Source organism: Bubalus kerabau, chromosome 18 (genome assembly GCF_029407905.1).
Source record: "Bubalus kerabau isolate K-KA32 ecotype Philippines breed swamp buffalo chromosome 18, PCC_UOA_SB_1v2, whole genome shotgun sequence".
Taxonomy (NCBI): Eukaryota; Metazoa; Chordata; class Mammalia; order Artiodactyla; family Bovidae; genus Bubalus; species Bubalus kerabau.
The window spans coordinates 49,757,844-50,046,201 of NC_073641.1; positions in this window are offsets into that span (position 1 = coordinate 49,757,844).

Sequence of the window (288,358 nt, forward strand, 5' to 3'; positions counted from 1 at the left end):
CTGCAGATTTCAAATATATCTTATAAAATGCCTGTCATATCACTTATTACACTGCTTTCAATAGCCAATTTTAATGTTTTGATTCAGCTAGATGACAAACACTAGAACTAAAGGTATTATTTCAATTTCTTAATTGCTACATTCCAAATAGAAAGTTACTGATTCATGGTACAAAATTAGCAAACATTTATGAGTATATCAAACTATTCTAACCATATTTATTTAACAATATAAGCTATGCAATAAAATAAATATATTCTTTGTTAAGACAATTAAAATATTCTGAAAGGCAGAACATTTTAAACTAAATGGTAAAAGTAAAGTAACCATAATATATCTTATATTTGTTAGCTTTAGACTTTGGGTCAGACACTTTCCATTTCCTTTTTCTTCATGTGTAAAACAAAGTGACTCAACTAGGTATCTTATATGTTCCCTTCTAACATGAAATAAGCTTACATTTCTTTAATGAAAATGACTTTCCCCCTAATATTTAATTTACATGATTTTGATGTTTTATTTAAGATCATTATTCTGCCAGCTCACTTTTACTAAAAATAATATATATATATATAGCCAGGGTGAATAGGAATAACTGGCCTATATTCCTTCTGAGAAGAACAATTCTCTCATAAGCAATGGACACAACTGTTTAAATCCCATTAAATTAACCCAGTCATAATCTCCTTTGTTTTGTTTCCTTGATGTTTTGTGCATATGTATTTGTGTGTGTGTGTGTGTGTGCAAACATATATGTTAAGCTTCTCACTTATTTTTGCTACCTTCTAGTTCATATTTATGGCACATACAGCTATATGACAAAGTTTGGTTACATTTGTTACCTGAGAAATTCACTTTGTGATACAAATTTTTAAACTTATGCTATGAATTATTTTAAATTTATAGCCATTTACGTTTTGAAAGGAGCTATATTGAAAACTTGTGTGTGATTATGCTAAGCATGATCAAATGAAAAGTGCTGTATCTCTATTTTGGAGAGCTTAGGATTTTGTCTATGTCTAAATTGACAAATACTTATATCAGAATTTGACTTTAATTCAAATTTTCTGAGAATGCTTTGAGGACCACTATTATGAGTTGTGTTACAGAAAAAGAGTCAAAAACATTCGGAAAATGCATGACTGCTCTGTGCAGTCATTCATGTTATACACTCCACTCGCATATGTGGTTTTATATAAGTTGCAACCCGGGGTAGCAATGTATGATGAACTTGATTAAATTGTATATAAGTCTTTCTTTAGCTTATATAAAGCTTTAAGTTCATTAGTAATTCTTTTAATTTTTTATATTTGACCTTGCAACCTTTTCCCCATTATATCTCATCTCTTGCTTTGGATGAGTTTTGTTTTCTGCAGAACATCAGGAAATAAATATAATTATATTAAACCAGCTATATTTTTCTTTCACACTAACAATGGTGGAAAGATAATTACTGAAACATTTTCAAGAATAGAAAAATAGTTAATATTAAATCAGAATACTACAAAACTATGGTGACTGCAACCATAAAATTTAAAGATGCTTCCTCCTTGAAAGAAAACTACATCTTAAATCATTTTAATTTATTGGGCAATTTAGAACCACTATTCTATGTTTTTCATGAAGCCACTGTAAAATGACATATTTGATATACTAGTCACTATCCTACTGCTTTGCATCAAATATCTCCATTAATTACTAATAACATAAAGTTATGTGATAGGCATTATATCTTCATTTTATTTATGAGAAAAGCAATATGTGTAATGCAATACAGGTGATTTGCTGAGATTTGGCCTACCTAGCCCATGGTAGTCAGAATATAAATTGGAATGATTTTACTATGACAGATGAGATTTAACTCATTTTCCCTACTCTCAATCTTTGGTTCTTATGATGGCAAAACAATACTTCTTTTACAACAGGTCATAGATGACCAGGAAGGACAAGAGGCGTGTTTTGAAATCCCATTTGTTCTACATAAGAAATCTCTCACTTATTAAAAAAGAAGAAAAAAATCTTTGATTGAAACAAACCTTTTTATATCCCTACTGACCTGAATGTTCTCGTTTTTACCTTTTTCACTGTGCATTTTCAGTTTTAGTACTTTAAAAAAATTTAAATAAGCTTCCATTTTTAGGATAGTTTTAGATTTAAAGAGAGTACCAAAGATAGCACAGAGAAATTTCTCTACTCTTGATACCCAATTTGCCCTATCCTTAACATTTTACATTGCTGTGGTACGTTTGTCAGTTAATGGACAATAGTGATACAGTATTGCTAACTGAAGTTCATACATTTTTTTCATGTTTCCTCAGTTTTAGCCAATATCCTTTTTCTGTTTCAGAATCTCATGCAGAACACCGCATGACATTTAGTGGTCTTGTTTCAGACACTTTTTGGCTGACAGTTTCTTAGTGTTTCCTTGTCTTTTATGACAGTGCCAGTTTTGAGGAGTATTGGTCAGGTGTGTTTTAGAATATTCCTCAGTTGTGTCTTTCTGATGCTTTCCTTGGGGATATGGGTTCTGGAGGAAAGATCACAGGGATTAAATATAATAGATTCCTTGATAATAGGGTATTTATTCATTTCTAGTTGACAGTCACTGGTCATGGCAAATGAATGAAATGCAAATATCTGTAAGGAACTTGACTTAGATTCAGATATATCATAATTACCACTGAAAAACAACATTCTTTCTATGTGTATATGCATAATTGTTTTAAAGTAAGAGGAAAAATAAAATTTATCTCATGTAGATACACATTTATAAGCATAGATATCCTAATAATACATATTTATTAGGCTAAACAATTTCTCCCCATTATAATTTTATTTCAGTATTTACTGAATGAGAGCATTTGATTTTTCACTAACACTCTAGTCCAATTGCCTAATTCTTTCATTTTTAGAAGTATTTAGTTGGTAAAACTGGAGATGAACTGATCAATGGGCATGTAATGTGGTTAATGAGGATAACATTTTAAAGGCACAGTATGTTCAGGTTTAAAGAAGGCTGTAGATGAGATGGAAAGATTTGACTTTATGTGATAAAATCAACTGTCAGGTATAATCTTTGTAGATTAGTTCAAACTTGAATGTATATTTGTGAGGTTGAAGTAAAGAGAGACTATTATGGAGAACAATGGTGGAAAGATAATTACTGAAACATTTTCAAGAATAGAAAAATAGTTAATATTAAATCAGAATACTACAAAACTATGGTGACTGCAACCATAAAATTTAAAGATGCATCCTCCTTGAAAGAAAAGCTATGACAAACTTAGACAGCATTTTAAAATGTGGAGACATTACTCTGCCAACAAAGGTCTGTCTAGTCAAAGCTATGGTTTTTCCAGTAGTCATGAATGGATGTGAGAGTTGGACCATAAAAAAAGCTGAGCACTGAAGAAATAATGCTTTTGAACTGTGGTGTTGGAGACAATTCTTGAGAGTCCCTTGGACTGCAAGGAGATCAAACCAGGCAATCCTAAAGGAAATCAGTCCTGAATATTCATTGTTATGATTGATGCTGAAGTTGAAGCTCCAATATTTTGGCCACCTGATGTGAAGAACTGACTCATTAGAAAAGACATAATTCTGGGGAAGATCGAAGGCAGGAGGAGAAGGAGACGGCAGAGGATGAGATGGTTAGATGGCATCACCGACTCAATGGAGATGAGCCTGAGTAAGCTCTGGGAATTAGCAATGGACAGGGAGGCCTAGTGTGCTGAAGTCCATGGGGTCGCAAGGAGTACGACTTGACTGAGCCACTGAAATGAACTGAATGGAAAAGCACTGTTCTGCTTTTTCTCTTTTTTCCTTCAGTCTTACTGTCATAGACATGCTCTTTTAATTCTTTTGTTTTAATTCTTGTGGATATCTGCATAATTCTAATTTTATTTTTGATACTGATTTGCTAAAATTAGACACAATATTTACTGGCACCTGATGTTTTATAAGATTTTACAGCTCTTAGAAGTCTTGACCTTGCATTCACTTATAAATTTAAATTATATATTTAAAGTCTTTTTGTTGTTGCTGGTCAGTTGAATCTTTCACAGATCCAGGAATTCTCCACATTTGAAGATATATTTGTCTTATGTACTATTTTCATTTTCTCATCCTACCTCTGTATCCTAAATTATAGCAAAGGACACATATATTTAGATTGCTACTGTCTTTAACATTCATTTGTATCAGAATCCATTTGAAGTTTTTCAGTGCTTTGGTCATAAAGCTTAGAACACCATTTATATTGCAACTACTATATAAATATAGCTTACATTGAAACAAATGTGAGTAATGATTATATTACTTTCCTGGATTTAATGCTGTATCTTTTAAGCAAAGAAATAAGAACAAAGTTTAATATATGTCTCTATAATTTGCTAAAATCCTGCCAGCCACAATTTATTTGCTTCACACTAGGAAAAATTATTTAATATGAGTCTTTTGGTGGTGGTGATTTGTTTTTACTTTTTCCTAGAGATTTTTGTTTCTTTGGTTTTTGCTTTTTTACTCTTATTTTCACTTTGAATTGCTTTATTTTATAACAACTTCGAAATTTTGAATGCTATTAGTCAAAATATCTTCATTGTTGACTGGGGATTTTCATTTTTGTTTTCCCCTAGAGACCTCTATCCTGGAACACTCTAGCCTGTTCCTGCTGGGACCAGTTTCCTAATAGTTTCCTACCCAGCTGTCTTTGTGTTGATCCATTTTTTGTTATTGTTTCACTGATTTTTTTTTTGTTGTTGTTGTTTCACTGATTTTAAAGTACTGGATATCAGTTATCTGATAACCAGATAAAGTTATCTGGATATCACTATCTCTTATATCTTATATTAATCCCATGTTCCTCTGAATTAATTTTTAAGTAAGTTATTGAAAGTGGGTTCATGTGAGATAATTTTGCTCTATGCTTACTTGTCTAAAAATGCCTTTTGCAAAGTAGGTTTATTTATTATTTGAATATACATACTTTACTTTTAAAAGTGTTGTTGCTATTCAGTGGCTATGTCCTGTCTGACTCTGCTGGACTATATCCTGTCAACCTCCTCTGTCTGTGGGATTTCCCAGAGAAGAATACTGGAGTGGATTGTCATTTCCTTATTCTGGGGACCTTCCTGACCCTAGGGATCAAACTTGTATCTCCTGCATTGGCAGGCAGATTCTTCATCACTCTTTAAAAGAAATATATCATTATTTTCTACAATTTGTAACTGATGAGGCAAAACATGATGCCTTTCTGGCTTCTTTGTGTTGTGTATTATTTTTTTGTTCTTTTAAATGTTTTTCTTGTCTTCAGAATTGTAAGATAAAATCGGTAATTTGTCTAAACTTGAGTCATTTTAGACACTATCTTAGCATTTTTCAGTTTGAAGTCTCATGATGTTATTCTCTCTGATTATTTCCCTTCTGCTTTTGGTTCATATGTAGCCAATTATTCCATTTCACATGTCCCTTGTGATACTGAATATCTTAAATTTCCTCATATAACTCTTATATTCTCTATTTTTCTTTATTTCTAATTTATTTAACCTTTCAGTGAAGACTGTTCTATATTCTAGTTCTTAATTCAATATTTTGGGGGAGAAAAATTACATCTTAGTTTTACATTATAGTTTTATGTTACATAATCCATGAATACAATAATTTCTTGACATTCCCTGAGTATCTTCATTCAGGATTTTATATATTTTTTAATCTTTAGGTTTTAAACTATTTTTCAATTGTCTACTCTCTGGTCAATTTACTGTCATTGTTTTTCATTTTGGCTTTTCTCTCTTATGCTTGGTTTTTCTTGATTGCCTGATCTTATTAAAATCTCAAGAAATTAAAAGCTCTGAAATTTTATTTTGCTGCTAAATATTCAAACTAAGAATTTTAAATTTTCTATATTTTTGTTCAATTTACTACAAACAATTTTCTCATGATGGCTTAGACTACAAACCTGGATAGGAGAAATCAGTTCCTAAGTGCTATAGCTGTATATTTTCAGGTCATCAATTAATCTAGTTTTTGTGGTTCTTGTCCTCATCACCCATTTTTCTCTACCTGGTTATTGTGAACTGAACATACCTGTTTTACAATCATACAGATTAATTATCATCCTTGTTACTGTTATGGACAAATCAAGCCTACAGTATTATAACCTCCATAACCCCCAAACACAATCCTATAAATAGTGAAAGCGAAGTGAAGTGAAGTCGCTCAGTTATGTCCGACTCTTTGCGACCCTATGGACTGTAACCTACCAGGATCCTCAGTCTATGGGATTTTCCAGGCAAGAATACTGGAGTGGGTTGCCATTTCCTTCTCCAGGGGATCTTCCCAACCCAAGAATGGAACCCAGGTCTCCCGCATTGTAGGCAGACACTTTACCGTCTAAACTACCAGGGAAGCCCCATCCTATAAATACTCTATGGTTTATAGAAATTTTTGTAAACTCTGAATAGTTGGAGACTTCTAAGACAGCTTCCAAGAATAGGATACTAATTTCTATTTTTTAGCCATGCTCAACATGTAAAAGAATGCCTTTAAAAACCTATACATTTTGAATTGAAATAAGAAGTGGTATACATATGTGTGTGCATATACATTTAGTATTTCTCACAGTTCAATAATTGCAATGAACTATTGTAACATTTCACCTAATTCTAGTTAGAGATTACTAACTGAGATATAGTTGTATTTCTAAATGAATGTCTCTATTTAAATAAATTATCTCTGCAATTCACATTACATTTACTTCTATGATGATGGCAAGAGAGATTTATTTACTTACTAGAAGAAAAAAACTTAACTTTTTACATTTTCATATCTATATGCAAAAAAAAAAAAATAGTTTCAGGGAGGAAAAAGCAAATTTTTTCTTTAATTGACCCGAACTTGATCTTTTGTCAGCAATCTCATTGTGGTTTTCAACAGTGAATTGTTACTTCCAGAACATTATCTTTCAAAATATTCCAATTTTTTTTTTACTTTCACTTCAGAAAAATGTATGACCCAACTGACAGTAATAAAATAACATCTGTAAAATGATCAGTGCCTGTTTGATTTTAAGCAGAGATTACATTAACTGAACAGTGACTTGGTTCAGGGAGATGCAATTTATCGTTCATCTTGAAAGGTTAAAAAGAGGCAACTATATATAAAAGTGAATGAAGAGGTAGTTGGTTGGAAATTCACAATAAAGTTCAACTCTTTGCCTTTCCACTTGCTCTCAAATAAGAAAGAATGATGCGATACATTTAAATGTCAGCAAAGTTAAAATCATTCTTGGACTAAATAAAAGATATTTCAATTTGTTTGCTTGTATCACAATAAAATTCAAAATAATGTATTCTCCTAAATAATAAAATATTTAAAACTATGATTCTGAATCTCCTACATGGATTTTAAGCAGCGATGTGCTGGTAAATACTCAAAAACAGGCTCTTCCTATAGAGGTGGAAAGAAACCTTGATTTGCAGTGTTTGTCAGCTTTCATGATGAAAATACTGCATGACTGATTTCAACCTGCCTACCTGTCCTATTGAATGTAAATGGAGAAGAGATGCTAACAAGAGGCTCTGTGAGCAACTGTAAGCCAATCCTGAAGACCATTACCCTAAGGCAGTTGTGGTGAAATGGAAAATTGTTAAAGGTTTAGATCATCTAGTCTGCATGTAAATGATTTTGTTGTGTTACAGATCAATATGTAATGATTTTTAAAATAGGATTAATACTGCTTAATCATGACTTGGTTGGGCAGCTTCCTTTATAATCACAAGAGATTAAAATGTAGCGTCTATATCACACTTATGCATGGGTAAAAATATGACTCTCCTTCCTCAATGTTTATACCAATGTGTGAATGTGACTAGGATTTAACTCTATATTCTGCTGCAATTTTCCATAATTAATGATTTGAATTTTACCTCTAGAGAATATGTGCAAAGACTTATTTAACTGAAGTATACTGAGAGGTTTCCCCTCTCAAAATTTTATCATGTTTCCAAAAGTTCCAATTTACTTATAACCAACATAATAATATATGTTCTTTATCATTATAGATTTTTTGCTATGAAGTATATTTGGGAAGTAAAATGAAAATAACCATCTTTGAGTGTGGAAAAGGATAGGAGAGATAAAGATTTTTCTTAATTTTTAATGTCATATGTTTGGAATGCTGGTGCTTTTTGTTTGTTTAGTTTGTGTGTGCGTGTGTGCACGCGCGTGATGTGCTCAAGTTTATAAAAGTTGATTTAAGAGCTGTGTGGCGAATTCTAGTAATTTATCAAATCTATGGTTCTGAAGCCCAGTCTGTCTGTCTCTTTGTCTCTCTCTATCCATTGTTGATCAGATATGTTAAAATATTGGATATTGGCATGACAGTTGTGAATAGCATGCACCACTGGGATGACCCAGAGGGATGGAATGGGGAGGGAGGAGGGAGGAGGGTTCAGGATGGGGAACACATGTATACCTGTGGTGGATTCATTTTGATATTTGGCAAAACTAATACAATTATGTAAAGTTTAAAAATAAAATAAAATAATAAAAAAAAGAGGTTTCAAAGAGAAAAGTATTCTGAATAAAGAAGTTGCATTTATAGTTTAAAAAAGTTTGAGCTGTTATGAGTCATTAAGTATTAGTCTAAATCTGATGATATTCTATTACTCCAAACATCAAGAACCTAAAGTCACATAATTTCATTGAAAGATAAAAAGAAGATAATGCACAAATGAATAGGAAACATTAGCAACAAATATTTTGTGTACACCAAATCTCTTGGTACTAGAAGGAAATGTCTTTAAAAAGATAGGGGATAATTAGAGTCAATGATAATCCCAATTCTCATGCTTTTTTAGCATAGATTGTAAACTCATAATATTTCTGTCTTCCCTTTCAATATTTCTTAGATTTTCCCAATGGAATAGATGTGAAATACTAGGTACTTCTGGTACACAGTAGTCACTGAATACATGTGAATCATTCTTCTCTAAGTTTACAGGTCTTACTGCCTTCATAAAAATAGAAGACTTCACTATTCTTGCTTCTATGTGTAAGTAGGCTAGGTTAATGTCTGGGGAAAGGCAGCCTTTGCAATCATAAGCAGAAGCTGTTTCTATCTCCAGCAATATGCCTGAATGAGTTTGAGTCAGCAAGTTAATAATATATCTGCTCCATAGCATTAGTCACTTTCTCTTGCACACCTCCAGTAAAAATTGAGAGTAAATTTAAGTGGTTTGATCTGTTCAAAAACCCAAGCTGTGATCTTGTATTGCTTTGGATTCAATATTTTATTATTAATCAATCATTTAAAACTGGGTTAATATTTCGGAAGGATTTACCAGGCAAGAATACTGGAGTGGGTTGCCATTTCCTTCTCCAGGGGATCTTCCTAACCCAGGGATTGAACCCAGATATCCCGCACTGCAGGCAGACTTTTTACCATCTGAGACACCAGGGAAGCCCAATACTTAGGAAGGAAAAGGAGTGTTACTCACTGCCCTCTTCAGAATTCAGCAATGATTTTGACCAAATATCTTATATTCAGTTACACTTTAGATTTTCACAAGCTCAAGAATAATGGTTCAAGCTAGAATGCATACACAATATCCACTATTCTCTAACACATTTATCTGGTTCAGGTGCAGTTTTTCCAAATATAGGTGACTTAAAATATCCTTCTTCCAAGAACTTTGTGTAGCCTAATATAATATCATATAACACTTCATCATTCATTCAGCAGACAAAATAAGCCCAGTAGATCACCCTGATGGTCAAACAAAAAGCAGCATCACAGGCTACCAAAGTTAGATTATAGATGCATGGAAAAAAAAAATCCTTGCACACATTCCAACAACCACATTGATAATAATGTAAAAGATCTATAGCACTATAAAATAAAGCTATATCTTAAATGGTAGGTTGGTACATTAGTAAAATATTATAACCCCCTAGTCTTTTTGGTTAGAGTTTATCACTTCTGCTATCAAATAATTATAGCAATTTCAAAGATTTCAACCTATGATTAATTTTGATCTATTAACTTTATACTTGCAAGAATAGCATTCCAACTTTGTGCATAGGTGACACTGCTACCAATTAAAAGAGGAAAATCCACAGCACAGTAATTAAGAACAATCAAAAGTAATAAATATATATTGGTTGATAAATACATCCATGAAATAACACACAAAGGTGAGGTCAAGTAGCATATAAAGCCTTTAGGAAAATTATGAACATACTTATGTTTCTAACTGTCACAAATTATTGAGAAACAATTTTTAAAAGGGAACATTTTGTTCCATCACGTAAACTGTGAGTGAAATGCAAACTGAGTGTTGTCTTGGAATATTTTATGAGTATGCAGTATTTTATGTCATTTAAAAAATAAATAACATACAGAAGACTTCTCATAAATGTATTGAATAAGAGCCTCCATTTTTTTTTAAATGGAATATAGTTGATTTACTATATTGTGTTAGTTCAGGTGTACAAAAAAGTGATTCAGTCATACATATATATACATACATACACACATATATATATGTTTTATATTATATATATATATATATATAGAGAGAGAGAGAGAGAGAGTAGTGTGTATCTGTAATCCCATACTCTTAATTTAATCTCCATCTACCTTTTCCTCTTTGATAACCATAAGGTTGTTCTCTGTATCTATGAGTGTTTCTGTTTTTGTATATACCTTCATTTGCATTGTTTTTTAGATTCCATATATGTGATATTGTATATATAATATTTGTCTTTGACTTACTTAGTAAGATATTCTCTAGGTCCACACATATTGCTACAAATGACAATATTTCATACCTTCTTATTGTTGCAGATCACCATCTTTGCTTGTACACTGTAGTCCTTCAGCTAACCTAGACATCTATATGGAATAGCATAACCAGTGATATTTTTTGGAATCTGATCATCCTTGGTATATTTGACCCATACTTGACCACAGAATAGCAAATATTATTCACTCAAAATATTGACAACAATATGCAGTGATTAAATGGCTATCTGCATGATTTCAGTTCAGTCGCTCAATTGCGTCTGACACTTTGCTACCCCATGTACTGCAACACGCCAGGCTTCCCTGTCCATCCCCTACTCCTGGAGTTTGCTCAAATTCATGTCCATTGAGTTGGTAATGCCATCCAATCATCTTATCCTCTGTTGTCCCCTTTTGCTCGTGTCTTCAATCTTTCCCAGTATCAGGGTCCTTTCCAATGAGTCACTTCTTTGCATCAGGTGGCCAAATGTTGGAGCTTCAGCTTCAGCATCAATCCTTCCAATGAATATTTAGGATGGATTTCCTTTAGCATTGATTGGTTGGATCTCCTTGCAGTCCATGGGACTCTCGAGTGTCTTCTCCAACACCACAGTTCAAAAGCATCAGTTCTTTGGTGCTCAGCTTTCTTTATAGTCCAACTTTCACATCCATACATGACTACTGGAAAAACCATAGCCTTGACTAGACGAACCTTTGTTGACAAAGTAATGTCTCTGCTTTTGAATACTCTATCTAAGTTTTTCACAGCTTTTCTTCCAAGGAGCAAGTGCCTTTTAATTTCATGGCTGCAGTCACCATCAACAGTGATTATAGAGCCCAAGAAAGTAAAGTCTCTCACTGTTTCCATTGTTTCCCCATCTATTTGCCATGAAGAGATGAGACTGGATGACATGTTCTTAGTTTTTGAATGTTGGATTTTAAACCAACATTTTCATTCTCCTCTTTCACTTTCAACAAGAGACTCTTTAGTTCTTCTTCATTTTCTGCCACAGGTGTGGTGTCATCTGCATATCTGAGGTTATTGATATTTCTCCTGACAATATTGCTCACAGGTTGTGCTTCATCCAGCCTGGCATTTCCCATTATATACTCTGCATTAAATAAGCAGGGTGATGATATACAGCCTTGATGTACCCCTTTCCCAATTTGGAACCAGTCCATTGTTCCATGTCCAGTTCCAGCTGTTGCTTCTTGACCTGCATACAGATTTCTCAGGAGGCAGGTCAGGTGGTCTGGTATTTCCCATCTTTTTCAGAATTGTCTACAGTTCACTGTGATCCACACAAAGACTTTGGTGTAGTCAATAAAGCAGAAGTAGGTGTTTATCTGGAATTTTTTTATTTTTTTGATGGTCCAATGATGTTGGATATTGATCTCTGGTTCCTCTGCATTTTCTACATCCAGCTTGAACATCTGGAAGTTTGCAGTTCCCTAACTGTTGAAGCCTTAGCTTGGAGAATTTTCAGAATCACTCTGCTATCATTTGAGATGAGTGCAATTGTGTGATAGTCTGAACATTCTTTAGCCTTGCCTTTCTTTGGGATTAGAATGAAAACTGACCTTTTCCAGTCCTGTGGCCACTGCTGAGTTTTCCAAATTTGCTGGCATATTGAATGCAGCATTTTCACAGCATCATCTTTTAGGATCTGAAATAGCTCAACTGGAATTCCATCACCTCCAATAGCTTTATTCATAGTAATGATTCCTAAGGCCCACTTGACTTCACACTCCAACATATCTCTAAGTGATCACACCATCATGGTTTCTAGGTCATGAAGATCTTTTTTATACAGTTCTTCTACATATTCTTGCCACTTCTTCTTAATTGCTTCTGCTTCTGTTAGGTTCTTACCATTTCTGTCCTTTATTGTGCCCATCTTTGCATGAAATGTTACCTTGAGATCTCAAATTTTCCTGAAGAGATTGCTAGTCTTTCTCATTGTATTGTTTTCCTCTATTTCTTTGCACTGGTCACTGAGGAAGGCTTTCTTATCTCTCCTTGCCATTTTTTGGAACTCTGCATTCAGATGGAGATATATTTCCTTTCCTCATTTGCCTTTTGCTTCTTTTCTTTTCTCAGCTATTTGTAAGGCCTCTTCAGAGAACCATTTTGCCTTTTTACATTTCTTTTTATTGGAAATGACCTTGATCACTGCCTCCTGTACAAGTCATGAACCTCTGTCCATAAGTTTTTGGGCACTCTATCAAATCTAATCCCTTGAATCTATTTGTCACTTTCACTGTATAATCATATGGGACATAATTTAGATCATATCTGAATGGTCAAATGTTTCTTGATCTACTTTCTTCAATTTAAGTCTAAATTTTGCAGTAAGGAATTTATGATCTGAGCCATAATCAGCTCCCAGTCTTGTTTTTACTGACTGTATAGAGATTCTCTATCTTTGGCTGCAGAGAATATGATCAATTTGATTTCAGTATTGACCATCTGGTGATGTCCATATGTAGAGTCATCTCTTGTGTTGTTGGAACAGGGTGTTTGCTATGACCAGTGCATTCTCTTGACAAATCTCTGTTAGTCTTTGTCCTGCTTCATTGTGTACTCCAAGACCAAATGTGCCTGGTACTCCAGGTATCTCTTGACTTTTTACTTTTGCCTTACAGTCCCCTATGATGATAAGGCCATCTTTTTGAAGTGTTAGTTCTGGAAGGTCTTGTAGGTCTTCATAGAACCATTCTACTTCAACTTCTTTGGCATAGTGGTTGGGACATAGACTTGGATTACCTTGATATTGAATGGTTTGCCTTGAAAACGAACAGAAATCATTCTGTCGTTTTTGAGATTGCACCCAAGAGATGCATTTCAGAATCTTTTGTTGACTATGAAGGCTATTCCATTTCTTCTAAGGGATTCTTGCCTACAGTAGTACATACAATGATCATCTCAATTAAATTTGCCCATTGCAGTTCATTTTATTTCACTGATTCCTAAAATGTCAATGTTCATTCTTGCCATTTCGTGTTTAGCCACTTCCAATTTACCTATAACCATGTACCTACATTCTAGTTCCTATGCAATATTGCTCTTTACAGCATTGGACTTAACTTCCATCACCAGTCACATCCACAACTGTGTGTTGTTTTCGCTTTGGCTCTTTCTCTTCATTCTTTCTGGAGTTATTTCTTCATTCTTCTCCAGTAGCATATTGGGCACCTAGTGACCTGGGGAGTTCATCTTTCAGTGTCATATCTTTGTTTTCCTTTTCATAGTGTTCATGGGGTTCTCAAGGCAAGAACAGAAGTGGTTTGCCATTCCCTTCTCCAGTGGACCACATTTTGTCAGAAATCTCCATGACCCGTCCACATTGGTTGGGCCCTTCACAACATGGATAACAGTTTCCTTGAGTTAAACATGGCTGTGGTCCATTTGATCAGTTTGATTAGTTTTCTGTGACTCTGGTTTTCATTCTGTCTGATCTCTGATAGGTAAGGATAAGAGGCTTATGGAATCTTCCTGATGGGAGAGACTGACTGTAGGGGAAACTGGTTCTTATTGTGAAGGGCCATGCTCAGTAAATTTTTAATCCAATTTTCTGTTGATGAGAGGGGCTGTGTTCCCTCTCTGTTGTTTGACATAGACCATACTATGGTAGGGGTAATGAAGATAATGGAGACGTCTTTCAAAAGGTCTTGTGCATACATTCTTGTATTCAGTTCCCATGACCCTGCAGCAGGCCACTGTTGACCCTCACCTCTGCTGGAGACTCCTGGACACTTACAGGCAAGTCTAGGTCAGTCTTGTGGGATCACTGCTCCTTTCTCCTGGGTCCTGGTATGCACATGGTCTTGTTTGTGCCCTCCAAGAGTTTGTTTCCCCAGTCCTAAGTAAGTTCTGTAATCAAATCCCACTGGCCTCCAAATCAAATTCTCCAAGGGTTCTCAGTCCCTTTGCCAGATCCCCAGGTTGGGAAATCTGTTGTGGGTACCAGAACTTTCTTAACAGTGTGAGAATTCATTTGTTATCATTGTTCTGCAGCTTGTGGGTAGTCATCTTTGTGGCTCTATGGTGGAGTTAATGGGACCTCCTTTGAGAGGGCTTATGCCACATGCTGGGTGACCCAGTTCTGCTGCAACAAGAGCCCCTGCCCCTGTGGCAGGCCACTGTAGACCCATGCCTCCGCAGGAGACACTCTAATACTCAAAGTCAGATCTGGTTCAGTCTCTGTGTGGTCTCTGGCCCCTGTTGTGCACAAGGGTTGCTTGAACTCTCTTAGCATGTCTGGAGTATAGGGGGTTTGATTCTAAATGCAATTTCCCCCTCCTACTATCTTGCTGGGGCTTCTTTACCCTTTGACATGGGGAATCTTTTTCTGGTGGGATCTAACATTCTCCTTCAAGTGTTGTTCAGTGGCAAGCTGCAGTTTTGGAGTTCTCACAGGATAAATTATCACACATCCTTCTAGTCCACCATCTTTCATCTTGCATCTTATGGTTTATTGATCATTAATAACATATCTACAGAAAGTCAACCCTGGCAGAAATACAAAGATTTAGGCAATCAGATGGGGGACTTGTCTGCACACAAGACATGAAAAAAAAAAAAAAAAAAAAGGGATAAAAGAGCCACTGAACTCCAACTTAAGTGATAGTTTGGATCACAGTGTTTTTATGGTGGAGATCATATATATACACTAAGTGTGGACAGAGAGTAGTTTGGAGGGGGAAAAATGAATTATTGAAGACAGCCCAATCAGTGTCAGTAAAAATGACTTAACTTGCTCTTTTTGTCATATTTTCTGTAGGATAATTTATCTTTTTCAGTCAGTGACATTTTGACCCACCCTGGCTCTCAGTCTCAGCAGAAGCACTTGGCTTCGCCATTGGCAGTTGATTCTAGCCTCTAATTTCTATCACTCACAGATAACCTTCAGTTTCATCACATTCCATCAGATATAACTAGCAAAAATTGGTCAGGAACCATAGACAGGGTTCAAGCCTATCTCTATCCTTGAATCCTCTAAGCTCACAATCTTCTTATGAACTTCCTCATTTCTTTGTTCTATTTTCTTCACTTTTGTGGCACCATGCCAAGAGTAGCAACTACTTTTTAGATTCTTCAATTTGGGTTCCATCTATTTCTGCTTTATTGGCTATGCCAAAGCCTTTGACTTTGTGGATCACAATAAACTGTGGAAAATTCTGAAAAAGATAGGAAGACCAGACCACCTGACCTGCCTCTTGAGAAACCTATATGCGGGTCAGGAAGCAACAGTTAGAACTGGACATGGAACAACAGACTGGTTCCAAATAGGAAAAGGAATACGTCAAGGCTGTATATTGTCATCCTGCTTATTTAACTTATATGCAGAGTATATCATGAGAAATGCTGGGCTGGAAGAAGCACAAGCTGGAATCAAGATTGCAGGGAGAAATATCAATAACGTAAGATATGCAGATTACACCACCCTGATGGCAGAAAGTGAAGAGGAACTCAAAAGCCTCTTGATGAAAGTGAAAGTGGAGAGTGAAAAAGTTCGCTTAAAGCTCAACATTCAGAAAATGAAGATCACGGCATCTGGTCCCATCACTTCATGGGAAATAGATGGGGAAACAGTGGAAACAGTGTCAGACTTTATTTTTTGGGGGCTCCAAAATCACTGCAGATGGTGATTGAAGCCATGAAGTTGAAAGGCGTTTATACTTCTTGGAAGGAATGTTATGACCAACCTAGATAGCATATTCAAAAGCAGAGACATTACTTTGCCAACAAAGGTCCGTCTAGTCAAGGCTATGGTTTTTCCAGTGATCATGTACGGATGTGAGAGTTGGACTGTGAAGAAAGCTGAGCACCAAAGAATTGATGCTTTTGAACTGTGGTGTTGGAGAAGACTCTTGCAAGTCCCTTGGACTGCAAGGAGATCCAACCAGTCCATTCTGAAGGAGATCAGTCTTGGGTGTTCTTTGGAAGGAATGATGCTAAAGCTGAAACTCCAATATTTTGGCCACCTCTTGCAAAGAATTGACTCATTGGAAAAGACTCTGATGCTAGGAGGGATTGGGGGCAGGAGGAGAAGGGGATAACAGAGGATGAGATGGCTGGATGGCATCACCAACTTGGTGGACATGAGTTTGGGTGAACTCCGGGAGTTGGTGATGGACAGGGAGGCTTGGCATGCTGTGATTCATGGGATTGAAAAGAGTTGGACATGACTGAGTGACTGAACTGAACTGTTAAAACTTTGATAGTAAAACCCTTCAACACCTATATAACTAACCTTTATGTAGACTCTTTATTTTGGAGACACAGTTTATTATGGATACATGTATAAATTTTGGTTAACATACAAACTTCACACTTTCAGAAGGACAGGAGTATACCCTAAAAAACTGAATAGTCTACTAAGAATTTTTTTCTTTTAAGTTTCTGGTTAAACTATTTTAAATATATGAGTAAATTTTTCAACAGATAAGATTTATTCAAATTTCTTGTCATTTCATCACAACTTTCTTGAGCACTTGTATTTTATCCATGCCAAATATTCATTATTTTATATTTGATATTAAAAAATTAAAATATCCAATGAATACACATTCATTTTAATTTACTCTAAAAATATAGCTTACCCTACTAAAATTTCCAAGGACTCAGTGAGTGTTAAAATAATGTTAATTTGTCTGCATTATTTTTATTTTAAGGGATCATATTGTTTAACATTTTGATCAAACATATGGAGTAATTTTAATTCACATGACTAAGTGATTGTTACAAGTTCTATAAATGGGAAAAAAAGAAGCTTATTTCAAATGCCAGTCATACCAGCTAGTTATTTTTAAACATCTGATTAAAAAAGAAGACATAAAATAAAGTGCCATTAGACAATATTACACTTATCTTTGATATTAGAATTCTGAGACAGCCTAAACATACATAGGTTGGCAGCTTTTTGTTTATTTTTAAATGGAATTAACAGGGTAAGTTTTTCAATGTCATGCTTGAAAGTTATGTACAAAATCTTGTCAGCTTTCATTTTCATCTGGGGTCCATGAGTTAGAAGAAATGGCACTTGAATTATTCATGGCAAAGAGCTAAGCTAAAAACCAAAATATGGTATAATTCTTGGTATTAAAGATAACCTTAAAAGAAATGTCTATTGACATTTCTAAAAATCCTTTTAAATTTGTTAAAAACTCTTCTCTTCTTCAAAAATTATTTTTATATAAAACTCTATCATCTCAGATATTAAAAAAAATTTGACTTTGAAATTTAAACAGCATCTATAGCAAATGAAAATAAAATATTAAAGCTTGATTAATTTAAACATATAAAAATAAGTAACATTTTATGAATTTTTACAATGATCCCTGGGCTTCCCAGGTCACTCAGTGATCAAAAATCTGCCAGCCAATGCAGGAGATGCAGGGGATGCAGCTTAGATTCCTGGGTAGGGGAAAATCCACTGGAGGAGGAAATGGTAACCCACTTCAGTATTCTTGCCTGAGAAATCCCAGGGACAGAGGAGCCTGATGGGCTAGAGTCTATGGGGTCACAAAGAATCAGACAGGACTGAGCGACTAAGCATGAAAGCACAATGATCCCTACATGCTGTCATCTCTGAATAACTTTCTAAAAATCTCCAAAACGTTTCTTATTTGCATTTTAGAATAAGAATTTCAATAAACACAGTATTCTGAATATAATTGTGCATCGCCAGCTTAAACATGTAATGTAAAAATAGAAAGTGTTTTTCCTTAGCAATTCATGTGTAAGTTAGACATTTAGAGATGTAATTTTCATGCAATAACCTTAACACATAATTTATACTAAACAATTTGTCATCTTTCATACAGCTGAACATACATATAGATACAGACATAGATATTGATATAAAAATGGGTCTTTCTCTTGGTAACCGACATGTAAGCAATTCCCAGAGACACTCAATGAGGGACTAAATTAAAAGGTTCATATTTACCCATCCATTAATACGTATGCATACATCCTACTATGTAGGAGTCTCTCTGTTAGCTACTGGAATTTCAAATAAACTGTTTGAAATTAATGCAAACATGCTGCTGCTGCTGCTGCTAAGTCGCTTCAGTCGTGTCCGACTCTGGGTGACCCCATTGACGGCAGCCCACCAAGCTTCCCCATCCCCGGGATTCTGAAGGCAAGAATACTGGAGTGTGTTACCATTTCCTTCTCCAATGCATGAAAGTGAAAAGTGAAAGTGAAGTCGCTCAGCAGTGTTCAACTCCTAGCAACCCCATGGACTGCAGCCTACCAGGCTCCTCCATCCATGGGATTTTCCAGGCAAGAGTACTGAAGTGGGTTGCCATTACCTTCTCCGATAGGGCCATGAGAGGGAAACTATTTTTAATATTTTAATTTTATTGGAGTAGAGTTGTTTTACAATGTTGTTTTAGTTTCAGGTGTACAGCAAAGTGATTCAGTTGTATGTATACATATATTCATGCTTTTTTAGATTCTCTTCTTTCGGAGATTATGCAGAATAATGGGTAGAGTTCCCTGTGCTATATAGTAAGTCCTTGTCAGTTATCTATGTTGTTGTATGTAGTAGTAGGCGTGTATTCATCCCAAGCTGCTGATTTATCCTCCCCCCTCTATGTTTCCCTTTTCATAACCATTAGTTTGTTTTTGATGTCTGTAAGTCTGCTTCTGTTTTAAAAATAAGTTCATTTGTGTCTTTTTCAAAATGAGATTCTACATATATATGATATTTCATATGATATTTGTCTTTTTCTGTCTGAGTTACTTCACTTAGTATGATAATCTCTAAGTGCATACATGTTGCTGAAAATGACATTGTTTCCTTCTTCTTATGGCTGTGAAATACTCCATTGTATATATGAACAACATCTTTATGATGAGAGGGAAACTCAAGCCAGTATTGGAGGGAGCATCACAGAAGGTAATGCTTAGCTACAATATGTTTGTTTGTTTGTTTTGATGTTGCTATACCAGAACTAGGCAAACATTTTCTGTCAAGGGCCAAATAGTAAATATTTTAAGCTCTTTAGGCCTTACAGTCTCTGTCACAATTATCCAACCCTGCTTTTTAGCAGAAAGTCAGAGGCAACATGTAACCAAGTGAGCATGGCTGTGCGCTAAGAAACTTTATTTATGGATACCAAATAAATTTTACATGTCACAAAATATTCTTCTTATTTTGATTTGTTTCAGTCATTTGAAATGTAAAACCTATTTTGTCCTGCTGTAAGGGGGAAATATAGCAAACATCCCTTAATATGTACTCCATTCAGAATTAACATGCATATATATGCAATTTTTGTTTCATTTATGTTATTTATTTTATTAACAAAAGTTAAGTAATATTTAAGATTTCTTTATCTTCTTCACCAATTCAAAATTTCCTTTAAGAAGTAAGTACTATCATGGATTTGTTATGTACTGCTTCAAAATGTTTTATACATTACATTACATCACTATGTATTCCATAGGTATGTATATGGAATGTATCAATTGTATTAATTGCTATTGTCATTAATATGTTTTCAATAAATTACAATTGATGTATTATTCTCCAAATGTTTTTTTACATTCATCATTATATTATGAAGACTTATTCATGATGATGTATAGGTGTTTGTTCAGATATAAACAATGATACATAGTTCATTCAACAACAATTTCATTTTTTCCATTCTATGAATGATGGTTGTTCCCTGTTCTTGAATTATGCAAATAATACTGCAGGAAAAATTTTTAAGCATTTCACTTGGTGTACATATACAAGACTATTTATAGGGCATGTGTGTAGAAATGAAGTTGTTAGAGTTTAGAAAAGTATATATTCCATATTACTAGATTTTTTTCTCTCCAATGGTGTTACAAATTTATACATTCTTTCCATTATGGAAAAGTCTCTTGATCTACCATTATTTTAAACAGTTATAACTGAAAGAATTTATTTCTTTAGTCTGATTCCTATAAAATCATATCCAATTGTTATATTTGAATGCAAATTTTAATATCTTCATCAGTTAAGTCGGGTCAGTTCAGTAACTTAGTCATGTCCGACTCTTTGCAACCCCATGTACTACAGCATACCAGGCCTCCTTGTCCATCACCAACTCCCAGAGTTTGCCCAAACTCATGTCTATTGAGTTGGTAATGACATCCAACCATCTCATCCCCTGTAGTCCCCTTCTCCTCCTGCTTTCAATCTTTCCCAGAATCAGGGTATTTTCAAATGAGTCAGTTCTTTGCATAGGGTGGCCAAAGTAATGGAGCTTCAGCTTCAACATCACTCCTTCCAATGAATATTCAGGACTGATTTCCTTTAGGATGGACTGGTTGGATCTCCTTGCAGTCCACGGGACTTTCAAGAGTCTTATCCAACACCACAGTTCAAAAGCATCAATTCTTCAGCACTAAGCTTTCCTTACAGTCCAAATCTCACATCCATACATGACTACTGGAAAAGCCATAGTCTTGATTAAATGGACATTTGTTGTCAAACTAATATCTCTGCTTTTTAATATGCTCTTTAAGTTGGTCATAAGTTTTCTTCCAAAGAGTAAGCATCTTTTAATTTCAATGCTGAAATCACCATCTGCAGTGATTTTGGAGCCAAAAAAAAAAAAAAATAAAGTCTGCCACTCTTTCCACTGTTTTCCCTTCTATTTGCCATGAAGTGATGGGACCAGATGCCATGATCTTAGTTTTCTGAATGTTGAGTTTTAAGCCAACTTTTTCACTCTCCTCTTTCACTTTCATCAAGAGGCTCTTTAGTTCTGCTTTACTTTCTGCCATAAGGGTAGTGTCATCTGCATATCTGAGGTTATTGATATTTCTCTGGCAAACTTGATTCCAGCTTGTGCTTCATCCAGCCCAGCATTTCTCATGATGTACTCTGCATATAAGTTAAATAAGCAGGGTGACACAAGTACAGTCTTGACGTACTCTTTTTTCCTATTCGGAAAAGTCTGTTGTTCTATCTCCAGTTCTAACTGTTGATTCCTGACTTGCATACAGATTTCTCAAGAGGCAGATCAGGTGGTCTGGTATTCCCATCTCTTTCAGAATTTTCCACTGCTTAAGGTGATCCACACAGTCAAAGGCTTTGGCATAGTCAATGAAGCAGAAATAGATGTTTTTCTGGAATGCTCTTGCTTTATCAATGATCCAGCAGATGTTGGCAATTTGGTCTCTGGTTCCTCTGTGTTTTCAAAATCCAGCTTGAACATCTGGAAATTCATGTTTCAAGATTGTTGAAGCCTGGCTTGGAAATTTTTGAGGATTATTTTACTAATATGTGAGAGGCGTGCAATTGTGTGGTAGTTTGCACATTCTTTGACATTGCTTTTCTTTGGGACTAGAAGGAAAACTGACATTTTCCCATCCTGTGGCTACTGTTGAGTTTTCCAAAATTGCTGGCATATTGAGTGCAGCACTTTTCCAGCAACATCTTTTAGGATTTGAAATAGCTCAACTGGAATTCTATCACCTCCACTCACTTTGTTTGTAGTTATGATTCCTAAGGCCCACTTGACTTCACATTCCAGGATGTCTGGCTTTAGGTGAGAGATCACACTATTGTGATTATCTGGGTTTTGATGATCTTTTTTGTACAGTTCTTCCGCGTATTCTTGCCATCTCTTCTTAGTATCTTCTGCATCTGTTAGGTACATACCATTTCTGTCCTTTTTTGAGTCCATCTTTTGCATGAAATGTTCCCTTGGTACCTCTAAGTTTCTTGAAGTGATCTCTAGTCTTTATCATTCTATTGTTTTCCTCTATTTCTTTGCACTGATCACAGAGGAAGCCTTTCTTACCTCTCTTTGTTATTCTTTAGAACTCTGCATTCAAATACTTTCATCAGATCAGATCAGATCAGATCAGTCGCTCAGTCGTGTCCGACTCTTTGTGACCCCATGAATCACAGCACGCCAGGCCTCCCTGTCCATCACCAACCCCCGGAGTTCACTGAGACTCACGTCCATCGAGTCAGTGACGCCATCCAGCCATCTCATCCTCTGTAGTCCCCTTCTCCTCCTGCCCCCAATCCCTCCCAGCATTAGAGTCTTTTCCAATGAGTCAACTCTTCACATGAGGTGGCCAAAGTACTGGAGTTTCAGCTTTAGCATCATTCCTTCCAAAGAAATCCCAGGGCTGATCTCCTTCAGAATGGACTGGTTGGATCTCCTTGCAGTCCAAGGGACTCTCAAGAGTCTTCTCCAACACCACAGTTCAAAAGCATGAATTCTTCGGCGCTCAGCCTTCTTCACAGTCCAACTCTCACATCCATACATGACCACCAGAAAAACCATAGCCTTGACTAGACGGACCTTTGTTGGCAAAGTAATGTCTCTGCTTTTGAATATGCTATCTAGGTTGGTCATAACTTTCCTTCCAAGGAGTAAGGGTCTTAATTTCATGGCTGCAATCACCATCTGTAGTGATTTTGGAGCCCAGAAAAATAAAGTCTGACACTGTTTCCACTGTTTCCCCATCTATTTCCCATGAAGTGGTGGGACTTCATAGGTAATATCAATTTACTCTTTTGAAAAATTTTATTCACATATTTTGCCTTATTTTCTTTTGATGTTATACTTTTACTACACATGTGAAGAATCATTTAATATAATTTCAAATTGCTCATAATATGATTCATGTACTGCCATATATAAATGATGAGAAATTGTGTTTTAATTTCTTGACTGTTTTTAATTTTATGTAAATATACTCAGTACAGAAGATTTCAAAGTAAAGCATTTCATTTGTTATTTTATTCAAAGAAAATCTTTGTGTTTCTTTCTCATTAACCTTAATACATCTAAACTTTGTTTATTTGTATCCTGAGAAGTAGCATTTGATTTGTTTTCTATAAGGGAAAACAACTTTAATGTCACTTTATAGATATTTCATTGTATATTGATTTGTAAGGCCACCTCTTTCAGAACCAATTTTCCATAAATATCTGTACCTGATTTTAGGATAGTGATTAATATCCTTATTATAATTATATATGAATATAATACCTCTTTATTATAGATATACAATAACTAGATATAATATTCCAATTTTTTTAGATTCCCCTTGTCTCTATCCAACACATATACTTATTCCACATTTTATAATCAACTCATCTGAATCATTTAAAATAATTTGGAATTATGTGGATTGATTTATTGAATTTTTAGTGATTATATAAAACTGGCATTTTTATACTTTTGGAACTTTTTATAAGTGGAAAACATATTTCTCTCCTTCCATTTGTATTTGTTATACATACATCAGTGACATTTACAAATCAATTTGTGTATAGCTTTGCCTTCTTGTCATTTTCCTCTGGATTATGTATCATTTTGTATGATATCTTAGTTACTACTGAATAGTAAGCTCTTATTTAATGTTTATATTGCATTCATACAGCTTTTGAACTCTTTGTAAAGAATTCTAGAAATTTTTTTCTTTAATAACTTTTATATAAGAAGACATGATGTATAGAAATCATTTTTGTACATTAATGTACAAAGTTTACATTAACATTTTTCTATTACCATTTCACACAGGCAGGCTTCATTCATCTTATATTTTGGATTTCACTGATTAATACTTCAGTGCTAAGTATAATTTTGGTGGTTTTATTAATAATTGGCAACTTTTGCATTACTTTTTTGAATTTGTTTGGTGTGCTTATACTTGCATTGTACAATATTTATGCATGACTAGATTAATTGTTTCCAAATACCATTTTATTTGCTATAATAGAATTAGCACCCATGTCATGTGACCCACTGTCACATGACTGGCCCATACATATTGTATGACTGGATCTCTCAAAGGGCTCAGCAAGCCCAGAACTACCACCTGAGGTCAACTAACTAGAAACAGACTGTTTATTTTTCCATTCATAAGGGCTTTATTTAAATATCTACCTGGATTACCACAGCTGCTTGTACTTTACATCCTAAAGACACTTTGAGCCCAACACTTAAGAATCTTCTGGACTTGACTTCTGGTCTCAGAAACTGAGTTTTGTAGTCTGCCCCCAACACTAATCTTACTTTTTCTTTTCACAGGAATTCCCCTCACTGACTGACTGCCTAACTGCTCAGACCATCCAGCAACTATCCTTACCATGAAGTCTAGGTAGAAGGTTCATCTAGCACTTTAACCACAGAAATCTGCCTGAAGTGAAGTAGAACTAGTTTTTCTCAGTTGTTCAATGGGAAAACAAAAGGAGGGATTGGCCAAGGGGACCTTAACATTTCCTTCCCCTGAGTAATCTTTACACAAGCTTCTTCTAGACTCTAGGTCCTCATCTCCCTTTACTTAGAACATTTACTTTAGAAAACTTGTAATTGCAGATTATATTTATGGCCCTTCAATATGTGAATATGTTTTAAAATTTCTTGCCGGTTTCACACTGCAGGATTATTTTCTCAAGGACATGGGAGCAATCCTTTTGAAATGTAACCATGAAGAAAGATTGAGCTTCCCCATTTCTCAGACTCTGTGAAAAGGTGGGAGCCTAACTTCTCTGGGTGCTTTGCTCAGAGTTTTAAACCTACTTTCTAGCATGACAGTTTATTTTCCCTTTGGGCAAATCTAATCAGAAAACAAATGCAGGAGACATAAACCATGGGTGTTCTATCCCTGAATTGGGACGATCCCCTGGAGGAGGGCATGACAATCTACTCCAGTATTAGTGCCTGGAGAATCCCATGGACAGAGGAGCCTGGTGGGCTACAGTTCATAGGGTCGCAAAGAGTAGGACACAACTGAAGCACCTTAACACACACACACACAATCAGGAAACAGATAGCCCATGATCTCTTTTTCACCTGGCATTTAAAAATCCTTTCCCTGCCCTTTGTTTTTGTTTTCACAGGGCTGAACTCAGATGGAGTTTACTGGAGATCTCCTTTTGCAATAGCTTTGAATACAGCTTTCCTTACTAGTTTAACATGGTCTAGTTTAATTCTGCTTTGACACTAGCTAAGAATCATTTAAAGTTCTTCTTTCAACTAAGGATATGGCCCACCAAAGATTGCTTCCATAAGTACTAGAAAACCCTGTAAACTGAAAAAGTCATTATTAGACTACAGAAGAGTTGTGAATGCAAGAGTCCAAATAAATCATGTTCAAAGGATGTCAGTCCTACAGTGATGATCAGATTGTTAAACTCTGAGAATATTTTCTAAGCCTGAGAAGTTTGGACTGCAACAGACAGCAAGTCTTTTAGAGTAAAGAGAAACCATTAGCATTTTTAAGACTGAAATGACTGATATGATATATTAATATTATAATCTCTAAGATACTCAAATACAAGATAATTTTTTGACCTGCCAATCACCTCTATAGTTTTCCTCTGAGCTCATGATGGTGTACAAATCTGGGGTAGCTGGACTGGATGGTAAAAATAAATCTCACTGTTAAAGCCCCAAATCTTACAGGATGGAAGAGCCAATGATAATACAAAATATATAGTGTCCTCAATATATTGAAACTAACTGAAGCTGTACCACAGTACTGACTCACTTAAAGTCCTGATTAGAACAAAGATCTCACTGCGGCTCTCAGACAGATGAAAGGGAGTTATCTCTCTGTTAGAAAATAATATATATACAACATATCCATATGTCTTTTAAAAATAAAACCCAGTAGAAGATTTAAGAAAGATAGAAGACATACAGAAGTATAATGTTCTCTGACATTAAGAAGAAAAAGACATAGCAACACTGTTTTGTCTTGATTTTTTCCTGATATTATTGTGTTCAATAGTATTCATAAAGTAAGTACAAAAATACCTATATATAATTCATTTAAAAATTTCTTGGGTAGCTCAGTTGGTAAAGAGTCTGCCTGCAGTGCAGGAGACCCAGGTTCAATCCCTGGATCAGGAAAATCCTCTGGAGGAGGAAATAGAAACCCACTCCAGTATTCTAGCATGGAAAATCCCATGGACAGAGAAGCCTGGTGAGCTACAGTCCATGGGGTCATAAGAGTTGGACATGACTTAACGACTAAACCACCATAAAAATTTCTTAATGCTATATATCTGGCATTCACATATTTTATAGCATCTTACATTCCACACTTAGTGTCTGCAATTTTTAAAGAGTTTCTGTGGTATGATTCCTAAGCAAAATGGAAATAAAATAAATATTTTTGGTTAGTATTAATTTGCTTTACAGATTTCCAGTTAAAGTGCTTATTGATAGCTTCATGATATTCATAAATACATATAAATATTTATTTTATTTTATTACCATGGATGGAACAGAAGCATTTCTCCATTCATTAATCAGTCACATGATAACTAGATAAAGTAAAAAGAATAAATACCAAAAAAAATATTTTGTGAATTCAGAAAAAGTGTTAAAACATTGTTTAATCAGCACATTTGTTTAGCACAATGTTATTTCTACTAGTGTGTTTTACAAGTAATCTTAGATTCACTATGAATTTGAGGACAGTGGCCTCATTTAGATTATTTTATCACTACAAAGATTTGGTAACTGAGAGTGTGCATTCCTGATGTTAACATCAGGATGTATACGAAGTATGTTAATTGTGCATTTTATCTTACAGAACTCCACACAGTTATCATTTTATTTTAAAAATAATTAAAATTCAACAGAAGAGAGAGAGTGGAAGAGTCATTCAAGCACATGCTAATTAAAAGGACTTATCAGTGGATTCCATCATGTTAATAATCATACTGAAAATATATTGAGTCGGGTTTATACACCCACTTATGAAGACATGTAGTTCACACCAGTACTGCAGAAAAGTAGTATCATAAACAGAGCTGAAATGCAACTGATTATTTTTACTTTACTTGTTTATTATTCTTATGATTAGATTTCTTTCAAGTTCAGTTGAGAAAGATTACTTTTCTTCTCAAAATTTTTGGAAAATCGCCTCATCATTTTATTAAATAGATAATGCTCTCTTCAATACAAATAGATAATGCTCTCTTAATACAAATTAAAATTAAATGATTTGAAAACTGATATATATTGTAGATTATTTTTTAATGAAATATATGACAAATTTTTCCTCTTCATTGTCCCCATAACAAGATTTTCATGTTCTTAAAATTAATTATATTAGAGTATAAACATCTTGTGAACATTAGAAATGTCCTACATTTTTGTTTATCAACTGTCTTCATCATCAAATTTGTCAGAATAAAATTCAATGCATAAATTAATATAAAGGATCTTTTTAATGGACCCAAGTGACTGATAAGTTTAACGTCTGAACTGACTAGTGCATATCACAAATTATATTCTTATGAAATATTGGGTTGAATTGTATCTACTTGCTTCATCAGCCCACATCACTGAGCAATAAGCCCAAATTCAAAGAACTGAAAAATCATGCTACTTCTATAAACATTTCATCACTATGTGAAACATGTTTGTGAGATTCCTTTCTTTCTTTCTCTTTCTCTCTCTCTCTTTCTTTCTTTTTTAGCTGCACCCCCTGGTTTGTAGGCAATTAGTTTCCTGGACTGAACCTGGACTCAGTCAAATGAAAGCACAAAGTCCCAACCACTGGAACACCAGGGAACTTCCTCAATTTGGAATTTCAAAATAGATTTTTTTTTTCTCATTTTGTTCCTTTGAATGAAAGAAACATAAATCCAATCCTTTTTTCAAACATAACTTTACCTCAAGAATCAGACAAGTGCCACTAAAAATAGAATTTACTTAATCTGATAAAAATGTCCATACTTACTCCTTGGCTTATAAAATCATGGTATTCTTGAGAAAGTTCCTGCTTTTTTTCCAGAATTCATTAAATTACACCTAGCTTCCTAAATTGGAGAAGGAAATGGCAAGCCACTCCAGTGTTCTTGCCTGGAGAATCCCAGGGACGGGGGAGCCTGGTGGGCTGCCATCTATGGGGTCGCATAGAGTCAGACATGACCGAAGTGACTTAGCAGCTTCCTAAATAATTTCTATTACAAAACATGCAACATCTTTGTTTTATGAGAGCATTATAGAATGTAACACTTCTACTCTTGAACTTGAATTGGTGCATTTCATATCTATTCGTATTCCACTGGCTGAAATTTGCCCACGTGGTCATGACTACCTCTCAAACACAATTTTTCATTGTGATCACAAGTAGAGGAAAACACAAAATCCTGGTATAGCTACCAATCTCTACCACAAATCTTATGTGCATAAATTAGAAAATAAGATCAAAAATTAATTAAATCCATGTTTTTATAAAGAACAATAGAATAAACCAAAATAAACAAAAATGATCTAAATGAAAGCAGAAATCAGTGGAATATCAACTTAAGAAGAATGAGGTTCTCAACAGTGTCCATAATCTTAAAACTTGTAAATGATTAGATAAAAACACAAAACTCTGGCAATATTAATTAGAAGAAAGGATGGATAAGTGAACTATCTTAGACATAATAATTATTTGCAATAAAAATATTTTAAACTTTAAATTAAATTATAATTCCTATAAATAGTTACATTTATTCAAAGAATTAATAATCATTATAAATCAATTTATTAGCAAAAGTTACCGACAAAATCTGAGAAGTTCACAAGTGAATCATAATAAATGCTTAAGCTGTAGAAATGATTAACTAAGACTAATATGCATTTTACTGAAAAAAACAGATGAGAATACTTTAAAGTGAATATAAATTTAATTTAGGAGTGTAGATTCAAATGTTTTAAATCTAAATTGAGAGTACTAACTTGGTTGAAAAATCACCACACCTTTCTTTTCAAACTGTTCACAATTTAGTAGCTGAGACCATTTTTCCCTAGAGATTTTCCCTTCCCTTTTCTAAGTACAGTTGTTGGAATCAGTTTTTTTCTATAATAGTTAATGTTTTAAGTGCTTCCAATAATGAGAGGGATTTGGATTATTTTGGTTTTAGATATCCATATTGCTGACCTGGCCATTGTTCTTAATAAAGGTGTGTGTGCTCAGGTTGCTGCTCCATTTCTTAAAATACAGACTGCATAAATATTGCCTCTGTAAAACTTCAGAATTCAAGATTCCTGATTGTTTTTCAATATAATATTTAATATTTCCCTAGATATATTTATGATAAACTTTTTTTAAATTCAAAATAGGACCAGGGAAGACAAAATTGGGTTTCATCATTTGTCAAAAATTTCCACTCACAGACAATAGTAAAGAAGTAAGAAAAAAATCTTAGCTTAGTTTCCTAGCACTGTCACTGTTGAGCCCTTACCAGAGTTTGGTACTTCAGCTCTGTGGCTCTTTACTGTTGAATAATTTCTTATCTTCAATAAGAGAGCTGAAAACCAAATGACCAATATTTGCTTGCTTAGCATCCTCCTCCATTTATTAAACTTTGAGGCTAGTTTATGCATATGCCTTAGCAAAGTTTCTTAAAGCTGAGAAATATTAAGAAGAAACTGTCTGTATTTAGTTGGATCTCCAACTGTGCCAGTCTGAGACCCTGCAGGAAATAAAATTCTCCCAAGGACAATTTGGAGAGATATGAAAGAAGGGTAAGGAATATAGTGATGGATGCTGAAGCATTCATGAAATAGTAATGATAGGAATCACTACAGATCTGAAGAAAAAAGAAGAGGGGATGAAATTACACAAGCCCAACAATTTCTGGAAACTCAAAAGAAAGGTTTTCTAAGGGTAGGACAGCAGTAAAACTCTTCCACCCCGACAGAGGCAGGGTCATGATTGAACTCAGGTCTCCCGCATTGCAAGCAGATTCTTTACCAGCTGAGCCACAAGGGAAACCCAAGAATACTGGAGTGGGTAGCCTATCCCTTCTCCAGTGGATCTGCCAGACCCAGGAATCAAGCTGGGGTTGCCTGCACTGCAGGTGGACTCTTTACCAACTGAGCTATCAGGGAAGCCTAGGTACTTACACTCGTTCAGGTATTTACACTTGTTTTTGATTTCCCCTGGAAAATAATGACCCCTTCTGATCATACTGCTCTCAGCTCAATTATCATTTCTTCATAGATTCCCAAGCTAAAAAAAAAAAAAAATCTTATATTTTATGATCCCTCATTTATTTGCTCTGTATTGAAACAAGTATTGAAATTTTTATCACTGAATTAGTTTATTTTTTGCTCTTGCTGCTGTTGTTTCATTTAGAATATAATTTTAATGAGATAATTTTTTGACATACATGAAGTTCTTTCATTGGACTTGTATAAGAGAAGAAAACAGAAGATACACAGACAAATAGTATGTTTCATACATGGTGATTATCAAGAACAAAGATGGGGCTGTTGCTGAGTTGAAATGGGACTAATGGTTTTCATATACAGGTAAGTTGAGTTAGATGATATTAGGTGAAAGAAAGGAAGGAAGTATGGTCAGTAGGTACACGCAGGTGGAAATGAATAGACGAAGATGTAAGAGTTTCTTTATTTCTTTGAAGGGGAACATATTTTAAAGGAATAGAAAAGAGACCAATATATTTGAGAAGGCCAACAAATAAGGAGAGTGTTTACAAAAACAAATAGAGAATTAACAGGGCAAAAACAATTAGAGCATTCTAGGTCATTATAAGAATGTTGTTTTTTTACATTCTGTTAGATTTTAAGCCATTCACCAATCTTAATCTTATCTGATCCTGATATTTTTATAGCTGTTTGTCTCCGGGCTAAGAATGATGTAAAGAGTGGCAAGTGTTGACTAGGAAGAACATATAGGAAGCTATTGCAATAATTCTGGTGATAAAAATCTGTCACAAATTCCAGCTGAGTTATTTCAAATCCTAAAAGATGATGCTGTTAAAGTTCTGCACTCAATATGCCAGCAAATTTGGAAACTCGACAGTGGCCACAAAACTGGAAAAGGTCAGCTTTCATTCCAATCCCAAAGAAAGGCAATGTCAAAGAGTGTTCCAACTATTGCACAGTTGCACTAATCTCAGACACTAGCAAAGTAATGCTCAAAATTCTCCAAGCTAGGCTTCAACAGTATGTGAACTGAGAACTTCAAATGTTCAAGCTGGATTTAGAAAAGGCAGAGGAACCAGAGATCAAATTGCCAACTTCAGTTGGATCATAGAAAAAGCAAGAGAATTCCAGAAAAACATCTACTTTTGCTTTATTTACAATGCTAAAGCCTTTGACTCTGTGAAGTGAAAGTGAAAGTTGCTCAGTTGTGTCTTACTCTTTGCAACTCCATGGACTATCCGGTCCATAGAATTCTCCAGGCCAGAATACTGGAGTGGGTAGCCTTTCCCTTCTCCAGGGGATCTTTGCAACCCAGGGATAGAACCCAGGTCTCCCACATTGCAGGTGGATTGTTTACCAACTGAGCCACAAGGAAAGCTCTTGTGTGTGGATCACACATACAAATTTGACTGTACAGACCACAACAAACTGAAAAATTCTTAAAGAGATCAGAATATCAGATCACCCTACCTGCCTCTGGGGAAATCTGTATGCAGGTCAAGAAGCAATAGTCAGAACCGGAATGGAACAATGAACTGGTTCCAAACTGGGAAAGGAGGACGTCAAGGCTGTACATGGTCAACTTGCTTATTTAACTCATATGCAGAGAACAACATGCAAAATGCCAGACTGGATGGTGCATAAGCTGCAATCAAGATTGCAGGGAGAGATATCAATAACCTCAGATATGCAGATGACACCACCCATATGGCAGAAAAGGAAGGGGTACTAAAAACCTCTTGATGAAAGTGAAAGAGGAAAATGAAAAAGATGGCTTAAAATTCAACATTGAAAAAAACTAAAATTGTGGCATCTGGTCCCATCACTTCATGGCAAATAGATGGAGAAACAATGGCAACAGTGACAGATTTTATTTTCTTGGGCTCTAAAATCACTGCAGATGGAAACTGCAGCCATGAAATTAAAAGACACTTGCACCTTGGAAGAAAAGCTATTATAAGCATAGACGGCATATTAAAAACCAGAGACGTGATTTTGCCAGCAAAGTTCTACATAGTCATAGCTATAGTTTTTCCAGTAGTCATGTATGGATGTGACAGTTGGACCATAAAGAAAGTTGAACGCTGAAGAATTGATGCTTTTGAACTATGCTGTTGGAGAATACTCTTGAGGGTCCCTTGGACAGCAAGATCAAACTAGTCAATCTTAAAGGAAATCAGTCCTGAATATTCATTAGAAGGACTGATGTTGAAGCTGAAGTTCCAATAATTTGGCCACCTGATGTGAAGAACTGATTCATAAGAAAAAACCTTGATGCTGCAAAAGATTGAAGGCAGGAGAAGGGGGTGGCAGAGGGTGAGATGGTTGAATGGTGCCACTGACTCGATGGACATGAATTTGCGCACACTCTGGCAGTTGGTGATAGACAGGGAAGCTGCTGTGTTGTAGTCCACTCGGTCTCAAGGAGTTGGACACAACTGAGCAACTAAAATGAACTGACTAGCAGTGTGGTAACGGAGAAGGTGGCTAGGAGTGCTGACATCCTGAATAAAAACAATTGCACAGTTTCCTTAAAGATTACAAGTGAATGAGACAAACAGAACAGTGAAAATTAAAATATTGCTTTTCTCCCCCCTCTAGAAATTGGGGAACCACAGAAAAATGGAAAACTACTCCATTTCTCCAAATGGAGAAATTGGAGAACAATAGAAAAATGGAGAACCACTCCATTTATTTAAGTGGGGTAGACAGCCAATGAGCTTGCTTGCTCATGGAAGAAAGACCAAAGGTTTGGTTTTTGAAGGGTCTTTAGATGTTATAATTCAGTAGTAGTGTAAGTGGTCTTGAATTTAGGGTTTATTTCTTGAGTTTATGCAGTAAGTATAAGAGTAGATTTCAAACTGGGTTCATTAGCATGGACATGACATTCAAAGTAATAAAACTGCATGAGATCATTAAGAAGTATGTGAACCCTTTTGCACCACTCAAAGAATTAGACATTACAGAGATGATAAAGATTCTTGCATATTAGAATTTGGAATAGTGAAGTTGTTAGGAATAAAATCTAGGGTATGATCCTGTGAATGAGTGGATGACATGAATCAAACATGAGATGAAGACAATATTACAAGAAAACGTAGCAAGGAACAGAGAGAACAGGTCTTCAGAATCACTGTCTCTCTGGATCTTAAGTGAAGTGTAGTCTCTCAGTTGTGTCCCACTCTTTGCGATGCCGTGAACTGTAGCCTATGAGGTTCCCCCATACATGAAATTTTCCAGGCAAGAGTACTGGAGTGGGTTGCCATTTCCTTCTCCAGGGGATCTTCCCAACCCAGGGATCGAACCTGGGTCTCCTGCATTGCGAGCAGACGCTTTTACTATCTGAGCCATCAGGGAAGCCCTTTTAAGGAACAGTGGGAGCTAATTCTATAATCTATAGCTAAGAGTAATGAAAAGATAATATTGCAAAACAAGTTTATCTTCTTTCTAATGTGGCTTATCTTATCTTCTTTCTAACGTTTCTAACGTTCAATAGTCCATATATGTGCCTTGGGTCTTGTTATCAGGGAGATAATTGGTCAATATGCCTTGTCTCCTTTATTGATGAAAATTATGTAATTTTATGCTTTTATACATCATAAAATATGAAAATGGATGTAAATGGAATAAGTATTTACAGATACTTTTTACAAAATATATAAACCCTTGATATGTTTTCTTAGTGAAAAAAAAGTGAAAGTTGCTCAGTTGTGTCTGACTCTTTGCCACCCCATGGACTATACAGCCCATGGAATTCTCCAGGCCAGAATACTGAAGTGAGTAGCCTTTCCCTTCTCCAGGGGATCTCCCACCCAGGGATCAAACCCAGGTCTCCCACATTGCAGGTGGATTCTTTATCAGCTGAGCCACAGGGGAAGCCCAGAATACTGGAATGGGTAGCCTATCCCTTCTTCAGCAGATCTTCCTTACCCAGGAATTGAACCAGGGTCTTCTGCATTGCAGGTGGATTCTTTACCAACTGAACTACCAGGGAAGCTTTTAGTATCAATATTAAATGAATAACATTAAATAATATCATATTTTTCTCAAATTTGACTCACCCCTAACCAAAAAGAAATCTCAATCACCAAAAATATCACAGATATACATACTTAAAATATATTTTAACAGTAAATGCATGGGTGTAAGCTTTAATGTTTAAAGTAAATATTAAATGATTTTACCAATAACATTGTGTTTTATTTACAAATTAATAATAGTTTAAAGATCCTACAAAGACTTCTCTGTAGCTCAGATGGTAAAGAATCTGCCTGCAATGCAGGAGACCCAGGTCTGATTCCAGGATTGGGAAGATCCTCTGGAGAAGGGAATGGCAATCCACTCCAATATTCTTGCCTGGAAAATTCCATGGACAGAGGACCCTGGCAGGCTATAGTCTGTGGGGCTGCAAAGAGTCGGACACAACTGAGTGACTACTACTACTATTACTACTTCTATAACTTTAGTGGTTTTACATGGGAGAGCAAATCCTACACTTTGTTTCAGTTACAAAAACATTTGTTGGCACGGATTTCTAATCATATCGTAGACTAGTTAATATTTTGGAGTAGAAAGAAGAAATAGACATAAATATTATGTTCTTTTGACATTAAAAATAGGCAAATGAAACTTCTGAGGAGAAAGATCCAAAAATAAAACTCACATTTAAGCAAGATGGCAATTTTTCAAATAACAAACATCTAAATCTGAATATATTCACATAGATGACAACAAACAAAATTAAACTATAATGGAAAAAAATTAAGGAAATGTTTCTGGTGTCAAAATTGAAAATAGAACTGACAAAATACCATCAAGATTTCCTCCAACATGTAAGGCTGCATCATTCTATTTTGTAGAAACAAATATGGCAAATGGTTGTACAGCTCTACAAATTTACTAAAAACTGCTGAATTGCATCTATCAGATGGGTGAACATTATGGTATGCAAATTACATACCATAAATAAAATGAATAAATTGGTTTAAATATCCATGTGTTATATATATATATATATATATATATTCATATACATAAATGTATTTGTATCTGTGTCTATGTATGTGCATATATGTGTATATACATGTATACAGTATGTATATAAAAAGCCATCTAACAAGTTGAATGAGTAATCAAAACCATTCAGAATACTCTTAGTGGAAAGATACCAAAGTGAAAAGACACCAATGTGGATAGTCTATTATTATCAGTTAATAAATCAAACAACAACAAAAACACATGTACACAGAGAATTCATCTATATCATGTATAGTCTACTGGTTCTTCATGTAGTATAAAAATAAAATAAATAAAAAATGGTGATTAACTTTAATCACATCTGGTTCTTTGCTATTAAAGCAGAAAAATATAAAGTTCAGGAATAGATCATAGGATGGGAGTGAGAATTGTTTCATTTTAACTTTGATATATGGATAAATCCCTTTCAGGTAATTATGGTACAGATTATTTTAAAAGTAATGAGCCTTCAAACAACAGGAAGGACTTCCCCTGGGGGTCCAGTGGCTACGAATCTGCCTGCCAATGCAGGGAATACAGGTTCAGTCCCTGGTCCAGGAAGATCCAACATACCATCCATCAAACCCCTGCTGGATGGGCAACTAAGCCCATCCACCACAGCCACTGAAGCCCTCATGCCCTAGAGCCTATGCTCTGTAACAAGAGAAACCACTGCAATGAGAAGCCCACAAGTTGCCACTAGAAAGTAGCCCCCCTCACTACAACTGAAGAAAGTCTGTACACAACAAAGACCCATGGCAACCATAAATACATTAATAAATAATTTTTTAAACATGGGGAATAAAAGATTAAATGTAGAACACTTTATTCCATTTTGCTTACACTATGCCCCACAATGGAATTCACATTTATTTTTCCTAGTGATTTATACTAAAAATATTGAAATAATTTTAAACCTATAAATGTTTCTCAAGCGTGTATACCTCTAAAAAACCAGGTGTTTCTTGAAAATAATAAAGCCAACATTTAGAATCCTTCAGTTGCATGTGCCACCTCCAAATTTCTGAAAATAAGACACTCGCCTCATACTTAGTGTCATGAGTTCATACAGTACTTAAGATTAATTAGACCTATGTAAAAATCTAGTGCCCTAATGCAATAAAGAACACATAAGGAAAAAAGTATAATATAATCTTGATTTAGCAAAAATTGCAAAAATATCCATAAAATTAACAATAAGCTAACAATAAAAATAACAAAATTTTAATGAAATGACTGTGATAAAGGACCCCACAGTAAAGGCTGAGCTGATGCTCTGTTCTCACTGTAAGGAAAGAAATTACTAAATCATTGAAATATAAAGAATCAAATAAAGGAGACAAAGACAAAGGAGAAAAAACAAAATTAAGAGGTGTCTGACAGGTAATTAAAATGTTTATGTTCAAGGTTTGAAATATTTTTTATATTTTCAGCTTTTAAAAAATATAATTTGTATCATTTACTTTCTAATTTTCAATAATTTTCTATCTCATCTAATTAAATAGTCATGATTTTGCATTTTAAAAAGTGATTTCACAAATAGTTTGCCTGCAAAATCCTTGATTTTGTGTTGACTCCTTCCAACATCTCTTTAAAATATTTTATAGTTTCTTCTCCTATATGGCTCACTGATTCATCACGTGCCCCAGTTCTTCCTTCCATATTCCCTCTTTCACACTGCTTCCAAAATAGTTTTCCAATGTAAAAATCTGATTACAAGAGTTCATGACTCAACCATTTTTTTTTAACAAGTAAATTTCAAACTACTGAGTACTATGTGGCCCTTTCATCATGACGTACTGGTTAAGGTCTTTGGCCCATCTTTTATTTAGGTTGTTTGATTTTTTATTGTTGAATTTTAAGAGTTCTTTCCAGATTTTTAATTACAGCTCTTTATCAGATACATCTTTTGCAAATATTTTCTTCCAGTATGTGACTTGTATACCCATTCTCTTGACATTATATTTCATAGCTCAGAAGGTTGTTGTTGCTGTCATTAATTTTAATAAAGTACAATGTTTTTGTGTACTTAGTCACTCAGTGTGTCCAACTCTACAATTTACCAGTTACATTTTTTGAGAGGTTTTGTTTTTGGTGTTTTATCTATAAAGGCATCATATCCAAGATCATCTAAGTTTTCTCCTATTTTTTATTCTCCAAAGTTATCTTCTCTGTGTTTTACAGTCTTGTGTTTTACATCTAGGTTGCTAACATATTTTGAGTTAGTATTTGTGAAGGGTGAAAGACCTTTGTCTAGATTCATATTTTTGCATGTGGATGTCCAACTGTCCATTTATTTGCATTTTAAGGATGAACAATTTCAATATTCCCATATGTTTGGTTTATTTTATCAGTGTATTCCATAGTATGCACTTTTTTTCTATGAAGAAAGATGTTATCTTTATACTAAATATGAAATACATTCATCCTTGTCAATATTCAAATAGCAAATATAGAAATAGATCAAGATAAATACCAGAATATGAGAATATAAAAATTGAATGAAACTTTTCATTCCTGAAAAAAAAAGTACATTTTTAAAGACGCTAATAGTAAATATTTGAGTTCTCTTTCTATGATTTGTGCATTGGTAAAGGTTGTAGTGAAAATTGTCAAATGACTTTCATTTTCTCTTTCTTGTTAAAAGCTTTCTGTGTGGAAAGTTGTCCTACACTGCGTCAAAAGAATAAGCTGTCAGATTGCTAATGTTTAATACATTGTGAGAATAACTGCCATGTACTATACAAATTTGACCTTTTTAGGACTCCAGATTTGATTGGATGGACATTTCTCTCCTATTTAAAAACTCAAACCCCTGCTGGAAAGAGCTAGAATGACCATCTGTTGAAATTCAGAATACTAAAAAGGTTAAAGTATACAACCAAGTGCTTCATAAAATATTTCATAATTAAAATTTTCCATCTTATTTAGTGTCATAAATAATGAGAAACTGAAATGGTGATATGAATTCAGTTTTCATTATTTAGAAAATAAAATGTAAAGTAAGAATGCAGTACTATTAGCTGTTATATTGAAGGTCTATAAAAAAGGGTATTTTAGTTTTGCTGAGGTATCAGGAATTAGTCTAAAACACAGTCACGCCAGCACAAAAGAATGTTTCATTTTAGTTCAAAATGGCATTTAGGATAATAATAAAAAGTGTTAATGTTTCAGTTCAGTTCAGTTCAGTTCAGTCACTCAGTCGTGTCCAACTCTTTGCAACCCCATGAATTGCAGCATGCCAGGCCTCCCTGTCCATCACCAACTCCCGGAGTTCACTCAGACTCACGTCCATCGAGTCAGTGATGCCATCCAGCCATCTCATCCTCTGTCGTCCCCTTCTCCTCCTGCCCCCAATTCCTCCCAGCATCAGAGTCTTTTCCAATGAGTCAACTCTTCGCATGAGGTGGCCAAAGTACTAGAGTTTCAGCTTTAGCATCATTCCTTCCAAAGAACACCCAGGACTGATCTCCTTTAGAATGGACTGGTTGGATCTCCTTGCAGTCCATGGGACTCTCAAGTGTCTTCTCCAACACTGTGTTAATGTTTGCAGTGCATTAAATCCTGAAGGTTTAAGTCATCTGCTCATCAATGTTGGCATGTATACTTATTATCTAATTTATAATATCTCAGACATTTACAGTAGGATAAATTAAAGCACAACAGCTGGCACAGCAGAAATCATAAATAATTAGATGTGTCTTTTAAATGCTAAGATTGATTTTTTGGTAGAACTATGTCTTAGTTTGGGCTGCCTTAACAAAGGATCATAGACCTGGTGGTTTATAAACAACAGAGGCTGGAAGGTCCAAGATGAGCGTGAGAGCACCATCAGGTTCTGGGGAAAGCTCTCTTCTGGGCTCCCTTCCTGTGTTGACAACATATCTTCGCTTCTTCACATGTCAGAAAGACATGAGATAATTCAATGTCCTCTTCTTTCAAGGGCACTAATCCCATTCATAACAGCTCCAATTTATGACCTAATTACCTCCCAAAGACTCTCCCTCTTAATACTCCTAATAGCATCACAATGGGTATTACATTTCAGTATAAACGTTGGGGGATAGATATTCTGTCCACATAAAATTATATGATCTAGTATATGATGCAAATATATGATTTCTGCATATAATAATTACAACAGGACATATTGACATAATTGTATATATTTAATAGAACTATGATTAGTATATATTATTGATGAACTTGAAGACATATTTATTTCCATTGAATAAGTACGATTAAAATAAATGTCATTCAATAATTTAGTAATGATAAATGTTAAGATATTTGCTGAAAAATAAAGAAAACTAAGCAATACTGATGTATATTTTGTTTAAAAAAATTGAAAAGTTTTAGAAATATTGATTTTAATTAAAATGGCATTCAATTAATTATGGATTAGAGTTATTAAAATTATTCTTACAGGGTCATACTGAATTGTTTTACCTCACCCAATATAAATCATAATCTATTTAAATTACAATTATTTATTTAAATTTCAATTTTGATATTAAAGATGAGACTTAATACAGAAAATATAGTCTTTTAAACAAAAACTTTTTATAAAACAAATAAATCTAACTTAAATATTTATATAAATATAATTCATTAGAGCTATTAATGTTATAGATGGAAAGAAAGATTCCTAGATGCAAAATTGACCCATGAAAGCCTATAGTGTGTGTATATATATATATATATATATATTTATCTACAAAGAAATAAATGTAAATCAGGCTTAAAACTGCTCAAATACATTGTATCAAATTAAGTATTATAGTTCTTACTCTCTGACATAACTGTAAACATAGTTTGCATGGTTCCTAAGAGAAGGTAATAAAAGATTCAGTAATTAACTGAGATGAAATGGATTTTATGCTTTTATATATTTTAAATCATGATGGTAAAATCTCTGAAAGTCCATTCACCTATAACAATTTCATCCTATATGATATTAAACAAACATGAATAGTGTTTCTACTGCTATATAAAATATGTAGAAAGGCTGTATAAGATACACATTACTATATTAAAATATATAATGAGAATAAATAAGGAAAGAGAAACTGCAGTTGATATAAAAAAGAGAATAAGTACTTAAAACTGAAGATACATTGGCACTGAAGTAGGTGGTAACTAATTAAACAGAAAAGTACATATTGCAAGCTAAAGGGTGGTTTAATGCTAAAATGGGAACAGGAAAGAAATGTGTTCTTAAGAAAGCAAAAAGGAGAAACTGGAAGTGAGCTATTTTGTAAAATGGAGACAACAGAAAAGCTTAGTGGAAGGAAGGCAAGGAAGGATGGAGAAAGGAGGGACTAAAGAATAAAAATCTCTTTCATCTGGTCCAGGCAAAGAGAGATTATAACTCTCCCCATGACTTTGGCCACGACCTGCCTGAGCTGAAGTACAAACACACACCTGGATTTCCTGTAATATTTAGTCTTACTAGATCTTAGTGCCATCTGAGAGATAATATTGTGCTTAGTTGTTCAGTAGTGTCTGACTCTTTGCAACCCCATGGATTATAGTACCAGGTTCCTTTGTCTATGTTCCTTTGTGTATGGGGATTATCCAGGCAAGAATACTGGAGTGGGTTGCATTAAACACATTTAAACAATTTTAAGATCAAACAGAATATAGAATACCTATGAATATACAACAGTTATACTGACAAAAACCATAGTTTCCCCTTGTCAGGCACATTAGAAACCAGAAAAGAATAAGTAAAATATTTAAGGTGCTTAGATCGATGACTGTTGATATAGAAGTCAGTAGGTTAATTTTATTTTTCATCTTGCTCCTTCTTCAGTGACCTCAATAGAGCTCCTTTAAGGCAATAACACCCATTTCTCAATGGCAACCCACTCCAGTGTTCTTGCCTGGAGAATCCCAGGCATGGGGGAGCCTGGTGGGCTGCCATCTATGGGGTTGCCCAGAGTCAGACATGACTGAAGAGACTTAGCAGCAGCAGCAGCATGACAAAAAAGATGAATTGAAAATATATGCTTAAATAAACCTTAATAATAAGAAAAGTTAAACATTTCTAATTTATTTTTAGTATATACATTTTTCCAAATAAAACAACATGAAATTTCATATACCCTATTCATAATTTAATATTAAAATTGCTGCAATAGCATTTTAAATATTTGCTGAATCAATTAATTTATAAATATATATATATATACAAGAGTATATAAATATGTCATATTTTCAATTAAATTTATCTTAATTCTGTTACTTGTTAGAAATGTCTGGTCATTAATGATAACAAGAGTTAAAAACATAACTAGAGATTCTTCTCAAATACAGTCCTATAAAAATGTAAACAAAGATTTTCAACTCACATGATGGCAACTTAAAATTTTAACTTATATGAGAGCAAGAAATACACATAGCCACGAACTTAACTCCTATAAACAGGAAATTCAGGAATAAAATATACTTGATGAAATCCATTGAAAATCTTTGGTGACACAGAATATGAAATACAGTTATTTTTACCTTGAAAATGGTATAATCTTGTGGTCTGAGATTAATCTAAACCTGAAAAATTCATGTAAACAAATAAATGTTAAACATTTTGAATTAATAACTATAATGAATAACATTAGAAAATAATCTGATTAATAATTGATTTAATTAACTAATGGAAACAGTCTTCTCACCTGTTGTACATTGTCAACAGTTAGGAAACAGGTATTACTAATGCCACATAGATAATTCAGGAAGAACTGATCATTAATAAGATGGGTCAGGGCAAGAAGTTCCACCTGTGTTGACATCAACTTACAGTAGGGTACTGGAGAGTCTCTTCATTATTTTGCTGTTTGTGTTTTCTTTTGCAGCTTCAGCTAAACTTTTGGACTTATTTTTATTCAGTCTGAAAATCTTTAATATGTCTTTAAGTACAGGTTCAGTGTTAAGTTCTCTCCTTCAGTTGTCTGACAACTTTTATTTTCAATTTTCCTCTTAATACTTTAAAATGTTTAATGCAACACTTTTTGGCTCACATGACTTTGAATACAAAATTAGCTGTAAGTCTCCCCCTCCTTGAGTTTAGTTCAGTTCAGTCAATCAGTCATGTCCAGCTCTTTGTGACACCATGGACTGCTGCACACCAGGCTTCCCTGTCCAACACCAACTCCCAGAGATTGCTCAAACTCAAGTCCATCGAGGTGATGACACCATCCAACCATCTCATTCTCTGTCATCCCTTTCTCCTCCTGCCTTCAATCTTTCCCAGCATTAAGGTCTCTTCCAATAAGTCAATTCTTCCCATCAGGTGGCCAAAGTATTGGAGCATCAGCTTCAGCATCAGTCCTTCCAGTCAATTCTAAAGGAAATCAGTCCTGACTGGTTGGATCTCCTTGTAGTCCAAGTGATTCTCAGGAGTCTTCTCCTACACCACATTTCAAATGCATCAATTCTTCAGTGTTCAGCTTTCTTTATACTCCAACTCTCACATCCAGACATGACCACTGGAAAAACCTTAGGACTAGATGGACCTTTGTTGACAAAGTAATGTCTATGCTTTTTAATATGCTATCTAGGTTGCTCATAACTTTTCTTCCAAGGAGTAAGCATCTTTTAATTTCATGGTTGTAGTCATCATCTGCAGTGATTTTGTACCACCCAAAAATAAAGTCTGTAACTGTTTCCCCATCTGTTTGCCATGAAGTGATGGGAGTGGATGCCATGATCTTAGTTTTCTGAATGTTGACCTTTAAGCCAACTTTTTCACTCTCCTCTTTCACGTTCATCAAGAGGCTCTTTATTTCTTCTTCACTTTCTGTCATAAGGGTGGTGTCCTCTGTAAATCTGAAGTTATTGATATTTCTCCTGGCAATCTTGGTTCCAGCTTATGCTTCATCCAGCCTGGCATTTTGCATGATGTACTCTGCATACAATTTAAATAAGCAGGGTGACAATATACAGCCTTGACATACTCCTTTTCCTATTTAGAACCAGTTGTTCCATGTCCAGTTCTAACTTTTGTTTCCTGACCTGCATACAGGTTTCTTAAGAGGCAAGTCAGGTGTTCTGGTATTCCCATCTCTTTCAAATTTTCCACAGTTTATTGTGATCCACACAGTCAAATCTTTAGCATAGTTAATAAGGCTGAAACTCTCTTGGTTTTTCGATGATCTAACAGATGTTGGCAATTTGATCTCTGGTTCCTCTGCCTTTTCTAAATCTAGCTTGAACATCTGGAAGTTCACAGTTCACTTACTGTTGAAGCCTGGCTTGGAGAATTTTGAGTATTACTTTGCTAGCATGTGAGATGAGTGCAATTGTACAGTAGTTTGCACATTCTTTGGCATTGCCTTTCTTTGGAATTGGAATGAAAGCTGACCTTTCCAGTCCCGTGGCAACTGTTGAGTTTTCCAAATTGGCTGGCATATTGAGTATAGCACTTTAACAACATCAACTTTTAGGATTTGAAATAGCTCAACTGGAATTCCAACACCTCCACTAGCTTTGTTTATAGTGATGCTTCCTAAGGCTTACTTGACTTTGTATTCCAGGGTGTCTGGATCTAGGTTTCATTCCCTTTAAATATCTGTTTCCATCCCTACCCAGAACTCCATTTGGGATTTTATTAGAGTTTCCATCTAGTTTGGAAACATATCAATTTGCCTCTAATTCTCATTTTTTTTCCTTCTCTCTTTATGTGGGAAACCTCTTAAGGTTAAATGCTTCAATAATGTCCTGATTGCCCCTGAGTAACTACTGTATTTTTTCAAAATTGTTTTCTCTTTGCTTCAGTATAATTTGTTGTAATATTTGAACATGTGAAGTTTGTGCTGAAGATTAAAATGGACTTCGGATAGTCAAGAATTTTTAAGTGAAATCTAAGCCTACCCTTGTGGCTCAGCTGGTAAAGAATCTGCCTGCAATGCAGGAGACCTGGGTTCTATCCCTGGGTTGGGAAGTTCCCCTGGAGAAGAGAAAGGCTACCCAGGGTCGCAATGAGTCAGACACAACTGAGTGGCTTTCACTTTCACTTATCTTCAAGGCTACATACAGACATTTTATTGTGATCTGAATTTAGATGGTTTTCAAAACCTGGTAGTGAATGATCACCAAGGAAATGACTCAAAAAGAGAAAAGAAGAGTTAAATAATGAGTCCTGGAACACTCCAAAAATAAGAGATTGGAAAATCTAGAGGAAGCAGCAAATGAGATAATAAGGATCAATCACTACACAGGAGGAGAATTAAGAGTCTGTGGTGGTATTCTGGAAACCAATGCTAGAAGAGTGTTTCCAAGAGAAAATATTAATCATCTGAGTCAACACATAAAGTGAATACTCAGAATATACTTTGGACTGATACAGTTAGAAATTTTTTAATATATAAAAGCAGATATAATGGAGTGTTGGGAATGAAGTTCATAATGACATTAGAAAGAATTAAAAATAAGAAACTATTTGAGTCTACAAACCCACTGACAGTGTTTTCATTAATCTCATTTTTTGGTGGTAATTTATAAAGTAATTCATATGGTTCAATTTTTATATTTCTAATCTTTCCTCTGCACATCACAGGTAAATGTAAACACTAGCAATAGATTATGCATCAGACCAATTATACTGCTTAAGTAACAGAGCTGCCCTACTTACTTTCAAAATGGCAAGTACACAATTCAATGTTTTGTCTCATGCTAGTGGGCTGCCGTCTTTGGGGTCGCACAGAGTCGGACACAACTGAAGTGACTTAGCAGCAGCAGCAGCAGCCCATGTTTCATATTTTCATGTGTATACAAAAAATGTGGCATGCTATCTCCATATATAACAAGTTTAAGTAAGATAACTACCACCTTGGATTTTAAAATCTTAAAGAGCACTTGAAAGCATAATAATAAAGTATAGGCCACGCTTCAGAGAATGAACATATTTGAATAACTGACACTTTTTGTTTTAAGTGCTGGGAAACTTTTGACTAAGTCCCTGAAATTCCATAATAATTACACCTGCAAGTGGATAGATTATTGCAGCCTAAATGGACACTAATTTTAACAGGTTGTAGGGTTCTGGTCCCAAACAATTTGGTTGGGGCCTAGATGTCAGAGTTGGAAACAGTTACTGAGAAAGTCCAAATGATCTGCTTTAATCAGCTATGAGATGCATGGGCATATATCCACTCTTCTGAGCATTAAGATTATCATGATCATGTGAAATAAGTGGACTGTGCTTGAATTACTGGAGCCAATTCAATGTGTTCTATTATAGTTGCCTATGCAAAATCTGTAAGATAGCTTAGAGTAAACTGTCATCTTAAGATCTGTTTCTAATTCCACAACAAATAATTTCAAAGAAATGTCCTCTAGGTATCTACTAAGTGGCATGTGGTTTGATCTATTTCCAGAGGTAATTACACCAGAAATGCTTTTAAAATTGAGAAAATAATTATCTGGGACATTAAAACTTTTTTTTTTAGCAACTGTATGGTTGAACAAAACAAGCTTATGCAATTGTTATTAACATACAGAAAACATATATAAAGTATATTTAATAGTTTTATCTAGCATATTATGTTAAAAGCTGTTACATCTCACTTGTTTCACCACATTTTCAAAATGATGACATTGTCCACTCAGTATATTGCCAGCTGAATTGTTAGCTACCATTTCATATATATCTTGCAGTATATAAAAGAAGTATCATAGTTTTACATATGTTATGAACATGTTCAGATTTTTGTGTTAAGTTTTTATTGTTTCTCAAAGTATTTTTTCCCCAAGTTATATGTTTGCCAACACTATATAAATGTTCCCTGCTTTAATATCCTCAAGACACCTGTTTCATCTCCTTTGTGTACTAAGTCACGTATCATTGTGTAACTGTACTTAAAAATAATTTTGTTTTATGGTTATTATAAACCACAGCAGTGGCTGCGATGGTGCGGGAGCGGCTGAGAGGAGCTATCCCACATCCAAGGTCAGGGGCGGCAGCCAAGAGGAGCTACTCACGTCCAAGGTCAGGGGCTGTGGCCAAGAGAAGCTACCCCACGTCCAAGGTAAGGAGCAGTGGCTTCACTTTGCTGGAGCAGCCATGAAGAGATACCCCACGTCCAAGGTAAGGGAAACCCAAGTAAGATGTAGGCGGTGAGAGAAGGCATCAGAGGGCAGGCACACTGAAACCATAATCACAGACAATTAGCCAATCTGATCACACGGACCACAGCCTTGATAACTCAATGAAACTGAGCCATGCTACGTGGGGCCACTCAAGACGGACGGGTCATGGTGGAGAGGTCTGATAGAATGTGGTCCACTGGAGAGGGGAACAGCAAACTACTTCAATATTCTTGCCTTGAGAACCCCAGAAACAATATAAAAAGGTAAAAAGATAGGACACTGAAAGATGAACTCCTCAGGTCAGTAGGTGCCCAACATGCTACTGGAGATCAGTGGAGAAACAACTCCAGAAACATTGAAGGGATGGAGCCAAAGCAAAAACAACACTCAGTTGTGAATGGGACTAGTGATGGAAGCAGGGTTCGATGGTGTAAAGAGCAATATTCCATAGGAACCTGGAATGTTAGGTCCATGAATCAAGGCAAATTGGAAGTGGTCAAACAGGAGATGGCAAGAGTGAATATCAACATTCTAGAAATCAGAGAACTAAAATGGACTAGGATGGGTGAATTTAACTCAGATGACCAGTATATCTAATACTGTGGGAACGAATCCCTAAGAAGAAATGGAGTAGCCATCATAGTCCACTCTCTGAAATGCAGTACTTGGATGCAATCTCAAAAACGACAGAATGACCTCTGTTCATTTCCAAGGCAAACCATTCAATATCACGGTAATCCAAGTCTATGCCACAACCAGTAACACTGAAGAAGCTGATGTTGAATGGTTCTATGAAGACCTATAAGACTTTCTAGAACTAGCACCGAAAAAAGATGTCCTTTTCATTATAGGGGACTGGAATGCAAAAGTAGGAAGTTAAGAAACACCTGGAGTAACAGGTGAATTTGGCCTTGGAGTACAGAATGAAGAAGGGAAAAGAATAACAGGGTTTTGCCTAGAGAACAAGCTGGTCATAGCAAATACCCTCTTCCAACAACACAAGAGAAGACTCTAGACATGGACATCTCCAGATGGTCAACACCGACATCAGATTAATTATATTCTTTATAGCCAAAAATTGAGAAGCTCTATACAGTCAGCAAAAACAAGACCAGGAACTGACTGTGGTTCAGATCATGAACCCCTTACTGCCAAATTCAGGCTTCAGTTGAAGAAAGTGGGGAAAACCATTAGACCATTCAGGTATGATCTAAATCAAATCCTTTATGACTATACAGTGGAGGTGAGAAATAGATTTAAGGGACTAGATCTGATATACAGAGTGCCTGAAGAACTATGGATGGAGGTTTTTGACATTGTACAGGAGACAGAAATCAAGACCATCCCTAAGGGGAAAAAAATGCAAAAAAGCAAAATGGCTGTCTGAGGAGGCCTTACAAATAGCTGTGAAAAGAAGAGAAGCAAAAAGCAAAGGAAAAAAGGAAAGATATACCCACTTGAATGAAGAGTTCCAACAAATAGCAAGGAGAGATAAGAAAACCTTCCTCAGCAATCAATGCAAAGAAATAGGGGAAAACAATAGAATGTGAAAGATTAGTGATGTCTTAAAGAAAATAGAAATACCAAGGGAACATTTCATGCAAAGATGGGTTCAATAAAGGGCAGAAATGGTATGGAACTAACAGAAGCAAAAGATATTAAAAAGAGTTGGCAAGAATACATAAAAGAACCATACAAAAAAGATCTTCACAACCCAGATAATAATGATGGTGTGATCACTCACACTCAATTAGAGCCAGACACCCTGAAATGTGAAGTCAAGTGGGCCTTAGGAAGCATCACTATGAACAAAGCTAGTGGAGGTGATGGATTACCAGTTGAGCTATTTCAAATCCTGAAAGATGATGCTAGGAAAGTCCTGCACTCAATATGTCAGCAAACTTGGAAAACTAAGCAGGGACCACAGGACTGAAAAAGGTTAGTTTTCATTCCAATCTCAAAGAAAGGCAATGCCAAAGAATGCTCAAACTATCACACAATTGCACTCATTTCACACACTAGTAAAATAATGCTCAACAGTTTCCAAGCCAGGCCTCAGCAATGAGTTAACCATGAACTTCCAGATGTTCAAGCTGCTTTTAGAAAAGGCAGAGGAACAAGAGATCAAATGGCCAACATCTGCTGGATCATCAAAAAAAGCAAGAGAATTCCAGAAAAGAATCTATTTCTGCTTTATTGACTATGCCAAAGCCTTTGACTGTGTGGATCACAATATACTGTTGAAAATTCTGAAAGAGATGGGAATACTAGATCACCTGACCTGCTTCTTGAGAAACCTGTATGCAGTTAATGATGCAACAATTAGAACTGGACATGGAACAACAGACTGGTTCCAAATAGTAAAAGGAGTACGTCAAGCCTGTATAGTGCCACTCTGCTTATTTAACTTATATGCAGGGTACACCATGAGAAATGCTGGGTTGGAGGAAGCACAAGCTGGAATCAAGATTGCCAAGAGAAATATCAATAACCTCAGATATGCAGACGACCCCACCCTTATGGCAGAAAGTGGAGAACTAAAGGGTATCTTGATGAAAGTGAAAGAAGAGAGTGAAAAAGTTGGCTTAAAGTGGAACATTCAGAAAACTAAGATCATAGCAAATAGATGGGGAAACAGTGGAACCGCTGGCTGACTTTATATTCCTGGGCTCCAAAACCACTGCAGATGGTGATTGCAGCCTTGAAATTAAAAGACGCTTACTCCTTGGAAGGAAAGTTATGACCAACCTAGACAGCATATTTAAAAGCAGAGACATTACTTTGTCAACAAAGGTCCATCTAGTCAAGGCTATGGTTTTTCCAGTGCTCATGTATGGATGTGAGAGTTGGACTATAAAGAAAGCTGAGCACCAAAGAATTGATGCTTTTGAACTGTGGTGCTGGAGAAGACTCTTGAGAGTCCCTTGGACTGCATTAGATTCAACCAGTCCATACTAAAGGAGATCAGTCCTGGGCATTCATTGGAAGGACTGATGTTGAAGCTGAAACTCCAATACTTTTGCCCCTGATGTGAAGATCTGACTCATTTAAAAAGACCCCGATGCAACCAAAAATTGAGGGCAGAAGGAGAAGGCAGAGGATGAGATGGTTGGATGGCATCACTGACTCAATGGACATGGGTTTGGGTGAACTCCAGGAGTTGGTGATGGACAGGGAGGCCTGGCGTGCTGCAGTTCATGAAGTTGCAAAGAGTTGGACATGACTGAGAAACTGAACTGAACTGATTTTTATTATTGTCTAACTGGACCTTACCTAAGCTTCTTTAACTTTTATTTGCTTGATATGCATTTTTCTTCATTTTATTTTAACAATCAATGGCCTGATACTTATACTATATGTCACTTTAAACAACATGCAACTAAATATTTTTTATGAAGTTTGAGACTCTATAATTTTGTACTAGAGCATTAAGTCTATCTGCCTTTATTATGATATTTTTCCTGTACTTTCTTCCTGTACTTTTCTACCCTCTTATTTTGTCCTTTGTAGTCTCATCCAAACATACTCAAAAACTATAGTATTCTAAGCTCATGTATAATTCAGTAAAGAAGCTTCATTAGAGGAGAAATTCCATGCTTCCTCCAACGTAATGTTTGTGAGAGAAGACAGAATAGTAATTAAGCATACAGACTCAGGAAACTGGGGTCTGACTTTAGGTAGTCACACTTACTAAAGGTTTATCTGTGGACAATTACTTAATGTATCATATTTTCTAGTCCTCAATCCTCCTTATAGAACTTACCACATAGAGTAATCACCTGTTTTGTTAAACATTTTCTTATTTTGTTTAATGCTGCTAGTAAGAGTTTAATGTATTTTTCCACATTTACTCCTGTATCAAGCAATTCTTTTATGTTAATTCATTGTTATACTTATCAGTAACATTTTTGTAGAATCTTATACATAATCCTAATATGTGTAAATAATGTGGTTTTTTATTTAGTCTTTGTAGAACTGGCTGAGTAAAGTCCTTCGAGATTTGAAATTATTTTAACCCAGGGCAAAATTTGCAAATACAGCATTTAAAATCAAAAGAACAAATAAAGAAATCAACTGTGAATATTCATTGGAAGGACTAATGCTGAAGCTGAAGCTCCAATATTTTGGTCACCTGATGCAAAGAGCTGACTCAATAGAAAAGACTCTGATGCAGGGAAATATTGATGCCCAAAGAAGAAGGGGAAAGCAGAGGATGAGATGGCTAAATAGCATCACTGACTCAATGGACATGAATCTGAGCAAACTCTGGGATATAGTGAAGGACAGAGGAGGCTGATTTGCTGCAATCCATGGGATTATAAAGAGTCTGACATGACATAATACTGAGCAACAACAAAATATCTAATACATTACACTGGATTCTGCTTTATCAGAATAAATTATACATGAATGCTGCTCCTCTGCAGGTACCAACTTCATAACAGCTTTGGGGTCTTTTGGAATTTTTTGTAAAGTGCAGATGATTATAATTGTCATAATTTACTGATTAATTTTCTCTCTTAATATTCAATAACCTTCTTCCTCTCTAGTATTAATTTTCTTCTTAAAGTCTATTTTATGTGATTTTACTATAGCCATCTCAGTACTCTTTTAGTATACTTTTCTTATATTTTTATTTTCAACTATTTTTGTATTTTGATATAAAAGGCCTCTCTTTGAAAGTATTATAGGTGGATCAGGTTTTGTTGTTTAAATCAATTCTGCTAATCTATTTCACTTTGAATGCTTAATTTATTTACATTTAGAGTCCAAGATGTAAATCCATTTTACATGTACTTATATAGTAGGAGTTTTCTGTCTTTTTGTTATTTCTGGATGTCTTACCTCTTGCTTTTCATTTTATAATTTCTCCATTAGTGCCTTCTTCTGAGTTAAACAGAATTTCATATGCATCACTGTAATTTCCTTCTTTGTGATTTTATTCTTTTTTGTGTGTGTTTTTTTGTGGTTTTTTTTTTTTTTTTTTTTTTTTGGTTAGAGCAGATTTGCTAGCAGTATATTTTCTCAGTTTTTTTTTTTAAGTCAAGGAATGTTTGTTTTATAATTTTTTCTGGATACAGAATTTTGGTTGACAGCATTTATTTCAGCACTGTCAAGATGTCATCCCATCCACTGTCTCTTGACTCCATGATTTCTGATGAGAAGTCAGCTGTTAATCTTATTGAAGAACACTTTTAAGTGGTAAGTCATGTCTCTCCTGCCAATTTCAACGTTTTCTTTGTCATGGACCTGTTTTTAGAATGACTAGGGTACCTCTAGGACGAATCTCTTTGATTTTATTCTACTTGAAGTATGCTGAGCTACTCTGATGTGTTGATGAATGTTTTTCATCAAATATGTGAAGTTTGTAGTTATTATTCCTTCATATATATTTTCAGCCCTATCTTTTTACTCTACTCCTTCTAGGATTTCCATCATGTATATTTTTGCATGCTTGATGATCTCTGTTCATTTTTCTTCCTTTTTTTTATTATTGTCCTTGGAATGTTTGAACTGTACTGATGCAATTTCAAGTTCACAATTTCTCTACTTTGTCAGCTCAAATCTATTGCTGTCCCTTGCTTAGCGGACTTGTCCTTTTAGTTATTGTGCTTTTCAACTTTAGAATTTCTATTTGACCTCACAATTTATATCTCATTTGTTTTCCCTATTTAAGACATTATTGTTCCATGTCTTTCATTATTTATACATTGTTTATTTATTTAAATCAAGTTTTATAAGTTGCACCTAATAAGACAAAGTGTGCTCCTTCAGTGAAATTTTATGTTGGTTAATTTTTGTCCTCTCTTAGATGGCACACTTTGTTAATTTAGTAATTTCTGGGGAAAAAAAAAGTTTATTTTAGAAAATTTATTGTAGCACTTTTACTATGCATCCTATATTATGGTTTGTTGTTTTTCACTCTTGTTATTGATTTTCTTGCATTGATTGTTTGTTAGTGTAATTCTTCAGATTCTGTATTCTCTACAGTGTTCCCACACCTAGTTCTCTTCCAGGTTTTTTTAAAGAATTGTTGTTTGCTTGCATACATTAAAGCCTAAATGCCTAGAGACCATCCCTGTCTCAATATACTTTAGTGGTCTGACAATGATTGCTTAGATTTTTCTCTTAATTACTTTACTTATAGTTCTCTCTCTTTGCCAAGGAAATCTTTCTGAGAAGAGAGACCTTCAGACTTCAGTCCATTTAATTTGACAGCCTTATCTTTCACTTTTTGCTTCTGTAGCTATCAAAATTACTCAGAGATGAACTACTGGGTCAAAGATATGGTTTTTCCAATAGCCATGTATAGATATGAGAGTTGGACCATAAAGAAAGCTGAGCACCAAAGAATTGATGCTTTTGAACTGTGGTACTGGAGAAGACTCTTGAGAGTCCATTGGACTGCAAGGAGATCAAACCAGTCAATCATAAAGGAAATCAGTCCTGAATAGTCATTGGAAGACTGTGGCTGAAGCTGAAGCTCCCACACTTTGGCCACCTGATGCGAAGAATTGACACATTGGAAAAGACCCAGATGCTGGGAAAGCTCGAAGGCAGGATGAGAAAGAACAACAGAGGATGGGATGGTTGGATGGCATCACTAACTCAATGGACGTGAATTTAAGCAACTTTTGGAAGATGGTGAAGGACAGGGAAGCCTGGCATGCTGCAGTCCACAGGCTCACAAAGAGTCAGACATGACTGAACGATTGAACTGAAATGAGCTTCTGGGATCTTTTCCTTATTCCAGTATTTGCAGTGGTTCCCAAGACTGCAGTTTTGTAGATACCCCAAGAATATAAAAAAGCTTTTCAAAATTTCCTATAATTGGCTAGTTGTCTAGTATCACTTTTAAAATATTTGTACCACATCTTATTTATCCCAATTAAAGTTAAGATCTTAGAGAGCTGAGTTGTTCCAGCTGGTTTCTACTGTTTTTGGTGATACTCTATAGGTAGGTTTTTGCTTTTGTTTTTCCTGAACTGAATACTGAATCAAATAAAATTGCCAGTGCATCATGGAAATAGAGTTTTTCCTAGAAGCTTCAAGTATAGGGAAAAAAACAAAAAAAAACAAAAAAACGTGTTTTGGAGTGGTGCTAGTGGTGTTTTTACAAGGGCTCAAAGGAGGACAGTCTTTTCTGTCAATTGTATGGCCAAATTCTTTTTAGGGTTGCCAAGTCAGAGAGCCCAGGAGGGAGGAAAAATGAGAATAACTCCAATTCAAAATATCACAGACTCCTCTGTCTTACTCTTGTATCACCTGGACAGATGATGTTCAGTTTTTTCGTTTTGTTTTGTTTAGTTTTTCTGTGAATTTGGTTATTTTCCAGAGTTCTGAAATGGTTATATTTAGTTGCTTTCCCAACATTTTCACTAGTTTTGAAGTTAACAGTACATTCACCAAAGTCCTCGGTCACTTAAGAAATCAACGTCTTCCCTTCATTGTTAACAAATATGTTTGTTATTTTTTCTTCTTCTATGGATTTTACCATATGTAACAGTTGCTTATTAGATGACATTCAAATAAGATAATCTATTAAAGATACAATAAAAAATGACAAGAACAGACGTCAGAGTGTGCCTGTGAGAACTACACCATCTCCTTTTAATTATCTATCATTTTTCTACCAAAATTTGCAAAAAAGTGACCACATAACAGGCATATGCATTGGATAGACAAAGGGGGAAAATATTAAATGAAATCTTGAGCAACAAATGGATGATTATCCAGCTTTTTCCCATTTAAAAATATAAAACAACTTATAGACATACATTTCTACTTATCATAGACTGTCACAAATTCTTAGGTTCTAACTACATGTGTGTGGGCCAGTGTTTTGGTGTCATCTAGAGTATTATAGTATCTTTAGCTGCCCTAGTTATTTGAATCAGTCACTGTATCCAACTTGAAACAAAAACAGATGGCTTCAGTTACATAAAACAGGTGTTAATTTTTTTTTAATTTTATTTTGTTTTTAAACTTTACATAATTGTATTAGTTTTGCCAAATATCAAAATGAATCCGCCACAGTATAACTGAAAATATTATACTAAAAACCATCCTTGTCAGTAAAGTTTCTCTGTATCATGAGTGCTGGGTTTCAAACACCTTATTTTCAAAAACATATATACCATTTAAAAAATGTCCTTGTTTAAGTTCCATAACACCATTTTTTGCTCTTATCTCTTCCAAAATACTTACTAGAATAAATGTGGGTATTTCAGCTATGTGATTTTTTTTTCTATTGCAAAACACATGCAATTTAATCAAATTAAACTAAACAAATCATTCACATTGAATTACAGTAATCTATCATAGAGTTATATAATTTAAGATTCCTCTTACCTATAGAACTCTACAGATATGTCAAATCAAATCAGCCTTGATAACCCAATCATACCTTTTAAAGAAATTTCCATACCTTCATGAATAAGTTCTAAGAAACTTTGGCTTAAAAAAATGATGCAACTTCCACCATATTACATTTTAAATATATACTCAAAGATTGTAGGATAATTTAAAGATAATTCTATCCACTGATTTCAACTTAACAAGAATTTTTACTGTTGAAAAGTGACATTTATTCAGTGTATATTGTACCAGTTATCAACAAGTTGACTCATCTCCAAATCTGGTCTTTTATTTTCTCTTTGATTATGTAGCTGGGGGCTTCCCAGGTGGCTCAGTGGTAAAGAATCTGCCTGCCAATGCAGGAGACACAAGAAAGGTGGGTTCAATTCCTGGATCAGGAAGATCTCCTGGACGAGGACTTGGAAACCCACTCCAGTAGTCTTGCCTGAAGAATCCCTTGAACAGAGGAGCCCGGTGGACAACAGTCTATAGGGTCTCAAAGAGTCAGACATGATTGAAGTGACTTAGCACAGCACAGCACAATGTAGCTGGAGTGTATAATATTCTTTTTCGTATCCAGAAAAAATGTTATACTTGTTGGTAGACGGTAGCACAGGGGCATTAGAGATTATAGTTCTATTTTTTTCTCCCTTCCTTCTTCCAATATGCTATCTAGTTTTGTCCATGCTGAATCGATGTCTTCTTTCAGCAGTCATTCTCCAGCCAGGAGCAAGTGGTAAATCCTCCTAAACAATTTCCCCCAAACATACATTCCACTTTCACATAGCTTCTAGTGGTAAGTGGCACCTTGTGTGAACACTTTAGAATTGTGAATAAAGTGAAACTTCCAAAGGCAGCTAGTGAGTTCTACAGGTACGACAATTCTGTATCCAGATATATTCGAGTGATGTTTTTCTGACCAACTATCTCATACCCTTGAGAGTCTTTCTAACAACTTTTCCATAAGAAAACCTGTTTCACTATTGACTTCTTAAGTTAACAGGAATTCTCACAACACACTTACTTGCCAATTTGCCAGAATCCTAGAAGGCTTTCTCTGTTTATAGCATCCCTCTAATAGACTATGAACCAACTCTTACTTAGCCCAACTCTGCTAGTTTCTTAACTATCTAGTGAGTTTTAACCACACTCTACCCAGTGAAGTCTGAATTCTAGCCTGTAGAACATTTGTTTTTCTTTCCAAGATTGTTAGTTTCTTATTTCTTTATTTTTCTTTTACCTGTTATTTTAATCCCTGGATAATATGTATTTTTATTAAAATTTCTGTTCTCTGTTTATGAAACTCTGGCTAAAACATAATTGATAATAGAAGTGGTTCCTAGAGACTGACCCAAAGGATGAAGTTTCAGGAATGTTTTGGTCATGGCATTCGGCTGATCTCCTTGCCAATAGGAAATGGAATGCTTGTAATCCATTTTATCACAGTCAATCAAGCTACCAGGTGTAGCTGTTTGTGAATGTGAAAATCCAAATGGCTATTGCATTTGACTTTTGTGGAAATAACATTAAGACTATGTTATAGACAGTCTTTTTAGAGCACTTGATAAAGCACTTTGATAAAGCAAAAATGCAAACTGAAGTCCATTAATTTTCAGACCAGACATGATGTAATAATGACCAAATATCCTTCATGACAGTCCTGAAATGATCCAGTATTTTTTGCAAACACGAAGCTCATATTTTGAAAACAAAACACAAAGCTTAATTTTTAAGGTTACAGAATTAAACTATAGTTGAATTCACAGTTACATCATTTTTTATATAAAATTTAGGTCACTTCTTGGCAAATAACTGGATCTTAAAAACTGGATGAAGACATTCTTGTTAGGCTCAAATAAAATTGACACTGTGAACTCCCAAGTCACTCTGAGTCTCAGTTATCAGTGGAAGCAGTATACTTCCCAGCATTTGAGATTATCTTTTCTCTGACTGAAGACCCTGTGATAACATCAACTGGGGCAGCCCGTCTTGAAAAATGACAATGTCTCTTAGGACCCACAAAAAGTCTATTCTGTTGCCACTGGAACCATGACTAGAATAAAATTTACCATGTTCAAGGTGTACAAAATCTAACCCAAGAACAAACAGCATGCATACAAAAAGTCATTGAAACATACTGTGGGTAGCATCTTCACTCATGGAAATCTCTGTGGTAGCTCTTGTTTGTATGTAAGGCATAACTGTACGGGATGGTACTATTGAATTGGGCTCCCTAATTCCAATGAGATTACATAATCCTAAAATAATAGAATGCAAGTGACAGCTTTTACCCACCAAAGCAGGTAGGTACTTATAAGGGGAATTTGGGGTGAATTGGTATCAGTATGCCTTGGGTTACAGATATCTTTATTGTTGGCTAATTTATTAAGGTGCTTTTAGGGATGAAAGAGATGCACAATTTTACTCAATTAACACTGATATCTATAGCAGAAAAACAGAGTTCCATCAGCCAATAAATCTGGCTTGAGTCACCATATAATAGAGTTGTAGCTTTGTAACCAATGCCAAAATTTGAGTCAATTAATAGACACAAAGAATCTTGAATGAAGGGAAGATTGGGTGCTCTTGAAATAGGATCCTAAAACTTTGCCACAAGTTCACACTAGAAATTTTATTCCAAACTTTCCCCAGTAAAAAAGGAGAGTGACAGGGCATTGGGGAAAGAGAACTTGTCAGAACTTACTGAGATTACTAGACACTAATTTTGAATTAAAACTGACACCTGGGAACAGAAGACACCACTGTGGTTGAACAGCCAAGCCCTACATAAGCCAGTACTTATGAAGACTCAGGTACGTGAAAGTTGTGACATAAATTTCCTGAAAAGATAAGATCTATTCACAGAGACCTTTATATATTGTGCTGTCTTTCCCACAGACACAATATATGAGTCTGGAAGTCAATGGTAGGAAATGGAAGTGGCTTCTCTTAATGTTACATCAAATAACCAATTTGCAAAATTTTCTTTCTGTTCTAGTGACACTGAGTTTTGCTTTGCTTCTTGAATGTTTAATTATCCAAGGAGAGAACCCTGGTAGCAGGGAACACAGTAAGAATTCTCTTGAATTGTAAGATGAAACTTAGCCATTGTTGGCTCCTTATAGCAGAGAAACCAACAGATAGAAAAATGGCTTTCTCACATTAAAGAAATAGAGGAATTGATTTTGATTACTAAGGAGAAAGTGGAATAAAGAGCACTACAACTGGAAGCCAGGGCATTCTCTGGGTGCCTCTTAACTCTTCCATGCTCAGTAATAAAGGTAAATGGAAAATTACAGTAACCTTCCTGCACAGATGGGATATTTGAGTACTTGGGTCATTGCTTAACTCATATTTGGATTATTCCATTGGGTTTGGTTTATTCTATTCCATTAATAAGTTGATGTTTTTGAGGATTGTGGAGGAAATACAGAATGGATGGTGAATAAGAAACCATAAATATTATTTTTAATTAAGGAAATAAAAATTATAGTAGTTTTTCATATTGTTTTTCATATATATGTTTTACTTATTATGTGAAAAATTTTCTTCTCTCTTATTAAAAAAAGTATATAAAAGTTACTGCAGGTTATCTGACAATTTAGTGTTAGCTAACAATATTCACCCTGTATATTGTCACCCTGCTTATTTAACTTATATGCAGAGTACTTCATGTGAAATGCTGGGCTGGAGGAAGCACAAGCTGGAATCAAGATTGCCTGGAGAAATATCAATAACTTCAGATATACAGATGACATGAACTTTATGGCAGAAAGTGAAGAAGAACTAAAAAGCCTCTTGATAAAAGTGAAAGAAGAGAGTGAAAAAGTTAGCTTAAAGCTCAACATTTAGAAAACTAAGATCATGGCATCTGGTCCCATCACTTCACAGCAAATAGATGGGGAAACAGCGGAAACAGTGGCTGACTTTATTTTTCTGGGCTCCAAAATCACTGCAGATGGTGACTGCAGCCATAAAATTAAAAGATGCTTACTCCTTGGAAGGAAAGTTATGACCAACCTAGACAGCATGTTGAAAAGCAGAGACATTACTTTGCCAACAAATGTCCGTCTAGTCAAGGCTATGGTTTTTCCAGTGGTCATGTATGGATGTGAGAGTTGAACTATAAAGAAAGCTGAGCACAGAATTGATGCTTTTGAACTGTGTTGTTGGAGAAGACTCTTGCAAGTCCCTTGGACTGCAAGGAGATCCAACTAGTCCATCCTAAAAGAGACCAGTCCTGGGTGTTCATTGGAAGGACTGATATTTAAGCTGAAACTCCAATACTTTGGCCACCTGATGCGAAGAGCTGACTTATTGGAAAAGACCCTCATGCTGGGAGGGATTGGGGGCAGGAGAAGAAGGGGACAACAGAGGATGAGATGGCTGGATAGCATCACCAACTCAATGGACAGGGGTTTGGATCAACTCCAGTGTTGGTAATGGACAGGGAGGCCTGGCGTGCTGCGATTCATGGGGTCGCAAAGAGTCGGACATGACTGAGTGGCTAAATTGAACTGAACAATATTCAGAGGGCTTTGAGTGTGACAGAATTTGAGAAACAATCAATAAAGCCACAATAATGGATGCAATGATGATTGGGACTGTGCATCTTCACATTTTCAGAAAATGGTGAGAATGTCTCTATTTGTAAGAAATGTAGCTGTATGTTTTTAGGTGAAAGTTTTGAGTTGTGTGTTTCAGTAGGGAAGTTTACAAATATATAGAATGGTACATTTAAAAGCTGGGTAGCTAAATAGCCAAGAGTGTCTGTTAGCCATTAACTCATTGCCTCTTTGTTATGTGACAACAGAATTGGACCGTGTAATTATTATTATTAATATTTTTTTTTTCCCACAGCCAGTTAAATGTTAAATCCTATTAGTATGAGTTCTAAAAAGATTTTCTCTTCCTGGTTCCCATGGATAGGCTCTTTTGGTGTGCTCTTAGTGTATTTATGTTATTATTTAGCAATATGTTTGTGGCCAGCAGTAAGAGGTACCTCCTCATCTTCTTCAGGCACACTCTTCCCCACCTGAATTGTTCTCAAAGATAAGAGCCACTTCAGCATGAAAGGATTTGGCAAGAGATCAATGGCATTGCTAAGGACATTGCTTGCCCACATTTTCCAAGTGACAGCTTCCACAAGCTCAATATTAAACTCCTCTCCAGCCCTGAGGATTTCTGGTAGCTTTCTGGTGAATTTAGAAACTGCTTTTAGCCGGCTTTTCATCAAATTTAGAGCAACTGCACTGGCAGCAGCTAGGGAATCATAACATTATTCCATCAGTTGTGTCTCCACTTGCCAGCTACCAATTCTGGCCAGAAACAGTAGAAAATGTCTCCACCTTTCTGTTGGCTTCAACCACCCCCCACAAAGAGGTCTGATGTAATCCCAGGCCAACTGAGACCTTTTCCTTTCACTGTATTACTTTCTTAGGTATTCTCACTCAGACCTAAAATATTCTTTAGGGTTCTCTTTTTCTCTTCCACTTAAGCAATTTCCTATCATTCTAATCCACTGTTAATAACTATATTAAATTCCCCTTGTTCAAATTAAAGGGTAGATTCTCTCACTTTACTGGGGCCTAATTCATAAATACAGTAAATAAACATTTTGCAGAATTTACTAGCAAAGAGCTGATTGTGTAGATAACAGATGACACTACATAAATGGTAGCACGAAACATGAAGTATGTTCTCATTACAGCACATGACATATTGTAGAAGCATCATATGTAGTTCTATCGACTTGTTTCACTTTCAAAGTCCAAGGTAACTTTACCCCATGTTGCTGGAAGTATGAATTTAGGATTCTATTAAGTGCAGTGCTAAATGACTGAAGGTAAACACTAGATGGTACATAGGTGACATAAGGTCAGAACATATTTAGAAATAAAGGTGTAGCAAATATTTGATATCATTTTACCTGTTACAAAGCAAAAAGGGAAAACCATAAATACATATCTTCTTGCTCATAGCATGGAATGCTTTACATGGAAAATACTAATATGCTCGTATAAAATGAAATTCTGCTTGGCATCTGATGGGGAGCCAGATTTCTAAATGAAATGTGCATATAATTTCCCTTTGTAAGTACCCCTTTCCCTTTCCTGAATGACTACTTTTGAGGGAGATATGTTTGCCTTTGTAAGTCTTTTGGTCACAAGGTTGATTTTTCACAACTGATGTAAATGACAAGCCTTAGACTCATCATTAAGTCTAGTTTTTCAGACTACCAGTCACATCTTTCAGTCACATATCTTTCTATCCACTACCAGAGAATGACTATCCACTATCAGAACATGTTTCACATTTTATAGAGAGTACATACAATGGAAAAAAAAATGTTAAAAGTGTACAAGTCTGAGCAAAGTAAACATGTTAAGGACTTTAAAATGTTTATGCACATGCTACAGGCCTTTCTAACCTTTATCAATTAAATGTGAGATTTTGGCCTTATAGAAGAGGAAGCATAACCATGGGTAATGTGTTTCCTTGATCAAGTTCAGTTTAGTTCAGTCGTTCAGTTGTGTCCGACTCTCAGCGACCCCATGGGCTGCTGCATGCCAGGCCTCCCTGTCCATCATCAACTCCTGGAGTTTCTCAAGTTCATGTCCATTGAGTCGGTGATGCCATCCAACCATATCATCTTCTGTCGTCCACTTCTTCTCCAGCCTTCAATCTTTCCTAGCATCAGGATCTTTTCAAATGACTCAGTTCTTTGCATCAGGTGGCCAAAGTATAAGAGTTTCAGCTTCAACGTCAGTCCTTGCAGTGAATATTCAGGACTGATTTCCTTTAGGATGGACTGGTTGGATCTCCTTGCAGTCCAAGGGACTCTCAAGAGTCTTCTCCAACACCACAGTTCAAAAGCACCAATTCTTCAGCACTCAGCTTTCTTTATAGAAAGAAAGAAATATATATTGCCAACTCTCACATCCATACCTAACTACCAGAAAAACCATAGCCTTGACTAGACAGACCTTTGTTGGCAAAGTAATGTCTCTGCTTTTTAATATGCTGTCTAGGTTGGTAATAGCTTTTATCCCAAGGAGTAAGTGTCTTTTAATTTCATGGCCACAGTCACCATCTGCTGTGATTTTGTAGCCCCCCAAAAATAAAACCTGTCACTGTTTCCACTGTTTCCCCATCTATTTGCCATGAAGTGATGGGACCAGATGCTATAATCTTATTTTTCTAAATGTTGAGCTTTAAGCCAACTTTTTCATTCTCTTCTTTCACATTTGTCAAGAGGCTCTTTAGTTCTTGATTAAGGAGGTACCCAAAAGAGAACATCAAGGTAAGGCTGTCTGAAAATAGCACTTTCAGAAGCTAGAATAGTGAGTCCTTTGTTCCTGGAGGTACATCCAGGTGATGCATCACAGCATTCTCTTAGCATGCATGAAGGCAGAAACATGCTTCTGGGGTCAATAATAGGGTGCCTTTGTTCCCAGATGGGTAATCACTTATCCTCATGGATGATTCTAGCCACACACAGGGAAGCCCAGGCTTACAACAATTCTATGGTTAACAACTTCTGACACAGACATCAAGTTCATCTTTCTATGACCTTTTCTTGACCCTGTATTTGTGTGAATGCCTGTTAATGTGTCATGTACATGTTTTGGGGGTATTTTTTGACCTATGTAGAAGGTTTTGCTGTTATGATCAGCCAGGCACTTGTTACTTATATAGAAATTATCAGATGTGGCTTAATGCAACTCTCTACTTTAATAGAAACATTATTTAAGAATGTTAAATAAGCTGCATTTAGCTTTCGGTGTACTGTTACCTACTTTTCACCTTTTACCGACTCCAATATTTGATTCCTATTTTTCAGAGCTATTATCTATTTGATTTTTGTTTTTATCCTAACTTCACTACTTATTATTTTCTGTTACTTTTGTTACATATAATGAAAGGGAGTGGCTGCAATATGTGCTCAGTCAATCCTCTTAGAAGGTGTAGTAGATGCTTTCATATGATTGTATTCATCCATTACTAATGAACTTAAAATATATATATATATCAATATTTTTAAAGTAATTTTAGCATATAAATAATATTTTTAAAATAATTTTAGAAATTTTCAGCCTTGAGTCTCTAAGGAAATTTCACATTCTGTTGTAATTCCTGAGTTTCAAATTCAGTGATTTTAATTTGTCTGCATGCATTTTTAAAACTCAGCAAATCATTGCCCTAAAAAATTCTACTTCTTTAAAAAATAAGTAATAATTTTCTTTGATACCTTTCTCTCTTTAACTTTCATAATTTAGCACCCTTTATAAGTAGCATTTAAATTGTTGTTATACTTTGAATGCTAAATGCCTGCAATTTAGCTTTATATACTCTTTCAAAAAATACTGTATTTAAAAGGAAATTTGTGATCCCTTAAGTGACTTGCTTTTGTGCCTTTTTATCACTTTATGATTGTATTTACTGTTTTCACTTTGGGAGCTAAAGATTAAAATTATTTACTTTGAAATTATTATCATTTTATATAACACCATTTTCAAATAAATTGTTCATAAATGTTATAGTTATTTTTAATACCTTATTTTTATTCTGTGAACTTTGAAATAGAAGAAAAGATAGCAAATATCTGTAATAATTTAAATAGAAGTATGTTTATAAAACTTAAAATTTTAGACAGCTTTATTTAATCAATGGTATCCTCATTAAATGTCAATTGGAATATTGAGTATTACATGGAATTATGGCAGAGACTCAACAATAAGGAAAGCAAAAAAGAATGCAAATGCTATTGTTGATAATTTTAAGCAAATATATCATTATATTGTCAATTTTTCAAAATAAAACTAGCAATATCATTATTTTGAAAATTATCTTAATGGCCACTTTGCTTTAATTTTTTTCTGTTTACATTTCCTTCAGAATATATATATTTATCCATTCCATAGAGTAATGTTCACTGCTCTCCTGGTGTACCCAAGGCATGAAACTAGATGCGTTGGTGTATAAAACTGATTACTTAAAGTATAGTTAGTGGACTTAAATAAGCACAATACATAGGGATTATATCACCTATGTATCACTCAATGGACATGAGTTTGAGCGAGCTACAGGAGTTGGTGATGGACTGAGAAACCTGGTGTGCTGCAGTCCATGGGGGTGCAAAGAGTCAGACACAACTGAGCAACTGAACTGATCTGAACTGCACATAGGTATAGTGGAAATAGGCAAGAGGTATTAACAGCAAGCTCATGAAACAGTGCACAAAGCTAAAGGTCCAGAATTAATTTTATTTGTAGGTTTAAAATTATTTTTAGAGATGTTTGGGACTTTAGTTACACAGAATAGATAGTGCCATGGATGGTGGTAATAAAAACAATTTGCACAACAATCTAAGGTAGTGGAATTTAATAATTTGAGGTATGAAGAGGGAACAGTGAGGAGCGTGGTATCTACACAATTCTCTGAGCAGCCAACATCTTCTAAAGGGTGACTTTGGTCATACTCTACTTATAATTAAAACTACATAATGGACTTATAAGAAAATAAACATTCTCATTAGCAAAAGCTTGCCTGCTTTCAAACAGTTTAGAGTGAGGAAGATATTAACATATTGGAACAAAATAGAAGTGCTTATTCCACAGCATCATATATGTAATACTGAATTGCACACAATGAAATAATTTCAGATTAATTTTATGTTTTATAAAATTTACCTCATTAAAAAATTAGAGTTGTGAAATACAACTATCATGACCTCTTGCTTTGGTCCAAGATCTCAAATATCTATAGTTGAAAAGTTCCTCACTTCCTTTATTTTTTTCAAGGCTATGTGACTGACATCCTGGAGAGTGAAGTCAAGTGGGCCTTAGGAAGCATTACTAGGAACAAAGCTAGTGGAGGTGATAGAATTCCTACCGAGCTATTTAAAATCCTAAACGATGGGCTGTTGAAGTGCTGCACTCAATATCCCAACAAATTTGAAAAACTTAGCAGTGGCCACAGGACTGGAAAAGGTCAGTTTTCACTCCAATCCCAAAGAAGGGCAGTGTTAAAGAATGTTCAAACTCCCAAACAAATGCACTCATTTTACACGCTAGCAAGGTAATGGCTCAAAATCCTTCAACCTAGTCTTCAATAGTACGTGAACCGAGAACTACCAGATGTACAAGCTGGATTTAGAAAAGGCAGAGGAACCAAAGATCAAATTGCCAACATCTGCTGGATCACAGAAAATGCAAGAGAATTCTAGAAAAACTTCTGCTTCATTGACTACCCTAAAGTATTTGACTGTGTGTATCACAAGAAACTGTGGAAAAGTTTTAAGGGGATGGGAATACCAGTCCACCTGACCTACCTCTTGAGAAACCTGCATGCAGGTCAAGAAACAACAGTTAGAATCAAACTGGTTCCAAATTGGGAAAGGAGTACATTAAGGTTGCATATTGTAATCTTGCTTATTCAAATTATATGCAGAGTACATCATACAAAATGCTTGGCTGGATGAATCTGAAGCTGGAATCAAGATTTTTGGTAGAACTATCAAAAACCTCAGATATGCAGGTGATAAACAGCCTAATGGCAGAAAGCAAATAGGAATTAAAGAGCGTCTTGATGAAAGTAAAAGAAAACAGTGAAAAAGCTGGCTTAAAGTTCAACATTCAAAAAATCAAGTTCATGGCATCTTTCTCCATCATTTCATGGCAAAGAGATGGGGAAAAACAGTGACAGACTATTATCTTAGACTCCAAAATTCCTGTGTTCATGGACTGCAGCCATGAAATTAAAAGACACTTGTTCCTTGGAAGAAAAGCTATGGGTATGCCAAAACTAGACAACATATTAAAGAGCAGAGACATCACTTTGCTGACAAAGGTCCATATAGTCAATGATACTGTTTTTCCAGTAATCATGTATGAATGTGAGAATTGGACCATAAAGAAGGCTGAGCATCAAAGAATTGATGCTTTTTAACTGCGGTGTTGGAGAAGACTCTTGCAAGTCCTGTGGACTGCAGGAGATCAAACTAGTCAATGCTAAAGGGAATCAGTCCTGAATATTCACTGGATGGGTTGATGCTGAAACTGATGCTCCAAGACTTTGGCCACTTGATGCAAAGAGTCAACTCACTGGGAGACACTCTGATGCTGAGAAAGATTGAAGGTGGGATAAGAAAGGAGATGAGATGGTTAGATGGACTCATCTACTTAATGGATATGACTTTGAGCAACCTCGCCAAGGACAGGGAAGTCTACCATGGTGCAGTCCATTACAGTTGCAAAGAAAGAGTTTGTCATGATTTAGAAATTCAACAACCACAACGCGACTGAAATTGTCCAAAAGTGATTCTCCTTTACCAGTGAACTTAATCATACAATCAAATATTTAAAGAAATCTTTGAATGTAAATTTCTGATACTCCAGGTGCCCATAAAATTTCTGAACTCATAGTTTAGACTAGAATAATGCAAAGTAGGTCAATTATTCTATGACCTCCATCCATAGTTCATCAGGCAGTCTATCAGATCTAGCCCCTTAAATCTATTTCTCACTTCCACTGTACAGTCATAAGGGATTTAATTTAGGGCATACCTGAATGGACTCGTGATTTTCCCTACTTTCTTCTATTTCAGTCTGAATTTGGCAATAAGGAGTTCATGATCCAAGCCAAAGTCAGTGTCCAGTCTTGTTTTTCCTGACTATATAGAGTTTCTCCATCTTTGGCTGCAAAGAATATAATCAATCTGATTTTGGTGTCGACCGTCTGGTCATGTCCATGGGTAGAGTCTTCTCTTGTGTTGTTGGAAGAGGGTGTTTGCTATGACCAGTGTGTTCCCTTGGCAGAACTCTATTAGCCATTGCCCCGCTTCATTCTGTACACTAAGGCCAAATTAGCCTGTTACTCCAAGTGTTTCTTGACTTCCTACTTTTGCATTCCACTCCCCAATAATGAAAAAGACATCTTTTTGGGGTTGTTAGTTCTAGAAGGTCTTGTAGGTCTTCATAGAACTGTCCAACTTCAGCTTTTTCAGCTTTACTGGTCAGGGCATAGACTTGGAATACCATGATGTTGAATTGTTTGCCTTGGAAATGAACAGAGATCATTCTGTCGTTTTTGAGATTGCATCCAAGTACTGCATTTTGGACGCTTTTGTTGACTATGATGGCTACTCCATTTCTTCTAAGGGATTCCTGCACACAGTAGTAGATATAATGGTCATCTGAGTTAAATTCACCCATTCCAGTCAATGTTAGTTCACTGACTCCTAGAATGTCAGTGTTCACTCTTGTCATCTCCTGTTTGACCACTTCCAATTGGCCTTGATTCATGGTCCTAACATTACAGGTTCCTATGCAATATTGCTCTTTACAACATCAAACACTACTTCAATCACCAGTCCATTCACAACTGGATGTTGTTTTTGCTTTGGCTCCATCCCTTCATTCTTTCTGGAGTTATTTCTCCACTGATCTCCAGTAGCATATTGGGCACCTACCGATCTGGGGAGTTCATCTTTCAGTGTCTTATCTTTTTGCTTTTTCATACTGTTCATGGGGTTCTCAAGTCAAGAATACTGAAGTGGTTTGTTATTCCCTTTTCCAGTGGACCACATTTTGGCAGACCTCTCCACCATGACCTAGATCTGATAGACAGAGTGCCTGATGAACTATGGATGGAGATTTGTGACATTGTACAGGCGACAGGAATAAAGACCATCTCTAAGAAAAAGAAATGCAAAAAAGCAAAATGGCTGTCTGACGAGGCCTTAGAAATAGCTGTGAAAATAAAGGAAGGGAAAAGCAAAGGAGAAAAGGTAAGACATACCCATTTGAATGCAGAGTTCCAAAGAATAGCAAGGAGAGATAAGAAAGCCATCTTCAGTGATGGGCGGATTCATTTTGATATTTGGCAAAACTAATACAATTACGTAAAGCTTAAAAATAAAATAAAATTAAAAAAATAATAATTTGCATACAATAAATGCCAATTTTTACTCTGGAAAAAAAAAAAAAAAAAAACAGAGCAAAACAATAGAATGGGAAAGACTAGAGATCTCTTCAAGAAAATTAGAGATACCAAGGAAATATTTCATGCAAAGATGGGCACAATAAAGGACAGAAATGGTAGGGACTTAACAGAAGCATAAGATATTAAGATGTGGCAAGAATACACAGAAGAAATGTACAAAAAAGGTCTTCTTTATCCAGATAATCACAATGGTGTGATCACTCACCTAGAAACAGACATCCTGAAATGTGAAGTCAAGGGGGCCTTAGAAAGCATCACTACGAACAAAGCTAGTGGAAAATATGGAATACCAGTTGAGCTATTTCAAATCCTGAAAGATGACACTGTGAAAGTGCTTCACTCAATATGCCAGCAAATTTGGAAAACTCAGCAGTGGCCACAGGACTGGAAAAGGTCAGTTTTCATTCCAATCCCAAAGAAAGGCAATGCCAAAGAATGCTCAACTACCACACAATTGAACTCATCTCACAAGCTACTAAAGTAAGGCTTAAAATTCTCCAAGCCAGGCTTCAGCGATGCGTGAACCATGAACTTCCAGATGTTAAAGCTGGTTTTAGAAACGGCAGAGGAACCAGAGATCAAATTGCCAATATCTGCTGGATCATCGAAAAAGCAAGAGAACTCTAGAAAAACATCTATTTCTGCTTTATTGACTATGCCAAAGCCTTTGACTGTGTGGACCACAATAAACTGTGGAAAATTCTGACAGAGATGGGGATACCAGACCACCTGACTGAGAAACTTGTATGCAGGTAAGGATGCAACAGTTAGAACTGGACATGGAACAACAGACTGGTTCCAAATAGGAAAAGGAGTATGTCAAGGCTGTATATTGTCACCCTGCTTATTTAACTTATATGCAGAGTACATCATGAGAAACACTGGGTTGGAGGAAGCACAAGCTGGAATCAAGATTGCCGGGAGAAATATCAATAACCTCAGTTATGCAGATGACACCACCCTTATGGCAGAAAGTAAAGAGGAACATAAAAATCTCTTGATGAAAGTGAAAGAGGAGAATGGAAAAGTTGGCTTAAAGCTCGACATTCAGAAAATGAAGATCATGGCATCCAGTCCCATCACTTCATGGGAAATAGATGGGGAAACAGTGGAAACAAGGTCAGACTTTATTTTAGGGGGTTCCAAAATCACTGCAGATGGTGATTTCAGCCATGAAATTAAAAGATGCTTACTCCTTGGAAGGAAAATTATGACCAACCTAGACAGCATATTCAAAAGCAAAGACATTACTTTGCCAACAAAGGTCCATCTAGTCAAGGCTATGGTTTTTCCAGTGGTCATGTATGGATGTGAGAGTTGGACTATAAAGAAAGCTGGGCACCGAAGAACTGATACTTTTGAACTGTGGTGTTGGAGAAGACTGTTGCAAGTCCCTTGGGCTCCAAGGAGATACAACCATTCCATTCTAAAGGAGACCAGTTTCAGGTTTTCACTGGAAGGACTGATGTTGAAGCTGAAACTCCAATTCTTTGGCCACCTGATGCAAATAACTGACTCATTGGAAGAGAGCCTGATGCTGGGAAAGATTGAGGGCAGAAGGAGAAGGGGACGACAGAGAATGAGATGGTTGGGTGGCATCACCGACTTGATGGACAAGGGTTTGGATGAACTTCGGGAGTTGGTGATGGACAGGGTAGCCTGGCATGTTGTGGTTCATGGGGTCGCAAAGAATTGGACATGACTGAATAACTGAACTGAACTGATTCTCTGACCTAGAAGGGAAGAATATACATATGATAAAAGACAATCTCTTCAATAAATGGTGTTGTGAAAACTGAACAGCTACATACAAAATAATGAAACTAGACTACTTTCTTGTGTTATATATAAATGCAAATAAAAAATGAATTAAAAACCTAAAAGTAGGACTTGAAACCATAAAACTCTAGAAGAAAGCAAATAGTATGCTCTTTGACATGTATCTTAGCCATTTTTTTTTTCTTGGATCTGCAACTTCAGGAAAAGGCAACAAAAGGAAAAAAAATGGTGTGTGTGTGCGGGACTACATCATACTAAAAAGCTTTTGCATGGGAAAGGAAATCTCAACAAATTACAAAGCAGCTTACTGGTTGAGAAAATTGCTGGATATAATATGTCTGATTAGGAGTTAATATCCAAAATATATGAAGAACACATACAAGTCAATTTCAAAAAGACAAACTATAGAATTTAAAAACGGGCAGAGATAATTTTCCAAGGGAGACATACAGATGGCCTACAGAAACATGAAGGATACTCAACATAGCTAATTAGCTAGAAGATGCAAGTCAAAACCACAATGAATTACCACTTCACACATGTCAGAGTGGCTATTATGAAAAAGACCAGAAACAAAAGGGGTTGGTGGGAATGTCAAGAAAAAAGAATCCTTGTGCACTGTTGGCAGGAAAGCAAATGCTGCAACCACTATGAGAAAAAAATGGAGGTTCCTTTAAAAATGAAACTAACATAGTATCCATGATACTAGTTTTTTGAATGTTGAGTTTTAAGCCAGCTTTTTCACTCTCCTCATTTACTTTCATCAAGTGGCTCATTAGTTCTTAACTTTCTGTCATAAGGGTGGTGTCATCTACTTGTCTGAGGATTTTGATATTTCTCCCAGCAATTGTGATTTCAGGTTGTGATTTATCCAGTCTGGCATTTAGCATGATGTACTCTCCATATAAGTTAAATAAGCAGGGTGACAATCTACATACTTTACGTACTCCTTTCCCCATTTGGAACCCATCTGTTGTTCCATGTCCACTTCTAACTGTTGCTTGTTGATCTGCATACAGTTTTACTGGGGGCAAATAAGGTGGTCCAGTATTTCCATCTCTTTAAGAATTTCCCACAGTTTCCTGTGATCTACACACTAAAAAGTTTTGGCGTAGCCAATAAAGCAAAAATAGATTTTTTTTTCTGGAATTCTTTTGTTTTTTCTATGATCCAAAGAATGTTGGCAATTTGAGCTCTGGTTTCTCTGCCATTTCTAAATCCAACTTGAACAACTGCAAGTTCACAGTTCACAAATTGTTGAAGCCTGGCTTAGAGAATTTTGAGCATTATTTTGCTAGCGTGTGTGATGAGTGCAACTGTGTAGTAGTTTGAACATTCTTTGGCATTGCCTTTCTTTGGGACTGGAATGAAAACTGACCTTTTCCAGCCCTGTGGCCAATGCTGAGTTTCCCAAATTTGCTGGCATATTGAGTGCAGCATTTTATTTTTTATTTTTTTTATTTTTTTTAATTTAATTTTATTTTTAAACTTTACATAATTGTATTAGTTTTGCCAAACATCAAAATGAATCCGCCACAGGTATACATGTGTTCCCCATCCTGAACCCTCCTCCCTCCTCCCTCCCCATTCCATCCCTCTGGGTCATCCCAGTTTTTTTTAATTTATTTATTTTATTTGGAGGTTAATTACTTTACAATACTGTATAGGCTTTGCCATATATTGACATGAATTTGCCATGGGTTTACATGTGTTCCCCATCCTGAAACCCCCTCCCACCTCCCTCCCCATCCCATCCCTCTGGATCATCCCAGTGCACCAGCCCCGAGCACCCTGTATCATGCATAGAACCTTGACTGATGATTCGTTACACATATGATAACATACATGTTTCAATGTCATTCTCCCAAATCATCCCACCCTCGCCCTCTCCAACAGAGTCCAAAAGACTGTTGTATTCATCTGTGTCTCTTTTGCTGTCTAACATACAGGGTTATCATTACCATCTTTCTAAATTCCACATATATGTGTTAGTATACTGTATTGGTGTTTTTCTTTCTGGCTTACTTCACTCTGTATAATGGGCTCCAGTTTCATCCACCTCAATAAAACTGAGTCAAATCTATTCTTTTTAATGGCTGAGTAATATTCAATTGGGCATATGTACAGCAGCTTTTTTACCCATTTGTCTGTTGATGGGCATTTAGGTTGCCTCCATGCCCTGGCTATTATAAACAGTGCTGAGATGAACATTGGGGTACATGTGTCTCTTTCAATTCTGATTTCTTCAGTGTGTATGCCCAGCAGTGGGATTGCTGGGTAGATGGCATTTCTATTTCCAGTTTTTTAAGGAATTTCCACACTGCTCTCCATAGTGGCTGTACTAGTTTGCATTCCCACCAACAGTGTAAGAGGGTTCCATTTTCTCCACACCCTTTCCAGCATTTATTGCTTGTATACTTTTGGATCACAGCCATTCTGACTGGTGTGAAATGGTATCTCATTGTGGTTTTGATTTGCATTTCTCTAATAATGAGTGATGTTGAACATCTTTTCATGTGTTTGTTAGCCATCTGTATGTCTTCTTTGGAGAAATGTCTGTTTAGTTCTTTGGCCCATTTTTTGATTGGGTCGTTTATTTTTCTGGAATTGAGCTACAGGAGTTGCTTGTATATTTTTGAGATTAATTCTTTGTCAGTTGCTTTGTTTGCTATTATTTTCTCCCATTCTGAAGGCTGTCTTTTCACCTTGCTTATAGTTTCCTTTGTTGTGCAGAAGCTTTTAATTTTAACTAGGTCCAATTTGTTTATTTTTGCTTTTATTTCCAATATTCTTGGAGATGGGTCATAGAGGATCCTGCTGTGATTTATGTCGGATAGTGTTTCGCCTATGTTTCCTCTAGGAGTTTTATAGTTTCTGATCTTATGTTTAGATCTTTAATCCATTTTGAGTTCATTTTTGTGAATGGTGTTAGAAGGTTTTCTAGTTTCATTATTTTGCGAGCGGTTGACCAGTTTTTCCAGCAACACTTGTTAAACAGATTGTCTTTACTCTGTTGTATATTTTGCCTCCTTTGTTGAAGATAAGGTGTCCATAGGTGCATGGATTTATCTCTGGGCTTTCTATTTTGTTCCATTGATCTATATTTCTGTCTTTGTGCAAGTACCATACTGTCTTGATGACTGTGGCTTTGTAGTAGAGACTGAAATCAGGCAGGTTGATTTCTCCAGTTCCATTCTTTCTCAAGATTGCTTTGGCTATTCAAGGTTTTTTGTATTTCCATACAAATTGTGAAATTATTTGTTCTAGTTCTCTGAAAAATACTTTTGGTAGCTTGATAGGGATTGCATTCAATCTATAGATTGCTTTGGGTAGTATACTCATTTTCACTATATTGATTCTTCCAATCCATGAACATGGTGTATTTCTCCATCTATTTGTGTCCTTTTTGATTTCTTTCACCAGTGTTTTATAGTTTTCTTTATATAGGTCTTTTGTTTCTTTAAGTATATATATTCCTACGTATTTTATTCTTTTCATTGTGATTGTGAATGGAATTTTTTCCTTAATTTCTCTTTCTGTTTTCTCATTGTTAATATATAAGAATGCAAGGGATTTCTGTGTGTTTATTTTATATCCTGCAACTTTACTATACTTGTTGATTAGTTCTAGTAAGTTTCTGGTGGAGTTTTAGAGTTTTCTATGTAGAGGATCATGTCATCTGCAAAGAGTGAGATTTTTACTTCTTCTTTTCCAATTTGGATTCCTTTTATTTCTTTTTCTGCTCTGATTGCTGTGGCCCAAACTTCCAAAACTATGTTGAATAGTAGTGGTGAGAATGGGCGCCCTTGTCTTGTTCCTGATTTTAGGGGAAATGCTTTCAATTTTTCACCATTGAGGATAATGTTTGCTGTGGGTTTGTCATATATAGCTTTTATTATGTTGAGGTACGTTCCTTCTATTACTGCTTTCTGGAGGGTTTTTATCATAAACGATAAATTTGTTAATGTGGTGTATTACATTGATTCTTTTGTGGATATTGAAGTATCCTTGCATCCCTGGGATAAAGCCCACATGGTCATGATGTATTATGGTCATGATGATTTTAATATGTTGTTGGATTCGGCTTGCTAGAATTTTGTTAAGGATTTTTGCATCTATGTCTATCAGTAGCATTTTAAAGGCATCATCTCTTAGAATTTGAAACAGCTCAACTGGAATTCCATCGCCTCCACTAGCTTTGTTCCTAAGGCCCACTTGACTTCACATTCCAGAAAGTCTGGCTCTAAATGAGTGATTCAAAAAACGAACATCATGGCATCCAGTCCCATCACTTTATGGCAAAGAGATGAGGAAACAATGGAAACAGTGAGAGATGTTATTTTCTTGGGCTCCAAAATCACTGCAGATGTTTACTGCAGCCATGAAATTAAAAGACGCTTACACCTTGGAAAAAAAATCTATGACTAACCTAGATAGCATATTAAAAAGCAGAGACATTACTTTGTGGACAAAGGTCCATCTAGTCAAAGCTATTGTTTTATCAGTAGTCATGTATGAATGTGAGAGTTGGACTATAAAGAAACTGAGTGCCAAAGAATTGATGCTTTTGAAATGTAGTGTTGGATAAGACCCTTAGGAGTCCCTTGCTGCAAGGAGATCCAACCAGTCCATCTGAACATTCATTCAGGACTGATGCTGAAGCTGAAATTCCAAAAAGGTGGCCACTTTATGTGAAGAACTGACTCATTGGAAAAGACTCTGATGCAAGGAAATATTGAAGGCAGGAGGAGAAGGGGATGACAGAGGATAAGATGGTTGGATGACATCACCAACACGATGGACATGAGTTTGAGCAAGCTGTGGAAGTTTGTGATGGACAGGGAAGCCTGATTTGATGCAGTCCATGGCATTGCAAAGAGTCAGACATGACTTAGGGACTGAACTGAACTGAACTGAACCATACTATCCAGTAATTCCACTTCTGGCTATTTACCTGAAGGATTTTTTTTTTTTTAATGAATGCATAAAGATATATGTTCCCAATGTTCATTTACAGAATTATTTACAATAGCTGAGATAGAAAGTGAAAGTCACTTAGTCGTGTACGACTCTTTGCAAACCTATGGACTATAGAGTCCATGGAATTCTCCAGGCCAGAATACTGAATTGGGTAGCTTTTCCCTTCTCCAGGGGATCTCCCCAACCCAGGGATTGAACCCAGGTCTCCTGCATTGCAGGCAGATTCTTTACCAACTGAGCTATTAGGGAATGGAAGTCACCTAAGTTTCCATAGGTAGATGAATGGATAAAGAAGCCTGATGTATATTTACAATGGGATATTACTCATCCTTAAAAAGAATGAAAGCATGCCATTTCCATCAATATGAATGGATGTTGTAGGTATTATGCTAAAGTAAAATAAGTCAGACAGAGAAAGATCAGTACCATATGATTCTACTTATATTTGGAATCTGAAAACAAAACAAACAAACAAAATTGAACAGAAACAGATTGATAGATCCAGAGGACAAACTAGTGGTTCCCAGAGAAGAAGGGGGTTGGGGGATAGGTAGAATATTTGAAGAGGATTAAGAGGTATAAAGTTCCAGTTATAATGTAAATAAGTCATGAGTACAAGATGCACAACATAGGAAATATAGTTAGTAATATTGTAACAACCTTATACGGTGACAGATAGTAACTATACTTATAGTGGTAATCATCTTGTAATATGCAAAAATAATGAAACACTAGTTGTACATCTGAAACTAGTATAATATTGTAAGTAATTTACACTTTTAAGTTAAAAACATATAACAATTAAATATATATATGTGTGCAGCCATGAAATTAAAAGACGCTTACTCCTTGGAAGGACAGTTATGACCAACCTAGATAGCATATTCAAAAGCAGAGGCATTACTTTGCAAACAAAAGTTCATCTAGTCAAGGCTATGGTTTTTCCTGTGGTCATGTATGGATGTGAGAGTTGGACTGCGAAGAAGGCTGAGCACTGAAGAATTGATGGTTTTGAAGTGTGGTGTTGGAGAAGACTCTTGAGAGTCCCTTGGACTGCAAGGAGATCCAACCAGTCCATTCTGAAGGAGATCAGCCCTGGGATTTCTTTGGGAGGCATGATGCTAAAGCTGAAACTCCAGTACTTGGGCCACCTCATGTGAAGAGTTGACTCATTGGAAAAGACTCTGATGCTGGGAGGGATTGGGGGCAGGAGGAGAAGGTGACGACAGAGGATGAGATGGCTGGATGGCATCACTGACTCGATGGATGGACGTGAGTCCCAGTGAACTTCGGGTTTTGGTGATGGACAGGGAGGCCTGGCGTGCTGCAATTCATGGGGTCGCAAAGAGTCGGACATGACTGAGCGACTGATCTGATCTGATCTGATGTGTGTATATATATACACACACATATATATGCTGCTGCTGCTAAGTTGCTTCAGTTGTGTCCGACTCTGTGCGACCCTGTAGATGGCAGCACACCAGGCTTCCCCATCCCTGGGATTCTCCAGGCAAGAGTACTGGAGTGGGGTGCCACTGCCTTCTCTGATATATATGCTAGCTTGTTTTTATTTCTTTATTTCTGGTATTTATTCAGACAGATGAAGCCACAAGAGAAATTAGCTTTTTTTTTCAGATGAAATCAAAGGGAAATGAGGAGTCAATGTCCAGATTAGTCACACAGATTGCCCATTTCAGTTTCTAGAACAGTACTGTCCAAAATAAACATAATGTAAGCCTCATAGATAATTTTAAATTTCTGGCAAGCACATTTCTTTAAGATAACTTCACAAAATATATAAAAATTATTTCAATGTGAAACCAAAATTAAATATCATTTAAGTATATTTATATTAAGTGTTTTAATTAATCATTCTTCAAATTATATAATTTGCACTTACAGTACATTGGATGTAAACAATTGACATTTCAATTACTCAATATCCACTGTGACTTGCTATTCAGTCACTAAGTTGTGCCTGGTACTTGTGTGACTGCATGGACTGTAGCCCACCAGGCTCATCTATCTATGGAATTCTCCAGGCAAGAATACTGGAGTAGGTTGCCAATTTTTCCCCAGGAGATCTTCCCAACCCAGGGATAGAACCAGAATCTCCTGCACTGGCAGGCAATTCTTTACCACTGAGCCACCTGGGAAGCTCAGCCACCATGGTCAGTGGTTATTTTATTTGTATAGTAAACAAGTAAAATATAGATCTGTAGTATATATTTGTAGTATAGCCCTACAAAACATGGGAAGCACTGATGGTTATATATTGCTGAAAATCGTTATTTAAAAAAAATGAAATATTTAAGCTTTCTAAAAGCCAGGCTTTTCTCTTCAAGAAAATTAGAGATACCATGGGAAAATTTCATGCAAAGATGGGCTTGATAAAGGACAGAAATGGTATGGACCTAACAGAAGCAGAAGATATTAATAAGAGATGGCAAGAATACACAGAAGAACTGTACAAAAAAGATCTTCATGACCAAGATAATCATAATGGTGGGATCACTCACCTAGAGCCAGACATCCTGGAATGTGAAGTCTAGTGGGCCTTAGGAAACATCACTATGAACAAGGATAGTGGAGGTGATGGAACTCCAGTTGAGCTATTTCAAATTCTGAAAGATGACACTGTGAAAGTGCTGCACTCAATACGCCAGCACATTTAGAAAGCTCAGCAGTGGCCACAGGACTACAAAAGGTCAGTTTTCATTCCAATCCCAAAGAAAGGCAATGCCAAAGAATGCTCAACTACCACACAATTGAACTCATCTCACAAGCTACTAAAGTAAGGCTTAAAATTCTCCAAGCCAGGCTTCAGCGATATGTGAACCGTGAACTTCCAGATGTTCAAGCTGGTTTTAGAAACGGCAGAGGAACCAGAGATCAAATTGCCAATATCTGCTGGATCATCAAAAAAGCAAGAGAATTCCAGAAAAACATCTATTTCTGCTTTATTGACTATGCCAAAGCCTTTGACTGTGTGGATCACAATAAACTGTGAAAAATTCTGAAAGAGTTGGGAATACCAGACCACCTGACGTGCCTCTTGAGAAACCTATATGTGGGTCAGGAAGCAAAAGTTAGAACTGGACATGGAAAAAACAGACTGGTTCCAAATAGGAAAAGCAGTACATCAAGGCTGTATATTGTCACCCTGCTTATTTAACTTCTATGCAGAGTACATCATGAGAAATGCTGGGCTGGAAGGAGCACAACCTGGGATTAAGATTGCCAGGAGAAATATCAATAACCTCAGATATGCAGATGACACCACCCTTATGGCAGAAAGTGAAGAGGAACTAAAAAGCGTCTTGATGAAAGTGAAAGAGGAGAGTGAAAAAGTGGGCTTAAAGCTCAGCATTCAAAAAACTAAGATCAAGGCACCAGTCCCATCACTTCATGGTAAATAGATGGGGAAACAGTGGAAACAGTGTCAGACTTTATTTTTGGGGGGCTCCAAAATCACTGCAGATGGTTATTGCAGCCATGAAATTAAAAGACACTTACTCTTTGGAAGAAAAGTTATGACCAACCTAAATAGCATATTCAAAAGCAGAGACATTACTTTGCCAACAAAGGTCTGTCTAGTCAAGGCTATGGTTTTTCCAGTGGTCATGTATGGATGTGAATGTTGGATTGTGAAGAACGCTGAGTGCCGGAAAATGGATACTTTTGAACTGTGGTGCTGGAGAAGACTCTTGAGAGTCACTTGCACTGCAAAGAGATCCAACCAGTCTATTCTAAAGGAGATCAGTTATGGGTGTTATTTGGAAGGACTGATTCTAAAGTTGAAACTCCAGTAATATGGGCACCTCATGCAAAGAGCTGACTCATTGGAAAAACCCCGATGCTGGGAGGGATTGGGAGCAGGAGGAGAAGGCGACGACAGAGGATGAGATGACTGGATGGCATCACGGACTCAATCGACATGAGTGTGGGTGAACTCCGGGAGTTGGTGATGGACAGGGAGGCCTGGCTTGCTGCAATTCATAGGGTTGCAAAGAGTCAGACAAGACTAAGTAACTGAACTGAACTGAACTGAAAAGCCAGGCCTATTTTAATGTTCAGCATTATCATATACCATTGGTAGAAATACCTCAATATATAATTAAAAATTAGCCTTTATTTTCTCAAGAAGTAAGAAACTTCTGCCTTTTTTCCTTCTGACTTGAGAGTGCAGGAAATTATATGAATCATGAAGAAAGCACACAGTAACAGACTGGTTGTGTTTTGGCTACATAACCTGCAGACTTAAATTCTGAGGCAGATGAGCATTAAGGTAACTGAAACTCTAAAAATATTTTAGTGTCATTCAGGGTGAATTTATGACAAAAGCATGGATGAAACAAAAAGAGCTGTACTACATGGGTAGACAGATAACAATGAATGTCAGTAGATTAAATTTTAATAAAAGTTTTTGTAGTATTTTGTGAATACAAAAATAACATATTTCTGCGAGTAATGAAGATGGTCACTCACTAAATTGAAGGTCAATGTCCTACTGAGCACTATCTGGAGAGGGGCAATGGAAACAGATAACCAAGGTTAATAAATGGCCAGTCTTAATCCCAAAGACAAGATGAAGTGTGTGTACACAGGAAGTCTGCAGGTGAAGTATGCCAACGAGGGAGGACCAAATAACTTTCCTGAATCCAAGGACAGCAACAACTTAACCTCTTTCTCTCTTGAAAACAAAAATGAAAATACCCTGTAGCCTGACCAGACTGTCCTGCAGTGGGGATACAGGTCTACACAGACGACAATGCATAGACCAGAATTCAAATGACAGCATTTATTTCCAGTTACAGACAAAATTATAGAATCCTTTTATCCAATCAGTTCAGTTCAGTTCAGTCATTTGGTCATGTCCGACTCGTTGAGACCACATTAATCGCATTACGCCAGGCCTCCCTGTCTATCACCAACTCCCGGAGTTCACCCAAACTCAAGTCCATCAACTCAGTGAAGTCATCCAGCCATCTCATCCTCTGTTGTCCCCTTCTCCTCCTGCCTTCAATCCCTCCCAGCATCAGGGTCCTTTCCAATGAATCAATTCTTCGCATGAGGTGGCCAAAGTATTGGAGTTTCAGCCTCAGCATCAGTCCTTCCAATGAACACAGAGGACTGGTCTCCTTTAGGATGGACTGGTTGGATCTCCTTGTAGTCCAAGGGACTCTCAAGAGTCTTCTCCAACATCACAGTTCAAAAGCATCCATTTTTCAGCGCTCAGCTTTCTTCACAATCCAACTCTCACATCCAAACATGACCACTGGAAAAACCATAGCCTTGGCTAGATGGACATTTGTTGTCAAAGTAATGTCTCTGCTTTTTAATATGCTGTCTAGGTTGGTCATAACTTTCCTTCCAAGGAGTAAGCATCTTTTAATTTCATGGCTTCAATCACCATCTGCAGTGATTTTGGAGCCCCCAAAATTAAAGTCTGACACTGTTTCCACTGCTTCCCCATCTATTTCCCATGAAGTTATGGGATGGATGCCATGATCTTAGTTTTCTGAATGTTGAAATTTAAGCCAACTTTTCCCCTCTCCTCTTTCACTTTCATCAAGAGGCTTTTTAGCTCCTCTTCACTTTCTGCCATAAGGGTGATGTCATCTGCATATCTGAAGTTACTGATATTTCTCCTGGCAATCTTGATTCCAGCTTCTGATTCATCCAGCCCAGCATTTCTCATGATGTACTCTGCATAGAAGTTAAATAAGCAGGGTAACAATATACAGCCTTGATTTACTCCTTTTCCTGTTTGGAACCAGTCTGTTGTTTCATGTCCAGTTCTAACTGTTGCTTCCTGAACTGCATACATATTTCTCAAGAGGCAGGGTATTCCCTGCCTGGTATTCCCATCTCTTTCAGATTTTTCCACAGTTTATTGTGATCCACACAGTCAAAAGCTTTGGCATAGTCAATAAAGCAGAAATAGATGTTTTTCTGGAGTTCTCTTGCTTTTTTGATGATTCAGCAGATGTCGGCAATTTGATCTCTGGTTCCTCTGCTGTTTCTAAAACCAGCTTGAACATCTGGAAGTTCATGGTTCATGTATTACTGAAGCCTGGCTTGGAGAATTTGGGGCATTACTTTACTAGCGTGTGAGATGAGTGCAATTGTGCGGTAGTTTGAGCATTCTTTGGCATTGCCTTTCTTTGGGATTGGAATGAAAACTGACCTTTTTCAGTCCTGTGGCCACTGCCGAGTTTTCCAACATATACCATTAAAAAAACACATAAATAAAACAGAAGCAAAAACAAAATAGAAAGTTCCTCAAGAGACATGTTTATTTGCCGGGGGGGAGGGGAAAGGGAGAGAGAGAGAGACTTTTAATACCCAAAGAGACTTGAATAATAAGTAAGTTAAAGTGTCCTCCCACAAACTCTAGTGCCCTGAGGTTTAAAAACTTAAGAAGAAACAAAATTATACAACATTTCTGCAAGTTTGTGTGTGTATTTGTCACCGTACTATGCATCTATATGCTGTTATTCTGGATTATTGTTAAGTATTGCTCAATAGAAGGATTTTCAGTCTTCTATTTGAGCAAGACTCAGAGCCTTCAATTCATTCTTTATAAAAATTTGAAGAGCCAGCAGAAACTCCACTGTCAGATGGGAACATATTCAAAGCATCATCTTAGTCTTTTTCTTCTGTATGACATGGCTTCCCTTGTAGCTCAGTCAGGAAAGAATCTACCTGCAGTGCAAGAGACCCAGGTTTGATTCCTGGGTTGGGAAATCTCCTGGAGAAGGAAATGGCAACCCACTTCAGTATCCTTGCCTTGAGAATCCTATGGCCAGAGGAGGCTGGCAGGCTACAGTCCATGGGGTAATGACAGTCGGACAGTACTTAAAGACTAAACCACCACCACTAGGCATTGACAACTGTCAATGTTGAAACTGCTGAACTCCTCTAGAAATTCATATCTTAGAGGCCCTCAGTCACACATATGCTCCTTACCTTGGACGAGGGGTATCTCCTACTGCCGCCCTTCCTGACCTTCAACGTGGGATAGCTCCTCTAGACCCTCCTGTGCCCGTGCAGCCATGGCGTGGGGTTGGTCCTCCCAGCCACTGCCCCAGGCCTTGGGCCTGGGGTTGATCCTCCCGCCCACCGCCTGAGGCCAGGGGCAAATTGGAAGTGGTCAAACAAGATGTGGCAAGAGTGAATGTCAACATTCTAGGAATCAGAGAACTAAAATGGACTGGAATGGGTGAATTTAACTCAGATGACCATTATATCTACTACTGCAGGCAGGAATCCCTCAGAAGAAATGGAGTAGCCATCATGGTCAACAAAAGAGTCTGAAATGCAGTACTTGGATGCAATCTCAAAAATGACAGAATGATCTCTGTTCGGTTCCAAGGCAAACCATTCAATATCACAGTAATCCAAGTCTATGCCCCAACCAGTAATGCTGAAGAAGCTGAAGTTGAACGGTTCTATGAAGACCTACAAGACCTTTCAGAACTAACACCCAAAAAAGATGTCCTTTTCATTATAGGGGACTGGAATGCAAAAGTAGGAAGTCAAGAAACACCTGGAGTACAGGCAAATTTGGCCTTGGAAAATGGAATGAAGCAGGCAAAGACGAATAGAGTTTTGCCAAGAAAATGCAGTCGTCATAACAAACACCCACTTCCAACAACACAAGAAAAGACTCTATACATGGACATCACCAGATGGTCAACACCGAAATCAGATTGATTATATTCTTTGCAGCCAAAGACGGAGAAGCTCTATACAGTCAGCAAAAACAAGACCAGGAGCTGACTGCGGTTCAGACCATGAACTCCTTATTGCCAAATTCAGACTGAAATTGAAGAAAGTAGGGAAAACCACTAGACCATTCAGGTATAACCTACATCAAATCCCTTATGATTATACAGTGGAAGTGAGAAATAGATTTAAGAGCCAAGATCTGATAGAGTGCCTGTTGAACTATGGAATGAGGTTCGTGACATTGTACAGGAGACAGGGATCAAGACCATCCCTATGGAAAAGAAATGCAAAAAAGAAAATGGCTGTCTGGAGAGGTCTTACAAATAGCTGTGAAAAGAAGAAAAGCGAAGGAGAAAAGGAAAAATATAAACATCTGAATGCAGACTTCCAAAGAATAGCAAGAAGAGATAAGAAAGCCTTCTTCAGCGATCAATGCAAAGAAATAGAGGAAAACAACAGAATGGGAAAGACTAGAGATCTCTTCAAGAAAATCAGAGAAACCAAAGGAACATTTCATGCAAATATGGGCTCGATAAAGGACAGAAATGGTATGGACCTAATAGAAGCAGAAGATATTAAGAAGAGATGGCAAGAATACACAGAAGTACTGTACAAAAAAGACCTTCATGACCCAGATAATCACTATGGTGTGATCACTGACCTAGAGCCAGACATCCTGGAATGTGAAGTCAAGTGGGCCTTAGAAAGCATCACTACAAAGCTAGTGGAGGTGATGGAATTCCAGTTGAGCTATTCCAAATCCTGAAAGATGATGCTGTAAAAGTGCTGCACTCAATATGCCAGCAAATTTGGAAAACTCAGCAGTGGCCTCAGGACTGGATCAGTTTTCATTCCAATCCCAAAGAAAGGCAATGCCAAAGAATGCTCAAACTACCACACAATTGCACTCATCTCACATGCTAGTAAAGTAATGCTCAAAATTCTCCAAGACAGACTTCAGCATTATGTGAACTGTGAACTTGCAGTTGTTCAAGCTGGTTTTAGAAACGGCAGAAGAACCAGAGATCAAATTGCCAATATCTGCTGGATCATCGAAAAAGCAACAGAGTTCCAGAAAAACATCTATTTCTGCTTTATTGACTATGCCGAAGCCTTTGACTCTGTGGATCACAATAAACTGTGGAAAATTCTGAAAGAGATGGGAATACCAGACAACCTGATCTGCCTCTTGAGAAATTTGTATGCAGGTCAGGCAGCAACAGTTAGAATTGGACATGGGACAACAGACTGGTTCCAAATAGGAAAAGGAGTACATCAAGGCTGTATATTGTCACCCTGTTTATTTAACTTATATGCAGAGTATATCATAAATGCTGGACTGGAAGAAACACAAGCTGTAATCAAGATTGCCAGGAGAAATATCAATAACCTCAGATATGCAGATGACACCACCCTTATGGCAGAAAGTGAAGAGGAACTAAAAAGCCTCTTGATGAAGGTGAAAGTGGAGAGTGAAAAAATTGGCTTAAAGCTCAACATTCAGAAAATGAAGATCATGGCATCCGGTCCCATCACTTCATGGGAAATAGTTGGGGAAACAATGGAAACAGTGTCAGACTTTATTTTTCTGGGCTCCAAAATCACTGCAGATGGTGACTGCAGCCATGAAATTAAAAGATGCTTACTCCTTGGTAGGAAAGTTATGACCAACCTAGATAGCATATTCAAAAGCAGAGACATTCCTTTGCCAATAAAGGTTCGTCTAGTCAAGGCTATGGTTTTTCCTGTGGTCATATATGGATGTGAGAGTTGAACTGTGAAGAAGGCTGAGCACCAAAGAATTGATGCTTTTGAACTGTGGTGTTGGTGAAGACTCTTGAGAGTCCCTTGGACTGCAAGGAGATCAGCCCTGGGATTTCTTTGGAAGGAATGATGCTAAAGCTGAAACTTCCAGTACTTTGGCCACCTCATGGGAATAGTTGACTCATTGGAAAAGACTCTTATGCTGGGAGTGACTGGGAGCAGGAGGAGAAGGAGACGACAGAGGATGAGATGGCTGGATGGCATCACTGACTCAATGGACATAAGTCTGAGTGAACTCCAGGAGTTGGTAATGGACAGGGAGGCCTGGCGTGCTGCGATTCATGGGGTCGCAAAGAGTCGGACACCACTGACCACTGATCTGATCTCATGTGTCACACAGAGGACCTTTACTCTCAATGCATAACTGGTAACAATGATAAAATTTCTTTAGTCTCAAAACTAGTCATTGCCCAAAGTCTTTCAAATCTTTGCCTCCTTAGTAAGCAATCTATTAATATATTCTGTGGAAATTGGATCCAGATCCCCTTATAGGTTGACTAATTTTGCCCAGCACTTAATTACAGAGATACAGAGATCTTTGAACCTGTGCTTAAACTCAGCCTGTACAACTTCTACCAATAAAGGTATCATTTTAAAATACATAATACTGAGAACATATCAAAATCAACTTTAGTCTATGGAATTTGCAATCACTTAATTTTCTTTATAATAATTATGAGTAATAGAAGTCAGCTCTAACATTTTATAAATGAATAAACTGTATCTTTGGAATTTAATTAGGGACCGGCATTGAATTCTAGGTAGATGGACTCCCACAGCATGAACTTTGCTGTCCATAGTGTACATGCATTTGATACCCTTCACAAATGAAGGGATTTCTTCCTTCTCTTTCAGTTTAGATACACTCATGCTCTGAAATTATGCTCATGCTCTCTTTCAAACTAGTTATAAGATAATTTCCTTGTTGCCTCTAATATTTACTGTGTTTTTTAAGTATAGAATAAAAGTGAGTAAAAGGAGAGATAATAAAGCAAATAATTTAGGGACAATAAAGAGGATTCAGCTACAGTTAAGGTAGAAATTATTAAAACAAAAATTACACAATATACAACTTTAAGTCAAATTTTCAAAACTAGAAAAGATATTTTATGTAAATTAGATTGCCAAGTTTGTTTTGAGTGAAGTTTAACTATCCTAGAAAACTGAGAATGGTTAACTTTTTCTATACTTTGAAAGAGTTTGCATAAGACTAGTGCTATGCTATTCCATCCTTAAGTGTTTGAAAAAATTCATCAGTGAAGTCATCATATCACTGGTCTTCTTTTTTTTAGAAAGTTTTATAAAATGGATTTGTAATCCTTAAAAATGATGAAACCAGATTGTTCATAGTTTGCATTTCTTTTTCAGTCATACTTAGTAATGTAATTATTTAGAGAAATGGATCTATTTTATCCCAATTATAAAACATAATGCTGTTTACAATATTCACTTGTTATTTCATGGATATATATAAGACAGAGTGTGATATTCCTGTTTTATTAACAATATTGTTAATTTTATTTACTCATTATTTTTACCATATTACTATGAGTTTATTAATTAAATAAACTTTTTCAATGGACTGCTTTTAAATTTGTTGATTTGCTATACTGCATGTTTGTTTTCTCTCTCATTGATTCCAGCTCCAGATTTGATAATTTATCTTTTTTTTCCTTTACATTTGATTTTCCTATTATTTCCCTAGCTTCCTTAAGTGAAATATTGTTAACTCTTGTCTTCCTATCATCTTTTTTCATGCATATACTTAAGGCTACAAATTTCCTTCTAATCAGCACTATATCTGTCTTCTGAGAGACAGCATTTGTGACAGTTCTTTATGTTCAAATATTTTTTAAATGTCAACCTTATCATTTGACTCTATTTATTAGTGTACATACCCTTTCCCTCTTATCTATTTATTGCTAATTTTTATTTTTTGATAGATTAAGTTTTTATTTTTTTTCATATATAAGATGTATTTGTATTTATTTATTTATTTCCTTTTAATTTTTTTTTAATTTAAATTTACTTATTTTAATTAGAGTCTAATTATTTTACACTATTGTATTGGTTTTGCTTTTAGATTAGATCCACTAAGGTCAGGTAAAACACAAATTATTTTAATATTTTGAAATTGTTGGTCATTTTCCTTATGGTTCAGCATATGGTCAATTTACTAAATATCCATGTACACTTGAAAAGAATGTGGATACTATGATTTTGTATAAAGTGTTCTACAAATGCCTATTTAGGTCAAATTTGTTAATTTTTTTTTCAGACATTTTATATTTTTATTCATTTTTGGCTAATTTTAGCAGCTAGTGGCACTAGTATCAGTGGTACTAGTAGTAAAGAATCTGACTGGCAATGCAGGAGACGTAAGAGACACAAGTTTGATCTCTGGGTCCGGAAGATTCCCTGAAGGAGGGCACAGCAACCCACTCCAGTATACTTAGCTGGAGAATGTCAAGGACACAGGAGCCTGATGGGCTACTAACATAGGGTCACAAAGAGTCAGACACGACTGAAGTGACTTAGCATGCACACATGTATCCATAATTTTTTATGTCATATACATTTAAATTTTATTTTGGGGTACATTGAGAATGATCGCACATATGATAATAAAGGTTAAAACAATAACAATTTTATATGGGGTAGGAAGATATCTTTATGATATGGATGTAGGATAGGTTTCTTTTTCAAACATGTTGCAATAAGCACTGACTGTAACAGGAAAGATAAATGGATTGTAATAAAATTAAGAATATCTATTCTTCAAAAGTCACAATTAAGAAAGTATAAAGACCACCTACGAAATTAGAAGATAATCATTGTACTTAGATATTTTTTTTCAAATGCAGAAATGAATAAAGAAAGATGACCCAATAGAAAAAAACAAACCCAGATACTTAAAACAATACTTCATATAAGAAAATATTTAAATGAGCAATAAACATATTTAAAGATGTTCAACTTCATCAGTCATCAAAAAATGCTATAAATTTACAAATGCAAGAATGACTAAAATGAAAATAACTGCCAGTTCCAGGTGTTAGCAGCATTATGGAAATATAATTTATTATCATGCACTGCTGGTGAAACTGTAAATTTGAAAATGACTCTGAAAACGACTTATAAAACTGAACTTATGCTTATCTTTGGCTCCATAAGAGCATTCCAAAAGAATACCGATACATTTGTGAATGTTCATGGTAGCACTATTCAACAGTCCTTCTCCCTCTCCAACCCCACCCGGAAGAAGAAAACTGCTTATCAAAAGCTGAATGTACAAAAGTAGTGTATAATATAAATGAGGGGACAAGTGACGTCAGCAAACTAGCAGCACAGGAATTTCTAGCATTTATCCCCTCAGCAACATCAGTTTGAACAACTGTGCAGGAAAATATGGCTAACGAAGATCATGACATCCGGTCCCATCACTTCATGGGAAATAGATGGGGAAACAGTGGAAACAGTGTCAGACTTTATTTTTGGGGGATCAAAAATCACTGCAGATGGTGACTGCAGCCATGAAATTAAAAGACACTTACTCCTTGGAACGAAAGTTACGACCAACCTAGAAAGCATATTCAAAAGCAGAGACATTACTTTGCCAACAAAAGTTCGTCTAGTCAAGGCTATGGTTTTTCCTGTGATCATGTATGGATGTGAAACTTGGACTGTGAAGAAGGCTGAGCACTGAAAAATTGATGGTTTTGAAGTGTGGTGTTGGAGAAGACTCTTGAGAGTCCCTTGGACTACAAGGAGATCCAACCAGTCCATCCTGAAGGAGATCAGCCCTGGGATTTCTTTGGAAGGAATGATGCTGAAACTGAAACTCCAGTACTTTGGCCACCTCATGCAAGGAGTTGACTCATTAGAAAAGACTCTGATGCTGGGAGGGATTGGGGGCAGGAGGAGAAGGGGACGACAGAGGATGAGATGGCTGGATGGCATCGCTGACTTGATGGATGTGAGTCTGAGTGAACTCCAGGTGTTGGTGATGGACAGGGAGGCCTGGCGTGCTTCAATTCATGGGGTCACAGAGCTGGACATGACTGAGCACCTGAACTGAACTGAACAAGAGCCAAATACTTCAGTTGATGGATGACAGCACCTGTGTGAAGCACAAATTTAAGAAAAGATGCATTGAAGATGATAGAGACAGATTCACACCCCACCCCTCCATCACGCCTCCCCCAAATCAGAGAGTGAAGTGAGTATCCCAACTTGGCCCGTAGATGGCTCCTGGAAGCCCTGCTCCTGTGCAGTCCCTGGGCGTGGCTTGCAGGCCACATGGCTCCTGACGAGGCCTCCAAAGCCAGCACTGAAACCCCAGCACCCTCCAGTCTGGTATTCCCCAGAGGCGTCCCAGTGACCTCTGTGAACCCAGCTGCAAGCATGCAGTGCAGGCAACCCCTGACTCACCTTAGTGCCTCAGGACACTGCCCTCCAGGCACACACCTGCTGTCTCTGGCCACCAGTCCACCGTGCGCCAGGGTTCCCGTAACCCTGGCTGCTCTGGCGTGGGGCTGACCACAGTACCTGCTGGCTCCTACCGCCGGCCCAACGCCCCAGTAACACGGGGCTCCCCAGGACCTGCCATTTCTGAACCTGCAGGGCTCCCACAGCCCTGGGTGGTGCCTGTGGCCTCAGCTTCAGCCCCGAAACTCTGGCTCCTGAGCCGGCCCCACATGTCAGTCAGGCCACTACTGAGGACGTGGGCTTTCAACCCACCTCAGCACCGGGCTGCTCCCAGGGCCCAGATGTACCCCGGGGCCTGGCTGGCCCCAAGAACTTTGACTGTACAGGGTTCCCACCAAGTAGACCCCAGGTCTCTCTGGGAGAGGCCTGTCCTGACCTCGCACAGGCCCTGCAGCCAGGGCTCCCAGGCCGCTTCAGTGCCTGACCTGCCCACTGTCTAACATCTGGGCCCCACGTTCTAGATTTGCCAACCGCGGGGCCAGCCCTGGTGGCCCCAGTAGCCCCAGACATGTTGCAGGAGCAGAAAAACCAGGCCGCGGCCTGGACTTGTATCCAGTCAGCCAGATCCAGATGGCAGGTTCACCCAGAACCCTGGCACCTGGTGGGTCCCTGTGCACCCAGGATGCAGGACCACCTGCATCCATACCGCTCAAGGTCAGTTACAGTCAAATTCAGACCATACTAATATTGTAATAAGGCAGTGGGTTAGTCACTTAACTGGAGTTTAAAAGTTTTCAGCACAAAAGTACTGAAAATAATTATACCCACAATAATTTGTTAATAGATACACTATACAAAAAGATACATGTATATAAAGAATACATAACAGAAGAGGAATAAATCTGTACAGTGTTTGCCTGTGATGAAAGTTCAATTGTATCAGATTAAAATACACTGTTATATCCTGCGAGATGATAAAGATAAGCCTCATGATAACTGTAAAAACAACAAAACCCAACAGTAGATACACAAAAGGATACAGAGAAAGGATTCAAAGCATACAACTATGGACATTTTGTAGCTACTTTGCAAAGTTAAAAAGGCATATGAATGTTTACAACATCATTGTTTATAGGAATGAATCCCAGAAAATAGGAAAATAGGTAAATTGTATCTATAATACAATGTCACAATTAAAATTAGTAATCTTGATTACTAATCTATATTGTTATATAAGAAACATAATTTTTGAGTGGTAAGCACACTGCATATTATATTTACATATGGAAATATAAAAAATAACAAAAATATTTTTGGAATTGCATATATGTATATTATATGCAAAGGTAAGACATTCATTTGAAATAGTAAAATTGCATCTATCATAATGAATCACATTAATAAAAAAGAAAAGGAAAGAAATTGGCATATTGTAAAACTGGACTTAATTTCTGTACAGTTTCATTGTCTGTATGGAAATATAATTCAAATAAGGAAAACCTGTAAAGATTATGACTCTCATATGTGGGTACCTATGTGATTGTCAATTTATTTCTGCAGCCAGAGATTAGTATGAGTAGATTTACAGACTAGTTCTTGTTCTGTCAATGAAAAGTTTATGGAGAGAGAAAGTACTTATAGTCTGTGGTAAATTTCCTCCTGTGTAAAATGGAGGACTTATACTATAAATAATACCTTTTTCTACTATACCTATAACATTTTTACCATTCTACTGCAAACACAAGTCCAAAATAGGTTATAAAATCCACCAACTGATTGTGTGTAATACCACTAAACCTCATGTTTATTGCGTAGCTCTATTTTTTGTTGTTGTTGTTATTCACAGTAGCCAGCAACTATGCATTTAAAGCTGTATTTTAAATTAGGTTGTAGCACCAAGTGAAGAAAATCTGTGAATATTGTTTTGGTATAAAAACACATACATATTTGAACATACAACATATAATCAATTATATGATTTTCTTATATCTGCAAAAACTTCTCTCATGGTGCCCCTAGTCAAGACTTTCTTTACATCATTTTAGAACAAACAAAAAATAAAATGTTATTTTAAATTTATATATTAAATAAATGCATTATAGCCTCAGTTTTATATTTTTCTATGCCTGGATTCTCTATTGAGTTTGAGAAAGTAGAAAGATTGTAAATTAATTTTATTTTGTGTGATGTTTAAATTTACCTGACAACTTGTCTGGGCCACAGAGCCCAAATGTCGATCAAAACAATCTAAATGTTTCTGTGAGAGGGTTTTTGAACGAGATTAACATGAATTGGTGGACTATGAGTAAAGTAGATTGTTTACCATAATATGGATGGGCCTCATCCAATAAGTTGCAGTATTTTACTGAACAAAAGATTGACCTCCCCTTTAGCAAGAGGGAATTTGGCAGTAGACAGACTTAAGACTTCAACTAAAGCATTTTATAAGTTTCCAGCCTTCCAGCCTGACCTGCAGATTTTGGATGTGCCAATATTTGTAAAGTGCATAAGCCAATTCCTTAAAATAATTTATTTCTATATACGCAAATCCTTTGGGTCCTGTTTCTCTTGAAAACACTTGACTTATATACATCTTTAAGAACTAAATCTGGAGTTTTTTTTTTTTTTTTTTTTAAGATTACTACATAATGATGCAAACTGCAACCCATTGATTTATAAAGAAATTTCTTCAAAAACATTAAGATTTTTATATTATTGGAAATAAAATTTTGCTACTTTGACCTTCTCCATCAGTAATGTACAGTAGTTTATTCCCCCTTAGTTCCTGTGGTGGATTCCAAAATATCCAACCTTTTGGATATTTTGAAGCAGGGAACCAACCTTTACTGCATCAGATTGCATAGCATAACTGAAAAGTCCAAATCATAAGCATGCTAGCTTCTTGCGAAGACTGGTGTCGATGTTAGGATAATCCGATCCTCATCTTGGAACCCTTGGTTTGGCCAGAAAAGGGAAGATAGCATCAGTTCAGTTCAGTTCAATTGCTCAGTCATGTCTGACTCTTTGAGACCCCATGGACTACAGCACGCCGGGCCTCCCTGTCCATCACCAACTCCCAGAGTTTACTCAAAATCATGATGGTGATGCCATCCAACCATCTCATCCTCTGTCGTCACCTTCTCCCACCTTCAATCGTTCCCAGGATCAGTCTTTTCAAACGAATCAGTTCTTCACATCAGGTGGCCAAAGTATTGGAGTTTCAGCTTCAGTGTCAGTCCTTCTAATGAATATTCAGGACTGATTTCCTTTAGGATGGGTTGGTTGGATCCCCTTGGAGCCCAAGGGACTCTCAAGAGTCTTATCCAAACCCACAATTCAAGAGAATCAATTCTTCAGTGCTCAGCTTTCTTTATAGTCCAACACTCACATCCATACATGACCACTGGAAAAACCATAGCCTTGGCTAGACAGACCTTTGTTGGCAAAGTAATGTCTTTGCTTTTTAATATGCTGTCTAGGTTGGTCATAACTTTTGTCCAAAGGATTAAGTGTCTTTTAATTTTGTGGCTGCAGTCACCATCTGCAGTGATTTTGTAGCCCCCCCCAAATAAGTTCAGCCACTGTTTCCACTGTTTCCCCATCTATTTGCCATGAAGTAATGGGACCAAATGCTGTGATCTTTGTTTTCTGAATGTTGAGCTTTACACCAACTTTTTCACTCTCCTCTTTCACTTTCATTGAGTGGTTCTTTAGTTCTTCTTCACTTTCTGCCACAAGAGTAGTGTCATCTGCATATCTGAGGTTATTGATATTTCTCCTGGCAACCTTGATTCCAGTTTGTGCTTCATCCAGCCCAGCATTTCTCATGATGTACTCTGCATAGAAGTTAAATAAGCAGGGTGACAATATACAGCCTTGACATACTCCTTTTCCTATTTGGAACCAATCTGTTGTTCCATGTCCAGTTCTAACTATTGCTGCCTGAACGGCATACAGATTTATTAAAAAGCATATCAGATGGTCTGATATTCCCATCTCTTTCAGAATTATCCACAGTTTATTGTGATCCACACAGTCAAAGGCTTTAGCATTTGGCGTAAAGCAGAAATAGATGTTTTTCTGGAACTCTCTTGCTTTTTTGATGATCCAGTAAATGTTGGCAATTTGAGCTCTGGTTCCTCTGCCCTTTCTTAAACCAGCTTGAACATCTGGAAGTTCAAGGTTCACGTATTGTTGAAGCCTGGCTTGGAGAATTTTGAGCTTTACTTTAGTAGTCTGTGAGATGAGTGCAATTATGCGGTAGTTGGAGCATTCTTTGGCCTTCCTTTGGGATTGGAATGGAAACTGAACTTTTCCCATCCTATGGCCACTGCTGGCCTCCCTCGGAGAAGGACATGGCCCCCTACTCCAGTACTCTTGCCTGGAAAATCCCATGGATTGAGGAGCCTGGTGGGCTGCAGTCCATGGGGTCACTAAGAGTCGGACACGAATGAACGACTTCACTTTCACTTTGCGCTTTCATGCATTGGAGAAGGAAATGGCAATCCACTCCAGTGTTCTTGCCTAGAGAATCCCAGGGATGGCAGAACCTGGAGGGCTGCCGTCTATGGGGTCGCAGAGTTGGACACGACTGAAGAGACTTAGCAGTAGCAGCTGCATGGCCACTTCTGAGTTTTCCAAATTTGCAGATAGCATAGTAAGAGTCTAATATTATATAACCAAAGTGCTTCCATACTCACAGTTTTCTCATACTTGACAAACCTTGAAGAACAGCTTAGCTTATTAACTGTGGCCATTAGTATAGTGTATGAAGAAATGGGCATTTTTATAGAGTCGAAGCTACTCGAGAGTAACTATGCTACCCTGAAATTTTAGAGCTTAACTCTCAAGATGTACTATATCACAGCTAGAGTATAATCATTCCCCATCTTTTTTCCTTTCTTCCTGCCTTCCTTTAAATAAGTTCATTATTGATTTATTTTCTCTAATTAAGTATATTATTCATACATGTATACATGAATTCATATGTGTATCCATTCAAAAGATTTTAAAATATTTATATATATCTAGAGATACACGAGGACTGGGAGAAGCACAAGCTGGAGTCAAGGTTGTGGGGAGAAATACCAATAACCTCAGATATGAAGATGACACCACCGTTATGGCAGAAAGTGAAGAGGAACTAAAAAGCCTCTTGATGAAAGTGAAAGAGGAGAGTGAAAAAGTTGGCTTAAAGCTCAACATTCAGAAAATGAAGATCATGGCATCCAGTCCCATCACTTCATAGGAAATAGATGGGGAAACATTGGAAACAGTGTCAGACTTTATTTTTGGGGGATCAAAAATCACTGCAGACGGTGACTGCAGCCATGAAATTAAAAACCGTTTATTCCTTGGAGGAAAGTTATGACCAACCTAGATAGCATATTCAAAAGCAGAGACATTACTTTCTCAACAAAGGTCCGTCGAATCAAGGCTATGATTTTTCTTGTGGTCATGTATGGATGTGAGAGTTGGACTGTGAAGAAGGCTGAGCATTGAAGAATTGATGCTTTGGAACTGTGGTGTTGGAGAAGACTCTTGAGAGTCCCTTGGACTGCAAGGAGATCCAACCAGTCCATTCTGAAGGAGATCAGCCCTGGGATTTCTTTGGAAGGAATGATGCTAAAGCTGAAACTCCAGTATTTTGGCCACCTCATGGGAAGAGTTGACTCATTGGAAAAGACTCTGATGCTGGGAGGGATGGGGGGCAGGAGGAGAAGGTGACGACAGAAGATGAGATGGCTAGATGGCATCACTGACTCGATGGACGTGAGTCTCAGTGAACTCCGGGAGTTGGTGATGAACAGGTAGGCCTGGCGTGCTGCAATTCATGGGGTCACAGAGAGTCGGACATGACTGAGCAACTGAACTGAACTGAACTGAGAGATACACGTGTGCCTATTTCTGTAGCACACTGCCACAGAAGCAGAATATGTTTGTTGAAAGAAATATAATAATAAACATTACCTATTGCTTTCCTTCCTGAAAAGATGATGCTGTGAAAGTGCTGCACTCAATATGCCAGCCAATTTGGAAAACTCAGCAGTGGCCACAGGACAGGAAAAGGTCAGTTTTCATTCCAATCCCAAAGAAAGGCAATGCCAAAGAATGCTCAAACTACCACACAATTGCACTCATCTCACACACTATTAAATTAATGCTCAAAATTCTCCAAGCCAGGCTTTAGCAATACATGAACCGTGAACTTCCAGATGTTCAAGCTGGTTTTAGAAAAGGCAGAGGAACCAGAGATCAAATTGCCAACATCCGCTGGATCATGGAAAAAGCAAGAGAGTTCCAGAAAAACATCTATTTCTCCCTTTATGACTATGCCAAAGCCTTTGACTGTGTGGATCACAATAAACTGTGGAAAATTCTGAAAGAGATGGGAATACCAGACCAACTGACCTGTCTCTTGAGAAACCTAAATGCAGGTCAGGAAGCAAGAGTTAGAAATGGACATGGAACAACAGACTGGTTACAAATAGGAGAAGGAGTATGTCAAGGCTGTATACTGTCACCCTGCTTATTTAACTTCTATGCAGAGTATATCATGAGAAACGCTGGGCTGGAAGAAGCACAAGCTGGAATCAAGATTGCCGGAAGAAATATCAATAACCTCAGATATGCAGATGACACCACCCTTATGGCAGAAAGTCAAGAGGAACTCAAAAGCCTCTTGATGAAAGTGAAAGTGGAGAGTGAAAAAGTTGGCTTAAAGCTCAACATTCAGAAAACAAAGATCATGGCATCAGGTCCCATCACTTCATGGAAAATAGATGGGGAAACAGTGTCACATTTTATTTGGGGGCTCCAAAATCACTGCAGATGTTGATTGCAGCCATGAAATTAAAAGACGCTTACTGCTTAAAAGACGCCATGAAATTAAAAGAAGGAAAGTTATGACCAATCTTGATAACATATTCAAAAGCAGAGACATTACTTTGCCAAAAAAAGTCCTTCTAGTCAAGGCTATGGTTTTTCCTGTCGTCATATATGGATGTGAGAGTTGGACTGTGAAGAAAGCTGAGTGCTGAAGAATTGATGCTTTTGAAATGTGGTGTTGGAGAAGACTCTTGAGAGTCCCTTGCACTGCAAGGAGATCCAACCAGTCCATTCTGAAGGAGATCAGCCCTGGAATTTCTTTGGAAGGAATGATGCTGACCTGAAACTCCAGTACTTTGGCCACCTCATTGGAGGAGTTGACTCATTGGAAAAGACTCTGATGCTGGGAGAGATTGGGGGCAGGAGGAGAAGGGGAGGACAGAGGATGAGATGGCTGGATGGCATCACTGACTCGATGGATGTGAGTCTCAGTGAACTCCGGGAGTTGGTGATAGACAGGGAGGCCTGGCGTGCTGCGATTCATGGGGTTGAAAAGAGTCGGACTCTACTGAGCGATTGAACTGGACTGAACTGAACTGATTGCTTTCCAAAGAGGCTTTGCCCTTTTACATTCATGTCAACAATGTATGGTATTCCAATTTGTGTCATACACTAATGAACACTGGATCTTAACAACTAAAGTTTTGTTCAACTGGTAAGTAAACTATGCTGCTGCATAACTTTTGATTTTAAATTCCATTTCCCAGATAATACAACATTTCCACTGAACTGAAAAGGCAACTAAATTAAATTGGAAAAATCAGTAGTTTCACCACTGTACTGTTTGTTGTTCTTTTTGACGAAATACATATTTTCTTTTCAATTGTCAGTTTCTCTAATTTTATATTTCATTGGCTAAAGTGTATCATTAAAATATTAAGTATCTCCTATCCTCATGGAGCTCAACTGTAATAAAAAAAAGCCATATTCTGAATATGAAATATGTCAAAGAGGGACCAAAATTAGAAGGAAAGATACAACAGAAGCAGAATTAGGTTTGATACGATGTAGGGGGCTCTTGCCTGGAAAATCCCATGGATGGAGGAGCCTGGTAGGCTGCAGTCCATGGGGTCGCTAGGAGTCGGACATGACTGAGAGACTTCACTTTCACTTTTCACTTTCATGCATTGGAGAAGAAAGTGGCAACCCACTCCAGTATTCTCGCCTGGAGAATCCCAGGGACAGGGGAGTCTGGTGGGCTGCCGTCTATGGTGTCGCATGGAGTCGGACATGACTGAAGCGACTTAGCAGCAGCCGCAGGGGGTGCTAGGGGTGTAGTGCTGTATTATAAATAGTGCTCATTGAAGGCCTCCATGATAAGATGAAATTTTAAGAAAAACCTGAAGGAAACGAACATGATGCAGATGCAAAATCATATTACCATCATGTAGAAGTGGTTGCAGTTTGAATAGAACACATACAGAGCTCAGGAGTAAGAAATCACTTGATACATTTGAGCAACAGAAAAATAAAGAAAGATAAATCAGAGTAACTATGCAGAAAATAGAGGAAAGTGCTATATGATGAAAAGATGTTTTATTTTTTAAAGTAAACAAGAGTCCATTACTGTTTACTAATAGAATCAGTTTTGGGAACTTATGGCAGAAAGGGCCATTTTGGGAGGCACTGCTTGAATGGGTGAAAATAGATGGGGCTGAATGCAAAAATGGACAAGTTTGCCTTAGTATAGAGCAGTGATAGTCCCTCTGTATGAGCAGGAGAAAATGTTGAATCTGACCACAGTATATGAACAGATGGAATAGTTCAGGTAGCCATTCTCTTTTGATTTATTCTATAGTATCAGTTAAAAGAAAGCAAAGGTAGTAGCTAATGGTAAGGAGGAGAGAATGTTGGAGGTTTAAAGTCAGAGGCTGGTAGGCTGCAGTCCATGGGGTCACTAGGAGTAGGACACGACTGAGAGACTTCACTTTCACTTTTCACTTTCATGCATTGGAGAAGGAAATGGCAACCCACTCCAGTGTTTTTGCCTGGAGAATCCCAGGGATGGGGGAGCCTGGTGGGCTGCCATCTCTGGGATCACACAGAGTCGGACATGACTGAAGTGACTTAGCAGCAGTAGCAGTGAATGAAAGAATTATATAGGACAGTGAGTAAATTGGTAGACAAACAGAATATAACAAATTAGCACAGAGGGCCAGTGGGTTAGTGGCCAGTAATTTAGAATATGATTTTATTCTGTTTGATTATATGTTTTGCTTCAGTCAGGGTCCAAGATCTAGGGAAAGAGAGAGTTAGATTAATGAAAGTCATTTGCTTAAATATTTCAAGTCTAAACCTTTTTTTCAATAAAATGTGAGCATCTGAGAAGATAGACAACTTAAGCATTATCTTTCTCTATTCTTTCTAAATCCTCCCCCTGATCACACTGTATTTTCTATGAAATTTTTAAGGATTTCCTTCCAAAGGAAGCCTCTTTCCTGCTCTCTATAATTTGCCACATCTGGGGCTTCTCTGAAATTTTTTACCTCTAAATGGTAATTCTTCAAAGGAGCCTTTGTTATTATCTCAAAATCAATTGGCTCTAAAGCTAGAGGCTGTAAAAATCTTGTGGCACATAGATATAAGAACCAGAAATTGTTCACAGTCTTGGACATATTCCCACATGTAATGAGTCTAAATTTGGTTCTCAAGGGTGAGCAATACACATTACTTCAAAATTTTAAATCAGATGAAACTGTTCTGCCCTCCCATTATTTGAATGACTGAAAAATCCAGTTGTACACAGACAAGGTTATCCATCTGCTGTCTCAAAACTGCTGGAGGTTGGTGTCAGGGAAAATGGAGTGGATTATTCTTCCTTGGATTCATTGTGATGCAAGTCATTTGCTCTCTCTCTGCTGAAGATTCCAATCCCAAACAATGATTGCCCAGCATTTTTCAGAGCAAACTCAGGGATGACTCTCACAGTGAGCATTCAACTTCCTCAGTGATTCCCCTACTGCTTTAACCTGTGCTTATCCTTTGGAAACTCCACCTGCACTTCACAAGTTGAGATTTAATGAGATTTAAGCACAGATAGGATGTAGATTTTTTGTTTCTTGAAGTTTATTCATTTAGAGGGATCTTCTAGAATAAATAAGAAAATAAATTTAATGTTATACCTTCTTAAAAACTGCAAATACAATTACGAATTGGGAATACTGGCTTGATATTTATATCAATAAACTATCCAGTATTCTTATTCTGAAATAATGCCTGTCAGAAAACTTTTTGATAGCCTCTTTGTGTGGAAACAAAATTTTATTCTGTTTTCTATAGTGAGAATAAAATATCAGTTAAGTTGTGCTACTTACTAGAAGGATCAATTACTTTATTATTTTCATTATTGCTAGCTAAGGAAACATTTTTCCAAGTTTTATTTCATTCAGTTCAGTTCAGTTCAGTCGCTCAGTCGTGTCTGACTCTCTGTGACCCCATGAATTGCAGCACGCCAGGCATCCCTGTCCATCACCAACTCCTGGAGTTCACTCAGATTCATGTCCATCGAGTCAGTGATGCCATCCAGCCATCTCATCTTCTGTCGTCCCCTTCTCCTCCTGCCCCCAATCCCTGCCAGCATCAGAGTCTTTTCCAATGAGTCAACTCCTCGCATGAGGTGGCCAAAGTACTGGAGTTTCAGCTTTAGCATCATTCCTTCCAAAGAAATCCCAGGGCTGATCTCCTTCAGAATGGACTGGTTGAATCTCCTTGCAGTCCAAGGGACTCTCAAGAGTCTTCTCCAACACCACAGTTCAAAAACATCAATTCTTCACAGTCCAACTCTCACATCCATATATGACCACAGGAAAAACCATAGCCTTGACTAGAAGGACTTTTTTTGGCAAAGTAATGTCTCTGCTTCTGAATATGCTATCTAGGTTGGTCATAACTTTCCTTCTTTTAATTTCACGATGTCTTTTAAGGAGTAAGCATCTTTTAATTTCATGGCTGCAATCACCATCTGCAGTGATTTTGGAGCCCCTCAAAATAAAATGTGACACTGTTTCCACTGTTTCCCCATCTATTTTCAATGAAGTGATGGGACTGGATGCCATGATCTTCGTTTTCTGAATGTTGAGCTTTAAGCCAACTTTTTCACTCTCCACTTTCACTTTCATCAAGAGGCTGTTTAATTCCTCTTCACTTTCTGCCATAAGGGTGGTGTCATCTGCATATCTGAGGTTATTGATATTTCTTCCGGCAATCTTGATTCTAGCTTGTGCTTCTTCCAGCCCAACGTTTCTCATGATATACTCTGCATAGAAGTTAAATAAGCAGGGTGACAGTATACAGCCTTGACATACTCCTTTTCCTATTTGGAACCAGTCTGTTGTTCCATGTCCATTTCTAACTCTTGCTTCCTGACCTGCATTTAGGTTTCTCAAGAGACAGGTCAGTTGGTCTGGTATTCCCATCTCTTTCAGAATTTTCCACAGTTTATTGTGATCCACACAGTCAAAGGCTTTGGCATAGTCAATAAGGGAGAAATAGATGTTTTTACTGGAACTCTCTTGCTTTTTCCATGATCCAGCGGATGTTGGCAATTTGATCTCTGGTTCCTCTGCCTTTTCTAAAACCAGCTTGAACATCTGGAAGTTCACGGTTCATGTACTGCTAAAGCCTGGCTTGGAGAATTTTTAGCATTAATTTAATAGTGTGTGAGATGAGTGCAATTGTGTGGTAGTTTGAGCATTCTTTGGCATTGTCTTTCTTTGGTATTGGAATGAAAACTGACCTTTTCCCGTCCTGTGGCCACTGCTGAGTTTTCCAAATTGGCTGGCATATTGAGTGCAGCACTTTCACAGCATCATCTTTTCAGGAAGGAAAGCAATAGGTAATGTTTATTATTATATTTCTTTCAACAAACATATTCTGCTTCTGTGGCAGTGTGCTACAGAAATAGGCACACGTGTATCTCTCAGTTCAGTTCAGTTGCTCAGTCATTTCCAACTCTCTGTGACCCCATGAATCGCAGCACACCAGGCCTCCCTGTCCATCACCAACTCCCGGAGTTCACTGAGTCTCACGTCCATCGAGTCAGTGATGCCATCCAGCCATCGTATCTTCTGTCGTCCCCTTCTCCTCCTGCCCCCAATCCCTGCCAGCATCAGAGTCTTTTCCAATGAGTCAACTCCTCGCATGAGGTGGCCAAAGTACTGGAGTTTCAGCTTTAGCATCATTCCTTCCAAAGAAATCCCAGGGCTGATCTCCTTCAGAATGGACTGGTTGAATCTCCTTGCAGTCCAAGGGACTCTCAAGAGTCTTCTCCAACACCACAGTTCAAAAACATCAATTCTTCACAGTCCAACTCTCACATCCATACATGACCACAGGAAAAAAAACATAGCCTTGACTAGACGGACCTTTGCTGGCAAAGTAATGTCTCTGCTTTTGAATATGCTATCCAGGTTGGTCATAGCTTTCCTTCCAAGGAGTAAGCGTCTTTTATTTCATTATTGGTGATTTATTAAGATGATATTCTATAGCTTGGAATATACAGAACATTGTACTTCATAGATATAGCTATTAACATTTTGTAGTAATGATGCAGTTTTATGCCCTGCAAACACAGGAATTATTTTTTATTCAAGCAATTCACATTGTGAAATATCTGTATCTATACCTGTGTACATATATATATGTGTGTATATATATATATATGTATGTATGTCAAGCCATGAAGTACAATTTTGTTGAGAGAAATATTCTATTTTGACTAGACAAGAAATGAAAATCAAATATTCCTTTGAATTTTGCACATCTAATACATTTCACACAGACTAAATTCAATTTTGAACACTCAATATCTATTTCTTTCTTTTACTACCTACATAAGTCCATGAATTAATACCATAGAATGTGTATCATGACATGATCTTGAATGAGACTGTGTCCTTTCATGACCTTAGTTGGGTTTGACAATGGCTGTTAGAATCGTACCTGACTATTACTTCCACAGACAGATAAGAAAAGTGTAACTATGGACAGAGATGATTCTGATCCACATAAATATGTTCCACCTAACCTATAATAAATGCTACTCCAACTTCACTTCCACTTTATCAGTTACCAGAATTGTTTTCTGCTACCAAACACAGATGGGAAGCATGATGGAGGGGAGTCACAGATGGAAGAGGTAAATTTCTAACAAATACAGTTAATATGCCATTGTGTTTTGATAAACAATAACAATACAAATAAAATTTAAAAAGATGCACTAGTATTCTAGATTATTCAGTATCACATTAAAATCACCTTGCTAAGCTTTTGTCTGTGCAAAATTTGTTCTAGATGAATTGATCTAATTTCATCTTTTTAAAATTTCATTCCTTTGTGTTGGGCTTCCTTGGTGGCTTGGTAAAGAATCTGTCTGCAATGCAGGAGACCCAGATTCAATAGCTGGGTTGGGAAGATCCACTGGAGAAGGGAATGGCGACCCACTCCATTATTCTTGCCTGGAGAATTTCATGGACAGAGGAGCCTGGTGGGCTGCAGTCCATGGGGTCACAAAGAGTCGGACAGGACTGAGCAACTAACACTTTCACTTTCAAGATTGTTTTGAGAACAAAAGGGATGCTCATTTTCCATGTTCTAACACAAATTCTTAGTAAATGTTATTTCCCACTTTTCTTTAAGCCTTTTGTTAAAATCATGCCATTGTCATTTATGCAAGATTGTCAGAGATCAGATAATATCCCCTTTGGAGATATAAAAGGTTTAAAGAAGTTTTCATATTAGGACTGCTTAAGGTTGTTAAAGTGCATACACATAAGATCCACCACATGCAATTCATGAATGCTGTATATTATATCCCATTCACAGATGGTAAAAAAAAAAAAAATGTCTACTCTGGAAACTGTTAAGAAACACATTTATGAAGCAGTAAGGTTCTATGAAAATGATTGGCCAAATAGTCATCTCTCAGAGTAATTTGTATCAGTCTCCTTATTTGGGATTTTAAATTGGTCATAAATAAATAAATCTCAAATAAGCCTAATCAAGCAACTAACTAAATATATATAGGGGAAGAGAAGCCCCATCCTTATGCCAAGATAAGTGATAAAAATGAAAATTCTATATCTGGTGTAGATAGTTTGAAACTGTATAACTCTGGAAATAAAGCCTGGGGCTTAATCCCCATATAACTTAGCTATTGTGGGTTTGGTTCCAGACCACCACAATAGAGTGAATATGACAATAAAAAGATATCAAAAATACATTTTAGTTTCCCAGTGATGGAAAAGGTATCTGCACATTATACCATAGTTAAGCATGCAATGCTGCTGCTGCTAAGTTGCTTCAGTCATGTCCGACTCTGTGCAACCCCATAGACGGCAGCCCACCAGGCTCGCCCGTCCCTGGGATTCTCCAGGCAAGAACACTGGAGTGGGTTGCCATTTCCTTCTCTAATGCATGAAAGTGAAAAGTGAAAGTGAAGTCGCTCAGTCGTGTCCAACTCTTAGCGACACCAAGGACTGCAGCCTACCAAGCTCCTCTGTCCATGGGATTTTCCAGGCAAGAGTACTGGAGTGGGGTGCCATTGCCTTCTCCGAAGTATGCAATAGCATTGTCTAAAAAAATGTGCATACCTTAATTAAAAATTAACTTACTGCTCAAAGATGCTAACAATCATCTGTACTTTCATTTTGTTGTAATCTTTTTGCTGGTAGATGTTCATGCCTCAGTGTTGATGGCTTCTGACTCATGAGGGTAGTGGTTGCTAAAGGTCGGGATGGCTGTGGCAATTTCTTAGTATAAGACAACAGTGAGGTTTGCCGCATTATTAGCATGCCTTGCTATTTAATAGCATTCTACCCACACTAGAACTTCTTTCAAAATTGGAATCAAACCTGTCAAACCCTACTGTTGCTTTATCAACTAAGTTTATGTAATATTCTAAATTCTCTTTGTTATTTCAATAATCTTCACAGCATCTTTACCAGGAATAGATTCTGTTTGCAGAAATCAGTTGCTTGCTATCCATAAGAAACAACTCCTTATCATGAGTTATATCATGAGATTGCAGCAATTTATTGCTTTCTTGAGGTGCCACTTCTAATTCTAGTTCTCTTGCTATTTCCATCACATCTGTAGTTACTTCTTCCACTGAAGTCTTGAACCCCTCAGAGTCATTCATGAGGGTTGGAATCAACTTATTCCAAACTTATTCCTGTTGATATTGCTACCTCTTCCCAGGAATCACAAATGTTCTTAATGCCATCTAAAATGCTGAGGATGGGGAACACTTGTATACCTGTGGCGGATTCATTTTGATATTTGGCAAAACTAATACAGTTATGTAAAGTTTAAAAATAAAATTAAAAAAATAAAATAAATAAAATAAAAAGTTGAATCCTTTCCAGGAGATTTTCAATTTACTGTGTCTGGATACCTCAGAAAAATCACTATCTATGGCATCTATAGCCTTAATAAATGCATTTCTTAAATATTAAGACTAGAAAGTCAACATTACTCCTTGATACATGGACTACAGAATCCCTGTTAGCAGGGATGAAAAAAAAAAAATTGAACCTAATTATGTATCTGCATCAGAGTTCTTGGTTGACCACGTACATTGTCATTGAGCAGTAACATTTTGAATTGTTTTTTTTCCCCTGAGCAGTATGTCTCAACAATGGTTTTAAAATATTCAGTAGAGCATGTTGTAAACAGATGTACCATCATCCAGGTTTTGTTATTCCATTGATAGAGCAATCAGGATAGATTTAGTATAATATTTAAGGATCCTAGGTTTTTCAGAATGGTGACTGCATTGACTTCAACTTAATAAACTATGTTAATCCCTAACAAGAGTCAGCCTGTACTTTGGAGCTTCAAAGGCAGGAACTGACTTTTCTCTAGCTAGTCCTGAGCTTCCCTGGTGGCTCAGAGAGTAAAGCATCTGCCTGCAATGCAGGAGACCTAGGTTTGATCCCTGGGTCAGGAAGATCCCCTGGAGAAGGAAATGGCAACCCACTCTAGTACTCTTGCCTGGAAAATCCCATAACAGAGAAGCCTGGTGGACTACAGTCCATGGGATCTCAAAGAGTCAGACATGACTGAGCGACTTCACTTTCACTTTCTTTCTTTCTTTCTAGCTAGTCCTAAATGGCATCTTCTTCCAACTGAAAATATTGTATTTAGTGTAGCAATCCACTTTGTTTAATTATTTAGTTGTATCTTCTGGATAACTTGCCTTAGTTTCTACATTAACACCTTCTGCTTCATCTTGTACTTTATAGAGATGGCTTCTTTCTTTTAATATCACTCAACCTCTGCTTACTTTAAACTTTTTTTTTTCTTTAGATCTGTCACCTCTCACAGCCTTCATAGAACTGAAGATAATTATACTTTGGCTCTAGATTAGATTTTGCCTAAAGGCAGAGGATGAGATTGTTAGATAGCATCATTGATTCAAGGGACATCAATTTGAGCAAACTCTGAGAGACAGTGGAGGACAGGGTAGCCTGATGTTCTGTAGTCTATGAGTTTGCAGACTTGGACATGACTTAGTAACTGAACAACAACAGGGAATATTGTGCCCGATTGGATCTTCTATCCAGACCATTAAAGCATTCTCAGTATCAGCAGGAGGCTATTTATTTTCTTATTATTCATATTTTCACTGGAGTAGCATTTTTAATTTCCTTAAAGAACTTTTCCTTTGCATCCATAACTAGGCTGTTTGGCACTAGAGGGCTAATTTTCAGCCTATCTTAGATTTCAGCTTACCTTCTTCACAGAGCTTAATCTTATCTAGCCTTTGAGTTAAAATGAGAGATATGGAACTCTTCCTTTCACTTGAACACTTAGAGTCCATTGTAGGGTTATTAGCCAACCTAATTTCAATGCCATTGTGTCTTAGGGAATAGGAAGGCATAAGAAAAGAAAGAGATAGCAAAACGGCCAGTCAGTGGAGTGGTTAGGATACACATGTGAATTAATTAAATTTTATAGGGATGTGGTTTGTGGCACTCCCAAAACAATTAAGATAGTACTCTTGAAGATCACTGACCACAGATCATCATAACAAATATGAGATAATAATGAAAATGTTTCAGTGTTGCAAGAATTAACAAAATATGAGACTTGAAGGGAGCAAATATTGTTGGAAAAATAGCACTGAAAACTTGCTTGACGCAGTTCAACTTCTATGTATTTTGTGATAGGAGTTCTGACCATGCCAGATTATAGTCTTCTCATTTGCCTGTGAAATTCTTTTACATATTATTCTTTTATTTTTATCCAAGCTATTGATGTTTATTTATTTATTTATTTATTTATTTATTTTTAATTTTATTTTATTTTTAAACTTTACATAACTGTGATGTTTATTTAAATGTAATCATTTTCATCTTCATGGCTTTTATTTCCTATAAGTTTTTGCTTCCCAACAAAATTGAGAGTATTTTCTATTGTATTTTACATCTGTTAAATTCTCCTGAATTTCTTCTCCAGAATTCAGGAGACTGCCATGTACATTTAAACACTTTATAATTGTTGTTCAGTGAGTTATCCAAGGGGTGAATGAGGGCACTGCTGCAATAATAGGACCTTGGTGATGATAATATAGTTATTTATTTTAGCTGTCTTAATAGCAAATAAACTATTTTTTGCTGAATGTGACAAATTTTGTTACGATGGATGACTCTCATTATGAATTGGGATTAGTAATTTAGAAGAGAGCAATGTTATTCATGCCTATAATTTTGGGGAGAAAAAAAATTTTTTTTTTTTGCTTCCATCTTTTATCATTTTCACCTATACTTTTTTCTGTACACAATTTCAATTTTTATGTCCTCATTACCTGTGTTTCTTTAAAATTTTAATATAAATTTCAATAAAACTGAAGTATATATTCTCTTTAATATATCAAATATGTTTTTCCCCCCATCTTGGGATGAATACATTTCATTATCAATGATATCATATTCAGTTCATAGTTACATTTATCTTTATTTTTATTTTATACAAAGAACAGATTGCGAAAGAATTTATGATTTCATTGTTCATGCTCAAGGCTTTTCTTCACAATTCGTGGTTCACATACATCAAGGAATATTGAAATTCATTTTTCTGATGACCCTTGTCTTTTGCAATAAGCCATATATCATCTTTAGCTTACAGTGCAGAGATAAAAGTGATTGGCAGAAAAGACAACCATTTACCATTTAGGTGAAGGACAATGTCATATTTTCAATAATGGTAGCTACCACTGGAGAATAGTATTTGCTTGTAGAAATAAAGCATTGAAAAATCAAAAGGTAATGTAGTTTAACTTACTACTTTTATAGACAGGTCTCAAAAGTACAAACAAAGAAAATAGTTATGGAGAAGAAATTTGCAGATTTCATTTTAATTATGCCCATTGTTTGTAAAAATACAAACTAAGTGGGTTAAATATGTACTGCTTGTTGACCTCAGAATATTTAAGAAGAGTCAGAAACACCTAACTTCATATTTTATTATTAGCTATTTGATATTGATGGTTACCTATACATTTTATCAATGTCCCCATCTAGAAAATAAGGGTGATAATAGTAACAATCTTTATTCCCAAAGATAATTTGCTCTTTGATTAACAAATATATCCTCAATAAATGTCAATCTTAATGATAATAAAAGTTTTAAGAAGAACAAAAAGCTTACAGTAAATCCATTTCTATCCTACATTGTTACTGAAAGTACATGCTAGTGAACTTCTAAAACCCTACTTATGACCACAGACATTTAAAATCACCCATCTAAGTCATTCAGCTTTGATTCTTCCAGGAATATTGGGGCTTCCCTAGTGGCTCAGATGGTAAAGAATCTGCCTGCAATATGGTCCCTGGGTTGGGAGGATCCCCTGGAGTAGGAAATGGCAAACCACTCCAGTATTCTTGCCTGGAGAATTCCATGGACCAAGGAATCTGCTGGGCTATATATAGTCCATGGGGTCGCAAAGAGTCAGACATGGCTGAGACACTGATGCACACACAGTCATATTATAATCTTAAAAATCTTATTTAAAAGGTGAAACGTCAAGGACATTTCTACTCAATCATAAAATAATCTTGATATAATTCTAAAAATGACATTTTCAATGTAAAGAGAGAAAGAAAAAATATAAGCAAAGACTAATTGTCTAAACCCTAGATCTATGCTTTGCTCAATTAAAACTGGAAACACCATTAAAACCATCCTCATATAAGTAACCTTTATACTTTGCCTTGGAGAAGGCAATGGCACCCCACTCCAGTACTCTTGCCTGGAAAATCCCATGGATGGAGGAGCCAGGTGGGCTGCAGTCCATGAGATCGCTAAGAGTCGGACACGACTGAGCGACTTCACTTTCACTTTTCACTTTCATGCATTGGAGAAGGAAATGACAACCCACTCCAGTGTTCTTGCCTGGAGAATCCCAGGGACGGGGGAGCCTGGTGGGCTGCTGTCTATGGGGTTGCACAGAGCCAGATACGACTGAAGTGACTTAGCATACTTTGCCTTGTTTATTGAAGACTTTACTCATCATAACTTTAGACTACAGAAAAATACAATAATTTTTCAAAGCAGTTCACATGCTGTAAAATGTGGAGTATTTTTAATTGTCTGACATAAGGTAAATCATAATTCATACTTCTTCATTTTCAAAAAAACACTGTCAATACATTTCAAAATACATTAATCAAACTTCATAAAATCTGATCCTGTATAATTGTATTTTCTGAATGGTTCTTTATTTAACGTGTCAGAATCATGTGAATGGCTTATTAAAAATTTGCTTTCCTTATATCCCCTCATTAAATCTACTAACACAAAACTAAGGGTTGGGGCTCAAAAATTTGTGATTTAAACTATCTCCCTAGGTGATTCTTATGCACAAAATAGATTGAGCAAGAATGAGCATTATTGCTCCTAAAAAGATAAAATGACAATTAAAAACATGTGATTAAATTTATATTTGTTTATGTGTAATTTCTAATACTCTGAAATAATATCATGTATGCTAGTTGGCAATATTTTGAGAAAAGTACTATATCTTTGTGTTCAAATAATGTTTGCATCAATATTAATGAAATGCTAAACAAAAATATCTTAAATGTCTTCTTCTAGAGCTGCTTCAGTCATGTCCCAATTCTTTGCAACCCCCTATGGACTGTAGACTTCCAGGCTCCTCTGTCCATGGCATTGGATATTTTTAATAATTAACTGAATTTGCTTTAAATATTCCCAATCCAAAGTCTTGGGAGAGAAAGCATTTTCAAATATTTGAAGCTTATATCTTGAATTTGTGTTTCTTCTCTCTCTCTCTCTCTTTTTTATCCCCCCACGTGTTTGTTTGTCTTGTTGGGGGAAAGTCTGTTTAGTATTTAGTGAGCTGAAAACAGTCTCATTCAGAATGAAAACCATTTCATTCTAACAGCCAGTAGTAAAAGATAAGTAATCAAAAACAAAAAATATAATATTATTCCAGACTTTCTATTTGGGATAGTAAGTGCAAGAAACAAACTATCATTGATATAATGGGATCAATTCATCCATCTAAAATGGGAGAATAATTTAATTCATTTTTATCATATGAATATATGTTTTAAAATTTAACCTCATGAAAGATTTTATGAAATTAATGGAGATATAAATACAATTGTAGGTACAGTTAATATATGAGAAAAATGATAAAGTATGACATTTACTAGGGAATGATAGTTTGATGATGTCCAGACAAAGAATATGAATGACTTTAAAAATAGAAAAATGAACATTTAATAAAAGACAAAGGCCACCTTTAGTAGCTAACAGACTGTGAGGCATATAAAATGAGTTTCTAGAGATTAATTGACAAAGGAAAACTGGAATGCAGTGACTTTAGAAAAAATATACTTTTCAGAAGTGTAATGTGGCACAGGAGAAAAATAATATGGAGAATCACCTGTGTGAATATGTGAATTAAAAACTATTATTCTCTTTATTTGAAAGGGCAAAATGTCCTCAAGAAAATATTTCTAAGGGCAAAATCCAATTATTAACATATATGTAGTAATATATGTTATCAGATAAATATAAATTAATTTTCATGAGTATGTATATGAAAGTTTCTCAGTCATGTCTGACTCTTTTTGACCCCATGGACAATACAGTCCATTGAATTATCCAGGCCAGAATACTGGAATAGGTAGTCTTTCCCTTCTCCAGGGGATCTTCCCAACCCAGAGATTGAACACAGGTCTTCCACATTGCAGGTAGATTCTTTACCAGCTAAGCCGCAAGGAAAGCCTAAGAATACTGTATTGGGTCACCTATCCCTTCTCCAGTGGATCTTCCCAACTCAGAAATTGAACTGGAGTCTGCTGCATTGCTGCTGCTGCTGCTGCTAAGTGGCTTCAGTTGTGTCTAACTCTGTGTGACCCCATAGACGGCAGCCCACCAGGCTCTGCCGTCCCTGGGATTCTCCAGGCAAGAACACTGGAGTGGGTTGCCATTTCCTTCTCCAATGCATGAAAGTGAAAAGTGAAAGTGAAGTTGCTCAGTCGTGTCCGACTCTTAGCAACCCCATGGACTGCAGCCTACCAGGCTCCTCTGTCCATGGGATTTTCCAGGCAAGAGTACTGGAGTGGGTTGCCATTGCCTTCTCTCTGCTGTGTTGCGGGTGGATTGTTTACCAACTGAGCTGTCAGGGAAGCCCATGAGTATATATAAGTACAGAAGAAAAGAACATAAAACAATTATGATTAAGAATTACTTGTTTTATTTTGTTATTTTTGCCAAAAGCCCTCTAAAATATCTGTGTAATACACTGTTTTACTTACTTAAAATTTAACTGTGCAGAATGAAATCACATATTGTTATTGTGGTAGGCTGAATAATGACCCTTCCTGGTGTTCATGTTCTAATCTTCAGATTCTATGAAGTGGACCCTGGCAAAAGATGTTTTGCAGGTATGATTAAGTTAAGGATCTTGGATGAGAAGATTTTTCTCTGGATTATTTGGGTTGATCTGATGTAATCCTAGGATCCTCATAAGAAAACAAAACAAAAAAAGTAAAGTAGAAGCAAACAATAGAAAATGAAAAGCCTAGACAGAAAAGCTGGGGGATAAGTTTTGTTTCATTTGCTGTTTGTTACTTTGAAATTAGCACATTTGAAACTGCCTATGTATATTGGGCAATTAAGGGCTTACATCTTACCTAGTATCATCTTACCTAGTGACATGAATGTTCTGCAGAAGATATCTGTTCAGAAAAATAAAGGTCTAAGAACACTTAAAGAGTTCTCCTTTGGCTGATCTCTAGGTTTAGTCCAAGCAGGAAATGAAGACTAAAACATAATTACAAATGACCTGAATATACATGGAAGGAGGTAATGTGTATTTCATCAGAGAACCAGTCTGGAAAGGGTGAGTAACAGTAGATCTTATTTTGCTTTGTCGTGTTAGAGTTTTCTTATCTCTCTCTCTCTCCCTTGGTATTCAAGGAGTTAAAGGAAATTTCTGTCAATAGACTAAAAATGGAATACAGATTGCAGATGAGATTCATAGTAAAGAATACAGATTAAAAAAAAAAAGTTAAACAGCTACAGCTTAGAGCAAGCAACAAATAAAAACATTCAGAATGTGAAGAATGTAATATCTACAGTTGCCCATTAATTTATTTGAAACGTCCACTTTATAAAAACAACCAAAGATGAAACATGCAAATAAGCAAGAGAGTATGTTAATTGTATTTAAAAGAGTAACAAACTGTATCAATGGTATTACAGGCTTTAGACTTACTAGACAAAGACTTTAAACCAAGTGTTCAAATATACGCAGAGATCTGAAGGAAAGCTTTGACAAATATCTAAAGGAAAATTGGTGACCCAATCAATAGAATATTTTTAAAAGAGATGCAAATTATGTAAAAAATGGAACCAGGAAGAATTTTTTTTTTTTAGCTGGAAAGTACATGACTGAAATTAAAAACTCATGAGAGAATTTCAAGACCTGATTCAAACAAACATAGGAATCAGGAAACTTAAAAGAAAAACCATTTCAAATTATGAAGTGTAAAGGAGGAGAATGAAAAAAGAATGAAGAAAAGAACAGACCTAAGAAATCTGTGGGACAATAAGATATCAACATATACATAATGAGTGACTGAGTAGGAAAGGAAAGAGAGAAAAGGACAGAAAAAAATGCTTAGATAAATAATGGCCTCGTATTCTCAAATTATATAAAAGACACAAATCTACATTTGCAAGAAATTAAAATAAATGATTCTGAAAGCAATTATTCATATGCAATTGTTCCTGAATAAAATTAATAGTTAATTTGTCTTCAGAAAACCATGGAAGCCATAAGACATCAGTATAATATAAAGTGAGGAAAAATAAAACTGTTGATTTTGAATTCTTTTTTTTTTTTTGATTTTGAATTCTATACCACTAAAATAACCTTCAATATAGGAAAAATTATGATATTAGATATAAATGAAAATTTAGAAATTTTGTCAATGGTAGACCTGTCCTATAAGAAATGCTAAAAGGGTACTCACAGTACAATAAAAATGATGCTATGCAGTGTGTGTGTGTGTGTTTAAAGAAAGAATGGTATAAGTAATTGCATGCTGCTGCTGCTAAGACGCTTCAGTCGTGTCCGACTCTGTGTGACCCCATAGACGGCAGCCCACCAGACTCCCCCGTCCCTGGGATTCTCCAGGCAAGAACACTGCAGTGGGTTGCCATTTCCTTCTCCAATACATGAAAGTGAAAAGTGAAAGTGAAAAGTGAAAGTGAAATCGCTCAGTCTGTCCGACTCCTAGTGACCCCATGGACTGCAGCCTACCAGGCTCCTCTGTCCATGGGATGTTCCAGGCAAGAGTAATGGAGTGGGGTGCCATTGCCTTCACCGAAGTAAATGCATAGGTAAATATTAAGGTGAGTAGTATGATTATTTTGGAGAAGGAAATGGCAACCCACTCCCGTGTTCTTGCCTGGAGAATCCCAGGGACGGGAGCCTCGTGGGCTGCCACCTATGGGTTCGCACAGAGTTGGACACGACTGAAGCGGCTTAGCTGTATGATTATTTAAAAATTTTAACTCTATGTTCTTTACTATATAGTTAAAATACAAATCCACACAAAATTTCTAAATCTGTGTTAATGAACACATAGTCTATGAATATATAAATTGTAACAGTAACAACATAAAGAAGGTATGGTGTGTCTATATGAATAGAGTTGTATGCTATGGAAGCTATATTATATCAATGCAAACAGGATTATTATAAAATTAAGATGTTAACTAACTCAATTCCCAGAATAACCACAAAGGAAATGTCTGGAAAATACATAAAAAAGGGAATGGGAAGAGTATCAAACAGGCACCATACAAGAAAATCAAGCACAAAGGAAGACAGTAATCGAGAAAACGAGCAAAAAAAAAATATAAGACAAACCAAAAGCAAATAATTAATTATAGAAATACTCTTTTTATCAGTAATTACTTTAAATGTAAATGCATTACACTCATCAATTGAAAGACAATCACTAGCAGAATGGAAACAAAATATGGTCCAACAAAATAATATCTATGAGAGACTCATGTTATATCATAAAATAGGTTGTAATTGAAATGATGAATAAAGATACTCTATGTAAGTAGAACAGAGGTGGTTATAAATCAGCATATAAGGTTTAATAAACGACAGTAGAATATATACTCTCATATGAACATGGAACGTTATCCAAGAAACATCATATATGAAGTCACAAAGCAAGTCCTAATAAGTATAAAAAATTGTAATTATACAACGTATTTTCTTCTAAAAGTATGCAATTAATCTAAAAATCAGTAATAGAAAGAAAACTAGAAAAAAAAAACAAATATGTGGAAATTGAAAAGAAAACTCTTTAAGTAATCAATAGGTCAAAGAAGAAATCACAGGTAAACAGTAAAACATCTTGACATACATAAAAATTAAGATACAGCATACCAGATTTTATGGGATACAGTAAAAACCATGCTCATAGAGCAATTTTGAGCTGGAAGATGTTGAAAGATGTCAAATCAGCAACTAACTTTATGCCTTAGAGGAACGAAGAAAAAAAAACAAACCTAACAGTGAATAGGTTTGGCCACCTGATGCAAAGAGCCAACTCATTGGACAAGACCCTGATGCTGGGAAAGATTGAAGGCAGGAGGAGAAGGGGGCAACAGAGGACGAGATGGTTGGATGGCATCACTGACTCAATGGACATGAGTTTGAGCATGATCTGAGAAATAGTGAAGGATAGGCTACTGTCCATGGGAGTACAAAGAGGCAGATATGATTGAGCGACTGACCAACAACAGTAAATAGACGGAAGGAAGTAATAAAGATTAGAGCAGAGATAAACTAACTAAAAAATAGAAAAGTAGTAGAAAAAAATCACATTTTTTTTAAAGATGAACATAATTTAAAACTTTTTAACTAGCTTTACTTAGGGAAAATAAACCTCAAATAGCTAAAATCTGAGATGAAAGTGGGGACATAAATATGATCATTACAGACACAGAATTGTAATTGAATACTCTGGATAGTTATGGGCCAACAAGTTAGATAACCTAGACAAAGTGGATATATTTCTAGAAATAAACAAGTTACCAAAACAGACTCAAGAAGATACAGAAAATATAAACACACATAAAACAAGTAAGGAGACATAATTAATTATTTGTAACTTCTAAGGGGAAAAAAAAAAAGTCCAGAAAGAGGTGGCTACATTAGTGAATTATCTGAAACATTTAAAAAAGAGTTGTCACCAATTCTTCTCAGACTCTTCCCAAAAATAAAGAGCAGGAAACACTTATCCAGCTCATTCTGCAAATCCCATATTAAACTGATACTGAAACCGTCTGAACTATGGAATATTCTCAGCAAAATAGGGAGGAAATTTTGATACACAGTAAAGTATGGAAAAAGCAAAAGAGTTCCAGAAAAACATCTATTTCTGCTTTATTGACTATGCCAAAGACTTTGACTGTGTGGATCACAATAAACTGTGGAAAATTCTGAAAGAGATGGGAATACCAGACCACCTGATCTGCCTCTTGAGAAATTTGTATGTAGGTCAGGAAGCAACAGTTAGAACTGGACATGGAACAACAGACTGGTTCCAAATAGGAAAAGGAGTTCGCCAAGGCTGTGTATTGTCACCCTGCGTATTTAACTTATATGCAGAGTACATCATGAGAAACTCTGGACTGGAAGAAACACAAGCTGGAATCAAGATTGCCAGGAGAAATATCAATAAACTCAGATATGCAGATGACACCACCCTTATGGCAGAAAGTGAAGAGGAACTCAAAAGCCTCTTGATGAAAGTGAAAGTGGAGAGTGAAAAAGTTGGCTTAAAGCTCAACATTAAGAAAACGAAGATCATGGCACCCGGTCCCATCACTTCATGGGAAACAGATGGGGAAATAGCGGAAACAGTGTCAGACTTTATTTTTCTGGGCTCCAAAATCACTACAGATGGTGACTGCAGCCATGAAATAAAAAGACGCTTACTCCTTGGAAGGAAAGTTATGACCAACCTAGATAGCATATTCAAAAGCAGAGACATTCCTTTGCCAACAAAGGTTCGTCTAGAAAAGGCTATGGTTTTTCCTGTAGTCATATATGGATGTGAGAGTTGGACTGTGAAGAAGGCTGAGCACCGAAGAATTGATGCTTTTGTTTTTTGTTTTTTTTTTATAAGCAACGTGTATTTTATTTGTACATTTTTATATTCATTTTCATTATGACACTTTCAAAAGTAGAATTACAAAGAATGGGATATAATCATATATACATAGAAATTCTACTGTTATTGTTTTTGTGTAGGATGGGGAAATTTCTGCTCTACCCATCTTGAGTTCTTGTGGTTGGACTAATAATAAAATGTATGCAAGGCAATTTAATCACAAGCATAGAGGTCTTACAGAAATGAGATTTAAACAACTGGCCAAAGTAGGTGCTTTAATACTTTTTAGATGAAAAAACAGGAATTTTGTAACAGATAGGACAAAGAAATTTAGGCTTTAGATGGTCAATTAGTAAAGAACCTAAATGGAGTCTGGGTTTGGGGTAGAAAAATAAAAAATAACAAGATTTGTTTATATGAGCTTCTCGCTTGAATTCCCTGTGTCTAGGGAGAAGGGTGTCCTTTTACCTCAAGATGTGGATGGTGCCATGAAGAGATTTTTTCCTGCTTTCAGGGAGACAGAAAGAAGGATCAGAGTGTCTCCCTTGCATTGACCATTTCTTAACTAACTTTAATTCCAAATAATCAGTATGCCATTGAGGCACATTTGAGGTGGCCTACACTGGGTCTCCAAAGTTTCATACCAATAAATTATCCTGTACACTGGATAAGTAGACTGCCAATTTAGAGACAACTGTACAGATTAGCCACAGATCTCAATTTCTCCAGAACAACCAGGATTCTTTTTATTTAGACCAGAATTGGTGCTTTTGAACTGTGGTGTTGGAGAAGACTCTTGAGAGTCCCTTGGACTGCAGGGAGATCCAACTAGTCCATCCTGAAGGAGATCAGCCCTGGAAGGGCTTTCCTTTCTTTGGAAGGACTGATGATGAAGCTGAAACTCCAGTATTTTGGCCACCTCATGCGAAGAGTTGGCTCATTGGAAAAGACTCTGATATGGGAGGGATTGGGGGCAGGAGGAGAAGGGGACGACAGAGAATGAGATGGCTGGATGGCATCACTGACTCGATGGACATGAGTCTGAGTGAACTCCGGGAGTTGGTGATGGACAGGGAGGCCTGGCGTGCTGCAATTCATGGGGTCACAAAGAGTCGGACACGACTGAGCGACTGATCTGATCTGATCTGAAAGCTTGGATAACCCTCAGAGGCATTGCACTATATGAATGAAATCATTTAAAGGATCACATATTGTAAAATTGTACTTATATAACAAAATTATAGAGATGGAGAATAGATATATGATTTCCAGAGATTAGGAATGGTGGGGGTGGGACAAGTGGTGGTGTGACTTTATAGGGTTGGCACAAGGGAGATTCTGTGGTAATAAAATAGGTCTGTAACTGGACTGCACTGGTGGTTACTCAGACCTACTAGGTAAAAGGTGATAAACCTGGTATTATCTATGTTTCTCCAGAGAAATGGAACAAATAGGATCTGTGTGTGCATAAATATGTGTGTGTGTGTGTGTGTGTATGTATCACACACACATGACAAAAAAGAAAGAGAAATTTATTTTAAGGAATTGGCTCATGCAATTATGAAGACTGACAAACCCAAAATCTGTATAGAACAGATTGGCAGACTGAAGATCCAAGGAAGAGGTCATGTTGAAGTTTAAGTCTGAAGGCCTGCTAAATGCCATCTTTTCCCTCTAAATGTCTGTCTTTTGTTTTGTTGAGGATTTTAACTGATTGGAATCCCACACACATTGTGAAGGACAGTCTGCTTTATTCCATAGGTTTAAATGTTAACCTCATTCAAAAATACTCTCAAAGAATCATTCAGAATAATGTTTGACCAAATATCTAGGCACTGTTTTCCAGTCAAATTCACACATCAAAGTAATCATCACAAGTTCATTCCTTGCTAACTTGGCACCCATATGCACAACCTTGCTGCTGCTGCTACTAAGTTGCTTCAGTCGTGTCCAACTCTGTGCGACCCAATGGATGGCAGCCCACCAGGCTCCCCCGTCCCTGGGATTCTCCAGGCAAGAACACTGGAGTGGGTTGCCATTTCCTTCTCCAATGCATGAAAGTGAAAAGTGAAAGTGAAGTCGCTCAGTCGTGTCTGACTCTTCTCAACCCCATAGACTGTAGCCTACTAGGCTCCTCTGTCCATGGATTTTCCAGGCAAGAGTACTGGAGTGGGGTGCCATTGCCTTCTCCATGCACTACCTTAAACCATAATTAATCTCCAAATAAATAAAAAATCAAGTTCATACTTGCATCTACCATGATACAACTATCTTCTGTACAAATAAATATACATTAATTTTTTCCCTAGAAGACGATGAAAAGTTCTTTGAGATGTATACTCTTCTCCTTGATATCCCATAAATTAAATACTGTGATGTAAAATTGAAAACACTTAAAAAGTTCCATATAATGTATATATACATAATGTGTGTGTATATATATATATATATATATGCCATTTGTGTCATAAACACTTCAATGTATTCTGGCATGTTAATATAGATGACAGAAGATGTGCAGGGAGGCTAATTTAAAAAATTAGTTTTATTATCTCATTAAGACCTCTGTTTTCTCCACATCACAGAATACTGGTAAGCATAGCATTCATATGTTAATCATGTTCCAGTAACTATTTTAATCTGTGCTATTGCTCACTTCAGCTCCAAACTTGAATTTTTCTCTAATCTACCTTTTTGTAAATACTAATCATCCCTCAGGATAAAGCTTAAACCCACTTTCAAGCTCAAGCCATAATATTCTATTCTTGAAATCTCTCTTGCTCTTATTATTTGCATATAATGTTGATATTTGAGATATCCTGTCTTTGTTGATACAGTGTCTATGTGCCTATTTTCATATATACATATACATATATATATATACATACATATACACATATGTAAGCTCCAGGAGTCAGTGATGGACAGGGAGGCCTAGAGTGCTGCGGTCCATGGGGTTGCAAAGAGTCGGACACGACTGAGTGACTAAACTGAACTGAACACATATGTAATTTTCCCTTCATTATTACATTGCATTTGGTGGTGGTTAGTCACTAAGTCGTATCCAACTCTTGTGACCTCATGGATGTAGCCTGCCAGGCTTCTCTGTCAGTGGGAATCTCCAGGCAAGAATACTGGAGTGGGTTGCCATTTCCTTCTCCAATATTGCATTTAAGAACTATGTAATATGTAGCCAGGTATTTCTTTGTTAAAGACATAACTGTGATAGTATTATATCCCATTAATTTCCTAGGGCTGTTACACAAAGTAAAGTAAACTCAAAGGCATAAAACAACAGAAATATATTCCCTCACTGTTAAGAGTGTAGGGCATTTGAAATCAAGATATTTGCAGGGTTGGGTTCTTCCACAGGCTCAGAGGAAGAGTTTTTATAATTATCTCTCCTAACTTCTGGTGTTTGCTGGCAAGGCTTGACATAATTCACTGCCTCAGTCTTCATATGGCTTTCTTCTTTGTGTGTCTGTGTCTGTGTGTCCTTTGCCTTTCTTACATAAAAACACAAGTTGTTGGAGTAAAAGCCCACATTAATTGTATGTCCTTACAGCAGCTTAAAAGCATCTTCAAAGACCTCACTCTAAATAAAGTCGCATTCTGAGTTTCTATGTGACCTTGAATTTGAAGGGATGCTGTTCAATCTCCTGCAAAGTACCATTTAATTAATGGTTAATTGATGTGGCTTCCCTTGAGGTTCAGACAGTAAAGCATCTGCCTGCAATGCAGGAGACCTGGGTTCAATCCCTTGGTTGGGAAGATCCCTGGAGAATGGCTACCCACTCCAGTATTCTTGCCCAGAGAATTCCATGAACAGAGGAGCCTGGCAGCCTACAGTTCATAGGGTTGCACAGTTGAATATGACTGGGTGACTGGTACTAACACTACCATAGAACACTACTAAGTCCATATTTATCAATACTATTTGATTGATTTTTAATCTGTTTATGAAAACAAAAGAAAAATGTGTCCATCTAATTTTTTAAACCAACTTACATTTTTTTATGTTTATGCAGTTATTATATCATTAATTTGCATCAAGAATCAATATATTTTCATTGTCCCAAAATCATTGTTATTTTTTAAATTACTGAAATGAATTTTTTGTTTAGAGTCTTAATCTTCCTATAAGTGTTTGCATTAATTATTACTTCATATTTAGTTTGGCAAATGTCACCTTACTTTTAACATAAAATTAATACAGGGAATAAAGACATAAAGTTATGTACAAAGCATTTCAATACTAAAAGTATTTATAAGTCCCTTGGACTGCAAGAAAATCAAACTGGTCAATCCTAAAGGAAATCAATCCTGACTATTCATTGGAAAGGCTGATTCTGAACCTGAAACTCCAATATATGGCCACCTGATACAAAGAACTGACTCCTCGGAAAAAACCCTGATGCTGAGAAAGATTGAAGGCAGGAGGAGAAGATGATGACAGATTTGGTTGGATGGCATCACTGACTCAGTGGAAGTTTGAGCAAGCTCCAGGTGTTGGTAGAGGAGAGGGAAGCCTGACATGTTGCAGTCCATGGGGTTGCAAATAGTTGGACATGACTGAGCGACTGAACAACAATAACTTCCATATTGTACATCTTTCAGTTTAGAGGCTTTACTTTCTAGAAGCAAAGTTAAACCAAATCATACTGGTTAGGGAGAGTTAAGAGGCATCCTAGTTCAACACCAGTACACGCTACAGGCTTTGAAAGAGGAAGAGTAGAAAGCACTCTATCAGCTACTCATAGAATGCACTGTAGTAGTTATCTGTGTGTCATTCAGGATTATTTCAACTAATTTTTGCTAATATTTTCTGAGGAGAGTAGGGGATGGGCAGAGAGAAAAATAGGAAGAGAGATAGACAGATGCAAAGAAAGGTAGATATTGAGGGAGGAAAGATGGATACTGAGAGAGCAAGAGAGGAAAAGAAGGTGGTAAAACCAAAATACAAGGCCATTTTTACACCAGTACTACTATGAATTATAGCCTTCCTATGGCCAATCGATATCACAACTGTGGCTATAAATCTGATTTAACTGGTGGTTCAGAACATTTTTCAATTATATGATTTTGCCAGTTAATTACGGAAAGGGCAATGGCACCCCACTCCAGTACTCTTGCCTGGAAAATCCCATGGACGGAGGAGCTTGGTAGGTTGCAGACCATGGCGTCACTAAGAGTCGGATACGACTGAGTGACTTCACTTTCATTTTTCACTTTCATGCATGGGAGAAGGAAATGGCAACTGACTCCAGTGTTCTTGTCTGGAGAATCCCAGGGACGGGGGAGCCTGGTGGGCTGCCGTCTATGGGGTTGCACAGAGTCGGACACGACTGAATTGACTTAGCAGCAGCAGCAGCCAATTAATTAAAGCCTCTACCTTATTTACACATCACAATAAATATTTTACTAACTGTGTAATACTTAAAGACTATAGTTTCATTTTGAGATAAATTGGAGGGAGTGATACTGAAGCTGAAGCTCCAGTATTTTGGCCACTTGATGTGAAGAACTAACTCATTGGAAAAGACCCTGATTCTGGGAAAGGTTGAAGGCAGGAGAGAAGGGGACAGCAGAGGATGAGATGGTTGGATGGCAACACCAACTCTATGGACATAATTTGGAGCAAGCTCTGGGAATTGGTGATTGACAGAGAAGCCTGGTGTGCTGCAGTCCCTGGGGCTGCAAAAAGTTGAACATGACTGAGGAACTGAACTGACTGACTGAAGTTAGTTTTGTGTGGCAAGATTTTTTTTTTTTTTGTCCTTTCATTTTATGGCATTAAATTCAATCTCCTGAGCAAGTGAATGCTCCAGATTTTCCTGTTCTCTTCTATTTATCACTGCCTTGAGTACCTTCCTTTTTTTGCCAGTTTGTTTTCCTTTCATTTTATCCTCTGGTCTCCTAGAGTTTCTCTTCACAAATGGGAGGATACCCCAAGATCAGATTTCTTTAATAAGAAATATGTATGCAATTTAATGTATAAATTGAATAGCAATTTTAAACAATCACACCAACCACTAGGATCATTGTTTTCAGTGATATATAAATGAACATATAATCAGTAGGGTACATAATCACATGTAGAAGGAAATCCTAAAGTTCGGGTGGTCAGTCAATACTGACCAATTTTCTAGGCTCTGAATGGATTTAATTAGCACTTCATGAAAATTAAAAGCCAGAAGACAGAAAAATACTTGTAGTAATAATATATAGAAGTGAAAAAACATCAAAGGTTTGAAAAATCATGAAGCCTAAAAATCACTAAAGTAGGGTACTTAAAAATAGTTTGGACTATGCTTGCCATATTCCTAAGCACTTAACCATCAATTCTCCAAAAAAAAAAAAAGAAAAAAAAAGAAAAAAAAAGAAAAAAAATCATTATTTTAAAGTCCAAATTTTAATATGAAAAAGTGATGCTTTAGCAGTTCGTTTTATATTTGCCTATATTCACACATTGGGGTGAATTATGGGATAGTTATTCAGATACAAGCTGAGTTATTCAAATGTCAAGAAACAAAAGTTAAAGATACACTGCTGATGGCTTATAAGAATAATTTTCAAATAAATTTTTGTGGTCACTAGTAAATTATTCTAATTTATAAAAAGAATACCAGTGACATAAGTGCATGTTATCATTAGGTCAGTAGAGTGAGAAATAAAATTCAGATTTAAATTGGGTTAGAACATTCACACAAATATGTTCAAAATGGTAAAGAAAAAAAAAAAAATCTGCCTGCAGTGCAGGAGATGCAGGAGACCGGTCTTTGATCCCTGGGTTGGGAAAATCCCCTAGAGGAGGAAATGACAGCAGACTCCAGTATTCTTGCCTGGAGAATCCCATTGACAGAGGAGCCTGGCAGGCTACCATCCATGGGATTCCATAGAGTCGCACATGAGTGAGCAACTAAGCATACATTATTGGTATTTAGAAATGTGAATATGTATGCTGCTGCTGCTGCTAAGTCGCTTCAGTTGTGTCCGACTCTGTGCGACTCCATAGACGGCAACTCACCAGGCTTCCCCGTCCCTGGGATTCTCCAGGCAAGAACACTGGAGTGGGTTGCCATTTCCTTCTCCAATGCATGAAAGTGAAAAGTGAAAGTGAAGTTGCTCAGTCGTGTCCGACTCCTAGTGACCCCATGGACTGTAGCCTACCAGGCTCCTCCATCCATGGGATTTTCCAGGCAAGAGTACTGGAGTGGGTTGCCATTTCCTTCTCCAGAATATGTATACATAATTATATACATATAGCATAATATATTTATATATAATTTAAATATATAGTCATATAGAATGAAATATAATTGTATATTATGTAGTAGTCATGTACAGATGTGAATTGAGCCATAAGGAAGCCTGAAAAACCAATGCTTTTGAACTTTGGTGCTGGAGAAGACTCTTGAGAGGACCTCGGACAGCAAGGAGATCAAACCAGTCAATCCTTAAGGAAACCAATATTAAATATTCATGAGAAGGACTGATGCTGAAGCTGAAACTCCAATACTTTGGCCACCTGATGGAAAGAGCTGACTCACTGGAAAGAAAGACTGAAGGTAAAAGGAAAAGGGAGTGACAGAGGATGAAGTGGTTAAATAGCATCACTGACTCAATGGAGGTGAATTTAAGCAAACTCTGAGAGATAGTGAAGGACTAAGGAATGTGGCGTGCTGTAGTCCATGGGGTCATAAAGAGTTGTACACTACTTAGCAGAATGAACAACAACATATGAGGTTGACATTTCTCTTGTATACAATAATGTACATGGGTTTTCTTATTCCAACTTTATTTAGCCACTCTTTCAAAAATAACAGAAACTGTATCATTCAAATATTCTAGTAGGATTGAGATTTCTCTTTAACACTAGTTTAAAGTTATTTTCAAATAATCTATTTTTGTAGGTTTTATAGTCATGTGAATGTATGGCAAAAGCCACCACAATATTGTAAAGTAATTAGCCTACAATTAAAAAAAAAAAAAAAAAAAAGACTTCTCAGGTGTCCCAGTATGAAGAAACCACCTGCCAATGCAGGAGACACAGGAGACATGGGTTTGATCCCTGTGTCAGCAATATTCCCTGGAGTAGAAATGGCAACACATTCCAGTATTCTTGCCTGTAAATTCCATGAACAGAGGAGTCTGGTGAGCTACATTCCATGGGGTCACAGAGAATTGGACATGACTGAGTGACTGAGCAAATCAAATACTTTGGTATACCAAAATGATAGATCATGACCAAGTTGGCTTTATTTTAGCAATGCAATACCAGTTTAACAATCCAAAATCAATTAATGTAATTAACCATGGAAACGAAGAGTAAAAGAGAAAACCATATGACATCTAAATAGTTATAGAAATGGCATTTCACAAACTTCAATATCCATTCATCATTTAAAAAAAAATCAGGAGTGTATAATTAAAGGATTTGATCAACCTAATAAGGATTATTTATGAAAAACCAATAACTCACATTATTAATAATGAAAAGCTGAATAATTTTTCCCTATGATCAGAAATAGCAAGGGTTTTAGCTATCACGACTTGTTTTCAATATTTCACTGATAGTGCTAACCAATTATATAATGTAAGAATGATATAATAGTAGTGCATTCTATAAAAAATATTTAAACTTGTCTCTATTTTGCAGAAGATATGATTGCATAATAAAAAGGAAACCAAAAATAATTTTTAAAACATGGATTTTTCTTTAGATAAACAAAAAAAAAAACCTTTGTCTTATACTGGAGAAACTAAAGTATTATCTGATCATCATCCCAAATTCTATCTAATAATGTATCTTTCAAATTCTATTTTGTTAAACCTATGATTTGGAGGAAACATTTATGAGATTTCAAAATATTTTAAAAACTTTTGTTATGTAAATGCATGAAATTTTTCATGGGAATTTTGTGAATATAGTTTATAATATCTCAAAAACAAGTCATTTTCCATAATAGTTCAATAAATGAAAACTGTGTTTTCCAAAAGCTTTTATTTAATTTAATGTTCTGTGTTGCATTTAGAGTGCCTTTATTTTTGTTTTAATTTAATCTTTTTTCAAACTAAAATATTAATTGGTAGGTATCAGGTTTTTATTTTGTAGATTTTCATATAGGAAGTATAAGAAAGGAGTGAGTCTTCACTAAGTATCATTATGAAATTCTGTCAGTTGTAAGATATCTATTTACAGTATTTTAATAGAAGATATTTTTAGTTAATATCCAACAAAAAAGTTTCAGTGAAAGCAAGATGCATTAATACTGCACATTTAATTAGGTTATGAATAATTTATTAAAATAGCAGTTATCACATTATAACCCTATGAATCTAAAAAAGCATAAACTTCAAATTTTAAAACCACTAATTTTATTATATCTCTTTGTGCTATGAACTCCCACACTCTTTTATTCCAGTTAAAAGATTATTTCTTCAACTTTACAAATAGCCAATTTAAATATCCTTAATTTCCCACAATGCATTTCTTAATATAATTAATCAGTAATAATTTTAATTTGACTAATAAAAGATGTTTTCTCTGTTGAAAAATGTAAAGCAATTCCCAAGATACTATAACTCCCAAAAAGAATATCTGAAAACAATCAAATTTAAGAAAATAACTATCTTCATCATTTTCTTGTATTCCCATAAAATGAACAGGGGAAAATGTGTCACTATGCTAATTAAAAAATTCAAGTCTATTTTTAGTTTGACTGATGGTTTCAGGCAATTATAAATAACATGGAATTAGAATTAAAAAGAGAATTTTGAAATGTAAGCAAAAACAGTAATAATATTAATACTAATATTAGTTGGAATATTAGTCTACTATGTGTAATATTTTAAAAAGTACTTAAAGAGAAATTAAGACATTTAAATATCTTACCAAATGCACATTGCAAATCAATGACTATTCAGAATCAAGTTTTGGTAGTGTTACTAAAGAATCTCTAACTGATATACTTGATTTTATCATACCTTTCCCTCTCCCTGAAAGTAAGCATCCCACTGAAAACTTAGCTAAATTATTACCAAGTTTTGAGATCACTCATGCTGAAAAAAACATCTCTAGAAAATTTGTTTCGACAGTAAAAGCAAATAGAGCCTAAATTAAAATTAATTGTCATTTGGTAATTTATCTGTAAGCACAGTGTAAAGGCCTATTAAAACTGGAGGGCATTTTCTTTGCTGTAATGATCTAATATATAGAAAATACAACTGGAGATCAAAATATACTTTTTTGCCTTAACACAGATTTGAACAAATTATTTAATCTCTGTTTGTTTCAGTGTCATGATTTATAAAATTCTCTGTCAGCTATAAATTCTCATTGCTATAGAATTATTCTTAGCTGCACCCATCTATTTAATATCATGAACATTGTTTCTCTGCACACAAATAGTTTACAGAATATGTGAGAGCTAAATTATTTCTCTGTACCAGTATTCAATTTTGTATTTATTAACCAAGAATCACCACTGTGGTCAGTATAAATATATTGAAGTGTGTATTTATATATAAAAATATTTAAAGTGGTGAGCTAGCAATCAGAAATTACCATAAATAAACCTAGCTTTGTTGTCTTATTTATAACTTTAAGGGATGCTTTAAATCATAAACATTTACAAAAAGTACCTTCATTTAATAGTAGTTCAACATCAAAAAAGGAAAACAATTATATAATTTTATAAAGTAATTAATGATGACTAGTAGAGAAGGGAATGACAACCCACTCCAGTACTCTTGCCTGGAAAATCCCATGGATGGAGGAGCCTGGTAGGCTGTGGTCCATGGGATAACTAGGAGTCGGACATGACTGAGCGACTTCACTTTCACTTTCCACTTTCATGCACTGGAGAAGGAAATGGCAACCCACTCCAGTGTTCTTGCCTGGAGAATCCCAGGGACAGGTGAGCCTGGTGGGCTGCCATCTGTGGGGTTGCACAGAGTCAGACACTACTGAAGCAACTTAGCAGCAGCAGCAGCAGTATGACAAAGGACAGAAATGGTTAGAATGTAACAGAAGCAGAGAGATAAGAAGAGGTGGTAAGAATACATAGAAGACCTATACAAAAAAAAAAAAAAAAAAAAAAAAAAGACTTAATGACCCAGATAACCATGATGGTGTAGTCATTCACTTAGAGCCAGACATCCTGGAGTGTGAAGTTAAGTAGGCCTTAGGAAACTTTATTATGAACAAAGCTAAAAGAGGTGATGGAATTCCTGCTGAAATATTTAAAATCCTAAAAGATGCTGCTGCTAAAGTGCTGCACTCAATATGTCAGCAAATTTGGAAAACTCAGCAGTGGCCACTGGACTGGAAAGATGAGTTTTCATTCCAATCCCAAAGAAGGACAATACCAAAGAATGTTAAAACTACCATAGAATTGTGCTCATTCCACATGCTACAAGCATATGCTCAAGATCCTTCAAGCTAGCCTTTAGAAGTATGTGAAGTGAGAACTTCTAGATGTACAAATTGTGTTTCAAAAAGGCAGAGGAACCAGAGATCAAATTGCCAGCATTTGTTGGATCTTGGAGAAAGCAAGGGAGTTCCATAAAAATATCTACTTCTGCTTCATTGACTATGTTAAAGCCTTGGACTCTGTGGATCACAACAAAATGTGGAAAATTCTTAAAGACGTGGGAATACCAGACCACCTTACCTGTCTCCTGAGAAACCTGTATGTGGGTCAAGAAGCAACAGTTAGAAGTAGACATGAAATAGCTGACTGGTTCCAAATTGGGAAAGAAGTACAAGGCTGTCTATTGTCAACCCACTTATTTAACTTCTATGCAAAGTACATCATGTGGAATGCTGGGCTGAGTGAATCACAAGCTGGAATCAAGATTTATGAAAGAAAGATCAACAACCAGAGTTGGACACAACTGAAGTGACTTAGCAGCAGAGATATGTAGATGATACCACTCTAGTGGCAGAAGGAGAAGAGGAACTAAAGAGCCTCTTGATGAAGGTGAAATGGTGGTGGTGGTTTAGTTGCTAAGACATGTCCGACTCTTTGCGACCTCATGGACTATATTCTGCCAGGCTCCTCTGTGCATGGGATTCTCCAGAAAAAACTTTTTCATGGGTTGCCATTTCCTTCTTCAGGGTTTCTTCCCAAATTAGGGATCAAAGGTAAAAGAGGGAAGATAAAAAAGCTTGCTTAAAACTGAACAGTCAAAAAATGAAGATCGCGGCACCTGTTCTCATCACTTCATGACAAATCCAATTCAGTTCATTTCAGCATCTCAGTCATGTCCGACTCTTTGGGACCTCATGAATCGCAGCATGCCAGGCTTCCCTGTCCAGCAACAACTTCCAGAGTTCACTCAAACTCATGTCCATCAAGTCGGTGATGCTATCCAGCCATCTCATCCTCTGTTGTCCCCTTCTCCTCCCCCCCACCAATCTCTCCCAGTATCAGGGTCTTTTCCAATGAGTCAACTCTTCACATGAGGTGGCCAAAGTATTGGGGTTTCAGCTCAGAATCAGTCCTTCCAATGAACACCCAGGACTGATCTCATTTAGGATGGACTGGTTGGATCTCCTTGCAGTCCAAGGGACTCTCAAGAATCTTCTCCAACATCACAGTTCAAATGCATCAATTCGTGACAAATAGAAGGGCACAAAGTGGAAACAGTGACAAATTTTATTTTGTGGGGCTCCAAAATAACTGCGGACAGTGACTGCAGCTGTAAAATTAAAAGATGCTTGCTCCTTGGAAGGAAACCTATGACAGACCTAGACAGCATATTAAAAAGCAGAGATTTTGTTTTACCAACAAAGATCCATATAGTCAAAGATGTAGTTTTTCCAGGAGTCATGTACAGATGTGAGAGTTGGATCATAAAAAAAGCTGAACACCTAAGAAGTGATGCTTTCAAATTGTGGTACTTGAGGACACATCACGATAGGGCTCATGACTCTTAATGGTTCATCAGTAAAGCATTTTGCCTGCCAATGGGGCCTCAAGGAGTCAGACAAGACTTAGTGACTAAACCACCACCGCAGAAGATTCTTGCGAGTCCCTTGGACTATAAGGAGATCAAACCAGTGATTCCTAAAGGAAATCAACTCTTAATATTCATTGGAAGGTCTGATGCTGAAGTTGAAACTCCAGTACTTTGGCCACCTGATGGGAAGAGCCAACGCATTGGAAAATGCTGTTTCTAGAAAGATTGAAGGCAGCCGGAGAAGGGGGTGGCAGAAGATGAGATAGATAGCATCACTGTCAGTTGACATGTATTTCAGCAAACTCCAGGAGATAGTGAGGGACAGAGGAGCCTGGCTTGCTTCATACAGCCCATGGGGTTGCTAAAAGTTGGACATAAGTTAGCGACTAAACAACATCAAAGCAGCTCATGCTAATAACATTGAATAGGAAATAAAAATTAAAGTAACTTTTCCCTTTAGAATAATTTAGTAATGTGTATCCTAATTAATTGTCTATATTTTGGGGTCAATATTACCATTGATACTGTAATAAACTTAATGGTGTTCTCCCAAAAGATATGCCCACTCAAAACCTGTGGATATGAACTGATTATGAAAAAGGGTCATGCAGATGTACTTGAGTTAAACATCTCAAGATGAAATAAAATCATCCTGGAATTATCCAGGTAGACTTTAAATTCCATGACAAATGCCCTTAGAAGAGGAGAGACATAGAGGACAAGGTCATGTGAAAGGCAGCCATAGATTGGAGTGATGTGCTGATAAACAGAATCATCAAGGATTGATGTTAACCAGTAAAAGCTAGGAGAGAGTGGCATAGAACAAATTTTCCCTCAGAACCTGCTGATGGCTTATTTTTGGACCTCTTACCTCTAAAACTGGCAGAATAAACATGTTGTTTAAACCACCCAGTTTCTACTACTTTGCTATGAAGTCTCAAGGAAATTAACACAGATAATTTACCAGCAAAAGTATTTTGAAAAGCAGCCATCACATCAGATCAAATCAGATCAGTCGCTCAGTCATGCCTGACTCTTTGCAACCCCATGAATCGCAGCACGCCAGGCCTCCCTGTCCATCACCAACTCCCGGAGTTCACTCAGACTCACGTCCATCGAGTCAGTGATGCTATCTGGCCATCTCATCCTCTGTCGTCCCCTTCTCCTCTTGCCCCCAATCCCTCCCAGCATCAGAGTCTTTTCCAATGAGTCAACTCTTCCCATGAGGTGGAGTTTCAGCTTTAGCATCCTTCCTTCCAAAGAAATCCCAGGGCTGATCTCCTTCAGAATGGACTGGTTAGATCTCCTTGCAGTCCAAGGGACTCTCAAGAGTCTTCTCCAGCACCACAGTTCAAAAGCATCAATTCTTTGGTGCTCAGCCTTCTTCACAGTCCAACTCTCACATCCATACATGACCACGGGAAAAACCATAGCCTTGACTAGACGAACCTTTGTTGGCAAAGTAATGTCTCTGCTTCTGAATATGCTATCTAGGTTGGTCATAACTTTCCTTCCAAGGAGTAAGCGTCTTTTAATTTCATGGCTGCAGTCACCATCTGCAGTGATTTTGGAGCCCAGAAAAATAAAGTCTGACACTATTTCCACTGTTTCCCCATCTATTTCCCATGAAATAATGGGACCAGATGCCATGATCTTCGTTTTCTGAATGTTGAGCTTTAAGCCAACTTTTTCACTCTCCTCTTTCACTTTCATCATGAGGCTTTTGAGTTCCTCTTCACTTTCTGCCATAAGGGTGGTGTCATCTGCATATCTGAGGTTATTGATATTTCTCCCGGCAATCTTGATTCCAGCTTGTGTTTCTTCCAGTCCAGCGTTTCTCATGATGTACTCTGCATATAAGTTAAATAAACAGGGTGACAATATACAGCCTTGACGAAGTCCTTTTCCTATTTGGAACCAGTCTGTTGTTCCATGTCCAGTTCTAACTGTTGCTTCCTGACCTCCATACAAATTTCTCAATAGGCAGGTCAGGTGGTCTGGTATTCCATCTCTTTCAGAATTTTCCACAGTTTATTGTGATCCACACAGTCAAAAGCTTTGGCATAGTCAATAAAGCAGAAATAGATGCTTTTCTGGAACTCTCTTGCTTTTTCCATGATCCAGCAGATGTTGGCAATTTGATCTCTGGTTCCTCTGCCTTTTCTAAAACCAGCTTGAACATCAGGAAGTTCACAGTTCACATATTGCAGAAGCCTGGCTTGGAGAATTTTGAGCATTACTTTACTAGCGTGTGAGATGCATGCAATTGTGCGGTAGTTTGAGCATTCTTTGGCATTTCCTTTCTTTGGGATTGGAATGAAAACTGACCTTTTCCAGTCCTGTGGCCACTGCTGAGTTTTCCAAATTTGCTGGCATATTGAGTGCAGCACTTTCACGGCATCATCTTTCAGGATTTGGAAGCAGCCATAATGTTTTATAAATCTATTGTTATTAATAAACTTTGACCACCATTATATCCTACAGAGTAGCAGTCTCATACCTACCTCCCTGACTTTAAATCAATTGATGTATTTATGTTTATTCTAAAATAAGCTTTTTTCTTGTTTGAAAAGATATTCAAGGATAAAATATTTAGCCATCATGCCCTGCTATCTATATAAACTATATGGATAGGTACAGGGATTATAATAATATAATCTGGGAGATAGTGAAGGACAGGGAAGCCTGGTATGCTGCAGTCCATGGGATCACAAAGAGTCAGACATGACTGAACAACTGAACAATGACATATTTAATAGTATTAGTATATTGTAAATAATACTATATTTTCTGTTTTTTGGATTAAGAAATCCTGTTATCCAGAAATTCTTGGATAAGAAATGTATAATACCGATGATTTTCCTACTATATATATACCCATATTGCCTTCTTCATTGTTTAAATACAGTAAATATATGATTATTACTTAAAATATTAAACATAAATATAAGTATTAAAATTATTTAAAAGTGTAAATATCCCTGAAGTTTGACATATTTGATATTTCAGTATTGAGGTGGATTGCATTTTGCAAAAATTACCCTAGTAATAGTTCCATTCTCATGTCTTTCCGAATGTTTCCAGGTCTCTACACTATCAAGTATTAAAATCTATTTTCCTACCCATTGAATCTCAGGAGGAGGTATTGTGACTTTGTACAGTATGTATGGCAGAAATGATACTATTTGACAGCAGGTAGAATATAGCCAGTCCACCGCTCTCTTTCTGCCTCTCTGTCTCTCAAGATGATCTACCATGGAACCTAACCTTTAAAGCAGGTGTAGTTATTAATACATGAAGAGATCACATGTAAATGTTTCAGTTGATAGTCACAACTGAGATCTCAGCCAACAGCAAGTGTCAACTACCAGGCAGGTGAGTTATTGAGCCTTCAAATGATTCTAGCCTTCAAGATTTTTAGGTGAGGCCCTAGCCCTTAGGCAACTAAAACAAACCACCCTGCTGTGCCCTATTTTAATTCCTGGCCCATAAAATTCATAAGGATAATAAGTGGTGATTTTATACACTTAAGTTTTTGAGTGATTAGTTATGCAACCAATTCCTGTATACCTTTCAGTGAGTATCATGACATAGACTGTCTCATATTCAGTCTTAAAGAACAAAAAATACAGAGGGCATAATGTGAATTAAACACCTTTGATGATGTGTATATATGTATGTATGTATGTATATATATATATATATATATAGGCTCAGTAAGAATCTTTAAAATTTTGTTGAGAAATTGTTTACCTTCATAATAGAAGTGCATATACTATATATATTAAGGTTTTTGTAGTGAGAAATAAATGTAAACATACATTGTTATTCTTGTTGCTTTAATTGCTAAGTCACTTCTGACTCTTTTGCAAACTCATGGACTAAGCCCACTAGGCTCTTTTGTCCATAGAATTTCCCAGGAAGAAATACTGGAGTGGGTTGCCATTTCATTCTCCAGGAGCTCTTCCCTACCCAGGGATCGAAGCCAATTCTCCTGCAATGGCATGTGGATTCTTTACTATGAAGCCACCAGGGAAGCCTAAACATACATTACAGCAGAATTTTTAAAGCTTTTACTGGTATGCACTATACTTCACTATAGATTAAAAAGAAAATATGTGCAGTGACATTTTGGGGATCTTCTTTGGATGTCTAAGTTAAGTATGTACCTCAAACATTCAGGGATTCTAAAATATACATATTTATTTCTCAAAAATAGATATACTTTGTTTCAGTAATATTATGCACATCAAAAATTTTAAAGATTGTTCTCTTTATCAAGATGTGTATTTTTATTTCAAAACTACTAATGGAAAATCATGTTTGTTTCCTTATTTTAACTAATTGTGAGGCAATTTTAAACAAATTGTTGGTTGTATGTATTGCATACATACTTAAACACATATTTGACTTTATACTTATATATATTTTCTGGACATTATGGTATGTATACATATAGTTCAGAAATATTAAATATTTTAAAATCTGTTATAAACCAATGTTTGTTCTATACATCAGTGTCTTATGGACTCTGTGAGAGAGGGAGAGGGTGGGAAGATTTGGGAGAATGGCATTGAAACATGTAAAATATCATGTATGAAACGAGTTGCCAGTCCAGGTTCGATGCAGGATACTGGATGCTTGGGGCTGGTGCACTGGGACGACCCAGAGGGATGGTATGGGGAGGGAGGAGGGGGGAGGGTTCAGGATTGGGAACACATGTATACCTGTGGCGGATTCATTTTGATATTTGGCAAAACTAATACAGTTATGTAAAGTTTAAAAATAAAATACAATTTTAAAAAAATAAATAAATAAAATAAAAATTATGTCTTTATTAAAAAAAAACAATGTTTGCCAATATTTAGTAATGAAATTATATTCTTTTTTAATATAAATTTATTTATTTTAATTGGAGACTAATTACTTTACAATATTGTATTGGCTTTGCCATACATCAACATGAATCCGCCACGGGTGTATATGTGTTCTCCATCCTGAACCCCCCTTCCCACCTCCCTCCCCGTACCATTCCTCTGGGTTATCCCAGTGCACCAGCCCCAAGCATCCTATATCCTGCATCAAACCTGGACTGGAAATTCATTTCATATATGATAACATACATGTTTAAATGCCATTCTCCCAAGTCATCCCACCCTCTCCCTCTCCCACAGAGTCCAAAAGACTGTTCTATACATCAGTGTCTCTTTTGCTGTCTCGTACACAGGGTTATTGTTACCATCTTTCTAAATTCCATATATATGCGTTAGTATACTGTATTGGTGTTTTTCTTTCTGGCTTACTTCACTCTGTATAATAGGCTCTAGTTTCATCCACCTCACTAAAACTGATTCAAATGTACTTTTTAATGGCTGAGTAATACTCCATTGTGTATATGTACCACAGCTTTTTTATCCATTCATCTGCTGATGGACATCTAGTTTGCTTCCATGTCCAAGCTGTTATAAATGGTGGTGCAATGAACATTGGGGTACACATGTCTCTTTCAATTCTGGTTTCCTCAGTGTATATGCCCAATAGTGGGATTGCTGGGTCATAAGGCAGTTCTATTTCCAGTTTTTTAAGGAATCTCCACACTCTTCTCAATAGTGGCTGAACTAGTTTGCATTCCCACCCACAGTGTAAGAGGGTTCCCTTTTCTTCACACCCTCTCCAGCATTTTTTGCTTGTAGACTTTTGGATAGCAGCCATTCTGACTGGCATGAAATGGTACCTCATTGTGGTTTTGATTTGCATTTCTCTGATAATGAGTGATGTTGAGCATCTTTTCATGTGTTTGTTAACCATCTGTTTGGAGAAATGTCTGTTTAGTTCTTTGGCTCATTTTTTGATTGGGTCATTTATTTTTCTGGAATTGAGCTTCAGGGGTCACTTTTATATTTTTGAGATTAGTTCTTTGTCAGTTGCTTGATTTGCTATTATTTTCTCCCATTCTGAAGGCTGTCTTTTCACCTTGCTTATAGTTTCTTTTGTTGTGCAGAAGCTTTTAATTTTAACTAGGTCCCATTTGTTTATTTTTGTTTTTATTTCCAATATCTGGGAGGTGGGACATAAAGGATCCTGCTGTGATGTATGTCGGAGAGTGTTTTGCCTATGTTCTCCTCTAGGAGTTTTATAGTTTCTGGTCTTATGTTAAGATCTTTAATCCATTTTGAGTTTATTTTTGTGTATGGTGTTAGAAAGTGCTCTAGTTTCATTCTTTTACAAGTGGTTGACCAGTTTTTCCAGCACCATTTGTTAAAGAGATTGTCTTTAATCCATTGTATATTCTTGACTCCTTTGTCAAAGATAAGGTGTCCATAGGTGTGTGGATTTATCTCTGGGATTTCTATGTTCTTCCTTTGATCTATATTTCTGTTTTTGTGGCTGTACCATACTGTCTTGATGACTGTGGCTTTGTAGTAGAGCCTGAAGTCAGGCAGGTTGATTCCTCCAGTTCCATTCTTCTTTCTCAAGATTGTGTTGGATACTCGAGGTTTTTTGTATTCCCATACAAATTGTGAAATTATTTGTTCTAGCTCTGTGAAAAATACCGTTGGTAGCTTGATAGGGATTGCATTGAATCTATAGGTTGCTTTGGGTAGTGTACTCATTTGCACTATATTGATTCTTCTGATCCATGAACATGGTATATTTCTCCATCTATTAGTGAGTGTCATCTTTGATTACTTTCACCAATGTTTTATAGTTTTCTATATACCGGTCTTTAGTTTCTTTAGGTAGATATACTCCTAAGTATTTTATTATTTTCGTTGCAATGGTGAATGGAATTATTTCCTTAATTTCAGTTTCTATTTTCTCATTATTAGTGTATTGGAATGCAAGGGATTTCTGTGTGTTGATTTTATATCCTGCAACTTTACTATATTCATTGATTAGCTCTAGTAATTTTCTGGTGGAGTGTTTAGGATTTTCTATGTAGAGGATCATGTTATCTGCAAACAGTGAGAGTTTTCTTTTCCAATTTGGATTCCTTTTATTTCTTTTTCTGCTCTGATTGCTGTGGCCAAAACTTCCAAAACTATGTTGAATAGTAGTGGTGAAAATGGACACCCTTGTCTTGTTCCTGACTTAAGGAGGAATGCTTTCAATTTTTCACCATTGAGGATGTTTGCTGAGGGTTTGTCATATATAGCTTTTATTATGTTGAGGTATGTTCCTTCTATTCCTGCTTTCTGGAGAGTTTTTATCTTAAATGGAGTTTGGATTTTGTCAAAGGCTTTCTCTGCATCTTTTGAGATGATCATATGGCTTTTATTTTTCAATTTGTTAATGTGGTGTATTACATTGATTGATTTGTGGATATTGAAGAATCCTTGCATCCCTGGGATAAAGCCCACTTGGTCATGGTGTACGATCTTTTTAATGTGTTGTTGGATTCTGATTTCTAGAATTTTGTTAAGGATTTTTGCATCTATGTTCTTCAGTGATATTGGCCTGTAGTTTTCTTTTTTTGTGGGATCCTTGTCAGGTTTTGGTATTAGGGTGATGGTGGCCTCATAGAATGAGTTTGAAAATTTACCTTCCTATGCAATTTTCTGAAAGATTTTGAGTAGGATAGGTGTTAGCTCTTCTCTAAATTTTTGGTAGAATTCAGCTGTGAGGCCGTCTGGACCTGGGCTTTTGTTTGCTGGAAAATTTCTGTTTACAGTTTCAATTTATATGCTTGTGATGGGTTTGTTAAGATTTTCTATTTCTTCTTGGTTCAGTTTTGGAAAGTTGTACTTTTCTAAGAATTTGTCCATTTCTTCCACATTGTCCTTTTTATTGGCATATAATTGCTGATAGCAGTCTCTTATGATCCTTTGTATTTCTGTGTTGTCTGTTGTGATCTCTCCAATTTCATTTCTAATTTTATTGATTTGATTTTTCTCCCTTTGTTTCTTGATGAGTCTGGCTAATGGTTTGTCAATTTTATTTACCCTTTCAAAGAACCAGCTTTTGGCTTTGTTGATTTTTGCTATGGTCTCTTTTGTTTCTTTTGCATTTATTTCTGCCCTAATTTTTAAGATTTCTTTCCTTCTACTAACCCTGGGTTTCTTAATTTCTTCCTTTTCTACTTGCTTTAGGTGTAGAGTTAGGTTATTTATTTGACTTTTTTTCTTATTTCTTGAGGTATGCCTGTATTTCTATGAACCTTCCCTTTAGCACTGCTTTTACAGTGTTCCACAGGTTTTGGGTTGTTGTACTTTCATTTTCATTTGTTTCTATGCATATTTTTATTTCCTTTTTGATTTCTTCTGTGATTTTTTGGTTATTCAGCAGTGTGTTGTTCAGCCTCCATATGTTGGAATTTTTAATAGTTTTTCTCCTGTAATTGAGATCTAGTTTTACTGCATTGTGGTCAGAAAAGATGCTTGGAATGATTTCATTTTTTTTGAATTTACCAAGGCTAAATTTATGGCCCAGGATGTGATCTATCCTGAAGAAGTTTCAGTTTGCCCTTGGGAAAGAGGTGAAATTCATTGGTTTGGGATGAAATGTCCTATAGATATCAGTTAGGTCTAACTGGTCTATTGTATCATTTAAAGGTTGTGTTTCCTTGTTAATTTTCTGTTTAGTTGATCTATCCATAGGTGTGAGTGGGGTATTAAAGTCTCCCACTATTATTGTCATTGTTAATTTCCCCTTTCATACTTGTTAGCATTTGTCTTACATATTGTGGTGCTCCTATGTTGGGTGCATATGTATTTATAATTGTTATATCTTCTTCTTGGATTGATCCTTTGATCATTATGTAGTGTCCTTCTTTGTCTCTTTTCACAGCCTTTGTTTTAAAGTCTATTTTATCTGACATGAGTATTGCTACTCCTGCTTTCTTTTGGTCTCTATTTGCATGGAAAATCTTTTTCCAGCCCTTCACTTTCAGTCTGTATGTGTCCCCTGTTTTGAAGTAGGTCTCTTGTAGGCAACATATATAGGCTTTTTTTTTTTTTTTTGTATCCATTCAGCCAGTCTTTGTCTTTTGGTTGGGGCATTCAACCCATTTACATTTAAGGTAATTATTGATAAATATGATCCCGTTGCTATTTACTTTATTGTTTTGGGTTCAAGTTTATACACCCTTTTGGTTTCCTGTCTAGAGAAGATCCTTTAGCATTTGTTGGAGAGCTGGTTTGGTGGTGCTGAATTCTGTCAGCTTTTGCTTGTCATTAAAGCTTTTGATTTCTCCTTCATATTTGAATGAGATCCTTGCTGGGTACAGTAATCTGGGCTGTAGGTTATTTTCTTTCATCACTTTAAGTATGTCCTGCCATTCCCTCCTGGCCTGAAGAGTTTCTATTGAAAGATCAGCTGTTATCCTTATGGGAATCCCCTTGTGTATTATTTGTTGTTTTTCCCTTGCTGCTTTTAATATTTGTTCTTTGTGCTTGATCTTTGTTAATTTGATTAATATGTGTCTTGGGGAGTTTCACCTTGGGTTTATCCTGTTTGGGACTCTCTGGGTTTCTTGGACTTGAGTGGCTATTTCTTTCTCCATTTTAGGGAAGTTTTCAACTATTATCTCCTCAAGTATTTTCTCAAGGTCTTTTTTTTTTGTCTTCTTCTTCTGGGACTCCTATGATTCGAATGTTGGGGTGTTTAACATTGTCCTGGAGGTATCTGAGATTGTCCTCATTTCTTTTAATTCATTTTTCTTTTATCCTCTTTGATTCATTTATCTCTACCATTCTATCTTCTATTTCACTAATCCTATCTTCTGCTTCCCTTATTCTACTATTTGTTCCCTCCAGTGTTTTTGATCTCATTTATTGCATTATTCATTATATATTGACTCTTTTTTATTTCTTCTAGGTCCTTGTTAAACCTTTCTTGCATCTTCTCAATCCTTGTCTCCAGGCTATTTATCTGTGTTTCCATTTTGATTTCAAGATTTTGGATCATTTTCACTATCATTATTTGGAATTCTTTATCAGGTAGATTCCCTGTCTCTTTCTCTTTTGTTTGGTTTGGTGAGCATTTATCCTGTTCCTTTACCTGCTGGGTATTCCTTTGCTTCTTCATCTTGTTTATATTGCTGTGTTTGGGGTGGCCTTTCTGTATTCTGGAAGTTTATGGAGTTCTGTTTATTCTGGAGTTTCCTCACTGTGGGTGGGGTTGTACAGGTGGCTTGTCATGGTTTCCTGGTTATGGAAGCTTGTGTCGATGTTCTGGTGGGTGGAGCTGGATTTATTCTCTCTGGAGTGCAATGAAGTGTCCAATAATGAGTTATGAGATGTCATTGGGTTTGGAGTGACTTTGGGCAGCCTGTATATTGAAGCTCAGGGCTGTGTACCTGTGTTGCTAGAGAATTTGTGTGGTATATCTTGCTCTGGAACTTGTTGGCCCTTGGATGGTGCTTGGTTTCAGTGTAGGTATGGAGGTGTTTGATGAGCTCCTGTCGATTAATGTTCCCTGAAGTCAGGAGTTCTCTGATGTTCTCAGGATTTAGACTTAAGCCTCCTGTTTCTGGTTTTCAGTCTTATTTTTACAATAGCCTCAAGACTTCTCCATCTATACAGCACCATTGATAAAATATCTAGGTTAAAGATGAAAAGTTTCTCCACAGTGAAGGACACCCAGAGAGGTTCACAGAGTTACATGGAGAAGAGAAGAGGGAGGAGGGAGTTAGAGGTGACCTGAATGAGATGAGGTGGAATCAAAAGAGGAGAGAGCAAGCTAGCCAGTAATCACTTCCTTATGTGTGTTCCACAGTCTGGACCACTCAGAGATGTTCACAGAGTTATATAGAGAAGAGAAGAGGGAGGAAGGAGACAGAGATGGCCAGGAGAATAAAGGAGGGAATCAAAAGGAGAGAGACAGATCCAAACAGTAATCAGTTCCCTAAGTGTTCTCTACCATCTGGAACACACAAAGAGATTCACAGAGTTGGGTTGAGAAGAGAAGGGGGAGGGAGGAGATAGAAACGACCTGGTGAAGAAAAAAGAGAGTCCAAAGGGGGAGCGAGCAGTCAAGCCAGTAATCTTGCTCCCAAGGAAAAATGGGTACTGAAGATTGGGTTCTTAAAGGTACAAAATTGATAACAAATACCAAAAAGCAAAGATTAAAAATCTAGAGTAGAGGTTGGATTTTCAAAAATACAATATTAAAGAAAAGAAAGGAAAAAAAGTCATACAAATTATAAATATATATATAAATTATATATTTATAATTTTTGTGACTTTATATATATGTATATGAAGTTTGCTTTAAAAAATAGGGCCTCTTTTTTTTTTTTTTGCAAAGTAATAGTAGGTTATAAAAATGAAAATTAAAGGAGTAATAGAAGACTTAAAAATTAAAAAAAAATAAAAATAAAGAGAATGATAGTAAAAATAGTAAAAATATATCTAGGAATTTCTCTGGTGTTGTTGCGGGTTGCTGTTTTAAAATCAGTTATAAACCAATGTTCGCCAATATTTAGTACTGAAATTATATTCTTAAAATGTAACCTTGAAATCAAAACACATGTAAAGAAATAAATTAAAAAAACATTAAAGAAAAAAAAGAAATAAATTGGAAAAACAACTCTAAGTAAATGTTATCAGCTTTATATAAAAGTAATTATTATTATAAATAAACCTAAGCAAGGAAGAAAACAATAACACGTTGTTTATAGTTTGTACTTATGTATCATATGTTTTCAAATATGTTAGATATTTCTAAAGTTATAGAAAGTGACTACTAATTGGAAAACAATTATATTTGGAGTGAAGTATAGAAAGTTTTATATTAGAATGTGTTGCTTTGTTTTATTTTTGTCTGCAGAAGTATAAGTGTAATGATAATAATTAGCACTACAGCATTCCTTTGGAAATTTGAAGCCACTAAGCATTTTACAGAAACTATTGATCTCTGATTTAATCTTTAATCAAAAAAATAAAAAAATATATTGTTTTTCCCACCTATCATCATAAATTAAGGGGTCGAGTTATGTTTTCAATGCACTCCAGTCATCTTAGGCTGTCAAGAAAATTAATTTTTCTAATCAATGTTTAATTATCTCTGTCTTGTAAAACTTTCTGGCTTTTACTATTTACATAAAATCAGAAATTATAAAGCAATAAATTATTTTTATTAATTTCATTGCTTAGGTAATTAAAGAACTCCTAATTGTCACAACTAGTAAATAGCTGTCTTAAAATTACTCTTACTCTCATCTTTAATCACCACTTCCCTCCTCTCTTTTTGATCTCTCTCTTCTCTTCCAACTATTCTGACTCTCCCTGGGTTTCTGGCCTTTTTCAGTCTCCTTTAAGATTTGCTCTTATTCCATACACTCCTTAAATGTTGGAGTTCCTAAACTGGCTCTTTCACAACCTTTCAAGAAGAATCATCAATTTCTCTTGGTTTATTTTACATCTGTTGCCATTTGTCTTACAAGCTAGCTTTAAAAATTGGAACCTACTCACTTGAGTTTTTCAGACTTCATTTAACATAAACAAGTTTGTTGTTGTTCAGTCGCTCAGTCTTTTCTCTTTGTTACCCCTTAGACTGAAGCATGCCAGGCTTCCCTGTCCTTCACCATCTCCTGGAGCTTGTTCAAACTCATGTCCATTGAATCAGTGACGCCATCCAACCATCTCATCCTCTGTCACTCCTGTCTTCAATCCTTCCCAGTATCAGAAAATTTCCATTGTGTCAGTTCTTTGCATCAGGTGACCCAAGTTCAAGTTCTTCATCATGTGGTCCATCCAAGCTGATGCTGGAGCTTCAGTTTCAGCACCAGTCCTTCCAGTGAATATTCAGGGTAGATTTCTAAGACTGACTAGTTTGATCTCCTTGCAGTCCAAGGGAATCTCAAGACTCTTCTCCAACATCACAGTTCAAAAGCATCAATTCTTTGGTCTTCAGCCTTCTATATAGTCCAGTTCTCACATCTATACATGATTACTGGAAAAACTATAGCTTTGTCTATATGTACTTTTTGGCAAAGTGATGTCTCTGCTTTTTAATATGCTGTCCAGGTTTGTCATCAGTTCAGTTCAGTTCAGTCGCTCAGTCGTGTCCAACTCTTTGCGACCCCATGAATCACAGCACTCCAGGCCTCCCTGTCCATCACCAACTCTCTGAGTTCACTCAGACTCACGTCCATCGAGTCAGTCATGCCATCCAGCCATCTCATCCTCTGTCGTCCCCTTCTCCTCCTGCCCCCAATCCCTCCCAGCATCAGAGTCTTTTCCAATGAGTCAGCTCTTCACATGAGGTGGCCAAAGTACTGGAGTTTAAGCTTAAGCATCATTCTCTCCAAAGAAATCCCAGGGCTGATTTCCTTCAGAATGGACTGGTTGGATCTCCTTGCAGTCCAAGGGACTCTCAAGAGTCTTCTCCAACACCACAGTTCAAAAGCATCAATTCTTTGTCATAGCTTTTCCCAAAAGAGGCAAGAGTCTTAATTACATGGCTGCAGTCACCGTCTGCAATGATTTTTGGAGTGCAAGAAAATAAAGTCAGCCACTGATTACATTGTTTCCCCATGTGTATGCCATGAAGTGATGGGAAGGATGCCATAATCTTCGTTTTTTGAATGTTAAGTTTTAAGTCAGGTTTTTCACTCTCCTCTTTCACCTTCCTCCAGAGGCTCTTTAGTTCCTCTTTCCTTTCTGCCATAAAGTTGGTGCCATGTACATATATGAGGTTATTGATATTACTCCTGGAAATCTTGATTCCAGCTTGTGATTCACCCAACTTGGCATTTATCATGCTGTGCTTTGCATAGAAGTTAAACAGAGTGACAATGTACAGCCTTAACAAACTCCTTTCTCAATTTTGAACCAGTCTGTGCTTCCATGTTTGGTTCTAACTGTTGCTTCTTGAGCTGCATACAGGTTTCTCACAAGGCAGGTAATGTGGATGGGATTTCATGTCTGTTTAAGAATTTTCCACAGTTGATTGTGATCCACACAATCAAAGGCTTTTGTGTAGTCAATGAAGCAGAAGTAGATTTTCTTCTGAAATTTTCCTGCTTTTTCTATGATCCAACTGATGTTGGCAATTTGTTCTCTGGCTTCTATGCCTTTTCTAAATCTAACTTGCACATCTGGAAGTTCTCAGGGTACCTACTGTTGAAGCCTACCTTGAAGGATTTTGAGCATTTCGTTCCTAGCATGTGCAATGAGTGCAATTGTGTGGTAGTTGAAAATTCTTTGCCATTGTCCTTCTTTGGAATTGGAATGAAAACTGACCTTTACCAGTCCCGTGGCCACTGCTGAGTTTTCCAAATTTCCTGGAATACTGAATGCAACACTTTCAGCTCATTGTCTTTTAGGATTTGAAATAGCTCAGCTGGAATTCCATCACCTCCACTAGCTATGTTCATAGTGATGCTTCCTAAGGCCCACTTGACTTCACCCTCCAGGATATCTGGCTTTAAGTGAGTGATCAGACCGTCATTATTTTCTGGGTGATGAAGATCACTTCTGTATAGTTCTTCTGTGTATTTTTGCCACCTCTTCTGAATATCTTCTGCTTCTGTTAGTCCATACTATTTCTGTCCTTTATTGAACTCATCTTTGCATTAAATAACCCCTTGATATCTCAAATTTTCTTGAAGAGATCTCTAGTCTTTCCCATTCTATTGTTTTCCTTTATTTCTTTACATTGATTACTTTGGAAGGCTTTCTTATCTCTCCTTGCTGTTCTTTGGAACTCTGCATTCAAATAGATATATCTATCCTTTTGTTCTTTGCCTTTTGCTTCTCATCTTTTCTCAGCTATTTGTAAGGCTTCCTCAGGCAACCATTTTGCCTTTTTGCATTTCTTTTTCTTGGGAATGGTTTTGATCACTGCTTCCTGTACAGTGTTAGGAACCTCCTTCCATATTTCTTCAGGCACTCTCTCAGATCTAATCTCTCGAATCTCTGTGTCACTTGCTCTGTATAGTCATAAGGGATTTGACCTAGGTCGTATCTGAATGGCCTAGTGATTTTCCCTACTTTCTCCGATTTTTCAATAAGGAGTTCATGATCTGAGCCACAGTCAGCTCCTTGTCTTGTTTTTGCTGACTGTATAGCATTTTTCCATCTTTGGCTGCAAAGAATATAATCAACTTGATTTCAGTTTTGACCATCTGGTGATGTTCATGTGTAGAGTCGTGTCTTGTGTTGTTGGAAGAGGGTGTTTGCTATGACCAGTGTGTTCTCTTGGCAAAACTCTATTAGCCTTTGCCATGCTTCATTTTGGACTCCGAGGCCAAACTTGCCTATAACTCCAGGTAACTCTTGACTACCTTCTTTTGCATTCCAGTCATCTATGATGAAAATGACATCTTTTTTGGGTGTTATTGTTGGAATTGTTTAAAATAAAGTTGGAATTATTTAAAATAAAGCTTGTTTAATATTTATTTATTAATTAAAAATTCTAAGAGGAATCATCATAGAAAGATTATGTTTGTAATCATTCATATATTTCCTGTTATAAAAATATAGATTGATACAGTTGCCCATGTCTATTTTCAAATATCATCTCTCACTAGAACAGAGGGAAATGGATTTTACTGCCATCTTAATAGTTAGTTTAGCCAGGTGAGTTTTTTTTTTTTTTTTTTTTTTTTCAAATTTATTTGTAAATGATTTTGATGAGAGCAGAAATTTTAAATTTACTTGTAAGCTTTGGTTTCCCCTCTATGTTTTTCTAATCCACCATGAAAGAAAAATAACCCTGAATCCAGAATAAGGAACCAAGTAGAACAGATTTGAACTCATCTCAGCCTGGGAAAACCATCAGGGCCATACCTGACCCATATATAAATGACCAAAAATATATTTTAAGTTGTTGAGATTTGGAGTTTGATTTTTATGCACTTTTTATATAAAACTAATATGGAAACAATGAATACTAGTCAAAGATCTTAAGAGACTTTCAGTGTAAGCAGACTATGTACCATAATAGTCCTACCCAGGACCCACATTCCTTTTTCTAACAGTGTTACATTTGTCCCTCACTCATTACCTCCAGTGTTTAAACAAAAGCAGTGTATGTGTGTGTGTGTATATATATATATATATATATATATACACACACACACATATATTAATGTACATATATATTTACATATATATAAATTAAAGAAGAAATACGCTAATTTTTTCTTGTTTAGCTCAATCAAACTTTAGAAAAACATTAACAAAAACATTCCTGCATTTCTCTCTTCTTATCAGTACAATCACAAAGTGAAAAATTATGAGAGAAATTTAAGAAATCTCAATTCACAACTATAGGGGAAATTTCTACATTTTTATCATAAATATAATTGTTGGCCAAGTATTGTTGTTATAAACATAGTCTCTTAAATCCCTGATATTTTCTAAAAGATAATTTTAAAAATGTTCTCCTTATAAATGTATTCCTCTTGTATTCATTATATCAGATAGTACTCAAATAATTACCCACACTAGATACATGAATTACTAAATTAATTAAATAAGGAGGCTGTTAGATTGGTATGGCCTATGTAAGCAAACAAAAATCTAAACCTGTAAGTGCCTCAAGGTTTTGAAATCAAAACCTAGGTCTATTCAATAACAAATATAGACAACTATGCTGTAGGCTATAGGCAATCAATTATTTCTTATTTTGTGTCTGCCTTTTCTCTGTAATTTTTTTTCCCAGAGCTCCTATGGATAGAGTGTTCCTAACCACTTCTGGTTGGGCACTGACAAATTCTAAGAAATTTCTGCTAAATAAACCTTTAACACTTGCAATATGCTTCGGTTTATCTTTTACTAGTAACAGCATCATTAATCATCAGGGATATATAAATCAAAATCACAATAAGCTGTCACCTCACACCTATCAAAATGTCTATCATTAAGCAAGTGTTGGCAAGGATGTGGAGAAAAGGGAGCCCTCCTACAGTTTTTGGGGATGTAAATTGATGCAGTCACTATGGAAAACAATATGGAGATTTCCAGAAAAGGGGGTTCAGCATGGGGAACACGTGTACACCCGTGGCAGATTCATGTCGATGTATGGCAAAACCAATACAATATTGTAAAGTAATTAGCCTCCAATTAAAATAAATAAATTTATATTTTAAAAAATTAAAAAAAAAATAGAACTACCATATAATCCAAAGGAAAGCAGTAATTGGAAAACATTTACACACCCCAGTGTTCATAGTGACATCATTTCCAATTGCCAAGACATGAATGCAACCTGAAAGTCCATTAGCAAAAGAATGGATTAAAGTAATGTCTATATACATGCATATACATATATATGCATATATATGTGTATATATATATATATATATATATACATATATATATATATATATATATATATACATACATACAGTCCAGTCACTCACTCATGTCCAACTTTTTGAGACCCCATGGAATGCAGCACACCAAGCTTCCCTGTCCACCACCAACTACTCCTGGAGCTTGCTCAAACTCATGTCCATCAAGTCAGTTATGCCATCTAACTATCTCATCCTCTATCATCCCCTTCTCCTGCTTTCAATCTTTACCAGCATCAGGGCCTTTTCCAATGAGTTAGTGCTTTGCATCAAGTGGCCAAAATATTGGGGTTTCAGCTTCAGCATCAGTCCTTCCAATGAATATTCAGGACTGATTTCCTTTAGGATTGACTGGTTGGATCTCCATGCACTCTGGGATTCTCAAGAGTCTTCTCCAACACCACAGTTCAAAGGCATCAGTTCTTCAGCACTCAGCTTTCTTTATAATCCAACACTCATATCCATACTTGACTACTGGAAAAAACATAGCTTTGACTAGATGGGCCTTTGTCAGCAAAGAATGTCTCTGCTTTTTAATACATTAGGTTGGTCATAGGTTTTCTTCCAAGGAGCAAGCATCTTTTAATTTCATGGCTGCAGTCACAATCTGAAGTGATTTTGAAGCCAAAGGAAATAAAACTGGCACTGTTTCCATTGTTTCCCCATCTATTCCGTGAAGTGATGGGACTATATGCCATGGTCTTCGTTTTCTGAATGTTGAGTTTTAAGCCAGCTTTTTCATTCTCCTCTTGCACTTGCAAGAGTTTCTTTAGTTCCTCTTCACTTTCTGCCATAAGGGTGGTGTCCTCTCTGTATCTGAGGTTATTGATATTTCTCCCGGCAATCTTGATTGCAGCTTGTGCTTCACCCAGCCCAGCACTTTGTATGATGTACTCTGCACATAAGATAATTGAGCAAGGTGACAGTATACAGCCTTGACATACTCTCCCAATCTGGAACCAGTCCATTGTTCCTGGTCCAGTTCTAACTGTTGCTTCTTGACTTGCATACGGATTTCTCAGGAGGCAGATAAGGTAGTCTGATATTCCCATATCTGAGAATTTTCCACAGTTTGTTGTCATCCACACAGTCAAATGCTTTGGAATAGTTAATAAAGCAGAAGAAGATGTTTTCCTGGTATTCTCTTGCTTTTTCTATGATCCAATGGATGTTGGCAATTTGATTTCTGATTCCTCTGTTTTTTCTAAATCCAGCTTTAACATCTGGAAATTCTCAATTCATGTATTGTTGAAGCCTCACTTGGAGAATTTTGAGCATTACTTTATATATAAATAATACAAAACCATGAAATGAATGAAAGTACAACACAAGTGCACCTGGAGAGTATTTTGCTTAATAAAATAAGTCAGACAGATAAGACCAAGAAATTAAATGATGCTTTCTCCTTGGTAGTAAAGCTATGACAAACCTAGTAAGGGTATTAAAAAGTAGAGACCTCAGTTTGTCGACAAATGCCTGTATAGTAAAAACTATGGTTTTTCCAGTAGTCCTGCACAGATGTGAGAGTTGGACCATAAAGACGGCTGAGCACAGAAGAATCGATGCTTTTGAAATGTGGTGCTGGAGAAGACTCTTGAGAGTTCCTTGGACTGCAAGGAGATCAAACCAATCAATCCTAAAAGAAATCAACCCTAAATATTCACTGGAAGGACTGATGCTGAAGCTGAAGCTCCAGTATTTGGCCACCTGATGTGAAGAACTGACTCATTTGAAAAGACCCTGATTCTGGGAAGGACTGAAGGCAGGAGGAGTAGGGAATGACAGAGGATGAGATGGTTGGATGGCATCACCTACTTAATGACATGAGTTTGAGCAACCTCAGGGAGTTGATGAAGTACAGGGAAGCCTGGTGTGCTACAGGTTATGTGGTCACAAAGAGTTGTACATTACTGAGTGAGTGAACAACAAAAATAAATATGCAGAATCTTTAAAAATGAAGGAATGCATGTAACAAAACCAAAACAGATTCATGGATATAGAAAGCATATTAGTGCTTACCTGAGAGGAGAGTGATGGGGAAAGGGGCAAGATTGGGAGGTAGGAGTTTAAGTGCTACCAAGTGCTATGTATAAAATAAATAAGGGTCTATAATCCCTGTGTATACACAGGATGTAGAGAATATCTTATAATAACTTTATATGGATTATAATCTGTAAAATATTGAATCACTGTTGCACACATGAAACTAATGCAATATTGTTAATTAACTGTACTTTAATGAAAGTAAATAATAAATAAAAGAAGCAAACTTGACTCTCACAGCCATCACTAATTTTCCATCTTTATTATTTTTTTAAACTCATCATTTCCTCTCCCCAAATGACTATTAACAGAGATTCTATTATCTCTTTCTTAAAATACTGGCCTTTCAAATTTGGCCTTTCTTCATGAGTACTGTTATACACTTTAACAATATAAAAATAAATATAAAAATAAGAATATTGATAATAGTAAATGTAATAATAGTAATATAAAATTTTGCTATATAAATAGCTAACTCATCTATAGAACTTAGATGTTAAGCATTACACTAAATATTCTATATTCTGTCAGTCAGTTTGGTCACTCAGTAGTGCCTGACTATTTGCAATCCCATAGAATGCAGCATGCCAGTGTTCTTAGTACATGACCAATTCCTGGAGCTTACTCAAACTCATGTCCATCAAGTCGGAGATGCGATCTGACCATCTCACCCTCTGTCATCTACTTCTGTTCCTCCAACCTTTCTCTGCATCAGGGTCTTTTCTAGTGAATCAGCTCTTTGAACCAGGTGGACAAAGTATTGGAGTTTCAGCTTCAGCATCAACCCTCCCAAAGGATATTCAAGACTGATTTCCTTTAGGATGGACTGGTTGGATTTCCATGCAGTCCAAGGGACTCTCAAGAGTCTTGTCCAACACCACAGTTCAAAAACATCAATTCTTCAATGTTCAGCTTTCCTTATAGTCCAACTCTCACATCAATACATGACTACTGGGAAAACCACAGCCTTGACTAAAAGGACCTTTGTCGACCAAGTAATGTCTCTGCTTTTTAATATACTGTCTCGGTTGTTCATAGCTTTTCTTCCAAGAACCAAGCCTGTTTTAATTTCATGGCTGAAGTCACCATCTGCAGTGAATTTTGAGTCCAAGAAAATAAAGTCTGTCACTGTTTCCACTGTTTCCCCATCTATTTGCCATGAAGTGATGGGACTGGATACCATGATCTTAGTTTTCTGAATGTTGAGCTTTAAGCCAACTTTTTCACTCTGCACTTTCACTTTCATCAAGAGTCTCTTTAGTCCCCATTTACTTTCTGCTGTAATGGTGGTGCCATCTGCCTATCTGAGGTTATTGATATTTCTCCCAGCAATCTTGATTCCAGCTTGTGCTTCATCCAGCCGGGCATTTCACATGATGTACTCTGCATGTAAGTTAAATAAGGAGGTTGGCAATATACAGCCTTGATGTACTCCTTTTTCCGGTTTGGAACCAGTCTGTTGTTCCATGTCCAGTTCTAAATGCTGCTTCTTGACCTGCATACAGATTTATCAGGAGGCAAATAAGGTGGTCTGGTATTCCCATCTCTTTCAGAATTTTCAACAGCTTTTTTTTGTTTGTTTGTTTATTCTTTTTTGTGATCCACACAGTCAAAGGCTTTGACATAGTCAATAAAGCAGAAATAGATGTTTTTCAGGAACTCTCTTGCTTTTTTGATGATCCAACAGATGTTAGCAATTTAAGCTCTGGTTCCTCTGCCTTTTCTAAATCCAGCTTGAACATTTGGAAGTCCAGGGTTCACGTACTATTGAAGCCTGGCTTGGAGAATTTTGAGCATTATTTTGCTAGCATGTGAGATGAGTGCAATTGTTTTGTAATTTGAACATTCCTTCTAATTGCCTTTCTTTGGGATTGGAATGAAAACTGACCTTTTCCAGTCCTGTGGCCACTGCTGAGTTTTCCAAATTTTCTGGCATATTGAGTGCAACACTTTCAACAGCATGGTCTTTTAGGATTTGAAATAGCTCAACTGGAATACCATCACCTCCACTAGCTTTGTTCATAGTGATGCTTCCTAAGGCCCACTTGACTTTGCATTCCAGGATGTCTTGCTCTAGGTGAATGATCACACCTTCATGATTATCTGGGTCATGAAGATCTGTTTTGCATAGTTATTCCATGTATTGTTGCCATGTCTTCTTGATATCTCCTGCTTCTGTTAGGTCCATACCATTTCTGTGCTTTATTGTGCTCATCTTTGCATGAAATGTTCCCTTTCTTGAAGAGATCTCTAGTCTTCCCCATTCTATTTTTTCCCTCTATTTCTTTGCATTGATCACTGAGGAATCTTAATTCTTATCTCTCCTTGCTATTCTTTGGAACTCTGCATTCAGATGGATATTTTTCCTCTGCCCCTTTGCCTTTAGCTTCTCTTCTTTTGTTAGCTATTTGTAAGACCTCTTCAGACAACCATTTTGACTTTTTGCATTTCTTTTTCTTGGGGATAGTCTCAATCACTGTGTCCTGTACAATGTCATGAACCTTTGTCCATAATTTTTCAGGCGCTCTGTCTATCAGGTCTAATCCCTTGAATCTGTTTATCACTTCCATTTTATAATCATAAGAGATTCGATTTAAGTCATCCCTGAATGGTCTAGTGGTCTTCCCTACTTTCTTCAATTTTAGTCTGAATTTGAAAATAATGAGATCATGATCTATTCCACAATCAGTTTCCAGTCTTGTTTTTGCTGACTGTGTAGAGCTTCTCCATCTTTGGCTCCAAAGAATATAATCAATCTGATTTCAGTATGACCATCTGGTGTTGTCCATGAGTAGAGTTTCTTCTTGTGTTGTTGGAAGTGGGTTTTGGCTATGACCAGTGCTTTTTCTTGGCAAAACTCTTTAGTCTTTGCCCTGCTTCATTCTGTACTCCAAGGTCCAATTTGCCTGTTACTCCAGATAGCTATTGACTTCCTACTTCTGCATTTCAGCCCCCTATGATGAAAAGGACATCTTTTTTGGGTGTTTTAGAAGGTTTTGTAGGTCTTCATAGAACAGTTCAGCTTCTTCTGCATTACTTATTGGGGCATAGACTTGAATTACTGTGATATTGAATTGTTTGCATTGGAAACAAACAGTGATCATTCCGTCATTTTCCAGATTGCATCCAGGCACTGCATTTTGGACTGTTTTGTTGACTACAAGGGCTACTTCATTTCTTCTAAGGATATTTGCCCTCAATAGTAGATATAATGGTTAGCCGAATTAAATTTGCCCATTCCGGTCCATTTTAGTTCACTGATTCCTAAAATGTCAATGTTCACTTTTACCATTTCCTGTTTGACCACTTCCAATTTAACTTGATTCATGGACCTAACATTCCATGTTCCTAGGCAATATTGTTCTTTACCGCATTGGACTTTACTTCCATCACCTGTCCCATTCACAACTGGGTGTTGTTTTTGCTTTGGCTCTGTCTCTTCATTCTTTCTGAAATTATTTCTCGACTCTTATCCAGTAGCATTTTGGACACCTACCAACCTGAGGAGTTCATCTTTCAGTGTCCTATATTTTTGCCTTATCATACTGTCCATGGTGTTCTCAAGGCAAGAATACTGAAGTCGTTTGCCATTACCTTCACCAGTGGACCACATTTTGTCAGAATTCTCCACCATAACCCATCCATTTTGGGTGTCCCTATATGGCATGTAGTACTACAGTGCAGTACTTGGATGCAATCTGAAAAATGACAGAATGATCTCTGTTCATTTCCAAGGCAAACCATTCAATATCACGGTAATCAAAGTCTATGCCCTTACCAGTAATGCTGAAGAAGCTGAAGTTCAATGGTTCTATGAAGACCTACAAGACCTTTTAGAACTAACACCCGAAAAAGATGTCCTTTTCATTATAGGGGACTGGAATGCAAAATTGGAAGTCAAGAAACTCCTGGAGTAACAGGCAAATTTGGCCTTGGAGTACAGAATGAAATAGGGCAAAGGCTAATAGTTTTCCCAAGAGAATGCACTGGTCATACCAAATACCCTCTTCCAGCAACACAAGAGAAGACTCTACACATGGACATCACCAAATGGTCAATACTTAAGTTAGATTGGTTATATTCTTTGCAGCCAAAGATGCAGGAGCTCTATACAATCAGAAAAAAAAAAAAGACCAGGAACTGACTTTGGCTCACATCATGAACTCCTTATTGCCAAATTCAGACTTAAATTGAAGAAAGTGGGGTAAACCACTAGACCATTCAAGAATTACCTAAATCAAATCTCTTAGGATTATACTGTAGAAGTGAGAAATAGATTTAGGAGACTAGATCTGATAGAGTGTCTGATGAACTATGGACGAAGTTTCATGACATTGTACAGGAGACAGGGAGCAAAGACCATCCCCAAGAAAGAGAAATGCAAAAAACCAAAATGGCTGTCTGAGGAGGCCTTACAAATAGCTATGAAAAAAAGAGAAGTGAAAAACAAAGGAGTAAAGGAAAGATATACCCATTTGAATGCAGAGTTCCAAAGAATAGCAAGGAGAGATAAGAAAGCCTTCCCCAATGATCATTGCAAAGAAATAGAGGAAAACAAAAGAATGGGAAAGACTAGAAATCTCTTCAGAAAAATTAGAGATACCATGGGAACATTTCATGCAAAGATGGGTTCAATAAAGAACAGAAATGGTATGGACCTAACAGAAGCAGAAGATGTTAAGAGGTGGCAAGAATACACAGAACTGTACAAAAAGATCTTCAAGACCCAGGTAATCACGATAATGTGATTGCTCACCTAGAGCCAGACATCCTGGAATGCGAAGTCAATGGGCCTTAGGAAGCATCTCTACAAACAAAACTAATGGAGGTGATGGAATTCCAGTTGAGCTATTTCAAATCCTGACAGATGATGCCATGAAAGTGCTGCACTCAATATGCCAGCAAATCTGTAAAATTCAGCAGAGGCTACAGGACTGTAAAAGATCATTTGTCATTCCATTCCCAAAAAAGGCAGTACCAAAGAATGCTCAAACTACTGCACAATTGCACTCATCTCACACTCTAGCAACGTAATGCTCAAAATTCTCCAAGCCAGGCTTCAGCAATACATGAACCATGAACTTCCAGATGTTCAAGCTGGTTTTAGGAAAAGCAATGGAACCAGAGATCAAATTGCCAAGACCCACTGGATAATTGAAAAAACATGAAAGTTCCAGGAACACATCTATTTCTGCTTTATTGACTATGCCAAAGCCTTTGACTGTGTGGATCACCATAAACTGTTGGAAATTCTTCAAGAGATGGGAATACCAGACTACCTGACCTGCCTCTTGAGAAACTTGTATGCAGTTCAGGAAGTTATAGTTAGAACTGGACATGGAACAACAGACTGGTTCCAAATAGGAAAAGGAGTTCATAAGGCTGTATATTGTCACCCTGCTTATTCAGCTTATATGCAGAGTACATCATGAGAAACGTTGGCTGAAAGAACAGCAAGCTGGAATCAAGATTGCTGGGAGAAATATAAATAATCTCAGATATGCAGATGACATCACCGTTATGGCAGAATGTGAAGAAAAACTAAAGAGCCTCTTGATTAAGTTGAAACAGCAGAGTTAAAAAGTTGGCTTAAAGCTAACATTCAGAAAACTAAGATCATGGTATCTAGCTCCATCTCTTCATGGCAAATAGATAGTTAAACAGTGGAAACAGTGGCTGATTTTATTTTTTTGGGCTCCAAAATCACTGCAGATTGTGACTGCAGCCATGAAATTAAAAGATGGTTACTCCTTGGAAGGAAAGTTATGACCAACTTAGACAGCATATTAAAAAGCTGAGACATTACTTTGCCCACAAAGGTCCATCTAGTCAAGGCTATGGTTTTTCCAGTAGTCATGTATGTATGTGACAGCTGATCACCGAAGAACTGATGCTTTTGCAATGTGTTGTTGCAGAAGACTCTTGAGAGTCCCTTGGACTGCAAGGAGATCCAACCAGTCCATCCTAAAGGAAATCAGTCTTGGGTGATCATTGGAAGGACTGATGTTGAACCTGAAACTCCAATACTTTGGCCACCTGATATGAAGAGCTGACTAATTTGAAAAGAACCTGATGCTGGGAAAGATTGAGGGCAGGAGGAGAAGGGGACGACAGAGGATGAGATAGTTGGATGCCATCACCGACTCAATGAACATGAGTTTGGGTAAACTCTGGGAGTTAGTGATAGACAGGGAGGCCTGGCATGTTTCAGTCCATGGGGTCACAAAGAGTTGGACACGACTGAGCAACTGAACATGGCATGGCTTAATTTAATTCATATGACAATTTTATGTAAGATTTATTAAATTGAGACATTTAAATTCTAACTTAGTTACCCAGGTATATATGAGTAAACTGTGGTAGAGGTGGTATTTATATAGAAACAATCTGGTTTCAAAACCCAAGTTAATTTAATCACCATCCATGCTATATTTGTCTCTGTATCTGCAAAATGTGAATAGGTTATTGTCTTCCCAGGTGGCATAGTGGCAAAGAATCTGCCTGCCAAAACAGGAGATGCATTAGACTTGGATTTGATCCCTGCGTCAAGAAAACCCTCTGGTGTAGAAAATGACAATGCAGTCTACTAGTCTTGTCTGGAAAATTCCATGAACAGAGAAGACTGGTGGGCTACAGTCTGTGGGGTCACAAAGAGTACAACAGGACTGAGAGCACACACACAAATACAATTATATCGCTTCTCTACTTGAACGTCCTCTGTGAAGCTCTTAGTCATTTTTGAAATAATATTGTTAATCTTTATATTGTGACATAGAAGGTTATCTATGATTTATTCTACTCCTCTATCTTCAGCTTCATTTCACATCCTTCCTAGCATTACTTTTATCATTCAACAGGAACAAACTTTTTAAAACATGCTATTTCTTGCTTTCCACACTCTTTTTTTTTTGAGATTTTTCTGTCTTTCTACTTTTAAAGCCCCTGGTCTTTCTTTAGAATTTAGTTTTAAGCTGAATCAAGTTTTGAGATGTTCTGAATCAGAGAGCCAAACTGAGATAGTAAACCCTCTTCCAGACTCCCAGGAGTCTGTGATATACAGATATCCTGTGGATACTTTCTTTTCCCTACTTCTTACACATTAAGATTTGAGCTGTTTTGAGTGAGGGATTTTAACTTCATCTTTGTTCCCCAGGTCCTTAGAAACATAAATTCTAAATTATTCTGGTAGTATTGTGGTAGTGTAAGAAACATGGTGTAAGTATAAACTATTATGATGATTAAATATCTTAGTTTGTTATATATATATATATACATTTTTTTTTTTTTTACTTAACTGAGTGGAACTTTTGATGCCGTGTATTCTGTTGAGGTCAGAGGGAGAATGGGGTATAGCTATGGAAAATAGTGAGGTCATCAATTTTACAAAAGCTTCACCTACACTTAAAGGTGCTTTGGTTAGAATAATACAATAAAGCCAATAGAAAAAGTAAAGTATTGCATTTTAAAGAGAAGAGATGGGAAGAATAAAAAGTATTCAAACATAAAGTGATACACACACACACATATGTGTATATATATTATATAGTGATACATTGAAATAAATTCCCCACTTGCTTTGGCCTTTAGGTAATGCAGGACTTTTGAAAAGACTGTCACTATATGAATTCATTTATACAAACTTTTACAAAGATATTTTGAGGATATGTCTCAGCAAGAGATAAATAACTGAGGTATATTTTTTCCTAAAGATTGCTCTGTCCTGTGGAGGAAAGATAAATTAACTGTAATATGTCTATTTGCTTGCATTTCTGCAGTGACCAAGGTTGTAAGAGCATCTTTTCTCACTGAACATTTCTTCTCTTTAAATGTAAATCAATAACCTCACTGCCTACAACCCTTTTCATTCCTCACAGGTGATAAAGATGACAATTTCATGACATTTTAAACTGAACAATTAAATAAGAGATATTTTGACTTCTGTCCCTCAGTTCTTCAGAAATTATAAACATCTCTCTCTCTCTCTCTCTCTCTCTCTCACACACACACACACACACACACACACACACACACTCACACACACATAAACAGGAAGTGGCTGATATCCAGGATAATATATTTATGCATTTTCTTATCAAGGAACACTTGTCTGGGATTTTCCTATACTCTCTAAATTTTAGAGGACAGAAGTTGTGCATCTCACAGCTCTGTAAAAGGATATCACGAAGGGTGATAAAAGGGCACTTAGTGTTCACCAAACCTACAGTTTAAAAGATATTTTCTTCCTTTCATGTGTTTATCTTATCTTTGGAAACTAAAGTGGAATCTAATTTATGCTCTAAAATTCATATGTTAGAAAAGAGGAAGGGGGCATTTCTATAAGTAAACTTATATTCACTTTTAAGTACTCAATCTGGCTAAGGGAAAAAGTATTCCAGTTTGGTATACTTAGTTAAATCTAGTGATTTGATTAATATCTTAATCACTATTCATTTCATAGTCTGGTCACTTTGGAAGATGTAAACAGACTGTCATATTTCTTTCCACTTCATTTGTCCTTTCTAGTCACTTTTTGTTGTTGTTCAGTCACTCAGTCTTGTCTGACTCTTTGCCACCCCATGGGCTGTAGCATGCCAGAATCTCCGTATTTGCTTAAACTCACATCCATTGAATTGATGATGCCATTCAACTGTCTCATCCTCTGTTGCCACCTTCTCCTCTTGCCCTCAGTCTTTCCCAGCATCAGGGTTTTTTCCAATGAGATGGCTCTTCTGATCAGATGGCCAAAATATTGGAGATTCAGCTTCAGCATTGGTCCTTCCAGTGAATATTCAGGACTGATTTCCTTTAGGACTGACTGGTTTGATCTCCTTGTAGTCCAAGGGACTCTCAAGAATCATCTTCAGCACCATAATTCAAAAGCATCAGTTCTTCTCTCAGCCTTCTTTATGATCCAATCTCACATCCATACATGACTACTGGAAAAACCATAACTTTGTACATACCTTTGCCGGCAAAATCATGTCTCTGTTTTTGAATAAGTTATCTATGTTTGTCATAGCTTTACTTCGAAGAAGCAAGTGTCTTTTATTTATTTTTTTTAATTTTATTTTTTAACTTTACAATATTGTATTGGCTTTTCCATATATCAACATGAATCCGCCAAGTGCCTTTTAATTTCATGGCTGCAGTCACCATCTGTAGTGATTTTGGAGCCCAAGAAAATAAAGTCTGTCACTGTTTCCATTGTTTCCTCATCTATTGGCCATGAAGAGATGGGACCAGATGGCAGGATCTTAGTTTTTTGAATCTTGAGTTTAAAGCCAGTTTTTTCACTCTCCTCTTTCACCTTCATCAAGAGGTTCTTTAGTTTCTCTTAGCTTTCTTCCATTAGGGTGGTATAATCTGCATATCTGAGTTTATTGATATTTCTCCTGGTAATCTTGATTCCAGCTTCATACAGCCCAGAGTTTCACATGATATAATCTACATATAAGTTAAATAAGCAGGGTGACAGTATACAGGCTTGACATACTCTTTTCCCAATTTTGAACAAGTCCATTTTTCCATGTCCACTTCTAACTGTTGCTTCTTGACCTGCGTACAGGTTTCTCAGGAGGTAGGTAAGGTGGTCTAGTATTTCCATCTCTTTAATAATTTTCCACAGTTTGTTGTGATCCATATAGTCAACAGTTTTAGCATGGACAGTGAAGCAAAAGTATTTTTTTTCTGGAATTCCTTTGCTGTTTCTATGATCCAACACATGTTGGCAATTTGATCTTTGATTCCTCTGCATTTTCTAAATCCAGCTTGTACATCTGGAAGTCCTTGGTTCACATGCCGTTAAAGCCCAGCTTGAAGGATTTTGAACATTACCTTACTATCATTTGAAATGAGTGCAATTGTGTGGTAGTATAAACACTCTTTGGCATTGCTCTTCTTTGGTATTGGAATGAAAACTGACTGTTTCCTGTCCCATGGCCACTCTGAGTTTCCCAAATTTTCTGGCATATTGAGTGCAGTACTTTAACAGCATTATCTTTTAGGATTTGAAATATCTCAGCTTGAATTCCATTACTTCCATTAGCTTTGTTCATAGTAATGCTTCTTAAGTCCCACTTGACTTTACACTTCAGGATGTCTGACTCTAGGTGACTGATGACATCATCGTGGTTAGTTCTTCTATGGATTCTCGCCACCTCTTCTAAATGTCTTCTGCTCCTGATAGTCCATATTGTTCTGCCTTTATTTAGCCTATCTTTGCATGAAATATTTCCTTAGTATGTCTAATTTTCTTGAGAGATATCTTGTCTTTCCCATGTTATTGTTTTCCTCTATTTCTTTGCATTGTGTACTCAGCTTTGGTACAATAGAGCATCCTCAGAGGACTCCATTGTTGAGTCATCACTTGATTAGTTTAATTCATTTTTACCTATCTGGCCGGTAGATTTCTATTTTCTTGCTGTTGTTGGTGCTGCCTGCCTTGCTTCTCTACCAGGTGTGATGCTGTCTATTGCTGATACCAGTTGTGGAGCCACAGAATTCTATATGCCCTGAAAGGGATGCTATTTTCCTTTTCCTGATGCAAATATGGCTAATTAATTCTCATTTTTTGTTCTTATAAAAGGGAAATAGTTTTCTATACTTTTATCTCCACCATATATTGGAGTAAGTAGTTTCCATGAAGATGCTCTCAGGAAATACTTCAGGTCCCACTTCTTTGCTATCATTATTGAGCCATTTTGGATATTAGGTTTTCTTGAAGTTTCTGGGAGAAGGCAATGGCACCCCACTCCAGTACTCTTGCCTGGAAAATCCCATGGACAGAGGAGCCTGGAAGGCTGCAGCCCATGGGGTCGCTAATAGTCGGACATGACTGAGCGACTTCACTTTCCCTTTTCACTTTCATGCATTGGAGAAGGAAATGGCAACCCACTCCAGTGTTCTTACCTGGAGAATCCCAGGGACGAGGGAGCCTGCTGGGCTGCTGTCTATGGGGTCGCACAGAGTCGGACACGACTGAAGCGACTTAGCAGCAGCAGCAGTGGCAGTAGAATTCCAAAATGCCTCCTTAAAGTTTCCCAGAAGAATCCCTGTAACTATGAATGTGATGAAATATGACCTTCATGATTATCTTATATTAATGGCATTGGGATTTGGCACGTATAATTAAGTTTACTAATCAGTTAATTTTGAGTTAATCCAAAGAGAGATTCTCCAGGTCAGCCAAATGTAATCATATGATCCGTTTAGAAGAAGAGTTTCTTAAACTTGTGGTATAAATGAAGGAAGAGAGATTAGAAATGCTGAAAGAATTCAAAATACTACTGCTGGCTTAAGATGGAGGGGGGCCCCGAACAGGGAACACATTGGTTTAGAAGCTGAAAGCCACACCCAACTGACAGCCATAAGGGAAATGGTGACTTCAATCCTGCAACTGCAAGAAACAAAATTCTGTTGACAACATGAATGAAATCCGAATCAGACTCTTCCCCAAAGTTTCTTGAGAAAAGCCTCAACTGAAGATTTTTATTTCAACCTTGTGATACCCTAATCCAGGAATTCAATAAGGCCAGCCTGGCCAAGAATTCTGGCCTACAGAATGTGAGAAAATTAGCCAATACTTAACCTTTAATTCTGAGTTGTATAATTTGTGTTATTTGAGTAGCTAAATTTGCAGTTATTGTTACATCTATTGTTCTATGTAACATTTCCTGTAATAATAAAGCCATGTCAATAAAGACAGAAATTAGACAGGTCATGCTAATATATGCCATGAGCTGAACAAATCTCTTATGGTTTCAGTTCTCATTGGGATTTTTTCTCATGTACTACAACCAAGTAGCCCATCAGTAAGCATTTTCAGTTTCAAAAATACTAAGAAAGAAGATGCCATTTGTGTCACTAAAATATTCTTTAAAAGGTTTTTTTTTTTAATATTATATTTTGTGCTAGTAAATATACATGCACATGTTAAGGCATATATACTATATGGAGGTGATTTTTTAAATGTTGAGATTATCATAGAACTTTTGCCTACAGTGTGACAATAAGATGGATGGTTTGTACAAATCAAATTCTCTTGTATTAAATTTTCTTTCTTTCTCACTTTTACCTGAAATTAAATTTAGCTATGACAGTATATTAATGTAATTTATTTCACTCTTGATATAAAAAGTCAGAAAAGTTGATGTCTAAAATGAAAAAATATATATATTTTCTTACAAAATTTTGATCATAATCATTTTATTTATTTTATGGGTGAAGAATGTTATATGCTTTCTAAAATATATAATTTTTCTGATTTTTTAAAAATTATATTCATCAGCATATTTAACAATTAAAATAATATTAGACTTTAAATACTATATAATTTTGAGGTTTAATTATATTAATTTGTAATGACAAATATTGGAGGTTGATTTTTTGTAAATACTGAATTTTTGTTAGAAATTATTATTAAAAAACATATGATTAACATAGAAAATATAAAGAAAAAATCATCTACCACCCAAAATAATCATGTTACTTCATCTGAACACATTTTGGGGTACTTCATGCAATAGACTCTTTTTTTGATATAAAAGATTTTGGCCTATGATGACATTTCTATTTAATTTTATTTGATACATTTTCTCACCATTAAAGCTTTCTAAATTCCTTTATATGTATGTGCATATGTGTTTGTATGTGTACATATATCATATTATATATATATGCTTGATCATTTCTTTATCCAGAAATTAGTTAATGTTTCTTAGTTGCAGTAAATCATGCAGCTTTTCATCTTTATCTGCGTTTTGTGTTCATTATAATTGTAGTTAATCCTACCACATTATTGGGTTTTGTATCCTCCTTTACCCACTTAATGTTTAATATATGTCATATTTTGATTTATGTGAAAGATGTTAAGCCATAGTCTGCAAGAATGTTCAACATACCATTCCAGGTTAACAATGTGAAATTTCAAAATATTTGAAAGCTGAATTGCTTTTCAGTTAAAATATGGCATTTAGCATTACAAATATATTTTTATTACTGTACGTATTTACTGTGGTACCTATTTAATTTTCATCCTCCTACAGTCAGTAGTAGGAGCTTCCCAGGTGACGCAGTGGTAAAGAATCCCCCTGCCAATGCAAGAGATGCAGGAGACTCAGGTTCAGTCCCCTCTGGAGGAGGAATGGCTACCCTTTCAAATATTCTTGCCTGGAGTATCCCATAGACAGAGGGAGACTGGCAGGCTGCAGTCCATGGGGTCACACAGAGTCAAACACCACTGAGCATATAAGCACACTCAGTAGTACTCTGTCGATTTCTAGGTATTTTAAGTAATATGGGAACCTAGAGAAATATTAAAATGTGTTTTTATATTGATATTTTGGTCTGACTACCCCACTGAAAAAATCCAGTGTATTTTCTAGTCAGCTACTTAGTGTGGAAATCATCTTCAATCTGCATTAACTAGTAGTATATTCTGTGTTATATAAAATAAAATTGTAAGTACTTTTAAACTGTCTCTAACGTTATAAGTCGGAGAAGGCAATGGCACCCCACTCCAGTACTCGTGCCTGGAAAATCCCATGGGCGGAGGGGCCTGGTAGGCTGCAGTCCATGGGGTCGCTAAGAGTCCGACCCAAATGAGTGACTTCACTTTCACTTTTCACTTTCATGCACTGGAGAAGGAAATGGCAACCCACTCCAGTGTTCTTGCCTGGAGAATCCCAGGGACGGGGAGCCTGGCTGGCTGTCGTCTATGGGGTCGCACAGAGTTGGATACGACTGAAGCCACTTAGCAGCAGCAGCAGCAGCAACGTTATAAATATGTATCACAACACTGAGATAACATTTTTAATAGTATTCCTATGACTATCTTGACTATTACCTCTACTAACTACTTGTAATAGTGATAGTTCAGATGCTATATTCTAAGCACCAGGTTTACTATTCACACTATATAATGAAATATAATTAATTTTTTTCTATGCTATGATATTGAGGATAGGTTTTAGTCTTTATAGAATTTTTAGATTTTTAATTATATATATTCTTTTTATGACTTCTTAGCAGGCCTAAAAGATTTCCTATAGTTTTTAAACATTTGAAATCTATACATGTAGCAAAAATCAAAGTAAAAAAGTCACCTTTATGTCAGTGACTTAAGCTAAACCAATGCCTTTTGTGATGTTCTTTGTTTGGAAATATGTATTAATAATAATTTTGTTTAATGGAAGATGTACATCGCACATGCAGAAAATGAGTATGCAAGCATCCTTAACCCCTAAAACCAAGTGTGCCCTATAAACACAGGGATCGGCATAACTTGGAGTCAGGTGTTTAGCATTTCTCTTTCACTTGGCAACCAGAGAAGTAAGATATCAAACTCCTGAGGCTAGTCCATCGCAGAAAGAAACTGTCAGGGAACTGTGCTACCAGCTATGCCTCTGGAAATTTCTTATTAGTGAAAACCTTACTGGCCCAACTACATAGATGATATATACCTTTTAAAAATTTTTTATAAAACAACTGTAAGAAACTTTTATGTCTATCTCATATAGAATATCTATTTTTAAAACACAATGGCTTTTTTGAATGGAGAAAACTGAATCATCCTAACTTTGTGAAAGGGCAACGCAGTGTTTCTGTTTTAATGATGGCATCCGTCCCCTCTCCATACCAGATTTATTCTTCCTTTACCTTAAGCATGTTGATGCTTCAGCCAATATTTGTCATTTAAAAGATATGTCTGCTTTATATGAATGTACAGTTGGATGGCATATATTTATCATTCTTCTGTATTTATTCAGTATTGACCCTCAGATGCAACTTTGTACTTTAACTGTGCTTCTTGCAAATTATATTGGAATATTCCCCAATCACCTACCTGGCTGTTGCTTTAGATATCTGTATTTGGTAAAATACTCTGAGAAAAATATATATTCAAATGTGAGAGAAGTATAAAATATTCATTCAGCTAGTCACTCCTCCATTTAGTCATTTAAATTATTTCTTATATACTGTCTTAGAATAGCAATTAACCCCCCTAGAATAGCAATTATCATGCAAAACATGACCCTGGCCATGAAAAAGATTATAGTTTGTTCTAGGAAAACAATGGTAATGAAACAACCTATAGCATCATGAAAGTTACGATGGATTAAAATAATGGACACTGTGAAACCGAGAAGAAAAGAAGTTTCAAAACATTGAAATGATTCTGTAAGTATCTTTTTAAAATAAGAATTGACCTTGCCCAGAGTTTTAAATTTAACTAATGTTTAAATACAAGCACTTTGATTAGTTAAATCAACGTATTTGTGTGTCTGTTTTGAAATATTCTCTTGAAAGAATTATAAGACTATTCTCTTGAAAGATAACTTCTTGATTTTTCTGATGATCCTTGTTCCTTAACATACTTGACTCTCAGAGCAGAGTATCTGCATTTGCTGACATATATTATCTGTTTTTCAAGGTCTCCTCCACCAAACAAAACAAAAACTAGTTTTGACCCATTTTTAACCCTATATCTGCAACCATGGCAGTCCATGTTTCAGTAATGACAAGAATAATTTCACTAGATGTTTTCTCACATTATTATTAATTATCATTCTGTTTCTTTCTACCGTTTTAATTATACTCAGTCTGTGTTTTCAAAGGTAAATCATTTTCATTTTAACTGTCATTTTCAGCTGGCAGTATGTCAAAGTGTTATTATACTCATGAAAATGGCTTCCGTGGGGCTCAGATGGTAAAGTGTCTGCCTGCAATGTGGCAGACCCTAGTTCCATTCCTGGGTCAGGAAGATCCCCTGGTGAAGGAAATGGCAACCCACTCCAGTACTCTTGCCTGGAAAATTCCATGGATGGAGCAGCCTGTTGGCTATAGTCCATGGGGTCTCAAAGAGTCAAACATGACTGAATGACTTCACTTCATATTAAAAACTGATACAAATGTATACAAAGTGAGCACACATCTCAAGAATAATTTATATAATTAAATAGCATTTTGCAAAGAAAATTCTACACTGTCACATACAAAAAGTAAGTTTTAAATATTCATATGTTAACTAAGATAGTGTTAGGAATACAAGAAATAAGTACTTTCACATAAGAAAAATATCTGTGCTGATTTTTTTGGCTTATTATACAGCTTGATATCTGCTTTAAAAATCTGCTAGTTCTTTAAAATATGTAATATAAACATATAAGGATAATTATTTTTACATTGATTATATATGAAATATATGTGTATTTCACACATACACACCATACATACATACTGTTTTCTACAAGAAAAGTTTTGTGTTGTTATACAAAATGTGTTTCAGTACTTGAAATATTCTCCCTAGCAATTCTAGACTCCTGGGGCACCAGGATAAGAGAAAATAGAAATAATGACAAAGGGAATTTCTAAAAACTTGTGGGATTTATTATCTGTCAAAGAGAAAAAAATCTCTGGAGAGAGCAATTTGACTTCTCAAGTTTTCCCAGTTGAGTACAAATTGCATAAAATAGTTCTTTCCAAGTAACCCTGTAAGGAACTCTTTTAATACTCATGTCTTTTGAGGTTTAATAGTCTATGCAATATTCATAACAAATAAAATGAATTTCTTAAAGGTCAAAATTAACCTAATGTTTATATGCCATGAAATTCATTTTTTAAATCAGAAACAAAAGAGGCTATATGCAAAAGTATTATGAGAGATTAGCTTGAAGGTCTTAAAATAGTTAACTAGAGAATGATTTTAAAATCAGAGAAATTCAGTCCAAGGGGTTTTCAGAATAATTCGTTGTAATTATGTCATAGGAATCATGCATTAGGAAAAAAAATATATACACATATATACATGCATGCAATTATATATATGTGTGTGTGTATATATATATGTATACACACCTATGTAGTATCATAATTTTATGTCTGTTCATTATAATGTTAAAGTAGGTATTGGTAAGATACTATACATACAGTTTTTTTTTTTTAACAGCATAATTTAGAAGCCAATGTTTCAATTTTTATTTTACTAATGAGTATGGATCACATGTATTTTGAGATACTGATCTAATCAAAAAGAAACTTTCAGAGGAAAGTTTATGCACAGTTGGGCTTCCCTGGTAGCTCAGACAGTAAGCCAAGCGTCTGCCTGCAATGCAGAAGAACCAGGTTCTATCCCTGGGTCAGGAAGATCCCCTACTGAAGGAAATGGCAACCCACTCCATTACTCTTGACTGGAAAATGCCATGGACAGAGGATCCTGGTAGGCTATAGTCCATCCATGGGGTTGCAAAAGTTGGATGATCAATTCATTTGACAGAAAATAATTGCTAAATATCTAATATTGACTTAGATATAGTGACAGAATGAGGCATGATTTGTCATAGTTTTAATGATTTAGAATATAAGTCTTTGACTTTTTTATTCTGGTCAAGCATGTAAGGAACTTGGAAGTTAGTACTCTGTCCTGAAAACAATTAATGACTTTCTAAAACTGAACAGTGAAGACCAGATGAAATCAATAGGGAATTCTATCAGACATTTAATGAAGAAATTATACCAGCCATCTAAAATTTCTTAAAGATAGAAGCAGAAGAAATACTTGTTGACATTCTGTGAAGTCTGCCTTATACTAACACAAAGATCAGTTTAAGATATTATAGGAAAAGAAAATTATAGACCAATATTTCTCATGAACATAGATGCGGATATCCTCACCAAAATATTAGCAGATAAAATTCAACAATGTGTAAAAAGAATTATACAACATGCCAAGTGGAATTTATGCCAAATTTAACATTTGAAAATCAATTAATACAATCCATCATATCAAGAGATTAAAAGAGAAAAATAATTTCATGGCTGAAGTCAGTGTCCGCAGTGATTTTGAAGCCCAAGAAAATAAAATGAGCCACTGTTTCCATTTTTTTCCAGTCTGCCGTGAAGTGATGCAACTGAATTCCATATATTAGTTTTTATAACGTTGAGTTTTAAGACAGCTTTTTCACTCTCCTCTTTCACCTTCATTAAGAGGCTCTTAGTTCCTCTTTGCTCTCTGCCATTAGAGTGATATCATCTACATTTCTGAATTAAATTCACCCATTCCCATCCATTTGAATTCATGGATTCCTAAGATGTCAAACTTCACTCTTGCTATTCCCGGCTTGATCATTTCCAATTTACCTAGATTTATGGACCTAATAAATCTAGAGAATCCCAGGGATGGGGAAGCCTGGTAGGCTGCCGTCTATGGGGTCGCACAGAGTCGGACACGACTGAAGCGACTTAGCAGTAGCAGCAGCAGCATGGACCTAATTTCCAGGTTCCTATGCAATATTGTTCTTTACAGCATTGGAATTTATGTTCACCACCAGAAACATTCATAACTGGCTATACTTTCTGCTTTGGCTCAGTCACTTCATTCCTTCTTAAGCTATTTCTCTGCTCTTCTATAGTGGCATTGTGGACAACTACCAGTCCTGGAGGGTACATCTTTCAGTGTCATATTGTTTTGCCTTGGAATACTGTTCTTGGGGTTCTCAAAGCAAAAATGCTGAAATTGTTTGCCATTTTCTTCTCCAGTGAACCATGGACACAAATGAATGATTTGTTACTCAAAACGCCAGCAAATTTGGAAGTTTCAGCAGTGGTCACAGGACAGGAAAAGGTTAATTTTCTTTCCAGTCATAAAGAATATGAATGTGAAAGTCGTTCAGTCATGTCTGACTCTTTGTGACTCCATGGACTGTAGCCCTCCAGGCTCCACTGTCCATGGAATTCTCCAGGCAAGAATACTAGAGTGGGTCACCATTCCCTTCTCCAGGGTATCTTCCCAATCCAGGGGTCAAACCAAGGTCTCCTGCATTGCAGGTGTATTCTTTACTGTCTGAGTCACCAGGGAAGCCATCCCAATGAAGGACAATGTGAATGAATGTTCAAACTATCACACAATTGCACTCATTTCACATGCCAGCAGGAAAGCTGAAAATCCTGTAAGCTAGGATTTTCAACAGTATGTGAACCAAAAATTCTAGATGTACAAGCTGGATTTAGAAGAGGCAGAGGAACCAGAGATCAAATTGCCAACATCACTAGGATCATAGAAAAAGCATGAGAATTTAAGAAAAACACCTACTTCTGCTTTGACTATGCTTAAGCCTTTGTGTGGATCACAACAATCTGTGGAATAGGATGGACTGATTGGATCTCCTTGCAGTCCAAGGGATTCTCAAGAGTCTTCTCCAACACCACAGTTCGAAAGCATCAATTCTTTGGTTCTCAGCCTTCTTTATAGTCCAACTCTCACATCCATACATGACTAATGATAAAACCTTAGCCTTGACTAGACGGACCTTTGTTGACAAAGTAATATCTCTGCTTTTTACTATGCTGTCTAGGTTGGTCATAACTTTCCTTCCCAGGAGTAAGCATCTTTTAATTTCATGGCTGCAATCACCATCTGCAGTGATTTTGGAGCCCCCAAAAATAAAGTAAGCCATTGTTCCCCCATCTATTTGCCATGAAGTGATGGGACTGGATTCCATGATCTTAGTTTTCTGAATGTTGAGCTTTAACTCAACTTTTTCACTCTCCTCTTTCACTTTTATGAAGAAGCTCTTTAGTTCTTTTTCACTTTCTGCCATAATGGTGGTGTCATCTGCATATCTGAGGTTATTGATATTTCTCCTGGCAATCTTGATTCCAGCTTGTGCTTGGTCTAGCCCAGTGTTTCTCATGATGTACTCTGCATATAAGGTAAATAAGCAGAGTGACAATACACAGCCTTGACGTACTCCTTTTTCTATTTGGAACCTGTCTGTTGTTTCATGTCCAGTTCTAACTGTTGCTTCCTGACCTGCATACAGATTTCTCAAGAGGCAGGCCAGGTGGTCTGGTATTCCCATCTCTTTCAGAATTTTCCACAGTTTATTGTGATCCACACAGTCAAAGGCTTTGGCATAGTCAATAAAGCAGAAATAGATGTTTTTCTGGAACTCTCTTGCTTTTTCAATGATCCAACAGATGTTGGCTATTTGATCTCTGGTTCCTCTGCCTTTTCTAAAACCACCTTGAACATCTGGAAGTTCATGATTCATGTATTGCTGAAGCCTGGCTTGGAGAATTTTGAATATTACTTTACTAGCATGTGAGATGAGTGCAATTGTGTGGTAGTTTGAGCATTCTTTTGTATTGCCTTTCTTTGGGATTGGAATGAAAACTGACCTTTTCCAGTCTTGTGGCCACTGCTGTATTTTCCATATTTGCTGACATATTGCGTGCAGCACTTTCACAGCATCATCTTTTAGGATTTGAAAGAACTCACCTGGAATTCCATCACCTCCACTTAGTTTGTTAGTAGTGATGCTTCCTAAGGCCCACATGACTTCACATTCCAGGATGTCTGGCTTATACTGCAGCCACATAATTAAAAGATGCTTGCTCCTTGGAAGAAAGACTATGACAAACCTAGGCAGTGTATTAAAATGCAGAGATATCATTTTGCCAACAAATCTGGACATGGTCAAAGCTATGGATTTTCCAGTAGTCATGTACAGATATGAGAGTTGGACCATAAAGAAAGTTGAGAGCTGAAGAATTGAAACTTTCAAACTGTAGTGTTGGAGGATACTCTTGAGAGTCCCTTGCACTCAAGGAGTTCAAGCCAGTCATTTCTAAAGAAAATCAACCCTGAATATTCATAGGAAATACTAATGCTGAGGCTGAAGCTCCAATACTTTGACCACCTGATGGGAAAGCTGACTCATTGAAGAAGATCCTGATGCTGGGAAAGATTGAAGGCAGGAAGAGAAGGGGGTGACCAAGGATGAGATGGTTGGATGGCATCATCGACTTAATGGACATGAGTTTTAACAAATGTTGGGAGATAAGTGAAGGGCAGATAACCCTGGCATACTGCAGTCCATGGGTTCACAAGAGTCGGAGACGACTGAACGACTGAACAACAACAGTTTGCATATTGAAGTTGTTGATATTTCTCCCAGCATTCTTGATTCCAGATTGTGTTTCATCCAGCCCTGCATGATATACCTGCAAATAAGTGTTATAGCACAGAATTTTTATTTTTTTCTTCTTCTCCTCTATGAGAGGGGCAAAAAGTGAAAGAAATCTTTATAAAGAATCCTCTTTACGTTCTATCACTCTACTGCTGCCCCAAAGCAAAGTGTCCAAAGAATTTTTCCTCATGAATAAAATTATATCCATTAAGAAGATAACCTGTCTTTATTTATTGATGTCTTTTATAAGCTAGGGTAATCAAAGTATAAGTTTTGCCATTGATTACTATGATTATTTTAGAGTGTGTGTTTGTGGAAAATAAAATGCCTACAATGTTTGTGAATTGTCTCATAGATGGCTGGTGTGTGGATGTTTTGACTTGTGCAATATGATGAATTTACAATATTTCGGTTCTGGAGCTAGTTTATATATAAAAGGACTAGTAGGTTCCATAGTGGTCTGTAGGAGCCCTAAATCTCCTCTCAGATGTGTAATTACCTTGCTGGAGAGATCATATGGAGAGGTTCTGAGACTACAAGGAGTGGGAGGGAGGCTCACACGAGCCCAAACTTATAGCTATATGTATGTATCAAGGCTTTAACCTTATGAATGAGACCATCTGGGCTTGCCTCCAATTCTGGCAAGCCACATGATGAAAATATCTAATACACCACAAACAACAGTACATTGAACAGAAGAGTTACCCTAGCAAAACCTAGTCTGATTCTTACCTTTCTAAATGGCGAAATGTAATAAAATTGTTGTTTATGCATCTAGTTTTTGTTAATACTTTCTAATGCAGCAGTGAATTATAAAAATTCATTCCTTGCTGTTCCTACCAAGTTTGCTATTTTGTTAAGAAGGATCATGAGGGCTTTCCTGTAAGGAAGCCCACACTCTCATGACAATGAGCTTATAGAATGAGCGGTCAAGGAGAAAGATATTCTGAAAATTAATAGCTTAATATTATTCTGAATATGCATTGCAAATCTGATGAAATAAGTACACGTGTGGACCATTTATGCCTTGGTCTCAGTGTGTGATAGACTCAGGCCAAAACACAACCAACTGAATTATTATAACACGGTAGTTTTCTATAGCTGTAATGATTAACATTGTCTCATGGACTATTGATAGTATTTCCCCCAGAATCTGAATCACATTGCTTCCCTAGTGATCAAGTAACATTGCCATAGGTATCTTTAGGGACATTTTGTAGTACATGTTTGTGACCATGTTGCAGAATCCTTGTCTGTCCACACTGTTAAGCATTTACCACTTCATCTCTGAACTTGACACTTAAATTCAGTGAACTATTGGAACTTAGTTGGCATCAGTGATTGTAGGTCACAGGAATCAGGAAAATGTTTTGAGTTGTATATATATTTTCTCCAAATAGAAAACAGAAAAAAAAAAGTGAAATAAAGATTGAGAAAGCCAATCTAAATGTTTATCAAAAAAGGACATTTGCACTTTAATTAGTGATAGTTAGTCCTAAATTTTTAGAATATTTTCACTAAAGCCTGTGGCTTTTCAATTTGCAATTTACATTCCATTCCTGAAAATTAGACTGTGTCACTTACTAACTCACATAAGTTTATGTTTCCAGTTGTTTTGTGGCTTTGATCTCTACAATTCTAACAGAGATTTTTCACAAAGTAAATGTACATACCAATCTTAGAATATGTTTTTAAATAAGGAACAATTAAAGTTAACCAAGTCCTCTACTGTTTTTCTTCTTTTGAAAACCTCTAAACATTAGAAAATTGTCACTCCTTACATATCCCTGTTGCCCAATTTTAGACAGATTTTCACTCCAGCATCCATCATATTTTCAATTTAATAAATTCCTATACTTATTGATTGCCTAACTATGCAATGACTGTCTTAAATTTTAAGGATAGAGAAATTAATCTGAAACTGATCATTTTCTTATTTAGAACAAAGTTTTCTAGTAATTTATTTTATCATATGTATACATATCAATAACCATTCATTTTCACTCAAATACATTTAAAATCTAAAATAAAATAATTATTTTTTCCATCTTAATATATTTGACTCATCTATTACAACCAAAATTTTACAAAACCAATAATTGCTCACACTCTGTCAAGTAGCTTTTGTTATGAAAATCAACACATTCTTCCTGTGTTACAAAGAAAATATATTTGTATGAAGACTACTAGATGTATAATTTATGGGAAAATTCATTGGTTTATAGTCAGAAACACTGAGTTACTATCTGTCTTTGACAACTTAGGCAGGAATCGTCACCATCATATATGTTAGTTACTTCAGAAGTAAAAGAAAATACTTTGATTTGAGTAACTAAATGAACTTTTAGATTTCTTCTGAGTCTAAATTTAGATAATGAGTATGTATATGGATTTCTGCAATGTGGTATATTTTAAGCCCAAAATTCAACAGTTATAAATGTTTATTTTAGATTTTATGCTTCATCTTGTAACAAATCTGAAGGGACACAGTTAAAGAATATTTATTCTATTCATGAATCTCTTAATTCAGCTTCTTAAAAGTTTGCATGCTTAATTTCATCAATCAGACATTAAGAATAAAATGAAAGCCAACACTCTAGAAAATTTTACTTCCCAGGTGGTGTTAGGATGTAATGTACTGGAAGTAATATAAATTACTGATTTAAGAGCCATTTAATAGGACAATGTATTTCTCAAAGAATATTAAATTTAAGCAATTTCTTTTATATATAATTTACAATGTGATATATATGATTAATTTTCAACACAAAGTACTATGTATAAAGAAAAAATACAAATATCAATAGACATTCTGAATTAAAATCTGTGTGAAAAAACAGTAATCCACTATAAAGAATGGATAAGGAAATAACAGTGATCCACTAATAGAGTGGAGAAGGAAATAGCAACCCATTCTAGTATTCTTGCCTGGAGAATCCCATGGACAGAGGAGCCAGGTGAGTTACAGGCCATGGGGTTGCAGAGTTGACATGACTGAAGTGACTTTAGCATGCACTAAAAAGAGATAAAACCATTTTAATGCAAGACACCACTAGAAATATTTAATGTATAACTATACTTACACAAGTGAAGGGACAAAAATAAGCTTTGTAGGTTTCTGTAGCAATCTTTTGTGGCAAAGAAAAGAACTTCTGGAATTAACAAGAGAATTACCTAAGAGAGGACAGTTTTTACTTTGAGTATACTAACAAACAGCTATCTAATTTAATCAGTATTGGAACACACAAAAAAATTAATGTAACTCATGAAAAAGTAAAATAATATTTATGTTTTTTTTTTCCATAAAGTTTTACTGGATTCACTCAATTTTCACTATATCAACAAAGCAACCACATGTAGTTGTTGAAAACAATGATCTGTTACATATAATATGCTTTTGGAAATATCATACCACTGAGGACTTCTTAAAAACTCTAACTGATTATTAATATAGTACTGGAACTATATCTCAGTTCTGGAAATGGAAAAAAAAAAAAAAAGAACTCATTCCATAATTTGCTCCCTTCTTCATCTGTGGCTCATTGACTGATTTCAAAATTTACTTTCTAGGTTCCATGGATGAATGTTCAAGCACATCTCTCAAGAAGTGACACATTCAATATTGGATTTGTGGTCATTTTATGGAAGGGTGGATAGTATGAAATAGTAAATTCATCTCAGTTCTTCAGTGCTCAGAGCAGTAGTTTAGCCTTTTATCTATTAGCTAGTTAATTTTAAGTGAAACACTACATCACAAATCTGTTTGTCCTGACAGATAACTTTATGTTAAGCAAATATTGACTATGAGTATTTAGAATGCACTTCAATTTACAGATTCTGGTAATATAGACTGTATTTTAAGTTTCTAGATTCTTTATCACATGATATAGAAAGCAAGTGCCATTTTTAACTACTTATGTATGTCATTATATACATATGTTAAGCATGTATTTATAAAAACACAAATAGTATACATTTATATTTATAAATAAGTGAAAGTCGCTCAGTCATGTCCAACTCTTTGTGAACCCCACGGACCATACAGTCCATGGAATTTTTCCAGGCCAGAATACTGGAGTGGGTAGCCTTTTCCTTCTCCAGGGGATCTTTCCAACCCAGGGATCAAACCCAGGTCTCCTGCACTGCAGGCAGATTCTTTGCCAGCTGAGCCACAAGGGAAACCCATTCCATATGGATTTATAAATCCATATGGAATAAATGTGAGATTTATTGTGTGTATTCCTTTTGTTTCAAAGAATACTTTTATCAAATAATGACTTAAATTTGTTGAGTTATTAAGATATGCACTGTTTGTCACAGTAGTACAAGTTTATGCCCCAACCACTAATGCCAAAGAAGCTGAACAGTTCTATGAAGACCTAACACCAAAAATGATGTCACTTTTATCATAGGGTACTGTAATGCAAAAGTACAAAGTCAAGAGATACCTGCAGTAACAGGTAAATTTGGCCTTGGAGTACAAAATGAAGAAGGACAAAGGCTAATAGAGTTTTGCCAAGAGAATGAACTGGTCATAGCAAATACTCTCTTTCAACAACACAAGAAAAGACTCTACACATGGACATCATCAGATGGTCAATACTGAAATCAGATTGATTATATTATTTGCAGCCAAAGATGGAGAACTCTATAGAGTCAGCAAAACCAAAACCTGGATCTGACCGTGACTCAGATCATGAGCTCCTTATAGAAAAATTCTGAATTAAATTGAAGAAAGTAGAGAAAACTACTAGGCCATTCAGGTATGACCTAAATCAAATCCCTTATGATTATACATTGGTAGTAACAAGGAGATTCAAAGGATTACATCTTATAGAATGCCTGAAGAATTATGGACAGAGGCTCATAACATTGTACAGGAGGCCGTGACCAAAACTGTCCCCAAGAAAAAAATGAAACAAGGAAAATGGTTGTGAGAAAAATAGCTGAATAAAATGAGTAGCAAAAGGCAAAGGAGTAAGGAAAAGATATACCCAACTGAATGCAGTGTTCCAGAAAACAGCAAGGAGAGATTAAAAAAAAAAAAAAAAAAAAAAAAGCCTTCTTAAGTGAACAATGCAAAGAAATAGAGGAAATAATATAATGGGAAAGACTAGAGCTCTCCGAGATCTCTCCCAGGGTTCCCACATAACTCAGTCAGTAAAGAATCTGCCTGCAATGCAGGAGACCTGGGTTCCATTCCTGGGTAAGGAAGATACCCTGGAGAAGGAAATGGCAACACACTCCAGTATCCTTGCCTGGAGAATCCCAAGGACAGAGGTTCAAGAAAATTGAGATACTAAGGGAGCATTTCATGCAAAGGTGGGCACAATAAAGGACAGAAATGGCAAGGACCTAACAGGAGCAGAAGAGGTTAAGAAAAGGTGACAAGAATACACAGAAGAACTGTACAAAAAAAGATCTTAATGACTCAGATAATCACAATGGTGTGGTCACTCCCTTTGAATGAAACATCCTGGAGTGTGAAGTCAAGGGGGCCTTCGGAAGCATTATGGTGAGCAAAGCTAGTGGAGGTTTAAAATCCTTAAAGATGATGATTTGAAAGTGCTGCACTCAATATGCCATCAACTTTGGAATGACCACAGGACTGGGAAAGGTCAGTTTTCATTCCAATTCCAAAGAAAATCAGTGTCAAAGAATGTTCAAACTACCACATAATCATGCTCATTTCACAGGCTAGCAAGGTAATGCTTAAAAACCTTCAAGCTAGGCTTCAATAGTACATGAACCAAGAAATTCTAGAATGCACATGTTGGATTTAGAAAGACAGAGGAGCCAGAGACCAAATTGCCAACATCATTGGATCATAGAAAAAGCAAAAGAATACCAGACAAAACAGCTGCTTCATTGAGTACACTGAACCTTTGATGATGTGAGGGTGTTAAATGCTCAGTCCTGTCTGAATCCTTATGATCCCATGGAATGTAGCTCACCAGGCTCATTTGTCCATGGAATTTTCCAGGCAAGAACACTGGAGTGGGTTGCCATTTCTTTCTTGATGGTATCTTCCCAACCAAGGGATTGAACCCGGGTCTCCCACATTACAGGCTGATTCTTTAACGTCTGAGCCCCTAGGAACATCATCAAATTCACATTTGACGATGTGGATCACAATTGTGGAAAATTCTTAAAGAGATAGGGATGCCAGACCACCTTACCTGTCTCCTTAGAAGCCTGTATGCAGGTAAAGAAGCAACAAGATCAAAATTAGGAAAGGAGTACACCAAAGCTGTATATTGCCACCTTCCTTATTTATCTTCTATGCAGAGTACATCATGCAAAATGCTGGGCTGGGGTGAAGGACAAGCTGGAATGAAGTTTGCATGGAGAAATATCAATAACCTCAGATATGCAGATGACACCACCTTTATGTCAGAAAGTGAAGAGGAGCTAAAGTGCCTCCTGATGAAAGTGAAAGAGGAGAGTGAAAAAGCTGGCTTCAAACTCAGCATTCAAAAAACGAAGATCATGGCATTTGCTCTTATCACTTTATGGCAAATAGATGGGGAAACAATGGAAATAGTGACAGTCTTTATTTTCTTGGGCTCCAAAATCACTGTGGACAGTTCCTGCATCCATGAAATTAAAAGGCACATTCTCCTTGGAAGAAAAGCTATGACAGATATAGACAGCATATTAAAACACAGGGACATCATTTTGCTGACAAAGGTCCATATAGTCAAAGCTATGGTTTTCCTGTGGTCATGTATGGATGTTAGAGTTGGACTATAAAGAAGCTGAGCCCCGAAAAACTGATGCTTTTGAACTGTGGTTCTGAATAATACTCTTGAGAGTCCTGTGAACAGCAAGGAGATCAAACCAGTCAATCCTAAAGGAAATCAACCCTGAATATTCATTGGAAAGACTGATGCTGAAGTTGAAGCTCTAATACTTTGTCCACCTGATGCAAAGAGCTGACTCACTGGAAAAAACCCTGATGCTGGGAAATCTTGTGGGCAGGAGGAGAAGAGGGCAACAGAAGATGTGATGGTTGAATGGCATCATCGACTCAATGGATGTGATTTTGAGCAAACTCAGAGATAGTGAAGGACAAGGAAGCCTGGCTTCCTGCATTCCATGGGGTGAGACATGACTGAGTGACTGAACAACAAAATCAGGTTGATTAGATAATAAAAATTATGAAATTGGATAAGAAATCAACACTGGATACTATATTGCCTAGAAGATATACACTACTTTAAAGTACAAAATGGTTGAGATAAATATGCAAGTTGTAAGCATAAATTCTCTCAGCTATTTTTACCTTAAAATATATTTATTTTGCCCTCATTTTTTTATAGTGTTCCAGAATTCAAGTAGGCCACAAGTACAATGTATCCAGATCCTGTTTTCTGTCGTACAATGTACAGTATGATTTTCAATAGACAAACAGCAGCAAATATTTTTTCACATTCTTTGCCTTTTTTTGGTCAAATTCAACTATCTGTGCTTTTTCTCCTTATTCTTTTAAATTTTAACACTCTATTTTGGACATGGTAGCAATGATAATGAATTGAGCTTCCATATAACCACTATAAGTGGTTCCTTTAAATTTGTTCCTATGTGCTATATAGTGTAGTAGTGAAAGTGACTTAGTTGTGTCCGACTCTTTGCGATCCCATGGACTACACAGTCCATGAAATTCTTCAGGCCAGAATACCGGGAATGGGTAGCCTTTTCCTTCTCCAGGGGATCTTCCCAACCCAGGGATCAAATCTAGGTCTCCCACATTGCAGGTAGATTATTTACCAGTGAGCCACAAGAGAAGCCCAAGAATACAGAAGTGGGTAGCCTATCCCTTCTCCAGCAGATCTTCCCAACCCAGGTGTTGAACTGGGTTTCCTACATTGCAGGTGGATTCTTTACTGAGCTATGAGGGAGGTCCTATTTGGTACACTATTATTAAAAACAAGCAAACAAAAACAAGGAAACAAGCTGTGCACTACGCTCACTGAGTTGCTATGGGGGAATGCTGTAAAATTTTATGGGTTTCCTTTTGGCTTGTTTTATGTGGGACTATGTTGTGAGGGAGTGAAAACCGGTGAGTATAGGGTTTAAATACGGAGGTGATACTTTTTTTTTTTTTTTTTTTTGCTTATCTCTGAGCTTGTGTACAGAAGTCACTAAGTTAATAAAGAAATGAAGATCAAAATTTAAGTGAAAGAGTATACTGGTTATTTTATGAGCTATTTTGCTGAAAAATTTTGGATTTGAACAGAACAATCATATAAAATATATCCAATAAAAATTTAGAAGTAACATATTAACACACTATGAGGTAATGTTACTAATTATATTTTAAAGTCCACGTGTTTAGGCAATGTGGAAAACATTTTGAAGCTGTAACAAAAATACAGCAAAACACTGAGCTTGCCTGTCAGAACTGGACTTGAAATTGTTCAAAACACTGGATTATTTTTCTCATTTTTAAAGTGAAGCGGAGTCCTTAGTGATTAAATGAACTAGACCAAAATTGTTCTCAGATATTAGAAGTCTTTGTAGTTTTTGTAGTGGTCAGATAGACTAAATACAATTCCTGATAGAGTGGCTAAGTGACAGAAGCCACCTTTTATCCTTTACTTTATCAGAGAATACCCAGTGAATGACAGTTTTTGCAATCCTGAACCTACATTGTTATTTTAAAAATGAAGAATGACTTATAAAGTTCTTAGCAGTAATGATGCTTGTCCCAACAAATGAGAAGGAGCTAAGCAGCTGCAAGATGCTCTGTTTGATGAGAAGGATTATGATTAAAGAAAGAGCACACCAGGGCTCTTATAAACCGGATAGGGGAATTACGTAAACTGTAGAAAATAATGAAGTGTTAGCCATCATAAAACCCTTCCTACATGATATATTGAGACTTTGAGGGGTTACTAAAATCATTACTCACACAGTACATTTCAAGTTAAATACTATTCCAAATTGAGTTTTACTTTTTGGATCAAAAAAATAAATAAATAAATAAAACATTACATGGTAATGAGATATTTGAAAACATAAATGAAAATGAAGATTTCCTTGGGTATGATCATATCAATTCTATTAAATATCATTCAGATATAATGGCTTTAAATGTAAAGGTTGATGAGAAAGAATTTGAAAATGGAAATTATTGTTGTGAAGTAGTTTCAATCGAGTTTTCACAAATAGAATGAAGTTCAATGGGGAAAAAAGTGTATAGAGCAAGATTCTCTCTAGTATAAATCCTCTAGTATAATTCTCTTACAAATTGTGATAATGCTATCTTAATCTTTTCACACTGATGCTAGATGCATTTCATATTTTATTAATTTTTCCTTGAAACATTAAGAATATCATGAAAGAGTGCTTATGTTTTTCATTTTTTAATTTTCAGACAACTATAAATGGACATCTTTTTATATAAATGATTCTAATATAATCACAGCATCTTCAATGAACAGGGCATTGAAATTGACTTCACTGTTAGCTCCAACAGTTAAGAACCTTCATAGTACATTGGTTTTATGACGTTTCTAGAAATTCTAAATCTTTGCAATTAAGTTGACATGAGTAAAAGCATGAATTTTTCATTGAAATAGTATAAATTAATTCCATTTTTCTTCACTTTTTAGGAAATATGACAAAAATTTTATACAATAGTTCCTAAAACTTAATAAAAAGTCAGACTTCTGTATATGTAGAGATTATATGTGTGAGATTAAAATTGAAATATGAACGCTCCATATGATAGCATTACCATGATTTTTAGGAAAACAAATGTTCAATTTAACTCATGTTGTTTTTTGTTACATCAAGTATTGCATTTATATTTTACAAATAATTTTAGTGTTGTAGCTTATTCATTTTTAAAGTAGTTCTCTCTTCAGGTTCTAGCTAATTTTTTTTAATGAGTAAAGATTAAAAATGTACTTGTTATATTTTCTAACTCACCATATTTCTGAAGGCCTTTCTCTATTAATTGTCAATATGATAATCCCTTACATTTGTTGAGAGAATTTGTCTTTAAAAATCGAATGAGGTGCTGGTGAAAATCAAAGTCAGTTCAGGTCAGTTCAGTCACTCAGTTGTGTTTAACTCTTTGTGACCCCATGAGGCGCAGCACGCCAGACCTCCCTGTCCATCACCAACTCCCAGAGTTCACCCAAACCCATGTCCATCTAGTTGGTGATGCCATCCAACCATATCATCCTCTGTTGTCCCCTTCTCCTCCTGCCCTTAATCTTTCCTAGCATCTGGGTCTTTTCCAATGAGTCAGCTCTTCGCATGAGGTGGCCAAAGTATTGGCCTTCCAATGTCCTTCAGTCCTTCCAATGAACACCCAGGACTGATCTCCTTTAGAATGAACTGATTGGATATCCTTGCAGTCCAAGGGACTCTCAAGAGTCTTCTCCAACACCACAGTTCTAAAGCATCAATTCTTTGGCGCTCAGCCTTCTTTACAGTCCAACTCTCACATCCATACATGACCACTGGAAAAATCATAGCCTTGACTAGACAGACCTTTGTTGGCAAAGTAATGTCTCTGCTTTTGAATATGCTGTCTAAGTCGGCCATAACTTTGCTTCCAAGGAGTAAGCATCTTTTAATTTCATGGCTGAAATCACCATCTGCAGTGATTTTGGAGCTCCCAAAAAATAAAGTCTGACACAGTTTCCACTGTTTCTCCATCTATTTGCCTTGAAGTGATGGGACCAAATGCCATGATCTTAGTTTTCTGAATGTTGAGCTTTAAGCCAACTTTTTCACTCTCCTCTTTCACTTTCATCAAGAGTCTCTTTAGTTCTTCTTCACTTTCTGCCATAGGGTGGTGTCATCTGAATATCTTACATTATTGATATTTCTCCTGGCAATCTTGATTCCAGGTTGTGCCCCTTCCAGCCCAGCGTTTCTCATGATGTACTCTGCATATAAGTTAAATAAGCAGAGTGACAATACACAGCCTTGACGTACTCCTTTTCCTATTTGAAACCAGTCTGTTGTTCCATGTCCAGTTCAAACTGTTGCTTCCTGACCTGCATATAGGTTTCTCAAGAGGCAGGTCAGGTGGTCTGGTATTCCCATCTCTTGAAGAATTTTCCAATTTATTGTGATCCACAGAGTCAAAGGCTTTGGCATAGTCAATAAAGCAGAAATAGATGTTTTTTTCTGGAATTCTCTTGCTTTTTCTATGATCCAGTGGATGTTGGCAATTTGATCTCTGGTTCCTCTGCCTTTTCTAATACTGAACATCTGGAAGTTCACGGTTCATGTATTGCTGAAGCCTGGCTTGGAGAATTTTGAGCATTAATTTGCTATCATGTAAGATGAGTGCAATTGTTTGGGTGTTTGAACATTCCTACTAATTGCCTTTCTTTGGGATTGAAATGAAAACTGACCTTTTCCAGTCCTGTGGCCACTGCTGAGTTTTCCAAATTTGCTGGCATATAGAGTGCCGTGCTTTCACAGCATCATCTTTCAGGATTTGAAATAGCTGAACTGGTATTGGAATATGTTAATCCAATTTAGGGAAGTACTTGTAATGCTGTCTTTATACTAGTTTTGAAGGTAATATTTGTTCATCACACAAAGTGATAACAAAGGAAAATGGGAGGAGCACATCTGATCTTCTAAGGCAAATTTGTTGACCATAGTGACTCAAATCAGGCCTGGATCACAATTCCTGACAGCTAGGGTTTTTGCAGCCATGAAATTAAAAGACACTTGCTCCTTGGAAGAAAAGTTATACCAACCTAGACAGCATATTAAAAAGCAGAGACACTATTTTGCCAATAAATGTCTGTCTGGTCAAAGCTATGGTTTTTCCAGTAGTCATGTATGGATGTGAGAGTTAAATTATAAAGAAAGCTGAGCACCGGAGAATTGATGTTTTTGAACCATGATGTTGGATAAAACTCTTGAGAGTTCCTTTCACTGCATTCAACCAGTCCATTGTAAAGGAAATCAGTGCTGAATATTCTTTGGAAGGTGAATATTGCTAAAGTGAAACTCCCGTATTTTGCCCACCTAATGCGAAGATCTGACTCATTTGAAAAGACACTGATGCTGGGAGAGATTGAAGGCGGGAGGAGAAAGGGATGATAGAGGTTGAGATGATTGGATGACATCACCGACTCAATGGACATGAGTTTGAGTAAACTCTGGGAGTTGGTGATGGACAAGGAGGCCTGGCATACTGCTCCATAGTGTCACAAAGAGTCGGACATGACTGAATAACTGAACTGAATTGAGGGTTTTTGAATATCTTTCTGAAATGCCAAATGCAACAAGTTTATATTTTAAGACTCTTTTATTTTCTCAGAGGAATGTGTTAACAGTCTAAGTCAAGACAAAAGTCCTGAGTTTCAGTGAATATCTCCAATAGGAAAAAAAGAAAAAGTATATATATAATATATATACACACATAGAGAGAGGATTATATTCCCTAACATTCAGCTGCTGATTAATTAAAGAAGTTCTTAAACATTTAAAAATATCCAAAATACATTTAAAATATTTGTGATTTTGCTTAAATCTTGAATACATTTCATAGGTGTTCTTCAATAGTGTTAATGTCATAGGCTTATTTGATTTTTTAAATTTTAATTGGAGGTTAATTACTTTACAATACTGTATTGTTTTTGCCATACATCAACATGAATCTGCCACAGGTATCAGTAAAGAGAAATTTGAATATACCAGAGGTGATTGACATAGAAGATCAGATTTGGTAAAATTCTGACTGACTCTAACCAGTATGAAAAAAACATGCCTTAATCTCTTCAACCAGGAACCCCACTTTTCTGAAGCTTGTTGCAATTAAACGATGTTTCTTATTTCTGCAGAATGTGTAAAAAGATTTAGATACCTTTCTTTGTTTAAGGCTGCTTATCATTGAGGAACATAATTGAAATGCTTTGATACACCCAGGCAGGATTAGCCCTTCCACTGTTTACATGTGAAGATAGACATGGTCACTTACTCTATGATAAAGGACTGACAGGACAGAGCTTTCCTTGCTAAGCAACCTGTGTTGTCTTTAAGGGATGAATGCATGCTAAGATTGCAGTGAAAGGAAAGCAGTAGCTCTCAATGTGTCAGAAAGGGAAAAAAAAAAAGTTTCAAAAAATTAACAGTTAGAAATTTTTGAAATGCATAGCTGTTTAGCAAATTTAACACTTTACATATATGTCTAATTATGGGTTCACATATTTTTAAATAAATTTTGACATGATAAATCCACTCCAAAATAAAAGACAACTTCTATGTGTCATTTACAATTGGTTCTATACAATGCCAAAATAGCTTTCCAAGCCAACTAAAAGTATTAACAGCATAATTTGTACAATGCACAGATTACTTTAGTAAGTAAACTTTTACTTACTTTAGTAAGTAGTAAACTTTTACATTACTTTAGTAAGTGACTAAATTAACAGATTAATTTCATAAATAGTTGGGCAAAAATTTATTCAGACAAATGCAAAAGGAAGAATTGTTGTATAAATAAATAAGTCAATAATTCAAATCCAAGCCTACCATTTAAATGACTGTTGGTTTTAACTGGTTTGATCCATAATGTTAATTCATTCATGACCTGTATATATTGCCCTTGATGAAAAAAAAAAAAAAAACAAACTCCAAAAATCTAATCTGTATATATACATCTGTGGCATACTATATATAATTTCAATATAAATAATCCAAAGATACTGCCTTCAAGTTGTTAGTATAAGAAAACTAGGAGTAGAGATTTCATGATTCCAACACAAGGTATCAAGAGTTCCATCGTTTCCTACGTCATCACCAGATAATATTAATCCTTAAAACATTAAATATCAGCCATCTCCAAATATTTTCAAATATTTTCCTGTATAGTATATAAGAGATAAAGAGGAATTTTAGAAAAGAAACATTTATTAAAAATAAAACATGAATAATAACTGTTATGGCATCTATCTCTGATGCTAAACTTAAAATCTGAATTGCAATATAGGTTCATTCTACCAACATCCATTCTGTTCTCTCCTAATTCTGTTTGCCACAAACTCAGCCATACTGGGTTCTTGTTCAGGTAACAAACTTTTATTCTTTTTTTTTTTTAAAGTTTTTTTATTTTAAATGGAGGCTAATTACTTTACAATACTGTGGTGGTTTTTGCCATACATTCACATGAATCATCCATGGGTGTACATGTGTTCCCTATCCTGAACCCCCCTCCCACCTCCCTGCATATTCCATCCCTCATGGTCATCCCAGTGCACCAGCCCTATAAGCACCCTGTCTCATGCATCAAACCTGGACTGGTGATCTATTTCACATATGATAATATACGTGTTTCAGTGCTATTCTCTCAAATCATCCACTCTTGCCTTCCACAGAGTCCAAAAGTCTGTTCTTTACATCTGTGTCTCTTTGCTGTCTCGTATATAGGGTCATCTTTACCATCTTTCTAAATTCCATATATATGAGTTAATATACTGTATTGGTGTTTTTCTTTCTGGCTTACTTTGCTCTGTATAATAGGCTCCAGTTTCATCTACATCATTAGAACTGATTCAAATGCATTCTTTTTAATAGCTGAGTAATATTCCATTGTGTATATGTACCACAGCTTTCTTATCCATTCTTCTGTGATGGACATCTAGGTTGCTTCCATGTCCTGGCTATGTAAACAGTGCTGCAATGAACATTGGGGTACACATGTCTCTTTCAATTCTGGTTTCCTTGGTGTATATGCCCAGCAGTGGGATTGCTGGGTTGTACGGCAGTTCTATTTCCAGTTTTTAAGGAATCTCCACACTGTTCTCCATAGTGTCTGTACTAGCTTGCATTCCCACACAAACTTTTATTCTTATGGAGTATGAGTCCTTAATGATCTTTCCCTAATTGGTTGATATTATTTTCCACTGATAAATAGCAACACTATGAAGGAGAACTAAGAAACATTTCTTTGAATAAACTGGGCCACAAAGATAGTCCTCATTGACCCGCATTAAATAGTAGTAAATAGTAGAAAACATTTCCCCCCACCCCCAACTGAAATCAATCTCTCAGCTAAGTGACTAGAAGGATGTCTTAAACTCTTCATTTGAGCCTAATTTGCCTGATGGATGCTTCATCTGTTGGTTCTCTGATCTTTTCCAGTGGAAGGCAAAACATGTTGATTATTATTAAAGTTAGTATGACTTTAGCATTGATTTACCCGATGCCTCTCAAGGCAATGCTTCCTATCCTAGGGGAGAGGGATTATATATCAATCACTGGTTTAAAATATATACCATGTAATGTAGACTAGTCATGACATGTGTAGGATTTTATCTTCCAGTTGTTAGCATAGTTTAACCTTTGATCTATTTTAGACTCTACGGATTGTAGGTCCCCAGGATTCTCTATCCATGAAAACTTCCAGGCAGGAATACTGGAGTGGACTGCCATTTCCTATGCCAGGGTATCTTCATGACCTAAGAATCGAACTCATGTTTCTTGAATTGCCTGTGTTGACAAGTGAGTTCTTTACCACTAGTGCCAACTGGGAAGCACTAGTCTTCAATAGGACATTCTACTTTTCTACCAAGTCACTGCTTTTCACTGATGGCAAATATAAATTAATAAAATGAATGGGCATAAACATTCTTTTTTAAAAATAGTTTTATTGAGGTATGATGATGTATAATAAGCTGTACGAAGGGAACTACACATCTTTTTTCCCCAGTCTTCAGTTCAGTTCAGTTCAGTCGCTCAGTCGTGTCTGACTCTCTGCAATCCCATGAATCGCAGCATGCCAGGCCTCCCTGTCCATCACCAACTCCTGGAGTTCACTCAGACTTAAGTCCATTGAGTCAGGGATGCCATCCAACCATCTCATCCTCTGTCGTCCCCTTCTCCTCCTGCCCCCAATCCCTCCCAGCATCAAAGTCTTTTCCAATGAGTCAACTTTTCACATGAGGTGGATAAAGTACTGGACTTTCAGCTTTAGCATCATTCCTTCCAAAGAAATCCCAGGGCTGATCTCTTTCAGAATGGACTGGTTGGATCTCCTTGAAGTCCAAGGGACTCTCAAGATTCTTCTCCAACACCACAGTTCAAAAGCATGAATTCTTCGGTGCTCAGCTTTCTTCACAGTCCAACTCTTACAACCATACATGACCACTGGAAAAACCATAGCCTTGACTAGACAGACCTTTGCTGGCAAAGTAATGTCTCTGCTTTTTACTATGCTGTCTAAGTTGGTCATAACTTTCCTTCCAAGGAGTAAGCATCTTTTAATTTCATGGCTGCAATCACCATCTGCAGTGATTTTGTCTGACACTGTTTCCACTGTTTCTCCATCTAAATCCCATGCAGTGATTTCAGAGCCCCCCAAAAATAAAGTCTGACACTATTTCCACTGTTTGTCCATCTATTTCCCATGAAGATGCCATGATCTTCGTTTTCTCAATGTTGAACTTTAAGCCAACATTTTCACTCTCCACTTTCACTTTCATCAAGAGGCTTTTTAGTTCCTCTTCACTTTCTGCCATAAGGGTGATGTCATCTGCATATCTAAGGCTATTGATATTTCTCCCAGCAATCTTGATTCCAGCTTGTGCTTCTTCTAGCCCAGCGTTTCTCATGATGTACTCTGCATATAAGTTAAATTAGCAAGGTGACAATATACAGACTTGACGTACTCCTTTTCCTATTTGGAACCAGTCTCTTATACCATGTCCAGTTCTAACTGTTGCTTCCTGACTTGCATGTAGGTTTCTCAAGAGGCAGGTCAGGTGGTCTTGTATTCCCATCTCTTTCAGAATTTTCCACAGTTTATTGTGATCCACACAGTCAAAGGCTTTGGCATAGTCAATAAAGCAGAAATAGATGTTTTTCTGGAACTCTCTTGTTTTTTTGATGATCCAGCAGATGTTGGCAATTTGATCTCTGGTTCCTCTGCCTTTTCTAAAACCAGCTGGAACATCTGGAAGTTCACGGTTCACGTATTGCTTAAACCTGGCTTGGAGAATTTTGAGCATTACTTTACTAGCATGTGAGATGAGTGCAATTGTGTGGTAGTTTGAGCATTCTTTGCATGCCTTTCTTTGGTATTGGAATGAAAACTGACCATTTCTAGTCCTGTGGCCACTGCTGAGTTTTCCAAATTTGCTGGCATATTGAGTGCAGCACTTTCACAGCATCATCTTTCAGGATTTGAAATAGCTCAACTGGAATTCCATCATCTCTACTAGCTTTGTTCGTAGTGATGCTTTCTAAGGACCACTTGACTTCACATTCCAGGATGTCTGGCTCTAGATGAGTGATCACACCATCGTGATTATCTGGGTCATGAAGATCTTTTTTGTACAGTTCTTCTGTGTATTCTTGGCACCTCTTCTTAATATCTTCTGCTTCTGTTAGGTCCATACCATTTCTGTCCTTTATCGAGCCCATCTTTGCATGAAATGTTCCCTTGGTATCTCTAATTTTCTTGAAGAGATCTCTAGTCTTTCCCATTCTGTTGTTTTCCTCTATTTCTTTTCATTGATCGCTGAGGAAGGCTTTCTTCTCTCTTCTTGCTATTCTTTGGAACTCTGCATTCAGATGCTTATATCTTTCCTTTTCTCCTTTGCTTTTCACTTCTCTTCTTTTCACAGCTATTTGTAAGGCCTCCTCAGATAGCCATTTTGCTTTTTTGCATTTCTTTTCCATGGGGATGATCTTGATCCCTGTCTCCTGTGCAATATCACGAACCTCCATGAGATACAATTGACATACAACACTATATCAGTTTAAGGTGTAAAGCATGTTTTGAATTATCACAAAATTATCATGAAATGATTATCACAGTAATTTTAGTGTACATCTATCATCTCAACAAAAATAAAGAAGAAAAAATTTCCTTATGATGAGAACATTTAGGATTTACTCTCTTAAATTTCTTATATAACACAGCAGTGATTATATTTATTATGTTTTACATTACATCCCTAATATTTATCGTATAATTGGAAGCTTGGACCTTTTGACTGCCTTCATTTAACTTTTCTCCCACCACTACATCTGTTAACAATAAATATGACCGCTTTTTCTATGAGCTTGTTTGTTTGTTTTTGAAGTATAATTGACTTACAATACTACATTAGTTCCTGTTACACAAAATAGTGAGATTTATGGGTTTCCTAGATTTATAATGTTTTATACAGCTATAATGGAACATATTTGACAAAATTTAGTATTTTGTCAAATTGTCACTAGTAAGAGCCCCTTGTGTGAAAGGACACCAGGTAAAAAGTGGATCAAGAAATTTGTGTTTTAAGACCTTCAGTGAAAAGTTGATGCTATATAATCTGAATAAATACTATACTTAATTATCCTTATGTATATCTAAAATCTAGTCTTAAAATTGAAAATTAAAAAGAAATAACAGGATATAAAACAGCAGTAGGGATCAGTTCAGTTCAGTCACTCAGTCATGTCCTAGTCTTTGCAGCCCCATGAACTGCAGCACACCAGGCTTCCCTGTCCATCACCAACTCCTGGAGTTTACTCAAACTCATGTCATTGAGTTGGTGATGGCATTAAGCCATCTCATCCTCTGTTGTCCCCTTCTCCTCCCACCTGCAGTCTTTGCTAGCATCAGGGTCTTTTCCAATAAGTCAATTCTTCACATCAGGTGGCCAAAGTATTGGAGTTTCAGCTTTAGTTAGCACCAGTCCTTCCAATGAACACCTAGGACTGATCTCCTTTAGGATGGACTCGTTGGATCTCCTTTCAATCCAAGGGATTCTCAAGAGTCTTCTCCAACACCACAGTTCAAAAACAGCAATTCTTCAGCACTCAGCTTTCTTTTTTTATTATTAATTTATTTTTTGAATTTATTTACTCTTTATTGAAGAATAATTCCTTTATAGAATTTTTTTCTGTTTTCTGTTCAACCTCAAAACGAATCAGCCATAGGTATACACATATACCACTCCCTTTTAAACCTGCCTCCCAACTCCCAGCACTCTAGATTGATACAGAGCCCTTGGAGTTTCCTGAGCCACACAGCAAATTCCTTTTGGCTATCTATATTACATATGGTAATGTAAGTTTCCATGTTACTCTTTCCATACATCTCACTCTCTCCTCCCCTCTCCTCATGTCCATAAGACTATTCTCTATGTCTGTTACTCCACTACTGCCCTGTAAATAAGTTCATTAGTACCATTCTTCTAGATTTCATATATATGTGTTAGAATATATTTATCTTTCTCTTTCTGACTCACTTCACTCTGTATGATAGGTTCTAGGTTCATCCACCTAATCAGAACTGACTCAAATGTCTTCTTTTTTATGGCTGAGTAATATTCCACTCTGTATATGTACCCCAATTTCTTCATCCATTCATCTGTCGATAGATATCTAGGTTGTTTCCATGTTCTAGCTATTGTAAATAGTGTTGTGATGAGCACATGTCTTTTTCAATTTTGGTTTCCTCAGGGTATATGCCTAGGAATGGGATTGCTGGGTCATATGGTGGTTTTATTCCTAGTTTGTAAGGAATTTCCATATGGTCTTCCATAGTGGCCATATCAATTTACATTCCCACCAACAGTGCAAGAGTGTCCCCTTTTCTCCACATCTCTCCAGAATTTATTGTTTGTAGACTTTTTGATAATGGCCGTTCTGACCAGTGTGAGATGATATCTCATTGTAGTTTTGATTTGCATTTCTCAAATAATAAGTGATATTGAGCATCTTTTCATGCATTTGTTAGCCATCTGTATGTCTTCACTGGATAAATGTCTGTTTAGATCTTTTTTTCCCACTTTTTTATTGGGTTGTTTGTTTTTCTGGCCTTGAGTTGTATGAGCTGATTGTATATTTTGGAAATTAATCCTTTGTCAGTTGTTCCATTTGCTATTATTTTCTCCAATTCTGAGGGTTGTCTTTTCACCTTGCTTATAGTTTCCTTTGCTATGCAAAAGCTTTTGTTTAATCAGGTCCCACTTGTTTACTTTTGTTTTTATTTCTTTTATTTTAGGAGGTGGGTCATAGAGGATCTTGCTTTGATTTATGTCATCGAGTGTTCTGCCTATGTTTTTCTCTAAGTGTTTTATAGTTTCTGATCTTACATTTAGGTCTTTAATCGATTTTGAGTTTATCTTTTTTTATGGTATTAGGAAGTGTTCTAATCTCATTCTTCAATGTGTTGCTGTCCAGTTTTCCCAGCACCATTTATTGAAGAGGCTGTCTTTGCCCCATTGTATATTCTTGCCTCCTTTGTCAAAAAGAAGGTACCCATATGTACATGGATTTGTTTATGAGCTTTCTATCTTGTTCCATTTGTCCATATTTCTGTTTTTGTGCCAGTACCATACTGTATTGATGAATGCAGCTTTGTAGTATAATCTCAAGTCAGGAAGGTTGATTCCTCCAGCTCCATTCTTCTTTCTCAAGACTGGTTTGCTATTTGGGGTCATTTGTGTTTCCATATGAGTTGTGAACTTTTTTGTTCTAATTCTATGAAAAATGCCATTGGTAATTTGACTGAGATCACATTGAATCTGTAGATTGCATTAGGTAGTATAGTCATTTTCATAATATTGATTCTTCTTAACCAGGAACATGGAATATCTCTCCATCTGTTTATGTCATCTTTGATTTCTTTCATCAGTGTTTTATAATTTTCTGTGTACACTTACTTTGTCTCCTTAGGTTAGTTTATTCTTAGATATTTAATTCTTTTTGTTGCCATGGTGAATGAGATTGATTCCTTAATTTCTCTGATTTTTCGTTGTTAGTATATAGAAATGCAAGGGATTTCTGTTGTATCCTACAACTTTGCTGAATTCACTGATTAGCTCTCATAATTTTCTGATACTATCTTTAGGGTTTTCTATGTACAGTATCATGTTGTCTGCAAACAGTGAGAACTTTACTTCTTCTTTTCCGACCTGGATTCATTTTATTTCTTTTTATTCTCTGATTTCTATAGCTAGGACTTCCAGAACTATGTTGAATAACAGTGGTGCAAGTGGACACCCTTGTCTTGTCCCCTACCTTAGGTTGTTGGCTGGGAGCTACTTTTATTTGACCTATCAAACCATTTGAGAACAAAAACATGATTTGGATGGGAAGAAACATCTTTATCCCCATATCTTAAAAGAGATTTACAACAAAAGGACAAAGTATTTCAACTATTTAAAAGTGAAAGTCACTCAGTCATATCTGACTCTTTGAGACCCCATGGACTACACAGTCCATGGGATTCTCCAGGCCAGAATACCAGAGTGGGTAGCCTTTCCCTTCTCCAGGGGATCTTCCCAACCCAGAGATCAAACCCAGGTCTCCCGCATTGCAGCCAGATTGTTTACCAGCTAAGCCAAAAGTCAATTTATTTAAACTTAAGGGAATAAAGCAGTTTACTTATTCTGCTTTCCATCTTGAAATGTACAGAAACATGGGGATACATTCAGCTTTTCACCATTGAGAATAATGTTTGCTCTAGGCTTATCATATATGGCCTTACTATGTTGAGGTAGGTTTTTTCTATGCTCTTTTTTAAAGAGTTTTAATTATAAATGGGTGCTGAATTTTGTCACAGGATTGTTCTGCATTTATTTAGATTATCATATGATGTTTATCTTTACATTTGTTAATAGGGTGTATCACATTGATTAATTTATGTATATTGAAGAATCCTTGCATTCCTGGAATAAACCCAACTTGATTATGGTGTATAAGATTTTTGATGTTTTGCTGAATTCTGTTTGCTAAAATTTTATTGAGGATTTTTGCATCTATGTTCATTAGTGATATTGGCCTGTAGTTTTCTTTTTCTGTGCTGTCTTTGTCTGTTTTTGATATCAGGGTGATGGTGGCCTCATAGAACGAGTTTGGAAATGTTTCTTCCTCTGCAATTTTTTGAAAGAGTTTTAGAAGGATAGACACTAGCTCTTCTCTAAATGTTTGATAGAATTCTCCTGTGAAGCCATCTGGTCCTGGGCTTTTTTTTTTTTTTTTTTTTTGCGGAGGCAGGGGGGCAGATTTTTTTATCACAGCTTCAATTTCAGTGCTTGTAATTGGGATGTTCATAATTTCTATTTCTTCCTGGTTCAGTTTTGAAAGATTGAACTTTTCTAAGAATCTATCCATTTCTTTCAGGTTATCCATTTTATTGTCATATAGTTGTTCATAATAGTCCCATAATCCTTTTTATTTCTGCATTGTCTGTTGTAACCTCTCCTTTTTCATTTCTAATTTTGTTGATTTGATTCTTCTCTTTTTGTTCTTGATGAGTCTGGCTAAAGGCTTGTCAATCATCTTTATTATCATTATTCTGAATTATTTTTCAGGTAGTTTGCCTATTTCATCATTTATTTGGACTTCTGTGTTTTAATTTGTAACTTCATTTTATCGTGTTTCTCTGTGTTTTCATTATTATTATTTTTTTTTAACTTATTGTGTTTGAGGTCTCCTTTCCAGGGCTTCAAGGTTGAATTCTTTCTTCCTTTTGGTTTTTGACCTCCTTTGACTGGTCCTGTGGTTTGTGTCAGCTTGGTATAGGGTGATATTTGTGCTGAGTTTTTTGTGTTTTTTTGTTTTGTTTTGTTTTGTTTTTCCTCTAATGGGCAAAGCTGAGTGAAGTGGTAATCCTGTCTGCTGATGATTCACTTTGTATTTTTGTTTTGTTTTTTTTTTGTTTAGATGAGGCATTCTGCACAGGGTGCTACTGGTGGTGGGGTGATGCTAGGTCTTGTACTCAAGTGGTTGCCTTTGTGTGAATTCTCAGTATTTGATACTCCCTAGGGTGGAGATCCAACCAGTCCATTCTGAAGGAGATCAGCCCTGGGATTTCTTTGGAAGGAATGATGTTAAAGCTGAAACTCCAGTGCTTTGACCACCTCATGCGAGGACTTGACTCATTGAAAAAGACTCTGATGCTGGGAGGGATTGGGGGCAGGAGAAGAAGGGGACACCAGAGGATGAGATGGCTGGATGGCATCCCTGACTCGATGGACATGAGTCTGAGTGAACTCCGGGAGTTGGTGATGGATAGGGAGGCCTGGCGTGCTGCGATTCATGGGGTCACAAAGAGTCGGACATGACTGAGTGACTGATCTGATCTGATCTGACGGTTAGTTCTCTGGTAGTCTAGGGTCTTAGAGTCAGTACTCCCACTCCAAAGGCTCATGATTTGATCTCTGGTCAGGAACGAAGACTCCACAAGTGGTTTGTTATGGCATTAAGTGAGATTATAACAAATATCCAAAAATTAGAAGCCAAAGATGAACCCCAGACAAATGACAGTTGCAAAATCAGGTAAAAAATAATTAAAATAATAGAATATATCCATATACATATACACCCATGAGCAGTCAAAACAGTCCAGCAAAAATAAAGTACAGTAGATTGACCTGGTGAGCAAAGGAAATCAAAAATTATATTTACCAGTTAAGAACAAAAGTAACTAAAGCAGAAACTGGAAAACAAAACTAGAGCAAGGTGCCAGTTGGGGAATAAAGCAATGAAAATAAAACTAACAAAATGTTGAGAGGAAAGAAAAGAAAGAAAGAGTAGATATTCAAAGTTAAATGAAGGTAGCTGAAGAAGATTTATATACATTAAAGACTAAATGCAAGGGGAAAAGAACAGTAGGAAAGGTAAACAAAGGAATAAATGTAAAAAAATATAGTTGGTTTAAAAAATTAAAAATTAAAATTATAAAAAACAGAAAAGGAAAAAAATGGAAGAAAAAAGAAAAAAAGGAAAGCTCCACAGAAGTGCAAAAGCCCAACGAAGAGGCAGAGGTTTACAACAACAATAAAAGTTTGTCTGAATATACACATATACATATACACCTATAAGCAAAATCAAGACTGTCCAACAAAAATAATGTACAATAGATTGACCCAGAGAACAAAGGAAATGAGAAATTATATTTATCAGAACACAACTAACTAAAACACAAACTGGAAATCAAAACTAAAACAAGATGCTAACTAGAGAATAAATCAATGAAAGTAAAACTAACAAATATATTGATGAGAAAAGAAAGAAAGAAAAAAAGAAAGAATAGATAGGTGAAGTTAAATAGAGGTAGATAAAAAAGATTTATATACATTAAAGATTAACTGCAAGGAGAAAAGAACAGTACGAAAAGCAAACAAAGGAATAAATGTAGAAAAATAATAATCGGTTTTAAAAACTAAAATTAAATAAAGAGAAAAGAAAAAAAAAAGTAAACTCCACAGAACTGCAAAAACCCAATGTAGAGGCAGAGGTTTATAGCAATAGTAAAAAATGTGACTGAGGTGGGGAAAATAAAAAAACTCAAAAGCTTAATTAGATTTCATGCATGCATGCATGCATTCTAAGTTGCTTCAGTCATGTCCAACTCTGTGCGACCCTATAGACAGCAGCCCACCAGGGTCCTCCATCCCCAGGATTCTCCAGGCAAGAATACTGGAGTGGGTTGCTATTTCCTTCTTCATTTAGATTTCAAAGTGCCAGTAAAATTGACAACTACAATGGAGGGAGAGGGGAAAAGAAAAAAAAAAAAAGTCCAAAAGCATCTACAGAATAAGAAGTCAAAACATAAGAATAATTAATGTTTTCTTTTGAGTAACTGCTGTCAGAGTTCTTTCCCTGTCTGGGAGTCACAGTCTACCTCACCTCCCTAGGATGCCCTCCCACTGTGCTAATCTTGGACCTGCTGTGGAGACAGCTCATATTCTAATCTGGTCCTACTCTTGTATGTTCTTGCCTCTAATGTCCACAGCTATCAGAACTAGTGGATTTTCTTTTGTGGGAGCTCTTAATGACCTTTTATATATTAAATAGACAGAGTCTGGCTAGTTGATCATGTAATCTGCAGCTTGTACAACTGGTCAGGTTTTGGGTCTTCTTCCTTAGCCACACTGCCCCTGGGTTTCAATTGTGGTCTTATTTCTAACTCTGCATGTGTGTCGTCCACTGCGATTTGCTCCTGGGGCTTCACTGGAAGACTTGGGTTTGGCTCTGTGAGGGTCAGGTGTGGAAGTGGTGCAGCTGCTTGGTCTGCAGGGGTTCTGGCAGCACCAGGTACCTGAGTAGGCAGTTAGGGCAGCAGGAAATATAGTGCTCTAGAAGGGTATGGCATAGAAGGCAATGGCACCCCACTCCAGTACTCTTGCCTGGAAAATCCCATGAACGGAGGAGCCTGGTGGGCTGCAGTCCATGGGGTCGCTAAGAGTTGGACACGACTGAGCGACTTCACTTTCACCTTTTCCATGCATTGGAGAAGGAAATGGCAACCCACTCCAGTGTCCTTGCCTGGAGAATCCCAGGGATGGGGGAGCCTGGCGGGCTGCCATCTATGGGGTCGCACAAAGTCAGACACGACTGAAGTGACTTAGCAGCAGTAGCAGAAGGGTATGGCAACCAGTATTGGCCAATACATTCCAGTATTCTTGCCAGAGGACCCTGCTCCCTGACAGAGAATCCTGGAAGCCCACAGTCTACATGGTCACAAAGAGTCGGACACTACCAAAGCAACCCTGCACGCATAGAAACAAGAGTTTTTTGGCTTGTGGCAGCTCTTGAGAGTTGAGCATGAAGGTGGCACAGCTACCTGGCTTGTCAGGATCCTGGTAGCACCAAGTGTGCAAGAACACAGACTGCCTCCCCCACAGGATTTATGGTACTATCAGAATCTTTTTTCAAGCCTCTTGTAGCTGGTGATAAGACGGCTTCTTTGTCCAGTCATTCTCTGTAGCTTTGCCCGTTCAGGCACTTAGAGGGCTCTATTGCCTGGGTCCTTCTCTGTTGTTCAGCATGTCAGGCACATAGAAGGACTCCCCTGGCTGGGGTCCTACTCTGTAGATGGGAGCATCAGGCACGTAAAGGGGCACCTTGGGTGGGGTCCTGCTCTGTAGTTCAATGCATCAGGTGTTTGATGGACCCATCTATTATCCAGCTGCCTATGCTGGCATGTGGAGAGAGGCTACGGTGATGGCTCGACCCCCTATGTGTGACTCAGCAGTATCGCCTTGCTTCCATTGCTCCCAGCTTTCCTCCACAGGCATTTCCCACCAGTTTCCTCCCTCACATCCCCTCAGTTTGTCTCTCCACAGTCAACAGCAGCCCTCACCCTGGGATTGCTTCACAATCCCTAAATTCCAGCTCCCAGCTGGTGCATCTTCCAGGGGACCTTCATCTCTCACAAGGGTATGTATGGCTGTGGTGAGGACTGCCTGATTCTCATTCCATTTAGGCTGCCAGAAGATCAGTTATTTCACTATCAGCCTTAAATGTTTTTCCTCTGACTCAGACAGTTGCCCTGATGTGGAGATCGGGCCCCTAGTTCAGTTCCCCCACCCTCGAAGGACAGGTCCAGTCCTACTAACACTCCTATTTTTCCCCTAGGTTGTTACTCCTACAGAGTTTTGCATGGTTCTATATATTCTTTTCCTCTGGTCAGGCACTACTCTCTGCTCTCAGCTGGTGTTCTGCATGCCCTTCTGTGTCTGAAGGGGTATGCCTGATATATGCGTGGAGAGAGAATTACTCCAAGTCCACCTACTCCTTCTCCATCTTCATCTCTACAGCGCTCAGCTTTCTTTATGGCCCAAAGTTCACATGCATACTTGACTACTGGAAAAACCATTAGCTTTGACTAGAAGAAACTTTTCATCAAAGTAATGTCTCTGCTTTTGAGTGTGCTGTCCACATTTGTCATACCTTTTCTTCCAAGGAGCAACTATCTTTTAATTTCATGGCTGCAACCACCATCTGCAGTGATTTTGAAGCCCAAGAAAATAAATTCTCTCCCTGTTTCCATTTATCCCCATCTATTTGCCATGAAGTGATGGGACCAGATGCCATGATCTTCATTGTTTGAATGTTTAGTTTTAAGCAGTTTTTTCATTCTCCTCTTTCATTTTCATCAAGAAGCTCTTTAGTTCTTCTTCTTTTTCTGCCATAAAGGTTTTATCATCTGCTTATCTGAGGGTATTGATGTTTCTCCCGGTAATCTTGATTACAGTTTGTGCTTCATCCAATCTGGCATTTCACATAACATATTCTGCATAAATGTTAAATAAGCTGGGTGACAATATACAGCTTTGACGTACTCCTTTCCCAATTTGGAACCAGTCCATAGTTCCAACTCCAATTCTAACTGTTGCTTCTTAACCAGCATACAGATTTCACAGGGGGCAGGTAAAGTGGTCTGGTATTTCCATCTCTTTAAGAATTTCCCACAATTTGTAGTGATCTACACGGTCAAAGGCTTTAGTGTAGACAATAAATCAGAAATATATGTTTTTCTTGAATTCTCTTGCTTTTTCTACAATCCAACGGATGCTTTCAATTTGATCTCTGGTTCCTCTGCGTTTTCTAAATCCAGCTTGAACATTTGGAAGTTCTCAGTTCCTGTACTGTTACAGCCTAGCTTGGAGAATTTTCAGCATTTCTTTGCCAGCCTGTGAGATGAGAGAAAATTGTGCGATAGTTTGCACATTCTTTGGCATTACAGTTCTTTGGGATTGGAATGAAAACTGACCTTTTCCAGCCCTGTTGCCATTGCTGAGTGTTCCAAATTTGCTGGCATATTGAGTGCAGCACTTTAACAGCATCATCTTTTAGGATTTAATATAGCTCATCTGCAATTCCTTCAGTTCTGCTAGCTTTGTTTGTTGTGAAGTGAAGTGAAGTGAAAGTCACTCAGTCATGTCCAATTCTTTGTTACCCCATGGACTATAGAGTCCATGGAATTTTCCAGGTCAGAATACTAGAGTGGGTAGCCTTTCCCTTCTCCAGGGGATCTTCCAAACCTAGGGATCGAACCCAGGTCTCCCACATTCCAGGCAGATTCTTTACCAACTGAGCCACAAGGAAAGCCCTTGTTTGTTGTGATATTTGCTAATGCCCAACTGACTTCACACTCCAGGATGTCTGGCTCTAGGTGAGTGATCACATCATCATGGTTACTGAGGTCATGAAGATCTTTTCTGTATAGTTCTTCTGTGTATTCTTGCCACCTCTTCTTAATATCTTCTGCTTCTGTTGGGTCTATACCATTGCTGTCCTTTATTGTGCACATGAAATATTTTGCATGAAATATTCCTTGGTATCTCTAATTTTTTTGAAGAGATCTCTAGTCTTTCCCATTCTCTTGTTTCCCTTTATTTCTTTGCATTGACCACTTAGAAAGGCTATGCTGTCTCTCCTTGCTATTCTTCAGAACTCTTCATTCATATAGGTGTATCTTTCCTCCTCTTCTTTGCCTTTCAATTCTCTTCTTTTCTCAGCTATTTGTAAGGCTTCCTCAAATAATCATTTTGCCTTTTTGCATTTCTTTTTCTTGAGGATAGTCTTGATCACTGCCTCCTGTACAATGTTATGAACCTCCAACCATAGTTCTTCAGGCACTCTATCAGATCTAATCCCTTTCACTGTATAATCGTAAAGGATTTGATTTAGGTCATACCTCAATGGCCTTGTGATTTTCCCTACTTTCTCCAATTTAATCTGAATTTTGCAATAAGGAATTCATGATCTGTTCAGTTCAGTTGAGTCGCTCAGTCGTGTCTGACTCTTTGTGACCCCATGAATCACAGCATGCCAGGCCTCCCTGTCCATCACCAACTCCCAGAGTTCACTCAGACTCCCGTCCATCGAGTCAGTGATCCCATCCAGCCATCTCATCCTCTGTCGTTCCCTTCTCCTCCTGCCCCTCATCCCTCTCAGCATCAGAGTCTTTTCCAATGAGTCAACTCTGCACGTGAGGTGGCCAAAGTACTGGAGTTTCAGCTTAAACATCATTCCTTCCAAAGAAACCCCAGGGCTGATCTCCTTCAGAAAGGACTGGTTGGATCTCCTTGCAGTCCAAGGACTCTCAAAAGTCTTCTCCAACACCAGAGTTCAAAACCAACATAGATAGCATATTCAAAAGCGGAGACATTACTTTGACAACAAAGGTCCATCTAGTCAAGGCTATGGTTTTTCATGATCTGAGCCACAGTCAAATCCTAGTCTTGTTTTTGCTGACTGTGTAGCACTTCTCCATCTTCGGCTGCAAAGAATATAATCAATCTGATTTCGGTATTGAACATCTGGTGATGTTCATGTGTAGAGTCGTGTCTTGTGTTGGAGGAGGGTGTTTCCTATGACTAGTGCATTCTCTTTGCAAACTCTTGTAGCCTTTGCTCTGCTTCATTTTGTACTCCAAGGCCAAACTTGCCTGTTACAGCAGGTATCTCTTGACTTCCTCCTTTTGTATTCCAGTCCCCTATGATGAAAAGACGGAGAAGGCAATGGCGCCCCACTCCAGTACTCTTGCCTGGAAAATCCCATGGACGGAGGAGCCTGGTAGGCTGCAGTCCATGGGGCCTCTAAGTCGGACACGACTGAGCAACTTCACTTTCACTTTTCACTTTCATGCATTGGAGAAGGAAATGGCAACCCACTCCAGTGTTCTTGCCTGGAGAATCCCAGGGACGGGGCAGCCTGGTGGGCTGCCGTCTATGGGGTCACACAGAGTTGGACATGACTGAAGTGGCTTAGCATGATGAAAAGAGCACCTTTTTTTTAGCATTAGTTTAGAAGGTCTTGTTCGTCTTCTTAGACTGTTCAGCTTCTTTGGCATTAGTGGTTGGAGCATAGACTTGGATTACTGTGATACTGAATACTTTGTATTCCAAACAAGCAGAGTTCATTCTGTCATTTTTTGAGACTGCACCCAACTACTGCATTTTGGACTCTTTTGTTGACTATGAGGGCTACTGCATTTCTTCTAAAGGATTATTGCCCATGGTAGTAGATGTAATGGTCATCTGAATTAATTACACCCATTCCAGCAGTAGGGATAGCCTGGACTTAATGTGTGACAGAGATCCCTGAAACATTAATGCCAGGAGTGGAAGGACCATTAAATTGGTTAAATAGAAGTATTCTTTTATTCAGTTAATAAAATGAGACACATTATATGGATGATGAGCAATCAACAAAAGGCAATTTTATATTTTGGCTATCCAAGTATCAGGCATATTGTTTTATTTAGGGCAACAGCTGGGTTGTGCATTTATTGCTGTAATGTTGGTGCCCACTCCTCTCTGTTAAAAACTATGGGGAGAAACATACATTTCCTTTCTTTTTCTTCCTAGCAACTATGATGTGATAGGATCAGTTTTAGCTTTCAGGATTGTTTCTTTGAACTTTGAAAGCATGATGGAAGGAGACGCAATGTTATGTAGGGGAGATGTAGGTCTAGAGGCAATGAACAAATACTGTCTTTTTCCTCAGACTGACCATATAGCAGGATCATGGTGTGCTAGAGGCTTCATTCCTCCTGCATTCCTCCCTGTCCCATCTCTGAAATTCCTGTCTTTCCATTACATACAATTTCTGCCTAATTTAGTCAGAGGCAGCTTCTTGTTTTGTATCATAAACCTGCCTGCTATTTTACCTCTCTGATTAAATTTTATACCACACCTTGCCCCTCCTGTGTCCTTTGGCATCATGGCCCTATTTTCTGATTCTTGAATGTGGCATGCTTCTTTTAGCCACAGAGACTTTGAAAATCCTTCTGCTCCACCTGAGTATTAATATATCTTCCGAGGGAGAGCTGCGTAATTGCTTTTCAAAGAAGTAATTTAGGTCTCCTATCAAAGAAAGAATTTACTGGACATTTGAGTAAATGAAAATTATTTTATCATATATTTATGTAAGTGTACATATTTGTGATTGTTTTGGTTTAGCTTTTTTTTTTTTTTTTAAGTTTTTGCTTTTCCTTCCCAGTAAAATATAAACTCTCTGAAAGCAGGAACCAACCAAGGGCTGATCATGGCTATTTCCTACATATGACTAAGAATAACTACTAATGTAATGATTTTACATGAAAAAAGTAAATCAAAATAAAAAGTAAAACTTTTGGATCCAAAGTTACACAACAAGAACTGTATCATAGCACAAAAACACAGTTAAATAGTGCCACATTTAATTCCGTATTTTCTACATCTTGGATTTTATTTTAACATTGATTTCCATTGTTATGCAGTTTGTTTTTTGCCTATTTATGTGATGATTGTGTGTTATTTTATAATGGAGTGACAATGAACAGTTTGGTTCTGGAAAAATTTATTTGAGATTGTATTGGAATAGTTATTGGAATGAAAACAGACTAGATCACGGGAGCTCAAGAGGTATCCAGGGGTGAGTTAGATAGATAAGTCCAAGAGTTAAGATTAGTAAAAACCCCAAACCATAAAATCTGTCCTGAGAGGAGATGAAAATATCAGAATCCTCTAGCTTAGAAAGAAGTTTATTAAAGCTTGAATGTAAGCTATCAGTGGGAATAGTGTTCCTCTCTAACATTTTGTTAGATTGTCTGTTCTCATGTTCCTAAGCACAGACATTACTTTGCCAACAAAGGTCCGTCTAGTCAAGGCTATGGTTTTTCCAGTGGTCATATATGGATGTGAGAGTTAGACTGTGAAGAAAGCTGAGCACCGAAGAATTGATGCTTTTGAACTGTGGTGTTGGAGAAGACTCTTGAGAGTCCCTTGGCCTGCAAGGAGATCCAACCAGTCCATCCTAAAGGAGATCAGTCCTGGGTGTTCATTGGAAGGACTGATGCTAAAGCTGAAACTCTAATACTTTGGCCACCTCATGAGAAGAGTTGATTCATTGGAAAAGACTCTGATGCTGGGAGGCATTTGGGGGCATGAGGAGAAGGGGACGACAGAGGATGAGATGGCTGGATGGCATTACCAACTCGATGGACATGAGTTTGAGTGAATTCTGAGAGTTGGTGATGGACAGGGAGGCCTGCCATGCTGCGATTCATAGGGTCGCAAAGAGTCGGACACGACTGAGTGACTGAAGCTTTACTTGACCAGTTGTGGTCAACCAGAAGTTTTTGAGCAATTTTTCGTGGCACTTCTACCCTCAACTTCAGGTACCATTCCTTCAACCCAAATTGCTATTACTTTGAACATGGTGTTCAATATAAGTTCAGAAAGTTTACCTGGAAAGATTATATGTGGGTCAGAAGAGTGTATTTGGGAATCAATTTCAAGGACATTCTATACGTAGGCTGAAAAGTCACACCTTATTTTATTTCCCATCCTAAATTGTGTTTAACCACTACCACAAAGATAATACACAATAAGTTTTTCAACAAAAGTAAATAAGAACATTAAAATTCATAAGATCTCTAAAATATCAAAGTAATGTCCATTTGAAATTTAAAATTCAAAGATATTAAAATATAAATATATTTAAACTTGAAAAAAAATTTTTTTGTGTTTTCACTATTAAAAGTTTAATGTGTAACATCCTAGATCTGAAATAATACACAAGTTACAAGCATCAAAATGCCATTCCACAGTCAGGGAAATGATCTTGAGATTGTGGACAAAAGTAGATCACACAGCTGCAATTCCAGAGGCCTTTCCTTAGGCTTGAATACAGGATAGAATACAGAAGGGCAAATTAGTGCTGTCTTTTTTAAACTGGCACACACATGATTTCGGAGAAGGCAATGGCACCCCACTCCAGTATTCTTGCCTGGAGAATCCCAGGGACGGGGAGCCTGGTGGGCTGCCATCCATGGGGTCGCATACAGTCAGACACTGCTGAAGTGACTTAGCAGCAGCAGAACATGTGATTTAAGACTGGAAACTCTTCATATTCAATAGCACTAGAAATTCCACTGTATGTTTGGTTTTAAGCAGCACCCAATAAAAAAAGTTCCCTCTTCCTCACTGGGGTTCTGATTGGAGAAATAAAATGAGATCCCTATTGATGAATGAGAATCACTATTATTACTGCTAAAGAAAAGTTGTGGTCTTTACCCCAGAATTAAGAAAACTACTCCTGCACATTTCAGTGTATCATGGAACTGTTTCAGATAGATCTCCCTCCCTTAGGAAGAGCCTGAGCAGTTAAGGCCTAAGACCAAAGTCTAAACAATGTGCAAGGTGAATGAATCCCACATTTTCAAGTCACTGATCACATCTTCTTCCCTTGTGTGTACACAGTGAGGGAGCAGAGAGGAGCTGGAGTGTACCTGGGAGAACAGTTTTGGCAGAAAACTGGGAAATAGGGAAAATATTTTTTCTTTCTGAGAGCACTTGCTATTCCATTTAACTTTTAAAAATTTAAAGAATGCTGTCTCTTTTGACCAGGTAGCTTTGCTACAAGCTCTGAAACACAATATATATTATATATATATATATATATATATATATATATATATATATATATTTTTTTTTTTTTAATGTACGGTGTCATTCAACTGGTGTTCAATGAAAACTTAGATGGTAAAGAAACTGCCTACGATGTGAGAGACCTGGATTTGATCCCTGGGTCAGGAAAATCCCTTGGAGAAGGGAATGGTAACCCACTCCAGTATTCTTGCCTGGAGAATTTCATGAAAAGAGGAGCTTGGCAAGCTACTGTCCATGGGGTCACAAAGAGTTGGACATGACTGAGTGACTAACACAAACACATATGTGTATAATTTACGTATCACATTGACTATGTTATACGGCTATGACTGTGTTTCAATAAGCATACTTTAATATTAATCTGATAGATACATAAAATAGAAATAATCATATGTAATACTACAGCATATGTTAAAATGTTAATATATTTGTGTATATATATACACATATATATGTACACGTGATACCAAATAACTCTTGTGACTCACTATGGCTAGACAGGCTACCTTCAATATCTCAGAGGTATGCTGTTATGCATGGACATATAATATCATAATATATCCCAAGGAAAAGGACACATATTTATGGTGTCTCTATACCTTCCTATGATTTATATATTCCATACACTTAAAAAAAGTTTCACACATACACAAAGAATTCCTTACCTTAATTTGAACAGTATACAGTCATTTCTATATTGCAATATTCCACTCCATTGTTCTTAATTACTAGGTTAAATTCAAGAACTTATAATAGCTTATATGCATCAGTGGAAATCTCTTGTCAATATCAATAGAGATATAAAACTATTTCTATCTTAAAATTAATATGTAAATTTCAAGGAAATATTTCTTTTTTGATACTGTTAGAGTATCAAATTTGAAAAGTTGATTAATTTTTCAACCTTTACTTAAAAAAGATCTAAGTATGTATATTCAAGTAGCAAGAGTTCCATTATAAATTTTACTTCCTCTATTCAGTAATTTTTATTTTTCTTAATGATAATAATGAAAATCTATCATTTAAGGCCTTACAAATAGCTGAGAAAAGAAGAGAAGAGAAAGGCAAAGAAAAAAAGGAAAGATATATCAATCTGAATGCAGAGTTCCAAAGAATAGCAAGGAGAGATAAGAAAGCCTTTCTAAGTGATCAATGCAAATAAATACAGGAAAACAATAGAGTAGGAAGGACTAGAAATGTCTTCAAGAAAATTAGAGATACCAAAGGAACATTTCATGCAAAGGTGAGCCCAATAAAAGACATAAACAATATGGATGTAAGAGAAACAGAAGTTATTAAGAAGAGGTGCCAAGAATACACAAAAGAACTATACAAAAAAGGTCTTCATGGCCCAAATAACCATGATGGTGTGATCACTTACCTAGAGCCAGACATCCTGGAGTGTGAAGTTAAATGCTCCTTAGGAAATATCACTATGAAGAAACCTAGTGGAAGTGATGGAATTCCAGCTGAACTATTTCAAATCCTAAAAAACGATGCTGTGAAAGTGCTGCACTCAATATGCCAACAAATTTGGAAAACTCAGCATTGGCCACAGGATTGGAAAAGGTCCATTTTCATTCCAGTGCCAAAGAATGTTCAAGCTACTGCACAATTGCACCCATCTCACAGGCTAGCAAAATAATGTTGAAAATTCTCCAAGCTAGACTTTAAGAGTACATGAACTAAGAACTTCAAGATGTTCAAGCTGGATTTAGAAAAGGCAGAGGAACAAGAGATCAAATTGTCAAAATCTGGTGGATCATAGAAAAAGCAAGAGAATTCCAGAGAAACATATACTTCTGATTCACTGACTACGCCAAAGCCTTTGACTGTATGGATGACAGCCAATTGTGCGAATTTCTTGAAGAGATGGCAATACCAGATTGCATTACCTGCCTCCTGAGAAACCTGTTGCAGGTCAAGAAGCAACAGTTAGAACAACATGGAACAACAGACTGGTTCCAAATTGGGAATGGAGTACGTCAAGGCTGTGTATTATCACTTTGCTTATTTAACTTATATACAGAGTACATCATGCAAAATGCCAGGTTGAATGAAGAAAAAGCTCGAATCAATACTGCCAGGAGGAATATCATTATCCTCAGATATGCAGATGACACCATCCTTATGGCAGAAAGGGAAAAGGAACTAAAGATGAAAGTGAAAGAGAAGAGTGAAAATGCTGGCTTAGAACTCAGCATTCAAAAAATGAAGATCATAGCATCCAGTCCCATCAATTCATGGCAAATAGATAGGGAAACTTTGGGAAAAGTGAGTGTCTTTATTCTTTGGGCTCCCAAATCACTTCAGATGGTGACTGCAGCCATGAAATTAAAAGATGTTTGCTCCTTGGAAGAAATACTATGACCAACCTAGACAGCATATTCAAAAGCAGAGACATCACTTTGCCAAGAAAAGTCCATATGGTCAAAGCCATAGTTTTTCCAGTAGTCGTGTATGGGTTTGAGACTTGGGCCATAAAGAAAGCTTAATGCTGAAGAACTGATGCTTTTGAACTGTGGTGTTGGAGAAGACTCTTGAGAGTCCCTTGGACTGCAAGGAGATCAAACCAATCCATCCAAAAGGAAATCAGTCCTGAATATTCTCTGGAAAAGTCTGATGCCGAAACTGAAGCCCCAATACTTTGGCCACCTGATGTGAAGAACTGACTCATTGGAAAAGACCCTGATGCTGGGAAAGATTGAAGACAGGTGGAGAAAGGGACAACAGAGGATGAGATGGTTGGATGTCATCGCTGACTTGATGGACATGAATTTGAGCAAGCTCTAGGAGCTGGTAATAAACAGGGAAGCCTGGCATGCTGCAGTCCATGGGGTCACAAAGAGTCAGGTATGACTGAGCAACTGAATTGTTCATTTAAAATATACTTTAAATTTAAATCTGACATTTACCACAACAAGAATTGCATGGAAAAATTATTTTCATTATTGTATTTCTTTTTTTTTTATTTTATTTTATTTTTAAACTTTACATAACTGTATTAGTTTTGCCAAATATCAAAATGAATCCGCCACAGGTATACATGTGTTCCCAATCCTGAACCCTCCCCCCTCCTCCCTCCCCATACCATCCCTCTGGGTCGTCCCAGTGCACCAGCCCCAAACATCCAGTATCGTGCATCGAACCTGGACTAGAAAAAAAAAATATATTGAGTTAATGGTTTTGACCAAACACAACAGTTTATTATTTAACAACAAAAACTGTCATATGTCTTATATAAACATGAATTGTCAAATTAGGGCAAAGTACATTTTTGTTTGTTTGTTTTAAAGGAATTTCTCAATTTTTTGTGATGCTTCATTATTTTATTTTATAAACAGCTGGAAATGTAAGATTAAAAACAATTTCAGAAATAGAATAGTATGTAAGTGTTTCTCAACAGATATCCCTTAATAAATGCCTTTATAAAATTGCAAGTTATTTATAGAAAATAAATAAATAACTATAAAACAAACTCTATTGAGATTATTTAAATAGGAAGCATAAAATTCTGCAATTGAGAGAAGTAAAAGTGATAACAATGTTTAGATGAAAAATAGATAACCAAAAAATGTATTTGTTATTATCATGAATATATTTTGTAAGAGTCTGACAAGTACAATCCTTCTAAATGTATGGAGAATGATTGAAAATATTAGCCATAGATTTCTCTGCAGAAGTTGGTGCATATGCATTTTTTTGTTGTTTAGTTATCTTTTTTTTTAATTTTATTTTTATTTTTAAACTTTACAATATTGTATTGGTTTTGCCAAATATCGAAATGAATCCACCACAGGTATACATGTGTTCCCCATCCCGAACCCTCCTCCCTCCTCCCTCCCCATACCATCCCTCTGGGTCGTCCCAGTGTACCAGCCCCAAGCATCCAGTATCGTGCATCGAACCTGGACTGGCGACTTGTTTCATACATGATATTAAACATGCTTCAATGCCATTCTCCCAAATCATCCCACCCTCTCCCTCTCCCACAGAGTCCAAAAGACTGTTCTATACATCAGTGTCTCTTTTGCTGTCTCGTATGCAGGGTTATTGTTATCATCTTTCTAAATTCCATATATATGCGTTAGTATACTGTATTGGTATTTTTCTTTCTGGCTTACTTCACTCTGTATAATAGGCTCCAGTTTCATCCACCTCATTAGAACTGATTCAAATGTATTCTTTTTAATGGCTGAGTAATAATCCATTGTGTATATGTACCACAGCTTTCTTATCCATTCATCTGCTGATGGACATCTAGGTTGCTTCCATATCCTGGCTATTATAAACAGTGCTGCGATGAACATTGGGGTACTCGTGTCTCTTTCCCTTCTGGTTTCCTCAGTGTGTATGCCCAGCATTGGGATTGCTGGATAATAAGGCTTAATTTAAGAAGACAGACATGTTTGTTTGAATTTAAGAGCTAACCTTTACAAATGGACTGACAGTTCAAATTCTTTTATAATTTTTTAAATGATGTTATCACAATGATATATAAACTGCAAAATAAGTTCCCTGAAACTGGCTGTACTGAAATGAGTGAGAAAGCTGATTTAAGTTTTCAGTTTCTACTTTTAAGAGAATGTGTTTTCTCAGGAAATGTATATGTATGTATATATACGTTTTCTCAGGAAATATATATGAATATATACAAAGAGAGACCTTCAGTCTCTCATTATCTGAGCCTCTATATCCTCATTTGTCAAAAAAAGATAATAGATCGATTAACTAATATTTTAATGTAATAATTGCCAAGTGGTTCCAAAAACAGAACTGGTAATTAACTGTGGCTTTAAAAAAAAACAAAGAAAGAAAAACAAACAAAAAAAAACCTACTCTGAATGAAGTAATAATGTTCAACCTACAGATTGTAAATTGTTTATACTTTATTCAATGCTTTAGACCCAAGGTCTACTTAAGGTCTTCCTCGAATAAAGTCAGACATCCCTTTTCAGTGATGTATGGCAGTGTTCATGGAATGAAAGAACACAGGGTCAAGGGAAGTGAGGAAAGCCACATAAACTCTCCCTACAGTTCTGAAAAGAAAAGAAATATATCAAGAGAAAAATGATAAAAAAGCTGGACTTAAAAACATTTGGCTTTTGAGACAAACTGCAGAGTGTCTGATTTTGAAGATTTGAGTAAACATTTTTGTCTTTAATAATAGCAAGTCCTGATTGGTGGCATTTGAATGATGGGGCTCCATTCTTCAGTTACCCCAAATCAACCAAATCAGAACAATGAGGAAGTGTTTGTTTTCCTTAAATGAATTATTTCATATTCTTACTTAGGCAATTTATACCATAGCTCTTTTGGTCAGTAGAACCACATATACTTTTTTATTGAATATATATATATAATTTTTTTTGGTTGTTGTTGTTGTTTGTTTACTGAGTAGTGTCCAGCTCTTTGTGACCATGGACTGCAGCACCACAAATTCCTCTGTCCTTCAATATCTCCTGGTGTTTGGTCAAATTCATATCCACTGAGTTGGTGATGCTATCTAACCATCTCATCCTCTTCTCATTCATCTCACCCACTTCTTTTGCCTTCAAGCTTTTTTTTAATTTTTTTTATTTTTGTACTTTTATTTATTTACTTTAATTTTCTGAGCATCAGAGTCTTTTGCAATGAGTTTCATCTTTGCATCAGGTGACCCAAGTATTGGAGCTTTAGCATCAATCTTTCCAATGAATGTTCAGGATTGATTTCCTTTAAAATAGACTGGCTTGATCTCCTTGCAGTCCAAAGGACTCTCTCCAGCAAAACAATTTAAAAGCATCAGTTCTTAACTCTCAGTCTTCTTTATGGTCCATCTCTCATATATATACATGACTATTGGAAAAACTATAGCTTTGACAATATGGACCTTTGTTGGCAAAGTGAGTCTCTGCTTTTTAATACTTTGTATAGGCTTGTCCTTGCTTTCCTTTCAAGGAGCGAGCGTCTTTTAATTTCATCACTGCATGTATTATCAGTTTGTAAAAAAATAATAATAAAAGATACCTCAATTAAATACATTTGTGAGACCAGAAGGGAAAGCTCTTATGCCTGTCTTAGTAGAGCCCAGTGAGAAGAAAGAAGACACCACTTCTTTCCAGCCAAAGACCTAGCCCATGAAGAGCCATGGACTCTTTATTATATTTCTCCCAAATCTCTTTTCCTCTCTGTAACATAAAATTGTTCACCTTCTCTTGCCCTGTGGAGGCTTGAAACTCCCTTGCCATTGTTGCAGACGAATTGCAATTCTCTGCTGATCCTGAATAAGCCCATCTGAGCTAGAGAAATATCTTGTGGTCTATTTATTTCAGATCAGCAAAGTCTTAGATTGCATGTCAGTTGTAGAGCAACACATTATTTTGGTAAAATTTAAAGCAAAGTTTAGTGTAACAAGTATGTTTTGTTTGACCAAGTTGTTACTTATTTTAATTATATAGGTAAGCATGTTCTTAAAATAACTTAAAATTCCACTTGCCCACAACACAACCACTGCTGAAAGAATATGAGGGAAAATACCAGAATGGAAACATTTAGTTAACAAAAGCTTTTTATGCCTAAATCTCCAACTGACTCCAGGATATACTTTAAGAGGTCAGATTTAAACCAAAATATTTATATTCCAATACTATACACTACAAAGGAAACAATTTAATTTCAGAAATGTAACTATCTTTGCATAATTATTAATCTTTGGGAAAAAAGAGAGTATAGAATGTCTTCAATAAAGTGCTCACAATGTGTTAGATATAATGAAAATTGCCCAACAGAATAAGAAAGGAAAACAACCCATTGTCAAGAGAAAATATAATTGGATTGATCCAGACTTAAGACTCTGTGGACAAGATATTAAAATTATCATTATGAATATGATCAAAAAGTAAATTTTGTTCATAACAAATAAATATATAGGAAATATTTACAGAAAACTATAATTATATAAAAAATAAGCAAAGTGGAACAAATAATATTTGAAATTGAAAAGGAAATACAGTTTAAATTTAACCACAGAATAGAAGTTAGAGAAGCATTAGTAAGCTATAGATAAAAGAATTTATCCATTTGTAGGAGTGACTTAAAAAAAAAAAAGTTGTGAAAAACAAAGTTGAGTAAAGTCAGGGAATATTACATGGTGCAAAATGTTTGAACTTACAGTTGCAAAAGGAATGGGAAAAAACTCAAGAAATAATGCTTCCTTCCACAATTTGTGGAAAACTCAAATTTATGGGTTCATAAGCTCAGAGAATCCTGAGTAAATACACACACACACAATTATTGTCATAGTCTAAGTTGGTAAGAATTATACAGATAAAATCTTGAAAGTACATGAGAGAAGAAACAGATAGCATCAGGCATGAGAACAATTCATAAAACACTGACTTCTCATCAGAACTGATGAATCTAGAATACAGAATATTAAAGCAATAAAGAAAAGTTAAATATCAGTAGTGAGCCCTGTATTAGTGACCATATCTTTCATGAATAAAAGGTAAATAAAAACCTTTTCACAAAATTTAACATATATATATTAATAGTTGTTTAAAAAATCTAACAACTTATCAGGGAGCTTATGTACATATACATGAGCAAAATAGATATACAGTGATAAGGGTACTTTTTGTCTGAAATGTTATAACATCAACCCCAATAAAACTAAAAAAGTAAAAACCTATTTTTTAATGCTAAAGTCATACCATTTAGTTTAATTTCGTTGTAACTTTTAGCACCAATATTTTGATTACTTTGGAACTAAAAAAGTAATATAAAGGATCAAAGAGGAATAAAGAACAAATATTACAACTATATATATAATTGCAATTATATCAATGACTATTTTTACTTTGAATAAAGTTTGCAAACGTAAGTTAAAGATTCTTACTTAGATTGGACATATTTATAAGATTAAACTATTCAATAAGATGCTATAGAAAAACCTGAACAAATTTTTTTTGTTCACTACCTTCTTTCTAATGCATTGAGCTTTGCTCATTATGAGATGTCTTATTTTATTAATTTTTTTTTCTTTTTTTAAATTTTATTTTATTTTTAAACTTTACATAATTGTATTAGTTTTGCCAAATATCAAAATGAATCCGCCATATTTGGCAAAACTAATGCAATTATGTAAAGTTTAAAAATAAAATAAAATTTAAAAAAAGAAAAAAAAAGAAAGAAATAATAAATAAATAAAATAAGACATCTCATGATGAGCAAAGCTCAATGCATTAGAAATAAATAATAAGCACTATTGTGGGTATACTGAAAAACACAGCATTTAAAAAAACAAAGCAAATGAAGCAAATGGAGAAATAAGTAGTTCAATAATAATAATTGAGATGTTAACACTGTTCTAACAGCAATTGACTGAAGTTAAAACTGAAAAAAACAACAACAACAAAAATTTAACATAGGCATCTGAACTGTGATGTTCTAGAATACTCTTAAGAGTCGCTTGGACTGCAAGGAATTCCAATCAATCCATCCTAAAGGAAATCAGTCCTGAATATTCATTGGAAGGACTGATGCTGAAGCTGAAACTCCAATACTTTGGCCACCTGATGAGAAGAACTAACTCATTTGAAAAGACCATGATGCTGGGAAAGACTGAAGGTGGGAGGAGAAGGGGACAACAGAGGATGAGATGGTTGGCATTACTGACTCAATGGACATGAGTTTGAGTAAACTCCAGGAGTTGGCGATGGACAGGGAGGCCTGGCATGCTGCATGCAGTGCATGGGTCATAAAGAGTCAGACATGACTGAGCGACTAAACTGAACTGAACTAAACTGAGGCATCTGAACAACACTAATTATGTTCCTGAACTAACAACAACAAAAAAGTCTCCAGACTGTAAGGTCTATTATCAACTACCTAACTATCTATACCTACGAACCTACCTATCTGAATACTGTCTGTCTGTTTACTGGCAATGCATCTGTTAAAATACATAAATATGTCAAGAGACAGCATATTGAATTCTTTTCGATTTATGGTTAAATGAGCAAGTTTACAAATTTAATGGAATAAAATTAGTCATGAAATTATATTTCTTTTACAAACAACAACTTTATCTATTCTCATGTTCTGCTTAAGTTTTCTGTATCATTACTTGTGTTTTTTACTTAGTATCTATTAATATTATCATAAATTACTTTGTTTTATTATTATTTTTTTAATTTCATTTTATTTAACTTTACAATATTGTATTGGTTTTGCCATATATCAAAATGAATCTGCCACAGGTATACATGTGTTCCCCATCTAGATCAGTGATCACACCATCGTGATTATCTGGGTCATGAAGATCTTTTTTGTACAGTTCTTCTGTGTATTCTTGCCATCTCTTCTTAATATCTTCTGCTTCTGTTAGGTCCATACCATTTCTGTCCTTTATCGAGCTCATCTTTGCATGAAATGTTCCCTTGGTATCTCTGATTTTCTTGAAGAAACCCCTAGTCTTTCCCATTCTGTTGTTTTCTTCTATTTCTTTGCATTGATTGCTGAAGAAGGCTTTCTTATCTCTTCTTGCTATTCTTTGGAACTCTGCATTCAGATGTGTATATCTTTCCTTTTCTCCTTTGCTTTTCGCTTCTCTTCTTTTCACAGCTATTTGTAAGGCTGTAATACATATTATAAATATGTATTATACATATTTCAATGCCATTCTCCCAAATCATCCCACCCTCTCCCTCTCCCAGAGTCCAAAAGACTGTGCTATACATCAGTTTTATTATTCTTTTACAAAGCTAATTTTGATTTTTACTTTATCCTTATATTCTATTTGTTTGTCTTCTTTCCTTTTACTTGGAGTATGTTTTCCTCTTATTCAACTGTACATTAACCTTATAATTTATCTGTTGTCATTACTTTTTAATATAAAAATTTAGCAATATTAATTTATTCTGTGAAAATTATTTTCCAATATTTTCATACTTAGTGTTCTGACATTGTTTGCATACAACTATATTCAAGACTGTATTTTGAATTTTAACCACATTTTTAGTGAGAAGTCTTAAAATTTCTCATATTTTTTCATATTTTTAATATTTTTTATAGTTTTTCTTGAGTTTGTATGAACAGGGCTGAATTTTTAAAAAGTTTGTTTCTGTCCTGAAAAATAGAAAAACTTTAAACTCTTCCACATTGTAAGACATAATAAAGTAAGATCCAGGTATTTATATCCCAATTTTCCCAAAAGTAACATCTAGCAAAACTGTACTACATCAAATTTATCTATAAAAAGTCAAACTTTTAGAAAAGCAATATTAATAATGTAGACTAGTTAACTACTTAATATTGAACATGTGATGTAGAACACTTTCTCAGAGAAAACAACAAAAAGTTATTGAGGTAAATTGAAGAGGATGTACAGAAATTAATAGGTATATATATTTAAAGATTCCAGTCCTTTCCAAAGTGATCACTGTGAACTTTTGAAAGGTAAAAATTAATGATTCTAAGTTGTATATAGAAATTCATACTGTTCATGGGGTTCTCAAGGCAAGAAAAATGGAGGGTTTGCCATTCCCTCCTCCAGTGGACAGCATGTTGTCAGAATTGTCCACCTTGAACATCCGACTTGGGTAGCCCTAAAAGACTGTGATCCATGTGATTATTTTGGCTAATTTTCTGTGATTGTGAGGTCTTCTAGGTCTTCATACAACTGATCAACTTCAGCTTCTTCGGCATTGGTGGTAGGGACATAGACTTGGATTACTGTGATGTTGAATGGCTTGAATTGGAAATGAACTGAGGTCATTTTTATGGTTGCATCCAAGTCTGTATTTCAGATTCTTTTTTTTTTAATTTAAATTTATTTATTTTAATTGGAGGCTAATTACTTTATTGATTTTAAGGACTACTCCATTTCTTCTATGGGATTCTCCAAGCCAGGCTTCAACAGTACATGAACCGTGAACATCCAAATGTTAAAACTGGATTTAGAAAAGGCAGAGGAACCAAAGGTTAAATTGCCAACATCCGTTGGATCATAAAAAAGGCAAGAGAGTTCCAGAAAACGATCTACTTTTGCTTTATTGACTACACCAAAGCCTTTGACTGTGGATCACAACAAACCGTGGGAAATTCTGAAAGAGCTGGTAATATCAGACCACATGACCAGCCTCTTCAGAAATCTGTATACAGGTCAAGAAGCAACAGTTAGAACTGGACATGGAACAACAGACTGGTTCCAAATTGGGAAAGGAGTACATCAAGGCTGTATATTGTCACCCTGCTTATTTAACTTATATCTGAGTATATCATGCAAAATGCTGGGCTGGATGAATCCCAAGCTGAAATCAAAATTTCCAGAAGAAATGTCAACAATCTCAGATATGCAGATGATATGACCCTATTGGCAGAAAATGAAGAGGAACTAAAGAAGCTCTTGATGAAGGTGAAAGAGGAGAGTGAAAAAGCTGATTTAAAACTCGGCATTCAAAAAACGAAGATCATTGCATCCAGTCCCATCACTCATGGCAAATAGATGGGGGAAAAATTGAAACAGTGACAAATTTTATTTTCTTGGACTCTAAAATCACTACAGACAGTGACTGCAACCATGAAATTAAAAGACTCTTGCTTCTGGGAAGAAAACAAACCTAGACAGAGTGTTAAAAAGCAGAGACATCACTTTGCCAACAAAGTTCCATTTAGTCACAGCTTTTTGACAGCAGTCATGTATAGATGCGAGAGTTAGACCATAAAGAAGGCTGAGTGCCAACAAATTGATGCTGTCCAAGTGCAGTGCTGGAGAAGGCTCTTGAGAGTTCCTTAGACAGTAAGGAGATCAAACCAGTCAATCCTTAAGGAAATAAAACTTGAATATTCATTGGAAAAACTGAGGTTGAAGCTGATGCTCCAATACTTTGACCACTTGATGGGAAGAGCCAACTCATTGGAAAAGACTCTGATGCTGGGGAAGATTGAAGGCAAAAGGATAAGAAGGTGACAGAGGATGAGATGGTTGGATGGACATGAGTCATTGGGCATGAGTATTAGCAAACTCTAGGAGACAGTGAAGAGCAGGAAAGCCTAGCATGCTGTAGTTCATGGGGTTGCAAAGAGTTGGACATGACTTAGTGACTGAATTACAAAATAAAAGAAGCACCAGAGACATCCCTAGTCCATTCCACCATATGAAATATAGAGAAGCCTGTAACCCAGAAAGAAGCCTTTTTTTTTTTTTTTTTTTTACCATGCTCACACCATGATCTCAGACTACTAGCTACCAGAACATGGGCAATAAACTTCTGCTATTTATAAGCTACCTAGTCCGTGGTATTTTGTGATTGCAGCTCAAACGTACTAACATACATGATATATAAACCAGGAACTTCACATACTTTCATTTCTTCTCCAAATATTAGCATGAAAAATTAATATTCTCAATGTTCTTCATCTACCTTACAGAAATGCATAATTGTTTCCATTTCTTTAAGCTATTGTTGCTAACTGTTATGCTGGCAATCTTTTATTTCTAAAAGTGGATACACTGAAATTCACAACTTTGTTTTGTGATTCTCTTTTTTAAACAATTTTATTGAAGGAATATTGACATTAAAAAGCTGTACATTCTAATTCGTGTTACTTGATGAATATGGACATAAGTTTTATATCCATGAAATCATCCCCACAATCTATTTAACAAATCCATCAAGTGCACATGTTTGCTCCTATCTTTACTTATTAGTATGATTATCATCATTGTTACTACTGTTTGCTCTAAGAACAATTAACATAGTCTACCCTGTCAGCAAAATTTTTAGTATCCAACATAGTGTTGTTAAGTATAGGCACTACAATATATAGTAGCTTTCTAGGACTTACTCATTTTGCATAACTGAAACTTTGTACCTTTATACTAATATCATCCCTTTTTGCCCTACCCACAAGTTCTAGGATTTACCATTGTGCTCTTGACTACTTTAGATTCTTCATATAAATGATACAATGTAGAATTTATCTTTTATATCTGACTTATTTCACTTAACATCATGTCCTCCAAATTTATCCATATTGTCACAAATGGCAGGATTTACTTCTTTTTTAAAGCTGCATAATATTCCATGTGTGTATGTATACCATATTTTCCTTAGCCATTCATCCAACAATGGGAATTTAAGTTATTCCCATGTCTTGGCTATTGTGAATAGCACTGCAGTGTTTTGTGATTTTCTCTATGTGCACTTTATTTCACAAAGAATTGCTTGTAAGAGTGACAAATGACAGCCTTGTAAAAGAGGCTTTCAGTAAAGCTCTTAATCTCAAATTCATAGTTCTTAAGGTAACTTTTTAAAAAGAATGTCTTATGATTTAAACAGTACTTAGAAATGTAAGTAAATTATTCTATTACCTATTTTACAGGGTATTATAAAAGAAATCCCTTATATATTAAAGACTGAAAGTGAAAGTGTTAGTCGCTCAGTCATGTCTGACTCTTTGAAACTGCATGGATTGTAACCTGCCAGGCATCTCTGTCCATGGATTTTCCATGCAAGAATAGTGGTGTGGGTTGCATTTCTTTCTCCAAGGGAATTCCTGATCCAAGGATAGAACCTAAGTCTCCCACATCGTGAGAAGATTCTTTACCATCTGAGCCAGCAGGGAAGCTCCTTTATAAGACTGCTTCTTGTATAATAGTTATGTTAATCATTAGTTGTGTATATATTCAGTTCAGTTCAGTCGCTCAGTCATATCTGACTCTTTGTGACTGCATGAATCGCAGCACGCCAGGCCTCCCTGTCTGCCGGGGTCCAGCCCCGGTGGATCCAGGGAATTTAAAGCGGGGACTGCATCGGCGAGGATCAGGAAACAGCTGCTTACTTAAATGTTAATTAAGGATATAAAGAGTAATAGAATAAGAATAGCTCAGTGAGGAAATTCAGTGGAGAAAAGAGGCTGAATAATTCAGCCAGAAGATGAGAGAGAGAACGACATGGGGAGACCAAGTTTCCGTGAACAAGGCCCGCACTTTATTTTCCAAAGTAGTTTTTATACTTTAAGTTATGCATAGAGGATAATGCGGGAAGGGATAGAGTCATGCAGCAAGCCAGGCTTTCTTCCTGCAAACTTATCATATGCAAAAGTTTAGGTGATTTGCATCATCTTCTGGCCCGGAGGCCTGTTAACATTTTAAGACCCTTTCTTCAGAAAACTTATTTTTCTCTAAAGGTGATTGGTCAGGAGCCACCCTCCAAAAGCATTAGATAAAGCTGCATTCCTATAGGACAAAGGTGTGGTGGGCTATAACAAGTAAAAGAATTAACTCAAGGGTCCAAGGTTACAAACACTGCCAGGGACATAGCAGATAAGGGATATGGAGACTTAGCAGCAAACATTGGCCCAACAAGTGAAAAACCCTTCACCAATACAATTTCTAATCAATCTTTTAACTGCTCAAAGGAATCTGTATTTAGACAGTTTAGAACATCTCATGCCTCTCGCAGTTGAGAGGCTCTGAGCAATCACATGTGGCTGGAAAAACCTATTCAGGCAGGCTAGAGGACTTTCAAAGGAGTTTGTAGGTTAAAACACTATCAGACCCAGGAACTTTATTAACTGGAGCTGTAAGTTAACTCTTTTTTTCAGAGAGAGGTAGTGGGTGACAGCCCCCCATAAAGTCAGAGGTGTAGGTAAGAGCACAAAGCAGAAAGTAGGCAGACTCTGGTTTGGGGGGTAGATGCTTGAGAATTTCCAGGGGGACTCCTGAGGCTCGATCCCGCCTTTGCGTATGCCGAGCCTCCTTCCTCATGACCTTTGTCATGGGTAGAGCTCCTGCTCCCGGCACCAGTCCATCACCAATTCCCAGAGTTCACTCAAACTCACCTCCATTGAGTTGGTGATGCCATCCAGCCATCTCATCCTCTGTCTCCCCTTTTCAACTGTCCCAAATCCCTCCCAGCATCAGAGTCTTTTCCAATGAGTCAACTCCCCGCATGAGGTGGCCAAAGTCATGGAGTTTCAATTTTAGCATCATTTCTTCCAAAGAACACCCAGGACTGATCTCCTTTAGAATGGACTGGTTGGATCTCCTTGCAGTCCAAGGGACTCTCAATAGTCTTCTTCAACACCACAGTTCAAAAGCATCAATTTTTCAGTGCTCAGCTTTCTTCACAGTCCAACTCTCACATCCATACATGACTACTGGAAAAACCATAGCTTTGGCTAGACAAATCTTTATTGGCAAAGTAATGTCTCTGCTTTTGAATATGCTATCTAGGTTGGTCATAACTTTCCTTCCAAGGAGTAAGCGTCTTTTAATTTCATGGTTGCAGTCACCATCTGCAGTGAATTTTGAAGCCCCCCCAAAAAATAAAGTCTGACACTGTTTCCACTGTTTCCCCATCTATTTCCTATGAAGTGATGGGACCAGATGCCATGATCTTCTTTTTCTGAATGTTGAGCTTTAAGCTAACTTTTCACTCTCCTCTTTCACTTTCATCAAGAGGCTTTTAGTCCCTCTTCACTTTCTGCCATAAGGGTAGCGCCATCTCCATATCTGAGGTTATTGATATTTCTCCCAGCAATCTTGATTCCAGCTTGTGTTTCTTCTAGTCCAGCGTTTCTCATGATGTACCCTGCTATAAGTTAAATAAGCAGGGTGACAGTATACAGCCTTGACATACTCCTTTTCCTATTTGGAACCAGTCTGTTGTTCCATGTCCAGTTCTAACTGTTGCCTCCTGACCTGCATCTAGGATTCTCAAGAGGCACGTCGGGTGGTCTGCTTTTCCCAACTTTTTCAGAATTTTCAACAGTTTATTGTGAGCCACACAGTCAAAGGCTTTGGCATAGTCAATAAAGCAAAAATAGATGTTTTTCTGGAACTCTCTTGCTTTTTTGATGATCCAGCAAATGTTGGCAATTTGATCTCTGGTTCCTCTGCCTTTTCTAAAAGCAGCTTGAACGTCTGGAAGTTCATGGCTCACGTACTGCTGAAGCCTGGCTTGGAGAATTTTGAGCATTACTTTACTAGGGTGTGAGATTAGTGCAATTGTGTGGTAGTTTGAACATTCTTTGGCATTGCCTTTCTTTGGGATTGGAATGAAAACTGACCATTTCTAGTCCTGTGACCACTGCTGAGTTTTCCAAATTTGCTGGCATATTCAGTGTGGCACTTTGACAACATCATCTTTCACGATTTGAAATAGAATTCCATCACCTTCACTAGAATCAACTGGAATTCCATCACCTCCACTAGCTTTGTTCATAGTTATGCTTTCTAAGGCCCACTTGACTTCACATTCCAGGATGTCTGGCTCTAGGTGAGTGATCACAAGATCGTGAATATCTTTGTCGTGAAGATATTTTTTTTGTACAGTTCTTCTGTGTATTCTTGCAACCTCTTCTTAATATCTTCTGCTTCTGTTAGGTCCACACCATTTCTGTACTTTATTGAGCCCATCTTTGCATGAAATGTTCCCTTGGTATCTCCAATTTTCTTGAGGATCTCTAGTCTTTCCCATTCTGTTGTTTTCCTTTATTTCTTTGCATTGATGGCTGAGGAAGGCTTTCTTGTCTCGCCTTGCTATTCTTTGGAACTCTGCATTCAGATGCTTATATCTTTCCCTTTCTCCTTTGGTTTTTGCTTCTCTTCTTTCACAGCTATTTGTAAGGCCTCTTCAGACAGCCATTTTTCTTTTTTGCATTTCTTTTCCATGGGGATGGTCTTGATCCCTGTCTCCTGTACAATGTCACGAACCTCCGTCCATAGTTCATCAGGAACTCTGTCTATCAGATCTATTTTCTTAAATCTATTTATCATTTCCACTGTATAATCATAAGGGATTTGATTTAGGTCATACCTGAATGGTCTAGTGGTTTTCCCTACTTTCTTCAATTTAAGTCTGATTTTGGCAATAAGGAGCTCATGATCTGAGCCACAGTCAGCTCCCAGTCTTGTTTTTGCTGACTGTATAGAGCTTCTCCATCTTTGGCTGCAGAGAATATTATCAGTCTGGTTTTGGTGTTGACCATCTGGTGATGTCCATGTGTGGAGTCTTCTCTTGTGTTGTTGGAAGTGGATGTTTGCTATGGCCAATGCGTTCTCTTGGCAAAACTCTATTAGCCTTTGCCCTGCTTCATTCTGTACCCCAAGGCCAAATTTGCCTGTTACTCCAGGTGTTTCTTGACTTCCTACTTTTGCATTCCACTCCCCTATAATGAAAAGGACTTCTTTTTGGGGTGTTCTAAAAGGTCTTGTAGGTCTTCATAGAATCGTTCAACTTCAGCTTCTTCAGCGTTACTGGTTGGGGCACAGACTTGGATTACTGTGATATTGAATGGTTTGCTTTAGAAAAGAACAGAGATCATTCTGTCGTTTTTGAGATTGTATCCAAGTACTGCATTTCGGTCTCTTTTGCTGACCATGATGCCTACTCCGTCTCTTCTAAGGGATTCCTGTCCACAGTAGTAGATATAATGGTCATCTGAGTTAAATTCACCCATTCCAGTTTATTTTAGTTTGCTGATTCCTAGAATGTTGACATTCACTCTTGCCATCTCCTGTTTGACCACTTCCAATTTACCTTGATTCATGGACCTGACATTCCAGGTTCCTATGTAATATTGCTCTTTACAGCATCAGACCTTGCTTCTATCATCAGTCACATCCACAGCTGGGTATTGTTTTTGCTTCGGCTCCATCCCTTCATTCTTTCTGGAGTTATTTCTCAACTGATCTCCAGTAGCATATTGGGCACCTACTGACCTGGGGAGTTTCTCTTTCAGTATCCTATCATTTTGCCTTCTCATACTGTTCATGGGGTTCTCAAGGCAAGAATACTGAGGTGGTTTGCCATTCCCTTTTCCAGCGGGCCACATTCTGTCAGACCTCTCCACCATGACCCACTCATCTTGGGTGGCCCCACAGGGCATGGCTTGGTTTCACTGAGTTAGACAAGGCTGTGGTCCTGGTGTGATTAGATTGACTAGTATGTACATATTAGATAATATAATTTTTCATATTATAAAATGACACTAAATGTATACTGAAGAGCATGCTAATAAAATAAATAATGACTTTTTTGAGCTTCATTGCTAAGATTTATTAAATCTATTCAGCCTGAATAGTCATGCAGCTCAAGCTTTAAAAATTCACAGAATATCTAATAACAGTCTTTTTTTTTTTTTTAGTTATACTTAATTCACAATATTGTATTAGTTTCAGGTGTGCATGTGTGCATCCTGTCACTTCAGTCATGTCCAACTCTTTGTGACCCTGTGGACAGTAGCCTGCCAGGCTCCTCTGTCCATGGGATTCTCCAGGCAAGAATACTGTAGTGGCTTTCTGTGCCCTCCTTTAGGGGTATGGAATAGGAATGGGTGAATTTAATTCAGATGACGATTGCATCTACTATTGTGGCAATAGGGAAAAGGAGTAGTCCTTAAAATCAACAAAATAATCTGAAATACTGTACTTGGGTGCAACTGCAAAATAACAGAATGATCTCAATTCATTTCCAAGGCAAGCCATTCGGCACCAGAGTAATTAATCCAAGTCTATACCCCTAGCACCACTGCCAAAGAAGCTGAACTTGATCAGTTGTATGAAGACCTAGAATATCTCTTAGAGCTGACACCTAAAAAAGATATTCTATTCATCACCAGGGATTGGAATCCAAAAGTAAGAAGTCAAGATATACTTGGAATAAAGGGAAGTTTGGTATTGGAAAACAAAATGAACCAGGGCAAATTTTATCTGAATTCTGCTAAGAGAATACACTAGTCATAAAAAAAATACCATTTTTCAACAACACAAGAGATGACTTTACACGTGGATGTCACCAAATGGTCAATTGCTAAAATCAAATTGATTGAATTCTTTGTAGCCAAAGATGGAGAAGCTGTATACAGTCAGCAAAAACAAGACCTGGAGCTGACTAAGGCTTAGATCATCAACCTCTCTTAGCAAAATTTAGGCTTAAACGAAAGAAAACTGGGAAAAACATTAGGCCATCCAGGTATGACTTAAAAAAAATTCCATATGAATTAACAGTAGAGGTAATTAATAGATTCAAGGGATTAGATCTAGTTAGCAGTGTGCCTGAAGAACTATAGGAAGAGGTCCATAATATTTCACAGGAGGCAGTGAACAAAACCATTCCAAAGAAAAAGACAATTAAGAAGGCAAAGTGGTTATCTGAGAAGGCTTTAAAAGTAGAGGAAGAATGAAGAGAAATGAAAAGCAAGAGAGATAGAGAAAGGTACATCAATTAAATACAGAGTTCAAAAAATAGCTTCTTCAATAAACAGTGCTTAATAATAGAAGAAATAGATAGGAAAACAGTGGAAACAGTGTTAGACTTTATTTTTTAGGGCTCCAAAATCACTGAAGATGGTGATTGCAGCCATGAAATTAAAAGACACTTCCTCCTTGGAAGGAAAGTTATGACCAACCTAGACAGCATATTAAAAAGCTGAGACATTACTTTGTCAACAAAGGTCTGTCTAGTCAAGGCTAAATTTTTTGCGGAAGTCATGTATGGATGTGAGAGTTGGACTGTGAAGAAAGCTGAGAGCTGAAGAATTGATGCTTTTGAACTGTGGTGTTGGAGAAGACTCTTGAGAGTCCCTTGGACTGCAAGGAGATCCAACCAGTCCATTCTAAAGGAGATCAGCCCTGGGTGTTCTTTGGAAGGAATGATGCTAAAGCTGAAACTTCAGTACTTTGGCCACCTCATGTGAAGAATTGACTCATTGGAAAAGATTCTGATGCTGGGAGGGATTGTGGGCAGGAGAAGAGGACGACAGAGGATGAGATGGCTGGATGGCATCATCGACTCAATGGACGAAAGTTTGAGAGAACTCGGGGAGTTGGTGGACAGGGTGGCCTGGCGTGCTTCGATTCATGGGGTCACAAAGAGTCAGACACAACTGAACAACTGAATTGAACTGAACTGAATTATAGAAGAAAACAAAAAAAGGGGAAATACTAGAGATCTCTTCAGGAATACTGGCAACATCAAGGGAGCATTCTCCTCAGTTCAGTTCAGTTCAGTTCAGTCACTAAGTCTTGTCCAACTCTTTGAGACCCCATGAATCACAGCACATCAGGCCTCCCTGTCCATCACCAACTCCCGGAGTTCACTCAAACTCATGTCCATCGAGTCAGTGATGCCAATCCAGCCATCTCATCATCTGCCATCCCCTTCTCCCGCCCCCAGTCCCTCTCAGCATCAGGGTCGTTTCCAATGAGTCAACTCTTCACATGAGGTGGCCAAAGTATTGGAGTTCCAGCTTTAGCATCAGTCCTACAGAGAACACCCAGGGCTTATCTCCTTTAGGATGGACTGGTTGGATCTCCTTGCAGTCCAAGGGACTCTCAAAAGTCTTCTCCAACACCACAGTTCAAAAGCATCAATTCTTCGGCGCTCAGCTTTCTTCACAGTCCAACTCTCACATCCACACATGACCACAGGAAAAACCATAGCCTTGACTAGACAGACCTCTGTTGGCAAAGTAATGTCTCTGCTTTTGAATATGCTATCTAAGTTGGTATTAACTTCCCTTCCAAGGAGTAAGCGTTTTTTTTTTAATTTCATGGCTGCAATCACCATCTGAAGTGATTTTGGAGCCCCCCAAAATAAAGTCTGACTCTGTTTCCCCATCTACTTGCCATGAAGTGATGGCACCAGAAGCCATGACCTTAATTTTCTGAAGTTTAAGCTTTAAGCCAACTTTTTGACTCTCAACTTTCACTTTTATCAAGAGGGTTTTTGGTTCCTCTTCACTTTCTGCCATAAGGATGGTGTCATCTGCATATCTGAGGTTATTGATATTTCTCCCAGCAATCTTGATTCCAGCTTGTGCTTCTTCCAGTCTAGCGCTTCTCATGATGTACTCTGCATATAAGTTAAATAAGCAGGGTGACAATATACAGCCTTGACATACTCCTTTTCCTATTTGGAACCAGTCTGTTGTTCCATGTCCAGTTCTGACTGTTGCTTCCTGACCTGCATATAGGTTTCTCAAGAGGAAGGTCAGGTGGTCTGGTATTCCCATCTCTTTCAGATTTTCCCACAGTTTATTGTGATCCACACAGTCAAAGCTTTGGCATAGTCAATAAAGCAGAAATAGATATTTTTGTGGAACACTCTTGCTTTTTCGATGGTCCAGCAAATGTTGGCAATTTGATCTCTGGTTCCTCTGCCTTCTCTAAAACGAGCTTGAACATCTGGAAGCTCACGGTTCACGTATTGCTGAAGCCTGACTTGGAGAATTTGAGCATTACTTTACTAGGCTGTGAGATGAGTGCAATTGTGCAGTAGTTTGACCATTCTTTGGCATTGCCTATCTTAAGGATTAGAGTGAACACTGATCATTTCTAGTCCTGTGACCACTGCTGAGTTTTCCAAATTTGCTGGCATATTGAGTGCAGCACTTTGACAACATCATCTTTCAGGATTTGAAATTGCTCCACTGTAATTCCATCACCTCCAGTAACTTTGTTCGTAGTATGCTTTCTAAGGCCCACTTGACTTCACATTCCAGGATGTCTGGCTCTAGGTGAGTGTGAGTGATCACACCATTGTGATTATCTGGGTCATTAAGCTCTTTTTTGTACAGTTCTTCCATGTATTCTTGCCACCTCTTCTTAATACGTTTTGCTTCTGTTAGGTCCATACCGTTTCTGTCCTTTATCGAGCCCATCTTTGCATGAAATATTCCCTTGGTATCTTTAATTTTCTTGAAGAGATCTCTAGTCATTCCCATTCTGTTGTTTTCCTCTATTTCTTTGCATTGATCGCTGAATAAGGCTTTCTTGTCTCGCCTTGCTATTCTTCCTCATTCAGATGCTTATATCTTTCCTTTTCTCCTTTGCTTTTCACTTCTCTTCTTTTCACACCTATTTGTAAGTCCTCCTCAGACAGCCACTTTGCTTTTTTGCATTTCTTTTCCATGGGGATCGTCTTGATACCTGTCTCCTGTAGAATGTCACAAACCTCTGGCCATAGTTCATCAGGCACTCTGTCTATCAGATCTATTTCCTTAAATCTATTTCTCATTTCCACTGTATAATCTTAAGGAATTTGATTTAGGTCATACCTGAATGGTCTAGTGGTTTTCCCTACTTTCTTCAATTTCAGTCTGAATTTGACAATAAGGAATTCATGATCTGAGCCACAATCAGCTCCTGGTCTTGTTTTTGCTAACTGTATAGAGCTTCTCCATCTTTGGCTGCAAAGAATATTATCAGTCTGGTTTTGGTGTTGACCATCTGGTGATGTCCATGTGTGGAGTCTTCTCTTGTGTTGTTGGAAGTGGGTGTTTGCTATGACCAGTACGTTCTCTTGGCAAAACTCTATTAGCCTTTGCCCTGCTTCATTCTGTACCCCAAGGCCAAATTTGCCTGTTACTCCAGGTGTTTCTTGACTTCCTACTTTTGCGTTCCAGTCCCCTATAATATAAAGGACATCTTTTTTGGATATTAGTTCTAAAAGGTCTTGTATGTCTTCATAGAACTGTTCAACTTCAGCCTCTTCAGGGTTACTGGTAGGGCATAGGCTTGGATTACCGTGTAATTGAATGTTTTGTCTTGGAAACGAACAGAGATCATACTGTCATTTTTGAGATTGCATCCAAGTACTGCATTTCGGACTCTTTTGTTGACCATGATGCCTACTCCATTTCTTCTAAGGGATTCCTGCCCACAGTAGTAGATATAATGGTCATCTGAGTTAAATTCATCCATTCCATTCCATTTTAGTTCACTGATTCCTAGAATGTCCCCTCAGAGATGGGCATAATTAAGGATAAAAATGGTAGAGACCTAGTAAAAGCTGAAGTGATCAGGAAGAGTTGGAAAGAGTATATGCAAGAACTATATAAAGAAGATCTTAATGAACCAAATTGAACTGTGGTGTTGGAGAAGACTCTTGAGAGTCCCTTGAACTGTGGAGATCCAACCAGTCCAAATCATTCCTGAATATTCATTGGAAGGAGCTGAAACTCCAATACTTTGGACACCTGTTGGGAAGAACTGACTCATTTGAAAAGACCCTGTTGCTGGGCAAGACTGAAGGCGGGAGGAGAAGGGAAAGACAGTAGATGAGATAGTTGGATGGCATCACTGACTCAATGGACATGAGTTTGAGTTAACTCCAGGAGTTGGTAATAAACAGTGAGGCCTGGTATGCTCCCGTCCGGGGGTGGCAAATAGTCAGACACGAATGAGCAACTGAGCTGAAATGAACTGAACTGAACTGAATGAACCAAATTACTATGATGGTGTTGTTAGCCACTTAGAACCAGACATTCTCGAGTGCAAAGTCAAATGGGTGTTAAGAAGCACGGCTGTTAATAAAAATAGTGGATGTGAAGCAATTCCTGCAGAACAATTCAAATCCCTAAAGGATGATGCCAACAAGGTTTTGCATTCATTATGTCATTAGATCTGGAAGACCCAGCAGTGGCCACAGGACTGGAAAAGGTCAGTCCTCATCTCAGTCCCAAGAAGGGTAGTAGCAAAGAATGTGCTAGCCATCAGACAGTTGCACTCATCTCCCATGCTAGTAGGTTCATGCTTAAAATCTTGCATTCTAGACTTCAGCATTATGTGAACCAAGAAGTTCCAGATGTCCAGGCTGGGCTTAGAAATATAAGAGGATCTAGAGGTCAAATCACCAACATTCACTGGATTACAGGGAAACAAGGGCATTTCAGAAAGATATCTATCTCTTTTGTCGTCTCTGCTAAAGGCTTTGACTGTGTGGATCATGACAAACTGTGGACAGCTCTCAGAGAGATGAGAGTACCAGACCATCTTACCTGTCTCCTGAGAAATCTGTATGCAGGTCAGGAAGCAACAGTTAGAACAGTTAGAACAATCAGAGCAACTGATTGGTTCAAGATTGGAGAAAAGGGTACAACAGGATTGTCTGTTGTCACCCTGTTTGTTTAACCTATATGCTGAGCACATCATGAGAAATGCCAGGCTGGATTTGAAAAGCCAAAATCAAGAAAGGTGGGAGAAACATCAACAACCTCAGAAATGCGGATGATACCACTCTAATGGCAGAAAGTGAAGAGGAACTAAAGAGCCTCTTCATGAGGGTGAAGGAGGAAAGTGAAAGAGCCAACTTAAGAGTAAATATTAATAACAATAATAATAATAGGATCATTGCATCTGGCCCCATTACTGCATGGCAATTATACAGAGTGAAGTAAGCCAGAAAGAAAAACACCAATACAGTATACTAACGCATATATATGGAATTTAGAAAGATGGTAACAATAACCCTGTATACGAGACAGCAAAAGAGACACTGAGGTATAGAACAGTCTTATGGACTCTGTGGGAGAGGGAGAGGGTGGGAAGATTTGGGAGAATGGCATTGAAACATGTAAAATATCATGTATGAAATGAGTTGCCAGTCCAGGTTCGATGCACGATACTGGATGCTTGGGGCTGGTGCACTGGGACGACCCAGAGGGATGGAATGGGGAGGGAGGAGGGAGGAGGGTTCAGGATGGGGAACACATGTATACCCGTGGCAGATTCATTTTGATATTTGGCAAAACTAATACAGTTATGTAAAGTTTAAAAATAAAATAAAATTAAAAAAAAAAATAGAAGGGGAAATGATGGAAGTACTGACAAGTTTCCTGTTCTTGGGCTCCAAAATCTCTGTGGATGGTGACTGCAGCCATGGAATCAGAGAGGGATTGTTTAGCAGGAAAGAAATGAAAAACATTGTCAGTGTGTCGAAAAGCAGAGACATTACTCTGCCAACAAAAGTTGGTATACTCAAGGCTATGGTCTTCCTAGTGGTCACGTACATTTGTGAGAGCTGAACCATAACGAAGGCAGAATGCCAAATAATTGATGCCTTTGAACTGTGGTGCTGGAGAAAATTCCTGAAAGACACTTGAACAGAAAGGAGATTATATCACTCAATCTTAAGGGAGATCAACCCTGAATATTCACAGGCAGGACTGATGCTGAAGCTGAAGCTCCAGTATTTTGGTCATCTGATGTGAACAGACAACAATTGAGGGCAGAAGGAGAGGAGAGCATCAGAGGATAATATGACTGGATGGCATCACCAGTACAATAAATATGAACTTTGACATACTCTGAGAGATAGTGAAGGACAGGGAGGCCTGGCATGCTGCAGTCCATGGGGTAGCAAAGAGTCAGACATGGGCTGGGAGACAACAACAGCAACAAAATTGCTTCAACAGCAACAAAATTCAGCCTGGATTGTCATTCAGCTCAAACTTTAAATGCTCACAGAATATCTAGTAATAGTCTTTTTTTTTTTTTTTTTTTTTTAGATATACTTCACAATATTGTGTTAGTTTCAGGTGTGCATGCATGCTGCTGTCGCTTCAGTCTTGTCCGACTCTTTGTGACCCTGTGGACTATAGCCTGCCAGGCTCCTCTGTCCATGGGATTCTCCAGGTAAGAATACTGGAGTGTCTTGCTGTGCCCACCTCTAGGGGATCTTCATGATCCAGGAGTCAAACTCAAGTGTCTTATGTCTCCTGCTTTGGCAGACAGGCTCTTTACCACTGGTGCCACCTGGGAAGCCCCAATATCAGGTGTATAGCAAAGTAATTCAGTTTATACATAAAAGAATATACATATATATTCTTTTTAGATTACTTTTCCATTATAGTTTGTTATAAGATATTGTATATAGTTTCCTGTGCTATACAGTAAATCTTTATTCTTTATTTTATGATTAATAGTGTGTATCTGTTAAACTCATACTCTTAATTTTTCCTTCCCCTGCTTTCCCCTTTGGTAACCATAAATTAGTTTGTTTTCTGTGTCTGTGAGTCTTTCTGTTTTGTAAATAAGTTCCTTTGCAGTATGTTTTATATTCCACATATAAGTAATATTATATACTTGTCTTTCTCTGTCTGACTTTACCTCATTTAGTAAGATAACTCCTTGTTGTTGTTTAGTTGCTGAGTCATGTACAGCTCTTTTGTGAACCTATGGACTATAGATCACCAGGCTCCTCTGTCCACAGGATTACCCAGGCAAGAATATTGGATTGGGTTGCCATATGTTTCTCCAAGGGATCTTCCCCTTTCAGGAATCTAACCCGTGTCTCCTTCATCAGCAGGTGGGCTCTTTAACTCTGAGCCACCAGGGAAGCCCTATGATAACCCCTAGATATATGTATATATCACATATTTATCTATTTATCTGTTGATGGACTCTTAAGTTGCTTCCATGTCTTGTCTATTGTAAATAGTGCTGCTGTGGACATTGGAGTCCATGTATGTTTTTGAATTAGAGTTTTCATCATTTTTAGGTATATGTCCAGAGTGGGATTGATGGATCACATGTTAACATTTTTTAAAATATAAATTTATTTATTTTAATTGGAGGCTAATTACTTTACAATATTGTACTGGTTTTGCCATACATCAACATGAATATGCCACAGGTGTTCACGTGTTCCCCATCCTGAACCCCCCTCCCACCTCCCTCCCCATCTCATCCCTCTGGGTCAACCCAGTGCACCAGCCCCGAGCATCCTGTATCATGCCTTGAGCCTGGACTGGTGATTCGTTTCACATATGATATTATACATGTTTCAGTGCCATTCTCCCAAATCATCCCACCCTCGCCCTCTCCCACAGAGTCCAAAAGACTGTTCCATACATCTGTGTCTCTTTTGGTGTCTTGTATACAGGGGAAACTCCATACTGTTTTCCATAGTGGCTACACTAGTTTACATTCCCAATAAGAGTGTATGAAATTTCCTGTTTCCTCTTTTATTTATTATTTACTCTGTCACTCCTATTTATCATATCACTATTTTTCTGATTTTCTGAAAACTATATAATTTTAAAATTTAAAACTAAACTTGTTGCATTTTATTTCACAGCTATTTTATAAACCAAAATCAGAAGTTTATTTGGTTTTCGTCTTTCAACACTGATGAATTATTTTTGGAATTACTTCAAGTAATTGCTTCAAGTGTAGTTTAATTTTGACTTTTGCTGAAAGAAGTCTCTGAACTTAAAATATACATGGAAATGTTCCACATAATAAAAATTCTGTGACTGAAAATTTCTTTATTCCACTCTAATGCTTGATTATTATATAGTTTAAGAAATTTTTATTCTATTTTTACTATGCCAGCATCATAATAAAAGTCTGTGGTATAAGAAATAAATTACCTCTGTTGTTGTTGTTGTTGTGTGTGTGTGTGTGTGTGTGTGTGTGTGTGTGTGCACGCACATGTGTGTGTACTTTTACTCCATCAGGTATAAAATGTTATTGTCTTCTGAATTTAGTGTAACTTTCCACTTTGAGTGAGTCTCTTCACTTCAATTTATATAGATTTTTACTAATGACAGTAATTAAGCTTACTTCCTAAGGTGGTAGAGTGCATAGGCATTGTGATAGATTGGCAGATCTCTAGCTTTATCTACTTTATGCACCAGAGAAACAGAGAACCATGCCTAATAACCATCAGTTATTCTCTTTTATTTCTCCACACATGAAGACCAAGATTAAGACTGATACTTCTAAAATAGTATGGTACAGCTACAGATTCTCCTTGATATGTAACTGTTAGTAATTCAGTATCTGTTAGAAATTCCATATCTGTGATTTTAATATTCTGGAAAGAATTTAGACTGTTCAAGCATCTAAGAGCTAAATTTTGATGAGATACAACATTTTTTTTCATTTTATAAAGAGGAATATATAAACTTAAAAGTTTCAACTGTTAGCAGGGATTTTATTGTAAAGCCAGGAGAGACAACGTCAAATATTCTCAAAGACTTAACAGCTCTATTTTTGTCACATTTTCATCATAAAAGGATTTGAGAAATCTACCCCATTATCTTTAACTTTATTTAACTTATGATGTATAACTAGGTCTGAAGACTCAGAGCATAGGAAGTATGTATATTTTATCACAGATTTAGGAACTATCAAGATAGTTATAAAATCTAATCGAAACACTCTCTGGAAATAATGTTTTTGAAAATACTTAGAAAAAGTAATATTCATTAATGAATGATAATTAAATATATATTTTTATATATTTGCTTTCTTTGAAGAAATTATTTTTCATTATTTTAGAAACAAATTATTTTTAAGGGACAGCACATTCATGAGAAAAATAAGAAAGACACAAAATAGGTAATTTTATCAGGTCTAATTTCTGTGAGAAGATTAATATATATAGCTTTTTGGTGAAGGGACTCAATTGGCTAAAGATTTATGAGGTACAGAATAATATAAGAAGGTCTCTAAAGATCCACAAATAATAATACATATATAAATCTGGATTCTAATATCCTAGTGGATGTTTCAAAAATTTTTTCAAGTAAAAAGTTAGAAAATTTACTAGCACTAACTCTATCTTTAAACATTTTGAAATCCACAATAATACTTGATTCTTATAGATTATTTTGTCATAATAGTATGGAAATAAATCTGAACATTATTCACTGTGGGAAAAATATAAAATGTTTTTAAAGCTCAATTCTATCTTTCTCATAAATCTCTGTTTAAATCACTGTACTGACTATTCTGAATTCATTTGTTAAGTTCTAAATGGTTTTAATTTTTAGTAAACCATTGGCTTCTTTGAAAATCTCAAGTGCAGTTAATGAGTTGAATGACCCTCCTGAGTAATGTTAATGATAAAAGTATGATCAAATACTGTGGTGGGTCAAATGAACATTGTAAACTTCTTTGTTTAAATGCTTAGAAATTTGTGACAATATTTTGAAATAAAATATGATTGTTTAGGATATCCTTATTTTGTATTTCCATAAAATTTTACATTATTTGTAGATGTCAGCCATTATAAAACTTCAAAATGCATATTTGAAAAAGTAATATATAGGATAATACAACTGTTTCTACACCTAGTTTATTCTTCCAGCTAGCAACTGTATACCTTTCCACTGCTACTGCTAATGTATCAATAACAGTTACAATAGTAGTTCAACCATGTCTAGCTTCCCATGACATTTAGAATGGTTTGTGTGAAGGAAAATTTTCAAAGAATTACATTTGGTATGCATAACGTCCAGGTGAAAATGTTGTCATTTTTATTATTTCTAATTTGTAAGAAACAGAGCGAACAATTTTATGATATTCTCTAAATTATTTATTTAATTGTTTAGATGGAAATTCCACTTGCAAGTTTATACATCAAACATAGTTCCTGTGCCTGTAACAGCAAAGTACTTTACTAGTTCAGTTCAGTTTGGTTCAGTCGTGTCTGACTCAACTTGTGACCCCAGGAACCACAGCACGCCAGGCCTCCCTGTCTATCACCAACTCCCAGAGTCCATCCAAACCCATGTCCACTGAGTCGGTGATGCCATCCAACTATCTCATCTTCTGTTGTACCCTTCTCCTCCTGCCCTCAATCTTTCCCATCATCAGGGTCTTTACCAACGAGTCAGCTCTTTCCATCAGGTGGCCAAAGTATTGGAGTTTCAGCTTCAACATCAGTCCTTCCAGTGAACACCCAGGGCTGATCTCCTTTAGGATGGACTGGTTGGATCTCCTTGAAGTCCAAGGGACTCTCAAGAGTCTTCTTCAACACCACAGTTCAAAAGCGTCAATTCTTCCACGCTCAGCTTTCTTCACAGTCCAGCTCTCACATCCATATATGACCACTGGAAAAACCATAGCCTTGACTAGACAGACCTTTGTTGACAAAGTGATGTCCCTTATTTTTAATATGCTGTCTAGGCTGGTCATAACTTTCCTTCCAAGGAGTAAGTGTCTTTTAATTTCATAGCTGCAATCACCATCTGCAGTGATTTTGGAGCCCAGAGAAATAAAGTCAGCCACTGTTTCCACTGTTTCCCCATCTATTTGCCATGAAGTGATGGGACGAGATGCCATGATCTTAGTTTTCTGAATGTTGAGCTTTAAGTCAACTTTTTTACTCTCCTGTTTCACTTTCATTAAAAGGCTCTTTAGTTCTTCTTCACTTTCTGCCATAAGGGTGGTGTCATCTGCATATCTGAGGTTATTGCTATTTCTCCTGGCAATCTTGATTCCAGCTTGTGCTTCCTCCAGCCCAGCGTTTCTCATGATGTACTCTGCATATAAATTAAATAAGTATGGTTAGTAACTTTACTAGAGTTCCAGGAAATAAAACATTGTTTTTGCTTCCTCCAGCCCAGCGTTTCTCATGATGTACTTTGCATATAAGTTAAATAAAATAAGTTAAATAAGTAAGGTTAGTAACTTTACTAGAGTTCCAGGAACTAAATCATTGTGTTAGCTCCTGAAAGAAAGTAGCATACAGGGAAAGTAACCATTTCTACGGAGTAAAGGTATAAGACAGGCTGCTTATTTCCATTGTCAGAGTCCATCTCCATTTTTTCATATGTCATGATGTTCAATAAGAGATGCAATCAGAGTAGCTTATAAAGTTTAGACTTGGAACATTTTAGAGGTACATGCAGTAAATGAAAGGGAATAGAACATGTCATTAATTTAATACTACACCACTCTGTTACCAAAGTAATAATTAATACACTTTGAGCAATCATATAAAAGCTGCCTGTCATATCTGAATGAGTCTATTTCGATGTCTTATTTTAATGTCTCATGATGTGACTCCATTTATCACCATTTATAGGAAATATTAAAATAACTTGAAAAGCAGTAAAGTAAAATCATTTTATATTCTTGGGGGAAAAAAAGTGATACCTAGGATATAAGACCACACCACTACATTGTGGCATGTAAACCGCCACCCCCCTCCCCGGTGGGGGGGGTGGGAATCAGAATCTCTAAGTATTTATAACTCATTCAAGGAGAAAGAAGAAAGAAAATACCTTGCCAGATTCATTAGCTTTTCAGGTCACTACATATGATTCAGAAATTGCTGCCATGCTGTGATAAATTAGCTATGTAGAGTGATGAAAAATGTTAAGATTAAACCATTTAAAATTATTTCTGTCAATTTTTATTTCAGTGTTTATCTAATGGTAGAAAGCATCTATTCCCTAATATACTAAAGTAGTATTTATATGCATTATTCTTATTAAATTTCAATATATATTTATGAATGCATATTTTCCATACTAAACATTTCTGAATTGAAATGTTTTTAATTGATAAGAATGCATTATTTCATGACTTAATTTTCAACTTTCTCTCAATCTGGAGAATCCCATGGACAGAGGAGCCTCGTGGGCTACAGTCCATAGAATCACAAACAGTGGGATGCGACTAAAGTGACTAAATACACACTCATGCACCTAAGATAAAATAAAGCTTTGACCAAAGTACATAGATTCATTTTATCTTGTGACTGTATTCCCAGTCCGTCTCTTTACATAGGGGTAAATTATATGCATCTACTCTATGCATTTTTTAAAATATTACTTCTCACTAATGCAAAATAAAAGCATTTATCTTTTCTTTTCTCATGGGCTTAAAACTAAACAGAAGCTTATGTTACAAGTGATTTAATATAAGAAGTATATTTTGATTCATGAGAGAGTTCTTGAATATTGGTAATAATGCAGTAATTACTTTGATAATTCCAAGAATCTAGCACCATATTCCTGTGGAGAAAATGGCCCATTCCTAAAATATACAAATAGTTGAAGTTTATTGGTGAATAATATATGCCAAGTGAAGTGCAAAACTTGAAAAGCTATTTTTGTGTGTGTGTGTGGTGCTTTCATTATAGGAACAGTACTGAACAAATTTAAAAGTAATTCCTAAAACTGAGGTAATTATTAACATCTGGATGACTGTGGTAACATAGTGATAACACTTGACTTGGCAGAACACAAGGAATGGGACAAATGAAAATTTTGGTTAAAATATATACATTTTAATGAGAACTACGAATATATCAGTATTTTATATTGAAGCTTAGTGAGTGAAGTGAAGTTGCTCAGTCATGTCCGACTCTTTGCGATCCCATGGACTGTAGCCTACCAGGCTTCTCTGTCCACGGGATTCTCCAGGCAAGAATACTGGAGTGGGTTACCATTTCCCTCTCCAGGGGATCTTCCTGACCCAGGGATCGAACCCAGGTCTCCCACATTGGAGGCAGACGCTTTAACCTCTGAGCCACCAGGGAAGAATTGGCCTTTAATAGTATGGAACATCACATGATTTTACTTATAAGTAAATAAAATAACAAACCAATAGGGAAATATATTAGTTTTTATATAAGCAATCCTAGGAATATTATACTTGGAGGACACCTAACCCTAGTGACTTCATTCCTCTGAAGTAGCTACATGCTGTTAGTACAGTAGTATTCAGTGGACGTTTTGAGGGAATAGGCTCTCAATACTATGCATACCTATTTGAAATCTCCATCAAACTTGAGCATCATAGAAATGTTTACAAAAAATCAGATATGGAACCCTGCAGTCAATGGCTTCCAAACACTAGTCTCTAGATTTCAGCTGTCTTAATTTTGACCTTTAAATAACTTTATCTCATCCACCATCTCTATAGGTATACTTTTTTCATCAATGTTTAATTCTGTTAATTTTTCCAAGTGACTTAGTAAGCATGAAATATAATGAAGAGTAAAATAAGAAAAAAAAAAAGTTCATTATCAACAGTAAATTTGAAAATTATTGAATTATTCAGGGTTCACCAAAGAAACACCATATTTGTGTGTATATCTGAGTGTATGTGTACTCACAATAGAGAGGCTGACAAGTTCTAAGATCTGCAGTTAGCAAGCTAAAGATCTAGGAGAGAGCTAATGGTACGAGTTCCAGTCATGGCAAGCTTGAAATCCAGAAGAAAAAAACCAATGTTTTAGTTGGAATTCAAAGGCCAGGAGAGATTCAGTTTCAGATAAAAGCAGAAGGAATTCTCTCTTACTTGCAGAAGGATCAACCTTCTTCTTTTGTTTGTTTGTTTTGATCAGGCCTTCAGAAGATGGATGGGTCCCATCTGCCTAAGGGAGGGCAACCTACTTTACTTAGTCTAATCCAAACGCTAATCTCATGTAAAACACCTTCACAGACACATTCAGAATAATACATTGCCAAATATCTGTGCACTCTTGTGGCTCCATTAAATTGACAAATAATATTAAGCATCATAGTTACACAATAATAAATTTAAAATGTGTGTATGTTTGCCTTCTAATTACATAATAATAAGCTTTTTAAAATATAAACACCACAAAATAGAGCAAAGAACTAATTGTGCATATATCAATTGAGGTACAGATATAGGTAAAAGTATACTGTGTATACTGTGACTATTGTAAGTGAGCAAAGGAATTTTTTAAAATAATACTTGGATTAACAGGGATTTGAAGCATAATTGAGCAGACAATCCTAATGAAAGGGCAAGCACTAGAGTGAGTTCAACATACACACTAAGAAGCAGCAGGCTATAGATGTATCTTCTGGTCCATACTCTGCTATGGTCATGCTATAGGGAAGAATGGAACCCCATTCAAAATTTGTTTTAGGTTTTGAGACTGATGACATTTCACACATACCTACAGCCAAGTCATGTTGATATATGGCAGAAAGCAACACAATATTGTAAAGCAATTATCCTCCAATTAAAAATAAATTAATTTTAAAAAAGAAGGTATGAAAACTTTTATTACTCATATAATGAGGCTCCTTGCTGGGGTCCAGCCCCAGTGGATCCAGGGAATTTGAAGGCAAGATGGCTTCAGCAATCAGGATATGATAGAACTAAAGATATAAAGAGTGGTTAAATAAGGATAGCTCAGTGAGAAAATTTAGCAGAGAAAAGAGGCTGAATAACTTGGTTTACATGGAAAGCCAATAAAATTCCAGACAAGGAATTTGCATCACCTACATAGGCCACAGGCGTTCTCCCGTTCTCCCGAAGGAGAAGAGACACTAAGGCCTCCCTGGTCAGATCTTAAAGGCCCAGGCATAATTAGTAGGCTTGACGAGCCTCCAGCTCCAGATGGGAATTCAGCCAGAAAGTGAGAGAAAGAATGACATGGGGAGACCAGTCTTTCCAGAAACTGATCCCATTCTTTATTTTTCAGGGTCTGCTTTTATACACAAAGATGTAATACAAAAGTCACGTGGGGTGAGCAGTCTTGACTTTGATCAAAATCAGGTGCTTCATACAAATGTATACAAAGGTCTCAGGGGTGTTACATCATCTTCTGGCCAGGGGTCCTGCTAACAATTTATGACCCTCTCCTTGTGACAGCAGTCAGTCAACCAGAACACTTATTTCTCCAGGAGTGATTATTCTTAAAACAGACACCACCTTCCGAAGGCACCAGATAAAGTTACATTTCTATAGGGTGAGGGTGCAGTGGGTTTTAATTAAGGAAAGAATCTGCTTAGCCTAAAGTCTAACGTGTTAATATCAAAGGTTAATACTTATTTCTTCTATATATTCATTAATGTGTATAAGAGCAGGGGATGTGGAGACTTAGCAGCAAACATTGGCTCAACAAATGAAAAACCCTTCACCAATACAATTTATAATCAGCCCACTATACAACATTAATAATTTCCTAACTTCTCAAAAGAATCTGTTTTTAGAAGGTTTAAAGCATTTCATGCCTCTCACGGTTGGGAGGCTGTGAACAATCACATGTGGCTGGACAAATCTGTCAGGCAGGCTAGAGAACCTTCAGAGGAGTTTGTAGGTTGAAACACTCCTGTCATGCCCAGGAATTATTATTAACTGGAGCTCTAAGTTAACTCCTTCTCTGAAAGAGGTGGTGGGGGACAGCCCCCCATAAAGTCAGAGGTGTAGGTGAGAGCATAAAGCAGTAAAGTAGGCAGATTCTGGTTTTGGGGGTAGATGCTCAAGAATTTCCAGGGGGACTCCTGAGGCTCGATCCCACCTTTGTGTATGTCGAGCCTCCTTCCTCATGACCTTTGCCTCGGGCGGAGTTCCTCAAGGTGGCTTCCGGCAGTTCCTGATAAGGGCAGCTCTCCTAAGCTGGTTTTAATATGGCTAAAGTGTGTAAGGATGGGAGACTGGTTTGAGGTTTCTATAGTGTTTAGCATGTGCTGCTAAGTCACTTCAGTCATGTCCGACTCTGTGCAACCCCATAGACGGCAGCCCACCAGGCTCCCTGGTCCCTGGGATTCTCCAGGCAAGAACACTGGAGTGGGTTGCCATTTCCTTCTCCAATGCATGAAAGTGAAAAGTGAAAGTGAAGTCGTTCAGTCATGTCCGACTCTCAGCGACCCCATGAACTGCAGCCTTCCAGGCTCCTCCATCCATGGGATTTTCAAGGCAAGAGTACTGGAGTGGGGTGTAGGGCTGTGCTAAGGATTCCCACGCTATGCAAGCGGCATGAATGGCTTGAAACTACCGCTTGTGTCAAAGAAGGGAGCCTCCAGATATTCTTATCAGCTTGTCTAGATGTGAGACAAAGGGGGATCTAGAGAGATGAAGCTTAAAAACTCTCAGCAGTCAAATATCAAAAGCAGGATTTGATTCCATTGTCTCTGATCAAATTGTGTATTCCACAATGCTTTCCAAAGAGGTTATGGTTACTGAGATTGTTACTGATATGTTTCCTTCCTTATACTAGCTAACAACCATAATCTATATTCATTGATTCTGTTAACAAATAATTGGGTGACTACCACATGCAAGAAAGTGCTCTAGTCTAGGCACTTCAGGTCACTGAACCACACCCAGAGTCTTAGTGAATGAAAGGGAACATGAAGGAGGTTGGTGGCTGACAGCAATGCAAAGCACTAGAGCCCCAGATTGAAGACAGGAGGAGAAGGGGGACAACAGAGGATGAGACAGTTGGATGGAATCATCTATTCGATAGATATGAGTTTGAGCAAGCTATGGGAGTTGGTGATTGGCAGGGAAGCCTGGCATGCTTCATCCATGGGGTCGCAAAGAGTCAGACATGACTGAGCCAGTAAACTGATTCTACTGAGAGATCTTGTTCTGATTCCTTAGAAGGGGCCCTTTATCTGTAAGCACTGATCTCTTAATATGTTCTATGATTTTCTTTTCTGCTTTTAAATATTATTATTCTGGTTAACTCAGTGTCAGTAAATTTTTGATTCACAGAATATTATTTCACTGTAGACATGATAAATATAGCCATCAATCTTATTAAAACTAGAATGCAATAATTCAGTTAAGTTCGGTTCAGTAGCTCAGTCATGTCTGACTCTTTGTGACCCCATTAATTTCCCTGTCCATCACCAACTCCCAGAGTTCATCCAAACCCAAGTCCATCGAGTCAGTGATGCCAGCCAGCCATCTCATCCTCTGTAGTCCCCTTTTCCTCCTGCCTCCAATCCCTCCCAGCATCAGAGTCTTTTCCAATGAGTCAATTCTTCGCATGAGGTGGCCAAAGTACTGGAGTTTCAGCTTTAGCATCATTCCTTCCGTGCCCATTCCTTCCAGGACTGATCTCCTTCGGAATGGACTGGTTGGATCTCCTTGCAGTCCAAGGGACTCTCAAGAGTCTTCCCCAACACCACAGTTCAAAACCATCAATTCTTCCACACTCAGCTTTCTTCACAGTCCAACTCTCACATCCATACATGACCACTGGAAAAACCATAGCCTTGACTAGACGGACCTTTGTTGGCAAAGTAATGGCTCTGCTTTTTAATATGCTATCTAAGTTGGCCATAACTTTTCTTCCAAGGAGTAAGCATCTTTTAATTTCATGGCTGCAGTCACCATCTGCAGTGATTTTTGGAGCCCAGAAAAATAAAGTCTGACACTGTTTCCACTGTTTCCTCATCTATTTTCCATGAAGTGATGGTACCAGATGCCATGATCTTCGTTTTCTGAATGTTGAGCTTTAAGCCAACTTTTCACTCTCCTCTTTCACTTTCATCAAGAGGCTTTTGAGTTCCTCTTCACTTTCTGCCATAAGGGTGGTGTCATCTGCATATCTGAGGTTACTGATATTTCTCCCAGCAATCTTGATTCCAGCTTGTGCTTCTTCCAGCCCAGCGTTTCTCATGATGTACTCTGCATATAAGTTAAATAAGCAGGGTGACAATATACAGCCTTGACGTACTCCTTTTCCTCTTTGGAACCAGTCTATTGCTTCCTGACCTGCATATAGGTTTCTCAAGAGGTAGGTCTGGTAAAGAAACATTAATCCGATAGTGAAGCTTTTTATTTATTCCCATAATGCTGCTTTATTTATGAGTTTGACCTAACTGGTACTGCTACATAGAGCTCATAGAAGATATTCAATGTACTTTTTTCTATCCTTTTGCCAGGCAAGGCATATCATCTATGTAAACATTTTTCTATACAAGCTTTGTGGAATAGAGATTTCTTTTACTATGTTACTCTGTGTGTGTGGGGTGTGTGTGTGTGTGTGTGTGTGTGTGTGTGTGTGTGAGTGAGACAACTGCTTCCAAAGTAAACAACCATGCTATGACTTAATATGTTGTAGATAAGACCCAGTAACTGAAAACAACAATAAACTCAGATTTAGAACATAAAGTTATGACTTTGAGTTGGCACTTACTAGCTGTTTTTACTGAGATAAATCAGTTAATAAAACAAAGCTAGAAAGTAAGATCTCTTCTGCATGATACCACTTTTCTTTCTTAGAGGCCACTGCCTTCATGTACAGAGTGAGAGATTTAGCTTAGCAGACCTTTAAGACAGCATCCAGATGTAGAGCTTAAAATTCTATAAATCATTTGGACAACATGTTGGAGGGACCTAAGATTTATTTAAGATAGGGAATCATTGATTTGTCCTTTCTTGTTTGTTTTTTGTTACTTGGGACAGGCAATTACTAACTAGTGTTAGAATTTAGAAAGTGTATAACATAAATTTTGTATAATAATTTATCATTCTTGAATCAACACTTTTGGTTTAAAATTATTCGATTTTTCAATTATATTTGGAAACTGAAATATTGAGTAGCTCTCAGTATAGATGGAAATAATCTTCCATAATACTATATGCTTTAAATTTTAAGCTATACAATACCTAGCATATTTTAGTAATAGGAATATGCTTAATTTTCAGGCCTTGATAGTGTAAAAAAATTATACCAAATTTATCAGCTATATGATTTTTCATTTGTAAAATGTTAAATCATATGGTAAAAAAATCTGTTGAAATCAAAGTCTAGTAAAAATAATTTCTTTTTTAAAAAATTAATGGTATATCATTTGTTAATTAATTATTATCATCAGTGAATATTATATACTATATGGCATATATAGTACATATTATATAGCCTGTTGTGTTAGCTGGGTACCTAGGCTAAATTTGTTGGACTTACAAACAAATTGGACATATGAATGTGCTCTCAGAACTAATCTTGTTCAGTTGTAGGGAACTCACTGTATGCTGGAAGTTACTTTAGAATGTTCATTTCAGACCTACCCCCTGCCTCAAGGGACAAATACTGTGTATTTATACAACTACTATAATCAGTCATTTTTGAAGGCTGGTCTCTGGGAAAGTATTTTTCCTGGTGCTTCCAGTCTAACTTTGGGTGGCCAATCAGGCTGCTCAACTAGAGGAAGCTTCAGGGCAGGAGCCCGGATGTTTGCAATTGTAAGTTACTACAGCAGGCACTGAAGCACTGCAAATGAAGAAATACGGTTGGGGGATTGTTAACACCTGGAATAAAGAAATGTATAAAGAGAGAAAGGGGTATTTATGTTGAAAAGATACACTGTTAATGTAGGGCTATTTCATATTATCGATAAATACAACTGTGACAGTAAATAATTAATATGTCTGTTTGTTATATAATAGATAAATGTTAAAGACCCACATATTTTAAATAAAAAAAATCTGTGTGTGTTTGTGTTAGTTGTTGAGTTGTTTTTGACTCTTTGTGACCCCTTGGATTGTAGCCCACCCGGTTCCTCTGTCCATGGAATTCTCCAGCCAATAATATTGGAGTGGGTTGCCATTCTCTTCTCCAGGGTATCTTCCTGACCCAGGGATCAAACCCGGGTCTCTCACACTGCAGGCAGATCCTTTATACCATTTGAGCCACCAGGAAGCCCAAGTGCTAGATATATGTCAGTGTCAGGGAAGTCGCTCAGTCGTGTCAGACTCTTTGAGACCCCATGAACAGTAGGGGTCCTACCAGACTCTTGCGTCCATGGGATTTTCCAGGCAAGAGTACTGCAGTGGGTTGCCATTTCCTTCTCCAGGGAATCTTCCTGACCCAGGGATTGAACTCAGGTCTCCTGCATTATAGGCAGATGCTTTTACTCTCTGAGCCACAGGCTTCCCTATAACTTAACTTACATTTTATGATGAAGTTTCTGTATTTATATGTTTTGGATAAACCAAAAATTGAAAATAAAAGTTTTACTAAAATATGAAGTGATTTTCAAGATACTTACAAGACATTTTGTCAAAATATATTAATGTTAAAATAATAAAAGCTTCTTGATCAACAACGTGGGTATATATAATATATTTAGCTATCATGTTGAATACACATATATAATTAAAAATGAGTACAGTACTGAAATATTTAATATGGTTTCCTGGTATATTACTAATAATGATCAAACATTTTTTTTAGTTCACATCACACTACATTTATATGATTTGAATTTGTCCTCAGAATTTTCAACCCCAAACAAGATTTTATGTTCATTTTGAAGTACATTTTATTATTTTACTCTCTTACTTGGTTCTAAATTTATTTGAAATAAACATATAGATTAGCATGCTGCTCCAATCATTTAAAAAATAATGTTTATATTTGACTTAATATTGCTTATTTTAAAAGTTAGAATAAAAGGAACATTTTTTTTATGAAAAATCACATTTAATATTTTGAGATTTTCCCATTGTTAATTAAGAGTATTGTTACATGAAGTTCTTATGGCCTTCATTAAAATTCTGTAGAAGCATTCTCTATTAGGGCAAAAGTCAGCAGTCATGTTTTGTATACTAAGTAATCATTGCACTGAGTTTATTTTTAAATATCCCTAGGGTGTTCAGCTTTTGAAAACTCACAGTTCAGATGATTCTTTTCTAAAATATTTCTTCATTCCAATAGCACAACATAATAGGCACTATTTCTACTTTCATGATGTATCAACTAATCTGCAATCACAGCAGATCTTAAGTTTTCCTCATTCAAAATGTCTTAAATTGCCAGGGGTTATATTATTTCAATGGATGTTTGCTGAGTGAATTAATTTCATGTATAGTTCTGCTAACTCCTCTTTTATTAAGAAGTTCTCTGAACAAAATTGTCATGTTATGATCTTGTTTTTTTGTTTGTTTGTTTTTCCATTTGTTGATGTCTAATGCTAGGTCAGGGGAAAATATTTGTGAATATATCTTGTTAACCTTTTAAAGTCTAAGGTCTGTGATGCAACTGTTTCTGTGTCAATTTTTTTTTTTTTTAATTTTAACACTCAGGGATTAAATTTAAAATACCAGGAAGAGGTATTCTGAAATCAATATGCTTAAATCATGAATTTTCAGCTTTGAAGGAAACATAATGTTTGTAATGAGTTTGAGATAAGAACACTTAAGCTTGCAGTCTGCATTTCTCATTTAAATATGAAATTGGGCAATCCATTTAAAATATTTGTGACTCAATTTCCTAATAAATTAACCTGTTATAATAAACACACATAACTCTGTGTGTATATATGATTATAACCAGTCACACTAAAGAATATAGGTATTAATCTAGGAGGTATATTGTTTTAGTAGTTAGCAAAAATGAGTAGTTAATTCAGAATCATGATAAGTGGAAAATTCATGCATATTGACACAGGATAGTTTGATGTAAATCAAGAACAAATCTAAAGATATCCTTGCTGCTTTGATCTGAAAACAGACAAAGCAAAAATGAAGTTAAATCTGACCTGAAATGAATTTCTATGCTCTCAAAGAATGCAAGCAGAGATAATATAAATAGCATCTCTTTCTTGTTACATTTATTTGGTATTTCTGCTGTGTTGCTTCACATATTTCTTGAGAGTGATCAGTAACTTTTATTTTTATGACCATTTTTTGAAGTATAATTAATTTTGCAATGTTGGGTTAGTTTCATGTGTACAGTAGAATGGTTCAGCTGTTTGTGTGTCTCTTTGTATATATTCTTTTTCAGATTATTTTCCATTATGTTACTATAAGACATTGAGTATAGTTCCTTGTTTATACAGTAGGTCCTTTCTATTTATCCATAATTTATCCCAAACCCATAATTTATCTCTCCCCTCATCCCCTGCTTTGATAATCATGTTTATTTTCTGTAAGTCTATTTCTGTTTGTAAATAACTTCATTTTTTTTAAGATTGCACAAGTCATATCACATGATATTTGTCTTTCTGTGTCTGACTTTACTAAATATGACAATCTCTAGGTTCATCCATGTTGCTGCCCTTGGCATCATTTCATCTTTTCTATGACTAAGCATTATTTCCTCTTTATTCATTCATCTTCAGTGGACATTTAAGTTGCTTCTGGGTCTTGGCTAATATAAATAGTGCTGCTATGAACTTTGGGGTGCATGCATTTTTTGAATTAGAATTTCCTCTGGATATATGCCCAGGAATGAGATTGCAGGATCATGTGATAACTCAATGTTTTAGTTTTGTAAGACAAATCCATACTGTTTTCCACAGTTGCGGCACCAATTTACATTCCCAGCAATAGTATAGGAGAGTTCACTTTTCTCCACACCATCTTTTTTATTATTTGCAGACTTTTAAATGATACCCATTCTGATTGGTGTGAGGGATACCCTCATTACAGTTTGATTTGCATTTCTGTACTAATTCGTGATATTAAGCATGTTTCCATGTGCTTGCTTGGTCATCTGTTTCTGTTTTTTGGATAAATGTCTATTTAGGTTGTCTGCTCATTTTTTATTAGATTTTTTTTCATATATTAAACTGTATGAGATGTTTGTATATTTTGGAAGTCAAACACCTTTGGTAGTATGGTTTGCAAATATTTTCCTCTATAGGCTGTCTTTCTGTTTTGTGCAAAAAATTTTAAGTTTAATTAAATCCCATTTGGTTTTGTTTTTATTTCCATTATTCTAGGAGATAAATTAAAAAAAAAAGTATTGCTGCAATTTATGTTAAAAAGTGTTCTGCTTATGATTTCCTCTAGGAGTTTTATGATATTCATTATTACATTTAGATTTTTAATCCATGTTGAGTTTATATTTATATATAGTGTTGGGAAATATTTTAATTTCATTGTTTTTTACTGTAGCTGTACAGTTTCCCCAGCATCTCTTATTGAAGAGTCTGTCTTTTCTCCCTTGTGTATCCTTGCCTCCTTCATTGTAGAGTAATTTATCACAAGTGCATGGGTGTATTGCTAGGACTTCTATCCTAATCCATTGATCTATGTCTCTTTTTGTGCCAGTACCATACTTTTTAATGAATGTAGTTTTGTAATGTAGTTTGAAGACAGGGAGCCTGATTTTTCCACCTTCATTCTGCTTTCTCAAGATTATTTTGACTATTCAGGGTCCTTTGTGTTGACATGCATGCAAAAATTTTTTTTTTCATTTACTGTGATAGAATTGCCTCCCTCCCAAATCCTTATGCTGAAGCCCTAGTTTCCAATGTAATGGAATCTGGAAGTAGGATAGTTGGAAAGTAATTAGGCTTAAATGGGATCATGAACAAAGAAGCACCATGGTGGAAATAATGTCCTAATAAGATGTGGAAGAGACCACATGTCCTTACATTTAAGGACACAGAAAAAATATGTAGCTTCTGTAATCTAGAACTAGGCCTCTCACCAGGAACCAAATCTGCCAGCATCTTGAACTTGGACTTACCAGCCTCAAAAACTGAGAAATTAATATTTGTTATTTAAACTACCTAATCTATGGTTTTTGTCACAGTGGTCCAAACTGACTAAGACAGCAGTTGACTAAGAAAGTTGACAATATAAACATGGTTAGAAAGAATATTTTTGCCTACAATTCCCTTTCAAATGTTCTGCAAGGTTTTTCTTTTTCTTCCTATTGTAGAATGGATTTTCAGAGTATTTAAGTTATAAGACACACTTTCTTTCCTTTGCCAAGAAAGAACTCACTACTGATGGAGTGCATAGGCCAGCATGGATGCGGATAATTTTCCTGTATGACTTTGGATCCTAAAAAGACATTACATAAAATAACTGATGCAGGAGAGTGTAAAACCATTTACAATCTTCACCAGTTTTAACACTTAGAGCAGTAATTTTTCAAAATTATCCTGAGGTATGAGTTCCTTTCTATATACAAAAGAAACAACATTATATTTCTTTTGAATGTAAACCAAGATGAGTAAAAATAAATGTGCACAACAATATGGATATGCTTTTCTGTTTGAGGTGAGTAAGTGGTAATACATTTTAATGATACCTAAGCAAGATGAGGTCATTTGAAAGCTATGATTTTATGACAATTATTTGTCTATAAGAGCATATGAGATTAAAAATAAATGCACTATATAAATGGCTCTTGAGAAGGCTAATCGTACATTGTGTCACCTGCTATCACTCATATGATATTCAACTAACTTAAATAATAGTTTAAATTGTCTTTTTGAAAATATTAGAGTTATTCATGAGGTTCTCTAAACCCCTTTCTGATACCTACTCAAAGCACATTGGATTAGGGAATACAATTGGACACTTTTGTATTTGAAATATGTAATAAAACTTTATCAAGACGTTGAGACTAATTTAGAACATCAAAAAGCTACATGAAATCTATTGAGATAATTTCCATATTTTAAAATAAAGCTGAAATTCTTTCAATTCTGGTTTCCTCAGGGTATATGCCTAGCAGTGGGATTGCTGGGTAGTATGGCAGTTCTATTTCCAGTTTTTTAAGGAATCTCCACACTGTTCTCCATAGTGGCTGTACTAGTTTGCATTCCCACCAACAGTGTAAGAGGGTTCCCTTTTCTCCACATCCTCTCCAGCATTTAATGCTTATAGACTTTTTGACTGCAGTCATTCTGACTGGCATGAAATGGTACCTCATTGTGGTACATATACACGATGAAGTATTACTCAGCCATTAAAAAGAATACATTTGAATCAGTTCTAATGAGGTGGTTGAAACTGGAGCTGTTTATACAGAGTGAAGTAAGCCAGAAAGAAAAACACCAATACAGTATACTAATGCATATATATGGAATTTAGAAAGATGGTAACGATAACCCTGTATGTGAGAAGGCAAAAGACACACTGATGTATAGAACAGTCTTTTGGACTCTGGGAGAGGGAGGCGGGGGATGATTTGGGAGAATGGCATTGAAACATGTATAATATCATATAAGAAATGAATCGTCAGTCCAGGTTTAATGCAGGATACAGGATGCTTGGGGCTGGTGCACTGAGATGACCCAGAGGGATGGTATGGGGAGGGGGATTCAGGATTGGGAACACGTGTACACCCGTGGTGGATTCATGTTGATGTATGTTAAAACCAATACAATATTTTAAAGTAATTAGCCTCTAATTAAAGTAAATAAATTAAAAAAATAAAAAGTAAAAATAAAAATAAAGCTGAAATTCACACTCTTCATTACATTATCTAATAGAATAAATCCATCTTTTTATCTATTATGGGAGAGTTAACTATCCATTTGCTTTGTAACATGAAAAAAATGTTGATACTATTTATAGGCTGTGTGGTGCTGGAACAGCGAGCGGGGGCTGAGCAGCACTGGAGGGGTGAGCAGAAGATATATCCCACATCCAAGGTCAGGAGTAGGGGCCATGACAGGATACCCCACATCCAAGGTCAGCAAAACCCCAGTAAGACAATAGGCACTGAGAGAGGGAATCAGAGGGCAAACAGACAGAAACAACAATCACAGAAAACTAACCAATCTAATCACATGGACCACAGCCTTGTCTAACTCAATGAAACTATGAGCCATCTTGTGTAAGGCCACCCAAGACAAATAGGTCATGGTGGAGTTCTGACAAAATGTGGTCCACTGGAGAATGGAATGGCAAACCACTTCAGTATTCGTGACTTGAGAACCCCATAAACAGTATGAAAAGGCAAAAAGATAGGACACTAAAAGATGAACTCCCCAGATTGGTAGGTGCCCAACATGCTACTGGAGATCAGTGGAGAAATAACTCCAGAACGAATGATGAGACTGAGCCAAAGCAAAAACAATACCCAGTTGTGGATGTGTCTGGGGATGGAAGCAAGTTCCGATGCAGTAAAGAGCAATATTGCATAGGAACCTGGAATGTTACATCCATGTATCAAGGCAAATTGTAAGTGGTCAAACAGATGATGGCAAGAGTGAACATGGACATTTTAGGAATCAGTGAACTAAAATGGACTAAAATGGGTGAACTGAACTCAGATGACCATTATATCTACTACTGTGGACAAGAATCCCTCAGACAAAATGGAGTAGCCATCATAGACAACAAAAGAGTCCAAAATGCAGTGCTTGGGTACAATCTCAGAAACGACAGAATAATCTCTGTTCATTTCCAAGGCAAGCCATTCAATATCATGGTAATCCAAGTCTATGCCCATACCATTAATGTTGAAGAAGCTGAAGTATAATGATTCTATGAAGACCTACAAGACCTTCTCAAACTAACACCCAAAAAAGATATCCTTTTCATTATAGGGGACTGGAATGCAAAAGTAGGAAGTCAAGAAACAACTGGAGTAACAGATGAATTTGGCCTTGGAGAATAGAATGGAGCAGGGCAAAGGCTCATAGAGTTTTGCTAAAAGAACACACTGGTCATAGCAAACACCCTCTTCCAACAACACAAAAGAAGACTCTACACATGGACATCACCAGATGGTCAACACCGAAATCAGATTGATTATATTCTTTGCAGCCAAAGATGGAGAAGCTTTATACAGGCAGCAAAAACAAGACTGGGAGCTTACTCTGGCTCAGATCATGAACTCTTTATTGCCAAATTCAGACTGAAATTGAAGAAAGTAGGGAAAACCACTAGACCATTCAGGTATGACCTAAATCAAATCCCTTATGATTATATAGTGGGAATGAGAAATAGATTTAAGGAAATAGATCTGATAGACAGAGTGCCTGATGAACTATTGATGAAGGTTCGTGACATTGTACAGGAGACAGGGATCAAGACCATTCCCATGGAAAAGAAATGCAAAAAAGCAAAATGACTGTCTGAGAGGATCTTACAAATAGTTGTGAAAAGAAGAGAAGCGAAAAGCAAAGGAGAAAAGGAAAGATATAAGCATCTGAATGCAGAGTTCCAAAGAATAGCAAGAAGAGATAAGAAAGCCTTCCTCAGTGATCAATGTAAAGAAATAGAGGAAAACAACAGAATGGGAAAGACTAGATATCTCTTCAAGAAAATTAGAGATACCAAGGGAACATTTCATGCAAAGATGGGCTCAATAAAGGACAGAAATGGTATGGACCTAACAGAAGCAGAAGATATTAAGAAGAGGTGGCAAGAAATCACAGAAGAACTGTACAAAAAAGTTCTTCACGATCCAGATAATCACAATGGTGTGATCGCTCACCTAGAGCCAGAAATCCTGGAATGCGAAGTCAAGTGGGCCTTAGAAAACTTCAGTATGAACAAAGCTAGTGGAGGTGATGGAATTCCAGTTGAGCTATTTCAAATCCTGAAAGATGATGCTGTGAAAGTGCTGCAGTCAATATGTCAGCAAATTTGGAATACTCAGTACTGGGCACAGGACTGGAAAAGGTCAGTTTTCATTCTAGTCCCAAAGAAAGGGAATGCCAAAGAAACTCCAACTACCACACAATTGCACTCATTTCACACACTAGTAAAATAATGCTCAAAATTCTCCAAGCCAGTCTTCAACAATACATGAACCGTGAACTTCTCGACTTCAAGCTGGTTTTTGAAAAGGTAGAGGAACCAGAGATCATATTGCCAACATCTGTTGGATCATTGAAAAGGCAAGAGAGTTCCAGAAAAAACATATATTTCTGCTTTATTGACTATGCCAAAGCCTTTGATTGTGTTAATCAACAACAAACACAAATCCACAACAAACAGTGGAAATTTCTGAAAGAGATGGGAATACCAGACCACCTGACCTGCCTCTTGAGAAACCTGGATGCAGGTCAGGAAGCAACAGTTAGAAAAGGACATAGAACAACAGACTGGTTTAAATAAGGATAGGAGCACGCCAAGCCTGTATATTGTTACCCTGTTTATTTAACTTATATACAGAGTGCATCAGGAGAAACCCTCAGCTGGATGAAGCATAAGCTGAAATCAAGATTGCCAGGAGAAATATCAATAACTTCAGATATGCACATTACACCACCCTCATCACAGAGAGTGAAGAACTAAAGAAAGTCTTGATGGAAGTGAAAGAGGAGAGTGAAAAAGTTGGCTTAAAGCTCAACATTCAGAAAACTAAGATCATAGCATCTGGTCCCATCACTTCATGTAACATAGACGGGGAAACAGTTACAGACTTTATTTTGGGGGGCTCCAAAATCACCAAAGATGGTGACTGCAACCATGTAATTAAAAGATGCTTACTCCTTGGAAGGAAAATTGTGACCAACCTAGATAGCATATTAAAAAGCAGAGCCATTACTTTGCCAAGAAAGGTCCATCTAGTCAAGGCTATGGTTTTTCCAGTGGTCATGTATGGATACGAGAGTTGGACTGTGAAGAAAGCTGAATGCTGAAGAATTGATGCTTTTGAACTGTGGTGTTAGAGAAGACTCTTGAGAGTCCCTTGGACTGCAAGGAGATCCAACCAGTCCATCCTAAAGGAGATCAGCCCTGGGTGTTCACTGGAAGGACTGATGTTGAAGCTGAAACTCCAATACTTTGGCCACCTGATGGAAAGAGCTGACTCGTTGGAAAAGACCCTGATGATGGGAAAGATTGAGGGCAGGAGGAGAAGAGGACGACAGAGGATGAGATGGTTGGATGGCATCACTGACTCAACGGACATGGGTTTGGGTGGACTCTGGGAGTTGGTGATGGACAGGGAGGCCTGGCGTGCTGCAGTTCATGGGGTCACAAATAGTCAAACACAACTGAGCGACTGAACTGAACTGAACTGAGCCTACATCATATTGATATGATATTCAGTATATCAGCCTCCTCATTTTAGAAAGTGTTGAGTTTCACTTTCATTTTCATTACTTAAAATTAACTTCAGAAAACTTTATGTTGTGTCTCACAAATATTTAAATACTTTGTAGATTTTATGTCATAAAACTTAAACTAGAATTCATTTAGGAACATGGCCTCTATATTTAATTTTTCTAGTTAATAAAATATAGTGGTAATCTAGATTCTTTAACAACCTTATATGAATTGATTTATATTTTGTTTATAAATATCTTGTGAAAAGATATTAACAGAAATGAGATTTGTTTCTTGTGTACCATGTTCTTACTCAATTCTTTATTTCCATCCATTTAAATTCTCATGTAAGCCAAATTACCTTGAATCTTGGGCTTCCCATGTGGCACAGTGGTAAAGAATCCAGCTGACAATGCAGGAGACCCAAGAGACATAGGTTCGATCCCTGGGTTGAGAAGATCCCTTGGAGTAGCAAATGGCAACTCAGTCCAGTATTCTTGCCTAGAAGATTCCATGGATAGAGGAGCCTGGGATGTTGCAAAGAATTGAGCAGGTCGCCCATGGGGTCACAAAGAGTTGAGCATGACTTAACTACTTAGCAGAACACGACACTTGTATATCTCAAATGTCTTTTCACCATCAGAGAACAGCAGTCTTTCTCCTTTTAAGTATAAAAATAGATTAGCACCTGTTTTACAAAATAATCATTCATATAAGGTTAAAGTTAATATTCCTGGTGAATATGAACTAGCAATTAGTATTGAAAAAATTCTACAAAGAGTTAAATTTACAAGGTGATTTTGCCATGAAGTCCTGTCTCTGGCCCCTAGTCACTCATTTCATTTAGAGGTATCTCACTATTGACCACCTCCATTATCAAGCTATCTTTAGATACATTCAGAGTTTTTATAATGTAAAAACAAGCTATAATGTTTCTACTCTACAGAAAAAGGCACAAAGTTACAATGTTCAAACATGTGTGATAATACATTAGGGGAATACCTGGACCTCAAAACCTTTTGAATGTTCAATGAAGAAAGTTTTAAAAATGGCACCCCACTCCAGTACTCTTGCCTGGAAAATCCCATGGGCGGAGGAGCCTGGTAAGCTGCAGTCCATGGGGTCGCGAAGAGTCGTACAGGACTGAGCAACTTCACTTTCGCTTTTCACTGTCATGCATTGGAGAAGGAAATGGCAACCCACTCCAGTGTTCTTGCCTGGAGAATCCCAGGGATGGGGGAGCCTGGTGGGCTGCTGTCTCTGCGGTTGCACAGAGTCGGACACGACTAAAGTGACTTAGCAGCAGCAGCAGCAGCAAATAGTATCATTTAAATCAAAGTAAGCCAAACTTCAGGAAAAAGTTATTATGGTAATAAAAAATTTCTTTTCTGATCAACTGTTATAACTTTAAAATGTTAGTTGTCTTTTAAATTATTTTACTTCACTAAAATTATGTAAGGTCCATTTAACTCACTAAATGAACTTCTTTTCTGGGCTACTTTGAAATCAGTAAAAATTAAGCAGCAAACTAGGTAGCAGTGTTCTTTAGTGCTATCTAGCTATTATGTAAAACAGAAGATGTTATTTAGTTGCTAAGTCGTGTCTGAACACCAGGCTCTTCTGTCCATGGGATTTCCTAGGTAAGAATACTGGAGTGTATACTAGGTCCCTTCAGTCCTGCCCAACTCTTTGAGATCCTATGTACTGAAGCCTGCCAGATTCCTATGTCCATGGGATTCTCCAGGCAAGAAGACTGGAGCGGGTTGCCCCTTCCTTTTCTAGGGGATCTTTCCGACCCAGTGATCAAGCCCATATCTTATTAAAATGCAAATGTGGTTACATTCGGAATTATGCTGTATATTCTATAGATGAAAGGATTTTAGCTGGCTGCCAATATGGAGAAGATAATTTGATAGAGGAATGAAAGAGGATTCGGTTGCTTTGATGATTTATAACACAAATGAGAGTTTTATCATTTCTCTTAGGAGAGGAATGTCTGTTTTCCAAAACATTTGATCATGTATATTTTTCTTAACTTATGCAAATATCTAACTCACAACACAAGTACATACACCACTGTTACAACAGCGTTTGCAAAAAAGAGCATTGTGTGTTTCTTTCAAGGGTGTTATTGTTCAGTCACTAAGTTGTGTCTGACTCTTTTAGACCCAATGGACTATGACACAACCGAAATCCTCTTGTCCTCCACTATCTCCCAGAGTTTGTTCAAATCCGTGTTCATTGAATTGGTGACTCTATCTAACCACAGTGTCCTCTGCCACCCCCTTCTCCTGCCCTCAGTCTTTCCCAGCATCAGGGCCTTTTTCCAACGAGTCAGCTCTTCACATCAGATAGCCAAAGTATTGGAGCTTCAGCTTCAGCATCAGTCCTTCCAATGAATATTCAGGGCTGATTTCCTCTAGGATGGACTGATTTGATTTCCTTGCAGTCCAAGGGACTCTCAGAAGTCATCTCTAGCACCACAGTTTGAAAGCATTAATTCTTCAGTGCTCAGCCTTCTTTATGGCCCAACTCTCATGTCTGTGCAGGACTACAGTTTTGACTATATGAACCTTTGTCGGCAAAGTGATACCTCTGTTTTTTTTTTTTATTTACTTATTTATTTATTTATTTTTTAAATTTTATTTTTAAACTTTACAATATTGTATTAGTTTTGCCAAATATCGAAATGAATCCGCCACAGGTATACATGTGTTCCCCATCCTGAACCCTCCTCCGTCCTCCCTCCCCATACCATCCCTCTGGGCCGTCCCAGTGCACCAGCCCCAAGCATCCAGTATCGTGCATCGAACCTGGACTGGCAACTCATTTCATACATGATATTATACATGTTTCAACGCCATTCTCCCAAATCTTCCCACCCTCTCCCTCTCCAACCAGAGTCCATAAGACTGTTCTATACATCAGTGTCTCTTTTGCTGTCTCGTACACAGGGTTATTGTTACCATCTTTCTAAATTCCATATATATGCGTTAGTATACTGTATTGGTGTTTTTCTTTCTGGCTTACTTCACTCTGTATAATAGGCTCCAGTCTGCTTTTGAATATGCTGTCTGAGGTAGGAAAATACTAATCTGAAACAAATTTCAAAATAATTTTGTTGTATATTTCTCCTGTAGTTTGTCTGATTTCCCAGTCTCTTTTACATGTGAAACCTGATTAAGCTACAAGATAAACCCTACCAAGTGTCTAAAAGTTTTGATGCATGTGAGTTCTTTATCAGGTTGCCTTTACCCGAAATCTATATGTAGAGTGACACATTGGCTTGCTCCATAAGTAGGTTATTAATATAAACATGCTGAACGAAAGGGCATAAACATAGATGTATATAAAGTTCTCTTGAGTATTTTATTTGGGTGCCCCATAATGCTACCTCCAGAATTCCTTATTCTGCTTCATTATGTTTTCTGGTTCCTTTTCTCCTACCTGAATTTGCTATAGTGACAGCTGTTCCTTGTTGATCTTGTTTTGGCTTTTGCATCTGGATTCATTCCTGGTATCTGTTCACACATCCCTGGTTGTCAAGAGGCTTAATTCCTGCTTTCTGGCATAAGCTCTTGCATTTATTCAGATTCTGCAATAGGTTCCCAGTAGTGTTTCTGTCTCTGTCCTTTCAAATCAGCTTCCATCTATTTAAAGAACACAAGGCAGTCAATTACCCAGTTTATACCCATGGAATATACTCCTGATTGGCCCCATGGATTATAGCATATGCAAATGCTCTTCTAGTTAAAATCTATATTTAAAGTTCTGCTTTCACACCAGGACTGGATCTTTGCCTGTGTGGCTGAGACGTTATTCTCTCTAGGTTCTGGCAGGTGCATGGAAGATTGTTAATATAGCACAATGCCTCAGATAAATAGACTGAAACATCTGAACTATTTCCACCATTTCCAATGCAAGGATTGAAATTACTTATATATCTCCATTGACTCAAATGAATTATGAGTACCTTTGGACCTTGAGCCCTGATTCTCTTCTGTCTTAACTATCCGTCATCCTCGAATACCTTAAAATAAGACTATAGTTAGATCATTCCATCTTTAGTACAAATTTATCTCTCAACTAATCTCTTTTCTGTTGCATTTAAGATTTAAATCACTCTTTGATTTTTTTTCCTTTAGCGACACTTCCATTTTATGTTTGTTTTTTAACTTTTATCTCTTTAATCTATTTTTTATTTTGATTTTTTCATATATTTTAAGCTCTGAGGAAATATTTAAATTCATTTAAAACAAACATTTTAGTCAAATATACTTGTTTATGTATGCTTTCATCTCTAGGCACAATGTAGCCATTGTTCTTAAGTAACATGACATATTTTCTAATTGCCAGTTTTCTTTCTTTCTTTTTTTTTTTTTTTTTTTGAGGGGCATGGAGTTAACTCTTTGGTCTGTTGCCTTTTTGCATTTTGCTTTTACTTCACTGGTGGTGTTGCTAGTAGATAAGAATAATTATGCAACTTTGCTTTCTCAATTGCTTTCTTAGGTACAGACTTCAATATATTATCCCATGGTTTTGACCAACTTATTTATTAATTGTCTATGTTTATATGAGAGTTGCCGTTTTAGGCCTTGATTGTTTTAAACTGTTTCTATTTTCACCAAGATAAACATATTTTTACCATCTTCAATCAAGCACATTGTCAGGTTTATCACATAAAATCACCAAAAGAGCCATCTTCTAAAATATTGAGAATGACCTCTCCTTTGTATGGAGGTCCTGAATCACATAAACCAGATATTGCTGAAATCTGAACGATATGTAATTTCATTCTGCTCCCTTTGCTGTGAAATATAGAACCATTGGTGTCATGAAATCGAAAAAGGATAAAAATGAAGGCCTTTATTGATAGAAGCATGTGCAGTTTATATTAGATTAAGAGGGATGGAAACAGATCTGTAGCTTTTGAAGCACATGAAAAACTACAGTAGCACCAAAGATACTGGCAGGTCAGAGGTGTAAATGGAAATAACTACTTTAGGGACAGACTGCTCAAGATCCATATTGAAAACCTGTGTGTCACAGATTTCCAGAAAATCAATTTATTTTCAGTAACTTGGGAGTGCTATAGTTTATGAAATATAGTTATAGTTCAACTGTCAGCACAAAGCAGGATTTCAAAGTTAGTTCACCCCTGTTGTTTTGCTCCTTTAGGAAAAAAAACACACCAAATATTTTACTTTGCTATGCAATTTTGAGTTTTCCACCTAAACTCTTCCCACTGTATTTGTTCATTGCTTACAAGTTGAAATAATTTGAACTTAAGTGTGAACATATTCATATGATAGCCATGAGTCATAAGTGAACTTGTCAAGCTGAATAAAACATTTAGACCAAATATGATAAAATTGATTTTTTTTTATGTATCACTGACTAATAAGTTGAAGTAAGACTCTGCCTACTGAACACCTGCAAAGGTACTTGCAGATACCTTTGGGTTGCAGTAAATAAATAGTAAGTTCCTACTTATGTAATAATATCCCCTCAAAATAGATTATAGTCAATGTACAGACATTTTGAAATATGTCCTTCAGTACTTTATAGTGCATAGTGGTAATAGGAAACATAGGCCAACCTCTATTAATATTCATATGGAAAAAAAATCCAGTTCCCAAGATTATATATAGTATTATATCTTATTAATGATTACACAAAAAAGATATGTTATTTAATCAATCTATTATTTACTATTTGATCACTTTTGTATTTGAAAAATATTTCTTAAAGTACCTTGAATATATAAATATATATACATATAGTGTTACAACTTATCATGTCTATTTCAAATAGAATCTCTTTCTCTTAATAATATCAGGATTTATATTTCACCAATTAGTATCTGAGGAGTTGTCTTCCTCTCTTCCAAGAACACTAAACAAAAAAAATATATTTATTGATATCTTGAGAGCTAATAGTCTTGGTTTTCTTCCAAGGCCAAGACATAACACATTAACTTAGCTAAACTTTTGAATCTCTGTGGAAATGAAAATATGAGTTAGAATAAAGGAATGGTGCTGTAGAAGTACACGAAACTTCTATGGTTCATAGAGTTCAAATTTTACTAATGTACTTTTCTTATATATCTTTTCTGTCAGAGGAATCCTATTATTCTGTAATAAATAAAGAGCAGATACTACCTGGAGATGGAGGTAGGGAATATTTTTGCAGGGGTAATAAATGTCTATAGTCCAGTACTCAAAAGCTTTTAACCTTGTCTTAAACCTGGTTGGGCCAGAAATTAAGCATCGTGTTTCAAGTCTACAATTTATGTAAAACAGAAATGCTCTGTTTATCCTTTTTTCCCCAAACATAAAACTTGACAACTTAATAGAGAAAAAAGAGAAAGTGAGAGGACATCCCCTTCCTGAGAGCAACAAAGGCAAAAAATGAACCCCTGAGTAGGAGAGAGAAAATTTGAAATCATCATGGTTTTTGTCAGTCTTCACCAATAATGGTCTGGGAAGTTATTTAGAAAGTGTTTAACCCAGCATTGAGTATAGGATCTAAGTATGAATTAAACATGTTTAGAGGCTGTATGTAAAATATATATGTATACAGTGAGCATATAATTTTTAAAGGACAGGAAACTTATCAAAGTTTATATTTCTTTGCTGACACTAATATCTAAGAGTCATTTCAAAGTCAGCTGATGAAGGGCACATGTTGTAGTGGCTGATTCTTCTTTCCCCAGTATCCCAGTGATAGTATAGGAAGTTCTTCTAGGAGTGCCTGGTAGATGACAATCACTCAATTCATTGTAGCAATGTATAAAGTAAGCATTAATAGTACAAAATGATAGAGCCATTGCATTATTCAGGACTTTGCATCCCATTTTATCAAAATTTGCTGTTTATAAGTGTAAGAATTGTCTCAGTCTCATTAGTACAATGGATTTCCTAAAATATGACACTTAAGTCAAAGAGAAGATGTGCCAATAGCAATGGGCAATGTAATTGCTGTGTCACATATTGCCATATGTTTTCTGCTTTCTGTTCTTCTTACATAAAAGAATCATACTTTAGTATGTTTCGTTTTACATTTTTTTCACCATATTGTTCAGTTTCTTAGTCCTGTCCTACACTTTGAGACACAATGGGCTGCAGCATGCCAGGTTTCCCTGTCTTTCTCTGTCTCCTGGAGTTTGCTTAAACTTATGCCCATTGAGTCAGTGGTGCCATCCAACCGTCTCATCCTCTGTCACTCCCTTCTCCTCCTGCCCTCAATCTTTCCCAGTGTCAGAGTCTTTTCCATTGAGTCAGCTCTTTTCATAAGGTAGCCAAAGTATTGGAGCTTCAGTTCAGTATCAGTCCTTCCAATGAATATTCAGGGTTTATTTTCTTTAGGATTGACTGGTTTGATCTCCTTGTTATCCAAGGGACTTTTGAGAGTCCCTTACAGCACCACAATTCAAAAGCATCATTTTTTCAGTGCTCAGCCTTCTTTATGGTCCAACTCTCATGTCCATACATGACTACTGGAAAAAAACATAGCTTTGACTATACAGACCTTTGTCAGAAAAGTGATGTCTTTGCTTTTTAAATGATGTCTTGGTTTTATCATAGCTAGTTTTTCACCATTAGTGAATTACATTCGATGTGTTCACTCACTCATATCTATCACCATGATTTATCACCATGGATTAGTTCTATAACCATGGATTAATTTTGTTCATTTTTAAACTTCACATAAATTAGATATATAACTTATAGTAATATATATATGTCATCAATATTTTTGATTGTATCAACAGTCTATTTTAATAATTATCCAATTGAATATATATTTAGCAACTTATTGTTTCAGTTGATGGATACCTGGTATATTAGAGATTTTCTAGCATTAATAAATTTGATGGAAATATCTATATATCTATATCATCGATATATTTAACTATGCCAGTACCATACCACCTAACTTTGGGTCTTTTATATATTTTGTATTTTCACATATATTTTAGAAGCAGCTTGGCAATGCATATACAAATTAAAAAAACAAATTCTGGAATATTGTTGGCAGATGCTTTGACTGCAGAAATGAATCAATCTCAAGAATATTTATATCTTAAAAAAAAACTGAGGCTTTCTATCTATGTTTTAGATATTATTTAATTTCCTTCAGCAATATTTTATGAATTTATATAGTAGAACATATTATTTCTAAGCTCTTGAGAGGGAACAGTCTCTTTGGACCTAAAATCTACTAATGCATGATCACAAAGACATCCAAAATTTTATATATTAGTAAAAGAAAATGAAGAACTTTTAGTTTATGGAAATAGTTTTTTTTAAGTTTGATATATTTTGGAATAATTGGAAAGCAATTAAAACCATTTAATCACTAAATTTGTGAAAAATTTTCTTACCAATGTTGACAATATAGAATTTGAAATTATCACTGCAATATCTTGATGATGAAATTGATATAGCTGTTGCATTATTCATCAGAAATAATTGAAAGTTTTACTCGAAAATTTTTAAATAAAATTACTCATTTATAAAACCAAAGTATTCTTAGTTCAAAGATGGGCAAAGGTTTTTAGATTAGATATTCTCACTGCTGTATCATCTAATAAAGTGAGGCAGGAAGATTTGATATCTGCATGTGTACTATGCTGTGCTGTCACTTGTCATGTCCAACTCTTTGTGACCCTATGGACTGTAGCCTGCAAGGCTCCTCTGTCCATGGAATTTTCCAGTAAAGAATACTGGAATGGGCTGCCATTTCCTACTCCAAGGTATCTTCCTGACCCCGGGATCAAACCTGCGGCTCTTGAGGCTGCTGCATCGGCAAGTAAGTGGGTTCTTTACCACTAGCGCCATCTAGGAAGTCCAATATAGGCGTAAAGATTTTTCTTTTCCCTAAAAACGAGTGAATGAAAAAGAGAAACAGTATAAGGCTATACATTTCAAAAAAAAAAAAAATTAAATAGGACCAGGGAAGAAACCATGCACCTTTAGTGCAACATGGCTGCCAATTTTACTATCATAAGCCCCATTGTTTATTTGGCAAAATACTGATAATTTTGAAATAATTCTGAGTTTAGAACAAAGGTAAGTGGATGGATATTCTTTATCGCCCCTCCTCTATAGGAAGAGTAGAGGAAATAGCTGTTGCAGATAAATAGTTTAAAGGGAGGATGGTAATGATCACTGCTGATTCTCTTGCATGACAAGTTTTGAGGCATCTGTAACACATACAAGAAACCCTGACACCATTTCTGCAATTGATATAGATAATATTCTCACAGTTGTGTCTATTAAATTTATATGATATTTAATAATATAGGCAGGTACACAGAGTATGATTATTATAATTCAGACTCAACAATATATTAGTTAATTCTACCCCTCACCCTCAACTCCACCATATTTTAACTTAAAGGGACTCTATCTATACAGGGTCACCCAAGTAGCAGAAATCATCAAAAAAGGTCATTAAAGCAGTATCAAATAGGATGTGTGGATAAAATGGGCTACATTATTGTGAAGTGAAATGAAATAAAATTACATGATAATCAATCTGAAATTTAAAAAGGATAATAAACACAGCATACTGAGATGGGCAAAGAAACAACTGTGGGACAGATTGAAATGTCCTATCAATGTTTCATTTATGAGAACAACTGAAACAGATCATGGCTTTAAGCTTTATAAAGAAAACTTTAATAATGAGATATCAGAATAATACGATTAGTTAAAACCAGATACTGAAAAGACAAGGGTGAAAATGAATATCCAAATGATGTTTTGGGGCATTAATAAATATAGTAAAAATATCATTAAATAGACAACTGAAACTTGACATATAAGGAAAACTTGAGAAAATCACACTGAATTTAGAAGGGAAAAAAAAAGAGACTAAAGAAATAAAAAAATAATAGACATGGAAGTCATGAAAAAAATAGCCTGTCTTTGAAGTAGACAATCCAAAAATTGCATCCAAGAAATTCAAAAGAGAATTGAATGATAATAAAAGAATTAACTCTGAAACTGAAAATATGAAACTGCATATCAAAGGGTCAATCATATTCCATGAAAAATTGAAACAAGTTTATTGATGCTCAGATATATGTTGATTCAGATCTTGAATTCATAGTCAAGTAAATAATTCTTGATTCCCTAGATGTATCGGTTAAGAATGCAAATGATAGACAATTTGACAACTACTGTCTTAAATTAGCAGTTATTATAGGTGTGCATTTATAATCAGTGTGCAATTATATAAGTGTGCAATTTATATAGGTGTGCAATTATAATTTATAATTTATATAAATTAAATCAGTTATAATTTATAACCTTTTAGTAAGGTCATCAGGGTCACACACAGCTTTTTTCTTCCTTCCTGTCATGGCATATGACTCTCATTTCAAGGATGTCAGGTATCATCCTACCATTGGAGAAGTTATGTTTTATTTTCAGACATGAAGGATAGGATTGGAAGAATTAAGGGTAAATAATGAGGAAAAGGACTGATAAATAATGAGGAAGAACTGATGCTGAGGCTGAAACTCCAGTACTTTGGCCACCTGATGTGAAGAGCTGACTCACTGAAAAAGACCCTGATGCTGGGGAAGATGGAAGGCAGGTAGAGAAGGGGACAACAGAGGATGAGATGGTTGAATGGTGTCACTGACTCAATGGACATGAGTTTGAGCAAGCTATGGGAGTTGGTGATGGACAGGGAAGCCTGACATGCTGCAGTACAAAGAGTCAGACATGACTGAGTGACTGAACTGAACTGAATGAGGAACATCCTAAAATGATGATGAGTTTAAAGTGGTGCACTCAATATGCCAAGAAATGTGGAAAACTCAACAGGGGCCACAGGACTGGAAAAGGTCAGTTTTCATTCCAATCCCAAAGAAAGGCAATGAAAAAGAATTTTCAAACTACCGAATAGTTACACTCATCTCACACGCAAGCAAGGTAATGCTGAAAATTCTCCAAGTGAGGCTTCAACAGTACATGAACCAAGAACTTCCAGATGTTCAAGCTGAATGTAGAAAAGACAGATGAACAAGAGATCAAATTGCCAGCATCTGTTGGATCATAGAAAAATCAGTAGAGTTCCAGAAAAGCATATACTTCTGCTTTATTGACTATGCCAAAGCCTTTGACTGTGGATCGCAACAAACTTAAATTCTTAGAGAGATGGGAGTACCTGACTGCCTTACCTCCCTCCTGAGAAATCTGTATGCAGGTCAAGAAGCAACAGTTAGGACCAGACATGAGAAAATAGACTGGTTCCAAACTGGAAAGGAGTATGTCAAGGCATTATATTGTCATCTTGCTTATTTAAATTCTATGCAGAGCCTGTCATGCAAAATGCTGGGCTGGATGAAACACAAGCTGGAATCAAGATGGCTGAGAGAAATATCAGTAACCTGAGATATGCAGATGGTATCACCCTTATGGCAGAAAGTGAAGAGAAACTAAAGAACCTCTTGATGAAGGTGAAAGACGAGAATGAAAAAGCTGGCTTAAAACTCAACACAATGGAGTATTACCCAGCCATTAAAAAGGCTACATTTGAATCAGTTCTAATGAGGTGGATGAAACTGGAGCTTATTATACAGAGTGAAGTAAGCCAGAAAGAAAAATACCAATACAGTATACTAACACATATATATGGAATTTAGAAAGATGGTAATGATAACCCTGTATGCAAGACAGCAAAAGAGACACAGATGTATAGAACAGTCTTTTGGATTCTGTGGGAGAGGGCAAGGGTGGGATGATTTGGGAGAATGGCATTGAAATACGTATAATATCATATGTGAAACGAATCGCCAGTCTAGGTTTGATGCAGGATACAGGATGCTCGGGGCTGGTGCACTGGGATGACCCAGAGGGATGGTATGGGGAGGGAGGTGGAGGGGGGTTCAGGATGGGAAACACGTGTATACCCGTGGCAGATTCATGTTGATGTATGACAAAACCAATACAATATTGTAATTAGCCTACAATTAAAATAAATAAATTTATATTAAAAAAATGATCATAGCATCCAGTCCCGTCCCTTCATGGCAAATAGATGCAGAAACACTGGAAACAGTGAGAGACTTTATTTTGGGGAGCTCCAATATCACTATAGATGGTGACTGCAGCCATGAAGCTAAAAGATGCTTGTTCCTTGGAAGAAAAGCTATGACAAAACTAGACAGCATATTAAAAAGCAGGCATTACTTTACCAACAAATTTTCATCTAGTCAAATCTATGGTTTTTCAAGTAGTCATGTACAGATGTGAGAGTTGGGCCATAAAGAAAGCTGAGTGCCAAGGAATAGATGCTTTTGAACTGTGGTATTGGAGATGACTCTTGAGAATCCCTTGGACTGCAAGAAGATTCAACCAGTTCATCCTAAAAGAAATCAGTCCTGAATTGGAAGGACTGATGCTGAAGTTGAAGGTCTAGTACTATGGCCTCCTGATGCAAAGAACTGACTCATTGGAAAAGACCCTGATGCTGAGAAAGGCTGAAGGCAGGAGGAGAAAGGAACAACAGAGGATCAGATGTTTAGATGCTGCACTGATGCAAAGGGCATGAGTTGAGCAGGCTCCAGGAGCTGGACAGGGAAGCCTGGACATGCTGCAATCCATGGTGTTGCAAAGTGTCAGACATGAATGAGGGTCTGAACTGATTGAATGAGGAAAAGAAACTTTTTGTTTTCTCTCAAGGCTTTGTCACTTTTTCAAGGGGAACTCTAGTGGTTTCATAATGTGTTACTTTAGTATTCTGTGACCCAAATTTATTTTGCTATATTTCCAATTTAGGATTATCCAGAAGAAAAATCTGCATGAGAATTAGGTAGGCAAAAATGAGGCAGTAACTTTCACTCTCAAAGCTCATCGTTAGAGGGAATGAGGGAAAGACACAGTGGTAAGTTAGGTCTCTGTTTGTCCATGCATTTTCTCCTTTAACATATTTCAGTTTCCATCACTTCTGATTAATTGCCATCCTTGCAGTTCAACTATGACTCTGAAGCCTACCACCAGGAAATTTGTTTTAAATTTACAGACCACCAAACTTCCATAGGCATCAACATCAGCCCTGCCGCCCAACCATTAAAATAGCTGGATATGCCCTGCTTTCTTCAAGTTTCAATTTGTTCCCCTTCACTAGAGCTGCTTAAGGACATTTTTATGATTATGTGTGAACATTTAATTCCCTAGTTTTTCCCACACTGTGTATGATCTAGTTTATATAGAAAATTTCTTGTTGCTTAATATTCATCATCTGTTTTTCTGATTGAAATCTAATAGATATAGAGACATTTCATTGGCAAAATTTATAGATTCTACTCTACATATAAGAGAAACTATATGATATTTATCCTTCTCCAACTTCACTTAGCATGATGCCTTTGAAGTCTACCCATGTTGTCACAAATGAAAGATTTCATTCTCCTTTAGAGCTGAATAATGGTGGTGGTGGTTTAGTCACTAAGTTGTGTCCAACTCTTGTGACCCCATGCATGGTAGACTGCCAGGCTCCTCTGTCCGTGGGTTTCTCCAGGCAAGAATACTGGAGTGGGTTGCCATTTCCTTCTCTAGGGGACCTTCCCGACCCAGAAATTGAACCCGGGTCTCCTTTACTGCAGGCAGATACTTTACCAACTGAGCTACGAGGGAAACCCACTGAAATGTCTTTATGCATTCATCCACTGATGGACACTTAAGTTGTTTCTATATGTTAGTTATTATAAATAATACTGCAGTAAACATTGGAGTGCATATATCTTTTTGAGTTCTGGTTTTCTTTTTCTTTTTTTCTTTTTTGGTAAATATCCAGAAGTAAAACTGCTGAATCATATGATAGTTTTACTTTAAATTTTTTAGAAACCTCCATGTTTTCTATAGTAGCCAAACCAGTTTGCATTCTCACAAGCAGTGTACAAGTGTTCGCTTTGTTCCATATCCTTGCTGAGACCTGTTATTTCTTGTCTTTTTGACAATAGACATTCTATCACAGGTGAGGTGATATCTCACTATGGTTTTGATAACCATTTCTTTGATAATTAATGATGTCTTCTTTGGAAAATATGTCTATGCAGATTTTCTGTCCATTTTTTAATTGAGTTTTTGAGATTGAGATATGTGAGTTCTGTGGTGTATTTTGGAGCTTATCCCATTATATAGCTATGGTTTGCAAATGTCTTCTCTGATTCAGTAGATTGCCTTTTCATTTCATTGATTATTTTCATTGCTATGGATAAGTTTTATTTATTTATTTATTTTTCGTTTGAAGAAGTCTCACTTGTTTATATTTGGTTTTTCTTTTTTAGAATTTTGCCATATGAACACTACTGAGTATAAGTGAATAAGAAATGTGAGTAGTTTTAGCTAGATACTTTACTGCCTCCAACTTAATTAGACTAATTTTATCAGGGGAAAAAAAATAACAAGACTTCCCACTGGGCAAATGAAAGCATGTATAACAATTTAGTTCTTTGTCTAATTAATGTATATTCACATACTCCTCTTAACAGAAAGATACTTAGACACTCACCAAGAAAGAAGTTCCAAATTGTGTTAAATAACTGCATTGAACTTGTGGGCCAAATTCTTTAGACTACTATGCTTTTCCTTCTCCATTGATCCTGATGTGGATTCTCATGAATATCACAAATAAAATCTTTGAAAATATGTTGCTTATTTCTAACAAACTGGGCCTACTGTAAAGTAGAAAGAGTTTATAACTGTGATGATAGAGAGAGATGAAGATAAAAACTAATAAAAGGAGAATATGAAACCAACAGCAATCACTGGTCCATGACACATAGCAAATTCTTCTGGTGAGAAATTAGAAAGATTACGTACTCCTGTTAGTGGAGGACATTACTTGGTTAGTCAGTCATGTTTCCTAGAGAAATAGTTCATTTCTCTAGGAGAATCTTCATGGTCTATTTTATTTCAGATTTCATGGATTTGCCTCTGGGAAAATCATGCATGGTCATAAAATATGTTGTAAATCAACCTCAAGAAGTTTGCCTCTCCCTGGGACTACAGGCAATTTGTGCTTGAGAAAGTTATTGATGACCCATACTCTTTTTCTCTAACTCTTTAGCTATCTATATAATGTGATTTTTGTCTTCTTGGTTGCAAGTTGGTTGACCCATAACCAGTGGTTAGAACTAAATTTCAAGCAGGAAAAAGAAAAGGCTAATGAGTCAAGGAAGACATATCTTTCTGTTTTATTTTTTCATTTAAAAAAGTTGTATTACACAAAGACTATCATCACAAGTGTGTTAATAGAATTCTGTTCCATGGAGAAGATTGCATGGAAATGTAGACAAGTGAATATTTGGTGAATATTTGTAACTGGATGGATTGCTCTCCTAAACAAAAATAGGATTCTATGAATAAGAAGAGGAGAGTGAATGATATCTGATAAGCATCTACTAAAGTTAGATATTCTTGTCAAAATATTGGATGGAGCACATACTTGAACTAGTTGTTCTAGCCTGAGAGAGAGAGAGAGAGAGAGAAACTAAAGTAAAATTTAAAAGCATACCCCATAAACCAGAATTCATAATGACAATCAGTAACTGATAACATATAGAGCACTCATGGTGACAAGTCCAGATATAAACCATCGAGTGGGCCCAAAAGCAAGCTTATTAAGGCTAGGGAAGGAGCAGAGTTGTCCTAACAGGATGATAATTCAAAGCTGTAATGTCCATGAATATAAATCCTGAATTCAGCAATTTTTAAAAACAAAATCCATACACTGAACCGTATGAGAAGAATGAGAGAAACTGGTGAAAAACATATATGGGAACTGACCACAAAACTACTCTCAAGAAAAACAGGCAAAGGAAAAGATGTAATCATGAATGATAAGAATTCAGACAGAAATGCAAGATTAAAAAAATATTCCACTATAAAATTTAAACAGGCAAGGAAGATTCTATTCAAAATGATCATAATAAGGAAGAGGCTAAACTCAGTCTGAGCTTTGGCAGGGTTTTAAAAGTTAAGATGAGAGGATCATAGTATATCTGTGCTTGCTAATTCACCTTATTCAAAGAGAAAGTAAAATTTCTCATATCCTCATGAGAAGAGGTAAGTTTACAACTTGAAGCAAGGTACAGCAATGAAGTAAGACTCCTACACTCTTGTACATCCTGGGAGAGAGAAGCACTAACTTTCTTGATGATTGCATTTCAGATGAATGGTCCTCGGGTCCTTGAGAAAATAATCCTGGGTTTTAAAACCAGCAACACTTTTTTTTCTTTATTTTCTTTTTTATTGAATGGGAGTTTCTTTCAATTACATAGTGCTTTACAGTTTTCAAAATTTTCACACACATGATTTCATATAATTCCATAATAACTTTTTTTTCACTTACTCCTATATTGCTTTTCTCCCTTCCTTCTTTATATTTGCAATAGGTTTTGAAAAAAAAATCTTTATATTTCAGAAGGGCCAAAAAACAATTTAGAATTACAAAGTTTCAAAGATAAATGCATTTAAAAAAAGGGAGACAAGGAACCTAGAGTCAGGAATAAGACTGTCTAAACTTTAGTCTAGCAGAAGGGAACACCACCATCATTTTAATCAGAGATACACAGAAAGTTGTGGGTTGGGCTTCAGTGGCTCAGATGGTAAAGAATCTGATTCCAATGTGGGAGACCCAGGCTCACTCCCTGGGTCAGAAAGATCCCCTGGAGAAAGGAATGGCTACCCACTCCAGCATTCTTGCAGAGAAAATTCCATGGACAGAGGAGCTAGTCCATTGGGTTCATAAAGAATCAGACACAACTGAGGGACTAACACACAGAAAGTAGAGCACAATTACAAGCACTAAATGGGTTCCAGAAATAGAAGAATCAATGTTCAAACAAGAACCCATATCTATATAGAGATTAGAAAAGACATAAAAATAAGCACATTTGAAATGCATATAGAAATTTGCAAGAGGAAAATATTCATGGGACAAATAGCACAGGTACAAATGAAGACATATAACTTTGACATATTGAAAATGAAAACATACCTACGATTCTTTAGTCAAAAGTGTAGATTGGGCATTACTGAGAAAAACAGTTTAAATCAAAAAATAGCTCTAAGTAAATATCCCAGAATTTCTTAGGCATTAATAAAAACATGTAATACGTGGAAAAATATTCAGAAACATCAATAATTAATAATAAAGTGCTCGTCTTTATAAGGAAATGGCAGCCCATCCAGTATTCTTGCCTGGAGAATCCCAGGGACGGAGGAGCCTGGTGGGCTACCGTATACGGGGGTCGCACAGAGTCGAACACGACTGAAGCGACTTAGCAGCAGCAGCAACAGCAGTCTTTATAAAACAGTAGTATACAAAGGCAGAGAAGGCAATGGTAACCCACTCCAGTACTCTTGTATGGCAAATCCCATGGACGGAGGAGCCTGTTAGGCTGGGGTCGCTAAGAACCGGACACTACTGAGCGACTTCACTTTAACTTTCCACTCTCATGCATTGGAGAAGGAAATGGTAACCCACTCCAGTGTTCTTGCCTGGAGAATCCCAGGTATGGGGGAGCCTGGTGGGCTGCCTTCTATGGGGTCGCAGAGTCAGACACGACTGAAGCGACTTGGTAGCAGCAGCAGTGTACAAAGGTGAGAAGGCTTCTGTCGGGGGGGCGGAAGCTGCAGTTATCACCCTAAAAAGAGGAAGGAAATGAGTCTATAGATTTAAAATCCAACTGATGAAATCTGTAGCAGGAAAAAATGTCACACCCAAAGATGGGGCACATGGCAAAACATCACAGCTAAAGAAAATCTTCTAAAGCTATTACAAGAAAGCTAAATAACCTGCAATGAGATGACGGTTACAATTAGATCAGTAGCATTCTCCTGTAGAAACAATACACAACATAGGACAAGGAAATAAGACAATCTAAGTGTAAGAGAAGGGTTCAGCTGAAATAGTGTTTAATAATCTGGCATATGCTTACGGTTGCTTTTCAAACTCTATTACCTATTTTTTCCAAGTTTATTGACCTGTAATTGACATATAACCTTGTGTAAAGTTGAGGTGTATGGCATGATAGCTTTATACATGTATATACTGCAGAATCATTACCACAATAAGCTTAAATAGCAGTTCCATCACTTTGCATATTTATCATTTTGTGGGTATATGTGGAGAGGACATTTAAATTCTACTTTATTTCCAACTTTAAAATATACAGCACAATATCATTTATAGTCATAATGCTATATGTTAGAGCCCCAAAATGTATTTATCTTATAACTGGAAGTTTGTACCCTCTAACCAGTAGCTTTCCCATTTTCCCCACCCACCCTCACCTCCTAAAAACCACCATTTTACTCTATACTTGTATGAGTTCAGCTTTTTTAGATTCTACATATAAATGAGAACATGCACTACTTGTCTTTCTGTATCTGACTTATTTCACTTAGCATAAATGCCCTCAAGGTCTATCTGTGTTGCCACAAAGGCAAGGTTTCCTTCTTTCTCATAGATGAATAATATTCCATTATATATATGCCACTCTTTATCCATTTACCTGTAGATGAACACTAAGATTGTTTCTATTTCTTGGCTATTGTGAATAACCCTGCAATGAACAAGGGAGTGCAAATACCTCTTTGAGGTCCTGATTTCATTTCTTTATGATATATACCTAGAAATGGGATTGCTGTATCATAGGATGTTTCAATTTTTAGTTTTTTGCAGAACTTCTGTAGTATTTTTCATAATGACTGTGTGTGTTTAGTTGCTGAGTCCTGTCAGACTCTTGTGACCCCATGGTCTGTAGCCCACCGGGATTTCCCAGGCAAGAATACTGGAGTGGGTTGCCATTTTCTTCTCTAGGGGATATTCCCAACTGAGGGACCAAACCCATGTCTCCTGCATTGGCAGGAGAGTTCTTTACCACTGAGCCACCTGGGAAACTCTACATAATTACTGTACCAATGTACATTCCCATCATTTGCGTAACAGGGTTCCCTTTTCTCTACACCCTCATCAATACTTGTTACCCTTGTCTTTTTTATAATGGCCATCCTAACAGAGATTAGGTGATGCCTCATTATGGTTTTGAATCACAATTCCTTGATAATTAGAGATGTTGGCCATCGTATACTTGGCTAGCCATTTGTGTGTTTTTTGTTTTGTTTTGTTTTGTTTTGAGAAAGGGCTATGCAAGTCCTTTACCCATTTTTAATGATTTTTATTTGCTATTGAGTTGGAGTCATCCTTTGTATATTTGGGGTATTTTAACACCATATCAGATAGATGATTTACATTTATTTTCTCCTTTTCCATAGGTTCCCTTTTCAGTTTGTTGATTTTTGTTTTTTCTGTGCACCAAATTTTTTGTCTCACGTGCTCCCACTTTTTAGTTTTGCTTTTGTCACCTGTGTTTTGATGTCATATCCAAAAATATCCTTGTTAAATTGATATCAGGGAGATTATAGCTAGTCTTTTCTTCTAAGGGTTTTACTTTTTGGGGTCTTACACTTATGTCTTTAATCCATCTTTTGTTAATCTTTGTGTAAGATAAGGATTCATGTTTTTTGCATATGGATATTTAATTTTCCCAGCACCATTTGTTGAAGAAACTTTCCTATCCCCATTGCATAGTCTTGGCATTCTTGACCATATATGCATAGGCTCAGTTCTGGGCTCTCTTTTATGTTCCATTGGTCTAGGCTGCTCTGCTAAGTCGCTTCAGTCATGTCCGACTCTGTGCGACCCCATAGAAGGCAGCCCACCAGGCTCCCCCGTCCCTGGGATTCTCTAGGCAAGAGCACTGGAGTGGGTTGCCATTTCCTTCTCCAATGCATGAAAGTGAAAAGTGAAAGTGAAGTCGCTCAGTCGTGTCTGACTCTTAGCGACCCCATGGACTGCAGCCTACCAGGCTCCTCCGTCCATGGGATTTTCCAGACAAGAGTACTGGAGTGTGGTGCCATTGCCTTCTCCAAGCATCTGTTTTAATGCCAGTACCATTCTGTTTTGACCATTTTATAATGTAGCTTTGTAACATAGCTTTAAATCAGGATGTGTGGTGACTCCCCACTATTCTTTCTCAGAACTGCTTTGCCTATTAGATGTTATTTGTGATTTTATACAAATATTACAATAATTTCTTCTCTTTCTGTGAAAAAGGCTTTTGGAATTTTGACAGAGATTGTATTAAATCTATAAATGGCTTTTAATGATCCTATTCTTCCAAGGACATTGGAAAGTCAATCTCTTAACTCCAAGTGATGGGTATTGAATCACTGATAGCAACAGTATCAAAGCCATCCTCCCCTTTTCAAATGATTGTAGTGTGAACAAGATATATTCTGGACACAAGTCTGGGATGTTCTAGAGACATTTATTAACATAATCTCAATTGCTGTTTCAGTCCTTATGTAAGAACTTGGTCCTTGAAGCTTCTACAGTTATTTATTAATTTTTTAACTCATAGAGAAAGAATGTACAACACTAAACTCAGCTTGATGGAACTGTGGATGGCATGGCAGGAAGAAGGAACAGTGCTAAGTTCTTGCTGATATCACTGACTTGCTGAATTAAGCTCTCCTAGAAGTATCTTTTTCATATGCTTCTTATAATTTGAGATAATTAATGTTCTAGATGTTAAAGTCCTCTTCAGTGGGTTTTCTGTCATGTATTACCTAAAGTGTGCATGCATGCTAAGTTATTAGAGTTGTGTCTGACTCTTTGTGACCCCATGGACTGCAGGAGCCTGGCAGGCTCCTCTGTCCATGGAATTTCCCAGGCAATAATACTGCAGTGGATTGCCATTTCCTTTCCAGAGGATCTTCCTGACCCAGGGATCGAACACAAATCTCTTAAGTATCCTACATTGGCACGTGCATTCTTTACCCCTAATGCCCCTTGGGAAGCCATACTACCTAAAGAGCTCCAGGTAATACAAAGGGGTGGAATCAGAATTTAAGTTCTCATAGAGCACACCCCAGGAAGATTACTAAAGTTCCTACTTCAAAAAGAAAAAGATAAAAAGAATGAAAGGATTTATCAACAGCAGCTAAAGCACATGAAATAAAAATATCTGTAATAAGGTACATATCATTACAGCCCTAAATATTTGGATGATTGGTTTTGGCTAACTTTTACTTTTCATCTCTGACAATCCTTTGTTTTTATTTTCTTGAATAAATGCATTTTAAAAGGTCAAGACCTCATAATTTTTAGAAATAGAAAGCATCAATTAACTTATTATTAAGCTGCACTGTAAAAGGTAATGTTGGGAAATATGTAAAATTGTAATGGCAACACTCAGTTCAGTTCAGTTCAAGTTCAGTCACTCAGTCATGTCTGACTCTTTGCGACCCCATGAATCGCAGCACTCCAGGCCTCCCTGTCCATCAATATCTTCCAGAGTTCACTCAGACTCATGTCCATCGAGTCAGTGGTGCCATCCAGCCATCTCATCCTCTGTCGTCCCCTTTTCCTCCTGCCCCCAATCCCTCCCAGCATCAGAGTGTTTTCCAGTGAGTCAACTCTTCTCAGGAGGTGGCCAAAGTACTGGAGTTTCAGCTTTAGCATCATTCCTACATATATCTTGACCTCAATATTTACCCAGTCCTGGATCATTTTTCATCAGTAGTTATGACTTTATCTTATACTTTGGCAGCTTTTTAAAAAGTTGTCTGACTTATCCAAACTTTTCATTATGATGCCATTTCATGACTTTTATTTTTTTAAAACAAGGAAACACAGAATACCAACATTTATTCAACAAATTTTCCCAGCTATCCAATTATCCCCATAACATTTTGAAAACAACCCTGTATTTTTCAAAATATGCTTATAATAGATGCTGCCAATACTCCCTCAAAAGTAATAAGTAATTCTTCCCAATTCTTTCATGGCTTCTTTGGTAGCCTTCTGTTTAGTTATGTTTTCAAATGTGTCTTTCAAAATACCATTCCTAGCAAGCTTTATATAAATTAGCTTTGATTTAATTAACCTTTATTCAGTAAGAATTTTCATTAAAACTTCTTGTTTTTATATGTTCTACATTCTCTTCATAAAAAATGAAAAAGCTTTCTAGAAGGGTTTTTTTTTGGTATTATTTTATTTTATTTTTTAACTTTACAATATTGTATTGGTTTTGCTGTGTGGCAGATTCATGAAGTTTTTCCTTTATTATGAATATAGAGAGCTGAATTTTAGCCTATGTAGAAGTTAAAACTTTGGATGATGTCATTTATAGTCAAGGTCACACCAAAAGTATATTATAATGTAGAAGCTAGGCCTCTCTGGTGAGAACCACTCAAGTTTGATATAGAAAAGAAGGACACAAGAACGGCTCTTCTCTGGGACTGTCACCAATTGAAAACAACATGTTCCTGTCCACAGATAAGCCCACACAAACTATGCAAATGTAGCCAGTGGTGGGGGTGGGGGGGCCCCATAATCAGATGCAGTAGGTGGAAACAAATATGCTTGAAAAGTGTGAATTTATTTAAAACGACAGACAGCTCAAGAAGCTATACTTTTTAGAAAAGTGCATATTTTAAAAAAATAACTTCAAGACAAACCAATTACCATATGCTGTGAGGTTTAAAATCATACTGAAATGAAAATGTGTTAAAAACTGTCGATTTCTTTTTTTTTCCTTCCACTGGTGATGCTTTTGAGCATTTCCTTTTGGATTCTATCAATTAAGTGTTGGCTTTTTTTGTGAACTAAAATAACAATGGTAATCAAATAACATAGGCTATTATATATAATGGGCTTCCCTTGTGGCTCAGTTGGTAAAGAATCCACCCGCAGTGCAGGAGACCTGGATTCGATCCCTGGACTGGGAAGATTCCCCTGGAGAAGGGAGAAGCTACCCACTCCAGTATTCTGCTCTGGAGAATTCCATGGATTGTATAGTCCATGGGGCTGCAAAGAGTCAGACATGACTGATAATATAGTAATGTGGAATAGAGAAATTAAACATCATGCTCACATACACAACACACACAACATTCTAGGTTCTAGTCCTGACAATTAATGCTTTTAAAGTGGAGAATCATTTTAAAATTGCAACCCTATTAACTGATTTGGCTATAATGTGAGATGATGTGTTAGGTTTTCCTTGCTGCTCTAACAAATTGCCATACACATAATGGCTTAAAGCAACACAAATTAAGTGTATCAAAATTCTGTAATTCAGAAGTCCAAAGTGAATCTCACTGGGCTAAAATCAAGCAGTCGGGAAGACTGTTTAATCTGGAGGCCCACAAGAAAAATTTATTTATGTTGCTTTCTTCCATTAAAGAATATTTTCATTTCCTTAATTATGCTATGTAAGGTACCCATTTTCATAGGTTCTAGTAATAATAACCTGAGCACTATTCTGTCACAAATGATCTTTGTGACACAACATCAAATGCTCAGAATTCCCTAATTTTCAATCCTACAATATCTTCTTTGCACAGCTAAAATATTTCATCATTCCTTGAATTCTAGATTTCACATTTATGGAAAAAATATACAAAATTATTGGAGAAGTCAATGGCACCACACTCCAGTACTCTTGCCTGGAAAATCCTACGGACAGGGGAGCCTGGTAGGTTGCAGTGCATGGGGTCGCTAAGAGTCGGAAACGACTGAGCGACTTCACTTCCACTTTTCACTTTCAAGCATCGGAGAAGGAAACGGCAACCCATTCCAGTGTTCTTGCCTGGAGAATCCCAGAGATGGCGGAGGCTGGTGGGCTGCTGTCTATCGGGTCGCACTGTGTCGGACACGACTGATGCGACTTGGCAGCAGCAGTAGCAGCATACAAAATTATTCAAATAACTTTTACACAAATAATGATGTCATAACTGAGTAAATAAAATCCATTTGGGAATGTTTAGAAATTGTGAGGCTATACACAGAAGTTAAACATTAAAAGAAAAATTTTTATAGAAAGACTATGAGATCCTTAAAAATATTGCTAATGAAATAAGCTCTCCCTAGCTTTAAAATGTTATTTATATCAGAAAGAGTTATATAATAATAATGGTGAGAAATTCAGTTTTTCATACACATATATTGATTTTATGATTTATTTTGGTCTTTATGAGAAATTTACATTCTTCATACAAAACTTTAAAATTATAAGGAAAATTGCAGCATCCACCTAAAGGCAATCACTGCTAATATTGCTCTGGAATTCTTTCAGGTTCATGTAGCTTTGGTCTTTTTTATGCTTATTTTTTTCATTAACATTAATCCAATTATAGTTTATGTGTTTAATTTTTAACTTGATTATTTTTTACAGATTTTATAGGGAATACTTGTCATCATTTTATGCACTTTAAATTTGTTAAATCATGTTTAATTATCTTACAATTCTTAATAATTTAGATTGTTTTTATTTTTTATTTATATATATAATGAACATAATAGTGTACTTCTTTCATAAGAACAATTTTTTTAATGTAAAATTTTAACGAATTGTTTAAAAGCAGCTTTCTACCAGAGGTAATTAGATAGAGGAACATGAGCCTATATTTTAATTCACCTGAATCTGAATTTTAATTTAATTCAGTAAAATTTATTTTACCTGAACCTGAACCTGAGCTTATATTTTAATTCAGCTGAATTTATATTACAGATAAATTGAAAATAAATAACATAAGGAAATTCATGTTAATAAAGATGGTTAATGTTCTGTTAAAGAATATGTTTTAGATATTTTTAAAATCTCATTTTGTTTAAATATACTTGAAATATTTGATCAAATATAAAAAGAAATATGAAGAACATAAGATATATCTGAAAATAAAATAGAAATTAAATTTACCGGTCTTCTTTTTAAAATATTGATCAATAAGTCTCACTAATTTGGTATAGTAACATACTCTAAGTTCCAGACTCTGATTTAAATAAAAAATTAAAAAAAAAAAAAACTATTCTTTTGGTTAGCTTCTTGTCTCTGCTATATATTTAAAGAATAGTAATAAAGTATCCAATAAATGTCAATTATTCATATTTCAAAGGTTATTATACTAAAATACTTTTAAAAGTACATGTATTACAAAAAGGAGAATGAGCAGTAGCAAGACATATTGTTTTCATTGTGGGGGAAAAGCAGTTAAAAGACAACTCTGTTAATTTTTAAGGAAAAATCCATCAATATTTGATTTCCAAGTAAGAATAATTTCTATTGAAGAAAAAGGAAGATATTGTATTGAACCACAGTTGTATGAGTAAGCCACTTACATAACTCTGTTTTACCATTTGCTGGGATAAAGCTCTGATTTTCTTCTTAACTCCAAACCATAAAATCATGCAGTAAGTTGGAGATAATTTCACTCACAGCACAATTCAGGTAAAGCAGTAAAGGAAACAAAACAATGGAGGGAGAACATTTCAGCCTTTACACATTATTGATACTGACATTTTTCAATTACCAGTACTTTTACTTTCAGACACAAATGGGTATATGGAGTTATAGAGCATTTGGCAAAAGTTGGACTTATTTATTTGTCATTTATTTGAATGTTTAAAAATCTCTAGCATATGTTTAATTAATGTTACCCTTTTTTTCAAAAACCTGATTAAATTTAATTTTGGATTGATAATTCCCACTGAAAGGCTTAAATGAAGATAGCACAAAAGTAAACACACACACACACACACACAAATCACCAAAGCATCAGCATGAGCCCAGCCACTCATACCAGAAAATATGACATCAAAATTAAGATAAAGTTAAAAATACACGTGCTTTTCTTAGGAACACAACTGACCATTCAGAGAACCATCCATAAACTCATAGTGATTCAACATGAGCCTTCCTCAAAAGCAGATTTATTTGAACCAAGACTGTAAAATTTCCTGGAGGACAGTTTAAAAGGTTAGCTAGAAAAATTCCTATAAAAGAAATAGGATTACATGGAGTTTCCTGGATATTTAAATTGAGAATAAAATTTAGAAATCTCTATCGACTCTGATGCTGGGAGAGATTGAGGCAAGGAGGAGAAGGGGACGACAGAGGATGAGATGGCTGGGTGGCATCATTGACTCGATGGACGTGAGTCTGAGTGAACTCCGGGAGTTGGTGATGGACAGGGAGGCCTGGTGTGCTGCAATTCATGGGGTCACAAAGAGTCGGACATGACTGAGCAACTGAACTGAACTGATTGACATTATAAATACCTTAGTATGTTTCATTTCAACATTAAAGAATGTCCTACTTTTCTGTGTCTGACTTGCACAAATTTTGTTGTTGTTCAGTTGCTCAGTTGTGTCTGACTCTTTGCGACCTAATGGACTCAGCATGCCAGTCTTCCCTGTCTTTCACCTTCTCCTTCAGCTTGCTCAAACTCATGTTCATTGAGTCAGTGACGCGATCCAACTATCTCGTCCTTTGTAGTCCACTTCTCCTCCTGTCTTCAATGTTTCCCAGCATCAGGGTCTTTTCTAATGAGTCGGCTCTTCCCATCAGGTGGCCAAAGTATTGGAGCTTCAGCTTCAACATCAGTCCCTCCAATGAATATTCAGGGTTGATTTCCTTTAGGATTGGCTGGTTTGATCTCCTTGCTCTCCAAGGGACTCTCAAGAATCCTTTCCAGCACCACAGTTTGAAAGTATCAAATCTTCAGTGCTCAACCTTCTTTATGGCCCAACTTTCACATCTATACATGACTACTGGAAAAACCATAGCTTTGACTAGATGAGCCTCTGTCTGGCCTCATTTATAGAGATAAATGATAGGGTATTCAGGGCAGTATAAATTATAAAGATACACTTACTGAATTAGTCAGAAACTGGTTGTTGAAAGGATGAATATTTTATATAAAACTTTAGTCAATCAATGGAAATAAGACTGAAGTTGAAAATAAGAAAATATATTAAAAAAAAAAACAACTCTTTTAACAATCTAATATATCTTGCAGCCATGAAATTAAAAGACACTTACTCCTTGGAAGGAAAGTTATGACCAACCTAGATAGCATATTCAAAAGCAGAGACATTACTTTGCCAACAAAGGTCCGTCTAGTCAAGGCTATGGTTTTTCCAGTGGTCACGTATAGATGTGAGAGTTGGACTGTGAAGAAAGATGGGAAATGAAGAATTGATGCTTTTGAACTATGGTGTTAGAGAAGACTCTTGAGAGTACCTTGGCCTTCAAGAAGATCCAACCAGTCCATCCTAAAGGAGATCAGTCCTGGGTGTTTATTGGAAGGACTGATGCTGAAGCTGAAACTCCAACACTTTGGCCACCTCATGAGAAGAGTTGACTCACTGGAAAAGACTCTGATGCTGGAAGGCATTGAGGGCAGGAGGAGAGGGAGACAACAGAGGATGAGATGGCTGGATGGCATCACTGACTTGATGGACATGAGTTTGGGTAAACTCCTGGAGTTGGTGATAGACAGGGAGGCCTGGCATGCTGCGATTCATGGGGTTGCAAAGAGTCGGACATGACTGAGCAAATAAACTGAACTGAACTGAATATATCTTGAAACATTAGATAGATCTTCATTAATATTGGCATTGAATCAAAGGTCATAGAGTGATTGAAACTAGTAATAAGAGCATAAAATGGACATAAAGATAAGTAATAAGGTACATAGACTATATTCTGTTTTCATTACAGGATGATTTTAGTGTTGTTGCAGCAGTATTATTGTATTCTAAAGATCTGCTGCAAAGTTATGGGTAATGTTTTTGTTCACAGGTATTATTTTTTTACTCACATTGTCCATCAAAACATGTATTTTGTAATATGGCAATAATTATTTTAAAATATTTGTCTTTGTATAGTACTTTGTATTGGTACATCTTCCTGGATTTTTTAAAATTATAAATATATTTTTTCTCAGAATGGTGGATACTTTAGATTTCTTAACTTCTCCTAGTGAAAGTGTTTGCCTGACAATCAGAAAGGCCAACTGACATTATTCATATTTGAAACCTGAGTTTTTCTTTTTCTTTTTTTTTACCACAATCTGATGAGTAGTCTGAAATTGAGTATCCTGTGTGCTACCAGATTTAGTATTGCTCTCCAGATACTCAAAGTGCAGAGCAATTTAATGTTAGTCTAAAAATAATATAAAATGATTTAATAATTTTACTGGGTAGATTCTTCTAAGTTTATTCATGATTATTTAAAAGCAGCTGTGTATAATAGACAATACTAAAAAGCATGTATAGGCCAATATGATAAAATACAGGTCATCATTAAGTTATATTTATAACTGACTTCACTTGATTGAATCATAAATAAATGGTAATTTTGAAGAAAATATCATTAGCCACAAGTTTAAAAGATGGCATATAATTTTTCAATTCAGGAGAAGTATAATCAGCCCATTTCTAAATTTAATCTAGGTATAAATTGGACATTTTGGGATGCATAATGAAGATTTCAAGTGATCTGAACAAAGCAGAGTAGATTAGTGTTATAGTGAAAACATATCTCATATCATAGCAATTAAAGCCACTCTTAGAGGTTCTCTTATGTGTTCCCTTAATCCAGTTCAAGTCCTAAAACCAGATTATTATAGAAAAGTTTATTATACTTTGACATTTAGAGAAAGGAGATTCACAAAATATGGTTCTGATGAGTTTAATACCTTTACGTTCATGGAACTCATTCCTGTCACTTGGATTTAATGTTTTTAATACCTATCTCTATTGATAATGCTTACCAGGTGGTGCAGTGGTAAAGAATCTGTTTGCCAATGCAGAAGACACAAGAGACATTGGTTCAATCCCTGGGTCAGGAAGGGAAGATCCCTTGAAGCAGAAAATGGCAGTCCACTCCAGTATCTTGCCTGGAAAATTCTGTGGACAGAGGATCCCGGTGCCCTACATTCCATGGGGGTCACAAAGAATTGGATACATCCTAGTGCACACACGTACACGTGCATGCGCGCGCACACACACACACACATTATTGATAATGCAGTTATATATGCAATGAAAATCCTTGTTTCATATTTCCCATGAATATGTTTGTAAAAGTTAGATATAAACATAATACATAGAACCTCTACTTTGATATTATGTCAGTTGAGTGTTATACAAAATGTGTTATCTAAAATCATGTACTTTAAGCCTACTCTTGCCTAGATTTCTATAATATGTTGAAGAAGATGCTGCTGGTTGAAACCTAATAACCGTTGCAGTCCTTCCTTATTAACAACAAATAACATGAATTGACCCTGGAGGAGGGCATGGCAACCCACTCCAATATTTTTGCCTGGAGAATCCCATGAACAGAGGAGCCTGGAGGGCTATGGTCCACAGGGATGCAAAGAGTCAAACATGACTGAGGTGACTTAGCATGCACGCAGCATAAATTGATGAAATATATGTGCAAGCAAACATGGAATAATTTTCAATTTTTCCATTCCAATTATGATTTTTTTTTATTCTTTGTGCTAATGACTGGTCTAACAATGAATTATTTTTTTCTCCTACTCCTTTCCTTTCCAATTTGGGGGTGCTCTCTAGCCAGGATATAAACCCTGGTTCTATGATAACTATCTGATAATCACAGAGTGGAAGGCTTAGAAAAAAGGTTACTTTCCCAAGGATACCAGAGAAGAAGAAATGAAGGCCTACATCCAAGAACAGCAATGACAAACCCTTAGATTCCTAACTACTCAGGAAATAACAAAATCCCAAACTCCTGACTGTTCTTTAAAGATATAGTAAATTTTTCTTATCTTAGTGGTCATGTAAGGTTGTGAGAGCTAGACTGTAAAGAAGGCAGAGCAGCAAAGAATTGATGCTTTTGAACTGTTGTGCTGGAGAAGACTCCTGAGAGTCCCTTGGACAACAAGGAGATCAAACTAGTCAACCTTAAAAGAAATCAACCCTGAATACTAATTGAAAGGACTGATGCTGAAGCTGAAACTCCAGTATTTTGGTCACCTAATGTGAACAGCTTGACTTATTGGAAAAGTCCCTGATTCTGCGAAAGATTGAGGGCAGAATGAGAAGAGTGTGTCGGATACTGAGATGGCTGGATGGCATCACTGATGCCATGGACATGAACTTAGGCAAACTTCAGGAGATGGTGAGGGACAGGGAGGTCTGGTGTACTACAGTCCATGGGGTTGAAAAAATCAGATGTGACTGAGCAACTGAACAACGAAATTCTCTTAGGATGTAAGCTAATGTTAGTCACAGTTTCTGTTATTGCAGACAAAAATATTCCTTTCTCATACGGCTTTTGTTTATCTTTTATTTCTCTTGTAACACTATCTGCTTAATTTTGAGTTGCATAAACCTAAAAAGTAATGCCCTTTTTTATTTTCCTCAGTCATTCTTTTATTTTTATTTTATTTTATTTTTTAACTTTACAATATTGTATTGGTTTTGCCATATATCAACATGAATCCACCACAGGTATACACGTGTTCCCCATCCTGAACCCTCCTCCCTCCTTCCTCCCTGTACCATTCCTCTGGGTCGTCCCAGTGCACCAGCCCCAAGCATCTAGTATCGTGCATCAAACCTGGACTGGTGACTCGTTTCATATATGATATTATACATGTTTCAATGCCAGTCATTCTTAATATACATGTTTTATTAAAAGTAGAGGAAAGTGATTTAGAAAGGAAATCAAATAGTATTCATGTTAAATATTTTATTATATGCCATATTTTTTTTTGTTCCAAGACACAAACATACACACACGTATGTGGTTGTTCAGTTGCTTAGTTGTGTCAGATTCCTTGCAACCTCAAGCACAGAAGCACACCAGGCTTCCCTGTTCTTCACTATCTCCTGGAGCTTGCTCAGACTTCATGTCCATTGAGTCAGTGATGCCACCCAACCATCTCATCCTCTTTCAACTCCTTCTCCTTCTACCCTCAATCTTTCCCAGCATCAGGGTCTTTTCCAATGAGTCGGCCCTTCACATCAGGTGACCAAGGTACTGCTTCAACTTCAGCATCAGTCCTTACAATGAATAGTCAGGACTGATTTCCTTGACTGGCTTGATCTCCTTACTGTCCACGGGACTCTCAAGAGTCTTTTTCAACACCACAGTTTGAAAGCATCAATTCTTCATCATTCAGCCTTCTTTATGGTTCAATTCTCACATCCTTATATGAATACTAGAAAGACCATAGTTTGACAATATAGACCTTTGTTGGCAAAGTGATCTCTCTGCTTTTCAATATGCTGTCTAGGTTTGTCACAGCTTTTCTTCCAAGGAGCAAGCATCTTTTAATTTCATGGCTTCATTCACAATCTGCAGTGATTTTGGAGCCCGAGAAAATAAAGTCTGTCATTGTTTGCATTTTTCCCCCACCTTTTGCCATGAAATTATGGGATTGAATGCCATGATCTTAGTTTTATGAATGTTGAGTTTAAGAAAACTAAGATCAGGACATCTGATATATATTTTTTTTCCAGAAATAAGTGTTCTTCATTGATGGCCATATGTATATGATGACTATGTGTACTACATGTAGTTTTGTTACTAATTTTTAAAATAATTTTATTTTTTAAAGCTGCTTAGGTTCACAATAAAATAGAGCACATGGTACAGAATTTTTCCATATAATCTCTCTCCTCACACATGCATAACGCCTTCAAACAATGACATACCACACCACAGTGGTAAATTTATTATCACTGATGGACATAAACTGATGATTACACTACAGGATTGTCACTCATACATTGTTTCAATGTAATGTATTTTAGAATCTATTAATTTTGAAAAATGTATAATGAGATGTATATGTCATTAGAGTATCAATCAGACTGCTGCTGTTGCTGCTGCTGCTGCCAAGTCGCTTCAGTCGTCTCCGACTCTGTGAGACCTCATAGACGGCAGCCCACTAGGCTCCTCTGTCCTGGGATTCTCCATGTAAGAATACTGGAGTGGGTTGCCATTTCCTTCTCCAATGCATGAAAGTGAAAGTGAAAGTGAAGTTGCTCAGTCATGCCCGAATCTTAGTGACCCCATGGACCTACCAGGCTCCTCCGTCCATGGGATTTTCCAGGCAAGAGTACTGGAGTGTGTTGCCATTGCCTTCTCCGATTGATCAGACTAGTTTGCCCTAAAAATCCTCTGTACTATGCCTATTCATCCCTCCTTCCCTTCCCTGGAACTACTGGGTCTTTGTTTTGTTTCTGTCTGTTGGTTTTACTCCCTGGAGTTTTTCATTTCCCAGAATGTCATATATAATAGTTCAGTATGTAGCCTTTTCAGATTACCTTCTTTCACTCAGTACTATACATTTAAGCTTCTCCTATGTCCTCTCATGACTTGATAACTTGTTTCTTTTTAAAGCCAAACAATATACCACAGTTTATTTACTCATTCACCCATTAAAGGACATCTTGCTTGCTTTCAAGTTTTGGCAATTATGAATAAAGCTGTTGCAAACATTCTTGTACAGATTTTTGTGTGGATATAAATTTTCAGTTCATTTGGGTAATTACTAGGGTGTGTGATTGCTGGGTCATGTCCTAAAAGTAAGCTGAATTTTGCAAGAAACTTCCAGATTGTCTTTCATAGTGTCTGTATCATTTTGTATTCACACTAGCAATGAATAAATATTCCTGTTGCTCCACATCCTTGTCAGAATCTGGTGTTGTCAGTTTTGGATTTTGTACATTCTAAAGAGTGTTGTGATCCCTCATTGTTTTAATTGACAATCCTCTAATTATATTTGATATGGAACATCTGATATACTTATTTCCATCTGCATATCTTCTCTGGTGATTTGTCAGGTCTTTTGCTCATTTTGAATTACTTGGTTCACTTATTACTGTTAAATTTTAAGAGTTCTTTATGTATTTTAGATAACCATCTTTATCAGATACATCTTTTGCAAATATTTTTCTCCAAGCCTGTTGGTTTTCTTCTCATTCTCTTGACACTGTCTTTTGAATAGAATTTTCTTTTTACTTCGGTAAAGTCAAGGTTATCAATTATGGTTTTCATGGCTATGCCTTTGGTGTGTCTAAAAAGTTAGCAATAAACACAAGATTGTCTAGGTTTTATCCTAAGTCATCTTCTATAAAGTTATAGTTTTGTACTTTATATCAATTCATTTTGAATTGATTATTGTGAAGGTTGTAATGTCTGTGTCTATCTTTTTTTTTTGGAAGTGAGTTGTTTCCTTTTCCTGTTTTTTTGTATGTAGATGTTCAGTCTAGCACCATTTAGTAAAAATGTTCTTTCTTCTCTCTTGTCCTTACTTCTTTGTCAGAAATTTGGTTGGTTATAATTATATGGGTCTGTTTCTGGACTGTATTAATCTAATTTTTAATTAATTTCTATGATTTGCCTAGTATTTCCAAAGTCGTGAGAGTTTTTGTTTATTTTCATTGTATAAATTATAATATCACAATATAATTTATATGAAACATTTATTGCATCTAGGAGTAAAATAAAACTTTAGCATAAATTCCACACATTCATTTTTATAGTTTTGTTATATAAATATATACAAAAGTCATAGTTCTTTTACTTATTTCTATTGCTAAACAATATGTACCAACACAATACCATTAATATCATGTTTTCTTGACAAGAATAACCTACAACTAATGTATTAGTTATATTTAATTTTATTTCAAATTTATCATTTTGAATAAACTTCTAAAAAATTAAATGTATAAAGAACTTTATACAAAATTGTTCATATGCTCTTTTTTCCTAAAAAAACAAATAAACCCCCAACCTTGTGTGTTAACAATAAAATGATGCATTTTTACTATAACAAAAAAAGATTTGAGGCAGATGGAATGATAAATGTAAAAAAAACTATTTAAGAAATGAATTTGCAGACTAATCACACTTTTTAAATTTACCTTCAAATTTTTAACTCTGGTATATGCAGGTTTTATACAAAGTAAATAAGAAAAATACATGTATGACTTATGTGCTTTTGCATCAGAAAATTGTAACACCTCTCTAGTAAAAGATGGCAAAATGAGTTTTTTTAAATTATGATGATGATTAATGTTAATTTTATTGTTAGCTGAAATGGATTCACCAAGATTAGGTTGACTATTGACAATAAGTTTATAATGCTTTCTTCTTTTTTTTTTTTTTAATTTTATTTTATTTTTAAACTTAACATAACTGTATTAGATTTGCCAAATATCAAAATGAATCCGCCACAGGTATACATGTGTTCCCCATCCTGAACCCTCCTCCCTCCTCCCTCCCCATTCCATCCCTCTGGGTCGTCCCAGTGCACCAGCCCCAAGCATCCAGTATCGTGCATCGAACCTGGACTGGCAACTCATTTCATACATGATATTTTACATGTTTCAATGCCATATAATGCTTTCTAAAGCTCAATTTCTTGTTGAATAAAATGTGTTTTATATAAGTAATTAATTATATAAAGTATAATGAATTGAAACATCTTTATTCTTGTGCTTTTTTTTCTGTTGATGGGCTTTACTATATGCTTCACTTCATCAATTAAGATATGACTCAATGTTCTGCTATCAATTAGAGTTATATCTATCTAATTGGCTAGCTAGCTAGTTTGCTTGCTAGATTTGTGTTTATTACAGGGATTTGATCTTGTAATTGCTAGAGTTAGCTAAGCATTCTGGTTAAGCAGCCTCTGGAAGTTTCTTTTATTTGTACTGGTTTTCGAGTCAAGATCTAAGGAAAAGTGGGGAAGGGAAAATTGATGTAAGATAAGTGAGAACAAGAACCAACTGAAATCCACAACACGAAACTATATCAGTTTTGTAGTCTCTGATCTTGATGCTGTACGTATTCTGTGGTAGATAGGCCCTTCCTAACAGAATTAAATATGTTCTCTTAGCATATATATAGAAAGTTTCAAGGAAGAACCAGAGGAAAGCAAATACTTGTGGGTTCAGACCCTGTCTCTTGCCAGAGATATGAGTAGTTATATCTTCATCAGGATGTGAATGCTTAAAAGTTCTACTTCAACTTTGTTCTCCAAACCAAAAACAAGACTCTCTCTTGTGGCCCATCCTAATGAGAAATACGCTAGAAAGGGAATTATCTCAGAAATGTAGCCCAGCATAACCAGGTTGACACACTGAAAGCATATGAGTGCCAACTTGACACTTATACATATCTCCTTAAAACATACTTCATTTCCAAATAGAGAAGATAATCATGCTTCACCTAACATCATCCAACTATCCCAATGAACTGGAAACACAGTGACTCTTTCCCTAGAAAAGTCTGCTAGTCTTCTCTTTAGCTTTCAGTGTTGTTCATTGTGTCCCTAGCTGATTTACCCTCTCTTTTAATACAATGCAGTTTAAATAATAACATATAAAGCTAATTACAATTAATACATCTCAGAGCTTCCTTGGTTGTCCAGTGGTTAAGAATCTGCCTTGCAATGCAGGGGACTTTGTTTTGAGACCTGGCTGGGGAACTAAGATCCCACATGTTTAGTAGCAACTAAGCCCCTGTGGCACCACCAGAGAGTCAATGTGCAACAATTACTGAGTCTGTTTGTACCAGAGCCTGTGTGCCACACCTAGAGAGTTACTAGGCCACAGTAAAAGATCTCACATACAATAATGAGGACCCCACACACATGCCACAACTAAGACCTGAGACAGTCAAGATAAATAAATAAAACAATTAGCACATCTCATGTTAGATGAAAATGAGATGAGAAAGGAGAAGAAAACAAATGTTTAATGAACATATGTACAAAAATGAAAAAATGTTCATATCAAAATAAGGATGAACTACTCATAAATAGCACATTAATTTATATAGCTGGTGACATGAATATATTTCATATATATATATATGTATTTTAAAAATCTATAAAGGTGTTTTTTAAAGTTATTTCCATAATGTATTTTACAGCTTTATTGAATATATTTAATAAATAAAAATGCACATATTTGATGTATACATTTTGATGTTTTTCAACATAAATGTACACCCATGATATTAACACAGTGAAGGCAGTAAACATACATAAACATTCCAAATTTTCCTTTTGAACTCATAATATATTAAAATTGTTGAAAAACTTTTAACCAGAATGAGACATATGTTCAGTTGTTTTAAATTTCTGGTATCATAGTATATTTCTATTTTTATACTTTATTTTCAGTTCTGAACAATGTTCCAAAAAAATATTGATTTGTGACCAAATAAGCAATTACTGAAAATTGATTCTTCAACTAAATAGGAATTTATCACAATGTTATACCTTATTAAAAGCTTGCAGTATTTTTCTTAAAGTATCTATTTTTTCATCAAAATCAATGAAAAATAAATATGTATTCATGATGTATTTACTTTACTGTAAATCAAATTTCAATTTAACTATTCAAATGATGCCAGCATTATTATATTTCATTAAGAAAATGCAATCATCTAAAATAATTTATACTATGACAATAATTATCTAAATTATAAAAACCAAGTAACAATTATAAAAAGCAAAGATAGCAACTGAGTATAGTCATGTTGTGCACATTGAACCTAGGGGAAAAGTATTTTTTATTTCCCCATGTCAATCACACATAATCTATGAGGGGACTCTGGTTTGATTCATGCTCCATGCTCACTTTGGAAAAATTTTTGTGGACAGAAGAAGTAAAGGAGTCAGGTCTGAGTCCTGTGCATTTGTAAGCCAAGATGACAGTACTAAGTGGGGAAAATTTCTCAAAAATACATTGGTGTGTATGGGCTGCTGATCAAACACAAAAATATATGTACGCCGACTGTGCATCTAGAGTAAAGAGGTTCTTTAAATTTTATTTTCTGCTGGATGGAGAAGCTCTATACAGTCAGCAAAAACAAGACCAGGGGCTGACTGTGGCTCAGATCATGAACTCCTTATTGGAAAATTCAGACTTAAATTGAAGAAAGTAGGGAAAACCCACTAGACCATTCAGGTATGACCTAAATCAAATCTCTTACAGTTATATAGTGGAAGTGACAAATTGATTCAAGGGATTAGATCTGAAAGAAGAGTGTCTGAAGAACTCTGGATGGAAATGCGTGACACTGTATAGGAGGCAGTGATCAAGACCATCCCCCAAAACAAGCAAATGCAAAAAGGCAAAATGATTGCCTAAGGAGGCCTTACAAATAGCTATGAGAAGAAGAGAAGTGAAAGGCAAAGGAGAAAAGTGAATATATACTCATTTGAATACAGAGTTCCAAAGAATAGCAATGAGAGATAAGAAAGCCTTCCTCAGTGATCAATGCAAAGAAATAGAGGAAAAAAAATAGAATGGGAAAGATTAGTGATCTCTTCAAGAAAATTAGAGATACCAAGGGAAATTTTCATCCAAGGATGGGCACAAAAAAGGACAGAAATGATACGGACCTAACAGAAGCAGAAGATATTAAGAAGAGGTGGCAAGAATACACAGAAGAACTATATAAAAAAGATCTTCATGACCCAGGTAATCACGATGGTGTGATCACTGACTTAGAGCCAGAGATCCTGGAATGCAAAGTCAAGTGGGCCTTAGGAAGCATCACTATAAATAAAGCTAGTGGAGGTGATGGAATTACAGTTGAGCTACCTCAAATTCTAACAGATGATGCTGTGAAAGTGCTGCACTGAATATGCCAACAAATTTGGAAAACTCAGCAGAGGCCACAGGACTGGAAAAAGTCAGTTTTCATTCCAATTCCAAAGAAAGGCAATGCCAAAGAACGCTCAAACTACCGCACAATGGCACTCATCTCAAACGCTAACAAATTAATGCTCAAAATTTTCCAAGCCAGGCTTCAGCAGTATGTGAACCATGAACTTCCAGATGTTCAAGCTAGTTTTAGAAAAGGCAGAGGAACCAGAGATAAAATTGACAACATCTTTTGGATCATCAGAAAAGCACGAGAGTTCCAGAAACACATCTATTTCTGCTTTATTGACTATGCCAAAGCCTTTGATCATGTGGATCACAAAAAACTGTGCAAAATTCTTAAAGAGATGAGAGTACTAATACACCTTACCTGGCTCGGCTCTTGAGAAATCTGTATGCAGATCAGGAAGCAAAAGTTAGAACTGGACATGGAACAACAGGCTGGTTCCATATCGGAAAAGGAGTACATCAAGGCTGTATATTGTTACCCTGCTTATTTAAATTATATGCAGAGTACATAATTCAAAATGCTGGGCTGGAAGAAGCACAAACTGGATTCAAGATTGCTGGGAGAAATATCAATAACCTCAGATATGCAAATGACACCACTCTTACGGCAGAAAGTGAAGAACTAAAGAGCCTCTTGATGAAAGTGAAAGAGGAGAGTGATAAAGCTGACTTAAAACTCAACATTCAGAAAACTAAGATCATGGCATCTGGTCCCACCACTTCATGGCAAATAAATGGGGCAAGAGTGGAATCAGTGACAGACTTTGTTTTTAGGGGCCCCAAAATCACTGCAGTTGGTGACTGCAGCCATGAAATTAAAAGATGCTTGCTCCTTGGAAGAAAAGTTATAATCAACCTAGACAGCATATTAAAAAGCAGAGACATTACTTTGCCGACAAAGGTCCATCTAGTCAAAGCTATGGTTTTTCCAATAGTCATGTATGGATGTGAGAGT